Source organism: Camelus bactrianus, chromosome 16 (assembly GCF_048773025.1).
Source record: "Camelus bactrianus isolate YW-2024 breed Bactrian camel chromosome 16, ASM4877302v1, whole genome shotgun sequence".
Taxonomy (NCBI): Eukaryota; Metazoa; Chordata; class Mammalia; order Artiodactyla; family Camelidae; genus Camelus; species Camelus bactrianus.
This window is the reverse complement of record NC_133554.1, coordinates 56,185,016-56,470,040: the sequence shown is the minus strand read 5'-3', so window position 1 is coordinate 56,470,040 and position 285,025 is coordinate 56,185,016. Positions and strand designations below refer to the sequence as shown.

General features: G+C 54.8%; 2 protein-coding genes across 15 annotated transcripts; both read right to left on the bottom strand.

Moving 5' to 3' along the window:
• Nucleotides 1-57,729: 57,729 nt before the first annotated feature.
• SEPTIN9 (septin 9) lies at nt 57,730-209,123 on the bottom strand. Of its 10 annotated transcripts, XM_074343768.1 has the most exons (12): nt 209,006-209,123; nt 193,763-193,819; nt 127,830-128,471; nt 66,721-66,912; nt 65,416-65,544; nt 64,893-64,974; nt 64,622-64,759; nt 63,948-64,065; nt 62,952-63,047; nt 62,583-62,679; nt 60,746-60,797; nt 57,730-59,680 (listed from the first exon to the last, which is right to left on the bottom strand). In XM_074343768.1, the coding sequence occupies exons 1-12, from the start codon at nt 209,022-209,024 to the stop codon at nt 59,545-59,547; spliced, it is 1,758 nt and encodes a 585-aa protein (XP_074199869.1). In that variant the 5' UTR covers nt 209,025-209,123; the 3' UTR covers nt 57,730-59,544. The 10 variants fall into 10 exon arrangements, with proteins under 10 accessions (XP_074199869.1, XP_074199871.1, XP_074199870.1 ...); XM_074343770.1 differs by lacking the exons at nt 193,763-193,819; nt 209,006-209,123 and adding an exon at nt 184,676-185,404; XM_074343769.1 differs by lacking the exons at nt 193,763-193,819; nt 209,006-209,123 and adding an exon at nt 151,132-151,389.
• Nucleotides 209,124-236,170: 27,047 nt separating this feature from the next.
• On the bottom strand, nt 236,171-284,671 carry SEC14L1 (SEC14 like lipid binding 1). Of its 5 annotated transcripts, XM_074343763.1 has the most exons (18): nt 284,474-284,670; nt 283,152-283,253; nt 282,076-282,168; nt 253,421-253,570; nt 253,169-253,300; nt 252,065-252,193; nt 251,023-251,257; nt 249,794-249,903; nt 248,180-248,369; nt 246,481-246,569; nt 245,746-245,816; nt 244,655-244,826; nt 244,205-244,339; nt 242,253-242,387; nt 240,070-240,321; nt 238,802-239,025; nt 238,447-238,548; nt 236,171-236,717 (listed from the first exon to the last, which is right to left on the bottom strand). In XM_074343763.1, exons 3-18 carry the CDS (start codon nt 282,136-282,138, stop codon nt 236,702-236,704), a joined length of 2,205 nt encoding a protein of 734 aa, XP_074199864.1. In that variant the 5' UTR covers nt 282,139-282,168; nt 283,152-283,253; nt 284,474-284,670; the 3' UTR covers nt 236,171-236,701. The 5 variants fall into 5 exon arrangements, with proteins under 5 accessions (XP_074199864.1, XP_074199865.1, XP_074199863.1 ...); XM_074343764.1 differs by lacking the exon at nt 283,152-283,253 and having other exon boundaries at nt 253,169-253,267; nt 284,474-284,671; XM_074343762.1 differs by lacking the exon at nt 283,152-283,253.
• Between the last annotated feature and the right edge of the window lie 354 nt (nt 284,672-285,025).

The following is a 285,025-nucleotide window of genomic DNA, read 5'->3' as shown; positions in this document are numbered from 1 at the left end:
CGCCCGCCTCACAGTGTGTCACAGATGCGGTGATGTCACTCCCCAAAGCAGGTGACACCCCACTTCCCCGCTGGCCGGGGGCACAGGCTCCCGCAGAGCTTGGAGCCACACCTGCTCTCCATCAGCCTCCATGGACCACCTGTGATTTCAGGGACCTGCAAGGCGTCCTGTGGGCTGGCGTCCTGTGCCCCTGCCCCACCCGGACTCCCACCTCTTGTCTGTGGGTGCTGGGGGGGGCCAGGCTCCCATGAGAGCGATTGCACTAAGCTGGCAAATGTCACCTGCTGGACGCTGGCACGTGCCCGGCCTGTGCTGAACAGTTTTCATCTTTCGTCTCATTGGGTCCGTCTGAGCCCTCCACGGTGGCCAACTCTGTCACCATTAATCAGGTGAGGGGTTACGGTCACACAGCTGGCCGGTGGCAGAACGGGCTTTCAGCCCCCCATGGGGACACTGTTAGCTACTTTCTAGATGCTTCCACAGTCTAACAGGGACTAGAGTCCCCTGGGCTCCCTTTGAGAGGATGCTGCGGTGCCAAGGTGAACGAATGTGGTCTAGGGGACCGTCCTTGTTTCGCAGGATTTAACCATTAAATCAACAGCTGTCACAAATCACTTCAACGGCCGAGCGGCAAGCCAGAGGAGAGGGAGCCTCACCCAGAGCCTGGCCAAGACCCTGCAGCGCCGTCGCGTGGGGACCTGGGGACAGGTCACCCACAGGGGAAGATTTCTCGTCCCCTTAATCTTTCTTTGGAGTCAAAACATGGCTAATCTCTGCCTCTAGCTGTCTGCGTCTGCGTTTATTTCTTCTTCCCCTTGAATAGTGCTTGCTCCTCCGTTAAAGAGCCCAGATCACCCCCAAAACGATGCTTCCCTCTGGTTCTGGAGGGAGGGACAGGGAAGGTCACCGTCCTGTTGGCAGCCGGCGTTCCCATCTGCAGGGCCTGCTTGGCACTCAGGGTGCTCCCAGGACTGCAGGAAGTGGTGGCATCCAAGAGCAAAGGAAGTGGGGCTGGGGGGGGGTGCCGGGGTCCACACCAGAGGAGCGGGGTCTGTGTCCCGTATGAACAGGGGGTGGGAGGCACCGGGGAGATACGCCCCGAGTGCGTGAACGAATGAGTGGATAAATGAAGCAAGGGGACAGGAGCTGGGCGATCAGAACTGGTTTAGAGCAGAGAGGCCCCTCTCCACCCCTGACCTCCCGCCTGCAGGGCCAGAGGACCCCACTCCCAGTCCCCCCTCCCCAGCAGCAGCCTCCTCTCCTGACTGGCTGGGTGCCTGGAGCATCCGTGCGCAAGTAAGGCTGCCGAGTCGAATCCAAATGGGGCTGGAGACCGCCTGGAGGGGATCCCTGTTTCACGGCAGAGGAAATGAAACCCGGCAGGTCACTGGATTTGCCCAGCTCCCGAGGCTGGCTGGTCACCGCTTGCTTAGAAGAAATGTATGGTTTACTTACAAGCAGAATTCTGACTTGGTAGAAAGAGTTTTCCCAACTATAACTCAAAAAGACACATGCACCCCAATGTTCACAGCAGCACTGTTGACAACAGCCAAGACATGGAAGCAACCTAAATGTCCATAGACAGATGATTGCATAAAGAAGATGTGGTGTGTATATATATCATGGAATACTACTCAGCCATTAAAAAGAAATGAAATAATGTCTTTTGCGGCAACATGGATGGACCTAGAGATCGTCATATTAAGTGAAGTGTCAGAGAAAGACAAATATGATGTTGCTTATATGTGGAATCTAAAAAAAATGATACAAATTTTATTTACAAAACAGAAATAGACTAACGACATAGAAAACAAACTGTGGTGACCAGGGGGAAAGGAGGTGGGTCAGGGATAGAATTGGAGTTTGAACTTAATAGACACACACAACTATACAGAAACCAGATAAACAGCTAGGACCTACTGTAGAGCACAGGGAACTGTCTTCAGTTTCTTGCAATGAGCTGCAATGGACAAGACTCTGAAAATATACACATACACGTATGTGTATGTACAACTGAATCGCTTGGCTATACCTCTAAAACTAACATTACAAGCTGACTACACTTCAATAAAAAATAAGAATTTTTAAAAAAGGGTTTTCTCATAAGGGATGCCTGAAACCGCCCAGTGTTGCTTCCTGTTGCACAGTGTTCTGTCTCCTTTCAGTGCTTACCACATGTGCTGGTGACAGACAGGCCCAGGGGAAGCCACGTGTGGACTTGGGGACCAAGGCTTGTCCCAGATAACCGCGGTCATGTGCTGGTCACAGCACCAAAGACAGTCTAGGACTCGTGAGCCAAGCAGGCTGGCACCCCTGGCCCCTAATTGTCCCTCCTTAAGGGCCGAAAAAGCTTCCCTGCCCCGCCAAGTTCTCCGCCTGCGGCGGGTGTGGGGTCGTCCCCACCCGGCTGCGGCCCGGGAGCGCACAGCTGGGTTACTGGAAAAACGAAGACGCGGACCTGTAAAAACAGTCCATACTCCTAGTTCATTCCTGAAGGTGGCTATTTATAGAGGCGGCTTGGAAGAGCCTGGGGCCCTCCCCACAGGTCTCCTTGCAACCACCATGGAATCTGCACAGAGGGAACATGTGACAGCTCAACAAAAGTTTATCTGGCACACGGGCTCCGAAACCCAGGGCCAGGGCCGCCTGGCAGAGCAGAGTGTCTGACTTGGTCTTACTTGCCTCTGGCTCTCCGTGGCTCAGGGCACAGAGCGCCTGTGTGCGGCCCTCGTTCTCCGGGAGGAAATTCCAGGCCGGGCCAGACCTCAGACTGCTCAGAAAGCTGGCACTGGCCTGGCTGGGGACTGGGCTGGGCCACATTTTAGAAGGGCGAGCTTAGGCCCCAGCATCTCCAGCACAAGTGCCAGAAGGAGAATTTAAAACAATCTGAGGGCACTCAGTTTGACAGGTTTGTTAACGACAGAAAAGATCCTGGAGAAAACATATTTCATGGGTGACTTCTGGGAAGAGGACATTACAAGAATGAGAGACACCTCTCAAAGGCTCGGTGCAGGGCCCAGAGGGAGGGGAGGGGCACATGCAGCTCTGCTTCACTCTGCACCCCCCAGGACCCCCCCCCCAGATCCCCCAGACCCCCACCCTCCCCTCCCTCCCTGGGAGCACAAGGCCAGCCTTGTTTTCTGACCCCGGACTGCACAGAGCATCACATTGTGAGAACCATGAGGCAGCCAGAAGGAAGGGCAAAGAGGCAATGGTGGGGGGTGGTTAGAGAAGGAACCCGCCCTCCCCGACGGCAGCCTGAGGTCCCTGCGTAAAAGAAAATTGACTCATAGCTTGCTCCTGGCCCATGATCTTTGATGAGGATGGAGAATTTAATGCTTCCATGTTCCCGGCAGGGGGCGTGACCTGGGTGGGCAGGGGCTGCCCTAGAAGGTGGTGCTTGGGGTTTAAGGGGAAAGGAAAGGGGTAGCGCTGTCATTTAGAGTGGTGACATGAGGACAGAGCTGTGAGAGGGCTGGAGGCTCCGTATGCAGGTCTGAGGGGGCGGCGAGCAGGGCAGGGGGAGGGGCTGGGAACCCACTTGTCACTGAGAGAGCCCCATGCCAGCAGGGACTTCAGGATGGGGGGAGCCTGTGCCTCCACAGGGGGCTGCCTGCTGTTCGGAGGTCTCATAGAAAGAGAACAGCCCAGCCTGATGCTGGGAAGTTCAGAGGAAGGGAAGTGACTTGGTGCTGGATAGAAGGTCCCGTCTGGACTGGAGGAGACCGAGGAACGCTTCGCGTGGGTCCAGTGCACGAGGGAGCTCAGGCAGGCTCAGCAGATGCAGAACAAGAGTCCACGCTCGCACTTAGAGGCCCGGGACCTCAGTCCCCGCTCTACCGTTTACCACCTATGTGACTTTACAATTCTGGCCTCCGTTTCTGCATCTAGAAAATGGGATGAAGCTCCTTTCCCCACAGGATCCTTGTGAAGAGTGAGTGAGCCTGGCGCATAGCAGGTGCTCGATAATGCTGGACCAGTCCGCCTTATTTACATCCGGGGTGGGGTCCATGCACTGTCTGGGGCTTCACATTTAGTGACATTTAAAATTATATGCTCAATAGCACTATCAGAGAAATGCAAATCAAAACTACAGTGAGGTATCACCTCACACCAGTCAGAATGGCCATCATTCAAAACTCCACAAATGACAAATGCCGGAGAGGCTGTGGAGAAAGGGGAACCCTCCTACACTGCTGGTGGGAATGCAGTTTGGTGCAGCCGCTGTGGAAAACAGTATGGAGGTTCCTCAAAAGACTAGGAATAGACTTACCATATGACCCAGGAATCCCGCTCCTTGGCATATATCCAGAAGGAACCCTACTTCAAAAAGACACCTGCACCCCAGTGTTCATAGCAGCACTATTTACAATAGCCAGGACATGGAAACAGCCTAAATGTCCATCAACAGGTGACTGGATAAAGAAGAGGTGGTATATTTATACAATGGAATACTACTCAGCCATAAAAACCGACAACATAACGCCATTTGCAGCAACATGGATGTCCCTGGAGAATGTCATTCTAAGCGAAGTAAGCCAGAAAGAGAAAGAAAAATACCATATGAGATCACTCATATGTGGAATCTAAAAAAAAAACAAACAAACAAAAAAGAAGAACATAAATACAAAACAGAAACAGACTCATAGACATAGAATACAAACTTGTGGTTGCCAAGAGGGCAGGGGGTGGAAAGGGACAGACTGGGCTTTCAAAATGCAGAATAGATAAACAGGATTATACTGTATAGCACAGGGAAATATATACAAGATCTTGTGGTAGCTCACAGCAAAAAAAAAATATGAATGAATATATGTGTGTTCATGTATAACTGAAAAACTGTGCTCTACACTGGAATTTGACACAACATTGTAAAATGACTATAACTCAATAAAAAAAATGTTAAAAAATAAAATAAAATAAAATTGCAACTTGCTCCTCCAACCTTTAACTTTAAAAAAAAAAACCACAAAATAAATAAAATAAAATTACATGTGCTATATATCTACAATAGCCAAGACATGGAAATAACTTATGGTCATCATGGGAAAAGAGCCCACCTGGGAACGAAGCTGCCACACGGAGAGATCAGAGAGAGACAGGCAGCACCTGGTCCTGACCAGCTTGCTGGAGCATCAGGGTCCAGCCTTACCTAAAGCTGTTGGAGCCAATGGTTTTTTTTTTTTTTTTCCCTGTTTCTTGTTTGAGTTTGTGATTGAGGTTCCTTGCAACCAAAGACTCCTGATTCATACAAGCGCCTGCTGAGCGCCAGGAGCTTCCCGTGAGTCATGTCGCTTACCCCCCTCGGCAGAGGTGGGGAGGGGAGGAGCTGGGGTCAGAGCTCAGGCATGGTCTAATTCAGAAGCTCATGACCATTTTTTTTTTTTTTTTTTTTTTGCTCTCCAGTCTGAGCTAAGCTAAGAAAACAGCAGATAAGAGAGGCAGCACCAGCCTTGCTCTCAGCCTAAGAGGGACAATCCTAAAAATCTTAGCTTTTTCCCACTAGCAACAAGTGACTGGAGGTAATTACTGCTTTTTCAACATCTTTTATTTTAATGAAGCACAATCCTTATTAAAAAGCCAAGAGCACAATCTGTCTTGAGGTAGCCTTCCTTGCTGGTGGAGAACCCGACCTCTGGGTTTCTAACTGGCACCACTGCATGCTCGGGGATGAGGTCCGGGATCCCAACAGAGTTGGCCTCTGGGGACCAGGTGGGTGGCATCAACCTTGTGTCAGGCACAGTCCTTGCCAACCTGTCTAAGACCCATGTACCCAAATAAAGGAATCCTAGCTTGCTTGGTGGGCAGTGTGGGTGCACCCTGTGGGGAGAAAGGAGGGAAGTTTGCTCCCAGCAGGTGCAGTCCAAGAGGGAAAGCCATGTTAGGGCCACAGCCCTTTAAAACATCCTGGGTTGACTCCTCCCATGACTATCTGCACCAGCAAAGGTGGCTGCAGCAAGAAGCCACCGGAGGGACAGAGAACCCAGCCCAGCTCCAGCCCCTGCCGGTCTCGGCACCCTCCTCCTCGGGCGCTCAACTCCCCTGGAGGAGGACGCATGTCTTTGGTAAGGTCTGCCCTCAGTACAGCGTGACTCTCTCCTGCATCTGAGATCTGCCTCAGGCCGGCCTGTCCCTGGACCGCGCACTCTCCGCAGCCCCTTCCGGTCCTAAAGCCCCGACGAGACTCGTTTGCCTGACTGATGACACGGGGGCCGCAGCTGCGCAGAGAGGCCTCCACGGCGACGGTCGGAGCTGGAGTTCTTACTCCAGGCAGCAAACTGACCCGTGCCCGCGGCCCTGGAGGGTGGCAGCCAGATCATGTGTTTACTCCATCACCAGGAGGGGATCCCAGAGGCGCTCAGCGAACACTGGCTCGGATCTCAGAGGCTGCTCCAGGCTGGGGAGCCAAGCTGCAGCGCCCACCCTTGTGGGGGGAAAGTAGCCTCTCTCCACTCAAGGACACAGGAGGAGAGAGGTCCTAATCGCGGTGCATCCTGACAGAGCTGTGGTCCCATCACCGAGAGAATCATTCTCTGCTGGGGAATGAGAGCCTCACGGTGTTGCCCAGAACTGAGACTCACCTGGCCCAGGATAACACAGAGCAGAGGGCGCGGCAGAGCCCCAGGCAGGTAGGGCGCTCTCCCAGTGACTCTGGGGAAGTTTGCTCGCAGCAGGTGCAGTCTGAGAGGGAAGCAAGGCTCACCGTGCTTCAAAGTAGTGCTTACCCCAGCACAGAGTCCTGCCAGGAAGCCTCCGTCAGGCGCTTCCCGAAGGCTGCTCAGCCCACGGCTGTCTACACAGTGTGCCCATCACCCCCATTTTTCTTCCAGAGGGGATCACTGGCCCTGCCCTCCTGAGCAGCCTACTTCTAGGCTAGATTCATAAAAACTATGCAGCTCTGTATTTCATCGTTTCCACCAACTGCTCACCCGTGCCTCCACTGCCTGTTACCCAGAGGCCAGATCTGCTGGCTGCGGGCGTCCCCAGCCCAGGGAGGAGCAGGCAGGACGGTGCCAAGGGACACGGGGCCTACCTGACCGCCCTCCTCGCCTCCCCCGACCCCCTAGACCTGGGGACACGTCCTGGGGAGCGGCAGCCGCACGGGACCACAGGCCTCGATCATCTCTCAAGCTCAGGCCTGAACCGGCCGCGGAGGGACGCATTTACTGTGCGTTCTCTTCGGAGAAACCAGAGGAAGGAAGAAGTTCCAAGTCCCCTGCCACTTCTACACTTCCGAGCAAAACAAAACAAACCGCCGATGCCTTTGCTCTCTCTCGTCCCGGCTAATCTAGAGCCAGCTGGTGTATCAGGCAGGGAGACGAAGTCACAGGGACCACCCCCAGAGAGTGGGAAAAGGGACCACGAGCCTCTCTGTCCCTGCCGCAGGCTGGCGCCTGGGCTCACTGCGGTCACTGCCGCATCCCCTCCCTTCCCTCCTCCATCACGGTCGCCCACACGGCCCCTGGGGAAGAGTCTGATTTGCTGGTACCCGCTTCGGTTGTTGCAGACGCAGCGCGGCTGCAGGCCGAGGCAGTGATGTGACCGAGGAGGGCCTTCTGCTTCTCCTCCTGCGACAGACGCAGGTAACAGGCTGCCGAGGGCGAGAATACTCATGGAGGGAATCAGTCTCCCTAGAGAAGAAAAGGTGACAGGGTAACAATCGTCATTTTTAATCAGAGACAGAGCCGGGGCAGCTGCTTCCGAAATAAATGCTCGAGCACCACGGAGGGCGGGCTGCGGTGTGCGAAGCTGCTCATTTCAAGGAAAAATCAGGGCAGCCCAAAGTATAAGCGCTAGACGGGCAGAGGGCGGCGGGGGTGGCTCAGTGGCAGAGCCACGCTTAGCACGCGTGAGGTCCTGGGCTCAGTCCCCAGTGCCTCCATTAAAAAGCAATCAACCAATCAGACAAACAAAACAGGGTTTGGGAAGCCTTATTTGTGGTCTCGGCTTCCCCTCACAGGGTCTTGCAGATGCTAATAAAAACAGTAGGTTAATTAATAAATAGACAGCCTGTTTCCGCTGCCATTCCAGGCTTCCTCCACCAGGGACCTGGTGAAACCTCAGCCCAGTGGAGTCGGAGGAACGCTTTCTGGGTTCGTCCTGAAACAGCAGTGGTGGCCCTGTTTGCTGGTCCCCTTCCGGGGTCCCAGCGGTGCTGGGTTTACTGTGGTCTGAGATGGGATAACGAATTCCTTGCGTTGGGGCGTGGATGTAACACCTTATCTCTAGCTGCTCAGAGCACCGACTTGCAGTGTCGTTAGTGACGGTAGTTCTGCAGCTTTAGCTCTTCCTGTGCCTAACCTCCCAGGGCACAGACCTGTGCGGGGCTGGGGTGAGGGGCCCTGCAGCCACCAGCATCCCCTAGAGCCACCCTGGGTTGGGTGGACGGCAAGGCCCGTCTCTGTGCTGAATCCCATCAGGAAGAGTCCCTGCTCCAACCCACCCCAGGATGCAGGACACCAGAGTTTGCGGTGGATTCTGTGAGTCTCCCTCCAGCTGCCCCCATCCTCCCCACCTGAGACAGGCTTGGCTTCCAGACTTGAACATGTTTTGCCAGCCTTCTTCTTGCTCAGCCCCTTTGCTGCCCCCACTGCTCAGAAAAGTGTTTCTGGAGGAAAAGGCCATCTTTGTTACCACGGCTCTGGCCAGACATAGGTCTGCGGCTCCTGTGGTGGGGAGTGGGGATTGGGCAGAGCCAATCCAAACCAAACACAAGTCAAGCTTGTTTTATTTTTCTTTTACCTTAAAAATTGCAGTGGGCATGCACTGCCAACATAGAGACACAGCACGACCAGCATTTATTTCCTCCCACGTTTGCCTTGCAGAACTGGACAGAGGAGCAGAGCAAGAGAAAGGTGGGGACAGTTGCATTAGCCATGAACTGCGGGAGAAAGAAGTCACAGGAATACTCGACTAAGATTCAGAACAGGCAGTGAGGTGTCCCTGGCTGGAGGTGTAGGGAGAAGCAGGTGCTTTGGACACTGAGCAGTAGAACCAATATGCACTGTTGGAAGCAAGCTCCAACGGCAAGGCATCGAAGTAGGACTCAGCCTGCCGTGGCTTGTCCGTGCGACTTTATTAAGCCATGTGACTTCTCGGGGCTTCATTTTCCTCTGTCCAACGAGAGGACTTGGACTGGACTTGGCGCTGGACTTAACCTCCTATTTTCTTTCCAGCTCCAAAGACCAATTCAATGCCTAAGAATAGATGGAAAATAAGGATTATTAGGAAGGACACATGGTGGCCACCTGCTTATTTCTTTAAATCTTGCTCTCCCCATGTGATCTCTTAATTCAATTAATTAGGGATGTCTATTTAAGTTATTACGCAGGTCAGAATAAAGAAATCAACTTTTATCCTACACTGTTGGTGGAAATGTAATTTGGTGCAGCCACTATGGAGAAAAGTATAGAGGTTCCTTTAAAAAACTAAAATTAGAGTTATTATATGATTATTATATGATCCAGCAATCCTACTCCTGGGCATATATCTGGAAAAGAAGAAAACTCAAATCCAAAAAGACACCTGCACACCAATGGTCACAGCAGCACTGCTTACAACAGCCAAGACATGGAAGCCACCTAAATGCCCATCGACAGATGACTGGATAAAGAAGATGTGGTGTATATATATATGGTATATATATATATATATGTGATGGAATATATATATATATATATATATATATATATATATATATATATATATATATATATATATATAAATATATATAATGGAATACTACTCAGCCATAAAAAAGAACGAAAGACTGCCATTTGCAGCAACATGGATGGACCTAGAGATGACCATACTAAGTGAAGTAAGTCAGACAGAGAAAGACAAATACTATATGATATCACTTAGATGTGGAATCTAAAAAATAATACAAATGAACTTATTTACAAAACAGAAACAGACTCACAGACATAGAAAATAAATTTATGGTTACCAAAGGGGAAAAAGGGAGGAGGGATAAATTAGGAGTTTGGGATTAGCAGATACAAACTACTACATATAAAATAGATAAACAACAAGGTCCTACTGTACAGCACAGGAAACTATATTTAATATCTTACAATAACCCATAATGAAAAAGAATATAAAAAAGAATGTATATGTATAACTGAATCTCTATGCTGTACACCAGAAACTAATGCAACATTGTAAATCAACTCTACTTCAATAATAAAAAAAAAATTTCAATAATAAAAAAAAAAAGCTCAACTTTTAAACAATTTGTCCTCTTTTCATTGTCTTTGATCTAGTTATTCCACTTCGAAGAGTCTGAAGAAAGGGTGAGGCATGGAGTCAAAGACTCATATACAAAGATGAGCCGCGTATCGTTACTAGCAAAGATAAAAAGACAAAAATAACCCCTGAAATGGATATAACCAAAATAAATTATGACATAGCCACTAACATGTTTTCAATGATATTTTTAAACATTGGGAATTACTCATAATATAAATACACACAGACACACCCACATACATGGCAGATATTGCTAACTGTCCACAGCCTTCTTTTCCTCTTGAAGATCACAGTCAGGCGCAGGATCCTTCTTAACACAGCCCCCTTAACAGCCACCATCAATGCCAGTTGGCATGCAGATGGAATCTAATAGCCATCTCAGTATGAGCTCCTTCAGCAATAAAGATGAGAGTCAAGGTCAAGATGCAGAAGGAAGCTAAATAGAAGTTGAGTAGTTCAAATCAAAGGCGGTCAAGTGAAGGTGAGTGCAGGGTTAAGACATCCCAGCAGGGCCCAGAAGTGCGCTAGGATGAGGATGAGGCTACTGGAAATTAAGTGCATTTCCCGCCGCATTGCTCGGGGCTGTAGGAGCAGAAAGTTGTGCTTTTGAGACAACAAATTTAAGAAGTTTTGGGTTTTCCTTGTTCCCCCACTCCTGCAGGGGACAGAGTGTTCTGCAAGATATAGTTACTTGAGATCGCCAGGCTCCTGGGCCGAATGGATGATGCAGAGAGCTTTTCTTTGTTGTTTGAGAATTGATAGACTTTGGGGGAAACTCCTTCAAAAGTAGGTTTGCCCCAGCTCTCCAGTCACCACATGACCAAGCATGGCTGTGACATCTCAGGGTGCTGCCCAAGGGCTGACAAATGGAGGACCAGTGGTCCCTCTGGGCATCCCCGGAAGGAGGCTGGGAAGAGGGATTTGCCTCCTCCCTCCTCACTGAGGACTGATGCTCTCAGGACAGGGAGATTAAGAGACTGAGTCAGGAATTAAAAATAGACTTACCGTATGATCCAGCAATCCCACTCCTGGGCATATATCCAGAGAAAGATGTAATTCAAAAAGACACCTGCACCCCAATGTTCACAGCAGCACTACTTAAAATAGCCAAGACATGGAAACAACCCAAATGTCCGTCAACAGAGGACTGGATAAAGAAGACATCATATATATATACACACACATACATACACACACAAAGGAATACTACTCAGCCATAAAAAAGAATGAAATGATGCCATTTGCAGCAACATGGATGGACCTGGAGATCGTCATTCTAAGTGAAGTAAGGCAGAAAGAGAAAGAAAAATATCATATGATATCACTTATATGTGGAACCTAATAAAAAAAAAGGACACAAATGAACTTATTTACAAAACAGAAACAGACTCACAGAGAACAAATTTATGGTTACGAGGGGTTAAAAGGGATTGGGAAGGGCTAAATCGGGAGTTCAAAATTTGCACCTCTTGGGGAGTGATGGAAATGTGAGCTATCTTGATTGTGGCGGTGGTTTCATGGGTGTATACATCTATCAAAACTCATCGAATTGTGCATCTGAAGTATATATAGCTTACTGTATAGGAACCACACCACAATAAAGGTGTTTCAAAAAGAGAGAGAGAGAAAAAGGAGGCTGAGCCATGGAAATATATTGAGCTGAGGGCGGGCAGGCGGAGGTAATCCTGCTGCAGGGGGACGCCTGGGCCCCATCGCCCACATCTCAGAAGAAAGAGTGACTTTTCCCGGCGGCTGTGTGTCCCTTCCCCCAGAAGACAGCCTGCTACCCTTGTGAGACTCTTTGATTCCAAGAACTGGATTTTCTAGATTAGGTCCTTTATTAACCCCAGGTCGGGAGGGGGAAATGGGTGGGGACAAGAGGCTCCCTGGCATCTTCATTTCTTCCCCTCCACTCTCCACAAATCCATCCCACGTCGATGACATTTGCAGAGTGCATTTTCACGGGTCTCCATAATCCCTTCAGAATATTAAGGCCGCATTACTTTATCTTTGGTTACATTAACTTCAATTTTCCTTATGAGTTAGTATTTGGCTAAAAATTAATATAGTGAAGTTGAAAAGAATCTTATGATAGGAAAAAGACTAATTTCATCTCTGACTGCTCAGATCCCGGAGTACGCCGGGGTTAATGTAATTAACTTACAATTTGAGCCCGGGCTGTGTACATACACTGAGTCTCCCCGCTGGAAACGAGATTAGATTTTATTACTCTATATATCCTGGTTATCTTCACCGAGCCTGCTCGGTGCTGCAGTGCAAAGGCAGAACCATCTGGTACTGAGCCCGTGCAGTTTATTTAAGGATTTAATTAAATGCTCTAAATGGAGAGCTTCTCTGAATTAACATTTTAAATGTGACTTATTGCAGGTTTAATATTGTCTTAATGCCAACCTGGGAAACTCCACCGTCAAGTTGTTGACGTTCAAATTGAATTCATTTGGGTGGCTCCCGGGGGGACCCATTAATTAATCTAAACAACTAATGGGGATTGGTTCTGACTTTTGATGAAGATTATTTACTGAGACAATTTGCAATGAATAAAGAGTCACAGTAGGCAAATACTTAATTGAATTCAAAAAAGTCTCATTGTGTTTAGTGTCAGGAATGCATCATGTGAGTGAGCTTTGAAATACCATGAAAGGGGCGATTGCTTCAATCTTCTTAGCTGTGCACTAATAACAAAGCGAATGGGTAATTACATTTTCCTGGGTAATTTGCTGCTTGCAAAAGGACAACAGGTCTGGCTGGCTAATCGCTTCCGTGGAAAGAAATTTCTAAAAGCAGAAACTCTGCCCTTGGATGGCACGCGGCCCCATGGGTTGCCCAAAGGCAGTGGCAAGGACAGGTCTGGCTGCCCACTGCTGGAGCGTCACCCTCCAGCTGTCAGGAATTGCCTGGCTGAAAAGCCCTTCTCAGCCCCGCAAAGTCCCTAAGTGGCCATCGCCTCTCAGTCGGCTTCCTGCTGAACTCAAGGATCTCTGACGAGTCCGCGTGTCTCAAGTTTGCCCATCCCAGCTTCCTCTGGTTTGCACCTTCTCGGCCAACACAAGGCAGACCTCTGCTTCAATGAGGAACATGGACGGCCGCCCCAGCAACCAGTACGCCCTCCATCCTGTCCACCCTTCAAGGCCCGGGGCAGCATCTCAAGATTACAAGGCTCACCGTGCACTCTCCTTCCTCCGTCATTGGCTTTCCCCGGCTTCTTAAAGTGAGGCTCAGGACCACCAGCAGCGCTGGCCGCCGGGCGTGTTAGAAATGCAGACTCTCAGGCCGGCCCTGCCCCACCGAATCAGAATCTGCCTTTAACAAGAGCCCCAGGGGACCACGTGCAGATTCTGGTTCGACCCCTGGTCCACGGGGGTCTCTGCCATCCTGTTTCCTTCTCTCTGACCTACCTGGCATCAGCTCCCTGGCGCCAGGGCTCAGGGCTCTGCCTCTCTGGGATCTGTGGTGGCACCAGGGAAAGCCAGAGAAAATGATGGTTTTCTTTAGTTAACAGTAATCTTTTAATGTTCCGACTACCTGGTCTTTGTTGTAAAACTGCTATATATCCCCACCTCTTCGGAGCAGTCCCTCAGAGCGACCTGAGAGGCTGTCATCCCAGAACTGTCCACCTAATTTAAATGTAACTCTCAACTTTTAGGTTGCGCATTTTATTTCAGGCAACAAGGCATAAAGAAATAAAACAATAGTGTTAAAAAGCCAACTGACAGCAAAGGAAACAATCAACAGAGAGAAAGTCACCTAAGAACAGGAGAGGATAGTTGCAAACCACAGATCTGGTAAGGGGCTAATATCTACAATGTACAAGGAACTCCACAACTCAAGAGCAAAAACAAAAACAAAAACAAAAACAAAAACAACCAAATAACCCAATTTAAAAATGGGCAAATGACCTGAACAGACTTTTCTCCAAAGACATACAACCAACAGGTGCATGGAAAAGTGCCCAGCATCACTCCTCCGTCATCTTCCATCATTCCCCAGTGCACATCCAACCACAGTGAGACACCTCCTCACACCCTTTGGGATGGCCGCTACTAAGAAAAAAAAATAGAGTGAGGATGTGGGGAAACTGGAATCCCTATGCACTGTTGCACCCGCTGTGGCAAACAGTGTGGAGGTTCCTCAAAAAAGTAAAACTAGAACTACCAACAGTCCTACTTACGGGAATTTATCCAGAAGCATTGAAATCGGGACCTTGATGAGATAGTTACGCTCCTGGGTTCATGGTGGCGTTATTTACAATAGCCAAGGTGTGGAAGCAACCTGTGTCCATCGGTGGATGGGTGGACAAAGATGTGGGCTGTCCATACAAGAAATATTATTTATTCAGCCTTCAGAAGAAGGGAAATTACAGTACATGCGACCACATGGGGGGACCTTGAGGACGCTACGGGGAGTGAAGTAAGTCAGCTTCAGAAGAATAAATACTGTATGATCGCACTTATATGAGGGGCCCAAAGAGTCTAAAGCTCACAGAAGCAGAAGGAAGCAGAGTGGTGGCTCCCAGGGGCCGAGAGGAGGGAGGAAAATGGAAAGTTGCTGTCCAAAGAGTCTGATGTTTCTATTGTGCAAGATGAGAAAGTTCTAGACGTCTGCTGTACAACGTTGTGCTTCTAGTTCACAAGAATATACTGCACACTTAAAAATGTGTTGAGAGGGTGAAAGAAAAAAGCCAGCTGATAACGGTATTGCAGCCGTGTTGCTTAGCTTCAGCGCCGTGTTGTGGTAAAATGTTAACCGGAAGGAGGCTGGTGAAGGTCACGTGACGGGGCTGCTCAGCACTGGCACTGCTGACGTTTTGAACTAGATCATTCTTTGCTGTGGGGGCCGCCCTGTGAATGCAGGGTGCTTAGCAGCACCCCTGGCCTCTACCCACTGGATGCCAGAAGCACCCCCACCGCCCAGTGTGACAACCAAGAATGTCTCCTTGCCCTGCCAAGTGTCCCCAGGGCGAGCAGGGGTTGGGGGGAAATCCTGGTTGAGAATCACTGGTCAGCAGGAACTCTCTGTGCTATCTTTGCACTGTTCCATAAATCTAAAGTTACTTCCAAATGAGAAGTTAATATCGGAACACCAGAGGTGCACATAATCCATGGAAGAAATCACTAATAAGCTGGGTTTCATTAAAATTAAAAACTTCTGCTCTGTGAAAGCCAGTGTCAAGAGAATGAGAAGACGAGCTACAGATTGGGAGAAAAATCTTTGCAAAAGACACATCTGATCGAACTGTAATCCAAAGTATAAAAGGAACACTCACAATTCCACAACAAGAAAACAAACAAGCTAATTTAAAAAAATGGGCCAAAGATCTTCATGGACACCTCATTAAAGGAGACATATAGATGGAAAATAAATGTGTGAAAAGATGATCATAGTTCATCAGAGAAGTGCAAAAATAACAAGAAGCCTGCACACCTAACAGAATGGCCAAAATCCAAAACGCTGACAACATCGAATGCTGGCGAGGATGTGGAGCAGCTGGAACTCGCATTCACTGCTGGTGGGATGCAGAACGGCATGGCCCCTTTGGAAGACCGGTGATTTCTTTCCAACTAAGCATGTTCTTACCATGCAGCGATCGTGCTTTTCGGTATTTGCTCAAAAGAATGGAAAACGTTAACGTCCATGTGAAAAACCGCCCACGGATGTCTGTAACAGCTTTGTTCGTCATTGCCAAAACTTAGAAGCAGTTAAGATGTCCTTCCGTAGCTGAATGGCTCAACTGGTCCATCCAGACAATGGAGTGTTACTTAGCACTAAAAGGAAATGCGCTGTCAAGCCACGAAAAGATAAGGAGGAAACTCACGTGCCTGTGGCGAAGTGGAAGAAGCCACCTGAGAAGCCTCCTGCTGCGACTCGTTCTGGAAAAGGCAGAGCTGTCTCTGTGGAGACTGCGAAAAGCTCAGTGGCTGCCGGGGGTTGGCCCATCTTGGAAGCTCGTTTTTCAGGAAGTACCTTCGGCATCCCATTGAGGTGGGTTCCCCAGAATGCACTTGGGAAATGCCGTTCTAGATCAGCCGTTCTCAACCAGGGAGGGCGCTGTCCCCTGGAAACGCCTGAAGATGTTGTTGGTTGTCATGACTGAGGGAGCGCCGTGGTACAAAGCTGGTGGGGACCAGGGATGCTGCCGACACCCTGCAACGGGCAGGACAATCCCCACAACACAGAGCGGTCTGGTCCTGAGTGTCAACATTGCCACAGTTGAGAACCCTGCCCTTGAGAATCAAGGGAGTGTTTGACCTTCGGCTGCAATAAATTCTGATAACATAACTGCTTATATGAGAGAGTCCCCATGGTTTGTCCACACCATCCGGCTTCGGGGGTGCTGTTTTAGCAGAGGTGGCTGCGCTGGGCGGAGGGACAGACAGGGAGTCGGCCTGACAGGGCTTTGGAAACCAATGCCGAGTCCAGACTCTTACAGAGCAGATCTGTAAAAGGGTCATGAAAAGCGAGAGGTGCGTTAGGGGGCAGAAGGTGTGCCAGCAGGCAGGAGATTTGACTGCAGGTTGATACCCACTTTTTTGTTTATTAAAGGGATTTCCTTTCTCCCACCCTTATTCACCTAAAATGTGACCACAGAGGGGAAATGTGGAGCAGATCTACGGCCACAGGGGACTCCAGGCTGGTCTCTGCTCTCTCCACAGGAGCAGGGATGGTCCAGAGAGTCCAGTTAAGACCCCGGCCAAGGGCTTCCCCATCCCTGAGGGGTAGGTGGTCCACGAGCCCGCTCCACGGAGCACGCCCCCTGCCCCACCAGCATCTCTCCCATTTCCCCCCATGACAGCCCCATTCCAGTGCTTTACAGGGAAGCTTTGCCTGAGCTTCGGTTTTACTACATTTATCTCATTGCCAACCTTCAAAATGCCAAACGCTGCCACTTGCCCTGGGGGAAATAATTTCCTCTCTTACCCCGAATGTCATGCAGAAACTCACTTCAAACCGCACTGACTGGCTGGTTTTTCCTCCTTCAACCCTAACTCGAATGCCAGGCATCAGAGACAGAGGGACTCACCTCTGCCTCCCCGCGCCCTCAGCTTCCTTTAGTATTAAAATCACAAGCTGCCACTTCCATATCCTGAAAGAGATGTGGAAAATAATGTATTCACAGGAAAAGCTTAACTATGATACATCCACATTATAAAATAGTATGCAGCCACTGGAAAAAAAAGCATTGAAGACTATTTAAGGAAGTGGAAAAATGCTCACACTGTGACGTTCGCTGGGAAAAAAAGGCAAAACATGATATGATCTCAAGTTTGTAAAAATAAACAGGGAGAGAGAGAGAGAGAGAGAAGAAAAGTAGAACCAAAAAGCAGAAATATATTATCTTTTATCTCCAGACAGAAAGAGTATAGATCATTTGTTTACTTCTTGGCACCGTTCTGTATTTTCCAATTTTTCCACATGAGTATGTCGTACTTGGATAATCTGTAGTTAAAAGATCAATTTAAAAAAAAGCTGAAACTTGCTCATCCCTCAGGCTCCGGGTGATGATGATCAGGTGTATCCCCACTCGAAGAGCCCAGCCACCTTCTCCCCCAGTTTATCACAAACAGGTTTCCCAAAACCAGCCCACAAAGGACATCTTCAGGGGGCTCCTTTCCGCCCGCAGAAGGGGCCACTTGGGAGAACACAGCTCATTGTCACAAAGCCAGAGGCACAAAAGAAGTACTTTGATGGCACAAACCCATTTTAACCACAGAATGAGCTTCTGGTCCCACCAACTTTGACACCTATAGAATCTTCCAGAATGCAGCTGGCCCTGAAAGATGCTCCCCGGACCTAGGAGCATGTCTTAGACCTGATACCAGAGCTCAGCTGGCAGGGGGAACGGAACTGGGGGTCCCAGTTGATGGGGTCCCTTTGAGAGATGAGTGCCCTGCCCCGGGGCAGGACTCGGGGGGACAGGACCTAGTCATGGAGATCTGAGCAGCCAAGATTGCCCAGATCAGAAAGGAGGCTGCCTGATCCACCTCTCTCCAGTCCCAGATCTTGGACTGCAAGCTCCGGAAATCCACCTGCTGCCACTTTGCACACACACAGGGGACCAGGCAAGGGGGCAGATGATAGCTGAGGCCAGACAGGAGGGCAGGAGGGCGAATTCCAAGGCTGCTTCCCCAGCTGCATTCACTCGGCCCCCACTTCCTGGGAACCTGCAGGGTGCGGCAGGCACATGCTAGATGCTGGGGCAGGATGCAGAGCCCCTGGTCGGTCACTGCGTTTCTTTAACCCAGGGCTTCTCACCCAGGACCAGCCCCAGCATCACCCGGGGGGCTTGTCAGAACACAGGTAGCTGTATTATTAGCTTCCCACTCGGCAAGTGTGGCGGGGGACCCCCATATTTGCATTTGTGACAAGTCCCCAGTTAATGGGCTGCTCGGCGGGGAACCCCACTTGGAAAACCACTGAAGAAACAGCAGGGAGGCAGCAAGATTGAAACCCATCAGCTCTTCGTCCCTATGAAAGCGGACATGGCACGGGGGAGGGCCCACACCGGCACAGATCTGAGGGCTCTCTGGGTGCGGGGCTGACCGGGCTCTGTCAACGGCTCAGCGCCACAGGGTCCCTCCTCCAGGAAGTCTCCATCTGGGACGGAGGGGGCAGGAGCAGGGCTTACTCCCAAGCCTTTGTTTCTGGGGGACGTTGCCAGAGATGGCGACTGCCCAGCCCCAGCCATCTCCTTGGCAGCCAAGTTGCCTGAGACTCATTGGAATTCAGGCTGCTTGTAAACACCTGCAGGTCTGGAGATTCTGCTGAGGTCCAGAGCTGGGGGATTTCGCTGGGGGAGTTTATCAGAGTTAAGTCGGTGTAGGTAAAAAGAGGTGGTTGTGTGTGGTGGGGGAGGCGGCGGGGATCAGTGAAGATTAGTAAATTATTCACACATCTCTTTCTCCCAGGACGAAAGCTTGCCTTCCACTCGAGAATGCTTATCAACGCCCTTAGATTTTTCCCATCCGTTTTTAAAGGAGGTAGAAAAAAAAAAGTGTAACAATTTTTAATTAAAAAATTAAGCCATCCCCTTCCTAAATATTCAGTTCTGTATTTATCGCCTCCAGGAGGGGCGAAGGGAGAGTCCAACCATCGCAGGAAAATGGTTTTCATCATCTGCAAAACCCGATGCCCAAAATAGCCCCATTGTTGCCCTGGCAACTAGCATTTGCTCCCCCTTCTCGTCCCCCCGCCGCCCCATCCCTTTGCATATCGCTGCATATTTCTATCATTCTTTCCAGGCACAGTTCATAAACAGGACGGCATAATAAAGAATGTTATCAACAGTGACTTACAGCCCAGCTGCGCCCGGCAAGATAGGAAGTGGCAAGCAAATACAATTTCATGCAGCGAGGGTAACAGATTGATTGGGTGCCCTTCAAATGCGATGCCACTTCTTTAAGTCAGTCCAAATTCAGAAATAAAGTTGGTCTCACCCTTTTCCTGGCCAAGATAGACAATACATGCTGGGCTAATGCCCGGGGGTCTCATTAGGGCTGGAACAGTCTTGCCCCGAGACATGGATTATTCCAACAGACTCCTCAGCCCCTCTCCCTCGCCTCCCCTCCTCTCTCTGTCAAAGGGCCAAGGCCCTGGGATGTGGGCCTTTTTTGAATTAATTATCCTCTCTCGCCACAGATTACTCAAGCTCCGATGCCAGGGGCAGTGGGGGTGGGGCAGGGACTGCAGCAGATGAAAATCAAGTAGCTTCGCCTCCTCCGTACCTGGATCCTTCAGCTTGCGCGGCAGCGGCGGCCACGGTGGCGTCTCTCTCTCAGAGGGCTAATGCAAGGAGAGTGGGCTCTTAGCACGACCCTCGAGAGCCACTTCTGTTCTGAGAGGCTTCTTGGAGGCCTGGGAGCTGGGGACCTGCCTCTCCCTTTCCCCCCAGGGAGGGAGGTAGTGGAGAAAGGAGGGGGTCCCCAGGCACCAGGAGCCACCTGAGAGGCTGTAATAGGGGACAGGTGGTCACGAGGCGGGTGATGATGACAGTTGGGCATCCGGGGTGACTCAAGGTCTGCAGATACCAGCTGTTCAGATGACGTCTGCCTCCTGGACCCGCCCAGCCCCCACTGAGGACCCGAGGTTCCTCCTGGGCCCTCAGGCAGCCCAGTGCCGGATGGGGGCAGGGGCTGTCGGATGGAAGTGAAATGGCTGAGTTGAGTGGGTGGGCTGCCCGGCCACCTCCTGGCCGGGAGCTGGTTATTAAAACGGGTGGGCAATCGGACCAAGACAGTCATAGCTCCCGTTTCTACTAAAATGAGCCCCTTCACCTGCTGTGTGGGGGGCTGGCTGGGTCCCAGCAACTCAGCAGGGAAGGGGGCAGGGGTGGAGGAGGGCAGGGGCCCCCGACAGAACAGGGAGTGGGGCCAGTTCTTGGAAGGGACAGCCTCAAATGCAAGGCTGAAGGGCTAGCGCTTTGTTCAGACCTCTGCCCCGAGCCAAGCGGGAGGCATCGGCCTGGCCAGGAAGGAAATCCCTGGCCTCTCCTGCCTCTTGGGGCCGGAAGCACACGAGGCCCCTGGTTGTGACCCAGTGACCAACAGCCCTGTGGCTGAGGCTAGGCAGCAGGGCCATCACCCCCCTGTGCCCTGGGGGAGTGCTGACCCCCAAGCCCTGGTGCCAGGCAGGTTTCCTCAGCGCCCCTGGATCCTGGGCCTGGCTACCTCCCAGGCGTAGGTGTAGCCCCTCAGCTGGCCTCCCAGACATGACCCTTCGTCTCCCTGCTCTCCTCCATCTCTGGCGTGATCTATTTCTGCCGTATCCAGCTCCTTTCCCAGGACACGATGATGTGGTGGTTGCTGCAATCGGCTCAGGCCAGCCTGTGAGAGCCAAGTCTGTCACATCTCTTCCCACCTCTGCCATCAGTGAAGTCCTGTCACTAAGCTTGGAACTGGCCGTGGTGGGAGTATTTCCACCAGAGGAATCACCAAACATCGAGTGTCCCCCCCCCCCCCCAGAGGCAGTGGTCAGGAGACTTAGCCGCCCCTCACTACCCACATGGGGTGCTAATGGGCCTCCCACCGAGCCGTGCTCAGGGTGGGCGGAGCTGCTGACGTGGCAGAGCAAGGGAGAGACCCTCGGGCTCGGGGAGAGGGTCTTCCCGGGGAAATGACATTTCCTAATCAGCCTGCATCTTCTTCAAGGAAGAGCTTTGCAGCTTCTGGTCATTCTTTCCTCTATTATATTCTGAGTCCCTGGAAGGCAGAAGGTCCCAACCTGCCACTGTATTTCCCTGGACCTTCTCCCCCTTGTTCCACAGAAGGGAAGACAGGGTGGTCCACAAGCATTCTCAAAGCTTAGCATGCGTGTTGAATGCCTGGGAGACTTGTGACAAGTACAGATTCCCAGACCCAACCTCGACTAATAAAATCCAGTTCTCGGGAGGTGAGGCTGGGACTCTGCCTGGAGTCCAACACAGGGGCTGTCAAAACCACTTTGAGAAACACCAGGCAGCCAGGCCCACGTCTCTCCCCACCTAGATCTCAAGGGAGTGATGACACGACCCACCAGACAGACATCCACACCAGGGTTTGCGTTCTCTGTCCAGAGGTGCCCAACCGCTGCTTGGTGGGATCGGCGCATCTTTGACATTCAGAAGGAACCACGGCTTCTGAGACCACCCCCCGAAGCTAGCTGTTCCAAGAGGCCACGACGCACTGTCACCACGCCCTTAGGGTGCCACTAGCCCCTCACGGGGGCTCCATGAAGACTTGTTGGCTCACGTGCCGTATGTAAAACACTTGGAAGGAACAAATAATTCCCACACAAAGAGCAAAAAGAGAGGGCATTTTCATCAGCCGAGATGCCATAAATCTTCATATGTTTTATGAATCTCACATTTCTTGTCCGACTTGTGCATAAAACTTCTCCAGATTTACACAGCCAACTGCGTAATCATTCCCTTCCCGGGCGGGCGCTATATCTTGATGACCTTTTAGAAACCAATGACTGCTTTTCTGTTGTTATCCGTAATTGGAAAAGCACTGAAGATAAGGAAATTTATGGCAACGAATGATCTACCTGAGCAAAGCTGTAAAGAATGCCGGCTATGCGGGACATCTTAAAGAGGGGCGGGGGCACGGCCCGCTGTCCCTGTTCATCAAGGGTTATCTCTGTCCGCCAGGGCCCTCTGCAGTCACGGACCCCGCGGCGGCTCATGCAGGGCTGGCCCAGGCACTGCCACTGGAGACAACGGTCCAGGAGCCATTCTGTTTTCTGTAAATGGAAGTCAAGAGACACAGTCCTCCCCCAGCCAAGTTCACTCCCATTTCCACGTGGATATAGACTGTGGTTCAATGGCCTTAAGAAATGGGCAGATGTGGGCAGAGGGCCTCGATAGACACTCTCCAGAGAAGACTTCCAGATGGCCAACAGGCACACGGAAATATGCTCAGCGTCACTAACTATTAGAGAGATGGAAATTAAACCACAATGACGTATCACCTGACACCGATCAGAATGGCCATCATCAAAAAGCCTACAAATAATAAATGCTGGTGAGGGTGTGGAGAAAGGGGGACCCTCCTACACTGCTGGTGGGAATGTAAACTGGTGCAGCCCCTGTGGAAAACAGTCTGGAGGCCCCTTAAAAAAACTAAAAATAGAGTTACCATATGATCCAGCAATCCCACTCCTGGGCGTATATCCAGAGGGAAACTTAATTCAAAAAGACACATGCACCCCAGTGTTCATAGCAGTACTGTTTACAATAGTCAAGACATGGAAGCAACCCAAATGTCCAGCGACAGATGACTGGATAAAGAAGTTGTGGTATATTTATACAATGGAATACTACTCAGCCATAAAAAGAATAAAATAACGTCACTTGCAGCAACATGGATGGACCTAGAGACGATCATACTAAGTGAAGTAAGTCAGACAGAGAAAGACAAATATCATGATATCACTTAGATGTGGAATCTAAGGAAATGACAAAAATGAACTTATTTCAAAACAGAAATGGACCCATAGACATAGAAAACAAACTTATGGTGACCCAAGGCAAAAGGGGGTGGGGAGGGATAAACTGGGATTTTGGGATTAGCAGATGCAAACTATTATATACAAAATAGATAAACAAGGTCCTACTGTATAGCACAGGGAACTGTATTCAATATTTTGTAAAAACCTGTAATTAAAAAGAATATATATGTGTGCATAGCTGAATTACTAAGTGCTACACCAGAAACTAACACAATGTTGTAAATAACTATATTTCAATTTTTAAAAAGACACCAAGTCAAAAAAATAAAGGGCAAAACCTTGATTAAACACCTCACAGAAGTGACAATGGCAATAAACACTTGAAAGTAACGTTTGAAAAACATTTGGCCAGTTTCAGCTGTCTTCAGGGATACACCAGTTAGACCCACCAAAGGTGGGTCGTACCACCAAAGGTACGACCACCACAGCCACGAGAAGAGCCACAGGGGAAGATGCTGACAACAGCGCCCGAGAGGACATGGACCACCGGGGCTCCTGCGTGCTGATAGAGCATAAAGGGGTCCAACCAGATCCACTCCCAGCATACATCCTTCAGAATGTGTCTTCATGTTTGCCAAAGGTATATGACAAGAATATTCATTGCAGCACTATTCAGAATAACCCAAACTGGGCACGACCAAACTCCAGTGATAACAGGAGGGATAAATACATCGTGGTACCTTCACACCATGGAGAGGTTCACAGCAGTGAGAATGAACGGTCTGCAACAATGGGCAACACGATGTAGGGTGACAGAAGCTAGAAACCACAGGGTACACACTGTGTGGGGCTATTTGTAGGAAATTCTAAAAGAAGCAAAAACGAAGACCTTTCTCTAAGCAAAATAAGCCAATCCCAAAGGGAGAAACACTTAATGATTCATTTATAGGAAGTACCCAGAATAATCAAATTCACAGAGAGAGAAAGTGGAACAGGGGTTCCCAGGGGCCCGGGGATGGGGAGGGGAAGTCAGTGTTTAATGAGGAGAGAGCTTCATTTTGGGAGATGAAAAGTTCTGGAGATAGAAGAGGGTGATGGTCGTCCAACAATGTAAATGCACTTAATGCCACTGAACTGCACATTTTAGAATGGTTAGAATGGTAAATTTTACATTATGTGTATTTACCACAGTAAAAAATTAAATAACACAAACTCTAAATCACTTAACATCACTTAGCCCCATCCTGTGACACTTGGAAGGAAACCCAAACTCCTGCTGAAGGACAAAACCTCGAGAACCAGCCCCACCCCCACCCATCTCCTCTCTGACCTCTCTCCCTTCCCCTACCTGTTCCATCCCACAGACTTCTTTCTGTCCCTTGAATGTGCCAAGCTTGTCCCCACCTTGGGGGTCTTTGAAATTGCTGCTCCCTCTGCCTGGACAGTTCTTCACAGGGCTGGTTCCTTGTTAGTCAAATGTCAATTTAAATGTCACCTCCTCAGAGAAGCCCTCCTTGACTACCCTCTATACAGTAGCCCCGCCCCTGTACATCCAACACATCACCCGATTTTAACTCTGCACAGAGTGACTCTATCAAATATTTTTCTTTTTTTAATTAATTTTTTATTGAGGTATAGTTGATTTACAATATTATATAAGTTTCATTGTGATTCACAATGTTTAAAGATTATACTCTATTTCTAGTTATTATAAAATATCAGCTATATTCCCTGCACTGTATGATATCCCCTGATAGCTTATTTTATACATAATAGTTTGTACCTCTTCATCCTCAACCCTTTTCTTGCCCCTCCCCCTTTCCCTCTCTCCCCTGGTACCGCTAGTTTGTTCTCTGTATCTGTGAGTCTGTTTCTGTTTTGTTATATTCGCTAGTTTGTTGTATTTTTTAGATTCCACATATGAGTGATATCATATGGTATTTTTCTTTCTCTTTCTGGCTTACTTCACTTAGTATGATCATCTCTAGATCCATCCATGTTGCTGCAAATGGCATTATTTCATTCTTTTTTATGGCTGAGTTGTATTCCATTGTGTATATTTGTGTGTATATATATAGACCACATCTTCTTTATCCAGTCTTCTGTCGATGGACACTTAGGCTGCTTCCATGTCTTGGCTGTTGTAAATAGTGCTGCTGTGAACACTGGGGTCGGATATTTCGTACTGTGTATTCTTTTCTGTCTCCGCCAATCAGCACAGACGTTCCCTGAGAGCAGAAACCTTGCCTGTCTGAATGACCGTGCTTGGCATATAGTAGGTGTTCAACAGAGTTCAGATGGGGGGATGGAAGGAAAGAAGGCGCTCAGAAATCACACACCCACATGTGACGCCAGTCAGGGTCAAGGTTAGGGTCACGGTCAGGGTCCGGGAAGCTGACTGGGAAATGGAGTTTGGTGTGCTGGGTCTGGGACACCTGAGCTGCTGGGCCACCCCGAGAAGTCAGGGGCCCTGTCCCCCCGTGCTGGCCCATCGCCAGGTGCAGGCTGCCCCAGGAAAGCTGAGGCCTTTGCAGAGACCGCTGTCTCCAGCTGAAGGCACGTCCAGGGGAGGGACTCAGCTGAGAGCTAAGGGGAGGAAGCATCCCCCTAGGCCTGGACCACAGCACCTACTACAGAACCCCGCCTCCCACGGGGTTCTCACCGCCATGGGGGGAGGACAGCCTCTTCCCAAACGTTTCCTGCTGTAGATGCTTTCTGCCTCAGGCATGCAAGCCAGCGAGGGACCCAGTGACCGGGGAAGGGATGGTGGAGGTGGGGAGGAGGCAGGATGCTGCAGAGGTCCCTCCATTCAGGTTTCACTGCCCGCCCCTCCCCACAGAGGATGCAGCTCTGGATCAAAGCCCCCAGAGGATTGGGGATGCTTCCAGAGCCCGCCTCGTTTCATCTCCAAGCCGGCAGGAGCCATCTTCCCATCCAAGTGCCCATAAACATCCTCCTCAATCTGCTACCTCAGCAGATGCCAGCCCTGCGCAGAGAGGGCTCATCCCTTCCCCACGGGGTGGGCATTTCCGACCACCGCCTTGTGGGGTCTGAGCCTGGGGGGCACGGGGGGTTGTGGGGACAGCGTCATGGGGTGGGGGGGTTGTTGACAGCTCCCCATGGCACTTGATTCTTCAATGGGGGGGTGTATGTGCGTGCGTGTGCGTGTGTGTTTGCCTGCGTGTGTCACTGCGGCATGCTGCCAGAGCAATTTGGTTTCCAAGGAAACAGTGTGCACAGCCTGCTGCCCGCGCTCAGCGAGGGAGAAGCGCGTGTCACTGCAGCCCGGCTCCCAGCTGGAGCCCAGCCAATCGCTGCCCACGTGGCGAGCGAGGCGGAACACTGAGGGGCTGGCCTGCGGCGGGGCTGGAGACGGGCCAGGGGCCCGGGAGCGCCACACCGCCCCGGGAGAGGGCCTGGCTGGGCCAGCGAGGCCGAAAGAGGGCTGGGTCGCGGGGTAGGGATTAATCCTAAGCCACCAGATCCCTCAGGGAACCCCAGCAGTGCCGTGTGCCCACCCTCTCCCCTGCCGGGTGGGGGAGCCAGGCAGGCCGGCGGCGGGCCGTCCCAGGCCCCGCTCCACCGCTAATTATTTTCCATGATGAACATGTTATTATGTCTTACACTTGAAACAATCAATTTGGAATCACCACTTTGATGAGTTAATGGGCACTTGGTGGGTGTCATTTGAGAATCTCTCAGCAAAGTACGATTCTATTTTTAACAGGAGCTGCACCGGGGACACAGGAGGATGGGCTGTGTGTGCGCAGGCTCCCAGCCTCTCTCCCCAGTCCTCCTCGTCCTGTTCCTCTGGGCTCCGGCCCTGTGGACTGGTGGCAGCCAGAGGAGTGCCTCCACTTCCTGTGCTCAAACCATGGTCCCCCATCCCATGCTCAGCCCTTGATGTGTGCTGTAGACTCACTATTTATGTCCCCCCAGATTCTTAGTTTGAATCGTAGCCCTCAGTGTGATGGTATCAGGAGGTGAGTAGGTCACGAGGGTGGGGTCCTCTTGAGTGGAATTAGTGCCCTTACGAAAGAGCCCCCCAAGAGCTCCCTTGTCCCTTCCACTGTCAGAAGACACAGCAAGAAGGCAGCTGTGAAACAGGAAGCGAGCCCTCACCAGACACTGAATCTGCCGGCACCTTGGTCTTGGACTTCCAGCCTCCAGAACCGTGAGAGATAAAATTCCATGGCTTCAGTCCCCCAGCCTACAGCACTCTGTTGCAGCCGCCTGAACACACTGAGATGATGTGCCCACGGAATCCTCCAAACATCCCCAGGAGGTGGGATGGATTGATAGTTCCATTTCACATAGGAGAACACTGAGGCCTTTAGATCTGAAATCAGAGAACATGACCTCACGCCCAGCAGACGTCCACATTATCTATCCCAGGATCACGACCTGACGATGATGAAGTAAGAAGCAGAGGAATTTCAATAGGCAGAATATTTTCATTGCAAAGACAGACCGGAGAGGAGTGGCAGGATAACCATAAAGAAGTGTGGACCGAAATGGGCAGGGAAGTGGGTTAAAACTCATCTTGAACAGCCAAGCCTCAGAGGTCCAAAGCTCAGCATCTGATTTAGAACCATGGAGGGAACACTGAAGAAACAAATACTTCTCCAAGGGGGCACGGAGAGAGGGGAGAGGGGCAGGGGGCTGTTGCTCACATCACGGGTGCCCCTCAGCTGGGGTTTGCTCTTACGCACAAGCACTGCTTTGACTAAGAGACATCCTCCCAGCTTGGAGGGAGGGGACTGCCAGACGCCACATTGTTCACAGGCAGAACATCCCAGGAAAAGAAAGTCTCCTCTCTCCTCAGGGTACCTTGGATGAGCTCCCTCGGGGCAGGCCTGGCCTCCATCTATGCAGTGTCCCTCATCTCACCCCAACATGGTCACTGGACCAAGGCCATCTTTATGCTGGTATTGAATGGATGAGGTGCCAACGGCCAGTGGGCCAGGGTACCACCCCCCACCCCACTGCCCGCACACCACAGACTCACCAACGTCCACTCTTTCAAGGTGACCCTACCCCGAGCCCTGTGGTCACCTGACTTGCAACCTTTGGTCTTCCTACCTGAGTGAGACAGACAGCTCTTGCTTGCCTCCCTAGCATTCATATACCCTCTTCCCAACAGCCTCCATCTCTCAAGTTTGGGATCTATGTGGGCCCCAGGAACCCGACTCCCATTTCTGGGCCCAGGGATAAAGCACATGAAGCAGGCTAAGCCCATGAGTAGGTGGTCCAAAGGGGGGTACATTAAGCACTTCAGCCTAACTCACGCAAGCTCAGAACCTCTGCTGGGAGTGTTGGAACAGAGGCTCTCTGTCTCTCACTGGGTGTGACCAAGATACATGGAGCCCCGAGGAGCTGCCAGCAGCCATCTGGGACCAGCTGAAGGCAGAACTTGGAAATGAAAACACACTCATGTGCATATACACACACATCAGATTTGGGGGCATCAGAAGGTCCTGGCTGCTGTACACAGCGGCTCCCTTGGGGAAAGTGGCCAGCAGATGGCCCCAGTTCAGTCTGTTCCTCAAAAGCTGGGCGGCTCCAAGGTCTGTTCTCTCCACTCAAGAACGGCAGGAGGCACCTGCAGGGGCCAGAGCAGAGAGCCGCCTGCTACAGTGGGTTGGCTGCAATGCATAACACTTTCCAAGATTGCAGGAACACCTGATTGACATAAGGAAAAACAGAAACGGAAGCACCAAATTTCAGTTGTAAATAACTTTACACAATTATCAGATGGGATTAAAAAACAAGTATCTTGGTTTGTTAGCTGCAGCCACCAGCGCGCTTCTTCCGGTTGCATCTCCCCGGCTTTGTGAGGCATCATTTTCACCTGTGATCACCACGAGAAAAGTGTTCAGATAAGTAATTTAGAAGTAGACCTTCAAATCACATTAAGCATTAAGCCAAATTTTTCAAAATAAATGAAGTATGGTCTATTTATTGTCCACAAAGGTACAAAGGCATTCCAACGGGGACAGGACAGTCTTTTCAAGAAGTGGTGCTGGAACCACTGGGTACCTGTGTGCAAAAAGGATGGCTCTCCACCCGTCCCTTATACCACAGGTAAAAACTGACTCGCAGTGGAACACAGACCCAAACTGCTAGAAGAGAACACAGGAGAAAATCTTATTTCTTTTTTGGATTAGGGGAAGATTTCTTAGATGCAAAACAAAACACATAATTCATTAAAGAAAAGAAGTGATGAATTGGGACTTCTTCAGAACTAAGAACATCTACTCTTTGAGAGCCATTATTAAGAAAACAAAAAGACAAGCCTCAGCCTGGGAGCAAATAGTCACCAAGCGCGTATCTGTTCAAGGACTCGTATCCAGGATATTTAAAGAACTCTCATAATTTTAACAATACAAACAGAAACAACCCATTCAAAAAAAAAAAAAAAAAAAGAGAGAGAAAGCCAAAAGTTTTGAAAAGACACGTCACTAAAGAAGATAAGTGGATGGCAAATAAACCCACGAAAAGACATTCAACATTATTAATTATTAGGGAAATATACATTAAAACCACAATGAGATACCACAACATGGATATTAGCATGGCTGGAATTGTTTTCATCATCTGACAGCAGCAAAGCACTGGTGAGGATGTGGAACTCCCGCACATCGCTGGGGGGAGACAGAATGGCACAGCCGTGCTGGACGCCAGAGTGGAAGGTTCCTACAAAGTGGAACATATACTTCTTACACAACCCACACTGGAAGCATGTGCTCCCACAAAAACGTGTGTGTGAGTGTTTATAGCAGCCTTGTTCATCATCACCAAAACTGGAAACATCCCAAACATCAACTGATAACGGATATAAGGAACTGGTTCAGCCACACGATGGAATACTACGTGGCAGTGAAAAGGGACAACCCCTAAATGCACACGAAACAGATGACTGACTTTTAAATGCATTATTTTAAGTGAAGGAAGCCAGACTCAAAAGGCTACATATGGTATCATTCCATTCATAGGACATTCTGGAGAAGGTACATAGGGGAAGATAACAGATTATTAGTTTCCAGAGACCCAGGAGAGGGGAGCTCTTGACTACGAAAGTACACGAGGGAATGTTCAGGGCCAAGGAAACTACCGGTTACACATCGTAGTCGTGGTGCCGGTTCCAACACTGCACAGTTCACCGAAACTCGCAGGGCCATCTCCTAAAAAGGCTGCATTTTACTGTATGCAAATTATACCCCAATAACCCTGACAGATAAAAAAAAAACAAAACAAAACAGAATACAGTCGATCAGATTGTCCTCATTAAGACAGAAATCTGTAACAGGACTATTACAAGTTTGTTATTAGTAAATGTGGCATGTGATCAAGTCAGGATGCTAATGGCAAGCTGAGTAACTAATCTTCATGATGCTCAAGTTATATTCACAACAGTTCGTTTACCCTACGGTTGTGCGGGCTGGTCTCTGCACCTCGCAGCCTTTCTTCTTTCTAACCTGACTGATGTTGAAGGTAGGCTGAAGCTTTGCACTGAAGACTAGGAGTGGGGCGGGGGTCTGAAGTGCCCGGCCGGGGAGGTTTGTGCCATCCACTGAGATGGGAGCCAGCCGGGGAGGAGGGGGCATCTTCAAGTGCCCACATCCCGTGAGTCATCCATCGGGCCCAGAGATGCTCACCCAGGGCCCAGGACTAGGGAGAGACTAGGTGAAAAGGTGGGGGGGCAGGGGCGGGACTGGGGGGGACCAAGCCGAGGGTGAGGGGGCGCTTTTAACAAGAGAGAACGTGGCTGAGAGGCGTGTTGGGAGGGACCCGGCAGAGGCCATCTGAGGGGGGCCCCTCAGCATCGCGGCCCAGGCTGTCTGCTCCATCAGGACTTCCTGAGCAGAGAGGGAAAGAGCCAAGGTCTGTCTACCCCCCGGGGGTCGTCTCAGCCCAGGAGCAAACAACCTTGTGACCCTGTCCCTCCTAACTAATAGCAGTCACCAGCCCTCTGACCTCCGGTAGCTTGACCGGAGATAAATAAACTCTCCTGTTTGTTTAAGGAAAGGTCTGCAAAGCCCAGAGCCCTGGGAGAGCCCTCCTTCCTTCCCCGCAGACTAGCAGGCTCCCCTGCAGCCATGGAGCCCTGCGGGGGAGCAGGCGCTGGGAGGGCGGGCCGGGCCGGGCTCAGATCTCTTGACCGCACTTGGGGCCTGTGGTCCCATCTAATCTCCAGACACAGACGTCTCGCTTTTATTAAGTGGATGCACTGTCTCCTGGGGAGGATGTGTTCCGGCTCCTAGGATGTCTCCTGTGCCCAGGGGGACTGCCCAGCCCACAGCAACCCTGGAAACAGGTGAGGCTCCAGGAGGCAACGGACAGAATGCCAAGTGGAGAGGCAGGAGCCCCACCCCTGGGGGAGTTTGGGGCTGACATGCACAGAGGTTCCGTTCTCTGGGCGGCTGGTCCGTGCTTTTACTCAGAGAGACAGAGGAAGGGGGCCAGCGGGGACACGAGGAGACCAGAGGTCAGCGACCACCCCGGGACTCCAGGGACACCGCCCATCGTTACAGTCAATACCCTTCTTGCTTCGTTGCGCTGGCCCAGGATGGCTCTGCTACTCGAAGAACTGTTTCTATTTTACTGATAAGATTCTGAGGCTCTGGGAGGTGATGTCGCTGGACCGAAGCGACGTGGTCAGTGAGGGGAAAGCCACGACCCAAGCCCAGACAGTTTTGAATCTGAAATCTGTGCTCCCAAAACAGTGGTCCTGGCAAGGCATTTCCCAGAGAAATCTCCCTGCTGCTGAGCTAACCAGCTCTTTCCAGAGACTTCCCTGGGCTTCTCAGCCCTGGCTGCCTGGCAGAATCAACTTCAGGGCTTTGCAAAAGGCAGGCGCCCGGATCCGATCCCTGCAGAACCACAGCCAAGAGGAGGACCCCAGTCAGTCCTGGGAGCCACTGGACACACCCACTGGCTCCAGCCTTGGAACTGGCCAGCTGGGACTCAAAACCCGACGCCAGGCTGAGGAAAGGGCAGGAAGGGGACAGGACGACCGAGGAGGGGGAACTGGGCATCGCACAAGTCCGAGAATGCAAGGATGCATTCCAGATGGGCCGTGAGCTCGGGAAGGAGGCTGCTAACAGGGACCGGAAGATAGATGGAGGCGGGTCTCGCCTGGCCTGGTGGAGGCCTCACCCCAGGCCCCATGCCTCTCTACTAGCTGGAGCCTTACCCGCTGCCATAGGAAGGAAACTGCCGGGATATTAGTCCCCCTCCTCCTGGCGAGTGCCCCAGACGCTGAGCAGAAGTCCTCACCTCTCTCCGGACAGATAGCCTCCAGGGGGCGGCCGGCAGGGGCCAGCGGGCTCCTCCCGCTTGAATGCTCTGACCACCCCAGCCCTTTCCCTCCTGAGGCCTCCACGCCCACCCCTCCCCCTGCACAAGCTCAAAGCCCTCCCCGACCCCTCCTCAAATCCCAGGTCGCCTCCAGGCTTCCAGCCAGGGAACCCAGCATTCAGTGTCCAACCGCCTTCCTCCGGGGAGCCTCCCCCATCACCCCAGGTGGGTGCGGTCTGCTCCCTGCCCAGCTGCCCCTCGTCTGTAATTAAGTCAGCTGGCCCTCGAACGGCAGAACTTCCCTTCCGTAGGTGTGTGTCCTGCCTTCCCGAGTGAAACGCAAACCCTGCAGGGGCAGGGAGCGCTTCTGGTGCAACTTGGTTTGGTCCACAGTGCCAGGTACCCAGGCGATGAGCGGCCAACCATTCTTGATTGCCTGGCTGGATTCCTGGCCGGGCATCCTTCCCAGAATGATGTCGGCGAGTAGTAGCATGTTGCGGGCGTGTCTCCACTTTCTGTCATTGCCATGAAAAAGAGAAAATGGCCCAACCTTCAGTGGTTTACAATAGCACGACTTCATTCTCTTACAAATTCTTTGGGTTCAAAGTCTGATGTGGGCCTCACGGGACTAAAATCAAGGTGTGGGCAGGGCTGCGTTCCCTCTGGAGGCTCTGGGGAGACTCTGCCTCCTTGCCTGTTCCAGCTTTTCTTTTTTTATTGATTAATTTGGTGGGGAGGGGTAATTGGGTTTTTTAGTTTATTTATCTTTGATGGAAGCACTGGGGATTGAACCCAGGACCCTGTTACATGCTAGGCACACGCTGTACCTCTGAGCTATTCCCTTTCCCCAGCCTTTTCCAGCTTTTAGAGGCCGCTGCGTTCCTTGGCTCCTGGCCCTCCTCCGTCTTCAGAGTTGGCAAATGACGCAAATCTCTGACCCCTCTACTGTCATCGCATCTCTCTCAACACAGACAGGACAAGGTCTCTGCTTTGAAGGACTCATGGTTTGACTGGGTGGCAAGGGGGAGGGTGTAGCTCAGTGATAGAGCGCATGCCTGCCTAGTATGCACGAGGCCCCGGGTTCAATCCCCAGGGCCTTCTCTAAAAAATTAAATAAATAAATATAATTACCTCTCTCCCCCCAAAAAAAGTTAAAAAAAAAAAAAGATTGATTAGGTGGCAGGAAAATCCAAATGATCTCCCCATTTCTGGGTCCTTAACTTCACGTCTGCAAAGTCCCTTTGGCCGTGTGAAGGGACACATTCACAGGTTCTGGGGACTAGGATGCGGACACCTTCAGAAGACCGTCATCCTGCTCATCACAAGGTACCGTGAACAATAGCAAAACCGGTGGCGCTGCTTCGGCGACCATTTAAATGTGACTCACTGCAGTCAAGTTCGCAGCACTCCACGCTGCAGGACTGCTCAGAGCCTTTACTCGGCTAATGAGCATGGGGAATTTCCTAAGAAAGGCTTATAGTATGTGGCATTGTGCAGATCTGTGGCTACACACCTGTGACCCCAGAATCCCTTCTGTCGGCATAACTGTTGGCACTCCATGACAGAGCTCTGCGGGTCACCAGGTAGGAACACCGAGCTGGACCCTCTCCTCAGCTTCTGGTCCTTTCCCTGCTCCCCTCCCCACAGCCTGCCCAGGCCCAGCAAGGCTTCACCCAAGGTCGCAGAGCCGCCGAGCTCTGGACCGGGAAACACGGCTTAGGGTGAAGACAGTAACGCGAACCTCTCATTCCGCCTGCCAATCAGACTCGGTGTGGAAGCGGCAAAAATGTTACTGCCTTATGTCTAAGGCCCTGGAGGGCCTCGGATGAGAGAGGCTCCCCACCGCGAGCCAAAGGCCCCGGCCCCTGGGTCGGTGACTCTGACACAGGCCTGTGGGGGCCCTGGGGATTAAGCTAAGCTTCTGTTAAGTCCCTGACCTTCCTGATAGCATCATCCCGCTACACCAACGGGGCGCGAGTGCTCCTCCTCTCACACGGACGCTCTCAGCCTCCGCCAAGAAAGCTCTCAGCATAACCTCCCCGTCTGCTCCCAAGCCTCTCTTCCCCTGAGGACCGGTGGGGACACACTCAGGCACAGACACACCTGCAACCCGGAAGCCGGGACAGCCGCGTCTCTGAAACACCAGGCAACCGCTTCCGACCCTGGTAAGGCTTATGGAGACTGTCTGACAGCCTCTCCGTGGCCGGAGTCTCATCCTGCGGGACCCTCGGGGAGATGTTCTAGGACGTTCAAGAAGTCATACATCCACCTGTAGAGGAGGTCAGGCAGGACCACCTGCGACTGTCTCCACTGAAACTGATGCCCCACCCTTCGGAGCTCTTGACTGGCTGATACAGTTGTCTGTCACCAAACCAGGGAGCCAATAGGGTGGCAGTCTGTGTGGTCCATGTGTGGCTGCTTTGGCTGATGGCTCTTGGAGCAAGTGCCCAGGACTCCGTGCACAGACATAGTGTCCACACACCTAGATACACGTTGTTGTGACTGTAATTCCTGGTGGAAGGAAAGTGCACCTTCCCTGACCCTGTTCCCATTCACCACGGGAGTGAGTGAGGTGGCTTCCGTAAGATGATAATAGTTGCCTGGCCTTGGGATGAGCGCACAGGTGGTCTCACTGGACCCTGCCCTCAGTAAAGATTCCAGTTCTTTCCTGATGGTTGGGGTCTCCTTCCCCACAGAGGGACCGGGCAAGACGCATCCTATTTGCCACGTGTTTGTATTCACAGTTGGGCGAAGAATGACTGAAGCCACTCCTCAAACCCAACCTCGTTACCAGGTCCAAGGCCAGCAGAGACCGGGTGAGAGAACTCACGCCGGCCTCTCGGGTGTGGAGACATTGGCTCCCAATCGCACAGATAGCCTCAGCCTCGGGAATGAACGCGGCATTGCTGTTGCCCCGCCCTTCACAGCAGCATCCCTCCCATCGCACCACATCCCCGGCCTCTGCAGTTTGCATTTAAAAACTCGGGGGAGGCAGTTTACGGAAAATCCACAACTGGGAACTGGGACGTGGGGTCACAGCGCACCCTGGCTCTGCCCCATAAGCCCGTGAACTTGGGCAAATCTTTGCATCTCCCTGAGCCTCTTTGGTGAGGGGAGCAGGGTAAAGTTAGTGGGTTTCCATGGTTTCTCCCAGCTCGGCAATCTGTGCATCCACATCCAACACCTCTCAGTATGCTCTCCCTGAGTCCAAACTGGAACAGAATTATACACGTGCTCCTGCTTTCCAAAAGGGCTCTCACTCCCCGGCACCCTTTCCTGCCGCTAGCCTCCACCTGTATCTCGCGGCTCCTGGGGAAAGAATGGTTTAATTTCATTGTATGGCACGGTGATTATTAGCTGCACTTTGGTCACTGAAGAAATTCCAGCCATAAATAATAATGATGATTGCAGAAATAGCAGGCACAGCCCCCTCCCTGTGTCACAGCACTGGCTGCCGCCTCATTTTTTTTTTTTTTAACACCACTCTGTGCCAAAGGCCTTCAGAAAAGGAGTTAATTAATATCTCTTGCTGTGGACTAATTCTCGTTTCAACATGTGGCTGTCATTTCCCTGTCATCATAGCTGATTTACAACAGGGTTTAATTAAATTCTCTGTACATTATTCAGCATTCTCCAAAGACAACACCAGAGAGGCCCGGGGTATTTAAAATGTCACCTGCTGAGACATATCACCTCTTCTTAAATAAATATGACAGTGATCAAACTTTGGCTAATTACAGTGACTTAGTTATTTGTTTGTATGTTTTAATATTTAATTGCTTTCATGTTCATCCAATTACTGAGCAACAGCAAATAGAAATTAACTTTTTATCAGCGTGTTCCCAGCCCAGAATAAGCGCCCCAGAGCCTCTGTACAAGGGAAGCTACCCAGCCTGAGAGGATGCCAGTCACGGTCTCCGCTCAGTGCACGGGTCGATTAAATTAAGGGAGAACCCTCCCAGCTCCTGCCCCAGCTCTCAGCTTGCCTGACTTCCAGGAGCATCTAACTCAAGACAGCCATTTATCTCCTGAACACGATCAGGGATTTAGTTCCACACTGCCACCCCATGGCCACTCGGCGCAATTGCCCCGGCTCCTGCTGCTTCAGATTCCCAGGGAAAAGTGCTGGGAACACACGCATAAGCTGGCGTTAAGTTCCCACACCGGCAACCTGCCTTCTCTTCACCATGGGGGCGCTGTCTTCATGCTCCTCCAGCTTTGGGAGCTGTCTGCTCCTTGTTAGAAATTCCAGCACCTTCTGCCAAGCTACAGGACAACAGTAGCCCCTGAGAACATGTATCTGTGTGCCCTTTTATACCACGAATTCCAGCAGCAGGATGCACCGTCAGCTCAGAGACAGGATGCGCACACAGCTTATCACAAGTTGTGTGCTACCAAAAGCTTAGCCAGACCCCCAGGCAGCCCCAGCCCCTCTGGCGTTATCTTGAGACTTCCCACTCGCTCTCTCCGACACATCACTTGACATTTCGACACTTGCTTTTCTCCCAAGCCTAACCTCAGCATCACAGAATCTCTGCAGAATATTAAAAAGAAAGGAAAAAAAAAAAAAAAGGATGGAGAAGTAGGCCTTTTCTGGAACTCTTCAGCGATTCCAAATTGGATAAGCATGTTCTGCCTCCAGCCTAACCCCACAGCCTCATGGGATGCTGGCTTAAAATGTTCAACTTTCCAAAAATAAAAATAATCTTTCCATGGACTTACATCTTATCTCCCCAGCCCAGCTGTAAGCTCCTTAAGGGGCAGGCCCAGAAACTAGCAGAGAAACTAAACCACGGTAAGAGATAAAGAAACTACCAAACGGCCTTCTACTGAGTGGCTCAAGAGTGGCCCTTGCAGAGCTCTCTGGCTCACAAAGGGGCAGATGGGTGTCCCGTAAGGAAATTCATTTTTTCCTTAAACAAATAACACCTACTATGCACTAGGCATTGACTGGACAATGGCGACAACCTAATGCAAAGTCCCTGTCCTTGGTGCTGGAGTCTGGGAGGAAACGTAAATAATTATGAGTTGAGGTGTGTCGGGGAGAGGACAGAGCCCGCGGGAGTGCAGCCAAGTGACAGGACCGGGTCCGAGGAGGCAGCAAAACTTGCGTGGACTGACAGCTGAAGAAGGAAAAAGAACCTTTTTCATTTCGCAAAGAAGAGGAGGCCTTCTGGAAATTTTTCCTGGGGGCCCAGAGTTTATGCAGATGAACCCAGTCCAGAAGGAGGGATTCTAATTGGTCCCAGCAGGTACTTCCATGGCTGTGGTCAGCACCACAGAGCAGGACCTATGGGAACATATCCATCGGGGTCCCTGAGGCCCACAGTGGCTGTCACAACCACTCTCTTCAGAGCCTGGAGATTTTTACCTTAAATTCACATCGAGCCTTTATTTCCCTTTCCTCTCAAACTAATGCCCCTTGACAGGCAAGTCCATGGAGAAAGAGACAAGAATTCAAATCCTACAGCTTGGCCGAGAACTACTGAGAAACCAGGACAGTGAGAGGGCAGAAAATACAGCGCAGTGGCCTGGGACGAGGCCAGCCACTCGTCACCCAACCACAGACATACACAATCGTGTGTCATTGTAAGGGATCATTAGCACATGCTTGTGAGCACCTAGGTAGGACCCAAGGTCAGATAAGGGCTCCAGGAGCCCAGAAACTGGAGCCTGGCCTTCTGCAGACGATGATCACCTCCACTGACCCAGGATGCTTGACTTTTTCGGAAGGCAGTATAGTGCAGCGCGAGGGACCAGCTGTCCAATGGTCTGGCTTTCCATCCCTGTTCTGCCATTTCCAAGCTAAAATAGACCTCAATTTCCCCATCCATAAGATGGGAGTAATTCTAGGGCTAAATGCAGTGGGTTGCAGGAGGATTAGGTGAGATGACTATCTAAAGAGGGTGATGGAGTGCCTGGGGCTGTGTTACGGTCCTCACCAGTGCTTTCAATCACTCCAGTCACCCCGAGTGACAGCTATCATTCCCATTTCAAAATGCGTGATCAGAGCACAGCTCAGGCAGCCGTGCCGCGGGAGAGTGGGGTTCCAGCCCCGACGCGACATGACCTCAGATGTGCCCACGGGCTCCAGCGTACACTGGTGGTTCTTAATCATGGCTGTCTCATAGACCCCTCTGACAGCTAGTGGAACCTAGGGGTCCATTTAGATGCACAAAATAAAATGCATTGAATCATAACAGTGATCACTGGGACGTGCTACTTTACTGATGCATTCAGTAAAGCCCAGTGGCTGGTTTAAAACCACAATTTCTCAGCACTGACGAGTGTTAAGAATATTTTGAGACACTTGCAACAATTTCAATATAGTGAAGAAGTGGCTCTGAACACCGCGGGAGTGTGCTGATTCCATTTATACTTGAAGGAAATGCTCAATTTCGGAAGTTTCCTGGAACTAAAGATGTAAATTTGCCTCATCCAAGTTTCCTGCATTTCTTGAAATCTCTCTGCTTCCCTCCAGAGGAAACTTATCCTGCTAGCCAGAAGAACACACAGTACTTTGAAAGAAAAAGGAAAAAACAGTGAGCAAAATGGACCCTTCGGGACTAGAAAGCAAACCTCTTTCTTAGCCGTTGAAGTCAGCGGGCAGTGCCGACCCGTCCTATCCCGTCCCCAGGTCCGCACGCTGAATGGAATCTGGTTCTCGACAAGCCCGGGCGGCGAGGCCAGCGCGGGGCTGGAGGTCAGAGGGGAGGCAGAACAGGAATGCTGTTTGATTACACTAATTACTCATAATGGCTCGAACCAGGAACCCAACCACAAGTCAATTCATTTTAAAAGCCATATAATAATGTTTAGGATAAGGAATTAATTTTTATAGCCACTGGAGCAGTTGAACTTCCACCGTAATACAGATTTATTACAAATTACATGTTCCCCTCAAGTGGCTAATGGAAAGACACAGCAGAAAGGACTCCTTGTTCAGACCCCCCCCCCCACCGCAGGCTGTGCGGGAAACCGAAGGTGGGCGTCTGAGAGGCTGCCACCCCCACCCCCGGACTGCACACCCCAAACGCCACATGCCCCCCACTCAGCCTCATCGTCTCGCACTCCGCGGGACAGGTGAGCAGCACCCCTCAGCGAGGACATCTCCTTCCTTCCCACTGAGACCAAGGGCACCTTGCGGACCTCGGCCCTCTGGGTGCTGCCTTCCTGGCTGCCTGGCGCAGAGCTGGGGAGAGGGGCAGGGCGGCAGCAACTGACCTGGGTTTCCTCGCCTTTTTTTTTTGAAGATGTGGTAAGATATAAATAACAATGTTTATCATTTTAACCATTCATAAAATGCAATTTGTAGGCATTAAATACACTCACAATGCTGTGTAGCCATCACCACTACCTAAAATGCTCCTTATCCCAAATGAAGCTCCGTCCCTGCTCAACAAAACTCCCCCCTCCCCCACCGGCCCCGGGGAACCCCTAGGCTCCTTTCTCTCTCTGTGAATTTGGCTCCTCTAGGCACCTCGTGTGAGTGAAATCATACAATATTTGTCCTCCATGTCTCGCTTTTTTCGCTTAGCCTACTGCTTTCAAGGTCCATCCTGGTTGTACAGGCTTTTGTGTGTGAGCAGTGTTCCCTCGTGCGGACGGGCCGCGTTTCGCCTCCCAGTCATCTGCCGGCGGACACCGGGGTTGCTTCTCCCCGCTGGCTGTTGTGAACGGTGCTGTTGTGAACGTGGGTGTACGAATATCTATTCGAGTCTCTGCTTTTAATTCTTTGGGGTCTGTACCCAGGAGTGGAGTTGCTGGAGCACATGGTAATTCTAGGCTTGACCTTTTGAGAAACCACCAGACGGTTTCCCACAGCGGCCGCGCGTTTTGCCTTCCCACCAGCCGCGCACGAGCCTTCCGGCCTCTCCATGTCCCTCCCCGCACTTGTCATTCTCCGTTTTGTAAATAACAAGCCATCCTAGCAGGTGAGAAATGAGATCACACTTGCGTTTTAATTTGTACTTCCCTAGTGACTAGCGGTGTTGAGTGACTTTGGGAATGTTTGAGAAAGTCCTCGGAGGTCCTCGGAGACACCTGGCCGCTGTGAGGGTCAGTGAGGGACTCGCCCCCAGGCCTCCGAGACGCTGTCGGCAAAGCCCGCCCGTGGGTGCTGGGTGGGCCGCTCCCAGCCCAGTGTACTCCCGGCCACCTCTCCTGACCCCCTTGGGTCTGGGCCAGACACCTGGACACACTCACCTCATTAGACTTTCCAGACTGTCTCAGGAAGACTTCAGTCAGATTCCCCCAGGCCCCAAGCTGGTTTGAATTTAAGATTCCAATTTGAGAGTTTTTCTCTTTTACCTGAAAAAGTCTCATTAAGACGTAAAGGTTTGGAGTATTCTTCCTGCCAGCTTTCGCTATTAGGGAATTTTTTTCCCCTCTATTTCCTTTGACTTTAGCATTCCTGGTTCATACCACACTCACTCTGCCTGAGAAAGCCCAGGTAACAAGGACTGACAGCATCTCACCTGTGCCCCCTCCCCCCAGCTCAGCAAGCAAGCTGCAAAGTAGGAGGGCACTCCCTCCGGGGGGCTGTGTGTGCGACCTTAGTCACCTAAAGCACGTCAAGGACTTCATCCTTCCAAGATGCCTTAGAGATACGCTTACTTAGCGAAAACCACCGTCTCTGACTTACTTGGTGGGTAGAATTGGACCGAACATTTCCTTACAGCTACAGCCCTTGTACCTCCCTAGACATATGACCCCATTGTTAAATGGCTTTGTGTCCCAAAATTTCCAGTGTGGAATTTTGGGGAAGAACACTAGGCAATATATGAGATAGAAAAATCCCCAGCACCTGACCGAGGCCACGTTACTGAACTTCTCTGCCTCTCCTTCCCCATCTGTAAAATGGGCAAAATAAAGCCTCTTTCATTGCCTACAGTGCACACTGACGGAGGAGATCGTGGGACCCGCTCCCCCAGCTCTCAGGAGCTCTGGAGTCTAGGGTAAGAGGTCAGGGCACAGGATTCCAAGGGCTTTGGAAATTGGAAGGAAAGTAAGGGCATCTCAGGATGTGGCACCGTCACAGACTCCTCCGTGAGCAAAGGAGGGAGGTGGAGGTTGAGGACCCACCGAGATCACGAGATTCTGAAAACCCTGGGGGCAGAACTCAGCACCGGCTGCCCAGGGCCCACGCAGGCCCCGTTCGTTCCCTCTCCAGTGAGATGGCAGGACCACACCCTCCAGTCCCCACACTGGGAGGCCCCGTCTGGAAGTGGGTCGCAGACACGAAAAGCTGCAGGACGAGGGGCATCTATGGATTCCTGACACTTACACCTACCCCCTGGGATTTCAGAAAATCACACCGCGCAGTGGGGGAGGGGCGGGCGGGAAACAGGTCGTTCCTCTATCAAGTGCATCCCTCTGTCTTTTCTTGGAATAACTTCCTCCCCACTAGGAGGGAAAACTGAGAGCCACGTGACACGATCCTAACGGTGCATACGATGATTAGAGCAGGGGGCTGGCTGAAGAGCTGATTATTTATCCAACCAACTGGAAACACGTGAGCAAAACCACCACCACCCCCGACAGGTGGGCAGAGTCATAATTGCTTTTTAAACATGTATTTAAATGTTGATCATTGGGTAAATACCTTTGCAAAAGAGCACATGTTAAGGAGGTGTTGTTTAGGAGGAGCGGGTTGGTCAGGGACGCGGAGCGTGGAAGCCGTGGAAGCCACGCCTGAGCATCAGGGCGCCCCCTGGCCACATTCGGGAAGTGCTTCCCCTCCTGTCAGAGTGGAGGCTTTTGGGACCTGGGATGCACTTTCAGAAATACATTTTGGATTCATTTTTCCCAACAGATTTTTGTACAAGTCAGTTCAGCTGCCATGAGTGGTTCAAACAGCAGAAATTCATGGTCTCACAATCTGGAGCCTGGACGTCCGAGGTCAAGGTGCCCTCGGGGTCGCTTCTCCAGGGCTTGCTGAAGGCCACCTTTTCTCCTAGTGTCTCTACGTGGTCATCCCCCTGTGTGTGTCTGGGTCCCAATCTCTCCCTTTTTATCAGGACACCAGTCCTACTGATTTGGGATTTAACCTAATGACCTCATTTAACCAAATCACCTCTTTAAAGACTCTCTCTCCAAATACAGCTACATCTGAGGTCCTGGGGGGTTACAACTTTAATACACAAATTTGGGGGGAACAGAACTCAGCTGGTCACAGATTCCTTCTGCAAACACATGTTGCCCAGGGAGGAAGGGTTTCTGGGGACGGTGTCCAGCACAGTTCCGAGAGCTCTGCTGGAAAGACACCTGATTCTTTAAGGATAAATAAGTCAGGGGTGATTTTTAAATAATAATAAATACAATAAATGCCTCAAAGGCAGAAGGAACATTCCAGAAAGTCCCAGACTTGAGGACTGTCCTGGTAAGAGAGGCAAGCAGGTGGTTTCCAGGGTCAACCGCAGACGCCCCACGAGATGGCCGGGAGCACTCCTCGTTAGCAGCCATCCTCCCGCTCCGGGAGCAGCGGAGGCTTTTCCCCGGGGGGACGCAGGCAGGAGGCCAGTGCCCCTCTGACATGTGTCAGGTCAAATCACCAGCTCTCCTGAAAACATCTTCCTCGTCTGTCACCCTCGCCTCCAGCAACCCCGCGCCCATGGTGGACAGAGAGACAGACAGCCCCCTAATGATGCCCGGCAGGCGGCCCCTGCAGCACGCTCCTCCTGGCTCTCCAAAGGCCAGCGGGACAGTTGCCGTGAAGGGCACGGTCCCTGGGGGCCCCACCCCCACTTTAGAACAAAACATGACTAAAATCAGGGCAAGTGGGGTGGTGTGGCTGGGAGGGGGGAGGACCCTCGTTTCCTGGCCGGCCCATCCCTTCCAGGCTGCAGACAGAAAAGGAGGGACCAGCTGCGCAGGAAACTGCGTCACTGCAGCACCTCCGAGCCCCCGGTCCACAGGGGCCCACACTGGTGTGTGCAGCCCACGTCCCCATTTTCTATATCTTTGTCACTGAATTTATTTCATTGTTACTGTCATCGCTGCCACGTGTGCGTTTCAGACACTGCACCAAGGCAGAGATGCGCCCTCCAGCCTCTGCGAGCCCCGTGGCCACTCCCAAGTGCCCTCAGCTGTTGTGCAGGCTGGCATTCCAGAGGGCTTCTCAGCTGACCACTGTCCCTGACCCCCCACAGAGGCCCAGGTTCTCGGCCTCCTGGCAGCTGCTACTGCAGGGTGGGAGGGCTCCCTTCCCAGCAATGGTCACTCTGCCCCTGTCCCCTCTCTCTCTCAGTGCTCCCACCCCCTGGGAAGTTGTGGGGAAAGAGGGCAGTGAGATGAAGGGGCAGAGGGAGGGGAGAAACAAGAGCTCACAGGCACTGAGTGTGGCTGCGTGCACAGTGGACGAAGGAAGGAGAGGTGCCAGCCCCGAATACCCGGGAAGGTTTCAGGTCCCTCCCACCTTGCCTGGAAGGACACACACAGAAGATGGCACCTCCAGGTGACAGTGGTGGCTGAACTCAGTGCCTTGGCTAGCAGGCAACCCGGAGGCCAGGGCATTAATGCAAGAAGTTCTGCAGGAAGGAAGAAGTTAAAAAGCAGAGGGGCGGGAAGTGAGAGGGGCCGGGGGGTGGAAAGTAGGGGAAGAAGAGAAAATCCTCTCTGGCCGTAGTGGACCCCAGAGAGGAGCAGAGGCGGGAAACCACGGGGCCCTGGAGTTGCCTTCCCCCGTCCCTGACCCCCAGGGCAATTTGCCACAGCCCAGCCCACCTGCCTCTTCGGTGACCGCGGGATATGCTGCCTGGCCACTGTCACTCAGGGTGCTCCCCACCCCAATTTTTGTTCTCTTCCCAGAATAGCCATGCTTTGTTCTAAAATGGGGGCAAGGGCCCAAGGGACCACTCACAGGACAGAGAGGCTTCTGCTTGGAGGATATCAGGGAAAGGCTTGGTCGAAACAAGAGCTCTTATTTAACTGGCCCCTCGGGTTGCCCCCAAGACCGTGCACACACCCACGTGCATGGTCCAGGCTCGGAGCAAAGATGGATCGCGAGCGGTGACGCTCCGGTGCCCAGATGCTGCCCCCTGGGCACACAGGTGGGACTCCCTGTCCAGAAACACCCTTGGCAGCCCAGCCCCCACCACGCTGGTCTGCTGGTCTCATTTGCCTCCTCTCAAAGAGCAGAATCTGCACCCTGACGGGGCCACCTCTCCTTTTCCAGTATTCTACAGGGTGGTTGGCAAGGAGGCGCCCTCAGGCTGCAAGGGAAGGTAAAAACGGTGGTTAAAAAAATACTTGGCACAGGGAGGTGGGGAGCAAGGCGCCAAGCCTGCTCCGGGTGTTCTGCAGGGCGGCCCCAGCCTCGGGTCAGCGCCGCCAGAGGCAGCTGCGCCCCCGCCACGCCGGGCGCCGCGCGCCCCTCCCGGGGAACCACGATGGCTGCCGGCGTCCCCGGGGAGGGTCCCCGCGTGGCCACCGGCCCGGAGGCAGGCTGTGGCGCTCCGGGGCAGGGGGTGGGCGCGCTGGCGGCGGTAAACGGTCCGGAAGGGAGGCCGGATTATCGAGGGGGCTCATTAACGTCACTCCGACAGAAAGCCGGAGCCCCTCCTGCTCTCTTGGTAGGATTTGTTCTTAATCCTCGTATATTACAAGAACACGAATTAAGCTCTGATGAACGCGATATTAATTAATTACATGAACCTGCACGGGGGAGACGGGAGGGGGCGGGGGGCGGTGACGCCCCGCAGCCTGGGGGAGGGGGGTGCAGTGTGAACCAAGGTCTCCTTGTTTCTCCCTCCACAACGTGGAGGCTCGTCTGCCAGCAGCAGACGCAGCTCCGCAGGGTTTAAAGCTTCTGGCAACGTCGCAGCTGAGCAAGGCGGGGGCACCGGGTGTGGCACCTACGTGGAGGAAGGGGCGCCATCTTCCCTCACCGCAAGCACCGGGTTGAGATCCATTTTATATGTTCTAAAGCGGCTGCTCCCAGCCCTGGGCCCCGCCAGGCTCAAGCAAGGAGAGTCTTCCTTGCTCCTCTAAAGCGACTTAGAACAATCTGGCTAGAGGCCGGCTGGGCCCCAGAACATTTTGCAGGGCCTCTTTAACTTCCCTCTCCAACTCGAAGACCCCCCAGGGGTGGGGGACATAGAAACTGCCCCCCACACACACACAAATGGCACTTATAAGGAGAAATGTAAGATTGAACTTGAAAATCAGGTTGGGGACCCTGTAGCCCGAGCCTCAAACAGCTCAGATGTCAGCGGCCACTTCCCAGGTGTTTCTGGGATACTGGCAGCCCCCCGCCACCCCTGCCAACCCCGCCAGTGCTTCCAACTTGAATGGGACAGTCCCGGGGTGCTCAGCACCTCCACCTTCAGGGGACTTGCCCCAGGGAGCTGAGCAGACCCTCAGGGGTCCCGCCGGAGGGATCTGGGCCAGATGGAGAGAGACGCGGCAGGTGCAGAGAAGGAGCCAGGGGTCAGGCCTAGAGACCACCCTCTCCAAAGTCATGGGGTTAGGTCCGTCTGAATTAGGTCCACCTGAAAGGTGAGGCAGCAAGGAGGCAGCAGGACGAGTTCAGGGGAGGGGAAAGCCTGCAGCAAGTCCGGCTTTGACGTGCAGGGGAGGCTCCCAGCTGGCCGGGACCCTCGTCCTAATGCAGCATGCACTGGAACAGGCCTGCGGCTGCAGCCAGAAACCCCTGTTACCACGCGGAGCCAAGGAGGAAAGAGTGGGGGCAGGGCACATGGGAGGGAGACATCCTCCCCTCACCTCCGCCAGGAAGCGCCCTTGGATTTTCCTCTCCTCAGTGTGAACATTGGTCAGATTTTAGTCTAACATGCTCAGCCGCGAGGTCTTCCCTTTATTAATTAGGGATCTGCTATAGATGGAGCGTCTGTGTGCCCCAGATTCATTTGTTAAATTCCAATGCCCAGTGTGGTGGGGTTGGGAGGTGGGGTCTTGGGAGGGCGCCAAGTCATGAGGGTGGAGCCTTCACAAATGGGATGAATGTTCTTATAGAAGGGACCCTGAGAACTCCCCGGCCCCTTCTGCCCAGCGAGAGTGCCTTCTGCGCACCAGGCAGCAGGCTCTCACCAGGCACCAAATCTACAGGCTTCTTGGTCGTGGACTTGCAGCCTCCAGAACTGGGAGAAATAAACACCTGTTGTTTAAAAGCCACCTGGTCTATGGTATTTTTATCAAAGCAACCCAAACAGATGAAGACAGATTCTTTCTGCCAGATTTAACCAAGGTTCTGAAGCCCAGACGGTGAAACGTCAGATACTGAGTGACTATTTCCAAGCTATCTCCCTTACTTCGCCTGGGCTGCAGACCTGGGGAAGTTCAAGACGGGTCTGGAGCTGACAGAGATCCTGTTAATCTCTCCCAAGACCGGGGGAGGATGTTTCTCCACGTTGGTGCTGGGTGTTCTCACTCAGCATGTTTCCACCGCTTTGTGTCGGGGGAGCTGGAATGTTCAAAGGCACGTGTCCCATGCCGTCTTGATTTTATAGGATACCAGATATGATTTAGGATCTGCCAACAGATGCTCTTGTGCAATATTTGGTTCTAACTCTTTTCTGCGGTGGTGGAGGTTTATGGGTGTCTCCAGGCTCCCGAGCCCACCTTTCCCTGCCTGGTCTCCAGCGCCACACATGGGAAGCAGAGGTGATGTCATGACCTCTGGACCACAGCTGCGGTGCACAACCTTGAAGCTAACTAACGGTGCCCTTTCATCTCAACTGCTTCCGCCTTCCACTAATCCTACAAGCACCTGCCTCCCACGTTCCATGCCTTCTGACTTGAAATACCCAGCTGAGAGGCGCTGGTTCTTGGAAAATTGCTAGAACTTCAGGTGAGAAAAGCAAGGTCCGTGGTCATCTCAGCTGGGGGTGCTCCCGCCCTCCCCGGTGAGGTTGGCAGTCCAGTGGTATCTGGTGGGGGGGGGGGGGACTGACTAGGGACAAGGCGGAAGCCCAGAGTTTTGCAAGCTCAAGGCTGCTTTCTGAGCTGGGACAAGCAGCAAACCAGTCGGAAATTTACTAGGGAGAGCCTGGAAATGAGAGAGCTTGGTAGCTCTGAAATCAGTTTTCCAAAATACCTGGCTGAACGGGGAACCAGGTGCATGAGGGAGACCTGAGGGAGGCCAGCATAAAGGATGAGCCAAGGAAGACTGGGCTTGGAGTCCACTCAAGAGGGAAGAGGCTTAGGGCTCCAGGTGTTTGAGTACAAACTGTCAAAATCATTGGCTGCCCAGTAAGCAGGGCAGACTCGGGGGTGACCCTGAGAAAGGCGGGCTGAAACGTCAAAAATTTGTGCACAGACATCAGCAACCACACACCACAGGGGGAACAGACACCTGCAGGCAAGTGAAAAACGAGCAAGCAAACAAACAAAAACATCTCGGAAAAACAAACAGAATCCAGAGTCACTGCAATATATTAATGTAAGTGTCCAGTTTGGGCCCAAAATTATGCAAATAAACAGGGACGTGTGAGCCATGCTCAGGGAAATAAAGCAGTCGATGGGGATGAGCTCTGTGCCCTGGTGTTGGATTTAGCTTCCAGGCAGCAATTATCGATCTGTTCAAAGATCTAAAGGATTTAGAAACTGTTAAAATGACAAATTGTATGTTATGTATATTTTATCACTCTTTTTAAACTGAATGCAAGAAGGGAAAAAAAACTAAAGGAAATTGTGTTCAAAGAATTAAGGGAAACACGATGATGACTCAACAGATAGAGTTTAATAGAGAAATGGGAACTATTGTTCTAGCCACTGAAGATAAAATACATATAAAATAGATAAACAGCAAGTTTCTACTGTAGAGCTCAGGGAACTACATTCAATATCTTGGAGTAACGTGTAATGAAGAATATGGAAACGAATATATGTGTGTCCATGTGTGACTGAAACATGATGCTGGGCACCAGGAACTGACACAACCTTGTAGACTGACTGTGCTTCAATTAAATAAAAAAATGTTTAAGATAAAATAACCGAAATGAAAAATCCACGCAATGGGCTTAACAGCAGACTTGAGGTAGTAGAAGAACCCAATAACTCAACAGTGGCTCCACCTGGAGACCGGAAAGAAAAAAGTATGGGAGGAAAGCGAACAGGGCTTCCGCAACTTCCAAGATGACATCAAGGAAAGCGATGCACATGGGACGGGATCCCCAGGAGGAAGAGAAGAGAAACACAGGGGCAGGAGAAACTTACCTGGAGAAATTATATTCCCAAATTTGATTTTTTAAGTCTGTATGAACCTCCACATGCAAGTTGCTCAACAAAGTGCCAGTAGGACAAATACAGAGGAACCTACACCAGACAGCATCAGAGCGGAACAGACGCCAAGGGGAAAATCTTGCAAGCAGCAAAAGAAACACAGCAAAGTTAACTTGCTGCCTTCAGGGGAATAACAAACAGTGTGTTTACAACTGACTTCTCTTCAGAAACAATGAAGGCCAGAGGCAGAGGATTGTTATGTTCAAAGTGCTGAAAGAAAGAAAAAAATAAATCTGTCAACCAATAATTATACATCCAAGGAAAACTCCACTTCAAAACAGAAGGCCACATAAACACATTTCCAAAGAAACAAAACTGCAAAACTTCATTGATAACAGATCTTCCCTATAAGAAACGCTAAAGGAAGGCCTTCAGACTAAACAGCGTCTCAGCCTCAGCGTTACTGACATTTGGGGCCCAAGGGCTGTTTACATCGCGCTGTAGAGTAAATCCCAGTGTCAAAATGCCACTGTCTACCCTTCAGTCTGGCAAGTCATTCTTTAAATGAGGACTCGCAGGACAGTAGGAATACAGGAAGATGAACTGTCCTCTCCATCTTTGGCATATAAATCGGTGCAACGTTTTGGAAGATAACTTGGCAATGTATATCCGAATTAAACATGCGTGCCCTTTGGCGCAGTTAGCTCACTATCTGGAACTTATGCTCCTGAAACATTTGCACACCAGTGCAAATCCCTGTGGTCAAGAATGCTTCTGAAGGTGACATGGCTTGCGGCAATGCAAGTGGCAAAAGTTTTGCAGTCTGGTTCCAAGCAGGACGTCTGTCACCCACCTGCAAACCTCCCCTGGTGGCTCCCCAGCGCTTCCCTTGTGCGCGTTCCCAGGGAAAGGGCAGCCCTCCTCACTGAGACTAGATAGACTATTTTACTATTTTTTAAAAATGTTTTCTAAGTTGATTGCTGCAGAACCAAGAAGTACACAGCACACAACACAGGTTCTTCCCAGAAGTGTCACGAGCCCTCGAGGCTGTCCACAGTATGGTCCCTGCCCATCTTCTACCCCCTCACCTGCCAGCTCCCAGCTCTCCAATCCACCTCCGTGGAATTCCTTACCTGTCTTTGACCAATCTGTGCTGCTCCATGCCTCCAGGTCCTAAGGCTCCCCACCCCTCAACTGAGGGCTGCCCCCTCCCCTGCTTTATCCCTCCACCCCCTTTCCATCCACAAACATCTGATTTCAGTGCCACGGCCTCTCTGCTGCCCAGCCCTCCTGGGGTGCCAGCTCCATCCGGAACTTATAAACACTCATCCGTCTTCTTCACCAGACACCAAGCTCCCATCTACTGTGGGGGAGGATGTAGCTCAGGTGGTAGAGAGCAGGCTTAGCACACACAAGGTCCTGGCTTCAGTCCCCAGTACCTCCTCCAAAAATAAATAAATAAGTAAACCTAGTTATCTCCCCCCTAAAAATTAAAACAAAACAAAATGATGCTTGAGTGATGAAGAAGTCTGTCTCCGAGTTCTCAATGACTTAAATTCAAATAGATGTTTCTCTAGAAGAAAATTAAAAACTCTCGTCTACTATGACTTTAGGGAGCACAGTGCATGGAGTTCCCCCCCAAAATATTTCTTAAATAAACAAACAGCTAATTGCATAAATGAAGACAGAGACACACTTGTGGGAGCAGTAGAGAGATCGGCTTAATAACAGAACCGAGAAGGTGTGTAGATTAACTACCTTTCGGCAGGCTTCGGTCCACACCGATGATCAAACCAGGTGAATTCAGGGCTTTGGAGGCGCCCATGGCTGCCAGGAGCAAGCTCAGTTTCCTTTGGGAGCTGCCGAACATTCAATTAACCTTTGTGACCCCGCCGAAAGCGGCACAAATCCGACTGGCACCCTTTTGTGAGCTCTGTCGCTGACGGGGGGCGGGGGTGGCAGATACCAGACATCGGAGCATGAAAGGGAAAATGATGAAAGCCAGTACTTTTTCAAAGAGAGAGCACAAAGAAGAATTACGAGAAAACTCCCTAAATTACAAGTGTGGGTTACAGTAATTGCTAAATTACAGCGCTCCAACTTTATTAGACACACACCCCCTCTCGGCTTCCACAGTTTTCAAGGGCTGCCTCGAGCTGACAAAAGCCAAAAAGCTCAGTGGGAAGTCTGGCAGGGAGCCGAGAGGAGCTAATGGCAACCCTGCTACAGGCGAGGCTGGGATGCAGGAATGGACCAGGACCTGCGATGCTTCTGTTCTCTGATGACGAATTCCTGGGGGGCGGGGAGGGGGGAACTGCCCAGCCCGAGCTGGGGTTTGCAGACAGAACTGGGGTGTTAGGGTTTTTAAACTACGTGGCCTGTAGCCAATTGATTTGGAAACGCTGAGCGTTTTTCCAGGGTCTTTGAAGGTCCTGGATTCAGGCAGAAAAGGCCCTGTATCAGACCAGCTTTCCCTCATTGTCTTTACTGTTCCCAGGTGTAACATCTCATTTCAAGGAGCAGGTCTCGCCTCCCCTGAGAACTTCCACGCATCTCTGCACGTTGATGGTCCCCCAGTCGTTAGCACTCACCCTCCACACGCTGTGTTCCCGTCCTCGGGGCCCCGGACACACCAGGCCCACACAGGCGTGTACCATCTGCCTACAGCGTTCACTGAGACCTCAGTAGCCTGCCTCCCAGCACTTACAGGAAAGACCTGATCCCGCCTGCGGAAACACTGAGGTGAGTGGGGAAGGGCACCTGACTAAAGTTTAGTCCAGCCCAGACGCAGCTCAGCTGCACGTGAGAGCGCGTTCTTTTCCAGGAGCGGCTTGGGATAGATTTATTCTACATGCTGCTGGGTTTTTGTTTTGTTTGGTGCAGGAGATAATTAGGTTGATTTATGTTTTGTTTTTTTTTTTAACAGAGGTACTGGGGATTGAACCCAGGACCTCATGCCTGCTAGGTACACACTCTACCATTGAACTATACCCTCCCCCCTTGTACTGCTGTTTTTTTGTAACACGACATCTGGCGTAAATAAAAAATTACATGCAAGGAAGCAGGTCACGTGCCGGAGGTGGCCAGGAAAGAGGTTCAGGTCACGGGTTTCCATGAGGGGCTGCTGAGTGGAGCCCAGACCCGCCCCCTGGGCCCACGCCTGCTTCTCGAGACCAGCACCTGAAGGTTGGCCCCTCCAGGCCATCCTAGGTCCTAAGGGAGTGGCCTTCTTGACGACCTTAAATCCTATGACATTTTCATGGGTCCAACAGGTTTGTGTCCTCGTGGGCCTTCTGTTCTGGTGCAGGAGTCTTGGGGCCAACAGTGAGTGTAGTTGGCTAGTGTCCCCCAGATTCACATCCACCGAATCTCCAGACGTGACCTTATCTGGAAATAGAGTCATGGCAGCTGCACTTAGCTGAGTCAAGAGGAGGTCACACTGGATTAGGGGGCCCTAAATGCGATGGCAGGTGTTCTTATGAGAAGCGGAGGGACACACTGGGAAGACAGCTGTGTGAAGACAGATGCGGAGAACGAAGTGAGGCAGCCACAACCCACACAAGAAGCCACCAGAAGCCGGAGAAGCAAGGCTCCTCTCCTAGAGCTTTCAAGGTGGGGAGGGATGGGGGAGTGCCAGGGAGGGGGGAGTGCTGGGGAGGGAGTGCGGGGGGTGAGGAGGAGTGCCGGGAGTGGGGGAGTGCCAGGCAGGTTGGGGCTGGGCCCTTGTCCCCTTCTCCCACTGGGCAGCTCAGTTCTCTCTCTTTTTTTTTTTAATTGAAGTATGTTGCTTTATACTTTAGTCTCATGTACAACAAAGCGATTCCGTTATACATATATATGTAAATATCTATATTCTTTTTTCCTGTTCTTCTCCATTATAGTTTGTTATAAGATGTTGGATATAGTTCCCTGTGCTGCACAGAAAATCCTGATTGTTTATCTATTTTATATATAGATTGTGCATCTGGTAATCCCATACTCCCAATTTATCCCTCCTGGCCCGCTCCTTTCCCCGCTGGTAACCAGAAGTTTGTTTTCTATGTCTGTGAATCTGTTTCTGTTTTGTAAATAGGTTTATTTGTACTATTTTTTAGATTCCACATATAAGTGATGTCATATATTTGCCTTTCTCTGTCTGACTTACGTCACTTAGTATGATCGTCTCTAAGTCCATCCACGTTGCTGCAAATGGCATTATTTCATTCTTTTTATGGCTGAATAGTATTCCATTGTATGAACATACCACATCTTCTTTATCCAGTCATCTGTTGATGGACATTGGGGTTGTTCCCATGTCATGGCTATTGTAAATAGTGCTGCTATGAACACTGGGGTGCATGTATCTTTTTGAACGAGAGCTTTTGTCTTTTCTGTATATATGCCCAGGAGTGGGATTGCTAGATCATATGATAACTCTATTTTCAGTTTTTTTAAGGAAACTTCATACTGTTTTCCAGTTCTCTTGTGTTTTATAATCGGATTTGGGGGTTACATTTTATGTTAAAGCCCAACATTAAGTAATGGAAATAAAAGCAAAAATAAACAAATAGGATCTAATTAAACTTAAAAGCTTTTGCACAGCTAAGGACACCATCAACAAAACGAAAAGGCAACCTACAGAATGGGAGAAAATATTTGCAAATGATGTGACTGATAAGGGACTAATTTCCAAAATACACAAACAGCTCGTATACCTTAATATCAAATAAACAAGCAACCCAATCCAAAAATGGGCAGAAGACCTAAACAAGCAATTCTCCAATGAAGACATACAAATGGTCAATAGGCACGTGAAAAAATGCTCAGCATCGCTAATTGTCAGAGAAATGTAGATCAAAACTACAATGAGGCATCACTCACACCAGCCAGAATGGCCATCATTCAAAAGTCTACAAATGATAGGTGCTGGAGAGGGTGTGGAGAAAAGGGAGCCCTCCTACACTGCTGGTGGGAGTGTAGATTGGTGCAGCCACTATGGAGGACAGTATGGAGGTTCCGTCAAAAGTGAAAATAGACTTACCATGTGATCTAGGAATCATATTCCTGGGCATATATCCAAAGAAAAATAAAATTCAAGAAGACACATGCACCCCAGTGTTCATAACAGCACTATTTACAAGGGCCATGACATGGAAACAACCCAAAAGTCCATCAACAGACAACTGAATAAAGAAGTTGTGGTGTATTTATACAACAGAATGCTACTCAGCCATAAAAAAGAATAAAATAATGCCATTTGCAGCAACATGGATGGACCTGAGGCTTGTCATTCTAAGTGAAGCAGGCAAGAAAGAGAAAGAAAAATGCCATAGGACATCATTTATATGAGGAATCTAACAAATAATAGTAATAAGGATGCAAATGAACCACTTACTATTTATAACTTGGATGACTGATTTCTTGACTGTGTGTGAGCGCACCTGACTGTCCTTTATGACTGGTTTGCCGCATTCTGTTGATTCTTATTTTGTGGTTGGCTTTATTCCTTTGCTAACCATGTAAGTTTAAAAAGCTAAAGCTCTACATTGTTCTTAGAAGCAATGATCAGTACATACATGTAAACTAAAAAAATGTGCAGTACGCTGTATATATGTATTTACACGCAATATAATGTGTGTGTGCTGTCAAACTGTAATAATTCTACCTAATAAAACTGAAAAAGGAAAAAAAAACCAACATTAGATACAGCTTAGGACAAGACTGACCGCCCCCCCCACCTTACCCCCCCTACCTTACCCCCCCACACACAATGTGCTTCCTGCACATCTGTGACTTTAGTCACAAGAGGCCAAGTCAGCTGCCCAGCGTCCCGGAAGGAACCCCGGGTCACATCACACCCCAGGCCTCCTCTGCCCCCGGCCAGAACGCTCGGCTTCCCCAGAACTAACGCCGAAGCTTGGCTTGCCGGATAAGACACGGACCCTCAGCTAACGTTGAACTTCACATTCACAATGAATAATATTTTCGTATTAGTAAGCCCTGGGCAGTATTTGGGACATACTTAAACTAAAAAAAAAATCGTTTGTGACTTGTCTGAGATTCAGGTTTAACTGGCCATCTTGCCTTTCTGTTTGCTGCGTCTGGCAGCCTGGCTGGGCTCCCCCCCCCCCCCCCCCCCCGCCGCCGCAGCTCGGAGGCGCACACCTGGAGCCACACCAGCCGCTGTGAGCCAGGCCTGTTCCAGGCCCGGCAGGGCTGAGACACCGACTTTCCTGAGACGTTTTTTTAAATTGTGGCAAACTACCCATTTTAGCCATCTTAATACCTACAGTTCAGTGGCATTAATTACGTTTGCACTGTTGTGTATTCATCACCACCATCCAGCTCCTGAACTCTTTCTCTTCCCAAACTGAAGTTCTGTCCCCGTTAAATGCTCACTCTCCCTAGCCCGCTCCCCTAGCCCCTGGCAACCACCGTTCTGGGCAAGGACATCCTGAGGGTAAGAAGCTGAGATGCCCGGCCAGGAGGGCAGTCAGGACAAGGCCAAGGATGCCACTTGGCGTCTGCATCCCCAGGCCCCTTCGTGGGGCCCCTGGTGGGATGTAGATGCTGGGCTGAATCCTGATTCTGAATGGTACCCACCCTGGAGGGACCAGCAAAGCTGCCCCTGGGGCTTCCTGAGGATCCCCGCCCGACTCAGCTCCACCTGGGCGGTGTCCTCCGCACCCCTCCCACATGGCCACTCCGCAAGGCTGTTTCCTTCAGAGGATTTGTATTTCTTCGTGGGATGGACTCTGATGAGGTGATGGATCAGGCGGATGGAGAGGCCACGGCAGTTCTCCGTGTGCCGGGACTGACCGCTGAGCCTGATGCAGGTGCTCCTGCTAACCAAGTGGGAGGGGGAGGAAGAGGAGGCGGTGGGGGCAGAGGGGGAGGAGGCATTGTGGGCAGCCTGCAGCAGCTCCCTGGCAGCGCCAACTCTCCAAGTAATTAGTTTTTAAATCAGGCAGACGGTTCAAGACCCACTCACTCTGGGCAGCTTTAATTATTTACGGCCCCTTTTTCTTCTCATTATTTACAGCCGTCCTCTGTGAACAGGAAGGAAGCTGTTTTCTCCACTGGGGTCTCGGCATTCATGCAGCTGTAACTTCTCTAAGGCCCAGGGGAATCTCTGCCGCAGAGCAGCTGGACCGGGCTGTCCGTGGGGCCCGCGGAGGGCCAGCCAGGGGGCCCCCACAGTGTGGAGGACTTTCTGCATCAGGCGTGTCCCCAGAAGCCAGGCTGTGGCCCGTCCTCGGGGCCTCCCGCTCACCCCCTCAGGATGTGTTGGCGACAGACCAGCCAGAGGCCAGGGCTCTGAGACGGCTGGGAGAGGGTCAGGGTGGTGTGGGTCACTGCGGGGACCAAGTGGTCCAGGTTTCCCAGGACCTCCCTAGTTCTAGCACCGGAAGTCCTGCAGCCCTGCAAACCCCTCATTTCCAGGCGAACTGGGACATTGTCACCTGGATCTGCAGCAGGGGATTTGCTTCATTGGGTGGGAGGAGGGAGAGCCCCTTCACTGGATGGAGGTGCGGGCGGGCTGGGCAGAGGTGATGGCCAGACGCTCCCTGGTCCCAGAGTCAGGCCAATAGATTGACAGCAGTGTAGGGGTCAGCGAGCTGGCTGGACATGGGAAGTGGGTCCCTGGGACGGGGAGTGGGATTCTTGGGCTGAGACCACAGCTTGGAGATGGTGTCGGTCCCAGAGGGTCAGGCCAGAGGGAAAGCTGCTGGCAGGGATGGCCGGCAGGGGTGGCAATGGGACGGTTTTAGTCTGGAGGATGGAAGGGGGTACAAGTGCAGGAACCGCTAAGAGCTACAGATGGGGGATGGGTCAGCCGGGAGGGCCTTGAGATGACCACCCCCAGGACTGCAGCCCCGCGTGAGGGCCGACCCAACCCGACCCTCCCGTGCCCATGGCAGGTTCGGGCGCTGATAACACGCCTCAGATCCTGGAAGTCGAGGGCCTGTGTGGCTACTTCCCATCGATTCATTTGGAGACTTAGTCCATCTGCTTCCCCCCAAACAAGCCAACCTGTCCGACAGAAGGGCCAGGGAGGCCCAGAGGGGCTGTGGCAATCCTGAGGCCACCTGGCTCATTGGTGGCAGAGCCTCGAGCCCAGGTCACCCAAGTCCTAATTCAGGGCTTTCCCCTGCCCATCTCGGCTACCTGCCTCGTCCCAGAGTCTGAGACGGGGGGCGGCGGGGGGTGGGGAGAGGTGGGTGTCGTAGGTTGAACCACGTCCCCTGACCCCCAAAATTCACCTCACACCGTGGCCTTATGTGGAGACAGGGTCCCTGACAATGTTAAGGACCGGGATGAGGTCCTCCTGGAGTAGGGTGGGCTCGAGAACCAGAGACACAGAAGCCACATGAAGACGGAGGCAGAGACTGGAGCGATGCGGAAACCAAAATGGCAAGAGGCAGGAAGTCTCCTCTCCAGACCTTCAGAGGGAGCCTGGCCCGCCGACACCGTGACCTTGAACATCTAGCCTCCAGACTGGAAGAAAACCCATTTCTGCTGCTTTAAGCCGCCCAGTTTGTGGTGATTTGTGACGGCAGCCCTGGGCCACTCTGCCACGGAGGGAGAACGGGGCTGCTGACGTCTGTGCACAGGGGCCTCTGCAGCCACACCCCCGGCCTTACTCCCCGGCACTTAGCGTGCAGATAAAACCTCACATGGCAGCCTCTTAAATCCTAGTCTTTGGGGGACCAAGTTCTCTTGGAATAATAAATTGGTATGAAATTATTGTCAAAAACAGAACAGCTCATAGGGTTCATAGCAATAGATTTCAATTTTAAGAAGAAAAACTTATTTCCAGGGACACACTAATAGAAGCAGCTCACAGCACCACCCTGTGGAAACCCTTCAAAGTCTCCTTTTAATGAATAAATTAAGATTCTCTGTCCGCTTTTCAATCATCCCTTTAAATGAGTGCTTCTGAGTCCCCGAAACCTCCCCCCTCCCTCCGGAAGGAGGTTAAACAGTTCCCCAGCAGCCGCTTTCATGCCCTCTTTCCTCTCATCAAAGGAGCACTTTCGAGGTCAGAAAAAAGAAAAAAATCCCCACTCCAGAGCCTTCCAGGTCTGCATTTGGAACATTTATTTCAGGAAATACATTTTCAACACTTTGTCATTTATACAAAAAGAGACGAATTTCTCAGGAGGCACATAGCGAAGGGCCACTGTGGAACAGAGCCCAGTGAGACTAACAAGTTTTCAAAATCTGGCTACAGAGAAGGAAAGCAAAGGCGTCCCAGGATGGGAGCTGCCAGACCCCGGGGCGAGGGGCCCGGCAGAGCACCCCCGCCCGGGAGGCTGCCCCCTGGCCCAGGCCCCGATGCTGGAGACAGACGCATCCTTCAAAATCTTGGTTTTGGCAAAAATGGCAAGTCGGCAAGTAAACTGTTTCGCTAAGGGGCCCTTCCTCTCTCGGGTGGGGAGGGAGTAAACACGCAAAGCAATGGCATCCACGCACGCGCACACACCAGGTCTGTCTGCAGCCATCCCTCCTCTCTGCTCTCCTCCTGGGCTGGCGGGCACCTCCCCGTGGGCTCCAATCTCATCTCCCCGGCCGGAGCCAGCCCCTCGGTCTCTCCAGGGGGCAGGAGGAAGCACCTGCGGTCTGCTGTGCCTGGCACAGATGGTCCCTGCTGTCCCCCACGGAGACAGGGGTGAGGGAGCAGGAGATGGACTGGGCTGTGCGGACGTGAAAGCCAGCTCTGCAGCCGGGCTGTGGGCCGTGCACACCTGACCTCTGACCTCTCCCCCTCTGGGGTCTTCATGGTGGGCTGAGGGGGTGGGTGAGGCAGGTGGGTAACAAAAAGTCAGGCCTGCCTGGCCCCCACCTCCCTGGGTGGCGGCATCAGCAAGGCCTGGGTCAGGAGGGCTGAGTGTACATCTGGAGTGGCTAACTGGGCATTCATTTAACCAGAGCGTCTTGGGCCAAATGGATGTCTAAACAGACAGACAGACACACACACACACTTTCCCAGTCACACGGGGTGGGGCAGGGCAGGCACCAAGGCCACGAGGGCCACTCTGAGCATTCCCAGCCACGGTTCACAGGGGCCCCCGCTTCCTTCCTGCACCTGCCGTCACTTCCTCCCTCAGCTCCTCCGCCAGATTCGCTTGCTTGGACCCTCCCCAAATCAGGGTGGGGTGGGGTGGGGTGCATCTGTTTCCTTCCTTTGGATCCTCAATCAAATCCCAGCAGGGGGAGGAGGGGGGGCGGCGGGGACACGGGACATGAGGGGAAGATGAAGACACACCTTCCTCTCTCCAACTTGTCCCAACTTCCCGTCCAAGGGGACAGCTGGGGAGAGTCTGCCGGCTCTCATGGACGGCTGAGATAAAGGCACTTTCTGCTCCGGGACAGGCTTGCGGGTGGGCAGCAGCCAACGGGCCTTGCTGCATCTAAGCAGTTGGCAACTTGGGTCTCGTGGAAGGAACTGCTCTCCCCTTGGGGGCCGGGTAGGGGGCTCTGAGTCACGGCCAGCGCCGGGTGGGGAGGCGGGGGCAGGAAGGGGCTCCAGGTCCACCAGGATGGTTCCACCCACCGCGGGCACCACCCCGAGATGGAGGCAGGGTCGGGACTGAGTCAATGGTCCTCCCCGCCCCTCCTGGCCCCGGTCCAGCCTCTCCTGGACCTCAGGAACGGCCAGAGAGCCGGCCTCCACTCCGAGGTGCTCCCAGCCCGGGCCCCTGTAGTCTGCGGGCTAATCGCGAACATACTCAGAGGGCACCCGTCATCTTGTTACTTGGCATGTGTAAAGGGGCAGAGATCGATGCCACATGGAGAAAATTATATAAAATAAAATGGGGCGAGTGGGGCGGTGAGGGACGGACAGGCTCGGGGCAGGGTCCCGGGGGCAGGGTCCCGGCCAGGCGGCGCCTACCCCTCCTGGGCTTCGGGAGCCTTGTCCTGGACGCCGTTGGCCACGGCGCCACTGCCCTCGTGCAGGCGCTTCACGCGGTAGGCCTCGAAGTGGATGCTGCTGGTGATGTCCTTGATGTTCTGCATGTGCGTCCTGGGGAGGCACGGGGAGTCGCGAGGAGGGCCGGGCTGGGGGCGGGAGGCTGGCCCTGCTTGCTCCGCCTGCCCCCCACCCCCAGGGGGTCCCCCAGTGGGGCACTTTAGCCCCACAAAGATGGACCAGGCCTGGGCAGGGGTGTGACTAGGGATCTCCATAGCAACCCCAGATGCTCTCAGGATCATGTGTTCTAACTTGTCCCCTTCCTCTGTGTCAACCCAGCGGCCAGTCCGGGGACAGGGGCTGTGTGCAGACTCAAGAGCGGGTAGAGCCGAGGCCCCTGGCATGGCAGGGCTGGGCTGTCCTTGCTCTGTTCTAGAAATGCCAGGCCGACGGCCAGGTGCGCTGGCAGGTAAGGGGCAGTGGCTTGCAGCAGGCAGGCGGCCTGGGGGAGGGTGCTGGGAACCCCTGCCAGCCCTGTGTCCAAGCCTCCCTTCCCCACAGCCCACCAGGGTGAGGTTTGGAAGCGGGTGCCGGAAGGGCCCATGGTGGGTGTCCTTCCTCAGCCAGCCTCTCAGCATAGTGGGGATGCTCTTGGAAGCCACACCCCCCCAGCGTGGAGGCCGTGAGAAATGGCCCAGTCCCTCCTGCTGACTTCGTCCCTAGCATCCATCCTGCAGGCTGAGAAGCTGGGATCCCCCTCCTCCGTCCACCTGCCCTGCCCCCTACCCCGGCACCCTCTCCAATGGGCTGAGGATGGGCCACTCCTTGCCTGGGCTCAAGAAAACTGAGGACGCCAGAGGCCGCTGGGATGGGAGCCGGGGAACATCCCCCTTGCCCCCGACACACGCCCAGCACACGAGACCTCCTGGGGCCCTGAGTCTCATGGGCTTGGGCTGCTGTGATGAGAACTCAACCCTCCCCAAGGAGAAGTAAAAAGGATTTTCAATTCTTGCTTCATTTCCAAGAAAGTGTTTTAGAAAACAGGCCTCCGAGTCCTCCTGGGGAGGATGGCAGATAGGCAGGGCAGGCAGGCCGCTGCCCAGGACCTCCGTCCACTCACCCTGATGGAGATCCCCCCCAAGCCGTCAGCCCCCCACCAAGCCCCAGCTGGTATCTCACCTGATGAGGAGGTCCCGCAGGTAAGCAAACTCACAGTGTGTGGTGTTCTCAACTGAGGAGGGGAGACAGGAGAGGCTTTAATGTCGTGCAGATCCTCCCCTTCCCCTGCCAATGCTGGGCAGGGAAAGGGGGGAGTCACTGCCCAAAGGGAAGCACGGGGCACCACAGCTCCTGCCCTCCTGCCCAGAGGGTTCTGTTCTAGCAGGGAGGTGGCACAGTAACCCAGCCAAGACAGCCTGTCATTCAGTGAACAGGATCTGGGCCACAAGATGAGAGGGAGACAGGAAAACAGCCTCTTTTCGTTTCTCAACCATTTCCTTTACGGACTGTCTCCAGAGCCTGAGTTAGCCACCAGGGGGCAGCAGAGGCGTGTCAGCTGCCTGGCTACCCTCCCCCACCCCTCCCAGGTCCCCACTGAGCCCTTTCTTAACCCAAAGTTCTCCAGCCCTCCAAAACACGCCTTCATAAAAAGGTTCCTCAAAAGCAAGATTTTAGGAAGACAGGAAATGGAGGAGGCGGGGCCAAGGCGGACGAGGCGGGGCCAAGGCGGACGAGCCCAGGGGTGAAGCCCGATACAGAAGATCCAGAACAGTCACCGGGGTGGGACAGAGAAGTAACAGGAGCCCCCCTACAATGAGCCGCCCTGGGTGCTTGGTGCCTGGCAGTTTTCACTGTATCGGTTTCTTAGAGGATCTGCCGCCCCAAAAGCTCCAGTGGCCTTTGAGACAAATTCTCTCATTTTACTAAACTCTTGGCCACAGTAACCACTTTATGGATGGTGAAAACGGAGGCCCTGGGGGGATTAAGGGGCATGCTCAAGGTCACAGGGACATGCCCAAGGTCACGACGACCTGGGTGTGGGACGGGGTGGCAGCAGCTGGAGTTGACAGGGACTGCTGGATTTCCTGCCTCCTTCTCTATGCTGGGCCTTTCAGCCAAGGGGCCCATTCCCCTCTGTTCCACAGAGGGAGGGAGGGACAGACGGGCGGATACGGAAACGGCCAGGTCCACCCGCCCAGGGGGTCGCGGCCACCTGCAGAGGGTTGGACGGTGTCCCCCAGACTAATCCAACTTCTAACCCTGGGTCCTTGCGAATGGGGCCTTGTTTGGAAAGTCTTTGAAGGTGGAGTTAAGGTAAGATCTCAAGAGGGGACCATCCTGGGTTGGGAGAGGGCCCGAAGGCCCAGGACAAGTGTTCTAATAGGGAAAGGCACAGGCACATGGAGTGAAGACAGAGCAGTGTGTCTACAAGCCAAGGGGCACCAAGGACACAGGCAGCCACCAGGAGGGCAGCAGGGAACAGTCTCCCGCAGGACCCCCAGAACTAGGAGAATAAATTGTTATAAGCCACCCAGTCCGTGCTGGTTTGTTACAGCAGTCTTGTGACCCTCAGATGCGGGGGTCCTGGGAACTTCTGTTGAGGGTATCCGGTTCTCAGCTGGACAGAGCTACAGCCCAGTCCTTTCCTAGGCTCAGAGAGGTGGGGTGACTTGTCCAGGGTCACACTGCACAGCTGTGAAACCCCATCACTGGAACCTAGAACCCGGCAGTGCCCATCCTATTCTCTCCGCCACGGGATATTTCCCTGCCCACAGGAGATCGGGGTGGAGGCACAGCTCCGCCGGCTAATGGCTGAAGGTCCCGGACAAGTCACTTGGCCCCTCATTTCACCCCCGTGGAGTGGGAACCCTGGGACCCCTCCCCGTGGCTGGGTGGGCAATGCACCGGAGGAGGTCCCGAGAGCGCCAGCTCAGGCCTCGGCACGTGGCTCTCAGTCAGCAAGAGCGGCTATTTTCCTGGCCTGTCTGGGAGCCCCAGGCTCCAGCTCGGTGATTACCTTCGATGGTGCCCCATTTGGTTTTCCTTCCCAGGATCCTCTTCCCATTCACTTGGTACTCGTGGTCACTGCCCACCACGGCGAATGGGATCATCTCCTGGGAGAGGGGCAGGTGGCATGGGTCACGCGTGTGTGCAAAGGCCAGCCCACTCCCTGGTCCCCTGGGAGGAGTCTGGGGCCCCAGCCCTGAGGGCCACCTACAGACACTCTGGCTCTGACCCCTCCCAGCCCAGAGAGTACATTCTCATGGCTCAAGGCCATCCCACCCGTTTCCCCAGAACCCCCAGATAGGACAGGAAGATCCCCACCCACATCCTTGAGCAGGGACCTAGGGGCCCCCGGGAATAGCATCTTGGCTGGTTCACTTACTCGGAATTTCTCATTCACCATCCGGTCCTCCGAGTCCTCATCAAACTCCTTCTGGGGGTACACGTCGATGCCATTGGACAGCAGGTCCGCAGTGATCTGGGGGTCCGGAGGGGAGAGATGTGGGCACCATCCACACAGCAAGCTGCACTGGCCCATGAGGATGTGCCCATGCCAGGGCCTCCATAAAGTGAGTGGCCCCAGGCTTGGGGTTAAGGGTGGGCTCTTGCCCGGATACTCTGCAGTGCTTCTGCCTCCCGAACGGAGGAGGGGCAGCCGCAGACCTGCCTGCCGGGAGAGCCCTGCAGCTGCCCAAGGGCCCAGGTCACTGTCCCAGGAATCTCCCTGTACTCCCCTTCCAGCACATCACACCCCCAGGAAAATACCTCAGGCTTGCCGAGTCCTCCCCGTCCTGAGCTCTGCCTGGAAACCCTCTCCCTGCAGCTCCCAGACCTGCACAGGTGCACCTGCTTGTGCTAAACTGTCCCTGCCCCTTGCATTACCCGACACGGATGGCGTTCAGTTGACAATGTCCTAGTGGGCAGCTGTCATTTTTGCCCTGAACACAGACTCACACCCGTGTGCAATTTTGGGCGCTCTCTCATTCCTCTTCCCTCCAGACACTCCCATTGCCAGGGGACCACCCTCCCCTAAGCATGCTGGGAAACTCCCTGGTGTGGGTTTGTGGGCAGAGGCTGTGGGCAGAGGCCTGCGTGGGGAGGGCGGAGCTTTAGAGATTAGACTGAGGGCCCTCCTCAGTCACGCCCACCGAGGCAGAGGTCCTATGGGGGCCTAGGGTTCCCCTCCTGCTCAGACAGCGGCCCAAAGTGGGACAGCAGTGGAGAAGGAAGTGGCCAGCTGTCCCCTGGTGAAGACCATTCCTTCTGAACCATCTCTCCCATCTAATAAAAACCTGGCATGTCGTGTCTGACTAGCCCCACCAGACTTGTTCCCATTGTGGGGCTGGGGGCTGGGGGGCCGGGTGAGGTGGAGCCTCACCCGCTGTTTGAAGTAGACCCTCTCCTCCAGGGTCAGCGTGTCGGCCTTGGCAATGACTGGGACAATGTTGACCACTTTGCTCAGGCGCTTCATGAACTCGATGTCCAAGGGCCTGAGGCTGGAGCAGAAGGACACGGATGAGAGTGTGGCCGCAGGGACACGGGAATGGGGACAGGAACGAGGGAGGGTGGCCCACTCCAGTCTGGATGGAGCTGAGGGAGGCCCGCGGGGTGCCTGCAGGGGCTCCCAGCTGGGTCCACACTGACAAGGTCAAGGCTATGGGCTGAGTGCCGGCCACGCCACGAGCCAGGGACAGAGAAAGGAAAAGGGCTCCTGGGACACACAGAGCCTGGGCAGGAGGGCGCAGGGGACGAGGCCAGCTCCAAGCACTCCCGTCCATGAGCTCCCCGAGTCCCCAGAAGGTCCACCCGGAGAAGGGCTGTCGCCGGCTGCTGGCTCAGATGGCCGTCACACTGTGGGCCTCGAGGTGGGCGGAGAGGAAGGAGGAACGCACACCTGCACCCTTGGGCTCACTCGGCCGAGCCTCCCGGGTGGGGCTGGGGGCTGCTCCCCGGGGCGTCCCCGGCCCCTTGCCCGCTGGCTTGGGGACAGCTGCATGGCGCAGAGGCGGGGGGGGGGGGCACACATGTGGCCGCGCGCGCGCGGGGACGTACGAGTGGCCGGTGGCGGGGATGAAGTACAGGCAGCAGTGCACGCGCGTGTCCGGGATGCGCTTCTTCCGGTTGATGTTGACCTCCTCCTGCAGGTACTTCTCGTACTGGTCGTTGATGAACTTCATGATAGGCTGCCAGCTGCGGGGCGGGCCCGGGTCAGCCGGCACGCGGGGCCCCCGCCGGCCTGTCCTCGCCCGCGGGCCCCCGATCCCCGAATCCCAGCCCGACGCACGTGTCCTCCGCCCGGAGGCGGGGCCCCCGAGCCCCTCACCAGTTCTCGTTGTTGATGTGGTCCCCGAACCCCGGCGTATCGATGACCGTCAGCTTCATGCGGACGCCCTTCTCCTCGATATCTGCACAGAATCACAGCCCCCGCCGAGCTCAGCGGGAGACTCAGGGCCCTCACACACACCCGGGCCAGGCTGCCGGCCCCACCCGGCCCCAGAGAGGCCCCGCTGGGGCACCGGGGCGCCCAGCAATGATGTCAGGGAGATGACAGCCTGCAGCAGTGAAGTCGGGTAGGCCTGATGACACTTGTCCTGGGTGCCCCCTGCCCATGACTTTTGGTGGAAAAGTCAGCTGTCTCCAGGGAGCTCAGTCTGACCAGGGCCTACAGGGGTCCTGGCGAGCATCCCTGAGCCCTCACCCCGAGTCTCAACATGCCCAAAGGTCTCCCACAAGTCCCCCAGCTCAGGGGACCTAGGTTACCTGACTTGGTGCCCAGCCCCCCGCCCCCACCCCCACCCAGCACTCACTGTGTGTGATGGACCCCCCCACCCCCACCCGGCGCTCACCGTGTGTGATGGACTTGATCTCAATAGTCTTAGGGATGCGCTCCTCCGAGGTGGGCTGCACCGACTTCCGGCTGATCTTAGATTTGAAGAGGGTATTGATCAAGGTGGACTTTCCCAAGCCGCTCTGCCCTGGGGAGAGAACGGGGTCGGTCAGCCGGGCCGTCCAGAGAGGGCAGTTCACGGGCCCGCAATGCAGCGATGCCTCCGAGGGGCTCGGGGTCGGGGTCAGGGTCGGGGGGATGCCGGGAGGCCGGGCGGTGGCCGAGCTCTCGTGGTGTGTCGTGGTAGAGGACACGGATCCCTCGTCTGCTGGCCACAGGGGTTGTCAAACTGCTCCAGACAGGGTCCTGGGGTGCCGGGGAGGGGTCAAGATGCAGAACAATGTGGGGGAGGCAGAATGGGGGGCTGGACCCCTGTGCAGATCTGCTCTTGGCTGGCAGACACACTGAGATCCATGTGAGGTTTGAAGGGAAAGCCCTACAGAGACCCCCACCCTGGGACCATCCAGGGGCCGAACCTGCTCTCCCACTGGCCCCTCCTGGCCCCTTGGGGTCAGATTACCCCATCTTACGGATGAGGAAACTGAGGCTGACAGAAGTCCCAGGGAAGTCACACAGTTTAGTGGGGGCAACGTGGGGATCCCACCCTGGTCTGTGGAGCCCCAAACAGGCGCCCTTCCATCCCAGCCGCATCTGCAGTGGGGACACTGCTGTGGGAGGGAGGGAGGGAGGGGGCACAGAACCGACTGACCCCATCGTGCCCTCTCTGAACCTCATTTCTGTCGGTAAAATGGGGTGCCCCCTTCACGAGGTTCCTGCGAGGACTGAACAGGACCTGAGGATCTCTGAGAACAAGGGCTGCCCACTGTGCCCCCAGCCGGCCCCCACCCCTGGGCTGGGCTAATCAGTGACCTCCCCCCTGGCCTCCAAGGACCTCCAGGAGGCCTCCAGCCAGGCCTGCTGGGTGGGGGGATCAGCCCCTCAGCGCTCGAGCCGTAGTGAGGGGGACGCTTCAGCAGAAGCTAAAGAAGAAGGTGGAGGCCTCTGGGCAGAGCGCCCCTGCCCGGCCCAGGGCTGAGCCTCCCCAGGCTGTCTCAGGGGATCTTAATGTGACGGGCAGAGGCCCCTGGGAGGAGCTGATGGAGGGCAGAACCCCCCGGCGGGCACGCATGTGCACACACAACGCCACTTGCAATCTGTCCTGCAGGCCAGGTCTGTCCCCTTCACTTTTTAAGACAAATCCGGGCCCGGAGCGTGTGTGGCCGGCCCTGCACGGCTCCCTGCATGGTGGGGGCGGGGGACTCACCGACCACCATGATGTTGAACTCGAAGCCCTGCTTCATGGCCTTCCTGCGCATCTGCTCCAGGATGGAGTCGATCCCCACATAGCCGAAGTCCACCGGGGCCTTCTCGGTCCGCGGCGCGGGCGCCTGCTTGAGCCCCACATCTCTGGGGGTGTCGGCCATGTCGCCAATGCTGCCGGGAGCTGCCTCGGTGGCTGCAGACAGGGGAGCAGGAGCATCAGGGGGTGCCGGGCGTCCAATGCGGGCGTCTGCTAAGCCCCCACGTCTTCAGGTAGGGAAACTGCAGCTCGGTTCCCCAAGACATCCCAGCCCCGGGTCCCGGGCTGTCCTGCTGGGACAGAGCCTCACTCCAGACTCAGATCACCAGCCCTGCCACCACCAGGCCCTTGGGGTCAAACAGCCAGTGTTGTCCCACAAGCCAGGACAGAGGAGGACAGCCTTCTGAAGGAAGGACAGAAGGAGCCCGCGTCCCCGGGCTCAGTCCCAGGGACCTGCCCATAGCCCTGGGGCGGCAGGAGGGCTGGGAGGCGGGGGCGTTCCACACTCCTCTGGGCCCAGTTTTTCCTGGGAGATGGCAGGAAGGAGCGGGCCCCTGGGCAGCACTGCCTCTGCCTCCCACGATGGACCAGATCTAGGGGGCCGTCTTCTCTCTGGGGACCCAGCACCTGCGGGCCCCACGCCCACAGGCCGGGAGGAGGTTTTGCTTTCAGGTCTGCGGAGGGGCAGATGGGGTTGAGCTGCTCAAAATAACTCAAGCTTTCCGTCTGCTCGGAACCTTCCTCCTTTCCTCCCCCGCTGCCCTCAAGAGTCCACATGCCCCCGTCGGATGCCTGGGGGGTGGGGAACACCCAGAAGGCGGACAGCGGGGACCTGAGGTGCACCGGCCCAGCAGGGCCGGTCAGGGCGCTCAGGATGGTGCGGGTTCCCTACAGGGGTCCGTCTGGAGCACATCGGCCACGTCCCAGGGAGCCCCAGACGTGACACCCACCCAGACCGCGCCTTCCCTCCGCTGGCCTCCCAGCTCCCCTTTCCTGCCCCTGCGGGTCCAGGGTCTCCCCACCCCCTCCATCCACTAAGAAGGATTTCGATTTCGGCTCCATCCTACCTCCCAGGGAGGATCACAGTCTCTCCTCCTGGAGCATCCTGAGCTCAAGGGAAGGGACCACACAGCACGTCCTGACGCCTCCCCCCTCCTCGGCCCCTCAGCCCCTCCTGCCAGCCCCTCACACCAGCCCTCGGGGAGGGGCTGGTAGCTCCCTGGGCACCGTGCTCCGCGTTAGGGCCCGGGAGGCCAGGGTGGGCAAGCAGCCTGCCCAGCCCCTCCTGCCCCTGCCCCAGGAAGCAGCAGGGCACAGGTCGCCGGGCACGAAGGTCACCGCGGGGCTGTCAGATCAGCTGTGGTCCTGGGGAAGTAACACGACTCTACCTGGGCCCCAGGTGACACCTCTACAGCCACGTCTGTCTTCAGGGAAGCTGGGATCAGGACCAGCACCCTCCCCTCCCACGCCCAGGCTCAGGCCAGGACCAGAGCACAGATGGCAGGGACCATGAGCTCACATATCCCAGAAACTTGGGGGCAGTGGTTTATTCTCAAGTCGGCCACTAACTTCCCCATCTCCTCAGCCTTCACAAAGCACAGCCATTCCCACTTGAGAGAGTGAGGCATCGAGCAAGGAAGATAATGCATATGAAAACGCCAGGGGTTGCCAGGGGTCCCCACATCGCTCCTAAGAAAAACAGGCTGATACTTGGGGCCTCGGGTCCACCGTACCTCCCCACCCCCACCCCAGGCCGGGAAGAGACAAAGGGCCCAAGAGGCAGGGACCCCCATTCAACCAACGTATGGGGGCTCCTCCCCATCCCTTTTCAGAAACACTCTCCCTGGGGCTCCAGCATCTTTAAATAAACAAAGACCAGAGCTGCATCTGGCCTGAACGTGTGGCTTCAAGGCTGCTTCCTGGAGACAGACAAGGGGCCTTGTCTTTCGGGGCAAGCAGTTCAGCCCTGCCCCACGTGACCGAAAATTGCTTCCATCTGTCTGCGGGTCTGGGAGCCATTCTGCCCAGGACTGGGCCAGCCCCTGCCCCACCCCCACATCTCCCTCCACCCCTCCCCCACTCCTGGAGCAGCCTGGGGTGGGGGTGGGTGGCCGCCCCCTGAACCCCCTCATTTCCCTCCACGGGCCCTGGGAGCAGTGGGTCGAGGGAGGCCCCGGCCGGCCCCTCCACAGGCACCAACATCCACCGCAGAAACTGGAACCAAAGCAAACATCCTGCCCACCAGGGCCCCGCTTGAGAAATAATCATAAAAACCTGACAAGCGCCTTCCCTCCTGCTGAGGGAAGAGCCTGGCTTTCTGCACGGGTGAGGGTCCATTCCTGCAAGGACCCCCTCTGGGGGGGCCCCCTGGTCAGCAGCCTCAACTCCGCCCACCCAGATGGCCCACAGGCAAACTGGCCCGAAGACATTTTCTGTGAACCCCTGCAGGACCCCCGGGGGTCCCGGACAGATGGAAGGGACGGTGGAGACCAGCAACTCCAGCACTGTTCAATACAGCAGCCACGTGTGACTTAAAAAAATGTGGTCCAGTATTAATTTTAATATTACACATTACATAACACAAAATGTACCATCTTAATCCACTTTTAAGCATACAGTTCTGTTGCATTAAGTACATTCATGCTGTTGTGTAATCAGTCTCCACAGCTCATCTCGCAAACCCGCAACTGTCCCCAGCAAGCACTAACTCCCCCTCCCCCATTCCACTTTCTGTCTCTACGAATTTAACTACCCTGGGCACCCAGTATGAGTGGGATCATCAGTATTTGTCCTTTTGTGACTGGCTTGTTTCACTGAGCATCATGCCGTCAAGGTTCAGCCATGTAGCCTGTGTCAGCGTTCCCTTCTTTTTCAAGGCTGAGTAATATTCCAGCGTGTGGCGGGACCACATTTTGCTTATCCATTTACCCGTCGATGGACACTTGGGTTGTTCTGTGTTTTAACTCTTGTGAACAGTGCTGCTGTGAGTATGGGTGTGCAAATACCTCCTTCAGACCCTGCTTTCAACTCCTTTGGGTACAAACCCAGAAGTGGGACTGCTGGCTCGAATGGTAGTGGTATTTTTAATTTTTGAGGAACCATCAGCTGTTTTCCCATGTGACTTTTGAGCACTTGAAATGTAGTTAGTCCCACTAAGGAACTGAATTTTTTCCTTTATTGAATTTCAGTTTAAAGAGCTACACATGGCAAATGTCAATGAGACTGGACAGCAGAGAATCCTGGTCCAGCCGACTTGTTTTACAAACGGTGAGACTGATTTGTTTCAGAAATGCACTGGAAGCGGTCTGGCCAACAAGAGACCGTCACCAAATGTAATCAACCCTGTGAGTTCACATTGACATCTGTGATACTTGATTAATATCCATGTGCCCCTCCCCAGAGACCGTGAGCTCCAGTGAGGATGGCAAGGACATGTATGGATCCCACTGGGCCCCCAGAGCCCACCAGGGACACGCAACAAATAGTAGTGAAGGCTTGGGGTCTTGGGGGGCTCCCCTTGGATAGGGGGTCCAATCCATCTTCCCTAGTGACCTTTGCCTGAGGCTGGGGCCTCCCTCTCTTTCCCATCCGTCACCTCCATCCCCAAAAATGAACACGATCGAATGCTATTAATAGGAAAGGGATGTTCTTAACAGAAAAATTAAGAGGTTTCACATTTACGTCCAAGATGACTCTCACTACCTCCTTGTCAGGCAAACAGAGCAAGAGGGAGCCCCACTCTTTAGAAGCGAAAAACGTGGCTCAGAGAAGTTAAGTAACTTATCCAAGGTCACACAGCAGCCCCTGCTGCTACTTTTCACTGCTCCTATTTGCGAATCCCTTGGGAAAAGGGGATACAAGGAGGGGGTGCCACACCCCTTCCTTTCCAGAGCCACACCCTGAGGAGAGAGTGCTAGGTGGGGGTGTGACCCCTGGGGCAGCCTCACCCCTCCTCTACCTGGTCAGCCACTCTCTCCTCAGGCTCCCAGGCCCGGGCGACATTGCTGCCCAGCACCCCACCACCCTCCTCTGGGGAAGGACAGCCCAGGTGACCACACAGGCTGGGGGTGATCTCACACACTGGTTTCTGCCTTCCTTCCAGCCTAGTCATTTTCTTTACTGGGGACACGACACACAATCTTGACCATTCTGATCATGTTAAGTGATCGATTCAGTGTCATTAAGAACAGTCACAACGGTATGGAACCATCACCACTGTCCGTCTCCAGACGTTCTCATCGTCCTAAACAGAAGCTCCGTGCGCATTAAGCACGAATCCACCCCCCCCCCCCGTCCCCAAAGCCTCTGCTCTGCCTGCCGCCTCCGTGAGCGTGCTGCCCCTAGGGACCTCACGCACGTGGGGTCTTGTGTCCGGCTTCTTTCACTGAGCAGCGCGTCCTCCAGGTCCATCCTTGTTGCAGTCTGTGTAACAACTTTAGTCCTTTTTATGTCTGAAAAATATTTCCTTGTTTATCCATCTATCAATGGACACATAAGTGGTTTCCACCTTTTGACTATTATGAATAATGCTGCTCTGAACACGGGTGTAAACATGTCTGTCTGAGTCCCTGCTTTCAATTTTTCTGGGTATCCAGCCCAATTATTAATAGAACCCAGCTGATTCTCGGAAAGGCTGGACAACAGGTGACACGGCCACCCTGTCAAAGCTCACATGCAGCGCCCCACCGCAGGCTTCACGGGTGGGGACCCCCTGGTGGGTTCTGGTCCTGGATCCTCCGTCCTGCCCTGCACTCCCCACCCCTACCCTGAAAGCTCCTCGAATGGGAGGCTGCGGCTTGCTCAGCGCTACCCTCAACTCTCCGCACAAAGTAGCCGCTCAAGAAATATCTCAAAAGGTCCACCAACAGAGGAAAGCAGTGAAGCCCTGACACCCACACTACAACACAGACGAACCCTGAAAACATCACACTCAACAAAATAAGCCAGATGTGAAAGGCCACGTATGGCATGAGCCATTTAAATGAAACGTCCAGAATTGGCAGTCCACAGAGACGGCACATCGGTGGCTGCCAGGGGCTGGGCCGTCATGCGTATGGGATTTCCTTCTGGGTCAAAACGTTCCGGAACTGGATAAAGATGACGGCTGCAGAACGTTGTGAGTAAGTGTCACCGACACACACTCGAAATGGACGACTGGCGCAGTACAGGAATTTCGTCTCAATCAGCTCTTATGTCAAGAAAGAAAGGAAGACCCTGCTGGTAGGGATGGACTGAAAGGAGCCCACTGTGCCATAAGTGGCCGCCAGCCGGCCTTACAGCGCGAGGACAGCCGGGGCCCAGGTGCCCGCGCGCAGGCCTGGGGTCTCTGTGCCCGCCCCGTGCTGTCAGGCCACACCAGCAGTCCCGGCCGGCGTCTGGGACGTCTGGGACTGGCAGACCAGCCGGAGGAACCCGTGGCAGGTTCTCTCGGCGAGCCCCACTTGGAGCCCGGGCCATCTCCCTGGTGGGAGAGCCCTGGTCCCCACAGCCTGGTGTGGTGGCCCTATCTCTGCCCCCGCTTCCCTACAGGCGCATGCTGGCCTCGCGGGGGGGCTCGCACTTCCCTGCAGCCCCAGCGCAGCCAAGCGGGGGGCTTGGCACAGCAGGCTTGCAACCCAGGGGCCACCCTTCTCTGCCCGCCCCCTCCCTGTTTGTCCTGCTGCCTGCGCTGCTGCCCAGAAATGTCCCCACGAGTTCCATCATCCCCGAGCATCAGCCTGGTCTGCCAGATGCAGAGGCGGCTCTGTGGGGCAATGGCCCCGGGTTCCTGCCTGACGCTGCTGCCAGCCAGAGGGAGCGGCCACATGGCAGCCAGGGCACAGCCAGGGACACATCCCAGGACAAAGCTCTGAGGGTAAAGCCAACGCAATGCCCCTATTGTCACCCTGATCCTCCCCAGACCCGGCTTTTAAAGCCTGGGGACACGGATGCCACCACATCTCCCACCAGTGCCCTCCCCCTCGGTGAAGCCTTCCTTCTTCCCCATCCCAGCCTCGCCCAGGTGGTCGTCACAGTCAGACAGTCTCCTCACTTCACCCAGAAACTGCGCACACGGCAGAGGGGCCCCCAAACCCAGGGACCAAGGGGAAGGCTGCACAGCAGGCCAAGGGGACATCCACCCACCCAGACCCCCAACACCCAAGCGCCTGGGCCCATGGCCAGGACACAGTGAATGCTTCTGGTCCCCTGCAAAGGGGCTTCTTAAAGACAGGCAAGTCCCCGGTGCAGGTAATGCTGGGGGGACAGAGTGACCAGAGCTGCCTCTTCCTTCCCTTCTGCCTCCGAGGGGGCTGCCCGGGCCTGCAGGGCCCAGCCTGGCGGCCAGACCCTCCGGCCTCACCACTCTCTCGCTGGGCCTGTGCTCTGCTTGCGATCAGCCCCCACAGTGATAACCCGCCAGCGACGTGCCCAACACGTGGTTCTCCTTCACCACGTTGTCCGCCCACCACGTAAGAGTCACGAAGCCAGCTACCTCGGCCACCAAGCTCACTCCTGTGCCGCCACATTTGGAGTGCTTGGCACATGGCAAGTCCATGGCTAAATGTGTGCCGTACGAACAAATGGACCAACGAAAAACACAAGTCACAACAGCCAGTGTTTGCCGGGACTCACTCTGCACCAGGCGCCACTGCAAGCGCCTTCCGTGCACCAACTCAGGGAACATCACAGCCACCGTATACGGCAGGTACTGCCAGCATCCCCGTTTCACAGATGAGGAAATTGAGGCCTACGGTGCTTTTGTCACTTACTGTGGTCACAGAGCTCGTGAATGGCAGGAAGGCAGACTTTGCAAGCCAGGTCCTTCAGGACCAAAGAAAAGGGGAAAGAAACGTAGGTTTCCTACAGCAAAGACCCAGGAAGTGCCAGATGCTGGGGCTCCAGCCCCTCCCTGGGAACTGCCAGGAGGCAATGCCACCCAGCCAGCTGGAAAGGCCTGCTGACTGCATTAGCATCTTAATCTCCATCAAGTCCTGAGAAAAGGAGTCTATAGGCCAAGCTGGGCCACAAGCTGAGGAGTCCAGATTCCAGGGCTCTCTCAGGATTGTTTACAGGTCCCCCAGGATACTGGTGCTGAGGAAGGCAAACCCTGGCACCCCAGAGGCCCCGTACACCTGGTGGCCCAGTCAAAGCTCCTAGACGCATCAATGCCAAGCAGATATCAAAATGCCCATCCTCACTCTAAAACCCCCCCTCCACAAGGCCCCAGGAAGGATCGACAGAATCCACAGGGGCCTCAAAGATGACTCCCCATGCTGGTAGAAGAGGTCCAGCACAGGGAGGCGCTGCTGTTGACCAGCTCAGGAAAGGCGGGCCAAGGACAGAACAGGGCAGCAGTGGACCTGGACGCCAGACGCGTACAGAGGCAGGCAGGCCTCGGAGAAGAAACTGCTCTGGAGAAAGATGTTAAAGAAATGGCTCTAAGAACGATCTTGAGAAAGAAGAACAGAGCTGGAGGTATCACTTCAGACTATACTACAAAGCTACAGTGATCAAAATGGTATGGTACTAGCACAAAAACAGACACATGGATCAATGCAACAGAGGAGAGACAGCTCAGAAATAAACCTACATGTTTATGGTCAATTAAGTTAAGAATATATAATGGAGTAAAGACAGTCTCTTACATAAATAATGCTGGGAAAACTGGACAGCTACATGTAAAAGAATGAAATTAGAACATTCTCTCACACCATATGCAAAAATAAACACAAAATGGATTAAAGGCCTAAATGTAAGACCGGAAACCATAAAACTCCTAGAGGAAAACATAGGCAGAACACTGTTTGACATAAATGGTAGCAGTATTTTTTGGATCCATCTCCTAAAGCAAGGGAAGTAAAAGCAAAAATAAACAAATGAGACCTAATTAAACCTAAAAGCTTTTGCACCAAAGGACCAAGGAAACCACTGGCAAAACAAAAATATCATCTACTGAATAGGAGAAAATATTTGCAAATAATATGACAGATAAGGAACTAATGTCTAACAGATATAAACAGCTCATACAACTCAACATTAAAAAAAAAACTTGATTAAAAAATGGGCAGAAGACCCAAATAGACATTTTTCCAAAGAGGAAATGCAGATGGCCAACAGGCACATGAAAAGATGCTCAGCATCGCCAACCATCAGGGAAACACAAATCAAAACCACAGTGAGACATCACCTCGCACTTGTCAGAATGGTCATCATCAAAAAGAACAGAAATAACCAGCGTTGGCGAGGATGTGGAGAGAAGGCACCCTTGTGCCCTGTTGGTGGGAATGTAAATTGGCGCAGCCGCTGTGGAAAACAGTGTGGAGGTTTCTCAAAAAGCTAAAAATGGAACTAATATGACCCAGCAATTCCACTCCTGGGTATATATCCGAAAAAAATAAGAACACTAATTCAAAAAGATACATGCACCCCAATGCTCAGAGCAGCGTTAGTTATAACAACCAAGATACGGAAACAACCTAAGTATCCACCAACAGGTGAATGAATAAAGAAGATGTGATTACACGCACAGTGGAATATTACTCAACAATAAAAAGAACGAAATTTTGCCATTTGCAGCAACACGGATGGATTTGGAGGGTATTATGCTAAGTGAAGTAAGTCAGACAAAGACAAAGACTGTACTGTATCACTCATATGTGGAATATAAAGAACACAACAAAGTAGTGAATGTAACAACAAGAAGCAGACCCACAGATCTAGAGAACAAACTAGTGGTTACCAGTGGGGACAGGGGCACTGTAGGAGTAGGGGATTAAGAGGTACAAACTATGACGCATAAAGCAAGCTACAAGACGGCGGGGAGGGTGTAGCTCAGTGGGAGAGCGCGTGCTTAGCATGCACAAGGCCCTGGGTTCCATCCCCAGTACCTCCATTAAAAACAAACGAATAAATATATAAACCTAATCATCCCCTCCCAAAAAATAAAATAAAATAAGTACAAGGATATATTGTACAACACAGGGAATATAGCCAATGTTTTGTAATAACTATAAATGGAGTATAACCTTTAACAATTGTGAATCACTATATATTATACACCTGTAACTTATATAACATTGTACATCAACTATATTTCAATTTTTTAAAATGGCTACAAACAATAACAGTAGAAAAAGATCCTGGGGTCCTAGTGGACCAGGACTATAACGATTTATTCAACAAATATTTATTGAGCGCCTACTACGTAGTAATTAACAAACAGAAGACACTATAGGCTTGAGATCAGTCTGAATGAAAACAGTGGTGGCACACAAGAACATGAAGTTCATTTATTCAAATGTTTATCAGCCAAAACTTCCAGGCAGATTCAGTCACCCCTTATAGGCAAGGAACCCAGGGAGGAAGTTTAAAAAAAAAAAAAGATCAAGGGCGGGAAAAGAAAAAGAGCAAAGGTTCTGAGCAGCTGGTCTCCATCCCTGAGCCTGAGGGGAAAGCTGCAGGAAAGCTGCGAGGGGGCAGGGGTGGGCGGGGAGATAAGGGGCCTCCTTCGATGCAGGGCTTTGAAGCATCTTTTGGCATCTTTTCCCGTTTACCAGATTCCGCTTTTCCTTGTGTCCCCGCTGACCTGCTCAAGCCACTACAAACTCCCCATAAATGTCATGGGGGAACTTCCTGTTCCCTTCTAAAGATGGAAACACTGAATATAAACGACTGAATTTTGCAAATGTGTGCGGGCGCAGGGATCGAGTCATGAATTTTAAAAGCGCACAGGGTTCGCCTAATTCGATAAGTAATTCCAAATCGAATTACACTTCACACTTTGTACAGGGCAGGAAGCGTCTCCCCTGGCCTGATCAGGAACCAGGAGGCCAGAAATCTGAGCCTCTGCCCTCTGGCCTGAAAGCCGGCTTACACATCCAGCACAAAGGCGCGGGCCTCGCAAATGCGAGGGGCTGAATCTTTCTCCCCCTCACCCCCTGCTGGAGCTCTGGCCCTTTCCCAAGAGGAGACCCAAAACGAAGTTGCAGTTTTACAGTTTCTGTGCAAGGAGAGGGCTGGGCGGAAGAGTTCCCACGACCCCACGCCCCTTGCAGGGCCCAGGAGGGGACGCAGCAGGAGCGGCGCCCGTCCAGGCCCGACTCTATTCTCTCAGGGGCCCGAGGCGCCCCAAAGTCGGGGGAGAGGAGGTTCCCCACTTCTCCTGCCTGTCCTTTCCTCTCGCCAAACCCTTTAAAGCAAACCTCTCCTCTATTGTCCGGGAAGGAATCTCAAGAAGCCCTCCATTTCTGCCAACACAGTTCCAATCGGCCCCAGTCGGCAGAGGCAAATCTGGACGGCGTCCAGCTCGCAGCCCGCCGCCCCTCCCCTCCTGGAAGAGGCCCCCTTCTGTTCTTTCTTTTCCAGCCCGCCTCCTCCTCCTCCTTCTCCTCCTCCTCCTCCAGCCCAGTTCCTCACCCGGGCTCGGCGGCCTACTGAGACATCAATCTTGGGTCGGTTGGGTCGGAGCAGGCTCTAACCTGCACGCCGTGCTATTCACTTCCTAAAAAGCTGCAGGCAGAACGGACGCCTCAGGGAAGGCCAGGGACAAGGCCTCTGACTTCCTGTGTCAAGGGATGTAGCTTTTATTCCATGTTCCACTGCCCACTCGCCTTGCAGGAGCAGGAGCAGGGAATGTGCCCTGAAGCCACCTCCCACTCCAGGGAACCTTCCAGCATCACGATGGGTCCCTACCCCAAGGCAAACCCAGAATCCAGCCCCCGGCCAGGCCAGCCCGCCCACCAAGTCCGAAGTGGACGGCCACAGAGATTCCGTTAGCTCTTGGCAAATGTTTGCAAAGTTTAAAAAGAGAAAGAAAAGATCCTCCCCCGAGGATGAGTGGAAACTGGCCATTTGTCATAGGGTGGAATTTCCTCTTATCAGGGATGTCCCCCTAAGGGGGGAGGGTGGGCAGAGCCTCCTCGCCCCCAGCCCCCTCTCTATCAGCGGGACTGTCAGCAGATGCACACCAGAGCTCGCTGGTAAAACCCGGACAGAGGCTGGGTGTGATGGGGGCTCCACCTCCCACAACTGATGAAATCATTTAAAATAACAAAAAAATGAGACGGGGTCTCTGGGGTGCAACTGGGCGTCCCCCTGCCAGGAGCTATGTAGGAAGCGAGCCTTTCCCCCAAAGATACCAAGCAATTCCCTTCTCCTGTGCAGATCTGCTCGGGCTCCGCGAGGCTAAGACCTCCCTTGGCCCCAGGTGGCTTCAGGCAGGCAGAGGGGCAGCGGCTGAAGGCAGGGCCAGGGAGGGGGCCAAGCAGGGAGGGGTGAATCCTGGACCAGGACTGGAAGCCTGACCCATGACCCCTTAAGGAGGGAGGACACCTCATATGACTGGCTGGAGGGTCCGGAAAGGTTGAGGGTGGTGGGGAGGGAAGGGCCAGCAGCTCTGGACCATTTTGAATCACGTCGCCCATCCACTGGCAGCTCCGGCTCTGGGCCGATGCGAGGTGGGAGAGCTGGCGCTGCATCATATTCTCTCGCCACCTCAGCTTCCTCCTGCTCAGGAGGGCGGGGGTCAGGATGCAGTGGGAGCCTGCAAGACCCCTCTCATGGCTCCCTCCCGGTTGGCTCTGCAGACAGCCCACCTGGACTTTGCCTACCTGCCTGCAGGGCTGCTCAGAACCCTGCAAGTCGCCAGAAAGACCCCACTGGTCCCCGCCCCACGCAACCTCCAGCCCCCGCCCCGCCCCGCCCCGCTCTCCCCCGGGAGGACTTGGCCGAGGGAGCACTTGGCCGAGGGAGCACTTGGCCGAGGGAGCACTTGGCCGAGCGGATGAGCCAAAGCAGGCCTGTGAAACCTTCCGACACACCCTGAGGCTTCCGAGGGCACCACCCACGACTTCAAACGCTCTCTGAAGTGAAGATGGAGACGGATGGCCGGCCTATCCAAGCAGTCTCCAGACACACACGCACCCGTCTCCCTCAGGCTCACCCCCAGAAAAAAGCAGCGTGTGTGGGCAGCTGCCCGGCCACCCTCGGGACACACATCCATCATCCCTGAAACGCAGCCCCAGGGGAGAGGCTGGCCAGGGGCAGGGGCACACACGTCCCTGAGAAGCGGGCAGGGCCCATCTCCCCACAGCGCCCACACTGCGGCGTGAAGCCGGGGTGCCTCTCTGGACTCGGGGTTCCAATCAGACGGAGCAGCTGGTCCGCTGCAGAGAAGAGCACACAGGGGCCACCCCAACTTGCAGGGATGGAGCCTCCAACCACCCAGCTTTTCCTTTCCCCAAATGTCCTTTTCCCTCGGCTTCTGCAAGGCCTCTGGTGGTTTCCCTTCTCTGGCTCTGGTGAGCGGTTTTCGGCCACCTCGCTGGTTCTTCCACCTACAGAATCAGGCCCGGTCCCCAGCTGGACACACTCCCCAGTGACTCTGTCCATCCCCTGGGCATCAAGTGCCAGCCTCTGTCCAGATTCACATACCAGTGCCAACCTGACCTTCCCCTTGAGTCCATCGTGACTCAGCAGAGACGTCCCACGGTGCCAGGCCCCCTGCCCAAAGGTATCTGTGGCCCCCGCCCCAGTGAGGTCTGGATGCCTCACACTGAACACCCCCAAACTGAACCCACCCTCCAAGCCCATCTCCCCATCCTAATGGCATCTCCAGGCATCCGGTTCTTATAGCTAGACATCCCAGGCCCAGCCTTGGTCCCGCCCTTCCCATCACCCCAAATCCAATCATCCATCCCAAAGTCCTATCAATTCGAATCCAATACACCTGCAGGCAGTCGCTTTGCCTCCCACCTCCACAGCTCCCCAAATCCAAGCCATCACCATAACTGCCGTCCCCCACCCTCCCAAGAAGCCTGTTTAAAACAAATTGATCATGTCATTCCCCTGCTTGAAACCCTGCCTAGTTCTCCCTGCACCTGAGGTAACGCAGGAGCCAGAGGCTTCAGAATCCTGGGGCTAGGATTCTGTTCCAACCCAGACTCGCTGTGTGACCCTGAGCAAGTAACTTAACCTCTCTGTACCTCAGTTTTCTTATGTGTAAAATGAGACACTAATACTTGTCTCCTAAGAGTGCAATAAGGCCCAAACGAGATACTTACAGAGCACAGAGTACAGTGCCCGGCACGGTAGATGCTCTAAGTTTTTGTTAATAAGATACAAGCCCACGCCCGGTTCTCCAGCCGTGATCTGCGTACCATCTCCCTGTCTCCTTGCCGTTTGTCGAACAAACAAACAAGGCTCTTCAGAGAGGTTCTCCCTCGGTGCGGCTCCGGGGGACACCCCTTGGGTCTCTCAGTTCCCTTCCCACATGGCCCTGCTCACAACTAGTATTTGCAGATTTTGTCTTCCTCTGCTGAACGCTCGGGTCTGTCTCCATCACTGCTCACAAAACCTTACACATTGAAGCACTCAGAAAGTAAGACTTTGGTTGAATGAACAAATGAATGAATGAAAAGTGAGCTCCCTGTCCTTCCCTCCTGCCCTCCTCTCTTCCCAGAGTGTCACGGGGCGGCTACTGCTCTCCAGGTCAATCCAGGTGGTGCCTCTCCAGCCCCGGCCCCTCTGTGACGTTCCTGCCGTGCTGGCCTGCATCCTTTCCCACGGGCTTCCCCTGGCTTTCAGTTCGTGGCAGCATGTGAATGAGATGTGAACAATTTCCGGTTTCCATCCTCCTCCTGGAGGCACAAAGCGGCGGAAGGATGGATGGACTTCCTGGGACAGCGCCTGCCCGTTCAGGAAATTTTGCTCAGGAAATTGGGGGCGGGGGTAGAGGTGCCTAACAGGGCGGGGAGGCTAGACGGCCCCTAATCTGTATCCCCATCCTCACCCACCCCAAACGGGGGGCCCGTGGCTTCTCTCCCAGAAGCACAGATGTAGTTTGAGGCAGGCAGGGTAGGTGGGCAGGGCGTTCAGGTCAGAACAGGGCTCACCCTGGGCTCTGTGCCAACTGTGAAGCGCCAGCCACGCCACTACCCCTGCTGCAGCTGGCCTGGCAGTGCCACACCAAGGAGTGGGTCCCCTGCGTGGAAGGACCAGGCCACCCATCCCTAGGCATCCATTAATTTGCTGTCCAGCAGTTAAATGTGACATATCACCAGCCCAAACTTAAGAGTGATTTGGTCAGCTGGCAGAGAGAATTTATTAGTCAAGACACACTCACAGGCTCTGTAGAAGTCCCAAAATGTACCCAGTCCTGGCCCCCAAGAGCTCAGCCAGGAACACAAGAGGCGGGACAGGGCCATCAGAGGAGTGCTGACCGCCGGGTGCGCCGCACTTTACAGTTTACTAAGCACCCAGATTTCTTTATCGCATCCTCGCCTTCACGTCCTTCCTTAGAGTCTGCATTTCCTGCGGTAATTAGCTGAGACTTTTGAAATCGGACCAGAATAACAAGAACTGCACTAACAACACGTCCTTATACAAGTTGAGACGCAAGACAGTTAAGGGAGGGGGCACACTTGTCCCCGGGGCCCCCCACACTTGCCAGGCTCCAGCATGCCCTCCCCTGCCCACAGGCAGACCCCGACCCACCCGTGCACCCTCCGCACCCGGGGGGGACCTACCGTGGATGGAAAATGCCCAGCGTCTCCCACCCGCTCATCTGTGCCACAATCAGCACACAACCTGGAGGCCCCGAGGGTGGGAGCCTGTACCCTCCCAGGTCTCCCAGCCAGCCGCTCCGGGAAGGACTCACATTCATATGGTAATTTCTGCCTGCGAACTGGGAACTGGCGAGGAGCAGAGGCCCCTCCAGCTGCAGGCGGGGAGGGTGGGGAGGGCCGGGAGGAGGACGGAGGGGGCCTGACGGCCTGGCCGCTGGGCCTGGCATGCTCACAGGCTGCGACGCCGAGAGTAGACATCGTGGGACAGCCTGTGAGGCCAAACTCGGGCTGCTGGGGGGGAGCGGGCGCCCAGGTGTGTTGCAGGGCTGGGCCTTTGCTGGGTGCACTGATGTTGTGGTCTAAAATGACAACCAACATGGGGAGGGAACAGCTCAGCAGCAGAGCGCAGAGGTCCTGGGTTCAATCCCCAGGACCTCTATTAAAACAAACAAACAAATAAATAAATAAACCTACTCCCCTGCAAAAAACTCCCAAAAAAACTCTCAAAAAATATTTTTAAAAATGACAGCCAGGATGCATTCCCTCCACAGCTTAACTTTTCTGTGAGTGAGGCACAGAAGAGTCCAGAAACACCCTAGCATGTTGCTCCTGTGAGAATGGGACAGCTGCAGCTGCCCTCACCCCCTCCCTGGATCTCAGCGCAGCCCCCAGCATTTCCACCCTCCCAGAAAGGAAACGCCTGCCCCCAACCCCCTACCCCAAGGCCAAGGCTGCAAGGGAAGGCGGCCATCCTCTCCCCCACCTTCCCATGGGGCTGGGGTACGCCAAGCCCACCCAGTCTGTTCACCCACTTCCTCTCTCACACCGAAGCGGCTAGCTCACTGCCACGCGCTTCCCTGCCTCCGCAAACCTCCCATTTCCCCTTTCTGCCTTGTTCTGGGCCCAAGGAAACTGGAAGTCAGCGGCAGGACCCAGCTGCAGACCCAAATGGCTCCTCTGCTCCCGACCTCCACCCGCATCTCATCCACACGTGGATTCCACACTGATTCCTCCTGTTCCCGGGAGCTTGACCCTGGACCCAGAGTGAAACCAAAGGACCCACAGCAAACCGCACAGAGACACAGATTTGAGACAGGATACAAAGATGCTCACAGCACCGGGTTCCGGGCCCAAGGGACCAACAGCCCACCCCCACCCAGGGCCGTGTGGGTGAGCCAAACTCTCCCACGTGACCCGGCACCGCCCCAAGAGAAGTGAAAACACATGTCCAAACCTGGACACCAGTGTTCCCTGCAGCGTGACTGACGAGAGCTACAAAGTGGACACAGCCCTAACGCCCATCACCCGATGAGTGGAAAGCAGGCGCGGTGCAGCGCACAGTGGAATAGCACTCAGCCAGGAGCTGGAGGAAGCACGGACACGTCACACGCGGCTGAAGCTTGAAAACATCACGCAAAGTGAAAAGAAGGCAGGCACAAAAGGCCGCCTACTACATGACTGCACTTACAGAAGGCACCTAGAACAGGCAAATTCCTGGAGAGAGAAAGTAGACTGGTGCTGGGCGGGCGCTGGGAGCAGGGAGCTGGGAATGGGAAGTGAGCGCCAGTGGGGGACGGGGTGGCGGTAGGGGGATAAAAATGATCTGGAATTAACGGTGATGGTTGCCTAACTTTGTGGCTATCCTGAAAACCACTGAATTGTACACTTTAAAAGAGTGAATTTTATGGAATACGAATTACGTTGCAGTAAAGTTGTTTTCAAGAAACTGTGAGCTCCGGAGTGAATCTGAGACGGTCTTTCTGGTCCACGGCCGGCCCCCAGCGCAGGGCCAGCATCCAGCCTACACGTGCCCCCCACAACTTCAATTCTGCAACCCCGTAGGGGAGGGGGGCTCCTCAGCCCGGTGACTTCTCTACTTGCCCCACCTGCTCCTCACGCCACTTGGGTTTGGAAGGACTCCAGGTGAATTTTTTAAAAAGGGCTTCGGTGCCACGGGCTGGAACCTGTTAAGTCGCAGAATAGGTGGGGAGCAGACCCCTTGCAAATACAGAAGGAAGCCAGCCGTAAACCTCACCCTGAAAGGAGGGGAGGTGGCAATAGAAACACAGCCCATCAGCAGCCAGGAAGGTTGAACTCGACTCACGCCAGGTCTCCAGGCAGGAGGGACAAGAGGGGAAAACCTTTGCTCCCCAAGACACCCACTCAGCCCCTTTCCACGGACCTGAATCGACTGAGCCACCGCCGCCGAAGCAGGACCCAGCCCCGGACCCCTCACCATTCAGGGGCTGAGTCTGGTCAGTCTTCAGCGCAGGTGGCAGGAAATGATGGCCACAGGGCAGCCACTGGATTTCCTGGGCCATCTTGGTAGGACCCCTCCCCCCGCCCTCCACCAGTCTGTTAGAGGCCCGAGTCCTCTTTCCCCCGACCCCAAACCCGAAGGACACCGGAGGAGCCTCGGTGAAAACAAGCCACAATGAGAGGAACCCAGGAAAGCCCCGCTCACAGGGCAGCACAGGCCCCAGAGGGAGAGGGGCCTCTGAGTGGCCCAAGTTTTCATTATAACTGTAGCAGTCGGGTCTCTGGGTGTCCCGTGGGGTTAACTGGCTCCGTACTTCTCAGCCATCCTTGGAGACCCCCATGGTGAGCCGGCAGGGAGCCCGCTCGGGGGCACCCACGGAGCAGGATTTCCCTCACCTCCATCCACCCCACGAACGCCCAAGCTCTCGGGGGACCAACCCCTCATCCCTGACTCACCCGTCTGCCCCACAGCCCTGGAACTGGCCGCAGACAAGGCAGAAACTGAGGCGCGCACAGAGGTCACTGGCCCACGCCTCCGGGGCCCCGTGGGCCAGGCCCTCAAGCACCGTGGCAGCTCGGCGGCTCAGGGCTGCCGAGCAGGTGCCCCCTAAAAGCATCGCTGGATGAATGCACAAGGGAGTGGATGAGTGAACGGCGATGGAGGTGGCTGTGGGCACACAGGCAGGGCCTCAGGAGCCTCGGGGAGATGGGACCGGGCCGTCCAGTTCTCCAGTGAGCCCTGGAGGAGGCTGGGGAGGCAGCCAAGACGTTGGAAAGATGGGAAAGGACAGCTGAGGAGCTTTGTGCCAGGCAAGCAGGAAGCAGGAAGCAGGCATCTGCTGAGGGGGTGCTGTGTGGGGGTGGCACTCACAGACGGGAGCCATTTGAGGAGCAGCTGCGACAACTGCCCTCCCCTCACCACTGCCACTGGGACACGCAGCCCCACGCCTCCCAGGCCCCTTCCTCTGCCCCTGCCCACCACGTTCCTTGCCCACACTCCAGCCCCACTTCAATTTCCTGAACTCAAAACCCCTTTCTTCCCCCTCATCCAGCTCCCGCATCCAAAGAGCCTCAAAGCTGCATGTCAAAGCCTTTGCTGAGTCCCACTGCAAATGAGCTACCTTATCTTAGCTCCCAGAGCTGGCGTAGACTTATCACCTAACTGGGCCGGAAGCTTCTGGAAGACCTGCCTTGTGTGTCTCCCCGCCACCCAGCTCAGCCCAGGGCTGCCATGTGGTCTGCACTTAACCACCCGGGCAACGTACACTTAGCACTTCTCCCTTCCAGGGTCTGGACTAAACATTTCAGTCTGTCTCCCTTCGTCCTCCAGGACACAGGAAATGGGACACTGTCACACGGTCTCTGGACAGAAGACCATGGCTCCGAGGAGGCAACCCCCATGTCTGGGGCCATGTGGCCACGGAGAGGTGCACAAGGACCCAGGCAGTCCATTTGCCCCAGCTGGGAAACTGCTCCCCTAGAACATCTATCGACCTCGCTTGATTTGGGGAGCCTGGGACCAGGCCATCTCAGTGACAATGCCCTGCTGGGAGCACAAAGCAGCCTCTCTGGGTTGGCCCCGGGGGATCCAGGGAGCAGTGGCTGTAATTAGGGTCGCCTTGGGGTAAGGTAGCCTGGAGTAGAAATGGCTCAATTTTTCCCTAAAAAACTAATTTATTTCTAACAAATAAACCTCCTTTCTTCTCCAAGAAGAGTCGAGAGCTACAGGAGATAACTTTCTCACCAACCTCAGTGCTGCTGTGTGACCTCACTGCTTTGCCTCAGTTTTCACATCTGCCAAATGGGGGCAAGAGCTGACCTGGTGTGTTTTAAAAGGAAGCTCTGGGGAGTCCAGGGAGAGGGTGGTCGTGGAGGTGGTGGGTGGCGAGCGGCCACAGCCCAGAGATGGGAAAGGCCCCTTCCCACCCGTTCTCAGGACCTCACAGGCAGCGGGTGACACCAGGGAGAGCCTTCTGTTTTCCCACTTTTTAAACAACTACACTTGAACCAATGGAAAACAAAAACCTTTTAGAACTTGCTCTTTTTCCCACAGGAGGAGGACATTTTGTCATGGAAATGTCCCGACCCATTGCTCCCCTCTGCCCTGGTCCCCACCTGTCCTGTGGGGAGGGAAGCAGCCCCACCAGCTGGCAGCAAAGGTCCCTTAAATGAAAATCCCCAACATGAAGACTGAAGGACCCCAGGCACTGAGTAAACTGTGGTCAGAAGTGCCGGTCGTGGGGATCTGGCCCTGGCAGGCTGATGGCAAAGCTACTGGGGTGACCAGAGTGACAGGCAGCAGCAACCCACCAGCAGAGCATGAGGTTGGCAAAGTGGCCACAATGCCTCTGCTCTGTGGTCTCCATCATCAGATCGGCCGCTGGGGGCAGGTGAATGGGGACAAAAGGTGATGCATCACCCGCCCGTCCCCCCCCCCCAGAGTGGCTGTGACACCCCCATCACCGCTCTCCGCACCCTGTGCCCGCCACCCGTCCCCTGGCTACAGTCAACCACCATTCTCCCTCCGGCTCATCAGGGCCACAGTCCAGCCCCCTGCAGACTTTAGAGGGCCAGCCCTGACACCCAGCAACAGGCAGCTCTTCCTCTGTCCTCAGCAGACAAGGAACAAAAGACTTGGATCCCGTCCTCTGTCCCCTTCGACTCCCCAAGCACCAGGGTGTGGGGGCAGGCCCAGGTCATCTGGTCCAGTCCCCTGCCCCAGGAGAATGTATTCAAATCACCAAAGAAATGCCTCTCTTTGGCCCTTTTCCTTTAAAAATTAAAATGCTCCAAGGAGCGCTCCTGTGCCGAGAGCAGGCAAACAGCATTCCTCGCAGGCTGTCTTGAGCATGTCTTACAGAAACCACAGAGCACTTGGATAAAAGATGAGAAGCTGCGGTCACACGGTGCTGCCGAGCATCCTTTCCAGCGGTAACCAAGCGAGCACTCGGGGCGTCCAGGGCCCGGACAGGGAGAACACACCCCAACACCAGTGCACAGTCCAGTGAAGACACACAGACGGGACACAGGCGTCCCCACCTGGCAAGGGGTGCTCTCCATGCAGGAGGGGGACTCACTTTCCTGCTCCAGGGCAAGGAAACCTTATCTGCTGTCCCTGTCTGGTGACAGGCACCTGGAGCAGGCCTGGGAGATAAGAGATAAGGATCTGGGAGGCGGGAGGAGGGGCAGCAGCGAGAACACACCGGGCACTGGGTGCCTGGCACCGGTGAAGCAGGACAGGGGCTGGCGTCCCCTCTGGGGGGCTCGGGCCAGGGGCAGGGGAACAGAGCAAGGGGTAGACCTCCTTCTCAAAGGCCATGTGGGTGTCGGTGACTGAACCCCAATCCCGAGGTGGGGTTCCAAGGGCAGTCCTGGATGTTCAGACGTTGACATATCACAGATGGGGGTCCCCCACCCCCAGCTTCAGCAGAGTGACAAGAAATCTGGGGCTTCTGCTCTGATCCAGCTACTATGAAAGCGTTTAAAAATCATGTCAGGGCTGGAACAGCCAGGAAGTGAGGAGCCAGCCAGCAGATGGGTCCATCCTCATCCTGAGAGCCCCATGTGCTGAGCTGCCCCCTGCCCCGAAAACCAAGGCCCAGCCCGGCACCCCAGACGCCTCTGGGGTGGAGCAGTTCCCCCAAGCCGATTATGAACGAGGAGCCCAGGTGAGGGCAAGGCGGCCCAGGCACCAGCAGAAAGGCAGAACCGGAGCTCTCTGGGGATTTCAGCGGTGATGAAAGAGAAAGACTAGCAGGTTTGAACTTGGCCCGCACACCCCAGGGCGGGCTGCTTCGCCTCTGCTCTCCAGCCCCAGAACGAGGCGCCTGGTGAGCTCACTGGGCGGTGGGCCAGCTGGCGGGCTTGCCAGGTGGGGCAAGACGCCATCCCCGTGTAAGCAGACCTGCATCTCCGTGGGGCTCCGAGCCCCGGAGCTGACTGTGCAAGGCCCGCCACCTCGGGAGCGACCCTGGGAAGGCGTCACCAGGCTCCACTGAGCTGAGAACACGTCCCTGCCTGTCCCAGGAACCAGGCTGGCACCCAATAAACAAATCAAAGCTCGGTGCTGGGAGGCAGAAGTCTGGGAACGGAGTCCCAGCCAAGGGCTATGCCTTCTGCTGGCAGCATCTTCCCCAAGACCCAGGCTGCAGGAAGCCAGGCCCCTCCTCCAGGTCCTCAGCACCAGGGTATATCCAGCTCCAACTCCATGTCTTTCTGAAGTTCAGGGGCATCGGTGGCCTAACCCAAGGTTGGGGGTGGGGGGCAGTGCAAGGACAGAGATGGGCAGGGACAGCAGGTGTGGAAGGCTGACCACGGGTCACTGTGGAAGACCCCGGCCAGGGACAAGGCGTGGACAGCAAGCATCTGTCCGCACCCTCAGCACTAAAATAAAGCCCTCCTTTGCACACACGCAACCAATGGGGGACGCCGGTGGTGTGGGGAACCTGGCCCAAGACTGAAATGTGCAGGGGGGGCCCGGCTTCCAGAAAAAGCCTACAGATCTTTGACACTGCAGGAAGCCGGGCACTGCTCGGGCTGGTGGCGGGGCTCTGCTAAGGACAGGGTTTCCCCTTCTCCCGAAGGCGTCTCAGCCCCTAGGAAGCGAGCCTCTTTCCTGCAAAGCCGCCTGCCCTCTCTGACAAGAGCAGCTCAGGCTGGAGATGACATGACAGGAAGTGGGGAGGGCATGGGTGGGGGAGCTGGGGAAGTGGGAGGGGGTGGGGAGGCAAGCCAACCCAGCGGCTCTGGTTGCCCTAACGGGTCAGGGCTTCTGGGGTGAAAGTCCTTGTGAGCCCCGTCCTGGAGGCCTGGGGCAGCAGACCTGGTACTCAGGGAAGGCCCCTCCGGGCCCCGCCAGGCTGGGGGTTGGTGGGGCCCACGACAGCACTGGCTGTGTTCACCTCGTGGCTGCATCCTCCCCATCAGAACGAGGTTCTGTCTCCCCATCTCAGGATGCCTGGTGCCCCCAAGCACAGTAGGTCCTCCCCACAGACCAGCTGAACTGGCCATCACCCCAAAAGAACACAGGCCCCAGGGAACAGAGCCTGGTGGACATACAGACACAGACCAGCAGACCTGACGTATTGCAGGTGCCACCACGTGGAAATGGTGGGGGCATCGGGGAAGCCCGGGGAGCGGGTGTCAGCGACCACACAGGTCCCCCCAAGACAGGTGTTAAGAAGAGGCCTCCTTCCCCAGCCACGTCTTAGCCCAGAAGAGACCCAAGGGGGGAGAGGCACGAATCCACCCCCTGCCCCCACGGGTTGCCAAACAGCAATGACATTGACGTAAACCCCCACAGAGGTCCTAAGTTTTAAGGTAAAGCGACAATGAATGAAGGAGGTGAGCACACACAACTCTGAGGGATTGGGGGGGCCTTTTTCACCCTCCTCCCCTAACAGGTTTCTCTATGCGGGAGCCAAACTGAATTCCAACTCAGGAACCCGCTGTATGGACCGCTGCCGGGCAGCACATTTTTCTGCAGGAAAGGAATGTCAAACTTCTCTTGGGTGAGCAGAGATGCTTCTCCAAACCTCCAACAAAAATGCCAGCAGATTTCACGGCAGAGGAAAGGGAGGGGGACAAGGACGACGGGCAGCAGCCTGGGAGCTGAGTCAAGCCCCAGGGACATTTGGGATGAAGTTTCAGAGCAGATGGCTCACCCGGGGAGCACCTCGGCCCTCCCAGCTCGGGTGCCTGGGCTGACTCGCTGCGCTGGCTGTGGGATTTGAGTCTAGGGGGTTCTCCCAACTTCTCGGCCGGCTTGGCCCAAAAGCCCAGGGGGAGGCATGTCCCCAAGGAGCCGCTTCCTCACCTCTGCTCCTTGGCGTGGCATGGCAGATGCCCTCCCGGGCCCGTGCTTTAGCACAGCAAGGCCTTCCAGCCCCGCGCCCGGCCCACCCACCACCACCTCCCTCCCCTGCCGGCTCCCAGGAACACAAGCCCATCCCAAACACCTCCCAGGAATCCAGACAGGCTGCAGCAGAAACTCCCCGGATCACAATGCCGGCCGCGGACACTTCTGATTCCGGCATTTCTAGCGTCTGTTGAAACTAATCTCCAGCCAGTCCTCTTGCCACCTACCCCTAACGGCTGACCATCTGCAATCTGTCCTGACCATCTGCGATCTGTCCGGGAAGATTTTAAGAGGCAGCGGTGGCCAGTCCACATTTCCTCCCCGTCCTCCTGGAAGTCAGGGAAGCCCCTTGCAAAAGGGAAATAGGGCTCCAAGAAACTCCAGGCCAGAGGAGGGCTTCACCACTCGGGTAGCTGGCCAAATATTTACAAAGACACGGCTGTGGCTCACAAAGCCCTTCTCTTCTGCTCCGCGGCCGAAAATCTGGGCCCCGCGTGGAGACCGAGCTCCCGCCGCCCCTCTCCTGGGGCCCAGGGGGGTTGTTCCGCCAGCTGGGGGGGCCGGGCCTGGGGGTCCCAGGGAGGCGCCGCTCCCAGCCCAGCCATTGGGGGGCTGCCGGGCAGCCATGCCACCTAAGGCCCCCCTGCAAGCGGTGGAGGCTGGAAGGAACAAAGGGAGCGAGGACTCACCCCAGCAGCTGAGTCGGGCTGCGCTGGCCGCCTGAGAGCGCGGCCCGCCCACCGGGTCACATGGCTGGGAGCCGAGCAGAGGATCAAAGGGGCTTTGTGGCCGAGGAACAAGGAGCCTCCCAGAGCGCGGGCAGAGGTAGGGAGGGAGCGAAGTGGCTCCGAGGGGGCAGGGTGAGGGGCACAGAGGTAGTGGGTGGGGTGGGCGGCGAGAAGGGGCGTCCGGCTGCAGCCTGGCACCCACCCCCCACCCCGGGTGCGTTATCCATGCCTAAGGAACACCAAGGAGTTCCCGGGCCAGCCTGAGTCACTCCCAAAAGGAAAGTGACATGGTTTCCAAGGAAGAGATCCAGGAAAGAGAGCTGGACATCCAGCCAGGCTGCCCTCCACCCCTGAAGTCCCTGTGCCTGCAAGTCACCGGCTCCCTCCTCCCAGCCCATCCTCCTGCCTGGGTGATGCCAAGAACCTGCCACTGCCCGCTGCCCATGGGCACCCTCCTTCCCTGCTGCCCCACCTGCTCTGTCTCTGCCAGGTGCACCCCCCACCTGGCCCTGACCCCTAGCAGCTCAGATGACACACCTAGGCCATCAGGCAGCCCCACCTCCACAGAGATGTCGGGGTTTCCGGGCAGCTGGGGGCCAGAGCACAGCCAGCCCCGTTTGCTGTGTGCGGGGGTGGAAGTGACCCCGGAAGGGAGAGGAGAGGTCTGGGGCGGGGGCTGGGGAGGCGGAGGGGCTAGTCAGCTCACCCTGAGCTTTCTTCTTCCTGGAGCCTCTGAACTCCAATCCCAATCAGATCCAGCCCCTGCCTCTCCAGCCCTTAGGGTCTGGGTAAAGAGTTCCGGAGTCTCCTCCTCTCCCCCCTCCCTGCAGGCCCCTGGGAAGAGCTGAGACCCTCAGGGGGTGAGCCAGGGGTGCCCCAGAGGAGGGAGCTGGGCCTGGACACTGGAATAGGCCTGACCCATCCTGTGCCACGACCTCTGACCCCGAGGGAGTGAGTCACTCCCAGGCACAGGCGGGGCCCACTGGGCTCAGGCCAACTCCCACAGGAGGAGAGAGAGCCTGGGGGCCGGACTGACAGTCTTCCTGGGGCAGGGAGTGGTGAGTTCAAGTGCAAGAGAGCCTGAGTGACACCTGGGAAGGCTGTCTGGGAGCCAGGGACACCTGCCAGTCCATGGCCAACCTCCTGCCTCCAGGAGGAAGAATTCCAGCCCAGCCCCCAAGGGCCAGGCCGCACCCAAGGTTTCCCATTTCCAGTCCCCTCACGTGGGTGGTGGGCAAGGCCCAGGCACCCATCCCACCGGCCACACAGCAGGCTGACCACGTCCAAGACCACGTTCCTCAGCGGCCCGCTCTCCCCAGCAGCGGCCGCGCCCACTCCTGACAGCCAGCTTGGCCCCCGATGGCCTCCGAGGTCTGTGGCTTTGCCACAAAGGCCTCAGGGGGCTGAGTCCCACGCCCCTGCCCACGCCCACGCGGAGTGGCCACGCAGTCACCGCTGCCTTTGGTTTCCAGGCGCCCTGCCAGAGCTGGGGGAGCATCCCGGGGAGGCACTGGACATCTAGAGCCCCTGTGCGCATCTCAGTGGGAGGGAGGCCGTGGTGGATCGGAGACACGGGCTTCAAAGTCAGAACCGGATGGAGGCCCCTGCGCTCGCACCAGCTTTGGCCCATTACTCAACGTCTGCTGGCCAGGAACTTCCCCATCTGTAAAATGGGCATAATCAACTCCAGCCACAAGAACTACAGCAAGACATGTGCGTCCAGAACCAGGAAGGGCAGCCACTCAAAAAACATACTCTTTTCCTCTAAGAAGGTGGTTTCCTGGGGCAGAGAGTAGGGAGGGTCCAGGCCCTTCCAACTCCCCTGCGCACTTAGCTGGGACCTCGTCACTGGGCCCTAAAAGGCAGCTCCAGGAATCAGCAGCAGAGGAGGCCAGGCGGCGTCAGAGTTAACTCAGAGATGCCACCTCCCCTCCACGCCTGCCCTGGCAGCCTCCTCGGCCCTGAGCACTCTCCTTAGAACCTCCTTCTAGCCTCTGTCCCTCCAGCCTTCTGGCCCCAGAGTCCACTCCCAGGGCCTACCCTCCTTCCTGGGCGCCACATGGGCAAACCAACTGCTCTCCAAGCCCAGCCCTCACCCTGCCCGCCCTCTCCCCCCACCCCCAGATCTCTGGGCCCAGGAGGCGACCTGGGTGCTTTATACACAGAACACACTCCTCTTGTGACATTCTCTCACTCGGCACGGATGGGGGCCCCCAGAGCACAGAAGAGGGAATCCCTGCACCCGACAAGCCCCCAGTCCAGGGGCTTTTTCAACACAGAACACCTGCCCTCTGGACACACTCGACATCCAAAGAGAACAGCCTGGACTGCGCAGCTGCCCATCCAGTCCTCCAGCCTCCCAAGACAGGCTGGCCACAGACGGAGTTTTCAAGTTTCTAGTAGCCACCGTAAAAAAAAAAAAAAAAAGTAAGAAACAGGTGACTTTAATTGTAATGCCTTTTACTTAACCCGAGAGCTAAAATATTATTAATTCAACATGTAATCAATAATAAAATCTTTGAGATGTTTTATAGTCTTTTTCTTTCCGTGCAAAGTCTTCAGCATCCAGTGTGCATTCTGGCCTTCCTGCGCCTCAGTGTGGACTGGCCACATTTCAAGTAACCAAGAGCCACACGCAGCCAGGGGCTGCTGTCTTGGACAGCACGGCTCTCAGCGCTCTCAGTTTCATCCTGAGATTACACCAGATCCTTGGAGAGAGAGCCTTTTATTTGGAACATTTTTAGGACGTGGCTCAGAGGAACACACAGCAGTGTCTACTGTAAGGTAATGTTGAGACGGCTGACTCCTCCATCACAGTGCCCCCTCTCTGGGGGAGGACTGGGGCCATTTCTCTCAGATTCCACCATCAGAAAGAGCAGAGCTTCTCCTAGGAAATCTCTTTGCCAGAGGCGTGCTAAGCATCGCTCAGATGGTTCCAAAGATGTCAGTTCCTGCGACTTTCAACCCATCCCTTTCTGGGGCGTTCCCTATCCTACCTGGCTCGCAGGTGCTCGGGCCAGGAGGAACCTGACGTAAATGCAGCAGCTCCAGAGTGGGCTGGGCTGTTGGAATTCCCCTGGTGGCAAGGAGGCAGGAACCCTCCTGCTGGACGGCCCAGCAGCTCGGAGGTCAGGCTGCGCAGACTTGCGGGCTGGAAAGCTATCTACTGGGGGCCGTTTGCAAAGGGAGAGAGGAGGGAGTGGCGGGAACACAGGTGGAGACCCCAGGAAAGGAGAAAGGATGAGGAGAGGGTGGCCAGGATCCAAGCTACTGCAGCTCCTGCCTCTCCTGCACAGGGACAGCCAGGCACCGGCCGCCCCTGCATCCGGTAAGTACCTCCACATGCTTCTGTTTCTTTCCTTCAAAGTCACACAGAATTGCACCGATTAAAAACCAGTCTATGGAGACAGAGGGTGGTGGTTGCCAAGGCAGCGGGGGGTGGGGAGGGGCTGCTTAAGGGGCATGGGGTTTCCTTTCAAGGTGGTGAAGATGTTCTGGAACTAGGCAGAGAGCGGTGACGCTTGCACGAGGTGAATGTGTTAACAGCAGACTAAAGAAAAAAGAATTCAATGTGTCCTTTTTCCCCTTGAGCCAGCTTGCCTTCGGTACAGCCCCGCAGTCCCGAGCTCAGCACGTCTAAGTCAGGAGCTTCTCGCACACTCAGACCTGGAAGGGAGCTTGCTCCCAGCCTGCAACCCTCCGTGGGAAACTCCCCCACCCCATGAGGTCTCAAAGTTGGGTTTTCCAAGGCTGTCACTCCTGGGATACTCTGATCTCAATTCACCCCCACAAAGCTGTGGAAGCCCCCCTCGCTGGGCACCTGCTGACGTGCAGTGAGGAAGGGGCCCCATGGTGTCCTTGACGAGGATGCTGTGGGCCATTTCCACCTGCCCATGGGCAGCACCCACCATCCTCCCTTGGGAACCCCCAAGAGAACGGTCACGGAGCGGGAGGCAGCACCGGTCAGCTGTCCTGCCGCAGGGTCCCACTCCAGAAGCCACAGAGGGACAGCTGGGGCTCTCCCACCTCCCTGAGGGAGTCACCTGCCCTGCAATGCTGGGACACCCACGTGATGCCCAGGACGGTGGATCCAGCACGCCGCAGCAGCAGAGAAGGAAGTGGTTACACAGTGTCCTCCCTCCCTCCCCCTCGCCTCTCTCACGCACACTCTCACACACGCACATGCGCGCGCACACCGCCCCACCCCAGGTTCCCAGGTCCCCAACTTTTCTCCTGCCAAGCCCCGACCCAAAGCCTGGTTGCGAGCACCCAGCTCAGCCCTCCTGCCAACTCTTCTACCAGCCCACCCCGGGCGAACCCCCAGGGGATGCAGCAGAGGCTTCCCGTCAACTGCCAAGGAAGCTATCCTTCCCGCTCCTCTGTGGGCAGGTCGCCGGGCTCCCCCGCTCGAGGGACAGGGGAAGCATGGGTCTGGGGGCTGACGTGGGCCGCGGGGCATATGCAGCCACACGCCCCCCCCCCCACCGGGAAGCCCACGTGCTTAGAGGCAAGCAGAACTCAGAAAGGTGCCGGCACACGCACAAGTCCCCACCATCCCCAGGAGGCCCCCCAAAGCCCCAGAGTGAAGGCCCCGGCATGCACCTGCCCGCACGATTTCTCTCTGCAGCAGACCACTGCTTGCAGGGGGCTGGCTGTTTGTCACATGGAATTGACTTCTTTCTTTCTTCCGGTTCCTTTTCAACCTGACCTGGGAGAAGTTCAGGCTGGGGCATCTCAAAAACATGGCCATCCCCACTTCCTCTGGCCCAGCGCCCTCCTCCAAATGTAGGCTTTCTCCCTCTCTGAACAATCCAGCCTCTTATCACTCACTCCCCACCACAACCCACTCACTTCTCAACCTTTGCCATCTGGATTCTGCCCATTTCACCACTAAAACCAACCTCCTAAAAAGATCCTCACGGCCAACCTTCAGTTCCTCCCCCATCTGACCTCAGGGGCAGCACGTGGCACGCACTAAGCTCCCCTCCTAAAGGGGTGCTTCTCCAGGCTACTTTCTCTCCTCGTCCACCAAGGCAGGGGATTAGACAGCACACAGGGAACTCCTCTTCCCTCATCCCAGTCTCCTGTGGGGAGAGGAGAGACTGGCCTCACCTCCACCACCAGCTTCAGCCATGACCCCCAGACGGACGCCTCTGGCCCTGACCGCCTCCCCACTCAGGCGCATTACAGGCAGGCTGTGTTGTAAGGACCTTATGCTCTTCATCCAGTCCCCATTGTCTCCCAAACCCCAGCTAAAATCCCCTGTTAAAAGTCGCCGCCTCCAGGAAGCCCTCTGGATGTTCCCCCATCAGATGTGACCACCACCCCCCTTTTCGTGTTTCCCACCTGACATCCTGACCTGGAGCACTGGCCGGACTGGCTTACTCACCTCCTCCTGGTCTCCTAGGTGGCGCGCCGTGCAAATGTTTGTGGAACTCGGCGACAGGAAGGCCCCATTTCCTCCTTTCTAAGAAGTGCTCCTCCCACCCCCACTGTCAGGTGGCATCTTTCCCTCCCAGGCACCTTTAATACACATTTATTTTTTCCTCTTGAAAAGCTATCATTAAATCAACAATGTGTCTCAGAAATTATCTGATGATATCTGAACTCTCACCTGCAGCCAACTCTATTATCCCGTGTGATGGTCACGCTGTAGACAAGCAGTAGCCCCCGGCACACTTCCAGCCCCACCCACCCCACCCTCCTTGGGCAGCCTGTGTTTCCCAGGGCTGCAAACTCTTTTCTGCTGACACACAACCAGAATCCTGAACACTCAGCAACAAAACAGTCAGACCCTGCGGGGATTTCAAGGACAAAAGAAACCCAGTGTGTCCACAGCACCAGCGGCGTCTGGCCCCGTGAGCTCTCTCCGGGGTGTCAGCAGGGAGGACCGCCAGGTGGGGGCGCTCCAGGTCGGCGTTAGGTGCAAGGCTCCCAATCTCCTTACCCTTCACTGAATTAAGAACCAAAACAAAAGCTTATCAGCAGCTAAGATGGGACATTCTGAGTCAAACAATACAGTTTGGCTAAGTTCTAAGTATAGAGAGGGGACTGAGGCTCTGAGGTTGGAGGGAGGGCATTAAGCAGAAGGGGCAGGCTATTTGTTCGGCTTCTCCAAAGAGGGTCTTCCATCCGGGTGGCGTACTACTGTTCTAAGGGGGAGCTTCTGGGAAATACAGGTGCCTGGGCCCCACCTCAGCGATTCTGATTTAACTAACCCAGGGGTTGGTCATTTTGCAAAATTTCAGGGAACTCCATTGTGGAGCTTGGCCTGAGAACTGCTGATTAGGACTGACAGATACACACACACCCCTGAGATCTGGGAGATCCTGATAACACTTCAGAGCTGTTTATCTTTTATCTTTATCTTTCCAGAAACTCCTTTGTTTCCCAGAAAGTGCTCTACCCACCTCCTCCCCTACTAAGAAGGTGTATCAGCCCCAAATGCTAACCCCTCTTTGAGTCCATCTTTCTGTGGACTCCCACGTGTATGTGATTAAGCTTGTCTTTCCTCTGGCCAACACGGCGCTTGTCAGTTTAATCTGCAGACCCCCTAAGACTGAACCTAAGAGGGTAGAAGAAAAAATTTCCCTCCCCAACACTGATCCCCCGCCAAAACCTCTTCACTGCAGACCTGTTCCTTCCCCACCCACGGCCAGCAACTTTGATCCCGTCTCTCAAAGCCTGTTAAAGCAGGACCGCCTGCCCTGCAGGATACTCCCACTCCAAAAGGTTTCGCAGTCAAATCAACTCGGCAGTGTCCACCCTCTCCGGTCCTTCTTTTGGATATTTACAAATATCTGTCAGCATATTTTTGTATTAAATCCTACAACGTGAGTTGTTTTTTTTTTAAGTTCAAAGTCTTTAACTATATCTCAGATTTATTGGACTGTGGAACCCCTTTGCCTCTCTCATGCCTGTTGATGATCCCAACAGAGAACAGTTTGGGAAACACTGGTCCAGACTTCCCAGTGCACTGTCTCTCTGCTGCTGCTCTAGGCCAGACATCAGATCAGTCTAGCCTCTCTGGACAGGGGTGAGGGTGGGGTGGGAGTGGAACGTAGGAGTCCCACAGAAAGGGCAGCTTACCTGGGGGCAGCCACAGGTCTTGGGATAATATTTTTAAGTCCAAATTCCTAAATTATCAGAGGACACAAGAATGGTCAGGGCAGCATTGTTTATGAAGACCGAAAACCCCCACGAAAACCAAAAACAAAATCCTAAAACGGCCCAAATGTCCATGAAGGGGAGACTAGACAGCTCTGGTCATCCCATTCATTCGGCAGTGAAAACACACAGCCCAGGACGACAGACCCTGATGCAAATAACCCCAACTCTCAAGGAGAAGAAGCTGCAGGAGGCCACTGGCACGGCACGTGTTCCGACTCACACTGTTCCGCAACGTGTAAAACAGCAGCACGTTACGGAGGGGCACACGGCTGTGCAGCCAGAGTGCTAAGGTACACAGACAGACAGATAAACACGGAGAAGCGGATGCGGCACGCGCGTCTCACCTGGTGAGAGGGAGGGAGGGGGACTGCAAATATTTGCTTCTCAAGCAGACAGAGGCACCCAGGTGTCGGTTGTCTGAGCCAGTGCCTGGTTTGTTTTTAAAAACGAAAGCCATCTTCACAGGCACAGGGGAATCGAAGCATCACGCGAGCTTGTCCGTGGCTACCTGGCTAGGTGGCCCGGGAGACGAGTCGTTACCTCCCTGAGCCTCCGTTTACCCACCTGTAGTCCAAGGGCATCGAACCCACCTGTGACACGGCTGCTTATGGGGAGGTGGCTCAAACTTCCTGCCCTCCCTTGCAGGGTTTGGGGAGGGTGGTTTGAGCTAACCGTGTCAAGGGGCTTTGAAAACCGTATGAAGCTTCTAACCAGGGGGAGCTGGGACTCTGGGCCTGTTTTCATGACCTGGCAGAAAACAGCCCAGCCAGAGAAGCCTTGGTTTTCTCCCCCAGGGCCTCGGTCTCAGGCATGAGGGCTGAGGGCTTTTTGCAGCTGCCGAGGGCAGCGCCAGACCCACTTTGAGTGGGGGTATCTGACACCCCTCTTCCCTTCAGCAAAGGCCCTGGGGCAGGTAAAACCACCATGCATGGGAAACTAGGAAGTTGTTTAATTGGGAATGGGGCCCAAACCAGCCCAGCCCGGCTCTTTCCGCTTCTCCTGTCTCTCCTCCCAGAACCGGGAGCTCAGGAAATTCAAGGTTGTGAAGCAGCCGGAACATCACCTCTGGCTGTTTACTCAGATGGGGACACTGACCCTTCTTGGCCCGCTCCACAAACCTGGGTGTCCCTTTGTGCCAGACCCTCCCCACCCAGGGGCCGGTGATCCCACCAACCAGCCACCCAGGGCTGGTCTCACCCCAGCCACCCAACTTCACATTTCATCCGGGAAACTCGGGCTTGGAGGTCAGAAGGACAGGAGTTCGAATGTCACTCCACCACCTGTCAGCTGAGTGGCTATGGGTCAATTTCTTAATCTCTTTGAAGTTCCCACCTGTTGAAAGGGGGAAGGGGTGCCTTCCTTGCCGGAATTCAAGGAGAATGAAGAGGAAAGAAATGGCATATGTGCAGACTGGCGCTGAGCCTGGCCCCCGAGCAGACGCTCCCTAACGCTGTCTCCCTGCCCCTCCTCGGTCCTTGCATGGGCGTGTGAGGGGGAGGCGGCACCTGCCAGCCCCGAGTCCCAGGTGCAAGGAGGAACGAGCAGAAACTGGTGATGGACATGAAGCTTAATTACCGATGAGTTCACGTATCTGTGCTATTATTTTATTTTTTATTTTAATTTTTCTAATTGAAGTGTAGTCAGTTTACAATGTTGTGGTAACTTCTGGTGTACAGCGTAGCAGTTCAGTCATATACACACACACACACACACACACACACACACACACACACACACACATATATCTCCTTTTCATATTGTTTTTCATTATATGTTATTACAAGAAACTGAATTTAGTTCCCTGTGCTATACAGTAGGACTTCGCTATTTATTTGTGTTATATATGGTAGTTAGCGTCTGCAAATCCCAAACTCCCAGTTTATCCCAACACCCATCCCCCGCCCCACAAGTATCTGTGCTTTTAAAACCTTAATGGTAGATCCAAAAGGTCTTCTGAGAAGTTTGTCTTTTAAAAGCATATTAAAAAAAAAAAAAGGAATACATCCTGCAAACATAATATTCAGCGAAAGAAGACAAAAATAACAGTATACTGTGTGGTACCATTTGAAGTTCAAAAGCGGGCAAAACCCTCACCAGTGATGGAACATTTCTGTCTCCTGATGGTGGTGGTGACTGCATGCATCTATGAACGTGATAAAATTTCAAAGACCTATACACGCAGAAAAGCGGAGAAAGCTGAGTAAGGTCTGGAGCTAGGTTAACGTCCTTGTCCCTGTCAGCTTCCTGGTTTCGATAACGTCCCGCGATGTGTCGCTAGGGAGAAGCTGGGTAAGGAGCACACAGGAGCTCTCTGCTGCCACTAGTGTACTCGCTGCTGGGTCTAGGGTTATTTCAAAATACCAAGCTCTTCAAAAGCACACTCAAGGGCGCTCTTGCTGAGTTGCTACAGGTGGGCTGCAGCCTGATTCACAAATCTCGTAATAAAGCCAGCTGGGTCTCCTACGCACAAAAGAACCCATTCAAAACGTGAGATGCCACGAATGCTTTACCACAACGGAACAGTCAGAAACGGGAACTGGATGATGTCACAAGTCATCCGTCCCTTCATTCCTGCGGCCCGTGCACATGTCCTCAGTGCGGGCATCATGTCAGGTGCAGGAACGGGGGCCGGGCTGCGCGGACAGGGGCCCTGGCCTCAGGGAGGCGAGGCAAAGCTCAGGGCTCTCAGCACAGGGGGGCGAGCTGTGGGGGGCAAGCGATGAGGCTGGGAAGCTGCCCCCCAGTGTCAGCCGGACTGGTTCTCCAGACTCCAGGATAGGATGAGCACAGAGGTCACGGGGCGGGAAAATGCCCACCTGGTCCCCAGTCAGCTCAGAAGCTGACTGTTTCACGGCCACAGGTAGGAGCCTAACTCTCTCAAGCCCCTGGCCACAGGTGCCAACGATGGGGACAGGCAGGGGCTGCAAGGCCACCCTCCGAGGTCTCCGGGAGCCCTGGGCAGCAGGCGGGCACCTGCTGGCCACAGTTTACCGAGGAGGCTTCCCCCCGCCACCCGCAGGGCGCCTGGTTCCTCCCCACCTCCTGTCTAAGCCAGGGCATCCTGTGGTCCCCGGGGCTCCCAGGGCTGCAAGGCAGGGGCACCTAAGATGCTGCAGCAGCTGCTCCTCCAACCCCCCCAGCCCCCGGGACAATCCGCTTTGCTCCCTGGCAGTCCACACCCGCTAACCTTCCGCCACCACCAGGCGCGCCCTGGCCGCGCAGGCTTACGTCTCTGGACCTGCTTCCTCATCTGCAAATCAGGGAGTCTCTTTCAGCTACAGAAGCCTAAGTCTAAGGGGGAAGGAAAAACAGCCACAAAAAGGAGGTGGAGGCACCGGCCCACACTCTTGCCTTCAGTTGAGAAAAGCAGAAACAGCTTCTCAACTGGTTCCTTTTCTGCACTTCATTGGGGGGAGGGCAGTGGCCTCCTCTGGACTCCAGAGCTGGGAGCATCTAGGGGACCCCAGAGTCTGCCAGGGCTCAGGATACAGAGGGAACTCCTCCCGAATTCTCCCAGAAGAGGCTCACCCTTCCTCACTGTATCGGCTTCCTGCTGCTGATGTAGCAAAGCACCAGAAACTTAGTAACTTCAAACGGCCCAAGTTTGTCCTCTAGTCCTGGGAGTCAGAAGTCCAGTATGGGTTCGCTGAGCTAAAATCAAAGGCTGGTTCCTTTTGGAGGCTCCAGGGGAGACTCTGTTTCCCTGCCTGTTCCGGCTTCCAGAGGCCACTGTGTTCCTTGTTCCTCGCCCTTCCAGCATCCTCAAGGCCGGCGACGGCTGGTGGGGTGTCCCTCATATCCCATCACTTCTGCACACTCGCCAGCCTCTCTCTCCTCCATTTCTAAGGACCCTTGAGATTACGCTGGGTCGTGTGGATTATCCAGGATAATCTCTCTGGATTATCTCAGATGATCTCCCTACTTTAAGGCCAGCTGATCAGCAGCCTTGGTTCCCCTTTGCCTTGTGACCTAATGTAATCACCAGGTTCTGGGGTTTGGGGCACAGGCATCTTTGGGAGTCATTATTCTGCCCACCCCACTAACCCAGGTCCTGAAGGAGGATGAAGGGTTGGATCACAGGCCCAGAGGCTGCCTGCTTAGGTTCAAATCCTGGCTCCACCACTTAATAGCTGAGGGACCAGGTTACCCACATCTGTAAGATGGGGTAAGGCATCTGAAAGGCACCAGGGGGCGTGCAGCAGAAGGTCCTCCCCGAGAAACTCCGTCCTTGACGGATGAGTCTCCCAGGACAACAGGGGCTCACCTGGGCTCTACAGGAGTGGTGCCTGGCCACCCTAGAAGGATGACAGGCCAGAGCCACTTGAGATGGTGGCAGCCAGCCGGTCTGTGGCCTCCTCCCTCATCAGAACCCCAGGAGGCTAGCGCAGTCAGCCACCCATCACCAGCTCCCTGGATGCCAAGCTCCTCCCCCGTCAACAGAAAGCGACCTTCTCTAGCACAGAGAGCCCCCTTCCTCCACGACAGAGAATCTGTCACATTGAGGCAGCCACGCATCCAGTGAGACGAATGCAGGACCCTTGAGCCCAGGTCATTCCAGCGGAGAGGTCCCGGGGGTGTGGGGTGGGGGACGTGGGCCAAGGTAGGGGTCAGTGCTCCGGTCCCCAAATCAGCCCAAACCACAGGCCACACTTCTCTCCCAGGGGTTTTGCTTTCCAACCACTGCTGACCAGGTGTCCACACTTTCCTCATCACGGCCCGGCTGGTTCTGAACAAACCAGAGCCGAACAGGCTGAGTTGCCCCAAATCACAGTATCACAGTAGCTCCACATGGGGAGGTAAGGGGCAGGGGGTGTCCTGGGAAGTCACTCTCCGGGCCTCTCATTTCCTCCTCCAAAACGGAGAGCTCGGGGCCAGGGGACTGATGGATCGTACCGGGACACGCTGCCTCCTGCACCCGCACAGAACAGGGAACAACAGCTCACCAGCCCCGACGAAGCTCCCAGAGCCCAGAAGCACCCCTGGCCTAAGAAATGCTCAGGGACAGTCTTTTATGTCGTGTCCACGTAGCGGCACCTTGGCCTTTCCCCTGGTGTCCACCCCACGCCAGGATGGTCAGCCCTCCCTGCAGGGGTGTTGCCTGCCATCAGTCGCTCCCAGGACCCGGGCTGGCTGCCAGGAAGCAGCTTTTACCCACGCCAACCCCAGCCTCCCCACAGAGAGGCCAGCGCAGCCAAACAGGAGGCCGTAGGTGGCAGGGGCCAGAGGGGCCAGGCCGTTCTCTCCAGAAGGGGCATGAGGCCGGTGGAGGAAAGCAGCACGTGATTCCAGCCTGTGGTTCTCGGGGGAAGGGCGAGTCCCGGGCAAAGGGAAGCAGGGGCCCCGGGAGCTCAGCTGTGGGGGAAGGGCAGGGGCTCTGGCCTCCCATCCCAGCCGGTGGCTCCCACCCAGGGCCTCCGGCTCCAGCAGGACCCTGCCCCCATCCTATCTCAGGGGAGAAAGTGAGGCTCTTGGCGTTGCCAAGTCCCAGTAATGAATCCCACATTCATTCTGTCCTCCTTGCTTTTTGGAAAACCTCCCTCCACCTTCTGGGTTTGCTCTGAACAGCTGGTCTGCAGAAGTCGGTGGAATTGAATATGCGGGGTGACTGGAGGTGCCTGTGCAGAAAAGCCAGCTCTCCTCGCCTTCCCCGCCCACCCCTTCCTCTGAAGAGGAGGCCTCCCCGTCAGGCCCATTCCCTGGGAAAGCTGGGGAAGGAGCCAGGGAAACGGGGGACCCACCGTTAACTCTTTCAGGCCCGTCAACTTCCTGCAGGCATCCTCCCCGCGAGGCCGCCAGGGTGGGAAGGCAGCCGGGCCAGGGCGACTTCGCCACCAAGCTGTGGAGCCAAGCGTGGACAGCAGAGGCCGGCCACCCTCCCTGGAGCCCTCACGCATGAAAACACACAGTCAAGGCTAAGAGAACATGCGTTGTTGGTAAAGCACTTTTCTGCACCGATTTCCAGCCCTTGCCCTGCATGAGGGAGACAGCGCACGGATTCTGCGGGAGGAAGAAAAGAAGCCGCGAGAGGTCCGTGCCTCACCGATCACACAAAGGCAGGGCTCAGAAGTAGGCATGTTCAGACTCCCATAGCACCGCTTGCAAATTCGCGCTGCCCTTCGGAACAGACACGACACTCTCACCACCTCCCCAGCCGAGGTGAAGAGCTGTGAGACGGAAAGACACCCACAGAACTGCAGATGGCCCCAGCGCGAGGCCGCTGGCCATCAGCCCCAGCTGCTCCATCCGGCGCCAACGTCTTTCTGGAACAACGTGTGGGGGATTGGGCTCTGCAGACCAGGGACCACTGGCACCCCCAGCCCCACCCCATGGATGGGTGGCCACTCCACCTCCGAACAGGCACCCACTCGAGGAAAGGCCACAAAACCAGGGCCTGGGAGACCTAATTCCACCTCTGCCACTAACCTGCTGTGTGACCCTGGCCAAGTCGCCAGCCTTCTCTGGGCCTCTGAGACAAGAAGGAGCTAAACCAGAGGTCTAAGGAGGTTTAGGGGCTCTGGAGTCGGGCTTCCTGAATCCAGGCGCTCCCTCTGCCGTGCCCACTAGCTGTGTGGCCTTGGGCAGGTGGTTCAGTCTGTCTGTGCCCTGGTGCCTCACCTGTGAAGTGGGAATAATGCCAGGATCAGCTTCACAGAGCTGTTGGGAGGATTAAATGAGGTACTGAGTCCAGGGAAAGGGCCCTGCGACCTGCAGATTCCTCAGGAAGCCCTGGTTACTGGGTGGGGACACCAACACTGCCGTCACAGTCATCGGCGGAGGGTGGGCATCCCAGGTCCTCGGCTGCCATTCAGTCAAGTCCCTCTGCTGACGGCGGCCACAGCTGGAGCCCAGCCGTGGTTCTCAGTGACCGGTCACCCTCCTGAATTAGCCATGACAGAGGCCCCAGGCCTGCCGTGAGTCCAGATGCGAGAGAGTGAACCATCCCTCCTCATCTGCATCAAACCATGCCTTTCGCTCCCTCCCCTCAACAAGACTTTGCTTGGGGGGAAGGGGGCATGGCGGGAGGGATCCAAGGATGCTTCGGACCCAGGGTCTGATGGCAAGGGACTATGTTTCAGGTGCTGCCGGAGTCACCACCCAGGACGGCCCGGGGCTGCCTGCAGCCGTGGAGGGTCTCCCCGATGGGGCCCCACCACCCCCGCCCGCCACACCGCTCCCTTCAGGTCGCACGTTCCCTGTCCTCTTCTGTGCCCCACTCCAGCGATGCTCCCAGCAGCCCTGTCAGGAGGATGTAGTGAGTGTGGCCCAGGCCACACAGCTAACCAGGGCTGGAGCCCAGAGCCCAAGCTGGTCTCGCCAACACGCTGCACGGCCCTGTTGTAGAAGCTTCCATAGAAAGCTGCCCCGATTGAGGGGGAAGGGACCTGCCTCTCCTGGGGCACAGGGAGCTCAGCCCACAAACACCAAGCCAAGGGACCCTCGACACGTGGGGAACGTGAGAAACAGAACAGAGGCGGCGTAGTGTTTCTTCCGCACCAACACACACACACACAAATCTGGTTTTCTGGTTTTTAAACCCAGAAGACATGGGCTCTGAGCTGGGGAACCCCCACCCCGCTGGGCGGGGGAGGCCCCACACAAGCACCCCCCTCCCCCGGCCGCTGAGCAGGGGGCGGAAGGCCTTAACTGGTGCCATTCGGCTCGTGCTGGTGCGGAGACAGGAGGAGGGGCCAGGGGAGGAAATGGACAGGCACACGGAGGGCCGGGGCAGGGTGGGGGCCAGGAAAGAGTGGGGTGCCCTCCCGGCCAACCCACAGGGAAGGGGGTGCAGAGGGGCGGCCCCCCCAACTTCCTCTGCAGATTTGTCCCAGCATTTCATTATCTACAGCCATCCCTGGGACAGCTGGATTCCGCTCAGAGGTCAGGCTCCAGCCTGAGCCAACCCTCTCCCCGCCCCCCGGAAAGCCAGCGGTCGGCGACGTGGGCCGCAGCTGCTGCTTCCAGCGTGGATGGGCCGGCCCGGCCCCAGTTTCAGCAGATGGGGCCTGGCTCATCGACGTGCGTGCAGCGGCTCCCACACACCTTGTCGGTAAGGACTGGCTGAGCCTAGGGGCCTCGTCCCTGCTCCCTCTATGGAAGGAGGGAGCCCTAGCAGACACGCGGTCCCTCCCTCCTCCGGCCCCATCACTCCCAGCTGATCCGGATTGGTTCAAGTGTTCACGCTCCTCCCTGCACTGCTCGGTAACACCTTGTGCTTCGGGGTAGGAGCCATCAGGTTAGGGCTCAGACTATGGCCAGGGTGACCAGAGAGAGGGCACCAAGCGGCTTGGAGGAAAAGGTTTCCAGGCTAAGAGGCTCTCCTTCCTCCGAATGCGGCTGTGTCAGTGAATGCTACACCACCTGTGACCGCGGGCACCACCAGGAGCAAGGCCACCCCCGAGGATGACCGAACGCAGGATCCTCCACAGCATCCTTGAGCTGTCCAGGCTCCGGACTTCTCACTTTGTGCAACAGTAAATTCTCCTTGGTGCTCAGGCCATTTTGAGTTGGGGTTTCTGTTACCTGAAGCCAAAGCATCCTGTTACGGCGGCCGAGAGCACAGCAGGCCAGCGCGGCGAGGGAGGAAAGGCCCCGGGCCTCAGAGCAGGAGATCGCCAAGCTCCTGCAAAGGGCCATCCAGACACACCCCCACCAGCCCCTACTGCCCCCTTCTCAAGCCAAGGAGGCCAGATGCTTCTGGGAGAGGGGACTGACGCCAGGGGAGCCGGCCTCCCTCTTGAGAACAGGGACTGCGCTCTGGGCAGTGGCTTCTAAGTCAGTGACTCTTCCTGCAGCTGCTGAGTCCCCTCTTGATGGCGTCCAGAAGCAGCATTCCATCTACGGTCGTCAGTGTCCTGAGATCCAAGAATGCCCTCAGAACGGCAACTAGAACCAAAGCTCGCACTGAATGAGGGCTCAGAAAGCGCAGGCACTGTTCCCAGGGCCTTGCGCCAACCCCATTCCAACCTCCCCGTGGCTCTCCTCCTTTAAGAGACTCAGAAACAGGCACAGAAGGGCTAAGCACCTTACCCCAGGTCACACAGCATGAAGCGTGGGAGGGGGCTCCCTCCAGAGCCAGCCCTCTGCCCGGCTGGCCTTCCAGCGTCCCCCCCTGAGGAGGGGGCAGTGGGGCGGTCTGGTGGGCCAGTCTCCAAATCCTCCCTTTCTACTCAGAAACCCTGGAGCCAGGGAGCAGGGCGGCGCTCTCAGCCCCAAGCCTGGGCCAGAGGAGGCCATGACAGGCGAACGAATGAATGAACAAGTGAATGAGAGTCTGACAACAGAGGAGGGCAACCGGGATGCTGAAAGGACCATTTATGCACGATGGCAGTGGTGAAGCCAGACCTGCCCTCAGCCCTTTGCCTGTGTGAGCTGTCTCTTGAACATACCTCTCCGTCAGCCCATTTTACAGAGGGAACTAAGTACCTTGGACAAGGTATGTGCCAGGAAGGCCCACAGCCTAAGGTCAGAGGCCAAGCACCACGGCCACATTCTTGCTCACATAGCCTCACAGATGACCCCATGGGAGAAACAGCAAGCATCCAAGGGGCGCGCTCCCTGCCCACCGCCCCAGGCTCGGGTCTACCCTCGGCTGAAGCTCGCCAGCTGTTTCCATGTCCCACCGGCCACGAGATGGTTCTTTAACTGCCTGTACCCTCCGAGGGCCATTTAGCCCAATCCCTTCATGAAGCAAGGCTCAGGCTGAGAGTGAGGAAGACCCCAGTGAGAGGGGCCCTCCTGTCAGTGGCAGAGCAAAGCATCAGACCCCATTTTTGTTTAAAACATAAAATCATTCCCGTTAAGTGCATGCATAGGAGAAACAGACTGGAAGAAAACACCAAAATGTGAACAGTGCTTATCTCCGTAGGATCGCTTTCCTTATAGTTTCCTAAGTAAATTTTTTGGTCATGAGTAGGCATACTTTCATAAATCACAATAAAATTGCTTTTTCAATCAGTAAGACAGATGCTTCTGGCTTTTCCTCAGTCCTGACACGTGCCCCCTGGCATCACCTAGCCAAGCGGGTGGAACGTTCCGAGGAGCCGTCAGCTGGGCACTGGGCTGGGCTTCCCTGGGTGGGAAGCCAGGACCCTTCTCCCTGCGCAGAGCGGGGTCCTAGACCCACCAGTGGGACGTGTGGCGGGTGCTACCCGGGTCCTGCCATGAGGTCACTTCCTGGTGGGCTGCGGGCAGGGTGTGGGTTCAGCCAGAGTTTGTGTCAACACAGCTCTGCTTTACCCGTAGCCTGGAGGGGGCACTCCACCCCCCGCCCGGACCCCACTCCCAGCATGACAACTCTGGGACAAAAGTTAGCAGGGAGCGAAGCCACTGGGGATGTGATGGGAGAGACTTTCCAGCGACAGATTTGTAAAAAACGCTGCTGTGTCCAGTCCTCTTAGAGGATGAGGCCTCCACTGCCCCCTACTGACCAGCCGAGGCTCGGAGAGGAAGATGAGGATGGAGTGGCCGGTGAGGCCGAGGCCCGGAGGGCAGACTCTTACCTGCGCCAGCTCCTGTCTCCAAAAAAAACCCTGTCCCTCTTCCTCCAGCCACAAAATGAGGCTGTTGGGATTGCACACCTCCCTCCCAGGTGATAAAGCCCAGGGCAGTGCACCCCACAGCCAGTCCCACCAGAGCAGGCTCCCGGGGTCTGCTGTTCCGTGCAGAATAGAGTGTGGGACACCGACAGAACCCAGAAGCGCCCGCTCTCAGGCCCATTCCCAGGATGTGGCAGGAAAGGAGGTGACAACAGTGAGTGCGTTGGGGAGGTGGTCACAGTCCTGCAGCAGGAGAGAAAGCAGGCCAGGGGCACTCTCGTCCACTGTCCCGGTGACCCTCACAGCTCAAGGCTGGCCTGGGACAACCCCTGTTGGGCCAGGTCCCCACAAGGTACACACAAGCTGCGAGCCACAGTGGGAAGGAGGGCGGGCTGCTGACCAGCACGCTCACACCCTCCACTCGCGCTGCGCGGGGATAGTCAGGCGCCGAGGTGGCTCTGGGCAGCACCGTGATGTCAGAGCTTCGGTCTCTCCCCTCTGCAGAATAGGGGAACGGAACTCGTGTCTCAGGGTGAAGCTCAGCTCACAGGTGAGTGGTCCTGGTTCCACTGGAGGCCGGGACACCAAGACCACCCGCAACTCCAGAGGAGAACCCCAAAATGGCAGCACAGAGTGGTTACCAGAAGCCTCACACCCCACGGTCCGCCCCCGCCTGCTGTGTGGCACATTGCACGCCCCTCCCGACTCTGGACCTGAGTTCCATCGAGCTCTCAGGGTCTCTGTGTCTCTGCGGCCCTGACTGCTTAGAATGCCGACTGGAAAACCAAACTCGGCCGACACCTCCTTCACCAGCTCCAACCCCCACCAGCTCCATCCCTCGCCAGCTCCCATCTCCAGTCCTTCATCCCTGGCTCCTGGCTCCTGTTCCACACCGGGCATCCTCAGACTCTTCCTCCTCCAGGCAGGAGACTGTCCCTTAAAGGGCCTCCCCTTCCTGATCACAGAAAACTAAAACACAGCTTCCCTGGACCCTCCAAGAGGACAGACGTCACCTGGCTGCCCAGCACTTGGAGAAGCTGGTCCATGTCAAGATGCTGCGGTCTTTTCTGAGGTCCCCTCTGATTCTCTGCCCCCCACTCCCACGATGCAGTCATCCCACAGCCCCTCCACCAACCGAGCAACTGCAGCCAGGAGTCTGGCAGCTCCCACATCATGCAGCCTGTGCTGGTGCCATGGGCGGCCAGGGCAGGGGGCCTGTGAGTGCCAGGGGCAGCGACAGGGACGGCAAGCCTCTGCTCCGCACACAGCGCCCGGGGTGGACACGGCTAAGAGCCACCAACCCACACGCGCAGCCTCCGCGCATGGAGTGGGCTGGCCTGCTGAGATGCTGCCACTCCCCGCCTGGCCGCCCCCGTGAAGCGTGGTGGGTGCTGTCCACAGCAGCAGCACTTAGCACTTATTATACACTGACTGTATACCCAGGGCTGTGCCATATCCATCTCTTACGTTATCCCATCAAATCCCCAATGTCTGTCCCCAGTTGATAAATGAGATGAACGCAGAGGAAACAACCTGCCTGGAAGAGGAAGTGGAGAAGCAGCATCGGAACTCAGGCTGGGCTCCAGCCGGCCCCCCTCTGCTTCCTTGAGTCTACCAGGCGCCGGCCAAAGTAGGCACTTAATAAATGCTCGTGAACCGCTGACCTCCACCAGCTGGGAAGCACTCCGTCCCTTCACTGACACCCCACCCCACGCTCACGCTCCCAGGCTTCCCGCATCCTCCCTCCCAGCACTGCGATCTGTAGCCCTGGACTCTGGCTGTGTGACCAAGGGTCAGTGCCCTGACCTCTCTGGGCTGCAACTTGAGGATGAGGACACAGCAACACCAGGCTACTTCAAAAGGTCACTTTGGGGGCACAGCCTTCCCTAAACCTTGTGTGGGCTATCCCCCACCCGCCCTGGGGACAGAGACCGTTAGTTCCCCTTTTCCTAGATAAGCAAGCTGAAAGGTTCTGGAAGGCACCCAAGGTCACCGACTTTGCAAGCGGGTGCACGTAGCTCAGAGCCCACACTCCTGTTTGTCAGCGGGCCGACCTGTATCAGTGTATCAGCTCGGTCACCCTACTGGGCCACCATGCCCGCGCTCAGAGGTGGGTCCAGTCCTCACATCTTGCTTCCTAGCCAGCGCCCCCTTGCGGCCCCGCAAAGGCCCTGAGGCCAGAGGTCCCCCTTGCATCCCAATGCCTTCTGTGTGACAATGGGCCAGCGACTCAAACTCTCTGTGCCTTTCCTGAGTTGCTATGAGGGCTCCAGGAGATGCACAGAGAGCACCGAGCCCAGGGGCTGGCACGCTGCAAAGGCTGGACACATGACAGCTGTGGGGATGGATCAAACCAAAGAGCCAAATGAGCCTGGGGGAAGGGGTACTGATTAAACAAGCCCGAGCTGAGCAGGACGCTCTGCCATGACCCGCAGAGCTCCAAACAGCACCCGAGGCAGGGCCAGGGGTGACAAGGCCCTGGGGTGCTGTCCAGGGTCCCCTCTCCCTGCCCCCTACCCGTCTGGTGTCCTGTTCCCAGCAAATGGGATGGCTCTGGGTGCCCATGGTCTTTTCCTCACCCAAGGCAGACGTTACCAAACCAGAGCAGAAGTTTTTCCTCTCGGCCTCGGAATCCTTCTCAACACAGTGCTTCAGGCAGCCATGACCAAGGGATAGCGGCCAGCCCCGCACCTGAAACGCATCCACCAAGCTTGGCCAAGAGCAAGAGCCAGGCCGGGCTTGGAGAGGGGAGAGAGGGCAACTCCCACCACGAGTAAGAAATCTGCCCCGGCCATCTCTCCCTCCGGGGGATTCTGGAATTCCTACTCTCTCGCTTTCCACAGTTCTCCTCCCACTCGGCCTCCCAGAGCTTCAGGCCGGGGTGTCTCCTGTCCCTTCCTTTCCGTCCCACCCGTCCCCTTCCACTCGTCACTCGCGGGCATCTCAGCTGGCTGGTGGTCTTCAGGCTGCCCAGCACCTGATCGGGTCCCAGCGACAGGCAGACAGGCCCACCCTACACTGAGCTGCACCCAGGGGTGTCGTTACCACCTCCGGCCTTTGCTCGGCCGGGAGCTCAGTCTCGCTGGGGACTTGGGCACAGGCCCTTGTCTCTCTGATCCAACTTGCGCCAGCCACTGGCAATCCACTTACCAGCAGCCTCTGCTGCTCATGGCTGCCTGCTGATTTGCGACAATACCCCTTTGCCCTCTGCCCTAATTGGGCGCCAGATAAACCTCCCACTTTCCAAGGCCCACCAGTTGCCACTTCTTCCAGGAAGTCCTCCCTGATGGTTCCGGCTGGTCGGAGCCCGCACTTCTGTGCTCCTCCAGTGCTCAGTCAGTGCACGGACAGGCGTGGACTGGGCTCCTCCGACATGCTAGGCCCTGGGGACACAGCCAGTGTCCCCTGTCCTCGTGTGAACAGATCAGGGATAAGTCTTGGGAATCCATATAAGCACATAAGCAGGGACCCACATGAGGCAGCCAGGAAAAGATCCAGGGAATGATGTCCCAGGAAGGAACAGGCTGGGCAATGGCCCTTGGTGGGGACGAACCTCTGTGTCCCCAGGAGCAGCCAGGCCAGGGGGCTGTGATACCCATGAGCAGGAAGTGGGGACATGCAGGAGACACCACTGGCAGGGTTAAACTGGGGCGTGATTGATTCTCCATTCAGAAAATCACTGAGATTGCCAGATTCACCATGTCCAGCCACTGCACACCTCCAGGGGGCACCCTTCACACACACGGCAGGTGCTCCTAGGGAAGATGGGGGGAGGGCTTGTGGGCCATGGTGAAGGGCAGACTGTAGTGGGCAGCTTGAGGTGGGCGGTCTGCCCAGGCAAGACCTGGGGCTGGTGCAGGGAGACAAGGAGCCTGGGGACTTGGATCTCTTGGAGACAGCAGTGTGTGGCAGACGATTTCAGAGTTCTCAGGCCCAGACAACTTGGGTGAATACAGTGCTGTTTCCTGAGCAGGAGGCCTGGGGTGTGGACTCAGGAGGAAATGGCTGAGCTGGGCTGGGCGGAGAGGTGTGGGAGGCACCCAGCCCAGAGCAGCTCAGGGAGGAGCCGTCTGGAGGAGGAGGAGGTGAATCCAAGCCTCCTCTCTCCCCGCCCCACTCCGCCCTCCCCAGCAGAGCCCTGGCTCATCCGGAATCACTGTTCCGGGCCACGCCCACCTGGGTGAACACAGACCCTAACTTCTCAGAGGGAACACCTCCCCTCCTGTCACTCCTCCTCCTTCAAATTAGGACCCGGGCAGGAGGCCGGGTCTGTCCCGGTCAGATGGCCAGGGTCTGGCAGAGCTGCGCTAACCCTGCAAATTCAGGCTCCAAGCTACCCAGATGGCTGTGCACCCTGAGCTCCGTGCTGGATGGGTGGGGGTCGGGGAATAGACTGGTGGACGGGCGGGCGGGTAGACCTGGGAGTAACTGATGGACCCTGAGCAGAGCTGGGGGAGGATGCCTGACCACGCAGGGAAGTCCAGCATGTAAAGTGCACGCTCTGCCCCGCGGGGGCTCTCCCTCTGCTCCTGGGAAGTGTGACCTCGCCCCCACCCTGGCTGTTCCTGGCGACCTGCCCTCCCCCAGAGCAGTGCTGCCCTGCACCACGTGACCCGGGCTTGGGAAGATGGACCCAGCTGTGGGAGGTCACGCCGACTGGGGACTGAGGGTGCCGGAGGACCCAGCTGCACAGGAAACCAGGCCAGAGGCCTCCGGAAGCCTCCAGGCTTCACAGGCCGGGCTCCCAGGGTCTGTGGCTGCAGGGCCCTCTCCGGCCTGCAGCCAACAGCCCTAGACTCACACCTGTGGGTTCCAGAGATCCAGAAGGGGGGATGTGGCAACATCCCCAGGGTGGCTGCCCACCTGGAGTGCGACGCTGGCTGAGCCCCCGCCTCTCCTGGCCCCGTTTCACCCATGGGGATGCTGTCCTGAGGCTGCCTGTACGAGGAAGGCACCCCAGCCGGGCTGGCCGACCACAGTGGCCCAGAAACCACGCGCCTTGTCACAAACCAGCCGCGGCTCTGCAGTCACACAGCCCTGTGTCCGAATTCAAAGCTGGATTGGCCCCTTCCAGCAGTGTGACCAGGGGCAAGAGACGCCTCTCTGTGCCTTGGTGCCTTCTCTACCAACAGTAACGGTAACGGTTTCTAAGGCTGCTCTCCAGGCACATCCCTCCCAGCACGTAACACTGCCTCCAGCCCGGCCCTGGAGCGCGTAAGTACGCAGTGAGCGGTCCCCATGATTAATGAAATATTAATAAAGGCTAGGAAGGGAGTGACAGCCTCCCCGCAGTGTCCCTAAAATGGAAACAAATTCGCTCAGCTCTTGAAGCGGCAGCACGCCAGCCAAGGGCAGGCTCCCAGGCCTGGCTTCCAGCTCTCCGGGCGATTCCCTCGCAGAGCACCCCCCCAGCTCACAGGCAAGGCCCAGGGCGGGCCGCCACCCTCCGGATTATCTCATAGCTGGCACCTGTTTTGCAAGCACATGGTTGGACTTTCCAGATCTTTCCTCCCCTCTCTCTGACCTTCCCCTCCTCACTCACCCCACCCCCGACACTTTCTTACTCACTCTCTCCCTTCATTCCTGTTCAAAAACAAAGAATCGAGGCCAAATGGGACAGCTGGTTCCCTGGAAAAGTTTCTCCACAGCCTGACTGACCGAGCGGCAGTTACACCGCGGAGCTGCAGTGCTGGGAGGATCCCTCACCGCAGAGCCGAGGTCTGGGGGCGGGGGGTGCACATGGGGGGGTCACCGGGCAATGATCTGGGCCAGCCTGGCCCCCACCCCCCCAACAGGACCTCCTTAGGGGCACATCTCTATAGTCTCCTTGGCAAGACTGTGGACGGACACGGTCACAAATGCAGCACCAAGCCCACCACTTCGGGGGCAGGGGTGGGGGAGTCACCTAGCGGGTTCCTGAGCAATCAGACAAAACTCTCAGAGGGCGCCGAGGTTTCTCATCTTCTACCCACAGTGTGGCCAAGACGCAGATGTGACCTCAGAGCCCACAGGTCTCCCCAGTGACGACCTTGGAGCTGAGTCCTGACCACAGTCCCAGAGGGAGGAGGGAAAAGCCTTTGAAGGCTCGGGGACGGGGTCAAAGCCATGTTAGTAACGTTCTTTGCAGAGGTGCCCCCATGCCTCCCTCACAGACCCTGGTCCCAGAGGGCTAGGTTTGGGCCCAGGAAGCTGCATTCAGATTTGGAGGTACCCGAGCTGTACTCTAGAAACACAAGCCTGGACCGCAAAAGTCAGACCCAGGAGGTAATGAGGGCGCGGCTCTGACGAGGGCACAGAGTCTCGCCCCACGGGCATCAGCTTCCGCATCCCCCACGTGGCCAGGAGCCTGGCTCTCTGGGACCAGCCCCAAGCATTCCTTGGAAGGAAGGGCCACAGGGGTCGTGGGGCGGGCAGATGGTTTTCCAGGGTCCCCTGGCCCCTCCTGGCTCCTGCTCCTACTCCTGCTGCCTCCGCCTTGGACCCCCAGGCAGGAGCTCGCCTCCCCGTCCCCTGGGCCACTGTGCTGATGGGCTGACCTCCCAGAAAGCTAAGCAGTGGCCGCTACTGTCCTGGCCGCCCTGCCCGGCCCCGAGGCAGCGCTGACAAGAGTGAAGATGTTGTGTTTCCAACTGCTTCTCCACCTGCCTCTCTCTCTCTCTCTCTCATGTCCCGAGAGCCCTGCTCATGGTGTCCAGAGAGCAGGGACAGGGCCTGGGCTGTGCAGGGTAACAGCCATCAAAAGCTGAGCCAATCCCTGGGAGTAAGACTCGTCTACTTCCGACCTGCACCGAGTGCGGTCAGCTGGAGGAGGCCCCCGGGAAGAGAAGCAACCCCGCCTCCGCCCATCTCAGCACCTCGCTCAGGCCAGTCAGGCAGGCGGAGATGCCACTCCAAGCTCCAGAGGAAAAGATCAATAGCCCGGGGCCAGCCCACAGAAGCCACCACTGCACACAAGGACAACGTGCTCTGGGACCCACAGGGACCGGCTTCAGGGCCAGGGAGCAAATCTGACAGGCGGGAGGACCGCTCAGGGTCTCCCCCGCTTCCCAGGGCCAACTAGAAGCCCACGACTGGGGAGGTCAGGGGGAGGTCGGAGGTTGTAACTCAGCCCCTTCCCAGACAAGAAGACACACCTCTCCCGCCCCCCCGACCCCAACTTCCAGCCCAGCCAGAACCTCCCATTGGTTTTCCCAGCAGCACTCAGGCTGGTATTGTAAGCAGGATGGGATGGGGAGAAGGAAAGAGGAGAAAGGAAGAGACAGACAGGCTGGGCTGGGCTGGCCACAGCAGGCCCCCTGCAGCTGTGATCAGGGGAGAGAAACAGGGCTCCCAGTCTGTTCCCACTCACCCCCCTGACAAAGAGCATCTTATTCCAAACTCCAGGACAGCTGGGGGGCTGGAGGAAGAGGGGGATACCGGAGTGCCTCCTTTCTAGCTGCAGTTCTCTTCCATTTCATCATCCCATGGCGCCTTTTGTAAGAAAGAGGCTGGAGGAAGGTGCTGGCCTGCACTCCTCTGAATCTCAGCCAAAGCTTCGGGGCAGGGACCCAGCGCCATGCATCTCAGCCCTGGTCCCCAGGCCCTGGGTGGCCAGCGCTGGCAGAGAGCTCCACCCCCACCGTGGCTGCCCGCCTGTCAGGCAGCTCTGCAGCCAGGCTCCCCCAGGGTTCAAATCCAGACTGTTAATAACTGCAGGGCCTTAGTCAAGCGGCTGGAGCTCCCTGTACCTTGGTTTCCTAATCTGGGGCATGGGATGAGAGTGCCCGGAAGCCAGCCCTGCCCTGCCGGAGCCGTTAGGCTGGTATTATTACCAAGCCCTCAGTCTCCTCCACTGACTGAGATGAGGATTCCCCTAACTGTTGCCACAGGGACCTGGGCCTGGATGGACCTGGGAAGGCTTCCAATCCCAAGTCCATCCAGAAAGGAAGGGGCTTGTGCCAGCCGGGCTGCCGCAGGGGAGAGGGAAGGAGACCGCCAGGGGAGGAGACGGAGCATCCAGGACCCCACCAAGCACACACCAGGAAGGCGGCTCAGAACACTCCCCCAGCCCCACCAAGCCTCACCGGGGTACCAGGGCTGAACATTCTCAGACCTTTTGGGTCCAAACAGAATCACCCACCACTAGAACCAAAAGTCTCTCTGGCTTGAGAGCTCAGGCGGGGACTGTCCCAGGGGGCAGGTACCACGGCCACAGTTGGGGAGGGCAGGAGACCCACGCCACCCATGAAGAACAGAGAGCCAATCCCTGCCCAGAACAAGCGCGCACCATAAGCAAGGACTTCTTGGGCGGAGGCAGACTTGCTGCTAAATTAAATACCAAGAAATTTGGATTCCAGCTCGCTGAGCCGGGCTGTCTCCCCTGAACAGAAAGTCCATTTACAGAGCCACCAAATAACCGCCCCCACCTCCCTGCGAAGCTGGGTTTGGAATTCGAGGTCTGCCCCTGCTCCTGCACCAGCTCATCCACACAGCCTGCCAGCCCGCCTGTCACCCTCCCCAGGGGCCAGGCCACCCCCTAACCTTGCTGCCACAGGAAGAGGTGGGCTAATGCCACCCCACTCACCCTCTGCCCCTGTGACCTCCCCGCCACGCTCCACGCCGGAAAACCACGGCACCCAAGTCCAGGGGCGCCCAGCCTGAACTCACCTGATGGGGGCTCGGGGCTGGGGTGCCTGAAAGCCAGCATGGGCGGTGAAGGGCCAGGACTGCGGCTGCCTTTCAGGAGATGCCTCAACCCTCTGTAACCTGAGCCCTGGGTGGCTCAGCAGCCAGCTCTTCCGATCAGGCACCAGATGCGCATTAGTCAGCAGGTGAGGGGCAGGAGCCGCAGACCTCAGGCAGGCCTGCTGCTGGGCCAGGACTAAGCCTGGGGGTGAAGGCAGAGCCCCTTCCCAGGCTGGGCTGCCGGCCTGTGCAGGGGAGCGGGCAGGGGTCACATCATGACTCCCCCTTGTGCTGGGTCACCGGTGACAATGGCGACCGCGGGTGTTACCCCCCCCGCTAGCTGGGCCCCCACCCCCGAGCACAGAGGGGATCAGACACATCAAGTTCTGCCAGAGCAGGAGGCTGCGCCTGCAAATGGGCCCCCCAGGGGGAGGGACAGAGGGAAAACCGCCTGGGCCTCAGCCCCTCTGTTCACATAGCACCCTCCCCGCACCCCTCGGGGGTCCCCCACAAAGCCCTGTTTCTGCCCTGCCAGAGGGTAAGACGAGGTACGAAGTGGAGACAGAGAGGATGTGGGCCTGGAGACAGTGACTCAGGAGAGTGGGCTTCCGAGCTGGACCCTGCAGCCCAGGGTCCAGGCAACTGGGGGGCTCTGAGGCGGGGAGGGGCGGGGCGGCTCCGTGGGACAGGACAGCCAGCCCGCCCCATCTCCTAGCTGTGGTCTCCACTGTTAACTTTCTAGCTCCTCCCAAGCCACAGGGGCCTCACCTCAGGCCAGACGCGCCCGTGCACCCGGTCCCAAGGCTCAGCACGGGAAGGAGGACCCGCAGGTCTCAAATGACAGCCAGGGCTGTGCTCCTGGCAGAGCCAGGCTGAGCTGAGGCCGCCTGGAACGGCCGTGCTGTTTTGCCAGTCAGGGAGCCCCCAGGAGGAGGGTGCTTTTGGCAGAGCATCTGGAGACCTCCCTGGGGCAGGCAGGAAAGGAGGAGGCCTGGCTGCATCCTCGGGGCCTGGGAGCGCAGAGCCAGCAGAGCCGGAGGCCAGCCAGGCAACGGAAGCCGGGTCAGCAGGCCCGGGTGGGCAGGGCCGCCCCTCTCTGGACCCATGAGAGGCTGAGCTGCAGCGGGCCTCCCAGCGGAGCAGGGCTGCTCCGTCACCGCCCATGTCCATACCTGGGCAAGGCCACCCTCCCCGGGGACTCAGTTTGGCCTGTCTTTCGGGCCAAACAAGAGGCCGTCGGGGTGCCATGGGGGCAGCCCAACCTGTGAGCTGGGGGCTCCAACATGTGTGATCTCGGGGCGCCACGTCCACCAGCAAGAAACAGGAGTGAGGAGTGAACCGTAGCCCCCAGCTGCGGGGTCGCACCGGTGCGAGGTCAAACCCACCTGGCTAAACCACAGTGGACAGACACAGCCACTACCTTCTCCAACCTTCACAGCCAACACCCGAAACTTCCCTGTGCAGGAGGTGCTCCCACAGGAGGCCCGCCCCAACCCCACCCGGAAGGCTGGGTTCCAGGGGTCCCAGAGTAGGATTTGGGACCAAGGAACTTTCAGATATGTGGGGATAGGGAACAAAGCCTGGGGGCGTATCTAAGAAAGTCCCTAAATGAACATGAATGCATATATGTATGTATGTATATTTTATTTTCACCGTAGTAAAATTTGTGAATAAAACTAATGGCTTCTGTTTCCATTCACCACCCACTGCCTGGTAGAAAGCCATCAGGAGTTCCCCTGACAGCCTCAAGAAGAAATATGTACCTTTTTCTGGCTCTGTGGGAAATTCTATACACCTGAGATACACTAAGTTTCCATACCTTACTCCACACTAAGGTTCCATGCCTTTCTGATCTCATGATTTGGAGTTTGCAGGTCCCCGCCCTCCTCTGTGAACTTGCAGGAAATGGATCTGTCCGTCAGAGGCCCCCGCCCTGCCCCAGGGCCCAGTACTGGGAGCCCACCTGGGCCTTCCCGCCCCCTCTTGGTCCTGAGCCCCCTCCCCCGCCGCCGCCTCCCTCCTCCCAGCTGGAGCTTCAGGCCCCGCTGCTTTTTCTAATCACCTCCTGCAAATCGTCCAAGGCCTTTCTACCTGGAGAATGTGGCTTCTGGGGCTGTGCAAGGGACACGGAAGTCAGCAATAATGACACCTAGCATTTGTCAGGCACCTACTGTGTGCCCAGCTCAATAACACTACTACTAAATAAAAACAGCTGCATTCAGGACCCAGTCGTGGTGCGCCACATACTGCCTTACTTTCAGTCCTTCTAACAACTCAAAGGAATTGTCCTATAAATGGGGAAACCGAGGCACAGAGAGGCGAGACCAGCCCAAGGCCACACACAGATCAGGAGTGGCAGGACCTGAATTCGAGTCCAGGCAGTCTGGCTCCAAATCCCAGCAGTTAACACCAGTCACCTGGAATACCTGGGGAAGGAGCAGGCCATCCCTGCCCTCCTTTAACAGAAAGGGAGGTCGGGGGCCTGGCAGCCCGTCAGCCCCGGGGTGGGGACATGGGCCCGGTGGTTAGGAGAGCACGGGGACGCAGCCCAGGGGAGCCCAAGGCTGGGGCCCCCTCGGATCCTGGTCTTAGAGACGGGGTGACTGTGGGTGTCAGACCAGCTAAGTGTCCTCTGGACTCCAAATCTAGGTGCTCTGCATCACATGGCACATAGCGCCCCAGAACCCAGGGTGGAGGGCTGGTGGCCCCGCTGGCAGATGTGTCCTGGGGGCCAAGGTCCCCGTTCCGGGAGCTCATCAAAGCCGGGCCACCTCAGCTGCTTCACTGTCCTCTTTAACCCTCCCCACAGCTAACAAGCCTCATGTTTTACCGTTTGCCTTGTCCGCCCTTTGCCTCCTCCCATCAGCACATACGCCCCAGGAGAACAGGACTGGTATCTGCCTGTTCACCACCTCTGGATTCCAAGCATGGTGCCTGGTATACATCAGCTCTCAACATTTCTGGAATAAACACTCCTGGCAGGATAATCTCCAGGAAATCTGATAGGGCCCTCCCGAAACACCTCCGGTGGGTGGGCCCCATAACTGAGCATCCAGCCCCCTCTGCCCTGGCCCGCCTCCATCCCACCAGTCTCCACCAGCATGTCCCAAGCTGTGGGTCCTGAACACTATTTGATGAGTCATAACCAGAATTCTTTTTTACATTTAAAAGGAATACACTCATACTAGGCAAAAGGTGGAAACAATCCAAATGTCTCTCAATAAATAAATACAATGTGCTTGGTTCATAAATGGAGTGTTACTCAGCTAGGAAAAGGGACGCTGCCCTGATCTGGGTTACAGCACAGAGGAACCTTACAACATCATGCAAAGGGAGCGATGCCAGGCACAAAAGACCACATATCGTGTGATCCCATTTCTGAGAAATGTTCACAGCAGGCCAACCTACTGACAGAAAGACCAGTCATGGCTCAGGACAAGGGGAAACGGGGAACAGAAGGGGACTGAGATTCTTTGTGAGGTGATGGGAACGGCCTAAAACCAGATGTGCTGACCATTGCACAACCCTGTGAATGACCGAAAACCAGCGGATCGTGCATGTCCACTGAATGAACCGAGTGGTACATGAACTGCATCTCAGTGGAGCTGTTTTTTGAAAATAAGAAACCCCCCCCCCATCCAAAGAAAAGGCACAGCGAGGAGCGGGGCGCAGCGGGCACAGGCCAGGTAAGCGCTTCTCCACGGAAGCACTGTTTGACTCGTGTACCCACCGCACACGCGCGCACACACACACGTGTGTGTCTCGGGTCGTGGTGTAAAACGTACTTCTTACTGGGGGCTGCAGTCCAAAATAAGTTTGAAAGCCACTTTCTGGGTAACATCAAACTCACGGTTCCAGAAACCCAAAAGCCCTTCACGTGTCTGGACCGCTCTGCCCTCTTCAAGATTATGGTCGCCTCTACCCACCAACACCTCCAAGAAGGCTCTGCTGGCAGGGTTGGGGGCTCCCTCCTGGGGGTGCCATGGCCCTCGGGACTGTTCCCTCTCGGAGCACATCACACTGCATTGCACGCGTGTTTCAGAGACGGCATTCCCAGGACACAGGCCATCCTAGGGCCAGCTCTGCCTGTTCCGCTCTGGGGACACTGCCGGGCCCAGGGTGGCGGCTGGGGTGCACGGATCAATGGTGACCACTGTTGGGGGCTGGCCCCTCACCATCCCTGCTACATTAACTCCTACTTCTGAATGATCCGAGGGATTTCAAACCGCTTAAAGGATGATTTTCTGGGCAGTAGGGGAGAGGGTGTAAAATCAGAGAAGAAAGAAACCCCAAACTCAAACAAACCCATGGAAAAGCCTTTTTAAAAGTACAAGGCTCCCACAAAAGTATCAGGCCCAGATGGTTTCACTAGTGAATTCTTTAAAAGCTTTAACACAGAGATGATTGTGTTCCTGCTTAAAATGTTCCAGAACACGGGGTTGGGGAGGGGAGTGGGGAGAAACGCATCCAAATTATTTTTGCTAAGCCAGCACAACACTGACACCAAGCTCGACAAAAAAAGCAGCACACACGTGCCCCCCACGCTCCAGGCCACGCTTGCTTGTGTGCGTCCGCGCGGGCACCGCACGGCCCCCCCTCGCTGTCCAAACCCAGATAAATTCCAATGGATTAATGATTTCAGGGCATAAAAATGAAACCATAAAAGTACCAGAAGAAAACCTGAGTGGATTTTTTTTCTATGATTTTGCAACGCAAGAGGACTCTAGTCGGACGTAAATCCCAAAAGAGAAAAGAAAAAGAATAAACTTGACACCCTAAGGGCTAAAAAAAAAAAATCTGTTTAGAATACACTGTAAAGAAAATTAAAAGTCAACAACTGGGGAAACGCACTTGTAAGAGCTACAGCAAAGGTGTACGAAGAGCTCTAAGAAAGAAAAAACTCAAGAAGAAAAGGCTTAAGCACAAAACTGGAAAAAAATGAACCAAGGACAGGAATGAGCAGTTCACAGGGAGCTGAGGGCCCTGGGCTGTCAACACAGGAAAAGACACTGCCCCCCTCACTTAATCAGAGACGCACAAAATAAAACCCCCGTCACAGAGCGCTGTCCCTCTCAGCCCAGGACCAGGGGCTGGGACTGCTCTGCTGTCACAGCAGAAAACTGGTGTAAACGCTTTGGAGGCTACTTTGGCAAGACGGATCAAAATTTTAAGTGGACACATCCTTTGGCGCAGAAATTCCACTCCTCAAGGTCTATCCAGCGGTCCCACGCGCACAGACACAACTGTGAGGCTGTTCACGGAAGCCTCGTCCCTCACAGGGGCAGCTGGACCAGAATGGGAGGGCCGTGCAAGGGCCACGGACGCAGCTGTTAAGAGAAAGGTGCCAAATCTCCATGCACGGTGTCATCAAACAAGAAGAACACGCACATGTGACATCCAGGAGGACACAGAGCGCGCCCCGTCGTTAACACAGGCTACCCCGGGGAGAGGGTGGGGGATCGGAGGAGACAGAGTTCCTTTTCACATTTCATGTGCTGTTTACTTTTTTCTCTCCTAACAATGGCCATGCTTTGCTTTTAAGAATTAGAAGAGAGAAAGGTAATGGTGGGGTGGCGGGGGTGGCAGGCAACGAGCAGAGGGAGCCCAGGATACAGAGCGGAGCGCCCACCACCAGCCCGGGGACGGAGCGGCACAGTGCGGGGACGAGCCACGCCCGTTCGTTCCATCAGTCTGCACTGGTTTCCGCTGATGAGCTCGTTCAACAACCCCCCACCCCACCGCCTGGGCGCTGGGCCCGCGCTGGGGGTCCTCGCCTGTCAGCACTTCCACTCTAACAACGCCGGGCAGGGCAGGAGGGATCATGCCCGTTGGGACGACGAGACAATGGACTCAGAGAGCACAGGTCACCAGGGCAGGGCAGAAACGGGAGCCAGGTGATCTGAGGGACGCCCCTGCCCCCCACAAACAAGTAGGCAAGGCCTTCCAGGTGGCTCCTGGCTGGAATGTCCTGTGTGTCTGAGCTGCACCCTCTGCACGCTTTAGAAGGAGGGGGACAGAAGAGGCGACCTCCAAGGCCGCTTCCGGCTCCCAGTGCCTTGCGGGGACCAGCGCTGGTCTCTCTAAGCTGCACTGGACAGACCACGAATTTCCAAACCGGGCTCCCTAGAGCCGAGGGGCAGCGGTGGGGATGGGGAGGGGGGCCTCCCCTGCTCGGAGAGCCGGACGCTCGGCCCGGGCACGGGCTGCCTTTGCTCATTAGTTACAACCGGTAGCTCTGGGAGCCCCTGGGATTCCAGGGGGGCACATGTGACACCCACAGAAAAGCCCAGGTCAGGGAAAGCCAAATCAGATCACACAAGGGAAGGAAGCCATGCCCGGCCAGAGAAGGGGCCCCTCTCCCAACCCCACTGCTCCTGGACTTGGGTCCACACTTGGCCTCATCAGGCCAGTGGGAACCACATGGCATCCTTCAGGCTGCCTGTCAGAACCGGGATCTGCCCACACTCCAGGGCCCCGGGTGGGGGTCTGAGCTGCTCCTCCAGCGCTGAATGTGTCCTCTGTGCACAGAGCGTGGCTGTCTGGAGCGGGCGCGTCCCCGGACAGCAGCCCCATTGTGCAGACCCTGGCTCCCAGCAGCTGTCGCGGGGCCTGAGAGGCTGCGGGTGCAGACACAACCCCTCTCCTGGCAGCTGCCTGGCTTCCTAGGACGGGCACCCGGGAGGCCTCGCCCAGCACCACGTGTCCCGGGGCCGGGGTGGGTGTCAGGCCGCAGCCCCCAAGCTGCAGGGAGGCAGAGCGGGGACCCACCGGCAGCGCCTGCCTCCCCGCCTGGCCCTCTCCCGCAGCTGTGCCCGGCTCTATTTAAGGCATTCCGCAGCTGCTCGGCTGCATTCCCTGGATGCGCCCTCGTTCCTTCCTCCTCACCTCTGGGCTGGGCTTGGCAGACAGCTGGGGGGGCCAGCGAGGGAGGTGGGGTCTTTTTCCTGGGCCCTGCAGCCCAGCTCTGTCCTCCCTGCCCCCAGCTCTGTCCCACCTTGAAGGAGACACACCTGGACCCGGCTGCTCCTCCACCATGTCCTCCTGGCCCCCCGTGCGTGGGGTCTTCCTGCATCAGACCGAGCTGTGCACAAGCCTCAGGGACAGATCAGAGGAGGGAGCTAGTTCTTAAAAGTGGGAAAGAGAAAGAGACCCAGTCCCCCAAGGAAAGAGGGTGCCTGGACGCTCTCTGGGGCCACGGCAGGAACAGGGGAGGAGCCCAGAGCAGAGAAGTCTTCCGGGTAAGACAGCCAGGTGGGGCTGTTCCTGCTGGAGGCACGGCCTTTGTCCCACCAGGATGGAAACACTTAGACCCCCACAGAAGAAACTCCTGCGGGCTAAGGGCCCAAGGCACAGCAAGACTCAAGGCCACTGCTTTATCAGACGCCAAGCCCCTCCGCATTTCCCAAGCTCCTGCCGTAGGCCAGGTGCTGGGTGAAAGGATGGACAAGATGTGGACCCCAGTTAGTGAGGTGTCCTGTAAACATGGGGGGTGTCTAGGGAGCCTTCGCAGAGCTGGGCCCTTCCTCCCTCATCAAATGGTGGTTCCCCCCCACTTCACAGACTCCCATCCCCACCCAGACACTTCTGGGGTGCATCACGGCCTCCCACTTCCCTGCCTGCCCCTCGACACTGTCCCCAGAGCCTTCTCTGCCCAGCCTCCTTCAGCTTCATGTCCCTGCTGGGGGCCCAAGGAAGCCCTGTGTTTGTAGCCCTCCGGGAAGTGGGACCTTCCCTGCTCTGTCCCAGCCCCTGATGGGGACCTGGTGCAGCAGACACCCAGGGACACCTGGAGGGGGCAGGCTCACCTCGCCTGCCAAAAAGCCACACCTACCAGCAGAGGCGTAGGGGACCTGACACCCCCTTCCTTAAGGCTCTACCCACGACCGAGGATATTTCTAGATGTTTTCAGTCAGAGGAAAACCCTACCGAGACACTCGCTGCATCCACCCCACCCCTCCCCAATGTCACACCACATCACAGGAGGCCCCAGCACCACCATGGACTGGACACCTGTCTCGGTCGCTGGGTGGCTGGGCACAGGCAGCTGCACCTGGAGATCTCAGACCACCCCCCACCCCTCCTCTGCCCCTGCCTCGGGCCAGCAGGCCCAACCCCTCCCGCGTTTGACAGATCGAGAAACTGAGCTGGGGAGTCCTGGAGAGGAGGGGCTGCGAAGCGATGGCTCAGAACCAGCTGGGCCATGGGACGGAGGCTGGACACGCCCAAGAGCTCTGCCGGGCGCCAGCCTGAGGACACCCCACTCCACGCTGCCGGTCACCCTGGCCTCCCCCACGCCTCCAATGAGCATCCAGAGACAGCACAGAACCAGACCCAGGAGTGAGCAGCCAGCGCCCGCCTTATAAGGCAGCCTCGGGGAAACTTGGCCGGTGGAGCCAGGAGGGTGGCTCCCGGGGGAGGAAGAGCCAGGAGCACGCCTTGCAGACATGGTTCTGGGTCCTGCAGCCAGCCCCACCCAGAGCCACCCAGGCAGGGGCAGAGGGAGAGCAGGGACCTGGGAGAGGAAGCAAGGATGATCCCACAGGACAAGAAGGAGCATGTCTGGTTCAGGACTGGGGCCAGCAGCCTTGTAAACCAAGAACTCAACACACCGGAGTGAGTGGATCAGATCTGCGGGTTCTAGGTGGACCAGGGAAGTATCTGCTCAGTCCCTGGGGGGCTCTCGTGGGGTCCCTGAGGTCCCTGCACCTGCCTGTAAGTCACAAAGATGCTGTCCCCATGTCACTCCTCCAACATCGTTTTATTGAGCATCTACTATGTCTAAGTCACTCAACATCTTACGAGATGCTTTAAAAAAACAACAGCCCCACCCTCAAGTAAACTAGAATCCCATGGTTTCAGGGAGGTCCATCTAGGAAGCAACTCAGCTGAGACCCCAGGAGACCCTGTCCTGCACCCACGGTCACAGACTGGAAGGCTTCCCGGCGGCAGAGGCAGAGGGCTGGGTCTGACCCGAGGGCACAGAGCTCCCCACCTCCCTGGTCCTTTGCCCCTGCAGTGCCAGCTGGCCCTCAGGTATAAGGGGTAGTGAGCCCACAGAGGGCAGCCAGAGCAGGGACTGCTGGCTGGGGGCTTCCAAGGGCACCCAACCCAGCACCCGGTCTGCAGGAAAGATGGACAGGAAATAAGAACCGGGTCTGTGCCGGGAGGGACTGGACAGGCCGAGACCAGATGAGGGGAAGGAGGGAGAAGCAGACAGAGCCCCAGAGCAGGGGCTGGGCGGGAGCTCAGATCTGGGGTCCCTAGAAGCCACTGCAGTAGATTCCGGGAACACCCTGCCCCCAACCTGGACTTGCCCAAGACCTCAGGACTGGATGTTCAAGGCCGAGCCGGTGAAGGTCAAATTCCCCAGCCGTTGGGCCTTGCCTCCTCCTCCTCCCAGCCCAATTCTCGCCCTGCGTTACTGCCAGGCTCACGCTGCAGTGACCTCTGGAGTGCCATTTTAAATGAAAAGAATCATCCCAGGCAGTCATCCAAGCCCCCACCTCCTCCAAACCCACGTATCTGTCCTCTCTGCCGCTTCTGCCCATCCCGCTGCCTGATTCAAACGCACCTAAGGGTCTTAACCTGTGAGTTCTGGTGTCAGGGAGCCCCTTCCCCAGCCAGCCAGTAAGACATGGAGGGACAGGGCTCAGCACACGTGTAAGTTCACACACGTGTACACACTGGTACACGCGCCAACCGCTAGCTCGAGCTCCAGGGGCGGGAGGACAGCCTCCCTGGCCCACGGACCTCTCCACGAAGAGCTGGACTCCCGCCTGCCTGGAGGGGACAGCGGGTCTGGGGTGCCGGCGGCGCTCCTCTCACGGCCAGCGCAGAAGTTGAAACCATCTCCCCCGGGGGAAACCACACAGTCCCGTCCGAGTCCCAGGCTCCCCGACCCCTCTGCACTGCTGCCTCCACCGCGGATGCTTTTCTCTCCGCCTCTTTGCTGATTAAATGCTACCCTGTTTAAACGCTGCTGATGAAGCCTCGGCTCCCGGGGGGCCTCCCACAGCAACCCCAACCCCGTTCTGTTCCTCGACGGCTGCTCACGTCCTGCTCCCGAGGCAGAGCGGGCCTGAGCCACCCATGCCCCCGTGTGAACAGGGTCAGCAGTGTCTGCTGCTGGAGGGAGCAGTTCTGGTCCATGCCTGAGGCTCTGCCCCGCCCACCCTGATGACCAAGGACAGTGCCGACCTGAGCAGACACCCCGCCTGCCTGTCCCCCAGAGCCAGGACCACCTCCCCGGGCATCCAGCGCCAACTGTCATCCAGATCTGGACGGGCCCGGTGATAACCATCTCCCCAGCCACATCCTGTTTGACTGAGCTGAGTGCACGCACCTCACCCCCGGTGGGGGGAACATATCCAGCAACAAAGGCCCTAGACCAGCGGAACACCCTGAGGAAACAGCCTCCCAGCCACTCCCCAAACATCAGCCTAGGTCCTGACACCAACACCACTGTGCCTGGGGGGTGGGATGGCTCTGCAGGGTCCTGGGGAGGGGGACGCGGACTCACGCCAGGACTGGAAGGGACCTCCAAATGTCCTCTGTCCCCGTGCCCAGCACCATAGGAAATTCAGAGTCAGCCCCTCACCCCCAACCTGACCGGCTCAGTCAAATGTGCACTTGAGCAGGACGTGGCTGCTCCCACCGAAGTGCGAGAGGCAAAGGTCTCACCCAGCACCTCCTGTTCCCACCCCCTCACAGGTCCCCGAGTCCACTGACAACTGGAAAATTCTCATTCAAACAGAAAACCAGAAAGAACTGAAACTAGGGTCTCAAGATATTTGCCCACCCATGTTCATCGCAGCTTTATTCACAACAGTCAAGCAGCAGAAGGACCCGGGTGTCCATCAGCGATGGATGAATAAGCAAAGTATGGTCCATCCGTACAAGGGATTATTCAGCCTTAAAAAGGAAAGGAATTCTGACACTCGCTACAACACGGATGAACCTGAGGACATGATGCTCATGAAATAAGGCAGACACTAAAGGACAGATACTTATGACTCCAACATGAGGTGCCCAGAGTAGTTATGTTCACGGAGACAGTATGAGGTGACACCACGGCCCCTGTTGACCCACAAATGGGGCCCTTCACAACCTAGAGGTTCTTTGCAAAGTCTAACTCAGATCCAACTTGCTGCATCTTGGTCCATCCCCCATGGACAGAAAGAATCGCCAGTCTCCTCCCCTGAGCCTTCAGAAGCACAAGTCCCCCACTTAATAGCTGGCGTCTTCCTCCAAGACTTAGGGCGAAGCCAGCTCCCCACCCTCATCACCGCAGACGGAGGACCAGCGCCTTGCTACTCACCCTCCTGGCTCTTGGGTGGGGCCTCGGCCATGGGGGGCTGGGGCTTGGGCTCCAGCCTGCTCTGCAGCTGAGACATCGGGGTGGGTTCTGAATTCTCCAGGGTCAGGGGTGGGATGGGGGAGGCGGGCGCCTCGGCTGGCTTGGGCACCTGGATCTCGACCCTCTTGGGGGCTGCGTCAGCGGCGGGGGCGGCGGGCACCTCAGGGATCTTGGAGGCAGGGGTCTCCACCCTCCGGTGGGCTGACTCCTGGGGCTTGACTATGGTGATCTCCGTCCTCCGAGGGGCGGGCTCTGGCGTCTTGTGGCCCAGCGCCTCGGCCCTCTTGAGCCCGAACCGGGACGGCCCGGCAGTGCCGGCGTTCTCTACCTGCTTGGACGAGATGTCGATGGAGATCTCGGTGCGCCGAGACACAGGCTCGGCCTTGGGCCCCGAGAGCTCGACCCTCCGCAGGGCAGCCTTGGGGGATCGCTGGCTTAGGGAGTCTACATGGCGGGCTGCGGGCTCTGAATTCTTCACACCCAGGTCCTGGAACTTCTGCGTGGAGCTGGCCACAGTGGCCCGGAGCAGGGGAGTCTGGACCCTCCGGGGTGGGGTGGAGTTGGGCGTCTCGACCTCCTCGACCTCAAAAGATCTTTTCAAGGCTGAAAGAGAGAGAGAGGAGAATGTGATGAGCAGAGAGCTCGAGAACTCCTGGAACATCCTGCTAACGGTGAGCACTGGAAGGTAGCTGGCCGGGATGCTACAGCGAGGACCCCCGGGGAGACTCTTGCACCCTTCACCATTCAGGAAGAAAAGGGGACAGCCCCAGGCTCTTAGGGGACGAGGACCAGCAATCAAGTGCTCTGGGAGAGAGAGAAAAGGCTGAAGCTTGCAGGATGCATCCTGTGTCCTCTCTGTCCTGCTGTGGCCATGGCCCCGCCAGCTACGTTTTCTAGAAGGACGTTCTGGCTCAAGAGGGGCCTTTGACTTCTTTGTCACGGCCTCCTTCATCGCTCCTCACCTCCACCCAACACAGACACCATCAGCAAACACACCATCAGCAGCAGTGGGGGGGACACCCCCATAGTAACAGCCACAACCATAACCAATCAGAATCACGATGGTAATGACATCATCACATCGACAGCAGCACGCACAGCCAACACCAGAAGTCCTAACAAAGGCAAGGCACGCGCTGACTGCGCGCAGTCCTGTTTACTCCTCACCATAACCCCACGGTGTAACTGAGGCTATAATTCCCTGGTGCAGGCGGGAAAACCGAGGCCGGGTGTTTAAGCAATGTGCCCGGCGGCGTGGAGGGAGTGGCAGGGCCAGAAGGTGCATGTGTCTAACGCCAAGGCCCCAGGCTCTAACCACCTGGCTGTCCCCCTCCTGGTGGGACAACGAAGAGCCCTGGCACAGTCCGCACCACCGACTTCCTTAGCTCCCGCCCTCGGCTGCACCTGCCTCCATCCTTTACTACTTGCCCGGGCCGGGCCTGGGCCCCCGCGGGATGCTGACCACCCAACTCCCAGCACTTCTGCCCGGCCACCCGCCATCTCCGCCAGGATCTGCTGTCTCCAAGGCGGTGGGGACAGTGCCTGGGAAGCCACCATCCCCACAGTCCCTGCAGCCTTGCGGCAAACGAGAACCAGCTGCTCCTGGTTATAAAGACCAGAGCAGGAAGGGGCCCACGTGGCAGGAACATTCAACCAGCTCCTTCCAGGCTGGGCCCATGGCTGGCCCTCAGAGACCCACAGTGTCTCTCCCACCCCTCTCCCCACCTCGTCTCACAGCCCCAGGAGCCAGCAATTACACCGGACCCCGCCCCATTTCCTCCCCCAGCCCACAGCTGGTCCCCAGCCCCCAACACCAGCTCATTCTGAGCAGCCCCTCTGTCCAGTCTTCCTTCCTCTAAATCCCAGCACAGCCCTCTTCCCCGTGGACAACACCTCCTTCAGAAGACCAGGGCGTGGTGGGTGGCTGAGTGGGTGGGTGGCCAGGGGAGTATGCGCTCTTAAGCGCTGGCTGTGGGAGGAAGCAAAGGGTGCCCCAGTCCCTGATTCCTGGCTGCGTGAACTACCAGTTCCCCAAACGTGGCCCTCCTGGAGGACCCTCGCTAAGCCCTGGGCGCACCTCCTTCTCCGTGGACTGAGGGCACAAAATCCTGAGTTGCAAGGCCCAAGCGTCCCAGAGGCCCTGCGGGGACAGGAAGCGTCCTCAGAGGGAGGGAGCCATGCAGATTTCAGGAGCAGGCTAGCCAAGGCGCACCCTGTCTCAGGGACACACCTGCCGTTCTCCATCACTGCTGTCATGTGGGCCCCACATGGCCAGAACTCTGGAGTCAAGAAAATCTGGATTTTTTCATATATGGTTATCTCTGATTTTTATTTTTTTATTTAAGTGATGCATAGATGAGTCACAGCGTTGTGTTAATTTCCGGTGTACAGCATAGTGATTCACTCATGTGGATACACACACATACTCCTTTCCATACTTTTTCATCATAGGCTATCACAGATACTCAACACAGGTCCCTGTGCTGTACAGTAGGACCTTGCTGTTCATCTATTTTATATAAAGTAGTGTGTATCTGCTAATCCTGAACTCCTAACTTATCCCTCCCCATCCCCTTTCCCTCCTGGTGACCGTAAGTTTGTTTTCTTTGTGAGTCTGTCTCTATTTGGTAAACAAGTTCGTTTGTGTCCCTTTTTTTAATACCCCACAAATAAGTGGTCTTATATGGCATTTTTCTTTCTCTTTCTGACTTACTTTACTTAGTATGACAATCTCCAGGTTCACCCATGTTGCTGCAAATGGCATTACTGTATTTTTTATGGCTGAGTAGAATTCCATTGTGTGCGTGTATATGTACATACACACCACAATTTCTTCAAACAATCATCGATGGACATTTAGGTTGCATCTATCTGTGTCTTGGCTACTGTAAACAGTGCTGCTGTCTCCTGACTTTTTAAAATAATGGCACAGAGCAAAACAATCCCTTTAAAAACACCATGCTGTCAAACAAAGTCACATTCACAGGCTGCGTTAGGCGAGTGGGCCCCGCCCATGACCTTGGGTTGATGATGTGCTCGCGCCCTACCCCCCAACCCGCCCCCCCCCCCGCCGAGGGCGGCAGGGGTGTGGCCATGCAGGGACCCCAGCCTGCTGCAGCCTCGCCTCCACCAGGGGCTATCCGGCCAGATAACCAGAGGGTGCAAACTCCCGTCCAAAGAAGACTGAAGTGCCCGGGGAGAGGTCAAGTGCCTGTCAAATCCTCCGAAAGTCCAGGGCATCCATGGCTGAATGCCCGTAACTGTGTCCTCACATGGTCCCCAGGTTTGAAGGATGAGACCTCTAGGCTATGAGGCTGTTGGAGCCCCTGCCCTCCTACTCTGCACCCCAGCCCTAATCCAGCCCCAACCACACTCAACAAACGTCCCACGGGTGGACCCACGGAAGCATGGCTCAGCACCCGAGGTGCTGCATGGGGGACCTGGAGGAGGAAACGCTGCCTCCTTTTCCCTGTGCTGGAATCATACAAAACCCTGGACGGTAGGAGGCGTCATCACGGGAATAACCAGAATATTTGGTGATGAACCCAAAGATCGTTTTTTAAGGCCAGCTCTGACGTCCCACGAGCGGCTGCCTCTGTACAGAGGACGTGGTGATGAGAGTAGCACCCAGGTGGGAAAAATTAGCTGATAGTTTGTCCCAAAGCTGCCAGGACAGAGTCCCCCGGCATCCTGTCCCCCATCGGAGGACTAAAAACACGCTCCAGGTCCCGCCCTGGAAACGCCCTCCACTTCCTCCGTGGAGAACCGGTGGTTTTTGTTTTTTTTTAAACTGTCTTCATCTCCCACCTCCCAGGGTGTCCATGTGCGGCCGCAGGAGCCAGCAAGAGTGGTCATGAACCTGTCACTCTGCAGACTGGACATCCCCTACATGACCACAACAGCAGATCCGATGACTGGCTGTGTGGGGAACCGACTGGGCAGAAAAGTGGCTTTTGGCTGGACCAGGGCAGCGGGGAGCGGCCTTAGGGCTGCTTCCTCTTTCGCCTGCAGGATGTTAATGCACTCAGAGGGCACACAGGATGTGACGAACTGCTGCGGGGCGCCAGGCGAACACAGGACCAGGCTGCATGGGGAGGGTCACCACACTGCCACTGGGAGGGAAAATGACTGTCATCCCCCAGAGCGCACGAGGGGCCCACCCCTGCTTACACCATCCTCCAAACAAGAACGCCCCTGCTCTCCGGCTCATGAACTCAAGCCCTCCCAAAGCCAGGCTTGAACTTCATTTGCTCCCAAAAGCCCTCCTCAGCCCCAGTCCACCCTCTGCCACATGCACCAAGGGCTTCAAGACTTTTCGTGCCCTTCGGCCCACAGCTGGGGCTTTACCCCCAGGAAGTAATCAGACACACAGAAAGATTTATGCACGGGACGTTTGCATCAGTGTTCAAACAGCAAATGCTGGAAACAATTTGGGTTTACGTAGATTTTTGAAACCCATATGCTGAAGTCCTGCAAAGTCATCAAAATCACGGTTCTGAAGATGAGACATGCTGGGAAGACAAAGTAAAAATAGCAGGGTCCAAGAAGCAGGCAAGGGCCTGACTTCATCTCCCACACACATGTGCAGGGGCACGCACACGCGAGCACGGCCGGCTCTGGAGGGAATTAGGGGCTGTGTCATTCACGACACTCTCCTGCCTTCCCCCGTGTGCCTGCGCTAATGTGGGCCACTTCATATTTTCAGGGGATAAAACTTATCATCAACGCTGTTCTCAAGAAGCAAACCTTGCTCAGAGGGGGAGAAGGTGAAGCAGCCTCCAGCCCAGCCCTCCCGGTGCAGCAAGCACCTACAGCCTCAACAGCCAGATGCAGACCCCCCGGCGGCCGTGCCCGGGGGGCGGAGCAGGAGCAGCCGGGATCTGGGCCCGTTTAGGGAGGAATGCGCCGCACACAAGAGCCCATTGTGAAGGCCCCCGCGCTGACCGTGGGGCCGCTGCAAATCTCTCCCTGCTCCCGAGATGCTTCCTGATGCACCCGGCAAGCCTGGGTCTGGGGAGGGGACCCTGGGACGAGCCACAGAGCCCTGCAAGGACAGATGAGCCACAGAGCCCAGCCTAGGGCAAACGTCAGGCAAGGAAAGCCAGAGTCCAAGTCAAAACACACCCATGTGCAGCTCCCCAGGGGAGCAGAGTGGCCGCTGCCCAGCTTAGGGGTCCAACTTTAGGCTCAGGTCGCAGGAGCACTGGCCCTGGTTGAGTGAGTCCCTTCCAGGTTCTGTCCTGAAGAAACTGGCCAACTGGGAGCCAGGGTCGGGCCACCTGGGAGCCAGGGAACCCAAAAGGATGGTGCCAGGAGGAAGGCACCTCTCAGACGCCTGAGCTGCAGGGAAGGGTCACAGGAAAACCCCAGCCTAAAGGTCAGTGCACGGCCACCAGGGCTCACAGAGCAAGTCTAGGGCGTGCGTGATCACTAGGGTGGGCTGGACGCAGCCCCCCTCTTCTCACCCTCCTGTAGGGCAGGGAGCTGGGGCTGCAGCTGGGGCGGACCAGCTTCCTCTCGTGCGGCAGGGAAGACAGAAGAGGAGTCAGTGGGCCAATGGGCCGGCCCCAGAAATAACAACTCCTCCAAAGGAAAGTAACGGGGCCAGGGGGACCCTTCCAGGCAGAGGGAAAGGCAGGGGACAAAGGCCCTGCGTGCCTCCCTCGGAGGAGCTGAGAGCTGGCCGTACCGTGGGGGGCTTTCCAGCCTGGATGCAGACTGGGCTCCTGCTTTTGGGGCCAAACAGTGGGTGGCACGACCACAGCCCCCCCCCCCCCCCGAGGCCTCCACATCCTCTTCCGCTTCCTCGACTGTCGTGCTGCAGGTGCTGACGCAGCGGTGCTCGGCAGCACTCAGGGCGCGTGCTGGTGTAACTACCACCTGCACATGCGCAGCCGCGGGCGGGTGTGGTCATCCCACCGGTGGCCGAGGCTGCACGTGCCTTACCTGTGTCCATCGCAGGTGTGCGTGTGCAAGGCAGCCGCGTGGCGCCCAAGCCCAGAAGGCAGGGAGGGGTTAATACTGTTCCCCACGCCCACAGCCTTTAGGCAGTAACTGGAGGGTGAATACCCAGCTCCCCTGCTGGGTGGGACACAGCTAGGGAGCGTGGTGCAGAGTCCCCAGCACCCCAGTGGCGATGCATCTTACAGCCCCTCCCTCCGATCTGTCTCACACCTATGCGCGGGGACCACCTGGGATCACCTCCCCCTTGAGTCCGTCTGAGGAGCTGCCTCTGGGAGTTCGGGGCGGGAGGGAGGCTCAGGGCCGGGAGGAGGGTGCAGGGGGGAAAGTGGTTGGGGGGGGGGTGTCCTCAGGAAGCAAAACAGTCCAAAAGGAAGAGCTTGAAATAGACACGGTGGCAGAGCCCAGCCTGGACGGGGACATCAGAAAACAGCACCGTCAGCGGGCGGCCATGGGGTTCCCACAGAGAAACACGTCGGTTTAAGGACGGCGCCACCAAAGACAAAGTCCAAATAAAGAGAGAGCGAAGGCAGAGCCTGGCACCCACAGCTCGAAATCCTTCCCTTGGGCCTCTGCCTCTGCCTTCCCGGAGGCAGGCCTGGTCGGGCCACAGGGCCAGCCGCAGCGCAGTGCCAGCCCCATTCTGCCTCCAGCGCAGGATCCCGGGGGCCAGCATGGTGGCTGTGGGCGCTGGCCGGCCTGGGCTTACCCGCACACGCGGCTGGCTGAAGGCCGTACACAGCCCCTGCCCCTTGGCCCTCTGGCCAGAGGCAGGCCTGCATCTCAACGCCCTGCACAGTCCCACAGATGGACGACCTGCACCCTCTGGACAAGGAGAACCCAGCTAGGCCACTTCCACTCACCCGAGGAGCTGTGCAGGGAGGGCCCACAGAGTCCCTGAGAACCTCAGATTCACCGGCGGGTCTCGACACCCAGGGGAGACCACTCAGCCGCAGGTAAAAAAAAAAGTGAGGTCAACCCCTCCACCCAACCCGCCACCACCCCATCTATTTTGATGATTGTCTTTAGTTTGGCTGTTAGGACACGGGCACTCCGGGGCCTTCCTGCTCCTCACAGCCTCCCCCCGGGGGGCCTGGCCTGGGCATCTGCCCTGGAACCGCAGTGCTTGAAGGAGGTCTTCCCTGCCCACCAGCTGGGTTCCCAGGTTGGCAGAGAGAAACAGGCCCCCTTCTCCCTTCCTAGGCCGCCACTCACTGCAGGGGGACCCTCTCCACACAGCCCCTCCCGCTCATGACATTTCCAGGCACAAAAAGAGTGCAAGGGCCACTCAAGTCAGGACACGAACAAGCCCCCCGCACCGGGCAGGGGTCCCAGTGGCAGCTGTGGTCAACAGCCGGCCCCCGGGACTGCAGCGGTTCTCTTAATCCCCAAATTCACTGTGTTAACTTCTCCCTGGAAAGAAGCTCTCCAGCCCTCTGGCAAGCGAGGACACGGGCAGAACCGGCCCGAGCGGCCCACCAGCCCTCCTCACAGCCTGGCTACGCGGTCTGATCCATTCAGAATCGGTCCTGTCCGATTCCCTTACAAGGGCTTCCAGAATCTGCTGTGTGCAGAGGACACGTGTCAAACACAGGTCCTAACTCCCAGAACCTATGAGAGTGATGTGGGTAAAGGGTCTCTGCCAATGTAATTAAGGTCGGATCCCAGGGTGAGACCATGCCGGACTGGGGTGGGCCCTAAACCCCATGACAGAGCCAGAAAAGGAGAAGACACAGAGCAGACCGTGTGAAGATGCAGTGATGCATCTAAGAGCCAAGGACCCAAGGACTCTGGGCCTCCAGATGGAGCCAACCCTGCCCTGAGCTGACTTCCGACTTCCGGGCTTAGAACTGGGAGAGGCCACCTTTCCATGGTTTGAAGCCCCCCGGTGTGTGGCATTTTGTTACAGGGGCTGCAGGAAACGAGTGCACCAACAGAACACAGGACGCACCTTCTGACTGCCCTGGCTGTTCCGCTCACCCTCTTCAGCCTCCACTGATGCCGAGGCCACTTCCTAAGGTGATTCGCCAGCTCTGGAAGGGCACAAGGGTGCCCTGGAATGGGGCCAGCCTGGTGGGATGGAGCCTCACCCCTCTCCGCCTGCGTCAGCCACCAGCTCAGTCCAGTCCTGCACGGATGCCAATGCCTTGGCCCAGCAGCCCCTTCCTGCTGCCCACTGCCCCCTGGCCTCAGAGCCTCCCCCACGTCTTCCTGGGGCCAGGGACCCATGTGTCAACCTGGCACGTCCCGGTTCCCACCTGTTGTAGCACTGTCATCAGTCAGGGCACCCTGTGTACTCCCAGCAGTGTCCCCATTGGGGCAATGAATTATCTGGTCGACCCACCTAAGGCTGGTTCATTACCAGTCCCCACCTTCCCTCGCCAGAGAAGGGTCCTGGGGTGGCGGCTCTCGGGGTCAGGGATCCATCCGACAGTGGAGAACCTGGCAGGCATCACGGGACAGACAGACACATAGCAACTTCAATTTCAAGAAATCTCTCTGTGCAGAGAAAAACCACAGCAAACGCTCTGAGGAAGCCACTTCCCGGCCTGGGGCCTCTTCTCGCTACAGCCATCTCCCGGCTCTGGCGACACTGGGGTCATCCCAGGCAGGCTTGAAAAGTCGCTCTAAGACACCAGACTTCCTTCTTTTCTTGACAAAATTACAGTTATGGGAACATGAGAGCATTTAGAAGGATCTGTCCTCCCCTCTCTTGAGCCAGCTGCGGGCTCTCTCGGCCAAGGGGACACAGCGGGACCGGGGCCGCCGCTGCACACGCAGAGATGTGGGCCAGATACGGGAAGCATTTCCTGACCCTGGGTGGGGACACCGGGCGGGCCGGTGGGTGGGTTGGTGACCGGGCTGCCTGAAAGGCCAAGGGGGAGGAGGGCCCTGCTTCGAGGGAGAGGAGGGGACAGAGGACCTTTCTGGCCTCTGCAGGTCAAAGGTCCCCTGATAAATGGCAGGCCAGGAGGGCAGGAGGGAGCCCCCGGGAGGGGACTGACTTCAAAACCCGAAGCCACAGGCTGCAGCTCTGGGGGCCTCAAAGGTTACAGAGCCCTTTAATTCGCAGCCCCACTCTCCAGCCACCCCAGGCACCCCGAGGTCCAGGGGTGCAGCCCCTCCCCCGACCAGAGGGTCCCACTGAGGACTATCCCAGGGTTGCTCCCTCAGTCCCACCCCCAGCCCCCAAGCAAGGATCACCCCAACACTCGCTCCCCAAAAAGACTCTGCACATCAGCCAGCCTGCCCCCAGTCATCCGGGCCCCATGCAGGTTCTCCCCCACGCGACCGGGCCGGGTGCACACCAGGACCGGGAGACCCTCGGAACGCGCGGGTCAGTCTCGGCTCCATGGCACTGGGGGTCAGGGCGGGGGTCAGCGTGGCGGCCCAGCTCCCGGTGGAGCTACTCTCCCTCCTCTGTTCTCAGCCCAGCGGCCACGCACACGGGTGGTGACCATTTTTCATCCACCAGGCAGAGGGCCCACCCCTCCTTTCCCGCCCTGCTGACTACTGGGGGGAATGGTAAAAAAACACGTAAAAAATGCACTAAAAACAGCCCGATACCAGGGGCCCCTTGGCCCAGGTGGAGCCTCCCATCAATCAGGCCGCACGGAGGGTCACAGAGGGACAGGCGGTGCTGCCGCGGCCCACGTGAGCTCTGGCCTAATTACAGGGGACGGTGACCCGGGGGAGCAGAGTTCAAGCCCCGGTCAGAGCAGCACCCAGGAGTCCAGCTGCCCCTCGGGCCTCCTGAGGAATGGGGTGGGTCACAGTGCATAACCCCAAGCTGGCCAAGCGGGGCTGGGCGAGAGGACAGAGTCTTGGAGGCCACAAAGCCCTGTAGGCACCAGGCCGACTCGCAGCTTCAGGAGATCTTGGTCTCTAACCTCCAGGACGATGTGGGGAGGTGGGTAGCAAAGAAGGAGGGGTCCAGGGAACTGACGGGAGGAAGTGGGTCTGTTGTGTAGGACAGGCCACAGCTGGACACTGAAAAGATTCTGGAAGGGGTTTCCAGGGGGCCGCCCAGCTGTTTCAAACAGCCCTGAAGGCTGAGTGAGGCCACGTCCAGGGCCCCTTTCTCGAGGCCTTACCCGGCTCTCATCAGGGACGGCAAGCTGTCCGGGCCAGCTCCACACACCCATCTGGAACTTGGGGAGACCCCCGGAAACCTAAAACAAGCCAGCCATGCCCTCAGGCTGGGGCGCATCACGGAGCAGAGGATCGGGACAGGACGCCACCACGCCCCCGTGATACAGACGCAAAGGCCATTGGTCACTCCAAGTCACACATTAGAGCCGTCCGAGCCTGGTCTCCCAATCCCCCCAGACACTCTGCTGCCCCCAAGGTGGGCCACCGCAGAGGGGTCCCTGGGGGCCCCCAGAAGATCGGCCCACACCCTGATCCCCAGAACCTGTACCCAGGACCTTATTTGGAAACAGGGCCTTTATAGATGTAGTTAAGAGCCTTGGGATGAGATCACACTGGATTTAGGATGGATCCCAAATCTGAGAGTGCGTGTCCTCATAAGAGCAGACACGGAGACAGGGAGATGCAGGGAGCAGAGACTGAAGGGCTGCGTCTACCAGCCAAGAGTGCCAAGGACTGTGGGCCCCCCAGGAGCTTGGGGAGAGGCTGAGCGGAAGGAACCAGCCCTGCCCACACCTTGAGTTTGAACTTTCTGGAATCAGAACTGTGCTTGAAGCCCCTACCCAGTCTGTGGTCCTCCTGCAGCCACAGGACATTCACACGCTCACTCTGACTCCCAGCCACTGAGCCTGCTCCCTCCCACCTCTGCCCCCAGCTCCCTGCACTGGCCACACACCTGCTCCGTTACACCTTCCAGTGGCCATCCAGCCCCACCTTCCAGGCAGCGACCAACTTATTCTTTTTTCTCTTTTTTTCTTTGAGCCTCTGAGTGTGTGCCCCGCACAGGTTTAGGGAGAAACCTCGTAAGAACAGAACAGACCCAACTTTGGGGCGGGCAGTGTGCCCCAAGCACCCTCTGTGGGGTGACCAGCCTTAAATGTGACCCTGTAAGGTGTCCTTCCTCCCCTTGCACTTTCTTCCCAAGAGAGGAAGAGCCTCTGGGGCAGGGAGTGCGGGAGCCTTTGGCCACCGGTCTGCTCGGCTGCAGGTGGACAGATCAACTACCCCTGCCAGGGCTGCACCCCCCAAAACAGACAAGCTCTCAATTCTGCCTCTGCCTGCGGGAGAAGGAAAGAATGAGAGTTGTACATAGGGAACCCCAAAACTTCCGTGCCAGAGAGCGCTCTGAGAGACCCACCCCCACCCCCACCACCCAGCATGGCCAACTCTGCCCTATAACCTCTGACCTGCCTGCCAGCCAGCCATGTGGGGCCCATACTGCCAATCTCCACCTCCCCAGTTCCCACCCTGTGAAGCCCCCAATGGCTAGGCCCTTCCAGCCATCAGCTGCAGGGGACGTGGGGCAAGGAGAAGGCCAAGCCCCCCTCATTCCACCCCCAACACACGTACCTGGAGACTGCCCGGGGCCCCTACATAACCCACCCACCCAGCCTGAGGGCCCCTGAAGGGCAGGGGGAGTGTCCGGGGCAGCAAAGACAAAGCGCCTGCAGGAAGAGTAATTCTTTTCTTAACTAAAAATGGAGAATTTCAGTCAAGTTGTCCTGAGCAGAACTGCCAGGTGTGGGAGGGCCGGGGGAGCTCTGCAGATGGCCCAGAGCTGGGGGCTGCCAGGTGACGCACAGGGTTGTCACAAGCGCCGTCTACGCCCCACCCCGGCCAGGCAGATGACCCCTCTGGCGTCAGCATCCTGGTGATGGACTGGAAGGGCCCTTCCAGCCAGGACAGTGAATGACCCCCTGAGGGCCATTTTGGGGTCTGCCACCAGCTCCAAGTTTCTCTCCTCACTCCTACAACAACAGGCCCAGCGATTCCCAACACTCGGCAGAGCTGGAGGGGCCCGGCCGGGGCTGGGCAGGGAAGGCCAGCCCACACCCCTGCCTGGGCTGGGGTCCAGGACTGAGATTTCGGCCACTGCGGCTGAGCATGCAGCTGCTGGCACTGCCCGCTGCCGGCACTCCACCCAGCACCCCAACCAGGGCTGGAAACAGCCAGAGGGACCGGGGGGCCCTGGTCCGGCCGCCATCAGTCCGGGGACCAGTCACTTTCCCTTGGTCTTTCAAACTGGGGTGCAAGGTGGTGAGTTGTTTTCCTTTTTCACAGTGAACTTTAAAAAATAGTATCTAATAATATCAATTGCTCTTTTCCTGCCTCTAAAAGCAATACAGAAAATTTGTGTGCAATGCAGAAAACTTGCAAAACACAGAGAAAATAAAGGGAAAAATATCTATAAATCCACGACCAAGACACCCACCGTCAGTATTTTGGCAAACGCCCTTCTGACTTTTTACTGTGTATGTGTGCATGTATTTTAAAGCAGGATCATGGAGGGACACTGCTTTGGGTTTTCCTCCACGTGGCATCAGGTAGCTCACATCTCTGTATTCTTGCATCTGTTCTCCAAATTTCCTTTGTGGTTCTAAAGTTCCGGTCCCAAGTCATTCACAAGCCTTCTTTCATCTCCCTCCTGAGAACCCTACGAGAAACCCTAAGCACCGACCATCCTGGAGGCAGCCCTGGTCAGCAGCCCTGCCCGCCCCCACCCCCCACAAGGCACCCAAGAAGGTCTTTGTCCAGCCTCAGCGGCCACCACCCAGCCCCTAGATTGGTCACAAACCAAAGGACGTACTGGGCACTGCTGGGGCCGAAGCCCATGTGACGAAGAAGAATGTGTCGGTCACAAGGCCCCCAAACCTGACCAAGGCCTGTGCTGTGTTCACCTTAGAGAAGGTCCAAGCAGCCCAGGGCCTCCAGGAAAACTCACCTGCTCCAGCAAACAGGCAGGGGAGAGGCCCAGCGCTGGCGCCCAGGGCCCCAGGCAGCCTCCAGCCAGCCGGCCCCCTCCCCTCTAGAACGGCCACCACATCCTCCCAGCAGAGGGTCACACCCCTCCCCCAGGGCAGGAGCCGGACTCATCCATGTTGGGCCCTGCTACAGACTGAAGGTGCTCCCCCACAGCTCTCGGGTTGAATACTACCCCCCAAGGGGATGGTATCAGGAGATGGGAGTCTCTGGGAGGCGATCAGGACGTGACGGTGGCGCCCCTCTGATGGAATCAGCGCTTTTATAAAGGAGGCCCCTGAGAGCTCCCTCCCCTTCCGCCGCGCGCAGCTGCGGGGAGAAGACGCCACCTGTGAACCGGAAGCGCCCTCGCCGGACCACGAGCCGCCTGAGCCTTGGTCTTGGACTTTCGGCCTCCAGAACTGACAGGAATCAGTGTGAGTTGTGTGAGCCCCCCAGACTGTGGGCTTTTTGTTGCCGATGAAGACAGTCCCCCCTTCCACTAGGGCTTCAGACGATGCCCGGCGTGTCCTGTAAGTCTCTAAAACGTGTCTGTTGCCTTGAGTGTTTAACAGTCACCGTTGACTGAGTGCTCACCACACACCGGGCACGACCCTGAGGGCTCTCGTTACGTGAGCTCTTTTACTTCCCACGACTGCCGCCAGAAGGAGTGGTCTCACTGTCACCCCGTTTTCAGGTGGGAAACCAAGACACGGAGAGGAAGCAGCCGGCCCAGCAGCACAGTGTGGGCGAGAGTGAAGCCGAACTGAGCCAGCGCGCTAAACCATCGCCCCGCTCTGCCTGCAATCCTTGCCCGGCCTCCAAAGGCCAGCCTATAAAATCGCACAGGGCCCACTGGCACTGCACCCGCACAGCGCTGAGCCCCGGCCACACACCTTGCAAGGTGGGCCCTGTGATTCCTGGGCCACAAACGTGGTCACCGAGCTGGAGAGCAGTGAGGCTGGGACAGGCGCAGAAGCAGCCCCTGCCAGGCCTCAGGCTCTGGACCTCCCCTGTGCCAGCCCACCACTGCCAGGTAGGCTGAATTCCACCCCAGCCAGGCAGGAGCAGCCCCGTGAGGTGGCACCAGCGAGGGCAGGAGCGGCAGGGCAGGTTTTGGTGGTAGGGAGCAGTAGACGGATGCAGCTGTGGGGCTGGGAGCACCGGGGGCTGCCTTCCAGTGTGGTCTCAGGCCAGCCGTGACCTGCATGATCTGTCCACCTTGCTGGGCTCCAGGAGGACCAAGAGACTTTGCAGATACAGTATCCAGCCCAGGGCCTGGCACGTAGTAAGTGCTCAATCAGGAGATGGTTATGGAGGGGAGGGTGTAGCTCAGTGGTAGAGCACGTGCTTAGCATGCACAAGGTCTTGGGTTCAATCCCCAGTACCTCCACTAGGATAGACAAATAAATAAACCTAATTACCCCCACCCCCGCCCCCCAGAAAGATGGTTATGACTAACAAGGACCAGCAGAATCAGAGGAAGTGCCGCAAGTGAAGGGGGAACAGCTGGAAGGGCCGGGACTTGGGTCAGAGACAAAAAATTCGGGAGGGAGGCCACAGCCCAACAGCTGGCTCCAAGACAGCTGTCTGCAGGAGCCTGGCCTCATCATTTAAATACTAAGAGAGATGTAAATATCTGAATGGGGGCCCCCTCCCCTAGCCCAGCCTCACTGGGGAAGGGGACAAGGCTCCCTCCTTCACCAGTGTCCCCAGCCCTCCCCTAGCTGCCCCCAAAATTCGGTGTTTCCCCAGGGCCAGGAGGTGGGGTGGGGGCAGCAATCAGTGAGGGAGGGAGGGAGGGAACACGACTCCGCTGCCCTCTCTGCACTGGGCCTGCAAAGGTGTGAATGAATGAGAGCCTTCCCCATCTCAGCCCCTGGGGGCTCCAGGCCTGCCAAGGCTTTCTTTTGTAGTTTAACAAAAAAGCAAAGCAGCCCCTTCAGAGGTTTTCTGATGGCGGCCCTGGGCCTAAAGCTTGCCACTCCAAACCTACTCCACCCTCATGCCCCTCTCCCACCGGGATTCTTCACCACCCAAGTCCCTCCCAGCTCTCTGACCAGGAGGAAAGATGGAGTCTGGATTCCCTTCCTGCCCCCACTCTGCTTACAAGCACAGTCCTCTCCCATAACCTTCCATCACCTTCCATCTTGGTGCCAAGGGCACCTGTGCCAGGTATGGGCACAACAGTGTCTTCCAAACAAATTGCGTCTGCCTGGAGACCCTGCCTGGCAAACTTCTACCCAGGACTCTGGTTAGGTGTCCCTTCCTCCAGGAAGCCTTCCTGAACCTACCCTTCTGGACTCTTGCCTGGACCCCGAGAACATAGAACAGAGCTAGCACTTAGCTGGCGCCCACAGATAGCTGCTGAATAAACAAATGGATGAGCTGACCGCCTCTCCCACTCTGGCCTCCTCCTGGCCCGCCAGAGGACGGGATTCCAGCACTGACTTCATTTTGAACTGAAGGGAAAAACACGAAAACCCGGCTACTTTACAGAGCACTCCTCCCCTGGCTTGTAATGGGGGATTGGAGGCAGGGGACAGCAGAGAAGGCCGCCCCTCTAGGCCTCGTGTGGAGCCAGGAAAACTTGTCTGCTTTTACTGTAGACACTGTCCGTCTCCTGGGACTCGGGGGCAGGGGCCTGGCCTGCCCCTCATAGGGAAGCTGCCCACCCACGTGGAGAGGAGGGCCAGAGAGCCCTGCTCAGGGCCGGCTTCCTGCGCCAGGGAGGGGCCAGCCGGAGTGCAGGATGAGATCCTGCCTAGGGAGGCACAGAGTCTGCTGGCCACTGACAGTCAGAACCATGTTCCAGGAGACAGGGGAGTCCAGGGCGGGGGCAGGGGTGGCAGTTGGTGAGACGGCAAGGTGGCCAGAATCTAGGCCAGCCCCGCTGCCCCGGATGCCTCTCTCTTCCCGCCGAAAAGGAAGATGAAACTGTTCCATGAGTTAACCTCCTGCAGGCAGGAGGTGGGGGTGCTGTCTGTGTTCCAGGTGGCTCCTGTCACCATTCCTGGGGGACCCTCAGCTCAGCCTCCCCCCCGCCAAGGAGGTGCTAGAAAACCCCCAGGCCTTGCCCCAGGGGACAGTTAGAAGCCCACTGGCCAAGAGAGCCATTAGCCAGCACACCTCCAAGGGCAGGGAAAGACTGTGGGCTTGAGGGGGTAGAAAACCAGACACAGAATTAAGGGAAAAGACCTGACACTGGCTGCAAAGCGCTCCGAGCTCGAACCCCTCCTTGTAAGAGAGAGGGAAAAACCAGTCCCAGGAATTGCCAGCTCAGCCTTACCAGGACCTGGGCGGCAAGACAAACCCATCTCCTCACCCCGACCCCACCCCCTGGAAGACCCACCTGAGGCCCTGAGGGCACCCTGGTCCCCACCTGCACCCAGGGAACAACCATCTGATGGAGGTGAGGGTGGGGCCACCTCTCCTGCCTCCCTCCCCCATCTCATCTGGCTCTCCCTAGAGGCCATTCCAAGTGTTTGAAGACAGAGGCTCTGGGCCTTGGGGACAGGGACACAGGAAGCTCTAAGTGCGTCAGGGAGGGCACACTAATGCGTTCAAGGCCAGACCCCTTGATTTTCTGGATTTTGCAACTCTGGGCTTCCCCAGGTGGCCCAGAGATTATGGGGGACAGAGAAGGCTGAAGATGGGGCGGGGGTCTCAGCATCCCTGGAGGGGCTGTCAGAGACTCAGGAACATGGCAAAGAGGGTTGACAGGGAAAAACACCAAACACAAGAAAGAAAGAGGCGGGTTGGAGCCTCATTCCCAGGCTCCCCGCCTCCCCCGCAGCCCTGCTCCGTTGTTCGGGATTAGGGGGTGTGCTGTCTGTGTATATCCACCGATGAAACAGACACCACCCTCTTAAATTTCTGGACACTGGCAGCACTTAAAAAAATGACAACAAACTTGAAGTTTCTAGACCGTCCCCTGGTCCAGGCTGAATGGAGCCTCCGACCGGGCTCTGTCCAGACCAAATTAAACAGCCCAGGCCCAGAAATGCCCCAGGCGCCAGGGGTGTCCAGGGACCAACCGCTGGGTCTGTTTGGATGGAGAGATAACAAATCCTCAGCCTTCAGGGACCATGTTCCAGAGAGTTCCAGACCGTTTGGTCTCATAAGCAACTCAGCCTCCAAATTTGGGAAAAGCCGAGAGGACTCTGGAAAGATAGCCACTGTTTGACCATTTGTTCCTCGGTGGCTTTGTGAAGAGGAAGTGAAGGAACTCGTTTCCTGGCTGGGTTTCTGGGATGAATCAAAAAACTGAAATCCCCTGGGGCCTCAACCTCTGATACCTGTCCCCCCAGAGCCCCTTGGCTGCCAGCATCCCTTAGCCCCTACCCCGCCCACCATTCACACACCACCTGGTCCCTGAGGGTCTACAGCATGCCCCCAGGGTTCCTGCCCTCGGGGGGCTCCGAGCCCAGCGGGAGCACCTGGTCTGGCCTGGCAGGAAGGTGGGATTCCATCCTGGGTCTTGGGGCCACCGTGGATCCCTAGAACCTGACCCCAGGTCCCTGCTGCTGGCCCTGTGCTCCTGTCAGTCCCCCAAAGAGACCCTTCTGAGCATCAGTCAGCCCACCCCCAGCATGGTGAGTGAAGGGCACTCAGCCGGTAAACCCAGGGACAGGGGCGGTTTGCAATAATGGTGGTGTCTGAGCTGAACCGTGGTAGGGCCTTGATCTCTGAACGTGGTCTCCTCTGACCGCTGGACATTTAAGGAGAAAGAGGTGGGGGGGCGGGGTTGTTATGCTCAGCCATTGCCAGGATAAGGGCTGCAGCACCCCTGAGGGGTGTGCCAAGGCCACAGTTGCCAGGATGAGAAGTCCGTGGCCCCTGCAGAGCAAAGATGCCATCTGCGTGTTGGTACTTCCCTTGGTGATGTCTCATCATGAATGGGCTGCCAGGCCACTGCTCCCACAGCAGGACCGCCTCACCCAGCGCTGGCCATGCCCGCCGCTGACCCCGGGGGCTCGTGCTCTGGTGGGTTCATTTCTCCAGGCATGGAGGCCCCAGCCGGTGCCCAGGCTTCCCCCGCCCTCGGCAGGGCAAAGATGCAGACTAACTGGCCCCCAGGACAAGTTAGAGGCACACAGCTCTGGCCTCGGAGCCCTGGCTCACCCTGACTGGCCCCAGATGGGACTGTCCTGCTAGCTCCTGATCTGCAACACAATCAGGAGTTGCGAAGGGCGGCTGGGGGAGGAGGATGCCCTGCCCAGCATGCCCGTCCCTGACACCAGCTCCCGGTCCTGGCTCCCTTTCAGCAAGGCTGGCGGCCAGCAGAGCTACAGGCAGGTGACCTCACCCTACTGTCAGGTTGTCCAGCGCAAGCCTGTGTCACTGTCTGCAGGCCAGGCCAGTGGTCCACTCATCTGGGACGCTCTGGGGTCAGGAGGGTGCAGGGGAGACTGGGATGACCTTCCCAGTGAAGGAACCCTGAAGCCCACGTGACCCCAGCCTCCGCTCTGACAGGGAGAGAGCTTGACATCTGCAGATGGAGCGTCCCCCAGGCCCAGGCAAGGGCTCCCACGCTGGCCAGCAGCCCGGGTATCTGCTGGACTCAGAGGGACCCCCAGGCAGGTTTCGTGGGTGCCTCACTCACCTCCACCCCTGCGGGAACCAGACAGACCCTTGCCTGTGGCCTCTGAGCCTCTTCGCTTCCATCACCAGATTCCTGCATTCGGGCATCCACACCCACCCGTCCCACACCCCGAGCTCCAACAGCAGCAGCACCCACTACCCCCTCCCCCGTGAGCAGGAAACAGGCCCAGTGCTGTGGGCTATACCCCCAGGACAACCCTCAGACAGCGATGTTTAAGACCCCTCTTAACAGAGGAGGAAACTGAGGCTCAGGGGCCACGACACCCTTCCCTACCCAGCTGTCAGATGGCAGAGTGAGCTTGCCCTCCTAAGCATTACACCACACAGGCTCCCAGCTGCCATGCCCATCACCTTCCCCAAAGGCCCTCTCCCTTTGGATAGCTCTGCCCACTTGTCCCTTTCAAAACCTTTCCGGAGACCCATGTCCTCCAGAAAGCCTTTCCAGGCTGATGCCTCACAGCACGGGGTGTCCATGCTCACCCCCACCTCCCTGGTCCACATCTGACCCCTGGTCCAGCTGGGAAGCCGATCTCGGAGGGGCTTCTGCCACCTGGCACACAGGTGTCCACTCTCTCCCTCACAACCAGGATGGTGCGTGGGCCTGGTCCCAGGCCCTGGACACAAGAGCAACAGGCTAGCGCAGCGGGTGGCAGTCAGACCCGTAAAGGAGCCGTCCCCTCGTAGCTACGAGCAGACACGAGCAGAATCCCGGCAAGGCTGGCTCCTCCAGTCCAGCTGAGTGACCTCATCGCCACTGTGGCTCCTGCCCTGGCCACAGAGGGAGAACTGCACGGAGGCTGTACTCACCAGAGGCCTGAGTCTTGCTGAAAAGCAGATTCCTCCCTCAAGAGGCCCTCTGGCATTAATTAGGGGCAGATCCGTACCCATTACCAAGCTATGGGCCTCGTCCTCCTGGGAGGAGAAGGGCACCTGGATCCAGCCGTCATGGGAGCCGTTGTCCAGGAGGTACCTGGGCTCCCAGACAAGCAGGCCCATCTGCACCACCCCATCTCCCCAGGAGACCCTCTCCTTGCCCTCCTCCCGCGCGCGTGCTCTGGGCCCAGAGCCTGCCCGGCCTCCAGGACACCGCTGGGACGGTCCTCAAGCAGACGGCAGAGGGTTCAGAAGGGCAGACACAGCCTCTAGGCGGGAGAGCACGGCTCCGGGACCGGAGTGCCTGGGTCCTGAGCCAGACTGTGTTTCAACAAACATCAAGGACTTTTAGAATTCTTTCGCTGCATGCAAATCTGGTTACAGCAAACAGTGCTGGGGAAAGTAGGCCAACAGCTGGCACTTGGAAGGGCTTTAGCTACACAAAGACCCGAGTTGTAATCGCGTTCGCGATAACAGATTTGGCCTGTTTTCACTAGAGAACACGGCAGCCGACAGCCCCGTGCCTCCGGGGTCCCGGAGCCAGCCGGGAAGGAGTCACTGCTTCCGCCGCCCCACCACGCGGGGAGCGCCAGGTGCCCGGGCCACCTGAGGCCCATCCTCGCACAGGGAAAAGTGGGAAGTGAGACTCTCTAGAAAAATCGCATCACCGAAGTACAAAATACTCCTCTTCCCCCTACATGGGGGTCTCCACAGAGCCCTGAGATCCTCCTTAGAGGGACAGCAGAGACCGGTGTGGGGAGGTTCGTGTCCAGGAAGGACACTGCCACCCTCTCAGTCCCTGGGGGAGACCTGAACCCACAGACGCATCCAAAATAGAAGCCGGGCCGAATCCCCGTGCCACCTCGGTGACGTGACAGACCTTAACGATCTCGCCCTCAATCCTCCAGGGTGAGGAGGGAGATGGGCAGGAATAATAGGATGGAAAGAGAAGCTGTTCCCCAGGGAAGAGGGCAGATGTGCCCAGGATACGGGGCATCAGCAGAATTTTAACTCAGGGTACCCATTCCCCCACACCCTGCACACATACACTTGGGGCAGCCTCCCCTCTGTACCGCAAGGCGTGCTGCGCCGGCTTGGATACTGTCATTGCTCCAAACCTCTGGGAAACACCCCCCTCAGGGCCCTTCGGCCACTGCAGGGACCTAGTCTGCTTGGATTAAAAATCACCCCCTGCAACGCCGCTAGGGCTCAGAACTCGCCTGGCTTTGGAGGTGGCCCAGGGGGCCTCTGTCCTTCAGCCACTGACATGAGCTTCAAGACGGGCCACGTCCCCCAGCCTCAGGAACTATCAGGATCCCTGGTCCCCGAGGTGCTGGGGTGTCCTCCCACTCCTTTGACCCTACCTTGCAAAAACGGAGACACCAATCGGGCAGCCCAGGCAGAGGACCCCCACTGGCCCCACAGAAACAGACGGGTGCTGCTCCAGCCCCGATCTTGGCCACTCCAGCTGCCTCCCCTCGACAGTCCAGGCTCCCGGTGGGTGGGCACACCTGGCCCTCTGCGGTCACAGGCTGGTCCTGCCTTATGCCCCAGCCCCTAACAGACCAGACCAGCGCATTCCGGCCTCCCCCACTCCTGCTCTCTGCCCCTAGCCTGAATGCGCTCCGCCCTCCCTCCCTCCTGCCACCAAATTCCACCTCCTCCACAATGACCTTCCTCTGCCCGGGCTCTGCCAGCCTCCATCACCTGCTGCTGTGCCAGGTCAGACACCCCTCCTCCTTCTCGGATCCGTCCTTCCCACGTCCGTCTGCCAAGGCTGTCAGACCCAACACCCAACTCTACTCCCAGTTCCTGAGGCCCTTAGGGAGGCCGCCTTTCTCGCCCCCAAGCTGACTGTCCTGAGCCTCTCTCTCACACACACACACACACACACACACACACACACTCTCATACACGTACACACACTCATGCACATGTCCACTCAGCGGCTCTGCCTCCCCTGCCTTCAGAGCACCCCAAGTCTTCAGGGCACACAACAGGGAAACTGAGGCACACAGGACCAGAGGGTCGGAGGCCCCGCTCCCTAGAGCAAGAAACCTCCCCCTAAAGGCAGGGGGCTGCCAACTGTTACACCAGGATGGTCTCAATGAGGCCATTGTCTCTGACCAAATGAGAGGGTTGAGAAGCTGCCTGGAAGCAGCTGCAGAAGCCACCAGCATCTCCAGATGGGGCACCCCAGGACAGGGACGGAGTTACATACTAGTACCCGGAGGCAGAGGCACTGACAACCCACGTGGCACGAGCTGTGACAGCTGTAAGACCACACAGCCCTCAGCTCTCCGCCTCCCTATTCTGCTTCAGGGCTCCCATTGCCTCCCCAGAAATCCTACGTCCAGCTTGCTTTTGGGTCAGGGACTAAGAGCCAATCATACCCCCAAAGACCACAGGAAAACGTACACAGAGCAGGACCTGAAGGGGGCAGCCATCTCCAGATCGGCTAAGTCTCCAGTTCGGACACTTAGGAGTTGAAAGTCCCCTAAGGAGCCTCCCCAAATCGCAGCAGCGGGAGGGCTGCTCCGGACAAGCAGGAGAAACAGAAGGGAGGAGATCCAGGGAGACTCTGGTATAAGCGTGCACTCCAAGAGGTCCAGGTGGCAGAGTACAAGCCGTCACATCTCTGCAAACCCAGGCCTCCCCTTGTTCAGTGCTCATCGCCGGAGTCAGAGAAGCGCTCCCACTACAGACCCAACTCTTGCACAGGATGCCGCCACTGGACCCCAACCCACTCCGGGCTCCACCCGCTGCTCAAGCTCGTCCAGTCCTAGCCCAGAATTACAGCCTCTGGGGCTCTGACTGGGGTCCAGCCAGGCTCTGGTCCCCAGAAGTGCCCCTGCAGATGGGGGCTGTCCTCAGGCGGGCCATGTGCACAGCTGGGCTCAGAACGCCCAGATCCCAGCCCTGACCCTGTCGTGGAGGGAGGAGGACCTCCCTGCTAGGCCTGGCACCGGGACGTCTGTGTCTGTTAAATCCTTTCAGACCAGCCTCCCCGAGGCCGGGCCCACCAGAGGGCTCTACCCGCGGCTGCCTGGGAGCCCCTCCGAGGGGCGGGGGCTCCGGGTCCGAACAGAGGCAGGCCCGCCCCTCAGAAATCTGGCTCAGAAGTGCTGGAGACCATTGTGTGAGCTTCTCTTTCCACCGCAGGACGCAGGATGCAGGAACAGAGCCACAGGCAGTCACGAGGGCGCAGGAAAGCGCGCACACACACAAGTCCAGGACCGGGATGCCCTACCGCGTCCGGCGGGAGAAGCCCCCAAGTCTCTCCACACTTTGTAAACCCCGAAGGGGGGAGGGGACGAAAAAGCGCTCCCTACCGGCACGCAGGCCCCTCCTTCGCCCCACTGCCAGACTCCAGGAGGCCGATGAGGATGTCCCCAGGCCCGGATGGGAGCCCATGGTATGCCTCCCACTAGACCCCGCCACAGCCTGGGCCGTGTCCACTCGGGGCCCTCCCCAGCCTGAATTCGGCTCAGCCCGGGCCCCGAAACTGGTGTGGGGGAGGGGGCTGTCCTGCGGGAGGGACGCGGGGGCGGGTAACTAGCTCCCCCAGCCCGCCGCGGGGCGGAGTGTCGTAGGGAGAGGACCGAGCGATAGCCTAGAGGGAAACTGCGCGCCGCTGCTGTTCGAGGAAGCCCCGCGAGCCCTCGAGGAGACTGTCGTCGCTCGGCAAACACAAACAACAATAAAAGGAAGGAAACTCGGCGGCAGCGCTCAGGGCGAGCGTAGGGGACGGCAAGGGAGCGCGGTCCCCTCGGTCCCCCGAACGGGGTTCCCCATGAAGGCGACGCGGGCGCAGGTCGCGTGGTGGGAGGGCGCCCCATCGGGGTCCCGCTTCCCCATCCGCGCCCCCGTTCCGCGCCGGGCCCGCCCCAAGGGGCCCCCGAGCACGGCCGCGGCGCGGTGGCCAGCCGGCACCCACCTTCGAAGTCCGAAATGATCCCATCCAACTGCGCGTTGACCGCGGGGTCCGACATGGTGGCTCACGGGCAGCGCGACGCGCGGAGGGCGGCGGCGAGGAAGCGCCCCGGCCCGCCCGGGCCCTGCGCGCTGGCTGGGGGGCCGCGCCCGCGCTCCCGCCGTGCAGAGCTGGCCGCCGGAGCCCCTCGGCCCCCGGGCTCGGCTGAATGAATGGGGGAGGAGGGCGGGCGCCGGCGCTCCCCGCTCCCCGCGCCCCCGCCCCGCCCCGCCCCCGCCTCCCAGGCGGATCAGGTTCCCGCACCCGCGGCCCGGCCTCCCCGTCTCGCACTGGCTGCTCCGCCCGCCTGTCAAGGCCGGGCCTGGGGGTGCTGGGGCCCAAAACGGCCGCTGGAGGGACAAGCAGAGTCCTGGGCGCCCGACCCGAGCGCCCCCCTTCTCCCCGCCTGGCCCGCGCCCAGGGGACGGCGACGGACGCGGCCCCGGCGCCCTCCTCCCCCCGCCGGACGCCCCGCTGCGGCCAGATGTGGGCGGATGTGGAGGCCGGGCGGCTGCACGGGGGCGGTGCCGAGGGTGGGGAAGAGATTCCTCCCCTTCCCTGGGGCGCAGGGTTCCTTCTGCGGGAGGTTTTATTTACGCAGCCAAACAAAGTTCGCCGCCGCCGCCGTCTTCCCGCGCTCAGCGCCTCCAAGGGTTAAGCGCTCCAGCTGGCGGCCTGCAGGATCCTGGCCTGTAGGCCAGGAGCCGACGAGCGAGGGGCGCGCGCCAGAGTCACGTGACCCGGGGCGGGGAGGGGGCACCGAAACCCACCGGCTCGGGGCACCCCTCCCGCTACTCCCTACTCCCAGCCCTCCGCCCCCGAGGTCGCTGCCGCAACCTCGGGGGCGGGTGTCCGAAAAGGCGCCGGCCCACCGGGGACGTGGGGCAAGGACAGAGCACCCTTGTCAGAACAGCCAGGGACACGTGCCACCCCCACACTCCACTGCAAAGGGCTAGATACTGGGTTCTCCCGAATACGGAGCAGATACTTCAAAGTATCTGAAGTAAGGAGTTGGGGACCAGGGAGAAAGAGGCCTTCGGTGAGGCCCTGCCCCATCTGGCCCACACCTCAGGCCTGGCCTTGGCCTCCAGGGCATTTACCCCTGTTACTTTCAAGGCAGGCGGGTCCCAGGGGCTGGGTACAGAAGGATGGGCTGGAACTTGAGAAGCAGCAGGGAAGGGCCCTCCAGGTCTGCCACCAACAATGGGGGAGGGAGGGTCTCTCCCACTCCCCCTGGCTGAAACAGTGAGGCCCCTCATTACCTTAGACCGAGGGCCTCCACCCCAAGTCAGGGGCCCATGTCAGAATTCACAGCAGGGAATGGCCCTCTCTGAGCAGATGGACAACTGCACTAAGGTGCCCTGGGTGCGGCACACGAGTGCCTAGAGCTCACCCTGGGTCTCAAACTGGTCACTGCCACTCCCCTCTGGGCCCTCACACCCCGGCTCTGAAAGATCCCAAAAGCACAGGGGATGCTGCGGTCTGACCACCATCCTGGTAATGCGGGGGCGGGGGGTGCTTGCAGAGAAGGCGCTGGGTTTGGGGAGCTTTTTAAGTTGATGAAATCGAGTCCTTCCTTTTTAAGGAAAGCAGTCACTCCCTCCCTCATGCTTTGGATATTTTGAACTATTTTCAACCAAGTGAGTTTGTGGACATGGAACTGCAAAACCACAGACATTTCAGATGCGCACACGCCCTCTGTAAGGGAGCCGGGGTTTCAGAAATGGAGTCACCACTGTCATTAATAGCACCCGGATGGCTTCCACAGCAGCCCGGGGAGTTTCTTGTCTGCAAACCAGCACCTGGACTGCCTGATAGTCCAACCCTCTGGGCCACCTGTCCACCCCGTATTTGGGACTTTGGTGGTCCACTGCCCCGAACGCCACAGCCCCCATGGGAAGATGCTGGGTTGCCAGGATGGAGCGGTGTGCAGCTGGGTCGCTGGTCCATCGCATTATTCTCCAGTGTTTTTATAAAAAGCACCCGGTGAGTGTAGTCACACCCGTGCGATTGTTCTCCCAGATAGCTGGCACAAAGTCCTACCCGGTTAGCAGAGGGTCAGCTCACTGTGCATTATTCATTTCCATTCACGGTGGAGCGAAACATACTCATGCTTATCTCCTCGGGGAGCCCAGCCAAGGGTGCACGCCTCCCCAGAATGCTCCCCAATGGGACCCCAAAGGACAATGGCAGGAAGGAGCGGACCTCCGAGGCCAGAAGGGCCCCCTGTTGGCACAACTGTGCTCCAGAGCCCATCCAGTCCATCCCCCTGCCTCCGGCCCCCCTTCACTTAACCACCAGGGCTGCCATGGCCAGGCCTAGACACCTCCAGGTAAGGCAATTCCCACATCCCCTCAGGAAACCCAACCCAGCGCTTGGCCACACTCCCAGCCCGGAAGTTCACCCTTGTATCTAACCAACTGCTCTAATTGTACACCATTTATTTCCTCTTTTTTTCCTGTCCTCTGAGGAGATGGGAAACAGCTGGGCACCACCCTTCAAGTAATAATTACCTTCTCCAAACTCGAGGACAACCCAGTTGCTCCTTGGCCTTCTCTTTCTCAGCTTAAATCATCCGTCCCCGGTCCTTTAATCATCCCCCAGCCTTTGATCACTTCTGATGACTGTGTCCAAACTGGGGCTCTGGGACTTTCATAAGGACTGATTCCCTGAAGAGTGGGGAGCGCCGCCTGGCCCCCTCTCCCAGGGCATGAGAATTCAGGGCCGGGGTCTGGACAAACGATCCTGGTAGGGGCACTGGGCAGACGAAATGAGCAGCAGCAGCAGCAGAGAAGAAAATGAGCTTAAATTTGGCAGAAAAAAAGGATGGCAAGGCCTGAACGCTCCCAGGGAAATGGGGAAGGCAAGACTCCCGGGGAGGGTGTGAGTGGGGGACATCACAGGGGCCACCGACCTCACAAGTCCAATACGACACTTGTGGTGGGGGAACAGAGGCCCCCCAAAGATATATCCCCCCGAACCTCAGAATATGACCCGATTTGGAGTAAGGATATTTGCAGCTGTAATTAAGGTAAGGATCTTGAGACCAGATCTTCCCGGATTACAGCAGGCCCTACATCTAGTGGCAAGTGTCCTTATAAGAGACCAAAAAGAAGACACATGGTGCAGAGAAGAGGGCCACGTGAAGTCAGAGGTGGGGCTTGCGGTGATGTGGCCACAAATCAATTAACATTAGGAACCCCAGAAGAGTAAGAGACAAAGAAAGGTTCTTCCCCAAAGCCTTCAGAGGGCGTTTGTTCACTCTGCTGACACCTCGATTTCGGGCTTCTGGTCTCCAACTGTGAGAGAATCATTTTTGGTTGTTGTAAGCACCCCAGTTTGCAGGCTTTTGTTACGGTGGCCCCAGGACGTGCCTACAGACCTTAAATTCCCAACTGGATCATTCCTTTAGGCCAAAGCTGCCTCCCCCAAAGATGTCGCATAAGCTACAAAACCCATCGTAGGTAGCAGACGCTGCCCTGCAGGTGGCAGTCCTGAGGGAATCCAGGGCACGGGGGTACTCAGACTGCGCGTTTTAATAAGAAAAGCTGGAGCCCATGGATGGGTGAGAAAAGTGTAAGATGAAGTTCAGGTCACGTCTTTCCGGAACTGGAAGGAGCAGGTCTGAAGAGAAACCTCGTAGGTCCAGCCCAGGTGGAGTGACCCCTGCAAAGCATGGGAAGAGCGGGAGGAGGAAACAGAGGGTCGGAAACAGCCGTTTGGCTGGCTTGTCAGTATCCCTGACCCCGCGCGCTAGGTGGGGCGTGGGGAATGGAGGGAGGACGGTGGCCCTTGGCCCCACAGAACCGGGCCTTTGGACAGGACACCCTATTAAGTGGGCCATCTGGCTCTTCCTAGGCCAGGGCTCCTCCAGGGCAGGGGCCGTATGGTCTCAGGTCTGCATGCACCTGGCACACAGTAGGATCTCCCTAAGCCCCAGCCCCACGGGTCCATCCACCAGCGGCTGGAGCTTCCACAGCCCCCAAGCTTCCTCAGCCCGCCATCCACCTTGCGGCTCAAGCCAAGTATCAAGGTGTCACCCTTGAGTCCTCCCCCTCCCTCCCCCCACCCCGCCAGCGTCGAAGCCATCAGGAAGTGTCGACCTCAGAAAATCTGCAGGCCAGTCTTCTTGTGACCTCAAGTGCCCCCACTCGAGCCCAAGCCCCCTCCGCCAGAGGTGTCCTGCCTAACGTTTAACAACCAGCAAAGCAGCCGCACCTGGTAGGCAGCATTTGCTTATTTTCCGTGGTGTCAACACTCACACCTTGGCCACCTTGGGGCTCCCGGTGAGACAGCGCTGAAAGCAGACCTGGGACAAGTTTGCAGAAGCCGTTACAATACAGTGTTCCTACCGCACAGACACAACAGAGGTGAAGAACTCAAGCTCAAAGGTGACAGTTAAACGCAGTAAGAGACAGAGGAAGGGGTGAGTTCTGTGTGTGTATCACCTTTCTTCTCAATATGTTACTTGTAAGTGATTTAATTCATGCTATATAAACCCATGATTTAATTTTGTAATTTATCTTTTTACCTAATAGAGCAATGCATTTTTTGAGGGGCGGGGGAAAGGAAAAGCTGCTTTATTCAGGAGGATGGCAGCCTGGGGAGAAGGCGGACTTGTGTCCAAAACTCAATTCCTGAGCAACGCATTTTTATGGTGGTAAAATATGCCTGATATAAAATTCACCGTTGCAACCCTCTTTAAGCATACAGTTCAGTAGCGCTAAGTATGTTCACACTGCGGTGCAACCATCACCATCACCCTTCTTTACAACTTTTTTCATCATCCTAAACTGAAACTCTATCCTCATTAAACAATAATTCCCCATGTCCGCCCCTTCCCGACCCCAGTCCCTGGCAAACACCATGCTGCTTGCTGTCTCTACGAATCCGACAGCTCAAGGTACCTCAAGTAAGAGGAGTCACACTGTTTGTCCTTTTGTGTCTGGCTTATTTCATTTAGTATAATATCTTCAAGGTTTATTATCCAAGGTGCACATAGTTTAGCACGTGTGAGAATTTCCTTCTTTTTATAGGCCGAATAATACTCCATCGTATGTACGTACCAAGTTTTGTTTATCCATTCATCCATCGATGGACACTTGGGTTGCTTCCCCCTTTTGGCTACTATGAATAATGCTGCGATGAACCTGGGTGTACAAAGATTTCTTTGAGTCTCTGCTTTTAATTTTTGGGGGTATATACCCAGAAGTAGAGTTGCCCGATCGTATGGTAATTCTATATAATTTAATTTCAAATAATTTACATAGAATTTATTTTTAATGTTATGTGTTTCAGAATATATACATGGTATGAAGTGGAAATCATATATTTTAGACTATATCCACTTAATATCTAATTAAAATTTTTATAATGGCTGTGTTTAACCACCAGCTCACAAAATGTTGCAAAATTCAACAATTGGCTCTTGCCCCATGGCCATTGCCTCTGCCCTGCGTTCCTGCAGGGCCTCCGACTGACTGGCTGTTTCTGCTCCTGTTCTCCCCAACCAGAACACACAGTGAGGCTTGAACAGTGTGCTCTGACTAACTCACCTCCCGCAGCCTCGTTCCCTCTCAGGGTCCAGTGCAAACTCCTCACCTCGGTTGCCAAGGACCCTCGTGCTTGGCCTCTGCCCCTTCTGACGCCTTGTCTGCTCACTCGGCCCCCCTGGCCTCCCCCCTCTTCCCCACGCTGCCTCCTGCTGCCGGACACCCGGACACCCACGCTGGCTATCCGCTCTGCCTGGACCGCCTCCCGCGGGTCATCCCCCGCTGGCTTCCCTGTCTGTCATTTCGGTTGCAATCAGAGCGACCACCGAGGGTCCCCCAGGAGACCCCTTGTGCCAGTTTCTCCCTCGCCTCCAGGCACGCAACGGAAGCTCCCTGAGGGTCCCAAGACCCTGGGAGATCCTGTAGAATGACAAAGGTCAGTTTCCTTTGTAGGATGGCAGGGTCACGGGGATGCCGGACAGGGAATTGGCCCAAAGGGGCAGAAGGACAACTCCTCTGGACTCCCTGGCACTCCTGGCAGCCACCACGCAGACCAGCCCCGGTCCCAGCATTCAGAATGACTGGCAGGATGCTGTCTGCACCAGGCCAAGCCTCCAGGACCCCATCTCCCTTCATCACCCCGTGACATCAGCAGCAACCAAGCGTCAGCCCACTACAGTCCGATTTTGAATCCGCCCATGAAGCCCATCTGTGCGTGCAGCTGACCCTTAGCTGGTGTGCAGGCTACAGAACATCCTCTGCCACCTGCCTGCTTCCTTAAATGCCACCCTAAGTTTGCACTTTAAAGGGGAATGCCGTTTTCTTAGCACATGATTAATCTGTTCCCCCAACTTCCCAGTTATCGCTCCTGCCTGCAAACTCTGACCACAGCAGACTGGCCCTTATCTCGGAGGCAGGGGACTTTTTAAACAAAGTCTGACTCTTCTAAATCATGCTCTCGAGCCACCAAAGGAAGCTCTGGCCTTCAGAGCCCAGGCAAACAGGCCTCCCCCGCTCCCAGCCTGGAGCCCCCCACTGCAGCTGACAGATGCTCAGGGCTGAATCAGCTTGGAGTTCCCCTGCACCCCGGCTCTGATGACTGGACCAGGGACAGCCCCTCCCATCTTTCAGTTTCACTGCAAATTTTACTATAGTGATATGAAACCCAAGGGGACTCTGGGAGCCAGGGGCGGGGAAGGCAGCTGCTAAGATGGGGGAAGAAGGACCAGGCGGGAATTATGACCCTGCGAGATGACTCTGCACCAGCTGAACTCTGGCTGCGGCTCTGGAGTCATTTGTTTATTGGCACGTCCAACGGGCTTTTGATTGGCAAATTCAACTGTCTGGGACACTGGCTTGGTGACTTACCACCCAGATACGATGGGGGAGGAGAAGCTGCTGCTTTTGATGGCTCTCGTTTTATTCCCGAGTACTGCCGCTTTACACGGTCCCACAGCCCTCTGTTCCTACTCCGAGCCCCCAAGGCGAGGCTTAGGAGTGGGCTAAAATCCCCAACTTCCGAGCAACCAGTTGAGGCTGGAGGTACAGAGATGCAGTGGGGGACACTCAGCATCCCCACAGCCCGGTGACTGATGGGAAACTCCCTCAGGCCCTTCCAGCGGCTCTGCAGAGTCGCAAAAGGGGCCTTGGGGAGTAGCAGCCAGGTGCCGACCCAGCCTCGAAGCAGCGGGTGGCTGTGCCAGCCTGCAGACGCCTCACCCCGGGGGCTGCCAGGAGACTTGGCGAGGCCTCAGCCCCGGGTGGACAGGCTGTCCCCAGGGGCCCTCTCTGTCCCAGCCTCCTCGCCACTTTTCTCAAGCAGGCACCCTGCTCCGAGGGCTCCGCGGCTGCAGTGTGGGGACAAGGCTGAGTCACCCGCCTGCCCTAGTTCCACGTCAGCGGGAACAACGGGATCTGAGCGGGATCGAGCAGAGAAGAGGGGGCAGCAGGGCCTCTAAGGCCACGCTTATTTTTAAAGTCACCGCAGTGACCAAGGTGACGTTGTCCCTGGAGAGCTGCCAGCCAGCCTGGCCCCTTGTTCTGCAGCCGCCTGCCCTGACAATGCCCCTGCCCACTGCCAGGAGTGGTGGCTGGTCAACACAGGAAGGGTGGGGAAGCAGGCACCCTCCCTCCCTCTTCTGCACCCTCTGAGAAGGGTCTTCAAGGCTTGTCCTATATCTGCAAACCTGCTGAAATCCCCTTCAACGTCTGCCCAGTACATGCTCAGCCACCCTACCCTTGCACACCTCCCGTGACGGGGAACTCAGTACCTATCAATGCTTTAACCAGTTGGGCTGTTTAAAAAAGAGGCAGTGATAGGGGGGTGGGGGAGAATTAAAGTCTGCTTGAAGAGGGCATCCGCTTCACTCTTTTCCAGAGCAGAAAAGTGAAAACATGCTGAGGCATGGATTATACAGATGACTGGCAGCTCCTTCTGGGGGCCTGGAACTTGGGACATCCACCTTCCCCATTCTGAGAAAGAGGTGGAGACACTGGCCCCCAGGAAGTGTTCGGGGGGGGGGGGCGGTCCTGGGTGGACATCATCTATGCCTGCCCGGCAAAGACCTGAAGTCTGATTCTAGAAACTTGCGAGGGAAAGAAGTGGGCTTACGCTGGGGCCCTAGAAGAAAATTGGTTTCAATCAAATGGTCGCTCTGAGGAAACGACCCCAGAGACCAGCCTGGGAGGTCTGGGCCTGCACAGCCAGACAGGCTTCCCAGAAGCCTGAGACGGAGGAAGCAGCAAGGGTCCGGCACAGCTGGGCTCTGCTCCCCTCCTCAGCCGGTGACCCAGGACCCTCAGGTGCTCCAGAACTTCCCCAGAGGGCAGGTCCAGGTCACAGGGAGAGGAGAGAAGCCTGGTGCGCTGCCATCCCCTGCATGGGGCCTCTGTGGTCTCAGCAAGGAAGACACATGGATTCAGGGACGGAATTTTGAGCTGGCGGGTCCCCAGCCCCTGGCCTCTCCCTCTCCCCCTCCCCCTCCTCCTCCTCCTCACTTCCACTGAGTATCTCTGGCCCCTGCTACACCTCCACGGAAGGATGGAGAAGAAAGAAGAGAAGTCACTCAGCTCTGCCCAGTTCACCCCAACACAAGATCTGGTGGGAAGGGACCAATGTCAGTAGCCAAATGGTAGGGGGCAGCTGGAACTTTCTACCCTGTTCCCCGCCCACTGTGAATTTGGGAGGATGTTCTGTGCTGCTGAATGTGCCCCTTGGCCCGCCCTGAACCCCCTGGGAGAGGGTGGCTGCTCCGTGGGGCTGCACCTGAGACGCAGCCTCCGGGGCTTGGCCCGCAGCCTTGGGAACAGAATGCTCTGCGTGGGAGGGAGGCAGGAAGAGCGGGGTGTGCTGGCGGGGCCCCCTCCCGACAATCTGGTATTGCTTTCCTGGATAATGAAATCTCCCCACCCCAAGTGCTGCTGGAGCCAGCCAGCAGCCAAATCAGCCTCAATGGGCCATTTGTCCCTCGTGTGAAGTGACCTCGGGGATGTAATGGGTTTGCTATTAACTCACCCGCCTCCTGCCCTCCCCCCGCTGCCCCCAGCATGAGTCACTTGCCCAGATGACTGGGCCCAGCAGGGCCCTGGCCAGGGGGTTGCCAGCTCTGGCCGGGCTGTGTGCAGGAAGAGACCAACACAGAGGACAAAGGATGCCCAGCTGGAGGCCAGGGGCCCAGGCCCGCGCGGAGTCCCCAGGGCTGTCTACCCCCAGGGCCCTGGGCAGCCATGCCGCTTCCCATCTGGGAACAGTCTCCCGGCAGACTCCTGCCAGCAGGGAGCTGAGAGGGTGAATTATGTGGAAAACAGCCAGAGAGATTGGAAAAAGGTGGCCCAAGGCCACTGAGGGCCAAGTACCACCCTTCCCGCTGGGAAGCATGTTTGTGGGGGGGGGGTGGCTGCTTGTTTGTTTTTCATTAACACTAAACACTCAGGTCCTTTCATCCACTCAGCCCCAGGCTCTGGGTCCCAGCAGGCCTCCCTGTCGGGGGGCTTGGCTCCTCCCAAGCTGAAGCTGCTGGAGGAACCACCTTTCTAAAATGCAAATATGACTTGTCACCCTAGCAGGGTCCACAAGCTGGTCTCCTGCCAGCCACTCCTGCCTCCCCTCCCTGGGCTGTCATGCCCAGGTAGCTGCTCCCGGTTCCCCGGCAAGCCAGGTGTCACACATCTGTGCCCATCCTCCTCTGCTCCCTCGGCCTGGCAGGCCCTGCCCTCTCTCCTTGGCCCGGCTCCCTCTCCATCCTTCTGCAGGAGCCTCCCCGGCACTTCTCGGGAGCCTCCATGGAGCTCCTGGGTGAAGCCCTGGGTTGGGGGATTCCCTTCTGGGCCCTACGATGGGTTTTCCCAGTGGCCGGGGCAGCCTCTAACCCAGATCATCACAGGAGGGGGACGCCAGGCAGCGGGCATCAGGAGGTGGGCTTCGTGCAGCCAAGTGTCAACACGGGGGAGGGACAGTATCCTCCTGCCCCCTAGCCAGAGCAGGAAGGACGCCGCAAGCGTCACCCCTCTCCCCTGCCCCAGAGGTCCTGCGGGCCAGCTGGGCCACCTTCTCAGCACAGCTGTTCTCCAGCAGAGAGAAATTTCTCACCTTGGGGAATGGGGTGGGGACATTCCAGATGGGACCACGTCTACCCTGGTCACAGGGACCAGGGAGTCTGGGTCTCCTTGGCTCCTCCCATCCACATGGCCACAGACCTAGCCATGGGCTTGCCACCTCTGCCCCAGTGAGCACACATCTGGGGCTGCTCAGCCCCAAGGGCAGGGCGGGTCTGGGAATCCGCCTGGTGAGCTGAAGCCGCCACACAAATGGAGAACAGACCTGCTCACAAACCCAAGGGGAGATTGCTGTACCCGGGGCATCATTCTCAAGGAGGTGAATGAGGACATTCTAGGCCAGTGAATCACCAAACGTCTACACATCTCGACAGGCTATCAGCCCATCCCCCTGCTATCGGAGAGGACAGAATTGTCGGGGCTTACACATGGTGCATGTGGTCTTCTGGGCCAGCGGGGTGTGTGTGCAAGGTCCGGCAGTTGAGAAGTCTGACTATTGGATTGTGAATAATCTAGGACATTTATCCAGGAAAAAAAAATCCGGCATTGTCCAATCAGTGACTTATAAAACCTCAGCACGTGACCCCTTTCTGAAGAACCATGTCACCTTCCTAGCACCACCCTCCGATCCAATCTGCCAGGAAAGCTTCAGCTGTCTAGAACACAAACCAACATCAACCCTGTTCATCCTACAGGTCTCCCGAATCTCCCCCACGCATCACTACATCTTTTGTTCTCAGCAGGAACCGACGTTCAGACCGGTGACCCCAAGACAAAGCAAGATCTTCAAAGGAGGGTGAGCTCTGTGCAGTAGGAACCCCCTATAAAAACAGAAATCAGTACTCAAAACTTGCAGCATGATATTAGTTAAGAAGGGAGGAAAGAAGGCTGAAATAGTGGCCTGCTGTCCAAGCGTTTAACAACCTGCTCTGGCAGATGGAGGAAAAGCCTGATTTATACACCGTTTGCCAATTGCCGTGACGTACATTCTCCCTCCACGGCCGAGTACGAGCTAGCAACACGACATCGCTGAGCACAGCGTTGGCACGACATGTGCACACCACTGGCTGGAACTCAGGTAACTGCAGCTTATTCTTCTCGGGAGGGTGAGAAGTCTGGGAAGCCTGTCGCTGCAGGGAACTGCAATGGCAAACAGGCTCAGCGGGCAGGCCAACCCAGTCGATTGCCCACCATCATGATGCGGGGCAGGTTTCTGCAGCTGCCTCAGTGCTTAGGGGGAAAGACGGCTCACTGATGGATTATGCCTGCCCCAGCCTCAGGGCGGAGATCGGTGCACACGTGTGCCAAGCATTTGCCACTCCCTGACCTGAAGACATTTCTCTTGCTCTTAAGCTCGGGGAAAATGTCACCTCCCTGACGAACTCTTTCCCAATGCCACCTTTCCTGAGTGATCCCTGACCCAGGATTCGCCACTATTTTGGACATACAAAGGGAGTTGTCGGTGTGTGTGGCACATACCCCCAGTGGCTCCCCCAATATCTGGCCTCCCTTTCTTCTGTCGTAACAAAAGTCTCAGCTGGGCACACGACTGTCCAGCTAAAGAACACATTTCCCAGGCCCCCTTGCTGCTAGGAGTGGCCATGTAACTAGGTTCTGGCCAGCAGGGAGGGAGCTGAAATGTTTAACTTCTAACACTTCTGCCCCTTCCTTCCCCTCCTCCTGGCTGGAGTGCAGGTGTGATGGCAGGAGCTGGAGCAGCTATCCTATTTCATGAGATGGAAGGTTCATGGTGAGGATGGTAGAGCAGCAAAGGAGGAGCAAACTGGGTCCCTGCCGCCCTGGGCCACCAGGACCACTTACACTTGGACCAGGATCCGGAAGAGAAGTGAACTTCTCTCTTGCTTAAGCCCCTGTTGTGTTAGTCTTTGTTGCGCAGCCAGACGGCCCCTTGACTGTGCCCAACATCCCGCCAGTCTGGGAGCTCCCTGAGGGCAGTGCAGGGCTCTCAGCTTTATGATACGGTGAGTGCACTTAAAACCAAAGGAACAGTCTAGTTCACCCAAGGTTGGTTTTGTTTGCTTGGTTTGATATTGGAAACTGGAAAACAACGATCTGAGCTTAACAGATGACAAAGACTAACATAAAGCAGAGGGGACTCCAAAAAAATACATGCCCAGGGTAGGCTGGGACCGCTCCGGCGAGTTACATATTGGATAAATCTTGAGTCACCAACACAAACATAGATGCATGCCAGACAGAACCGAGTGGCTGAGGAACAAAGGAATCGGCCACGTCAGGAACCAAGCACGTGCCCAGAATGGGGAAGGTGCTGAGGCCTGGGCTCCAGGCAGACTTGGGGTGAGACAATTCACCAGGTCATTGGGTCAGGGACGGGTTCCTTCACCTCTCTGAGCTCCCAGTGACGACCTGGTACGTTAGGAACAACATTGCCTCATCTTAGTGGTAGTGAGAGGCACGTGTCTGGCATAAAACAAGAGCTTGGTAAATGGAGTGTTTATCACCTGTCGCATACAGTTTAACCCCTTAGTTTCATAGGTATGCAAACTGGACCCAGAGAGAGAAAGTGGTTTGCCGAGGGTCACACAGCTGTTAATGACAGAGCCAGGATTAGAAGCCAGGGCCCCCCCTCCCCCTGCAGTGACCTTGCTGCTTAAGAAATTGTCCTGCATCGCAAACAATCTTATGGTTACCGGGGCGAAGGGGGTGGGAAGAGATAAATTTGGGAGTTTGAGATTTGCAAATGTTAACCACTATATATAAAAATAGATTAAAAATAAATTTTTTCTATAGCACAGGGAACTATATTCAATATCTTGTAATAACCTTTAATGAAAGAGAATATGAAAACGAATCTGTGTATATGCATATGCGTGACTGGGACACTGCTGTGCACCAGAGATGGACACATTGTGACTAACTGTACTTCAATTAAAAAAAAAAAAAATTTGTCCTGGATGAGGATAAGGACTGGGTAACAAACGGGTGAGAAATTTGGAAAGTGACGCTGGACTCTCCGGCAGTGATTCCGGACGTAATCAGGATGATCACAGCTTACTTTGAAACAGACCAAGAAGAAAAGTAAGGCGGGCCCGTGGATGGATGGAAGGTCGGATAGGCGGACAGAGAGGTGATAAACAAGCATGATTCGGAGTTAAGGGTAGCACCTATGTGACAGGTGTATGGGTGTGCACGGTAAAACGCTTCCAACTTAGCTGCCTGTTGAACAATTTTCACAATAAATGCAGGGAGGAGAGGGTAACAGGGAGCTGCTATAGCTGTTGGATCAGAGGCAGAGCCCAAAACAGAGCGTGTGCAGAATTACAGCGGGCATATGTGGGTGCATCTCTCCTTCTTCAGGTGGCAAGAATGGTGCTTACGGAGCACGTGTGCCTTAGAAGTTCACAGCCCCCTGCTTCCCCCTCCTGCTCATCCTCTCCCTACCCGGCCTGGTGGTGGAGGCCAGCCAGTGCCAGCGCTCCCTCCCGCCCCGCTGGGCACAGTGCTTGGCATATAACAGGTGCTGAGTGAAGTCAGCCCCTCCCCCGTCGCCTCGTCTGCCGGCTGGGAGAGGTGCCCTGAGCAGCCTGGTCTGTACACACAACTCACACTTGCAGACGTCTGGCCAAAAGCTTCTGCAGCTATGCCCTGGTGGCCCCGAAAACATCCTAAGTCATAAATAAAGCCGCTAGCAAAGGTGTCAGTAGCTCCCTCTCCCAGTGTTGCGTCCTGACCGCGTGGTCCTTGAGCCCCGCCGGGGAGTGTGTCTCCTGAGGCTGCCCTCCTCCACCGCCGGCAGGCACCAGGGACGAAGGACAAGGAGCAAAACAGGAGGAGGAGCTTTCCTGACGGCTGGCTGTGCGGCCACCCTTGTCTACGTTGATTATCTCCTTTAACTGTACTAGTACCTCCTTTAACCCTCACAAAGCCCCCAGGAGTTAGCTCTCCATCACCCCTGTTTCCTCCTGGAATCAGAGGTGCCGGGAGGACCAGGGCCCGCCGAGGCCACCAGGTACCAGTGGAGCTGCTGGGACGTGGGCTCAACCAGTCCGGTCCCCACGTCCGTCATATGGACCAAAGAAGGCTCAAGGCAGCAGGGGCCATGGCTCTGAGCCCCTGCGGGGATTCCAAAGGCCAGGGAGACCGGACTGAAGGCCACGCCAGGTGCGAGTTTTGGGAGAAGCTGCGCGGGTGCAGTGGGCGAGGTGGGGGATCACAAGCATCTGTGCCAGGGAGGAATAACCAGGCCCAGAGGCAGCACAGCTCCCCCCAGAGGACCCGCGGTGGGCAGCCTGGGCTCGGTCCCCCAGGATGGGAGTGCTCGTTCCGCGGCAGTGTGTCTAGGTCTGCGAATGCCCTCCCAGCAGGGAGGAACTTACCCTGCACTGTTCCAACATTTAGATACTGGTTTGCTTCTGAGGATGGAAACTCGGACATGGGAGGAAGCAGCCCGGTGTGTTTCTAAAGCCTCCTCGGGTTTTGTGCGGGTGTCTCCACGTCCCTCATTGTGGGGCCTTTCAGATCTGGCAGCCGCTGTGCGTGGGACTCAGGTCTCCACCCACCAGGCAGAAGGAGCATCAGATGCACCCTGGACCCACGAGCCACATTCAGGCTCCTTGCACACAGCTGTGTGACACAAACGAACAGGCCCTGCAGCTGGGACAGAAGGTGGGGACCCCCACCCCCACCCCGCATTGGCTATTGTTCCAGAGCAGAATCCTGGCAGCCACCCCCAACCAGGGCTGGGGGCGGAGGGTTGGGGGAGAGGGCGCGTTTGCACAAGCTCTTCGCACACATGTGCCTGACAATCACCCCACATCACATCTGTGCCTGGGGGTCTGGCGCACAGCCTGCCAACAACAGGGCGCTGGCTAGTAACCCCAGCTGCTCTCCTGCGGCCACTCAGAGACGCTGTCCAAGGTGGAAAAGAGAGGGTCGCTGTTTTCAAGGTCACACACCCCGAAGTGAGATGCCGGCCAGAGAATGGGGACAGGCATTCGGGCCAAAGCCATCAGCTCTCAGTCACACAGGCCCATGGGGGCGCACAGACCCCTTCATTCGGCAATTTTGTTTTTTTTGAACAGCTACAATAAGCCAAGCAGTGCAGAGCATCCGGGTGACCCAGCTCTTGGGAAACAGCTCAGTCCTTTCTCGGGCCCGGTGTCACAGGAAGAATGGGGCCTTTGGCATCACACAGACCTAGGGAGAAATCCCGGCTTGGATGAACTATTGGCTGGTGGAGTCCAGGCAAGTCACTCAACCTCTCCGAGCCTTGGTTTCCTGGTTAAACACGGGACCCGTGCCTGCCGCACCCAGTCCCAGCGGGATGATGTCCGCGGGCACCGGTACCGGCCTGGGTCAGGGCTCAGCTCACAGCATGGGATCAACTCCTCAGTGACCAGTGTGACACACAGGCACCAGGCCTTGTGCTGCCCTCTGCCCCCTGGAGGAGATACTCAAGCGATAAGTTATCCACCCCCATCCTAAGGCACAGGGAAGCCGCAGCAGGAGGCCGGCCAGGCTCCTGAGATGCTTCTCCCAAAGCTTCCCCGAGAGGAGACATGATCAGCTCAAGGGCCACTTCCTTCCCTGACAGCGGCCGGCACCTCCATCCATGAGCAAGCCCACTGGCCCAGCAGCCGGCCCCGTGGTGGCTGGAGGGGCTTGCGGGAGTGGGTGTGAACCTGACCAGCGACCTCCAGGGGGTAAGGGGTCATCCAGCCCTCCTCCCTCCAGCTGGAAAGGAGGCTCTGGGCTGGGCAGGGGCATTTGGGGAAACCCAGTTCCCAGGAGCTGGGCCAGACCAGAAGGAACAGGCTGCAGGAATGTCCCTCAGTGCCCGCAGCAGCAGAGGGCCAAGGTGAGACCCAGACCGTGACCAGGGCCCTGGCCAGTAGGAGACGTGCTTCACATCAGAGGAGAAAGGGTAGCCATCGAGTGAGTGAGTGTGAGTGTGAGCGTGTATGAATGGGCTGCACGCGGGCAAGGGAGAGAGGCAGGTCTTGGCAAGTCCCTGTACCCCTCCTGGCCTCAGTTTCCTCATCTATAAAATGGGGATAACACTACCTACTCTGCAGGGTCATCATGAAATGAAACCGCAACAGTATGTGCAACATGCTTAGGCCCGGCGCGCCACTGCTCTAGGTCTGCTAAGAAAGTAAAACTAAAGCACATGTTGACACACTTAAAATCGAGCTTGGCACGTAGTGAACATCAAGAGCTAACGTTTTGAATCCTCCTGTGAAAACCAGGAGATGCGGCTGCCGCTGAGCCCTGCTCTGGAGCCTGCGGGGTGGGAGGGTCTCTGCCCAGAGGGGCCTGTGTCTCTGCCTGCAGCTGCGTCAAGTCCCCAAGTGCGTGCGTGCGGTGTGCGCACGTGCAGGGCACAGGCCTGTGATCCCACAGACACGTGTCTCTGCACAGGCTTACCCAGCGCCATCTGACCCAGCTCTTAATGATGACATCTGGGCCAGGCACGTGGACCACGGGGCCGAGGCGCCGTTTCCACAAGGACCAGGTAAACTGAGCTTTGGGTCGGCACAGGCAGCCCAAGAGGAAGAGCAGGGGAGAAAGGGTGGCAGGATCAAGCCCAGCCTGACCCCTGTTTAGAAACAGCAGAGCGCGTGGAGCCTGACGGTGCGGGGGGGGCCTTGTCAGAGGCACATTCCCAGTAATATTATACTTTAAAATTCAAGTTCTCGTCAAATGAGACGCCTGGTTTTGGCAAGAACCTCACAGGTCCCTGCTACAGCATTCCTGAACAACCTCCACATAGTCCCTGCTTGAATACTTCTATTCATGGGGGACTCAGTACTTTGCAAAATAGCCTGCTCCACTGTCAGAAAATGAAACTCGTGAGAGAAGCACCTTTTGTGTAATGAGTCAGACTCCACTTTCTGCTGCCTTCCAAGGACCTGCTACTGGTTTTGCATTTAGGAGGAACTCAGAATAAGTCCTCGCCTTCTTCTCTTCTGTTCAGAGACAGTGACTGTGGCCCAGCCCCATTCCAGTCCTGCCTCTGACCCTTCTCCAGCCTTCTCCCCAGGCAGGCCCTCTCCCAGGGTCCTCACTGGTCCGTCCACCTCCTCCTTCAGGACTGAGCCCTGGAGAGGCCCCTCTGCAGGCAGAGCCTGTTGTAGGTTAAACTGTGCTCCCTCAAAAGATACGCTGAGCCCTAAGGCGCAGAACCGGTGAATGTGACCTTATTTGGAAATCAGGTCTTGGCAGACGTGGTGGAGTTAGGATGAGGGCACCCTGACTCAGGGCAGGCCCTAACTCCAGTACCTGGTCTCTTTATGAGAGAGAGGAGTGGGTGTTTCAAACTCAGAGACACAAGGGTGGTGACCGAGGTAGAGATCGAAGTGACACAGCCACAGGCCAAGGAGTGCGGGCAGCCCCAGGAACCAGGAAGGGGCCTGGAGAGGGTGCTCCCTCCAATTTCCTGTTGTTTGGGCGCCTGGGTTGTGGTCATTTGTGAAGGCAGCCACAGAACCGATCCAGGCTCTGAGTAAGGGTGGCCCAGTGGGCGTGAGGTCCCCTCCCTATGGCAGCCAAAGTCTGCATCCACCATTCTGTCCCATTGGCAAGGTCAGGCAGCCGTTCACCCTGAGCTCCAGCCAGCAAGCATCCATGGATTGTCCCACGTCCACAGCCAGGGCAGCCCCGCCGCCACGGATCACCCGTGGCTGCGGGGTGTCTCCCACCGTCCTGGTGCCCCCAACCCAGCTCACTCTGGGCATCCTAGTGTCCTGCCTGCTCCTCATCTGGCCCCAGGGTCCCAGGGCAGGCCCAGGACCTGCATCTTAGCAGGTTTACCATGTGACTTAGCCAGCTGCCTGCACTTAGCCTGGGGGGCTCTGAGCCAGTGACGGCCGAGGCTCAGTCCCATGGAGTGTCCTGGGTTCTCTGACCTTGGCCCAGGACACCAGAAGAAGGGCCAACCCTGAGTGTGGCCACTCCGACCTCGAGACACCCTGGGGCACAGGTGGGTCTCCTGACCCTCCAGAGCCCGGGACACTGGTCACCAGGACAGGCTCTCACCTGCACCGGACACTGTAGGCAAAATCTGCTCTTCTGAATATAAACTGTCCCCAGCCACCCCCACCTTCTATTCCTTTGAATGAATAGCAACAAAAAACATGGGTTTGTGCCAAAGGTGGGGCCTGAACTTTCCCAGGGTTCAGTTTCCTGTCAGGTCTAGGTGCAACCCATAGGGAGTGCCCCCCCCGTGTGTTTGTGTGTGTGTGTGTGTGTGTGCGCGCGCGCGCGCGCGCGCGCGCGCGCGCATGTGTGTACATGAGTCCCTCCATAAGCAACCTGGGGAAGGGTGGAGAGGCTCCCGGAAATTCTTTCTGGTGTCAGGAAGATAGAAAAATGGAAAACGAGCGCTGGGCACACGCACGCACGCACACGCACACACACACACACACACACACACACACACACCCCTGCAGAGGGAAGTCTCCCTGGGCTTCGGGAAACAGGACCGGACGCTGGGGATCTGAAGCTGCCCGGAGACTCCCCACCGTCTCCGTCAGTCCTTCTAGGTGTGGAAGGCGTTCCTCCCTGTTTCCACTGCAGCTCCCGTCCCCCGCCACCTCGCTTCCTCCTCGGGGCTCCTTTAATTGCCGGGCCACCTGCTCCCACCCCCACCCTCGCACTTGGGTGCGAACCACTTCCTCTGCGCGTGCGCACAGACAGGCGCACGCGCACACACAGGCGCACGCACACACACATGCACTCACGGCGCTGGGGGGGGGGGGGGCCCGAGGGGTTTCTCTTCCTGGTTCCGTGGGTCCTGTTCCTCCTCTGACCCAGCTGTCACCGCGTGAGCACCCGCCGCCCCGCTCCTGTGGCCCAGCTCCCACCTGCCCACACCGTCCAGAAGTTTCTCGGGCCCCCGTAAGCTGCTGCCGCAGAGCAGCTCTGAAGGCTGCAGGCGTCCGGGGCAGGCATGCTCTCCATCCAGGCCTGAACCCCAGGAGGAGCGGGGCGGGGTCGGTGCCCCGACCTCCTCATCTCCTCTCCTGGACTCTCCCCCAGCCCTGGAGGCAGCAGCGGCTTCTTCTGTGTGTGCAGCAAAACATCCCTAGCATGAAATGTGCCATTTTAACAGTTTTCAGGGGTACAGTGCAGTGGCATTTGTACACTCAGTGTTGTCCAACCACCCCCACCGCCCAGCACCAGAACTCTGTCATCTTCCAGACTAAAACTCTGTCCTCATTCATCACCGACCCCCACTCCCCGCTCCCCCCAGCCCCTGGTAACCACCGTCTTCTGTAAATGTGCCCCAGACCCTGCTCTCACTTCTGGGCATAAACCTAGACAGGGGATTGCTAGGTCACGTGGCCATCCTATGTGTAATTTTCCCAGGAGCCGCCAAACTGTTATCCATAGAGGCTGCACCACTTTATATTCCCACCAGCAACGCACAAGGGTTCCAATTTCTCCACATCCTCCCCAGCACGTGTTATTTTCTTTCTTTCTTTTTTTTTTTTAAACAACAGCCATTCTAATGAGCATGAGGCGGTGTCTCACGGCAATTTTGATTTGCGTCTCCCTGATGATTGGTGATGTTGAGCATCTTTCCAGGTGTCTGTTGGAGAAATGTCCTTTCAGGTCCTTTGCCAATTTTTTAATGAGGTTGTTTATTTTTTTTTTTTCTGTTACTGAGTTGTAGAGGGTTTGTTTTTTTTTTTTTAATATATTCTGGATATGAATTCCTTATCAGATATATGATTTGCAAATACTCTATCCCATTCTGTACATTGCTTTTGCGTTCTGTTGATAGTCTCCTTTGATGCACAACAATTTTTAATTTTCATGAAGCTCAGTTTATCTAGTTTTTCCTTTTGTTGCCTGTGCTTTTCAGTGTCCCACCCAAGAAATCGTTGCTAAATGCAATGTCACAAAGCTTTCCCCTGTGTTTTCTTCTAAGGTAATTACTTCTTGTATTTGGTGTCTCTGTGTTCCTCAAAGTCCTCTTTGACCCTTGCAGTAGTTAACCACCTTTTACCAGTTAATAATTCTTCATATCACACTCTGCTGTTTAAATTACCGGTGTGGTTTCTGTTTCCTGCCTGGGCCCCAACTGATACACCAAGCAAGTAGAAGGAAGGAAGTAATGAAGATAAGAGCAGAAATCAAGGAAATGGAGAATAGAAACAAAATTAAGCCAAAAGTTGGTTCTTTCAAAAAGATCTACAGATCAATAAACTCAGAGCCAGACTGATACGGGAGAGAGAAAAAGAAATAGAGAACATAAATTACCAATGTTAGGAATGAAGGGTTAAGCCTAAGGCCTCATAGTCGTTAAAATGATGATGAAGGAATATTATGAACAACTTCATATGAATCAATTCAACAATGTACATGAAATGGACAAATTCCTTCAAAATAAAACTTACCAAAATTGATACAAGAAGAAGTAAAAAGCTTGATTAGCTCTCTCTATATTAAATAAATTTATACTTAAGTAATACTTAATCTATATTTAATTAAATATTAAATTGATTTAATACATTTAATACAAACACTTAATTTGTAATTTAAAAAAAAAAGCTTTTCAAGAAGAAAACTCTAGGGAAGGATGGCTTCCTTAGTGACTTCCACCAAACATTTCAGGAAGAAATAACACCAATCTTGTGCAACTTTTACAGCAAATAGAGAGAAATTCATTTCATGAGGCCAAAATAATCCTGACCAAGACATTACCAAGACAAACTAACAACAACAAAAAAAAATACCATACCAATATCCCTCATGAATCTACACAAAAAAATCCTTAGCAAAAAACTAGGCAAATCAAATCCAGCAATATATAAAAAGGATTCTGTATCGTAACCAAATTGGTCTTATTCTGGGAATGCAAGCTTGGTTTACTATTCAAAAGTCAATCCCTGTAATTCACCTTATTAATAGAACAAAGGAGGAAAACAATGATGATGGCAATAGTCACAGAGAAATTATTTGGCAATAGTCACAGAGAAAGTATTTACCAAAGACAACATCCATGCTTGTTAAAAACTCTGGCAAATTAGGGATAGAAGGGAATCTCCCCAGTCTGACAAAATCTATATTGAACATTATAAGTTCCGGCACAAGGCAGGGATGTCCCTGCGCCACTTCTATTCAACATTGTACTGGTAGTTCTAGCTAGTGCAATGAGACAGGAAAAAGAAATTAAAGGCATCAAGATCAGAAAGAAAGAAATAAAACTGCCTATTTTCAGAGAACATGGTTGTTTACTTAGTAAGTCATAAAATATCTACAAAACGAGTACTAGAATAATAAATGACTTTGACAAGGTCACCGGACACTGTATTTTTATGTAACTTTACAGCAGCAATAAACAATTGAAAATGAAATTTAAAATACATAATCGAATATATAGTCAGTTACGAATAGCACTAAAAAATAAAAGTTAGAAATAAATTTAACAGTTGACTGGAAGATCTTTTCGTTGAAAACGACAGAACAGTGTTATTCCGTAGCAATTAGAAAAATGCAAATAGGACTTTAAAAACGGAGGCATATGATGCTTATAAGATTAGAAGACTCAATGTTATTAAAATGTCAGTTCTCCCTAAACTGACCTACAGATTCAATGCAACCTCAATCAAAATTCACATAGCATTTTTGTGGAAGTTGACACCCTGCTTCTAAAATTTATAAGGAAATTCAAAGGACCGGGACTATCTAAAGCAATGCTTGGAATGTATTGGGAGACCTCATTCCAAGGCCAATCATAAAGCCACATTAATCAAGACAGTGTGGTACTGGCAAAAGAAGAAAAAAAATACCAATAAAACACAGAGTCCCGAAATAGAACCATGTATACACAATTAACTGATCTTCCACAAAGGTGCCGAGGTAATTCAATGGGGTAAAGACGTCTTTTCAACAAATGGTTCTAGAACAACTGGATGTCCATACAGAAAAAACAACACAATGGACCTTAACCCCCTATGTCATACCACACACAAAAATTAATTCGAGATGGCTTCTAAATCTCACATAAAAGCTCTAACTATAAAGCTTCTAGAAGAAAGCACTGAAATTATCTTCACCACCTGGGGGTAGGCAAGAGTTCCTCACAAAGAACACAGAAAGCAGTAACCACAAAGCAAGGACTTTGTTGAATAACTCCATCAAAATTAAAATTACAAACTTTTGCTCACCCAAAGCTATGTCATTAAGAAAGGGGTAGGAAAGCCACAGACTGGGGGAAAAATGTTTGCCATTCATCTATCTGACAAAAGACCAGTGTCCGGAAAGAAGAAGAACAAGTCGAACAACCCAGTTTTAAAGTGGGCAACAGATTTGAAAAGACAGTTCACAAAGGAAAATACACGAAGAGCCAATAAGCACATGAAAATGTGCTCAACAGCATTACTCATCAGACAAACGCAAATTGAAGCCAGAGCGAGACAGCGCCACACGCCCACGAGGACGGCTGCGTCGCGAAAGAGCGACAGCAGCAGGCGCTGGCGGGGATGCGGAGCATCCGGAACGCTCCCATGTTGCTGGTGGTTGAGTAAAATGGTCCAGCCACGTGGGGAAAGGATCTGGCAGTTTCTTATAAACCTAAACACACATCTACCCTCCGGCCCAACAATTCTACTCCTTGGTATTTACACAAGAGAAGCATATGTCCACAAAAAACTTGTACAAGAATCTTTATTCATAAGAGCCCCCATATGGAAACGGCCAGGGGCCCCTGCACAGAATGGCTACAAAAAACACCCATAGAATATTTATGCAATGAACATGAAGGCTGTGCAGCAATCATGGAACAACTACTGTTACCTGCAGGAACATACATTATATATGCAATATGTAGATTATACATAATATGTATTTTACCTATGTATATCCAGACTGGCAAAATTAATCAGAAATCTGGTTGCCCCTGGGGACGTGGAGGCAGAAACTGACCGGGAAGGGACGCGGATGTACTATCTTCTGATAGGAGCTGGGATACAGTGTACGCCTATGTCCAAATTCAGGGAATGGTACCCTTAAGATCGATGTGCCTCATGGTACGTAAACTTTACCCCAAAGAAAGGAAAAGAACGGTACACAAATGCTGGACTCCAGTTAGTGAAAAGCAAGCCGAACCGTCTGCAGGGTAATGGGGACTGCTGTCGGCAACTTATTTTGAAACGCATCCCCCGGAACCACACGGGGTGCTGGCGGGTGGAGGGATGGGCGTGTGAGGAAGCGAACAAGGAAGGCGCGAGTCGGGGACCCAGGCGGTGGGCCGGTGGGTGCTCACACGGTGATTCTTTCATCGTTCCCGTGGGCTTGAAATTTTTCGTAGTCAAAAGTTGGAAATTTTTAAAGGAGACTGAGACATGTCAGCCAAAAATAGGGAGGAAAAAAGAGGTGGTAGGTGACCCCTTCCCCAAAGCCCTGGGCTCTCAAATCTTGCGGGCTTGGCCAGGTTTAGGAGCACCTCGGGCCGGTCTCCAGCACTCCGGGTCCCGTGCCACAGGAGGTGCCTCCCGTCCTCACGGTAGTTCCCGGGCTCCCCACCTGCCACTTCCCTGGCTGGCTGCGAGCAGCCACCGTGGGTGGAAATGACACCCGGACAGCCACTTTCCACGAATTCAGTGAAAAAAACCCGGTAGGGGCTGGGCTCTGGAGAGCCTGCAGCGCCATCTCCTGGAGGGAAGGCTTTCTGCACCCGAGTTCCCGGCCGGGCTTGGGTTCCACTTCACAGGGGTCCATCTCCCAAGGCTCAGACAGGCCTCACTGCAATAAATCTGGGCGCGAGGCACGGCGGATGCCTGTCTCCAGAAGCCAGGCCCCTCTGTCCAGCCCCCCTCAGAGGGATGCTTGCTCCCCTTCCCCTCATAGCTGCTCTCTGCCAGCGGGGGGGCGGTAGGGGCCACAGGGTGTTCCTGGGGGTGCGCCCCCCACCCTCAAACACTCGTCACTGAGGCACAGCCCAAGACCACCCTCTCTAGGTGGTGGACAAGCCCCCTAGCCCCTTCCCTCTCCCTTGGACATTGTGGCATCAGGACCAGGATGCTCTGAAGACCCTTGAACTTGGAAAAATGTGGAAATCAATCATTCTAAAGCTGGCGTTCTTCAATTATTATCAGACAACAACACTGTGACATCTCACTTGGTGAGCATGGCTGAGGGCCCCGCATCCTTGGATGCAATGTGCCACGTGGAGAAGGCACCTGGGCTGGAGGGACAAGCCAGCCAGGGCTGGGCTGAGCAGATGGGTGGGGGCCAGTCTGAACACCAGGGGCATCTGGGCCAGAGAGGGACACAAGCCTGAGCAAAGCCACAGAGAGGGAGGGCTTGGGCCCTGCGGTGACAGTCCCCTCCAGATGCCCTGCGGAGGGTCGAGGATCAGGCTCTTTGAGTAGCAAATGGGGTTCCTGGGGCTTTGACCAAAATGTCCCCTCTCTGGGGTGGGTGCACAGGCACTCATTGTCCTACTAGAGAGAGTCCTGAATCTTTGTCCCCAAGTCCCACCCAGCCCTCTCCAGGTGAGCAGAAACAGTGCCAGGAAAGGACAGATGAGGAATCCAGCTCAGGCTGCCTGAGGGCCAACTCCAAGATGCCCCTGAAACAGGCGTTCAGACCACACCAGCAGGAGAGGGTCGGTCCCCTGACCAGTGAGCCCCATCACAGTACACCTCCCAGGAACCACCGCCTCCCTGACACCGAGCCCTGGGGGCTGCAGCCAGCAGAGCAGGTCAGGTTCTCGGGTCCCTGGGCGGCTCTTTGCTGCCACATCAGCTCTGATTGTGGGACGAAGCCGGGCTCTGTGCGGAGGGAGCAGGAGAGATACTCGGCACACATGGGACACAAAGGTTCCCTGCACCTGCCTCTCTGGGTGGCACAGGACACAGAGGGGACATACTGGACCCTCTCCTGGGCAGGAGGCAGGGAGAGCAGCTGGGAGGACTTGTTGCGGCTGGGGAGAGGATCGGCCTTGTGGGGAAGAGAAGGGATGCAGACCCAGGCCGGAGAGTGGAGAAGGGACGCAGCAAGTCCCAGCAGGATTAAGGCTGGGACGGAGGGGGAGGGCCTGCAGCCCAGGGTCACATGGGCTCCTCAGCCCCCAGCCCCGCCGGACTGGCCACCTCATTTCTCCTGCCTGCCACCCTGGGGACCAGGCCAACACCCATCCCCGGCTTTGGCTGCCACTCCACCATGGCAGGAGGCTGCCTTCCCCCAACCCCCAGGGCCAGTGAGGAGCATTCTGTATTTCCACACCTTCCCCAGGGTCAGGGGCCCAGAGCTGGGGAGAAACCTGAGGCTCGGAGGAGCCAGTAGGATGGGATGGTGTCTCAGACACACTGGGGACATGCGGCCACTACCCAGCACACCCGGGGGCACAGGCAGGCGTATGTGTCATACTGGGGCACGTGATGTCCCTGCCAGAGACTCAGGGTCCAGGAGGTACAGAGCAGGAGGCCCAGAGTCACGCCTCCCCCTCCAACGCCTGTGCGCCTTCCTTGAGGCCACCCGCTCCTGGGGTTGCCTTCCCAGGACTCGGGCTGCCCTACCCTCCGCCAAGCAGGGCCCAGACCACAGCCAGCAGCCTCTGCGATGGGACTGCACAAGCACTCCCTCCCAAAGACGGCAGCCCGCGGGGCAGGGCGGGCAGGGCGGGGCAGGGCTGGCTACCACGTCAGTGGGTCCAGCGGCCTCTTCAACCACCAAGGTCCACCCAGCAATCAGAGGCCCTCCCCTTCCAACTGCAGAGTGACAGCAACGGCCTCCCCTCCAGGCCCCGCCTCACCCCGTCTCTCCTCCCAGCCTGCCACAGGCCGTTCTCAGCAACCACAGGGCGCTCGGGTCCTGCCACTTCCTCCACGTGGCACCCATCTCACCGAGGAAAAAACAAACCCTTCCCAGGGGCTCCAAAGCCCAGCATGACCTGACATCCCCCACTCCTCCCCGATCTTGCTGGCCGCACACCTGCCCCTCTCCTCTAGGAACACAGCCCAGCCACTGGCACCCACGTGATGTTCTAACCGCAGGGCCTTGGCCCTTGCTGTTCCCTTTGCCTGAATGTCCTTCCTCTGGATTTCGGCCTGGTCTGGTCCCTCTGGCCATGTATGTTTCAGCTCAATGTCACCCCTTCAGGGACAGTGTCCCTTAATCCCCCGACACACACACACACACACACACACACACACCTATTAACAATCACATCACTGGCTCTTTGCTTCATTTAAAATCATCTACCGCTGTGTGTATTGATTAGCTGCCTGATATCCAGCTCAGACTGCCAGTCCCAGAGGAGCAGGGACTGGACCTCCCTCGCTTCTCACTGGAGGCCCAGAACCGAGGAGATGCCTGCACAGAGTACGACCTCAGTAAACATTGGCCTGACACTTGGACGGGGATGTCACGACCCGCCATGAACTCAAAGCGGAGAACACAGACGGGGTCCTTGATTGTTCACACTGTCGGGCAGGAGGGAGCCCTGGGAAAGTGAGGAGGAACGGGGCGCTGGCCAGCGGGCTCCTGACCGCGAAGCCAGGCGGCTCTCACACCCACCTGCTCCAGCAGACAGGCCCCGCTCAAAGGCATTTGAAAGGTTTTATAGCCAAGTTTCAGAGCTGGTGCCTCTTTGCTAATTTCCAAGGGGTGTGTTGCTTTGTTTTCTCAGCTTTGCTCATGTCAGAGTTTCCCCACTTGGGGGAAAAAAAAGAAAGGAAAAGAAAAAAAGGAGGGAGGATGTGAAGGTCTAAGGCAGGTCCCAAGCCCACAGGCAGAAAGGGGTCCCCAGGAGCCGGAATCTGCCTTGCTATCTGTCCTGAGTTCACGTGAGGCCTGTGGCCCAAAGCAGTTTCCAAACGTGGGCTACCTGTCCCGAGGGCCTCTCCCCAGTGTCTCCATCAGTCTCCCCTCGACCCCATGCTTGTCCCAAGGGGAGCCCAGTCCACCACGGAGCCTGTCTGCAGAGTCCTCGTGAGGGTGACGAAGGCGGGACCGTGGTTGGAGGGACCTCAGGCCCAGGGCTTCGGGTGGGATGTTCTGGACAGAGGTTTGCGCCCAGGCTGGAAAGGAGACAGTGGGGATGCCCAGCTCGGAGCAGGAGGCAGGTGGAGGCCAGGATCGCAGAAGTAGAGAAGGGGGGTGGCTTCCTGAGAAGGAGCAGGGGGACAGACCGACAGACACTCCACCCCACTCCACTCCCTGACACACAGCCAGCCTCACACACAGTCCACAGAGTGGTGAGAGCACGGAGAACAGGGGGCGTGTCTAGGCTGGCTGGCCGCATCACCAGTCCCGGAGGACCCAGGCCTGCGTTGCCGCAAGCAGAGCACAAGTCCAGCCGTGTCCTGGGTCACGGCTGAGCCTCCCAGGCCGGCCTGAGGGGACGGACAAGGCCAGGCCCAGCCCAGGATCTCCCCACTTCCTGCCACGCGGTGGAGCCAGCCTGGGTGTGAGAAAAGCAAAGGAATGAGTCCAGAGCCCAGGAACTTGGAGCCTCATCTCACACCATATACACACAGTAACTCCAACTGGATCAAAGGCCTGAACGCGAGAGCTAGAGCTCTAAGCCTCTGAGGAAAAACACAGAGGGAAAGCTCTGTGGTGCTGGGTGTGACACCAAAGGCGCAGGCAACGAGAGGAAAAACAGGTACATTGAGCTCCACCAAAATTAAAACCTTTTGGTGCATCAAAGGAGACTGTCAACAGAGGGAAAAGGCAACACACCGACCGGGAGGAAGTGTTTGCAAATCATTTATCTGGCAAGGAATTAATATCCAGAATAAAGGTTTAAAAACTTCTACCACTCAATAACCCAAAAAACAAACAACCCAATTTAAAAATTGACAAAGGACCTGAATAGACCTTTCTCCAAAGACGCACAGATGGCCACCGGGTCCGTGGGAAGATGCTCGACGTCGCTAACCGTCAGGGAAACGCAAATCAAACCCGCAGTGAGGGGGGAGGGTGCAGCTCAGGGGTGGAGCGCGTGCTTAGCATGCACGAGGTCCTGGGTTCAACCCCAGGGACCTCCATTAAAAAATACTAATTATAAAATAAAACAAACCTTAATTACCTCCCCCTCCGCCGAACAAACCAACCAACAAAACCACAATGAGATACCACCTCACACTCATTAGAATGGTTGTTATTTTGAAATAACAAAATCTTTTTTTACAAAAAACAGAAAATAACACGTATGGGGGAGGATGTGGAGAAACTGGGACACATGTGCACTGTTGCCGGGGATGTAAAATGGTGCAGCTGCGGTGGAAAGCAATAAGGCAGCTTCCCCCAAGACTAAGCCTGGAATTACCACACGATCCAGCAAATTCTCCTTTGAGGTCTCTACCCAAAAGACCTGAAAGCAAGTATCTATACACCCATGTTTACGACAGCACTTCTCATAACAGCCAAAAGGTGTAAACTACCCAAACGTCTCTCCACAGATCAAACAAAATACAGTCTATCTACACAATGGAATGTTATTCTGCCTTAAACAGCGGGGAACTCTGACCCCTGCCACCACATGGAGGAACCCTGAAGTCATCCTGCTAAGTGAAGTAAGACAGTGTGACTCCACGTCTGTGAGGAGCCTGGAGCAGCCGGATTCGCAGACAGAGAAAGCAGAAGGGTGTTTGCCAGGGTCAGGCAGGGGCGGGGGAGGAGGCGTCAGTGTCTGATGGAGTTTCACTTGGAGAAGTTGAAGCAGCTCTGCAGACGGAAGGACGGTTGCACAACGGTGTGGACTCACTTAACGCCACTGAGCTGTACACCTAAAAGTCATTAAAAAGGTAAACTTTGTCATGTACATTTTAGCCCAATTTTTTTAAAAAGGGTCCGGAGTCCAGGCAGAGGCGCAGGCACCCCAGGTCCCCACAGTGCAGAGCGGGGCAGGGACCGCCCACGAGGGGCTCAGGGCAGTCTCGGTCTCACGTGACGTCACTACTTAAGGCAGTTCTTTACCGCACAACAACATGATCTTCGTGCCAATGCCTTAGCAGGACTGTACATGGAAACAAACCCCCTAATCAGGAAGATGGTGGACAGACCAACGTGGGGCTCAAAAAAAGGAATGACGAGGCACCAGGCAAAGGCGCCCTTACCCGGCAGGCTGACCCAGGTGCCGCGCCTCTCCATCCTCGGTCCGCTGTGTCCCCAGGGTCTGCCCCTGGCCTCACCTCCAACCCCATGGTGGCGGTGCACCAGCGGGGGGCACAGGACAGCTCCCGGCAGGAAGGGGAGCGAGCAGGCGCCTGGAATTCCACACGGGGCCAAGCTTCCCACACCTCGCCAGGGGTCAGGGGCCCAGAGGAAAGGCCAGCAGCCAGAGTGGGACTCCAGGGGATCTCGAGACACGGAGTCATCCTGTGTGTCCCAGGACACGTGGGCACTGGAAGTGGCTGAATGGTGCCCCCACCCCAAATTCACATTCACCTGGAACCTATTCGGAAAAAGGGTCTTACAAGCGTCATCAGGATAAGGACCTTGAGTTTCAGTCATCCTGGATTATCTGAGTGGGCCCTAAACCCAGGAACGAGGGTCCTTACAAGAGAGAAGCAGCGAGGGGAGGATATAGCTCAGTGGTAGAGGGCCTGCTTAGCATGCACAAGGCCCTGGGTTCAAGCCCCGGTACCACCATTAAAAATAAATATATAAATAAATAAACCTAATAACCTTTCCCTAAAAAAATAATAAAATAAGTTAAAGAAAAAAAATTAGAAGCAGAGGGAGATTTGAAACACAGAGGAAGGCTGTGTGACAACAGAGGCAGAGACCAGAGGGAGGCAGCCACCAGCCAAGGATGCCAAGGTGTGCTGGTCGCCACCAGGAGCCAGGATACAGGCCTGGAAAGCATCCTCCCTCAGGGTCTCCCGAAGAAGCCAGTCCCGCAGGCACCTTGACGCTGGACTTCCGGCCTCCAGGCCTGGGAGAGATTCAGCCACTGTTGGTGTAAGCGCCCCGGTCTGTGGGACTTGGTGACAGCATCTCTAGGACCCCAGGCCCTCGCCAGTCAGAGCTAGAAGAGGAAGAGGCCAGGAGGGCTTCAGGCTAAGCTTCTCAGCTTGGAGACAAGGAAAGGAAAGCCAGAGAGGGCCAGGCGGGTCCAGGAAGCTGATGACTGCAGCGGCCGCCCAGGCCAAGGGTATCAAAGGCCCAGGGACCCAAAGACAGGAGGGGGCAGCAGAGTGAGGACGAAGGCACGGTTCCCATGGTGGGGGCTGTCCAGCTCCCGGCCTGCCCCCTCCTCCCATAGCCATGACACAGGAGTCCCCCGAGCAGAGCAGAGTGCCAGCTCTCTCCTCCTGGGTGAGCCAGGGACAGACGTTCGGTGACAGTGTGGCCTGGCCCCCTGAGGCCCCCACACCAACCTTCACAACCGAGCAGAGAAACGTCCACATTCCCTGCTGACAACTCACCCGCGTGGCCATTTCCACCCTCCCCAAGGCCCAGCTGAGCTCAGTTGCAGCCCTTCAGTGGAAAGTTCCCTTCCTGGAGATTCTCCCTGCTGAAACACAAGTACTTGGAACAAGATAAAACTGCTTGATTTGTAAAAGCCACAAAGCCAGTCCAGAACAAGGGAAAAACGCCGACCCTTGGCTGGAAGGAGCAGCCTGTGTCTCAGCGGCCAGGCACTGCTCCGTGACTCATCCCTGCCCTGCTGACAAGCCCTCCAGCATCTTCCCAGGGCAAGGCCGCAGCCTCCAGGGGGTTGGAGGGTGCCTGACAGCAGAAGAGGACCCAGCCCTCGGGTCACAAACCAAGCGGGGGTGGGGGGGGGGAGCTGGGTGCTCCCAAGAGAGGGAGGAGAGAGAAGATCTGAGGTCTCCTGTGGCCACTCGCACCTGCCCCCAGCCCCCTCCCCACAAGCCCTTCCTGGACAGCTGCTGGGCAGTGGCCAAGAGCCAGCCAGACACGCCCAGTGGGGCATGAGCAGGGACAGCCACTCCTGGAAATTGGCATGTGGGGTGTCTGGCCAACAGGCGCCCGGCCAGACACACTCAGCATCCTGGCCCCCAGCCCCACCCCTACCTGGTGGGTGGTGGGGACAGGACAGAGGCAGACATCACAACGCCTTATGGTGAGTAAAAGGGGAAGCGTCTGTGAGAAGGAGCCCCCGCAGCAGCAGGGGTCCCCAGAACAGGCTCAGAAGCCCACTGGCGGTGGGGGATGCTGCCCCGGGCAGGCGGACCCAACACCCGCCTGCCACAGATTTAGAAACTGAATCCAGGGCTGCAGAGGGACGTGCTCAAGGTCCCAGCGGGGAGAGGGTGGACCGAGCTTCCCCAGAGACTGCTTATGCTCCGAGTTACAACTTAAAGACAAGGTCTGACCAGGTTTGAGGAACAAGGGACGACAACTGGGGACTTTCCTTTTCATTCATATCTGTAACCAGTTTCTTACTGAGCTTTGAAAGAAATAGGTATTTTTTAATGAAAACGCATCCAAATGAGGATTTCATAGAAAGTACCAACTTTTCCTCAGGCACATCCTGGAGAAGGTCCCCACTTCATCTTTGCCATGCTGTCACCGGCCGAGGTGCTCAGCACAGATGTAAAGGCACAGAGCTAACCGTTTTCAAAGGCAGTTTTGTTGAGTTTGTGAAAAGCTCCTGGAGTTTGCTCAGCCCAGCACATTCTAAGATGTTGCCATGACTTCTGGTTCCCCAGGGAACCCCTTCTGGCCGTTGTACCCCGGCTCCCTGGTCCCCTGGTGGTCACCCATCTGGGCTGTGACTTGGTCATCTGTGAAATGAAGGCTGGGCCAGAGGCCCCTGCCAGCCAAGCCAGTGGAGTGACCATCCTCCCAGGCCCCGCACGGGTCCTCTCAGTGTCCCCGCCCTGCAGCCCCTGCCAGCTGAGAACAGGGAGCCCTGGCTCTGTGCCCCATCCACCCTCAGCTGGCCAGTGTCACTGAGTTCAAACACAGACGAGACGCGGTTTCACCAGCCGTGCCTTCCAAGGATCTCCGTGGCTGCCCCACCTCCCGCGGTCAGTCGCAGTCCCATTTGCGGCATGGGACGGGGTTGGCGAGGAGGGCACGCGCACACACCCTGTGAGCAGCTCCATTCCCAGGGGCCGCCAGGCAGCCCTGACATCACATTGGGATCCGATCAGCCCCTAGAGCAGCAGGCAAGGGGCCGTCTTCAGAGGAGCCACCAAGATGCACCTTCATTCCCCAGGCCCCCCCACACATTCACACAGTGGCAAACAAGAGACCAGGCCAATGACATGTGTGGGGTGACATTCTTATCCTCACTTTGACCCAGGGTCAGCTCAGAACACCTGAAGCCCAGAGGCTGATGCCCCAGGATGTCTCAGGCCTGCACAGTGTACCCCAGCACCTGGCTTGCGGGGTGCGCCCTAAGCAGCAGGCCTTGAAATGAATTGGAATTACTCGTGACTATGTCAGATGCCGACACAGTACACCACGCCTGGCTGAAGATCTGAGGAGGCTTGCCCTGGAAAAGAGGGGCTTCTGCGGGGTGACTTAGGAGGGCGGCCTCCTTTCCATTCATCAGTTCCTGCCCAGCCCCAGTGGGTCTGAGCCCGCTCCCTGGGGGCTGCCAACGTGAACCACTTGGCCTGCATCCCGTATGGGGTGCGGGGAACCAATTCAGGCACCTGGAGGGTCCCTCCAGCCCAAGAACCAGTCGTCTGCCCTCACTCCTTGCCCTGATGTGACACTCAGATGTTTTAAACAGTGATTCTGCCCCAGAATCTGAGCAGGGCCCACCACTCTGATCTTTCTGTCCTAAAACATCCCTTGGTAACCGTGGATCATCACTCCCCCCACCCCGCTTCGTCCAGGGTGCCCAGGTGAGTACAGTGACACCAGCACCCCCAAGAGGGAGTCATCTTGGCTAACTCCCCTGAGCTTCCGACAGAACAGGACAAGGTCTCTGTGCTGTGCGTGTGTGCATGCACACACACACACACACACACACACGCACACACACACACATGCACACACACACACGCTCCCTCTTGCATTTGCACGTCTTGTCCGGGCACCCGGAGCTCCCACCCCTGTAATCAACTCCCGGGAAGGCACCAAAATGCTATTTCAGGGAGGAGACCAAGGCGGCCTTGAAGACAGACTTTGGTTGGCAGCGAACAAACAAACCGCATCGGGGACAAACAAACCACAACCGGCGTCCTGATGCCACCGCCTGGGACCCCAGTGCCAGAAGTGGGTCCCCCCACCCTTTCCCGGAGACCGGGGCCCACGGGCTCCACATTCACAGCCGTCTTAAGATGCAAAAGCAGCACGTGGGGAAAAGAAAGAGAACTAGTCGGGGAAGGGGAGCCAAGATCCAGTAACAGCCAGACTTCGCCAAGCTTGGCTTTCGGAACGTTACATCCAAGACCTCAGAACAGCCCAAAGGGAAAGAAGTAGGCCCACAGAAATGAGTCAAAGTGACCCCAGGGTGCCTACTTCCCGAACCATAAAGAAAGCTCTGAGTTAAGGGGAAGGGGCAGCCTCGGGGAGGAGGGCCGCTGGCCTACCTGTGATCCGGTCTCTCTCCATCACTACGGATATATTTAGCAGCAGGCGGGAGTCCCGGCGTCCCCCTTTCCAGAGGCGTCCTCCCCTTTCTCACCCCGTCTCCCTCCCTCTTTCTGCCTCCTCCTCCTCCTCCAGAAACACTCTTTGTCTGGTCTAATTTCTTCAATCTGTTGCAATCACGAATACATCCAAATTACCACATTTCCATGTGCTGATCATATGTTAGAGCTCCAAACCGAAGTAGCATTGTCTCTGAATCGGGAGGGGAAGAGGAGTGAAGGAGAGACGTGGAAAAAAAAAAAGAAGAGGCGGGCGCGAGGGCCGGACGTGGACCCTGAAAGGCTGCTGCGGTCCCCTGGGTCCTCCTGGGCCGAGGACCGGCCGCCGGGCTTTGTGTGCGCGGCTCCAGAGGTGCAGCGTGCGGCTTCCGGCGGCCTTCTCTCCACCCCCTCCGGCCCCTCCGCCCGAGCCTCGCTGCTCCTTTTTAATATCCACTTGGAGAAGCTGAACTTAGCCTCTTGGAAACCAGCTCGCAGAGTCGAATTCCTGGCGACTTCCAAAGTCCTTCATTTCCCCCACCCCGGCCCGCGATGCTGCGATTTCCTTTGGTTCCAGCGTTTGGAAAGCCTGGTTCCCGCCTGCCTGCCCTCCAACCTCCGCCGGCCCTTCACCCCAACCCCGACCCGGCCGGAAGGAGGGGCAGTCGCGCCCCGGGCAGGCGGCGGAGGGCCGGCTCAGGAGCACCTGCCGGGGAGGAGCCCAGAGAAGTCACCCCGGCAGACGCCTGGGTGTCCCGGCAGCCTGCGGTGGCGGTGGCGGAGGCAGCTGGCCGTCCCGCCTGAGCCAGAGGGAGAGCGCGGGATGGAGACTTCCTGGAAGACTCCTGCCACACACTCATGAGTCAGTGAGTCTCCCGCCGTCCCCCGGGAGGGAGCGCGGCTCCTCGCCACCGATTTCCCCAGACTCAGCGCCTCTCTGGGCAGGGACGGGGGGCCCGGCTGGGCTGGGGGCTCGGTGCTGCTTCCTGCTGCTCACTGGGGTACCCGGGCTGCTCAGCTGGCAGCTCTGTGGGGAGAGGGAGGGCGGCAGCACGTGCTAAGGGTGAGGGCTGGGGGGCTTTGACTGGGGGGCATCCCCTCTGCTCTTTAAGTTTTATTCACCTCCAGGGTTCAAACTGGCAACCCTCTGCCCAAGACAAAGAAACAGGTTTTGTCTGCCTGACCCTGTTTAAAGCAATCATGTGTTCGTGCCAGTGTCGAATACTTGGGCAATCGCACTGAGAACTCCAGATTTTCCGCTTCTGTCGGAAAAGGGAGGGTTCATGGCCCGTGGCCGCACTGAACGAGCCTTCCGGCCCAGCCACACGGCGCTGGTTTGAGGCGTGCTATTCACTTTAGATAAAAGCGCGTTTTCTGGTCTGCTGTGGTCCACCCGCAACCCCCAGCCCCCTCACTCATTTTCATTAAATGCCAGCCCCTCCTCCAGAGCGGCCTCTGAGTTTGCAGCCCCTGCCCCACACGGCCACGTGAGCTGTGTTCCCACAAGAGGCCTATGCACGGTTCTCTACTGGATGGCACAAAGTCCCTGTCCCCTCCTGCCCAGGGTAGGACCCCAAATGCAGTCTCCTAGGTAGTAAGGGCATCTTCTTGGGTGGGGTGACACCTGCTGGGAGACACCAAATTGCAACCCCCCTCCCCCAGCAGAACCTGGAGGACAGCTCCAAGGGTGGCTCCAAGTGACGGAAGGTGGGTCTGGAGACTTCCGGGCACTGTGGTGGGCTGAATGATGACCCCTAAGATCTCACAACCCAATCCCTGGCACCTGTGCAGGGGACCTTATTTGGAGAAAGAGTCATTGTGGGTGGGATTCAGTGAAGGATCTGGAGATGGGAGAATGTCCTGGATCATCAGGGTGGGTCCTAAACGCCACTCTAAGAGGGGGCAGAGCGAGATCTGACATACAGAGAAGAGGATGAGCAGAGAGAGGTGCGAAGATGCTGGTCTTGGAGACCGGAGTGATGCGGCCATGAGCCAAGAAAAGCCAGCAGCCCCCAGAAGCTGGAAGAGGCAGGGAAGGAAACACGTTTCTCCCTCGGAGCCTTAGGAGGGCACACGGCTCTGTGGACACCTTGATTTCAGATTTCTGGACTCCAGAGCTGTGGGAGAAGGCACTTCTGTTGGTGTAAGCCCCGTGGTGTGTGGGCGTCTGTTACAGCCGCCAAGGGGCACTCGTACAGACACCACAGCCCATGGGCCTGCGCTCCCCGGGCCACGTCTTCTCGTGATTGCACTTCATTCCACGACGCCACATGAAACCAACCACTGACAGCCACAGAGCTGGAACGGTGGGAGTCAGGGAGGTTTGGGGGTTTGTTCATTCAGTCTCTTTTTTGATTTTGAGAGAACTCTTCCTCATTGCTTTTACTGAGTATAAATGCACTATGTGTTCATCATAATAAATTTAGAAACTACAGAAAAGAAAGAACACTTCGAATGCCATGGGGGACCCTCCGGCACCCATTCCAGCCACGTCAAGAGGCCCAGGAAGGCCCCGCAAGGCGGCAGACCCAGGCCGGCTGGGGAAACGCGGGGTGGGCCGGGACAAGAAGCCCCGCCATGGCCTCAGCCGTCCCGGCCGCCTCCTCCTGCAGGCGCCGGTGGCACGCGCTGTGGGTTTTGCTGCTGTGGTTGGTGCAGCTGCCGAGAACGGCTTTGACCCTTGGGCACCCCCCTCCCAGCACAGTCTGGCTCAATGTCCATTCCCCAACCATGCCTAAAAATCTGAGCATTCTGGCCCAAGCTAGGGATAATCTGAAACCAAAAACCTGGCAGCACTGATTGGCTCCAATGGGGCCGTGTTAGTCATGAGCCGGCGCAGAGGCTGGGCGCAGATAGGGTGAGGCCAGGCAGGGGGAGCGGGAGGGCAGCCCCTCGCCCCCACTGCTGAGGAGTCCCAGCCCCGACCCCAGCACTGGCCACTCAGGGGACAACTGGCAAGGTCAGGCCAGACCTGCATCCCCAAAGCGGGAGCCCCACATGGCTCCCCCATCCAGCAGGATATGGATGTGGCTCTATGGTTATGCAAAACTTTGTCCCAATCTTAAATTCACCAGGCCCACTAGCATAGTAAACCAGAGAGTAGTCCCAGCGGGGCGGGTGGGGGGGGGTGGGGGTGGGGTGTCTGCTGGCTTTTTAAGCCAGCACTTCCCAAACTGGACCAATGCCTGCTATCCTAGGGAGGCAAGAACCCCCTCCCCTCCGGGCCACAGTCTGGGGCAACTTTGCTTGTGCCAGCCCCAGTTCCCGGCCACCCGAGCCTGCCCACCTGCTGGGGTGGGCACAGCTGTCCAACAGCCCCTTCCAGACCGTTCTAAAAGCAGTATCTCTCTGTCCTTCACTCCAGAGACCTCCACCTGCGCTCTGCATATTCCCAGACACCTCCTTTCCGATGTCACCGTCGCCAGCAAGGGGCCCAGTGTAAGAAGGAGGAAGGACTGCTTTATCTTTAAAGATACAGCTAGGCCCTCTTCCAGGAAGCACGTCTGCTTGCCCCCGCACCCACCAGGGAGGGGACACAGAAGTGAGAGGCGATCCCAGGCCAGGAGAAAAGGGAGCGAGAGCTGTAGGTGATCCTGACCTGGGCATCAGGGGCCTCGGGAGGGCACAATCTTCTTCCCGGTGCTCATCCTGGGGAGGGGCCTGTGAGGAGGTGGAGGACTAGCAATCAGACTGAAAGGACACTTCCTGAGGCTCTGGGCTCAGATTTCCTGCCCTGCTCACCTCCCCACCCCTCATACAGGTACATGGGACCACTCCACAGTCAGCTCCAAGCTAGAGGGGCCGCCAGCCTGTCACTTTAAAAACTGACTTTTCCATTCATTTCCTGCTCATCCCCAGATTCCATTGCTTCCCTGAGTTAAAAATAAAGGCGCTCCATCCCCCAAGCCCCTCCCACTGACCCTCCTGCAGCCACTGCTACTGTACCTGCCAGCAGCCGGGCAGCCGGCCGAGGCCCTCCTGGGCCAGCCCCAGTCTGGCTGCCGCAGCTTCCCCAAGCAAGCCGGGTCCGGGCCCGGGGCCGGCTGCATTCCTCTCCGGAATCTTTGCTCCACTCTTTATTGTGCCTCAAGTTTCAGCTGCAACTAAATAAATACAATCCCGCTACTCTCGGCCCTGGGGACAGCCACAGGGTTTACTGGTGCAAACAGCCTGGGCTGGCCTGTTGCTTTGGGAGTTCTTCCAGATCGGTGTGGAAGGAAATCTGGACAATGGAGACGAGCAGCCCAGATGAGGCCAAACTCCACGGTTAACAGCCCCCACTCTCAGCCATCCTTCCCTGACTGCGGCCCTGCCGAAGCCGGGATTGGCACTTCACTCCTAAAGGCCGCCCCCACCTGCCTGTGCAGAGTAAGGGGGAATCCAGCGTCGTGGAGACCAGGGCCCTTGGCAGTCTGCCCCAAGGCCCCCCGTGCTTCAACTCTGCAGAATACTGAAAACTCCCCAAAGGGCTGTTGCCTCTCACTTCCCGCTGGGAGCCCAACATTCTGCCTGCTCAGTAAGCACGTAATAAATGCCCACTCAATGAACAATGGCTGTGAGATCCAGTGTGGAGACTAACCCAGCCCAGCCCTGCCCAACAGAACCTTCTGCGCTGATGTAAACGTCTGTATCTGCAAGGTCAGTGTGGCAGCCACGTGTGGCTGAGAGCTTCCAGCGTGGCCAGTGCTACTGAGGACTGAGTTTTTCATTTGTGTTAAATAAATAACTTAAATGTAAACCCGTGCCTGCTAGCTGCCCTGCCGGACCAGGTCTACCTCTCCTCCTCCTCCTCCCTGGAGACAAGGCATCCTCCGTAAATTTCTTCTCCAGAAGGCAAACAGAAAAGCGACTTTTCAGCCAAGGCAAAAAGAGACTGATATTTCTGTTTTAAACTTGTTTTTTTTTTTTTGTTTTGTTTTTTTGTTTTTGCCAATCCCCCCAAGCTTCTCCTATCAAGTTCAGTTCAATGATATTTACTGGCCGCCTGCCGCAAGCGCCCAGCCCCAGGGTGGGGAGGATGCAGAACTCCCCACCGCCCACCTGCTAACGGGGTTGTCAGGCTGGGTCAAATTACCCTGAAAGAGAATGACTTCCAGGGCTGGGACCCATCAGAGCAGAGTGGGAGGCTGGGCCAGGCTGGGAGGCGTCACAGTGAGTTTACAGGTCATCCCGTGGGGAGAAGGGAACCAAAGGTTCTTCGAGCCAGGGGACACTGACCACATCTGTTGTAAGGAGCTCGTAAATGGTGCCAACTGGCCTGGCCCAGGCACTCGGGAGGGACTGAGTAAAGCCCTCTGAATGCTGACTGGACAGGGAGGAGCCTCTGCTGGGAGGAAAGGGTAGGGGTGAGGGGAGACACATCAAGATCACGGGTGGCCCAACCAAGGGCCATGGTGGGGGGAGGCGAGCTGACAAGATCTTGTGTTGACTTGGGAGTTCTGGGGGGACAGAGGTCAAGGACGACACTGAGACTTCTTGCTTGAGTGCCTGGGTGGGTGGCGAGGCTGAGACAGGAGAGAAATGGAGGAGGAGTGGGTGTCGGGGGTAGGAGGGGATGTAACAGCTGGGGGTGCCTGCGGGAGCCCAGGAGTCAGATGCACAGTGGCCAAGACTCTGGGGGCCTCTTCCTGGACCATCTCCCCAGCAGAGGACACTCCCTCCCTACTCCCTCCCTCCCTCCCTCAGTGGCAGGGCAAGCAGTTCTCCTGTGCTGCCCTGGAGAGACAGTGGACAGTTACTGTCCATGGGGGACGACGACAGTAGGACAATGAGTACAGCTGAGCGCAATGACATTGGGCTGGAGACACGCTGGGTAGGGGTGGGTGAGCTAGCACAGGAAGGTGGGGGTGGGGAGGAAGCCACAAGGATCATATTCTTCCCCCGACCCCAGAGGGCAGGGACGCAGCCCAGACAGCAGCGTTTTGGGGAGATCCTTCCGTGGGGGAGAACTGACCACCCGCGATAACCACTGGAAAGGAGCGCTAGTTCCCTGCGGCCGCTGGGACAGATCACACAAACCGGCAGCTTAACATAACAGGAACTGATTTTCTCACAGTCCTAGAGGCAGAAGTCCAAAACCAAGGTGTCAGCAGGGCCGTGGTCCCTCCAGAGGCTCTGGGAAAAATCCTTCCGTGCCTCTTCCAGTTTCTGGTGGCCCCAGGCATCCCATGACTTGCGGCTGCAAAGCTCCAATCCCTGCCCCCGTCTCCATGTGGCCCTCTTCTTAGGAGGGAGTTAGGACCCACCCTAACTCCAGTATGACCTCCCCTCAAGACCCTTCACTAACCTGTCAAAGGCCTATTTCTAAATACAGTCGCTTTCCGAGGTTCTGAGTGAACGTGAATGTAGGAGGGGGCACTGTTGACCCCACTCCCGGAGGAATAAAGGTGCAACTGGGGCCGAGGCCACCACCCCGGAGGTATCTGAAGGAGGAGAGGCAGGACCCAGCCACGCACCGGAAGTCAGGGCAGAAGAAGGCCCCAGGGATCCCAGCCTGGGGCCGGCGGGCTGGGCTGGCTGGGCAGCAGCGAGGTGAGGAAGTAGACGGCGGAAACGCCATGTATGTGCCGTGGGAACCAGGGCAAAGGTCGGCCGGAGACTGGTCTGGGAGGCAGCTGCCCAGACCGGCTGCTCACGGCACAGAAATCGGGTGAGTGTAGGAACAAACCAGAAGGCCACTGGGGAGGGCAGGGGGTGCGCAGCTCCCCAGCCCAGCCCGTCTGCCCACGAGCACTTGTCCAGCAGTGTTTGGAACAGAGAAACCCTTCCTTGGACCTCCAGCAACAGGCCGAGGGGTAGAAAACTCCACCTCCCCACACGGAGGAACCCCCGCCCACAGTCAAAATAAATGAACTAAGCTACATGGATCTCTGTGGACAAATCTCAAAGTTGTTCCATCTCATGAAAAAGCACAGGGCAGAGGCTGGCTCCCTGGGACACGTGATGTGATGCTCCTGGCGTCCAGGAGGAGGCGGCATGTCGTGCAGACACACCACCCGTGGTACAGACACGCTCACTGGAGCAGTTCTAACAGTTCTAAATTCAGACAGGCGCCCCTCCCCCCCAGCGAGAACAGGGTCCCCAGGTGCTTGGGCTACACCTGTAACACCTTATTTCTTAAGCGGGATAGTGGGTGCACAGGTGCTTTATTTTATTCTTTACATTTTTTATATGCCTAACAATTCCATTTTTTTGAAAAAAGACAGGAAGTGAGTAAGCTGTCAGAGGTCAACCGTGGGTGTCGTCTGGGCTGAGGGACTGTGGCTCATGCCAGAAACAGCCATCCCTTGGTCTCCCAGTCCCAAACACAGCCTCGTGAAATCCTGAAATAAAGAAGGAGGCACCACAATGTGGGCCCTCTGCCTTCTGGGGAAGAGCCGGGGCGCAGGGGCCAGACACAGCTCAGGCAGAGTGTGGGACAGAGGTCAGGCTGGGAGGAGGGCAGGGGTGGATGGCGGCTCCAAATGCAGGGTTCTGTGAGGGTCAGAGGGAGCAGGGGGCTGAGAGGCTGGGGGTCCAGGAAAGAACCCTACCTGGAACAAGGTCCTAGCCACTGGGAGGCAGGGATTTGAGACAGGAACCAGGAAGACAAGGAACGGGTGTCTGGGCCGGAGCCCGCAGGGGCCCCCAGAGAGAGGATTTCGTGTGTCAGCAGGCGGTCCCATGTGAAACCCAGATCATGGCTTGCCGCTTTGGGCTTGGGCAAATTATGCCTTAGGCTTCCAAGGGGAGCCGTGGCCACAGCTGCCAAGTGCTGATGGCACAGAACTGGCCAGTCTGAGCAAGGGGAAGTCACGGCCAGAAGGAGGCTGTGTCCACACAGCCCAGGACACCAGCCTCCCCAGCCCTCACTCCCAGGGTGCAGGGGCCTCCCCCATCCCATCAGGCCCCATCAGGCCCCATCAGGCCCACCAGAGAGAGGCAGACAGCTGCAGAGGCAGGGGGAGCCAAGAAAAGCTCCCCAGGAACACAGCGGCGGCTGGACAGCCCAGTGGTTAGCGGCCTAACATGTCTGCAGGGGGTGGGGCTCCTGCTTAACCACGGATGTGAATCATTCACCGCCCTGGAGGCTGGAGGCCTCCAGCCCTGCGTCACCCTTCCTTTCCCACCCCTAGCCCCATCCTGCCCTGCAAGGGCTTCATACATGCGGCCTGAACATCACGCACCGTCTGACATGACTCCCACCCCTACCCCGCTCCCCAGAAAGAGCCGCCCTCGGCCATCCCATGGCCCTGGGGGTGCCCAGCCCACCGGCTGGGGGTCGCCTCTGGAGGACAAACTTGGGGAGAGGTTTGGGCTGGCCCCGGAAGTAGGCTCGGGAACATCTGGGGGCAGAATTCTGGGGTCCCAGAGAGCCAGCGTGGTCTGGAACCACCTAATTTCAGCACCGCTAGCCACATGGACACATTAAGTGGAAATTAATTTTAAAAATAAATTAAATAATTCTATGCAAATGAATGAATAAATAAAATAAACTTAACAGTGTATCCTTCAGGTGCTACCGTACTAGATGGCGCGGGTACAGAGCACATCCACCGACACAGAGAGTTGTACTGGATGTGGCTGGCCTTGAAGGTGGGGTGTGGGCCCCCGGTGGGGACATCCCCTCCTCCAGAACAGCTGCCACATCACCAGTATGTCCCTCCGCCCATCCGGCCTGGGGTCTGGCACCCCACAGGTCCTTGACACATCTCTGCCATCTCCTTGGGGGGACAAGTCCCTCCCTCTCTGGGCCCCAATGTCCTCTGACAAGAGGCCACAGAAGGAGCACGGACCCTGGGCCTGGCTGCTGGACATGCCAACAAAACTGCAAGGTAGCCTCCTGGATGGCTGCCCTGGGGGCAGATCTGGGAGGCAGAGGTGCCCGGTGGGGAGAAGCCGCACAGACCTGGCTGGGGCCCCGAGATTGAGAGGCGGAGCCCCCGCATGCCCCCCACCCCTCCGCCCTGCCCACACCAGGCTGTGGTGGTCAAGTCTCTTCCAAGCCTGTGAGCAGTGACTCCTGCCCCAGACCCACAGAGGGGGGCCAAGGCGGAACGAGGCACTTACCCGGGCCAGTCGGGTCACCAAGCTTCCGCAGACGGCCACTGGAGGTCCGCGCGACTCCTAAAGACGGGGCAGAGGGCAAAGGTCACTTGAGGCCACTGGGGGCTGGTTAGCACTGGGCATACCCTCCCCTGGGCTTCTGCCGAGGGCTCCAGAACCTGGAACCCATCCCTTGTGGGGCCAGAGGCCCTGGTCCTCCCAGGTAACACGGGGACCCGGCCGCCACCTGCAGTAACAGCCACCACCATCTGGCTGCTGGCCCCTGGCCAGCCAAACCCTTTACATGCATTTTCCCACCTAACTCTCACTACCCTGTTTTGCAGATAAGACAGCCTGGTCTCAGTGGGGTCGAGTTGCTTGTCCGAGGCCACTCGGCTGTGAGGAATTGAGCCCAGAATGGAGCCAAGTCCATCAGACTCCAAAGTCTGGGCTTGACTCGAGTGTGCCTGGTCGCCAGGACTGCCTGTGGGATGGAGATGTACGGGCACAGGTCGGGATGGGGCTAGGTCCCAGCATAACTGCATCTACCCGTCTCGGGAAGCGAGGTTCCCTGCCCCAGGGTCTATAACACGGGGGAAGTGGGCCGGACGAGGAGGAGGGAGGACGCACTGATCTCTCCCCGGACCCCCGGAGGGAGCAAGAACAGACCTCCACTTCGTGCCTCCCTGTACACACCCCTCCGCCCGGCACGCGATCCCTGGGGAGGCACAGGACAGGCGAGTCCCAACTCGAACAGATTTGCTGAGGCGCTAAGCCGACCAGACCCCAGAGGCTCCCAGCAGGCGGCCGCCCTGTCGCTGCCAGGTCACGGGGCTTGAGTCTGCCACCCGGGCAACCAGGCCATCCTGCAGACAGTGGCAGGGACACCCACGCTGGCCCGACGGAGGCCTTCCCACGGACAGCGAGACAAGCTGGAGAAGGGCCTGCAGTGCAGCAGGGGCCCAGGCTGGAGCCAGACACCCACCTGCAGCCTCTGCCATCTGACATGCACCCAGAACCCAGAACGCTGGGGTCAGAGGTGCCAGCTGCTCCCCTGCCGTCCTCCAGAGAGGCTCTTGTATCATTTATTCATTCATTCATTCATTCCACAAACTCGCTGCTAAACTACGACCGACCAGGAGTGAATGCAGTCACTTTCTTTCTAAAGATTCCAGAGCCCTAAGCAGGGCGTCCTGCAGACCTGGTCTTCATGTCCAGCTCCCCCGGACGCATACACTCTCCATGTTTGCAGGATGACTAGGTATGGGTCAACAACATGGGCCAGGTCTGCCCAAAATGAGCAAGATACCTGCCACTAAGCCTTGGCCTCTTTCTGGGCTGGGAGGACCCCAACATGGCCCCAATTTTAGGTGAACTCACCCACCATGTAAACAACACTGTAAGAGGTACACACTTGAGTGGTTCTGGGTGGGGTGAGCACGGGGGCCCGACACGCCTTCAAGAAGACATGGGGCAGGGAAGGGGGACCAAGGAGGACCAGGTGGACGCTGTGCAGTCACAACCACGCCCACTGCCAAGGCTCTGAGACAACCATGAGCTCTGTGTCCATTCTCCCCCTCACTCAACGTGATACCCCCCGAGGCAGGAGCCACCAACTGCATTTCACAGATGAGGGAAGCGAGGCTCAGAAGCCGTGAGGCTGTCGAATCTCCTGCAATGCCCCCATCCCCACCCCAGCCACGATGATGGCTGACCATATGTGTCAATTTAACTGGACGCCCGGGTGCCCAGATATTTGGCTAAACACTATTTCCAGCTGTGTCTGTAAGGGTGATTGCAGGTGAGATGAGCGTTTGATTGGGGGGTTGGGTAAAGCAGACCACCTCCCCTGAGGGCCTGAACAGAAGGCAAGGCAGAGGAAGGAGGATCTTCTCTCTGCCCGGCCACATGAACTGGAGGGAGCACCGGTCTTCTTCTGCCTGAGGACGGACCATCGGCTCCCCTGGTTCTCAGGCCTGCGGACTTGGACTGAACACACCCGAGACTTCCTGGGGTGTCCCGCCTGCAGACGGCAGGTGGGGGGCGTCCTCGGTCTCCGTGACGGCGTGAACCAGTTCCTCGTAGTAACTCTCTCCCTCTCTCCTAGTGGCTCCAGCGCACCGATGCACCCCATGGATCCGCGGCCCCCCAGGGCAGAGGTCCCAGCGCCCTGCCCTCAGGGCCCACTGGACACCAGACGTGTCTGCTCACTGCTTTGTGGTGACAGCTCTGTCCTTCCTCAGAAGTCCAACCAGAATGGCGATTGCAGGCCGGCCCTGCCAGACAGAGAGGCTGGACAGACCACGGCCTCAGGCCTGCGGGGGGCAGGCGGGGCCAGCACGCGGCTCCCAGCACTGACAGGCCCCTCAGGCCGGGAGAGGGCAGAGGCTTGAGCGTGCGCGTCCCAGGCCCCAGGTCCGGCCCAGCCGGCCTCACCTCCACGACGGCTGTGTCCTGCTGCCACACACCTAAGCCGGAGCTGCGCTGCCTGCGACGCGTGAGAAGTCGCACCCCTTGTCCTCCCCCCACACACGAGCTACGTAGAGCTCGGCTGTCTGGGCTGAAAGCGGCACCAGTGGGAACAGCTGAGCCCATAAGTCCAGTGGGTCCCCGATATGGAAACAGTGTGGTGAGGGATGGAGAAGGCACGGGCCCCACATTCCTGTGGATCGAGTCACTTCTGGCCGCGCCTCCCCCCAGGCCAGCTGGACGGCCACCCGCGCCCCCGCCTCTGGCTTCTGGACAAAGATAAAAACGAAGAGGGTCCACTCAGGTGAAACCCCAGCCCCAGGCATCTGATCCCCAAGAACCAGACACAGGCGGGGGGTGGAGACACAGCCACGAGGAAGACAGCGCCTGTCTCAGATTCCTCGGGTGGAGCTTTGCTTTATTTACACTGTTTATTTTTCAGACTTCCCAAAACCCGCCACTGGTGCCAGGCAGCCCCTGGCACCGAGAAGATGCAAGGAGCACTCCCTTAATAGAGAAGTGTCCCGCGCGCCCCCTGGCACCCCTGCTGGGTGCCACCTCCACCGCAGCCCTGGGACAAAGCCCAGGCCAAGAGCAGCTGAAACTCAGCCCCCGGGGCCTGATTCCTGAGGCCTGAGCCCCTGAGCAGCCGGAAAAGCCTCCAAGGCACCTTATGGCTCAGCCCTGCCAGTTGCAAATTGAGTTATTTTTATGTGATTTTAAAATAAAGCATACTCAGAAAGAGAGGAGATGGTTGGAAATTCAGCTGTCTGGCGTTGTCCCAGACCAAATGGTTTGAGTTCTCGGAGGCCAGGGAGGCAGGAAGGCCTGGAGTCAGACAGGGTTCGAATCCAGACCTCACCAGGCCCCAGGAAGTGACCTCCCCTTTCCACGTCTCAGCTCCCCTGTCTGCAGAAAGGGGACAGAGACGATGATTACGCACAGGTGACAAAGATGAAATGAGGTCACACACTGTAGGCACTTGGCACAGCACCGGGCACAAAATAAATGTTCAATAGATACTACCATTATTAGTATATTAATTATAGACTAATATAAAATATTATTATTATTACTATACACCAGACACAGGCACCAGCCTGGGCCCAGGGACCTACAATTGCACAGTAACAGAGCTTGGCTGCCCTGTGCTGACACATTTACACAAAATGTAAGTTATAACCAAGGCACCTTGCACGTGACAGCCAGGGTACTGCTACCCCAAGAAAGGCTACCAAGAGTTCTACTTGATCCTTAAAAAACTGAAAATGGAGTTGCCATATGATCCAGCAGGCCCAGTTCCGGGCATATATCCAGAGGGAACTCTAATTTGAAAAGATACCAATGTTTCCAATGTTCATAGCAGCACTATTTACAATAGCCAAGATGTGGAAGCAGCCTAAATGTCTCAAGATGACTGGATAAAGAAGATGAGGTATGTGTGTATATGTGTACACACACACACAGTACACACACACACACACACACACACACAATAGAATACTACTCTGCCATAAAAACGAATGAAATAATACCATTTGCTGCAACATGAAAGGACCTGGAGATTACCATATTAAGTGAGCTGAGTCAGACAGAGAAAGACAAATATTACATGGTATCACTTATATGTGGAATCTTAAAAAATGATACAAATGAAGCTATTTACAAACCAGAAATAGATTTGCAGACATAGAAAACAAGCTATGGTTACCAAAGGAGAAAGGGAGGGATAAACTAGTAGTTTGGGATTAACATAGACACACTACAAATATAAAACAGATAAACAACAAGGTCCTACTGTATAGTGCAGGAAATTACATTCAATATCTTGTAATAACCTATAATGGAAAAGAATCTGAAAAAGAATATATATACGTATACATATAACTGAATCACTATGCTGTGCACCAGAAACTAACGCAAGATTGTAAATCAACTGTACTTCAATAATAAAAAAAGAAGAAGAACCTTAAAAAAAAAAAGTTATATTTTACTCTTTCCCAACTCAGGTTAGCCTAAAACTGTCCAGCCTCCAGGATGGGCTGCACATTAGAGGAAGGCGGGGCAGTTTCCACGATCCAGAAAAAACAGCCAGGATTTGGGAGGCTCAGAATCCTGGGGCCTTCCCAGCCCTGGCCACCCCAGACACCCACAACCACTGTCTGTGCTCACGGAGGCCGGGGCAAAGGCCACTTCATAAATGTTCACGAATCACACGCCAGTGGCAAACACCAGTCAGGCTTCCCACGGTGAGCCGGTGAGCCGCGAGATAAAACACGCTTCAGGTGAGATGAGGTCAGAGACAGGAGAAGGCAGTGAGTGAGGACTCAGTGCTGGCCGGTGTCCCAGAGAGAAAGAAAGGGCAGCATTTCAAACAGGACAGAAGGTGGCCAGTCATGGAGATGGGGCCCCTGGGTCCCCGAGAGAAAGAGGACCAACCTGGGCGGGGGGAGGAGACCTGGGGTGCTCAGGGGACCATCTCGGGGCAGGGAGCCACCATCGCAGTGTGACGGCAGAGTCTGCCTCCAGGTAAACTGCCTGGCGCCCTTCCTGCTCCTTGGCCACAGATATGCCAGGTGCAGTCCCCCGTGGCACAGGTGCTGGCAGACCGGTGCCGGCCCCCTCGCATCTAGGAGCCCAGATATGATCTCACGGGTGGTCCCCTGTGCATATAATTTGGGGACCCTGGATAGAAGAGAGAAGGATACGGTCACTGTGAAGACCTTTCCTTTTTTTCCCTTCCAAGTAAGTTTTTATGATGGAACCTGGTAAAAGGCAAGGTTGAAATGGGTAACCAGGCACTACGGGCCTACACAGACCATAGACTTAGTGGATTGCTATTATCACACGAATGGCGGGAACACCAGGCTCCATCCCGCTCTCCTACTGGGGTCGCAGAGACACTGTCCCTGCCCACGATCAGCACGGCTGTCCTCAGTGCCCCTGGGACAGCCCAGACATCTTGACCCAAGGAAGGGGAGAGCAGGAGTCAGGCTGTCCCCAAGGGAGGGTGACGCAGCCACCCACCCACACACACTCACACACACTCACTCACCCTCCTGCTCTCGTGCCAACAGTGAACAGGGCTGGACAGCCCCTCCCAGCCAGAAAGTCACCACCTTCTCAAAAGGGGGCTTTGCAGGAAGGGGCGCTGTGAACACTCGGGCATTCACATCCATCTGCAATAATGAAGAGAGCTTAGCTACAGAAAAGAATCAATTCTCAATGTTTTCCTAAAACTCCTGAGAGTCCTTCAAGGAAGGCCAGGGGCACAGGGACCTTGGCCAGGAGCCCCCCAACTCTCCACCTGCCCCCAGGACACACAGTCTCCCACAGCTTCTTCTGAGGCTCAGAAGAGCCACGTTCCAGCCTTATCTTCAGAGGAACCTGAGATAAGGCGATAAGCCTCCCCCCTCTTCTCCCGCCCCTGCCCTTGGCTGTGTCCGCCGAGGTGTGCATGGACCAGACCTGCAGGCCAGCCTTCCTCCTCCCCCGGGCCGGCAGCTGGGGCTACCGATTCAAGGGAACCTCAGGTATTCATCCGCAGGGTGCAGTATCCTTTTGCCCCGGAGACATCCTCCAGCAAAAGACCAAATACCGCAAAAAGTTCTGTTTTCAACCAAGTTCTGGGCCTCCAAGCCAGGCGTTCTAGTCCCTTCTCTGAATCCTGCTCTGCCCTGCCGTTCCTTCTGTCAGGGGCAAAGGTGTTCCCAGCCCACAGCCCACCCAGTGACAAAGCACCAAGCAAAAGGGGGCCCTGGCGCCCGATGCTGAGGGTCGGGGAGGGGGGTGGGCCCAGCCGCAGGCCTCGGGGCCGTGCCACAGCCTGGGTGAGAGTCAGAGATCAGGGTGTGAGCGCACCTCCAGCTCTCACTGCATCTTGGGGCACACTCAGTTTCACAGTCGTGAAAATATTACTGGATGTCTTCTCTGCACCAGGCGCTGTTTCAAGCATACACCAGCAGGATACTGTCTGGAGGTACAATGGTGACCGACAGTGAGCTGGCCTTTCAGTGCCCATGGTGACACTCAAGGCCAGTGGGGAGGCAACACTGGTATATCCCCAGGTCGGGGAAGCGCCAGCAGCTCACGTGAGAGGAGGGCCGGGCTCGGCTCCGCCCACATACGGCCGCAGCCTCACCAGCCTCACCAGACGGTCAAGTCCATCCCCTGACGTCAGCGCTGCCCGGGGACCCACAGAGCCCTTCCCTCGAAGGGTGTCTGGACTCGGTCCCACTCACACAAGAGACACTGCCATATAAAATACACAACCTTTAGTTAAGTCTGAATGTCAGATAAACAATAATTTTAAGCATAAATGAACCCCTCCATTCCTCGCCCCTTCCCAGCTGGTCTTTGAGTGGCAGAAGAGCTGACCGCTGCAGCCTGGGGTCTCCTGGTCCCCAAGTCTTTAGCCTTTGGCTGGATTCAACCAATAGGAGGAGACTGGAAGGCGGGAGCCAGGGAGAACCCGGGTAGACCTGTCCCCCTCTCGCGGCCTGGGGAGATTTCTCCAGCAGCAGTTTCTGTCTGCTGGAGGCAGGCCCACCCTCATCCAGCCTCCCACCCGCTGACCCTGGTCCCTGGACTCCAACAACATGCCTCCCTCTGGTCCTCTGATGGGGCGGCAGTGACTGCCCATGGCTGGTCTCCAGTGGTCTCCGTGAAGCTCAGGAACCTCAAGCACCAGGGCCATTGGCTCACGTGCCTCCCTTCTGAGGCACCGAGAAGGGCCTCAGACTGTTCACACAGTCAAGCGTCTTTGTAAAATTTGCAAAACAGAAAAAACTTTAACTCCGATCAGTTAAGACTGTTGTCTGTTTTCTGGCGCTCACCCTTTCCCCTGCATGTGTACCAGTGGAGGGACTGCGGGTATCAGGGGGCTCCTGCTGAGGAGACGTTAAACGGGAAATATATTGAGCTTGGATTTGGCTGGGTGACATTTCCATGGTTCACAGTCATTTCCATGCAGAGTTAGGTGACTGCTAGTCATCCCAATGTGCAGGTTCAGGAGTACCAGTTTGGCTTTCCCACCATCTGTACTATTTGAGTCCTTCTGTTTTAAATCCTCAAGTGGTTCCGGTTTCCGGGTGAAACCCGGGTTCACACGCCATGAACAAACTGCACATGTGAGGATATGAGCAGGCTGACAAAGTAGGGCCAGTGGACTGAGGGGGAAACAGTGGGTAAGGTGGAGGGGGGCTAGCAGCCAGAAACAGCTGACGACCACATGAGGAGCAGTGAGGGGGCACCCCAGAATATGGGAAAGCCTGAGCCAGTCTTCGAGACTTTCTGCTGAATGGGTACCCAAGTTACCACAGAAGTAGACCTGTAGATCCACCTGTAGATGGTCCTAAGTTTCTACTGAGAAGATATACAGAGAGGGAGGTGGGGTGAGGGGTGATGGGCAGAGGCCCCGGGAGGATTGACAAGGGAGATGGTGAGGTGGGGGAAACAAAACAGCAGCCACAGAGGACTGGCCAGGGGGGCCACGCTGTTGACTGGCCTGTGGAGGAGACCGGAGGTTCCAGAAGAAACCACCGCACACGTAACCAGACAGCAGAACGAAAGATCGCCAGGAGAGGTGGCTGGTCACCTGGGGCAGCCGGCCCATCTCCAAGACCAAGGCATTCAGCTGGGCCAAGGAAGCAACGAGATGCCTCCTAGGGTACAGGCACATCCTGTAGAGGCCAAAGGAGAGACAGAGAGAGGAAGCTGGGTGGAGCCCCAACACCACACGCCAGTCCGAGAGGGGGACCACAGGCTGCAGGCAACAGGGCAAATCCTCTAGACCACAAGTAGACTTCTCAGTGGCTAGAAGCAAGCTGATAATCAGGGCAAATGGCATTTGCTGCTCATTAAACCTCTTAATAAAATGCTGCATTAGGAACATTTGTTGGGTTTTGGGAGCAATCCCAAGAATGCTGGAATAGGGAGTCATCGTGGGCAACATTTTATTAAATGAATTGCCTGCAAAAATTTCCAGGATCCAACTAGCCCGGGTCCCGCAGCTGTAAGCACGGCTACTGCCACCTCCTCGGCTCAGCACAGCGCCCTGGAGTCAGGGTCACCGGGGCACATCACCAAGGAAGAGCACCCAGGTTGGCAGAGCTCTGGGGGGGGGGGGGGTTGGGTAAATCCGGGGACAGCCATTCTGCAGAGCCATTCAAATCGTAATTGTGGAATCCATGCCTGAGATCTGACTTCAAGCGAAAAGAGCAGAGTTTACAAAGATTTTACAGAGAATACGCAACTCTGCGGAGAAACACTATGTAGCTTTGATAAAGTCAAGCAAGTACCGAAGGGATACACGAAACACAATGTTGCAACTGGAGAATTTGTTCCCTTAATTTCCTGTTCACATTGTTTCGTAACAAGCAATGAATAAAAAGAACCACACACACACACAAAAAAAAAAAAAGGCAAGAGAGAAAGAACAGATACACAATGTATTTTAGAAAGGTTTCCTTTAAAAAATAGAGCTCAGATCTGGCCGTTGAAGTGTCTTCCAATCTGCTTCTACCCGGAAGGCGCTGCCTTCCAGGGTTTCCCCCTCCCCGTAGCTGAGGGTTTGCCCCTAACACTGGAGGCAGTGTCGATGAGAAATCTACCTCCTCCTCTTTAATCCCATGATGCCAACACTGCATGCACTTAGCTGTTATCCCACCGCCTGGCATCCCCACGGTGTCTGCAGCGGGTCACCTCTGCACCAAAACCCAACACCTGCCCCCTCGACACGTTGGGTCCTGTGGCTGCTGAGTCAAAGTCATGTATTCATTAGTGAGTTTTGCAAACCACCCCCCACCTCCCTCCAGGTTGATTAACCTAGTCCTTAGGCTGGAAGATGGCAGGGGTTGGATTTAACCCACTTCCAAGTGGCTTGGGTTACAGGCACATTATTCCCCTGCTGGGACCCGATCCTGCTGCAAACAGGAGGCCCAGGCCATGGGAAGGTTGTGAAAGCCCCAGGACGCGGGTCAGATTGATCCGCAGGACAAGCCCGAGGCGGCCTGCCAGCTTGCCTCTGCCCAGCCCTGCCTGGTAACCACAGTCACCGGGAGTGATCCCCAGCTTGGGCAGACAGTCGCCGCTGCTGCCCCAACATGCCTGGCCTGGCCGGGACAAGGGGCCCAGGCGTGGCTCTCAGGGACTTCCACAGCAGCTGTGGCCAGCCCCCCTGTTCCCAGGTGCAGCCTTGGGGGGCCCAAGGGGGCCCAGCCACAGCCTCGGTTTCACTGCATGTCCCTTAAGAGTCTCAGGAGGAGCCAGGCCTCTCCAGGAGCCAGAAGGAGGGCAAGGCCCCCTCGTCCATCATGGGAAAAGGAAGGCCCCTGCCTTGGCCCCACCTCTGAAACCCCAGGCCAGGGAGGACACTACTCCCCAGGGGGAGTGATCTGGGCCTCCTCCCCCACCTGGCACTCCGAGGGGCCCCTGGGAGGCTGGGGCCCACACAGGCAGCCCAGAGCAGCCCTTCAGGGTCCCTCTCCTCTGACACAAAGCCAGCAACGCTCAGAGGATGACTGGGACTTGTGTTCCTGCCAGAGAGGGCCCAAGGGCCGCCCTTTGACCTGGGATCATCTTACTGTCCCTGCCACCGCCCCTTGGCCTGTTCTGGAGGCTCACAGGCTGCCAGCAGTCATGCTTCACAGAACCAGGTCAGATTAGGCCCGGAACAAAGCTCAGTTGTTGCAGTTTCCCAGAGGCCACTGACAGCAGGACGCCCAGAGCTGCCCGCCCCTCTGGGCCGGCAGGGGCTCAATGCCCCTCTTCACAGGGCTGCAAGCGGACCCGGGCCCAGGGCGGGACCAGGGAGATAACACTGAGGGAAACAGTGGGGAGCAGAGTGGTGCCCAGAGCCGCCAGGGTGCGGGAAGGACACACGGAGCCCGGCACTCAGTGGTGCCCAGCAGATACTTCTGGAATGAATGACAACCTACACGGAGACTCGAAACAGGCCAGGGACATTGAGGAGACTGGCACCCCCCAGCTCAGCCCAGCTGTTGCAGCAAAGCCACAGGCTCTAGGCCTCTCGGCAGAGTCCCTGGGCCCAGTTACAGCTGGCCCAACAGGGAGGGGGCAGGGGCCACCAGCCCACCGGCCTCCGGGACCATTCAGTTCTCCCACCAAAGCTCAGTGCTCTGCAGCCCCAGGTCTGAATGCAGTGTCTGCATGCCCACCAGGACAGACTCCCTTTGGCCAGTGCTTTGGCCCAGGCAAACTCTGGCAGCTGCCACTGGGACTCTCAGGCCAAGGCCTCTCCTGGAGCACAGTGGGGGCTGTGATCTTGTGTGCTCTGTGCAGGTCCCTAGGGGGCTTCACTCAGCCATTCATGCCCACCGATCACCCATAAATCTCTGGGGAACATGGAGAGCCAGGGGTTCCAAGGTAACAGCTCCAACAGAGGCATAGGAACCCAGCATGTCACCTCCCTCCCCATCCAAAAGCTCATCATCCCCCTCTAGGCCTGGGCCTCTCTCTCCAGCCCCACTTCCCCCAAGGCCACCAGCTGGATCCGCCCAGGAACTGGCACTCATCAGCCCCAGGCTGGGCCCTGCGCTGATGTGTGCTGAACCTTTCTTATCAAGTACATCTTAAGCAAACTGCAGAGCCCACGCAACACTGCTCACAGACAAACAGTGGTGCCTGTAGGAACAAGGTCCCACCCCCAGGTCCCGTCCACGTGGGGCCAGGGATGGGCGGAGCGTCTCAGAGAAGGACGGCCCACGGAGCCGGGTGGAGGATGGGGTGTGCCTTTTTCCTGCTGAGGGGGGTCCCTAGGTCCTCAGGTGAGGTGTCCTGTGCTGACACCTAGCTGAGAGCTCCAGGCACATGCCGCCCCCCATTTGGTCATAAACTCTAGACTGCTGCCCCTAAGCAGTGAGCTCATGTCCCTTCTCCCCTGTCCTGGCTGGAACGGGTCACCTGGCAGTTCCAGGAAGAAGGCAGGCTGCCTCAAACTCAGGTGCATTGCTAGGTGCATGTATGGCACTCAGCTCCCTGAACCCCTCTGGGCAGCTGGGGAGATGCTGATGGGCAGGTGACTGCAGTCTGGGGGGAGCCCGCCTGTGCCTCCCCCCACTGCAGCAGCCTGGGAGGGGGCCAGCCCCAGGACTCAGGCTCAGCTAGTTCTCCCACAGCTGGGGGGCTTCGGGGTCCACAGGGGTCCATGACCCTGGGCCCAAGTCCAACAGACCCCAGACAGATGGCAGAAGGTGGCTGTTTCTCTCGGCCGAGGTCCCCTGCAGGAGCCAGAGCAGGCAGGCTTGGACGTGAGGAGGCAGAGACGGGGCTGCCAGGGAGGACAGGAGCAGGAGGGGGCAGAGGGGTGGGGCGAGAAGGGGAAGGAAGCGGCCTTAGCGCCCTGCCCTCACTGGAGGCTAGTGCCCTGGGACTGGCTCTCTCCTTCCCAGAAGTCAGCTCCCGGAGCGCTGGGCGTGGGGAAGGCCCGCTCGGCGGGCTAATCTCTCCAACCTGCTTTCTGGATGCAGCCTCCCGCCCTGCACAGGCCTCTGGATGAGTCGCAATGCAAGAGCTTTTCAGCCTTTGATAGGCCAGGTACCCCTCCGGGGATGTCCCAAAAGCCACCAAACATCTCAGCATAATTCCCAAGTCCACTCCGGACTGATGTGAGTCCTTATTTCCATGGCTCTCAGGCCTCAGCTAAGCACCCGGGCCACTGAAAGGCAGGCCCCATGTGACCCGGTATGAAATGGACAGCCCCAAATTCAGGACTTGGGAGGGTCAGACAGCAGCCAGCTCTGATGCCAGGGAGCCAGGGAGAAGCCTGGGCCATGCTCCTGGCCTCCAAACCAGCAGAGGCATGCGGAGGGTGCCGGCCATGGATGAGGATAAGGAAGATGACAGCGGCAAGCTAGAGACAGAGCAGGCGTTTCCAAGCGGTTCTGCACCAACTCATTTCATCTTCACAACAAATTAGTATGGTCCCAGTTTAACAAATGAGGCAGATGAGACGCTCGAGATCAAGCGCTTTGCCCCGCATCGAGGAGGTGCCAGCCCAGGATCTCATTCCAGGAGCCCTTGCTATTAACCACACGGTGCAGATGTGCCCCAGCAAGCAGTGAGGTGGATCCGGGAGGAGCCAGGAGCAGAACTGGAGCTGTCAGACAGAGCCTGCCCCCCAAGAACCCACCTGGCATCCTGCAGCCCCAGTGAGCATTTGCTTTGTTCCCCACCTGGAAGGATCCTTTTAATTCTCCACCTGCTAAAAGCTGCTCATTCCTCAAGGCCCAGTTCAACCTCATCTCCAGCTAAAGCCTCCCGCCAGGGCATTCAGAAGCATTTGGGGGGGGGGGGGGGGTGCTGTTACCAGCCGGGGCCCCACCTGTGTCCTGCCTCCCCAGTGAGAAAGCAGCTTCCATGAAAGCAAGGACCCCATCTTTCATCATCTTCGTGCCCTCAAGACCCTGGCTGTACATGCCCAGCACATAATATGCGTTCAACGAATGTACACAGACCCAAGGCACTCGGCACCCCCAACACAGGTTTTTTAAATGTCCCCCTTTTCAGAGACTGACGAGTGCTCAAACCAGATGCACTGAGAACATTCTAATCATTCAATCTACTTACGAGCCCATAAGTGGATCCAGAAGCAATAATCCCACTCAACCTCGGCGAAAAATAAAAGCCCTCCTGATTGTCCTTCGAGTTTTGACACTGGGGGACTTTTCACACTTTGCTGCTGTCCTTAATTTCAGGGAATGGATGCTAAAGGCCAGTGTGACTTCTGCCAAGTGCCCCTACTCAGAACGGGGCGGGAGGGTCACCAAGAGAACTGGAGAACCTCAGAATGGGGCCAAAGGCCCACCCTGCCACTGGGCTGTCCCTCCCCAGCCTGACCCCACACAACTGCAACAAAGTGACCCGGCTCGCCTTGGACCACTGCCAGGAGAACAGGCTGGAAGAGGTCCAAGCCCTTCCAGGCCCATTCTCCAGGGCCCCGCCCCTCCAGGTAAACACCAGAGCCACAGAGGCTGCCTTTACAAGAGCTGGTTCCTACTCACCCATAAACCCTACTTCCACTTACTGCAAAAACCTTCTTTTTTTTTAATTTGCAGGGGAGGGGCAGGAATGGAGAAGAGACAGACAGCAAGCTGTCTCAGAGGCCCTCTGGCATCTGGGTAGGAGGGTCTCAAAGTCTCCAACGAAAATGTCAGCTAGCTGGGGGGACCTCGGTCACCCCAAATGTCCAGACCCACCAGAAGGAAAGGAAGAGCGAAGAGCAAAGGGCAAGAGCCAGCTGGTGCCCCTGGGCGGCACTGGGCTGGAGCCCCGGGGAAAGGGCCGCACCAGGCAGCAGCAGCGATGCCCACAACCATCTCAAGCATTTGGAGCAGGCTGGGGAGGGAGACAGGCCAAATACCAAACCCCAGCCTATGCCACCTGAAGCCCCCTCCTCCCCCACCATTACATCAATGAGCCTGCACTCCTGGGATAGAGCTGTGTTCAGGGTGTCTGAGGGCCATGCTGTTTGCAACAGGGGGTGAAAGTTGAAATTCTAAGCCACTTACCCAGAAGGCTATTTTTAGGGGAAGTTCTGAGTAACCCTCTTTGAGACTATTCTGTATTTGAGATATTCCGTATTACTTGTTTTGATTTCTGAATGTGGAAAGCAAGAGGAGACCAGAAAATGGCCCCAAGGCAGGGGGATGGCACTAAGGACCTCTTCAGCTTCAACTCAGCACCATCATTCTGTCCTCTTATCAAGAAAAATTAATTCCTGAGTCCTTGGCAGAAAACTTCATGTCCAAATAGATTAAGTGGAGGAACAGGAGGAGAAATTTTGAGGAGTGAGCAGAAAAGATGTCATGTATTATTTGATGGCTGAGGACAAGGAAGACAAAAGAACGGAGATCTGGGTTACCCTTAACCTGCCCTTCGAAACTTGTGGCCCCAGTTTACCCATCCATGAAATGGAACTTCAGTGTACCAGAAGGGAAAACACTTATAAAGGCTCCTGAGCAAATGATGAGAGCTGGTCAGGCCCCCTCCACCTGTGTGAGGTCAGCGAGTGGAGTCAGGATGCCAGCACACCTGACACCCAAAAGATGAACGCGAGTTGCCAAGCCCGGGTGCTGCTGACTGGTCCCATTTGGCAAACTTCCTGTGTTCCACAGAGTTATTCCAAGAATAACAGGGTCACCTAAAGAAAGGATGCTGCGGCCTGGACCACCAGCCCTGGAGGCTGACCCCAAGGAAATCCTCCCCCAGCCCCCTCCCACGCACACATTTACACAGGAGGGACCCAACACACCCCAACCGGCGGCGCCTGTAAAGTGAGCAATTCCAGAGAAGGTGCAAGAGGGGAAGAGGGCGAGCAGGAGGGTCGGCCAGCCCAGGGCAGTGTCTCACACAGTGGCCTCTTCAGAACGCGAGCGAGCAGCGGCCGACTGACAGGGGCAGGAGACCCTCGGCCACGGTCAGAGGCGAGGCCCAACCGTGCAGAGGTCAGAGGGCTCAGCACCCAGACTCTCCCAGGGCACCGGTGGTCTCGGACCAGCGCGCGGGCCCCAGGCCTCAGGGTGGCGACTTGAAGCAAAGGAGAGAAAGCCATCTCCGTCGGGGGAGCCCAGAGCCTCCAGGCCCCCACGATCCAGATCTGGGTGGAGCTGCGTCAACTGGCGGGCGCGAACTCCCCACGCATCGAAGCTGCCCGGAAGCTGGTGCCCCGCGGCGCCCCCACTTCGAGGACCCGCTCGGCCACCCGCGAGCGCTTCTGCTCAGGTGAGAAGTGCTGGCCCCGGGACACCAACCCCTCCCCGCTCCGGGCGCGGCGCCCACCTGAGTACGACTTCTTCATGGTGCCGCCGTGGCCGCCGTTCCCAGGGAAGTGAGGCGGCGAGGCCGCGGGGCGCGGGCTCCCAGGTCGCTAATCCCGGGCGGAGAGTGGGAGGGATGGGGGCGGGGAGGAGGGGATGGGGAGGAGGAGAGGCCCCGCCCCGGCCCCGGCCCCGCCCCGCCCGGTGGAGGTGCGCGCCGCGCCCCGCCCCGCGCAGCCCCACACCTGGCCGAGCCCCACGGGCGGCGCATCCCGACGCCGGCCCGGGAGCGGCAACCATGAGCCGGGTCCTGCGCTCGCCCCCGTTCAGCCCGGGCGCGCCCCCGCGGCCCCGACGATGTGGCCCCGACACAGGCTGACCGAGGGTGGGGGTCGCCAAGGTGGTGACCGTTGCCAGGCGCCACCCCCCACCCTTGGCGCGAATGGTTCCTTCCGGGGCGTCGCCGCCACTTTCCAGTCCGGAGTCCGGGCGGAGCTGGGCCGCGCCAGGTGGCAGCGGGAGGAGGGGGGCAGGGAGCGGCTGCGGGGCCGGGCGGTGGTGGCGCGGTCGTCACAGCCCGCGGGGTCGGAGCCGGGATGCCGGCTTAGCGGACCAGGGCACGGCTGAGCAGAGCAGGGCAGGGCAGGCGAGGTACTGTATCCGTTCCGCTACTTTCCTGGTAATCAAGAGGGCAGACGGCATTGATGCCCTGATGACCGGGGGCTTCGGTTACTGCATCTGTAAAATGGGTGCGTTGGACCAGATGATAATTTCTGTTCCATCTGAGAAACATTGAGCACCTGCCCTGTGCCGGCTACTATGCGCGGCTCGGGGCCTCAGCGCAGATCAGCAGTCTTCACCACCTGGGTAATACGGGCAGTGAGGAGAGTGTGCGTTCCCCAGCGAAAATTTCACAGAATTCTCTCGCTTTTGTAACCCTGAAGAAATTTTCTCTAATAAAACGATTTTTTAAATGTACAGAGGAAAAAGTGATGAATTTTATCTAGAGGGTGTTGTCGGAGTTTATTGAGGTGATTCCAAAACAAGGGCTTAAAGAATGAGTAGGAGGAATCTGCCAGGCAGCCAAGGTGATGAGGAGGCAGGCTGGGCTGTTCCAGGCAGAGGGAAGGGCGTGGTGGAGCCGGAGGCACCTTGGATAGCAGAACCTGCGGAGAGAGATGCGCGCGGGCAACGAGGCCCCCAGATGAAGAGTTGGGGAGGCGATTCAGGAAGCCTGCAAACTCTCAACAAGAGCGCAATGCTGCCTTTGGCCCCACAATCCAAATGGCACCCAGGAGACAGGAAGTAGAATTAACATCACCAAAACACCCTCTTCCCTTTTCCCTCTCCCTTACTTTCCTTGGGGGTCCAGGAAGCATTTTCATTTCCTACCAGAGAGTGGGAAACCTGTATAAATAAGAACTGAGGCACTCGTAGTTCCCTCGGTTTATCTGTCCCACCTGCTCCTCTTCTTAAGAAATCTGTCCAGCCACAGCCCTGCAGAGGGAGCAGCCTTGCCACTAACCACCCCGAAACCCTGGCTAGAGCTGATTGGACTGGAGTGGACAATGGACTCCACCTGGGCCAACCTCCAGCTTCTTATCTGGGGGCCTGGGGAGGAGACTGAGGGAGGGGAGCAGCCACCGGCCTGGGGAGTGTAGATGAATTGTGAACAGCTGTCCTTGGATTCTGGACACACATCCCATGCACAACCCAAAGTGCCACTTGTACCAGCTCCTGCGAATTTCCACTCTGGCCAAACCAAAAGGCTAGGCTCTGTCTTGATTCTGGCCACCAGGCATAATGATACCTCCCACATACTGATGCCTGAGGTTCCCGACACCCAGCTGCCTCTCAAGAATCTGTCTCACAAGCTGATGGCCAACAGGCATGTGAAAAGTTGCTAACATTGCTAATTATTAGAGAAATGCAAATCAGGACCACAACGAGGTATCACCTCACGCTGGCCAGAATGGCCATCATCCACAAATCTACAAATAGTAAATGCTGGAGAGAGTGTGTAGAAAAGGGAGCCCTCCTACACTGCTGCTGGGAATGTAAATTGGCGCAACCACTATGGAAGACAGTATGGAGGTTCCTTAAAAAACTAAAAATAGAGTTACCATATGACCCAGCAATCCCACTCCTGGGCATATATCCCAAAAAGATGAAAACCCTAATTTGAAAAGATACATGCACCCCTGTGTTCATAGTAGTAATATTTACAGTTGTGAAGACAAGGAAGCAACCTAAATGTTCATTGACAGATGAATGGATAAAGATGGAGTGTGTGTATATATATATATATATATACTGTATTATATATTTTGTGTATTATATGTATCTATACACACACACAATGGAATACTACTCAGCCATAAAAAAGAACGAAATAATGCCATTTGCATCAACATGGATGGCCCTAGAGATTATCATACTAAGTGAAGTAAGACAGACAGAGAATGGCAAGTATCATGTGATATCACTTATATGTGGAATCTAAAAGAAAATGGTACAAATGAACTTATTTACAAACCAGAAATAGACTTGCAGACATAGAAAACAAACTATGGTTACCAAAGGAGAAAGGGAGGGATGAATTAGGAGTTTGAGATTAACACAGAGACACTACTGTATATAAAATAGATAAACAACAAGGACCTACCGTAGAGCACAGGGAACTAAATTCAGTATCTTGTAATAACCTATAACGGAAAAGAATCTGAAAAAGAATATATATATAATATATATATAAAGTTAGTTCTGGCTGAGAAACATTGAGCCCCCCCCTCCTTGCTCAGGGCCTCAAAGTAGAAGAGCAGACACAAGGACACGCATCTTTAAAACCCGGGTAGATCCAGGCAGTGAAGACAGTGTGTGTTCCCTAGCAAAAATCGTACAGAAGAATTCTCTGTAGCCCTGCAGAAATTTTCCCTAGTAAAACGATTTCAAATTAACACATAGGCAGCCCCCAAGTTTTTAAAGGAATTCATTTGGTTCTTGGACTAAGTGGGATGAAAACCAGACAAAATGAAAAAGAGGCTTTTGGACTCGACCTTTCAAGGAAGGAAGCAGACTGAGAAGGCTATTCAGTTGCAAACTCAGTTTTCTTATGAAAAAGGAAGTATGACTCAGAGGACAGAGCCAGAAGGCAAGGAGAACCACCCCAGGGTGACAGGACTTGAAGAACCCCTCCCGGGACCCATCCGCACCCATGTGATTTACAGGACTTGATCCTGCACCTAGAATCTGAGCCCACGCCACCGTGGGTGAGACTTTCTTTTGGGGTCTTGGGGTCGGGTGAGCCTATTTTGCGCGTGGGAGGGATGTGAGTTACTGTGGTCCCAAGGGCAGCTCCCATCCCTCCTGCTCTTCCACAATGTGAACTTGGCATTTCTCCCTGTGTCCCTTTCCTTTGAATCTGGGAGGGATTGTTGTTTGGTTGTAACCCTTGAACTTAGAGCCTTGTGCCAGTCACTGAGGGTCTGACCACCCTGAGACCTCATATTCCGAGGAAGCCAGAGCATGTGGGGGTGTATTATCTCCTGCTGCATAACAAATCATCCCAAACGTAGTGGCTTAAAGTGACACACGTTTATCATCTCACAGTTTCTGTGATCAGGAATCTGGGCATGACTGAACTGGGTTCTCAACCTCAGAGCACTGGCCGAGGCTGGGTCTCATCTGAAGGCTCACCTGGGGAAGGATCCACAGCCAAGCTCACATGGTTGTTGGCACTCAGCTCCATGAAGGCTCTTGGACTGAAGGCCACAGTTTTAAGCCAACTAGGACTGAGTTCCTTGCCACGTGGGACTCCCGACATAGCAATTTGTTCATCAAAGCCAGTAAGAAAGACGGTCTGCTGGCAAAATGGGAATCACAGTCTCGTGATCCCATGATGGAAGGGGCAGCCTGTGGATACTCAGGGACAGGGTCCACTGGGAACATCCCAGAAGCAACCTGCTACGGAGAGGCCCCAGTGTGCACTCTGGCAAGCTGTCCTGGCCTCTGGGTCTTCCCAGCCCAGGTACCAGAAATGTGCGAAAAAGCCTTCACGCGGTCCCCTTTACTGCACTGTCTCAAGTCGCCAGCAGGTCTGGGGCTTCCTGTCTCAGCCACCGCCTCTGCCGTCTGCCTCCACTGACCTTCCCTTCTCTCTCTTCTGTCAATTTCTTTCTAGTCCTTTCCCCAGCTGATTGCCCCAGGTTTCCAGGCCTGAATGAGCAGGCTTGGCTTTGGCAGGTGAACTGGGGCATTGCTGTTGTCCTCTGGCCTAAGAGGGGCCCGGTCACACCAGAGGGACAGCTACCTCTGCTCCTGCCGCTGGGCTCGGCGGCTCTGCTCTCTCCTCTGCTTGGCTCAGCATCTCTCTGCTGACTGTTCTCTGACTTGCAGCCGTCCCCAAGCTTGAACTTGTCAGATGACTGATTCCTCGCTGCGTGTGTGCAATTTACGGTAAAGGTGTGGCTGCACTGACACTCTCCTGCACAATCTGGGAGTGTACACTGCCCCCACCTTTCCAGAAAGCACTTTGGCAATAAAATTTAAATGGCTTGAAAATGCCCATATGCTTTGTCCCAGTAAGGACACTGCTTTCTCATTGGCTGAGCCAACATATATTTCTGGGTTACCCATATGGCCCCTGCCCTCTGAAGCTTATACTTTAGTAGGGAAAACAAACACTAACCAAGTAACCATAGAAGAAGGTACAATGAGGGTACACACCAAAAGTTTCACATCTAGTCTGGGGTCAAAGAGGGCTTCCCTGCAGAAGGGGCAATTGGGCTGAGATCAGGAAGATGAACAAGGATTAACCCGGAAAAACAAAGGGGAAAGACACTGCAGGCAGAGAACAGCCTATGCAAAGGCCCTGTGGTGGGAGGAAATCTCGTCCATATAAGGAACTAGAAGACGACTCAGGAGGCTGGATTCCAGAGAAGCTGGAGGGATGGTGGAGAAACCAGGCCTGGCAGGCACGTGGAGGATTCAGATCTTTATCCTGAAAGAGACGGGAAGTCATGGAAAGGTTCAGAGAGGGGAGGGGCTGACATGACCAGATCTGTATTTTGAAAACCTGGCCCTAGGTGAAGGGTGGAGCGACAGGAGGGGACGAGAGGCTTCGGAGCATCCAAGGGGGCTGGTGGGTGGGTGGCGGCATGTATGGTTTGGTGTCAGAAGCGGGGTCTCAGCTGGGTAGAGGTGGGAACCAAGCTGCCCGAGGGGACATGACTGCTCAGATCCTGCCATTCAGAAGTAGACTGACTTGCCGACAAGGTGGACACAAGGATGGCAGCAGTCTTACAAGGATGCTGGTGGCAGTCTTACTGACAATACCGGGAAATGTGAAACAAGCTGGTATTTGATGACAGGCTAGGAGTTAAATAACCAGCAGTCCTCTTATTTGGGGTTGGGGGGGAGCTAATTAGGTTTATTTATTTAATTTTTTTTAAGGAAGTACTGGGGACTGAACCCCGGACCTCATAAATGCTAGGCGTGCACTCTACCACTGCGCTATACCTTCCCCAGTCGCCTTATGTGGAGAAGCACACACAACTCTGGGGCTGCAAAGCAAGGACTTCAGGAACTGTTTTGGAACTAGGTGGGGGTCTGGGTGCCCAGTGCTGCGCATGTGCTGAATGCCACTGAATTACTCGCTTTAACAAAATGGGGTGTTTTAATCGTTATTTTATGTTATATGAATTTCACCTCAATAAATCATTTTTTGAAAAGAAGGCTACAAGGGCTACAGGCATATAATGATCTTGCATAGAAAACAAAAACAAAGACAGGTAATTTTATGATAATAAAAAGAAAAACGTAAAAATATAGGAAAGCAGTACATGGAGCGCTTCCAGCTGCCTGTGGTCGTGGGGCTGTGGGCGATTCTTCCTTTATTGTGTTTTTCTGTGTTTTCCATAATGAACACATACTGCTTCCACAACCTGAAGAATATAGACATCCACACTGTACACACACGTGTGGACAGGAACACATCAGTGGGTAAGATTTTTACCCATGGACACCTTTTTTTGAGGTCAACGTTGGTGTATTTTAAAAGCCTCTTTCTCTTTACTTGAAATCTTTTACAATTATGCTCATTGTCACTAGGACCTAAAGCTAGTTTTTTTTTCTAGATTTGGGCGGTTTGGCCTGCTGAATTTCAAAGCACCTTTACCCATTCATTTCAGATGGGCAGTTTCCATGTAAGACCACATTACATAGAATAAATGACAAGGAGTCGGAGGTTACCCAGCGCGCACACACTAGGATTTCCGTCCCCACGAAGCAGGGTTCTGGGTCTGTCATTAGCTGAGCCCCGTGGAGGTCTGAGCATCTTCCAGGACTACAAAAGCCACAGCCAACCTTCAGACCCAGGGACTCGGACTCCCTCATGGTCCCAGATCAGGCCTCAGACAGCAGCTGACCCTCCCCTAGAGAGATCCACCCTAGATTCAGCCCTCTGAGGAAGGGGCGGCCCTTCTGGAAAACCAGCCTGGGCAGCGCAGACCCTGATGACCCCTCCACTGCCCACACTTCTTCTGGGAACATTCAGGGGAGCTCCCAGGAGCAACCAAGACCCTCTTGTCGCTCCTGCCTTTCTCCAGGGTGCAGTGCACGATGTTCATGGGTTCACTGTCACACAGCAAAGAGGGCTCTGAGGTCATTAAGTGGCCACACTTACATTCAACAAACCTACGCAGCTTCCCTTGGTTGCAGGACTTCTCAGAGCCTTTAACATGCTCGTAGACACTGCAAGTCTCCAGCCAGGGTTGGAGCATGCAGCCTTTCCCGAACTCATTGGACTCCGGGACTCTGTCATCACAGGCACCTTGCAGGTCCACGCGACACCCTGTGGGGAGGATGCCTGCACAGTCGCGTGGGGGCAGGCAGCGCCAGCCACAGCCAGGGCTGGAAACGCACCTTGGAAGCCTCCCCTGAGCTTTGGCCTACTCTCCTTTGCCCTCGTCCCCTCCTGCTGGCCTTGCCAGCTCCTCCTCTGTCTCTCTCCAGTCCTGCAGGAGGAGGAGCCAGGATGAGCTTTCTGATGGGAAAACTGGATCCTAGGAATGAGGAAGGGGAGGGACTGGCATTTCCCCAGTGCCTCTGGCTCAGAGGGACGCTGGGAATCCAGAAGCATCATTAGGAAAGCGCAGGCACCCCACGTCCTGGCTCTGGTCTCCATCTCGGCCCTCTCCGGTTCACTCAACCGCAGGCACACTCCCACCGCCCTGCCTTTGCTCCTGCCATCCCCCCCACCCGGTACACCCTCGCCAGGGACTCTAATCCAGCCTTTGGAACCTGCTGGAGTTCCTCCTCCTCCACTTCTGTGGACTTCTCCTCCCACTGGGCGGCTTCCTCTGACCTTATCTCTGTAGCAGGGAGAAGCCAGAGTTATCTCTGTCCTTTGGAATCTCTCAGGGAGCATTACAGCCACCCACTCAGACCCCAGTCCCAGGCCCATTAAATCTGCATCTCTGGGGCAGAGCTGTTGAAATGCTCCCTGGCTGAGCCCGTGGGTGTGGTGGAGGGAAACCAGGGGTCTGGGCTGAAATCCCAGCGCCGCTAGCTCTCAGCACTGTGCCTTTCTGCACGAGCCTAAACCTCCGTGCCTCAGTTTCCCCATCTGCTCCGTGGGGATAGGGACGCCTGTCCTGGGCTGTCGTGGGGTTGGGGGATAATACGCGTGCTGCTTAGTTAGCTATGGTCTCACTGTGGCGCTCCTGCGTCCCAACGCAGACGGTGGGTGAGAGGGCAGGAGCCGGCCTCCCTCAGCGCCGTAGGCGGACGCGCAGATTACAGATCTGATGGTGGGGTGAAGGGCAGCCCGTGGGAACGCACCCCACAAAGGACCCAGGTGGAAAGAAAGGCCAAGCGTCTCCACTTAGCACCAGAGCAATTGTGGTGCAGTTCTCCAGAGTAAGGGAATCTTAATTTGCTTTCGCTAAAAATGTAAATAAACACAGGGCCTGCCAGACAGCTGCAGGGGGCTGAGGGTCACAGAGCAGGAGTCAGGAAGACACACTTGTGCCCTCGGGTTCTCCTGGCACACTTAGACTCCTCCTGGGTTCTCAAGTGTCCCTCGTGCAGTTGCCAGATAAAACACAGTATGCCTGGGGAGATTTGAGCTTCAGATAAGCAACATATACTTTTCGTAGTATAAGTATATCCCATGTAGTGTTTGGGGTATACTTGTACTTAAAAGAAAAATTGTTTATCTGAAATTAGAATTTAACTGGGCCTCCTGGAATTTTACTTGCTAAAGCAGGAAACCCTGTGGCCTCAGCCCCCAGACCTAGCCTAGTATAGTCCTGGAAGGGAGCTTTGAGCATCCCCCACATCAAACCCCAGGCTGGGGACCAGGGCCAGCCTGTGACAGGTGCTGACCCGTCAGAGATAAAATGAGGTAAGTGAGGGCAATGCCAAGGGGTGAGGTTTTGGAGTTTGGTTTTGTCTTTTTTGCTTTTTTTTTTTTTTTTTTGGTAAAACTTAAGATGTTCAAAGGACTAGTCTTTATTCTGAAATTTTCCTCTCCTACACATATAAACGTCCTATGTGAGAAGAAGTCCTTAAGAAATGAAACAATGGTAACAGGAAATAGTGTGTATCTTTTAAAATGTATCTTTTTAGGGGGTGGGAAGGGATCAATTTGGGAGTTTGAGATTTGTAAATGATAATCACTCTACATAAAAATAGATAAAAAACAAATTTCTTCTGTATAGCACAGGGAACTATATTCAATATCTTGTAATAACCTTTAGTGAAAAAGAATATGAAAATGAATCTGTGTGTATATATGCATGACTGGGACATTATGCTGTATACCAGAAACTGACACATTGTAACTGGCTATACTTCAATAAAAATATATATATATCATGTATCTTTTTGGCAAAATGAAGACCTAGCCACTCCATCTTAAATCTCCAATGAAAAAAACAAACAACCAAAACTGGACTGCGAAATCCCAAAGCCAGGGGAGGGAAAATGACCGTTCCCACATCACCGTTAGGGCAGACGGGCACCAGCACCCAGCGCCCCAGGCTCCAGCCCTGCAGCTCCCGCCTGCAGCCCCTCCCTGGCTCCCACCTGACTTCGGTGATTCTTGCTCAGCCCCTCATTCTCTGCTCCCAGCTGGCACATCCCAGCCCTCCACCCAACCCACCCCCAGCCTCTCAGGGCTGTTCCTGAATGTGGGACCACAAGGCCCGGCTGTGCCCTCCCTTCCTCGCTGGGAACCTTGGGAAAAGTGTTAGACGTCTCTGATCTTTCATCTTCTTGCCCATGAGATGGAGGCAGTGACCCAGGCCGCAGGGTCGCTCAGGATGGACGGGTGCATCCTCGTGCCATAACCTTATAATCTGTGCAGTTTTCTAGTGTCAATGCTATAATCCAATAAAATCATTTATTAGGAACAAACAATCAAGTTCAACTAGCAAAGAGGCTTCCAACAGAGAGAAACTGACATGATTTATCTTGCTCGGAAATATTACTACCTCCCACTTTTAAATGGGAAGAATAATTTACTATTTGTTGCCTGCATGCAGCTGGCAGAGCCCACCCCTACGAGATAAAAATGTTCAGCTGAGCGCACATCTGGGTCAGTTTGATGAGGTTTTATTTTAAAAAATTAACCTTCCAACCTATTACATTCCAGTAAATGAAAAATTTACACTGGTTTTCCATTTTTAATGGGCTTGCAATGAAAGGAAATATTTAAAGCTTAAAAAGAAATTGATGGCACTTTAAACTCATTTTTCAAGTCATCCCATATAGGCATAAAAGACAGACACATCTACTATAAAAAGGGAAACTTCAAAGGCGTTGCCATAATAAAAAATCAGATACCCATCTCCATGTAATAGACACTAATCTGAGCGGGGCTCCAGTCCCCGCTCAGCACAGGGGCCGAGGCAAGACTCTCAGCTGTGTACCTGGAGGAGTAGGAGGAAGCAACCATAGCTTCCAAGCCATGACACCCAGGGACTTAGCAACTGAGTCCGCAATACACCCTCCCCACCTCCAGGAGGTGGGCACTCTGAGCCAACAGGAAGTGACTTCATTGCTCTGGAGTGGGACCACCAGGAGGCTAAGCGGAGGCAGCTGGATAACAGGGGAGGATGGGGTGGCGGGGAGGGAGGGGACTGAGAGAAAGAAACATCTACTCAAGATGAACCTACAAACCTGACCCCCAAAACATGGGCATAACTAATGCTAATAAAGACATTAAGATCAACCATGGAGATATGAAATCACTGCACATGAAGCGGAAATAACAGAGGAATCTGAAAATGATTTTCAAATAGAAATGTAAGAACATTTTAAAATTGTGAACCCCAAACTGGCTCCAATGAAACAAAAACAGGTGGTCATGAAAAAGAATCAACTAGAAATCCCAGAGGTGAAAAGTGTGATTAGTGAGATTAAAACCCCAACAGCTGAAATACACTTGGTTGGACTCACCGAAGAGAGAATTACTTGGCAGGTATTATCGAGAATGTGGCTCTGAAATAAACAAACGAAACAGATAAAAATAAGTTACAGGTAAGAAACACAGAAGGTGGGTCAAGAAGCTTCAGAATGTGTCCAACAACTGCTTCAGAAGAAGAGAATAGAAGGAAAGATGCAAAAAGAATGTTCTAGAAAATAGCAGCCAAAATCTTTCCCAAAATAAAAAGATATGAATCTCCAAACACAAAATGCAGGAGAGGATAAATAAACATCAATTGATACTCAGATACTTAATAGTGAAACTGTAGCCCTTCCAAGGACAAAGGAAAAAAATCTGAAAAGCTATCGGAGACAAAAAGATTATTCACAAAGAAATGAATAGAATTCAGCAGAGTTCTTGTAGTCTGGAGCAATATTTTCAAAGGCTAAAGGAACGCAGCTGTCATCCTAGAATTCTATAGCCAGCTAAACTATCATTCAAGTGTGAGAATAAAAAACAGACATTTTCAGACGTGCAAAGTCTAAGAAAGGGTTCCCCTCCCACAAACCATCCCTGGAAGATTTACCGAAGGGTGAACTTTAACAGGAAGAAAAGTGAACCCAGGAGGAAAGAGAAGACTGCAAGAAACAAGGGTGAACGTGGAAATATGTTGGTTGATTTGGTTACTACTGATTATGAAAATAATATCTAATTTCCTGCGTTACAGAGTAGGACTGAAATTCTAAAAACAGTAACAGAGACTGTTCAGTGGGGAGTTGGAGCTTTCCAAAGAGTATAGAAATACTGAATAACTTTCAGCTTTGTTATGAAAATGTTTAGTTAAAGTACATATTGGCAGTTCGAGAAGATTTTCCTTCATCTTCAGCACCAAGGACCACCCCATCTTTGCTCATCTAAACTTGCTGTTGCATATTCAAACAATCCAATCCAGACTGAGCCAACGCAAATACCAACATCACACCCCAGTCAAAGCTGGGAGAGCTCCCTCCTCCCATCTACACATCCACGCCATCCACACCTCCTCTCCCCTCCCTCTGGCTTCTGACTCCTCTGTGGGGCGGGAGGGAGAAAGGAAAAGGGGCAAAGTCGAGGCTCACTCAGCTACCATCAGCGGCTGCCTCCTGCCTGCATAGGCTCTGTCTTGGGGACTCCCACAGGGACCTCTCCAGGCCCCCTCCCAGCCCCTAGCCTGGTGGTTCAGTGCACTCTGGCAGCCAGCCCTCCAAAGACTCCCCACCTGACCCCCCCACGGTGCCACGTGGGGAGCAGCAGAAATGCAGAGTGCGGCCACCCAGCTCTGCCTCTCTGTACACAGGGCCTCCTGTGCTAGCAGACAAGGGCCAAGCCTCCCAAGGATGCACCACCTCTCACATCCTGGGGCACAGTTCTGAGGACTGGCTGAGGATCTGACCTGCAAGTGGTTCCCTCAGGGCTCCCTCTCTTGCACTGGGCGCAGGGAGCAGCCCCCTTCCCCACTCCCCGCCTCTCTTCCTAAAACCTTGCCTCCAGCCAACCCCACTGTCAGATTCTAGCATCCTCTGTGCTCACGCGGCCTTGGCTCCAGCACGCCCTGTCTGAGTGCTTTCCTAATTCCCTGAGACTTCATCACAGTCCCATTTCACAGGTGAGGAAACAGAAGCACAGAGAGGTTAAGCCACCTGCTCAAGGTCACACAGCTGCTCAGCGGCACAGCCCAAACTCCATCCCGGGCGGCACACCTCCTGGCACTACTGTGCTCGTCACCACCCTGCCGCCCTGTCCGTCCTTCCGCTGGACCGTTCTGCAATCTCTTGGCAATTCCTGCGTGGAACATCCAGCACCCCATCTGACACGTGCAGGCTCTGTCTGCTCTCTGCTACTGGGCTTCAGCCAAAGCCTGGGGCATCGGGGAAAGCCCCTTGGATGCAGGGAGCCCAGCGGTTCCCGACATGGGCGGGGTGAGGGGATAAAGGAGTGGTTATTCTCCGCCTGGACTCCTAGCATTTAAAGACTTAGTCGCAGGCAAGGCCTCTTGGGAGCGGGCCTCTGGGCTCCTAACCGCAGGCACAGGGCCCGGGAGCTCAGTTCGGCGCCCGTGCCAGGCAGCACGCTGACCCGGCTCTGGGCGGCCGGCGGTGACTCAGCCCCGGGAAATTACAGGTTTCCAAGGACCGGTGGGCGCCTGTCGGAGGAAGCAGCCCATGAGGGCCCTAAATACAGGTTGGGGGAAGGAGAGGCTGGCAGAGGCTGGGTGGGGGCAGGGCCTCCTCCGAGGTGACCTGGGTCACACCTTCCGGGAGTCACAGACAGGCCCCGGCAAAGGGAGGTGGGGAGGACACAGACAGGCCCCGGGGGCGGGGGACCCAGAAGGCAGGTCCCAGCAGGAAAGAGCGGGGAGGGAGCACAGGACAGGCTGGGGGCAGGGACCAGGGGCTGGGCCCAGCCTCAGCTGCCTCTCTGTGATGGAGGAAGAGCCCCCCTCGCCTGGTCAGGTGCCAACGGAGAGAGAGATTGGCCCTGTCCAAACCCTGGCGTCTGGAACCTTCCAGCATTCTGAATGGTTCCCCCCGAGGGCAGGAATGGGAGGTGCTCTGGCTTTACTGCATTCCTGAGTGCGCTGAGCTCCCCCCAGGGCTGTGCTGTGGGCCAAGGATGTGTGAATGGGCACGGAGAGGTGGGGCCGGGTCCGTGTGCCCCTCCTCCCACTCCCCACGTCCCCCCTTGTTTCCCAGCACAGAGTTGGGCACAGAAAGGGACTTCCTACGTTCATAGAAGGGAACGGAAGAGGACTGGCCTCTGGGGTCTCCCTTTCTTCCCAGCCTAATCCCCCAGGCAGGCGCCTGCCTCCACAGCCTCCCTGCGGGCCCCCACCCAGCGGCCGCGCTGACACACAGACTCAGCGGCCCTGAGTCCAGATGTGAAGGAGCCGCAGGATGGCAGGTTCTGAGACACAGCCATTTCCTTGGAATAAAAGCTTGTGAGAAAGCTCTGAGTTTGGTTAGGCCCACAGAACTTTCTAGAGGCATGTGCAGCCCCCACCCCTGTCTGCTGCGAGGTCACCAGGCTCACACCATAGGAGACATCGGCTGCAGCGCGAGGCAGCTCCTCTGCTTTCCACAGAGGAAGGTCTGCCCTGGACCAAGGTCAAGTATCCATCGCTGTCCTACGAACAGACGCTCCATCACCCAGTCAGATAGTTAGAGACCTTCAGTCTGGCTAGGACGGTACAAGCCAGACTGCTCCTGCCCCTCTCTGCTAAGCACGGCTATAAACCCTGGAATGACGCGGGAGGCCGCCAAGGGGGCCCTGACGAGTGGAAGGAGAAGGCGGGCTGGGCAGGGACCCCAAGGCTGCGCTGAGCTGGGAGGATGAGCGGCAGGGCATCTATGGCCCCCCGCTCCCCCCCCCCCACCCCACCCCGTAGAAGCAGGTGACCCAGGTGTGCAGTTCCCAAGCCCTGACCTCAAAACAGGAAGCAGCCGAGCAGGCCCGCCGCCGCCGCCCCCCCCCCCCCCGGGGTGACGCAGGGCCTCACAGACGCCGCCCTGCCAGGCAGAGCCGGCCAGGGGCCGGACCCGGGGCCGCCGACATCAAGTGGCCGGGGGTCAGTGTTGCCATTGCTGTTTCCATCACATATGACTTCAAACCCTCGCAGGGAGGCCTGTCCACTGTCTGGCCCCACGCGTCTGCTCTTTCCATTAGTCTTTCTATGTTCCTGATGCTCTAAGGTGCCTCCTCTTATTATTTCCTCTCTGTTTTATGGACTTCCTTTAGCCACTCTTGAAGGATACGTCAGCTAGAAAAAATCCTTTGCGTTTCCCTTTATCAGAGAATGCCCTGCATTCCTGAAGGACAGTATTGTCAGGTTTAAAATTCACAGTCACCCGTTCTCTCATTTCAGCACTTTTGCGGCCAGGATTCCACGGACAGCCTTGTTTCCAGAGCCTTGGCAGTGCGGTTGGGAGGTGCGTCCGGGGCTCCTCTACGTAGGAGGCGGGACTCCCGCTTCCTGGGGCAGAGAGCCCAGTGGGATTGCCCTTTGCCGTCAACGTCTCCCCTTCTCCCAGTGCCCGGGGAAGGTTCATCAAGATTGACCAAATCCCAGGACATAAAATAAACCTCAACAAATTTTTTAAAAGTGAAATCACCCACAACATGTTCTCTGACCCTAACAGTATCAAACAAAGTCAGTAAGAGCAAGACAGTGGAAAAACCTCTAAACAGCTGGAAATTAAACAAAACACTCCCAAGTTATCCACGGGTCAGAGAGGAAGTCTCTACAGAAACTTAAAATACATAAAACTGAGCAAAATTAAAGATACCACACACCAAAATGCGTGGGATGCGGCCACAGCGGCACTGCACGTGGAATTCACAGCTGGATGCTTCCATGAAAAAGAAGGAAGCACCAGCCCCCCCAAGGCAGAACCAGCCAGGGGACGGACCGGGGGCCCCTACTCGTGGAGGCGAGTCCTGTCATGCTGCTGAGGTGACCGCAGGGCTCACTACTACCCAGGGGGGTTACAACTCAAATGAAAGAGAAGCAAGAAAGGAAAGAGTTCACATGCAGTGTGGTCAGCGGCTTCTATGGAGGGCAGTGCAGACTTCCAGGAGAGCGCAGACCGCATCAAATCCAGGCTGGGGGAACCAAGGAAGGCTTCTCAGAGGAGGTGACACTGAGCTGAGTTTGGCAGATGAGGGAGACCCCCAAAATGGAGATAGGGTGCTCTGGGCTCAGGGAGCTGGATATTGAAGAGCGCCAAGGGAAAGAGAACACCGCCCACTGAGGCACAGTCACCCTGGCATGAGCAGGGAGACCCTGGGAGAACCAGGCTTGGAAGCAGTGTGGGAGCTGGGGTGCCACCCGCCCCTGGGATGACCAGCACCTGGGGGCAAGAGTGCTGACCACCTCGGAGGTCTGCAGGTGACTGGGACAGGCCAGCAGTACAGGTGGACCCACCTGCTAGAAAAGAGGGTGGGGAGGGCAAAGGAGGGTAGGAGACCCTGGGTGACAAGTCAGCACCCCGGTGAGAAGCACTCATAAGATGCTCCTGTCGAGCCTGAAGTGTGACCAGCTGCAGCGGCTGTCCTGGATCTCGCTGGTGGACCAGGGTCCTGGTACCCACCTGTGAGCTGCTCAGAGCCCAGCTCAGCATCTTCCTTGGAGGGACACCCAGAGGTTCCCCCAGCCTAACCCAGCAGGAGATGGGCTTCTGGTGAGTCCTCTGAACTTGCTGCTTCTTCATAGCTCTCCATCCCCTTGTAATTAACTTAAATTTGTGCACTTAAAGGTTCGGTTCATTACAGAGGACAGATGAACACAACAGACATGACACCTTCAGGAGCTCAGAGACTGGAGGCAGGTGAATCTGGGACAAGTGAACAATGGTGATCAAACCTGGAGAGAACTAGGACGGGGAACACTGGCTGCTAGGTGACCACAGAGCAGGAGTACCCGGACCTAATGTGGAGTGGTCAGGGAAGGCTTCCTGGAGGAGGTGTATCTAAGTAAAGTTCCTCAGGTTAGACAGAGGGAGAGAATATTCCAGGCAGAGAGAGCCACAGGTGACTGAGCAGCCAGCCAACCAACCTGGGTCGGAATCTCGGGTCCTCCGACCACCCACAGGCTGTGACTTCTGTGGGCCTCAGTTTCCAAGTCTTCAGGATGGAGAAGCAACTGGGCAGGGAGTGCAGCGTCACCCTCCTGGTGGAATGAGGCTCAGGGAGGACGGACCCTGAGAAGGAGGAGGGAGGCCTGGTCCCCTGACCCTTAGAGTGTCCACTGAAGGTCCCAAGGCCCGGCGCTGGGTGTCAGCCCTTCCCCACGTCGCCCAGTTTTCTGGCCTCGGTCCTTCCTTCCAGTACCGTCTACCAATGGGAAGGGCCAGGTAAGGCCCCGGTACCCACGCGGGAGGCTGGGAGTCGGCCTGGTGCCCGCCGTCTGCGCTCCAGCAGGTGGCGCTGCCGCCCCTCGGAACGAGGCCGGGCTCCCTCCAGGGCGGGGCGGGACCGAGAGCGGAGCAGAGGCCGGGGGCGGGGGTGGGGGCGGGGCCGGGGCGGTCCGAGTTCCCGCCTGTAAAGAGAGGAGAGTGTCCCCCATTCCAGAGAAGAGGGAGCTAAAAATTCAACCCTATTTACAAGTGCTTTGCTTCTAATCATCGTGGAACCGTGGCATTTGGAGTTGAGAAGAGCCTCAAGACCTCGCAGATGGAACAAACAGGCTGCCATTCCTTGACTTGCACATGCCCACCCCTCTCCCGGCCTGCGGGGCTGAGGTGCCTTCCACTGGTTTTGGTTCCATTTCAGACTGATCCTCCCTCCAGGTCTTCATGGGGCAGGTGAGAAGGTCAGGTCTCAGAGAGGCTGAGAAACACAGCAGGGCCCAGAGCCAGCGGCTAGGGGCAGGACCCGGACTCTGCCGGGTCGTCTTGACCACACGGTCTGCAGCTCCGAGACCCCTGGAGGGCCTGGAGACCCCGCTCCCTGCCCTGCAGCCTTCTCGTGTATGAAGGACCTTGGCAATCTATCTCTATCCAACCTCCATTCAGCCACTCCCACCTGTCAGACTCTGGAGCTACAGCACTGGCCACAGCACATGGTTCCCCTGCTCTCATGGGGCCTGAGTCTGTGGGAGAGACACTGGGTCACTTCAGAGGAGAGTGCCGAGTGCCTGGGCAGGCGATGCCATTTAGATCGGGCAGGCAGATAAGGGGCCACCATGCCTAGACCTGGAGGAGAATACTGCAGGTGGAGAGATGGCAGGTGCAAAGGCCCTGGGGCAGGGACCAGCCAGACTTGCTCTGGGAGGGAAGGGAGGCAGGGGAGAGGAGAGGCTGAGCTGATGGGCAGGGATGGTTCATATGACAGACCAGGCATTGCCAAATATGGTCTTCTGCCTCATTGCTGGGCAGTGGACACCGTTCTCTCCATTTTGCAGATAAGAAGCATGAGCTTCTATAGAAGTTCATTCCTGCAGGGCCTCACAGCTAGAAAATCAAGGCCTGGCATGGGCGGACTGGAAGCCCTTGCTCTCCCCGGGGTGTGCTGTCTCAGAGCCTCTGCCTCCTCCTCCTTCATCTGAACTTTGTAGTTTAATTGCCATCTTTCCTTGCACAGACTCTCCTCCAGCCTGGGGTCCCCTACAGTTCCTTCCTAAGGCTCTGAACCTTCCTCTCTCCTTCCCTCCAGACTCCCCCACCCCCACAACGTTGATGACATCTGTTTTTCCTCTGAGACCAAACAGGCCTCTGCTGGCTGTGAACGCTGGAGGAAAAGGGACAGTGGTGCAGGCAGCCAGTGACAACACCCAACTGGTCTGGGCTGGAGCCCGAGATGGCTCCGAGGGCCAAGCTGCAGCCGAGAGCTCGGGAAGTCTCAGACCAGTCGTGATCTCATCCCAGGAAGGAACGGAACCCTGGGTGTGACAGCCACGGCCTCAAGTCACCTTGAATCATGGCCATTCTCTGCCTCATCCCAGGGGCTAATATTTCTAGAACACTTGCTGTGTAGGTGCCAGGCTCGATGCTAGGCACAGCGTGCATAGGAGCTCATTCCATCCAGAGAACGACCCCCGTGAGAGTCAGAGGGTCTGGGAGCTTCCCCAGTGCAGTGCAAGCAGCCTGTGGCAGAGCAGAGCCCCAGAGGCCCCAGGCCCCTGCAGGCTCCCTGCGGGAGCTGGCCCACACCGGGGCTCCTGCACCTTGGTCTGCAGGTGTCCAGCCTGCAGTCATGAGACAGGACACACGCAGACCTCAGGGCTGTGGGAGGCGCTTGGACAGAGATAAGAAACCCCAACCTGGCCCTGTCGGAGGGAGGCCCATCCCAAGGGAGGCGGGCGAACAGGCTGAAATCAGAAGCGACGCTCTGCTCACATGTGTAACTTCCCTCCAACGTGCACACTGTCTGCCGGAGCCGCGAACCCTAGGATTGCAGTCAAGTGCAGGTTCACACACCCTGTTCTCGGACAAACTCAGTCCTTCGGGCCCGTCTGAGCCCCCGCACCACACACACACACACACACTCCTATTGCTGCCCCCAAACAAATGTGTTTGTGATTTAAGGAATTTCCACACCATGTCTAATTTCATTTATGAAACAGAAAAATCAGGAAGTAATCACAAGGGGAGTCTGGCATGACGAACGGATTATTGCTGCAGGTTCCTTTCAACAGCCTTTTCCCAGAACACATCTTAAAAAATCTGGTCTGATCGACTGGGAAGGTGTTTATTGGGCAGACTGGAGTCTGCGTGTTTCACAAGAGCACCACGTCATGCCCTTGGCGTCCTCGGAGTGTGTTTACTGATGACGCTGACCATGCTGGCGCTCCAGGAAGCTGAGCAGAACTGGGCCCTGGAGGAATTCGAGTTCCATACCCGTCATTAAAATCACGCTTCTCACATCGGCTGCTGCGAGTGCAATGGACAGGGTACCAGTTTGAGGGCCCAGAGCCAGGAGCTGAGCTCCACCTCCGCCTCCACGACTCACCATTACCTCTAAGCAAATGTCCTAACCTCTCTGGACCTCTGTTTCTTCCCTCCAGTCATAAAGTGTTCGGTTAGAACAGGGATTCTCAACAGGGGATGATTTTTGCCCCCCTCCTCCACAGGGGACAGAGGACAATGTCTGGAGACACTGTTAGTTGCTGCATCTGGGGGTGGCTACAGGTATCTGGAAGGCAGAGGCCAGGGATGATGCTAAACATCCTACGATAGACCGGACCACCCCCACCGCAAAGAATGACCCCACCCGGAGTGTCAGCGGGGCCAAAGTTGATGCCGGCTGTCCGGATGGCAGGACCGGACTGCAGCCGGAGCCGGCCCTGGCCGGGTAGGCCTTGAATGGGGAGGAGGAGAGGACCCACTGTCCAGTTCTCCCCTGTTCGGGAGGCTTTTCGGGGAACCCAGTGACATTCCCATGGGACTCCCTCAGACGCTTCCTTCTGCTCTGGGAACAGCAGAGAAGATATGAGGGGCTGGCAGCTGAGCCTGGAGCTCGTCACAGTGAACCCTGGGGACTTGGGGCTCTCCCGAGTGCGGGGTGACTGAGGCCCGGACCCACCCTCTAGCTTCCATCTTATCTTCGCTTGTTCATTTCCTAATAGCTTCGGGGACAGGCAGGAGCCCATTTACCCTGATAAATGTTCACTGACTCTTTCCAGAGGCAGAGAGGCCAATAGTCTTAATGTTCTTTAATAAAAACCCACGTGCCTCTTTCAGATCTGTACTGGGGATCAGACCCCCCCAGCAAACGGCCACCCACTCCAGGGGCCTCAACCCACCCCCAGCAGAGCAGAGCTGGGGCACCAGGGCAGAGCAGGACAAAGCTTTCCCCAGCCGTCTCTTCAGCTTTCTCGTGGGATTTTTCCAAATCAAATAGCTTCCTGGGAGGCTCGCTGAAGTGTTTTAAAATGAGGCAATAGAAGAAATCACTTGTTCTGGGAGGACGGCCGGTTGGACGGCCAGTTGGTCACCCGGCCGCTGGCCTGGGGCGGCCGAGGCCCTGTGTCCACGCGAGGGCGCTCCCCGCCGCGGCCGGCGGGCGTGGACCGTGTTGGGGTGAACACCTGAGCCAACTGGCCTCAGTGCCGCGATTTTTCAACACTGACAACTGTCTGATCGTCCACAGGCAGCTGCCCAGCTGGCCCTGGCCCTCCCTGGGGACCGGCCTCTGTCGGCCTCCCTCCACACCCTTCCCACCCTCGACCCAGAACCAGCCCCTAAAGGACTTCCCTTGAGTGTTTCAAGGAGCTGGAAACAAGCTTGGTCCTGCAGCCAAGGATCAAGAAAACGATTTAGGAGGAATTAAAAGTCACTACGTTACTCTTTGACACAGAAGTCTGTCTCAGAGATTTAAATGTAAACAAAATTACACCATGAAAGTACCGAAGGATACGTAGGAGAATTTAATGTGGGGAAGTCCTTTGCAAGATGCAAACCCAGGAAGTGATTAAGGAAAAGATAACAGATTCGACCTCATAAGATTAAAATTTTCTGTTCAAAAGTAAACAAAACAAAAAAGTCAAGGCCAAATGACAAACAGAAGACAGCTGCTCCCGCCTCACTCAGAGCTTAAGCCAAAAAGCTGGTGGCCTCACAGGACCTATATGGCCTTTTGGGACCTAGCCACCCTCCTCCCTGCCTTTTCATCCCTGTATTTGTCAGGACGAGCTCCTTCCTGCAGTGGTGACAAATAAACCCTGACATCACAGAGATGTCACGCAGCACAGATTTACTCCCACTCACACCAAGTCCAGTGAGAGGCAGGCGGCATCCACTCCACACAGTGACACAGGGATCCAGGCTTCCTTGGATATGTTTCCACTCAGAAGTGACACACATTCCTGCTACTCACAGCCTTCTGGCCTGGCTGACCACACGGTCCTCGTGGCTGCAGTGGGGCTGGGAGCCACAGGCAGGAGTGGGTGGATGTCTGGGGACTGGCACTGTCTCTGCCACAGCCCAGCCTCCTCCTCTTCTGCTCACTCTCCCAGCTACACTGGCTTTGCTGCTGTGTCTCGAACACCGAACATACTCCTGTCTCATGACCTTTGCCCTAGATCCTCTCTCCTTCTGGAATGTTCTCCTGGACATCTGCTAGAGTGACCCCCTTGGGCGAGGCCTCTCCTGACCACCCTGTGGAGGAGTACAGCCTCCCGTGCCCACCCCATCGCTCCTGCCCCCTCCCAGGGCTGGTCAGCTGGTGGCACAGGTCACCACCTGAGACAGAACCCTGGCCACCGGCCAGTCTGGAAAATCAGAGTCGTCTTAGGTATTTCAAGCAAAGGGACCTGACACAGGAAGGTTGCTGCACAGGTTTCGAGGCTCAAAGAGCAAAAAGGGGGCCATGTCTGCAGGCAGCAGGGACCGGCCCCGGGGCTGGGAGAACGCACAGGGAGAAGTGAGGCCTCTAGAAGCGAGGGCTGCAGGCTCGGGCTCGAGGGACCCCAAGCAGCTCCGGGGCCCGTGGAGGGGCACAGCCCCGCAGGCATTCCGCACTCAGGGGAGTGTGGCCAGGTGGGCGAGCCAACTGCACAGGTGTGGAGAACCTGGCTGGGCACCCTCAGGCCTCCGGAGGAGCTGGCAGGCACGCCCCCTGAGGGCAGGGCTTCCCTTTTCAATGCACCAGTGTCCCCTCCCCTTCTGGGACCTCTGAGGCACGTGGTGAGCATCTATAAATGCTGACGTGGAGAAAAGACACATGGGGAACTGGGACAATCATCTGTGACCTAGGAAGGCCAGGGTACACTCCTGAGGACCTGAAGAAAGTGAGCAGCCCGACCCAGCAATGCACCGAGGAGGCAGGCAGGCGGCAGCCTGGGGTGGGCTGCGGGTGCTGGCAGGGAAAGAGCTCTGAGACAGCGGCAGGCGGCAGGCGAGGGGCCAGCGCGCTCAGAGCAAAACACACCATCACGCACGTGCGTGTGTTTTCACGTGACCAGAACAGGTCTGGAAGGATCACCGGAAACGGCACTGGAGGTGCCTCTGGAGAGCAGAGCGGGGCACTGGCGGGGAGCCAGGACGCGGTGCGAGGAGGACGGTGCTGGGAAGAGACATGTATTTCTGTTTTATTCCCTTTTCTTCTGTTTGAAATTTTCGCCATGAGAAAGTATTTTCTTATGATAAAACCCAATTACTTTAAAAAAAAGAAAGGAAAAATGACTCAAGATAAAAAAGGGAGATAAAAAAGAGCCCCTCAAACACAGACTTTGTATCCACCCATATAGTGGACAGCCACACCTGTACCTTGTCATGGCTGCCTAACAGGACGAGGCCCTCCTGAAGCTTAAAGGGCCTTTGGAAACACAGTATTTCTATCATCTGACAACACCCGTTCTGCAATTTTAAAAAAAGACGGATTGACGTGAAAGTATTTACATCTTTATGGTCTCCAGTTTGGGCTCATAAGGGGTATATCTTTCCCGTAGTAAAACCAGGTATGTCGCAAAGCACACACCCTGCAGAGGACTGGTATCTGGAACCTATGAAGAACTGTCCACTCCACAGTAAAACAACACGGAATCCAATTAGGAAATGGGCCAAAGACAGGACACATTTCACCAAAAGATCCACAAATTAGCAAACAAGCACATGAAAAGGTGTCCAACATCATGAGCCCTTAGGGAAACGCAAATTACAGCCACAGCGAGCCAGCACCCACACCCATCAGAACGGCCACAATAACAACAGCAGTAACACCGAATGCGGGCGAGGATGCGGAGAAACGGGACCTCTCACACGTTGCTGGTGGGAATGGAAAACAGCGCAGCCTCTCTGGAAAGCCATTTGGCAGTTGCTTGCAAAAAACCAAACGTGCAACTACTTACCATATGACCCAGCAGTGGCATTCTTGGGTATCTGTCCCGGAGAAATGAAAGTTTATGTTCACATCAAAACCTGTCCACAAACGCTCAGACCAGCTCTATTCATAACAGAACCTGGACAAACCCAATGACCCTCCATGAGTGGCTAGAAACCATCCGGGATACTTACTTCCTAGTCTGCAGCAACAAGAAATGAAATACCGATGCTGGAGACAGCCTGGGTGAGTCTCCAGGCAAGTGTGCTGAGTGAAACAGCTAATTCCAAAAGACTGCGGACTGTGCGATTCCATTTAGATAACATTTTGAAATGACTGAAGTTTAGAAATGGAAAGCAGTGGTTACTGGGGGTTGGAGGTGGGGGGAGGTGGGAGGGAGGTAGACGGAGCCATAAGAGGGCACAGTGAGGGATCTTGACCACGGTGGTGGATACACAGTCCTGCGTGGAGGATAAAACTACATGGGACTAAGTACACACCCATGCAAACGAGCACAAGCAACTGGGAAAAACAGCGTAAGGCTGGTGGTTTGGATCAGTGTGGGCACCCAGCTTGGGAGAGGGCACTACAGCTTTGCAGACTGTGCCTTTGGGGAAGCTGGGTAAAGGGTACCAGGGATTTCTCTGTATTATTTCTTAAAATTGCTGTGTTACTGTAGCTACAACTCTTTCAATAAAAATTTCCTCCAGGGAGACATTATTAGCAAACATACCAATCGGTGCTCTAACGGAATCCACTGTGGTCCGGGGAACTGCTTCCTTGCAGACTCGAGTCCGTGTTTAATTTGGCTCCAGGCCTCTGTGGTGGGGGCAGCACACTGGGCATTACTCGTCAGGCAGCTCATCTCCTTGGTACCGGGTCCTCGTCCCTAACAACCAAGTCCTGCGATGGCAAAATCAAAGCGCAAGTAAGAGAGAAAGCAGCCGCAGGTGCCCGTCCAGCGATTTACACGAGATGCCTGTCCTCGTTCAATTTCCCGTGCAGAACTCAGAGGTTCCCCATTTTGCTTCTAAACACAAAGGGTCTCCCATTTGCGTGCTGCCTGTGGGTCAGAAGAGAGCGGTTCTGAAACCAGGTCCAGGGAAGCTGAGGGCCACCGCCCCACATAGCCATGCACTGACCATCTGGGCCCCTTCCCCTCCTCCAGGCCTCTCCTGCGTGGTCCACAGAGCTCAGTGGGCACGCACCCCACAGGGACCTCCACAGGGTGGACACAGGCCCAGCGCGCACACATGCACACGCCAATGCCCAGGGCCTCGAGGGGGCGACCTGCCCTCCTGGGAGCGCTGCAGGGACCTCCTCGCAGGGCCACTCGGCAGGGTCAAGGTTTACCTGTCAGTAGGTGGATCTGGACGTCTGGAAACCTGGCAGGTGCCTGCCCTCCCCGCCGCCGCTGGGCCAGGGCCGCCTTCCCCACCAGGCCCAGAAGGCCCAGCACCCAGGGCCCAGGATCCTTTGGGGGACCCCCCAAAATGTTTTAACTTCTTTTAAGATCAGAAGAAAATATGAGCAAAGTCGTCCCTCGGCATCCCGGGGTGGGGGTGGCTCCAGCGCCCCAGTGGAGCCCAAACGCTGCGCAGGCTCGAGTCCCTCACAGGGTCGCACGACACCCGGAGGATCTGTGTCCGCAGGTTTCGCATCCGCAGATTCGACCAACTGCGTCTCGGAAAGAGCACGGCTAGTGGAACCCGCGGATGAGAAACCCGCGGATACGGAGGGCTGAAGGGGTCTTCATGCTGAATGTGAGTCCAGTCGAGATTCCATCCATCTTTATACCTCCGGCCGTAAAATATACTCGTTCACGTTGTTTCATGGAGGAAGGCAAACGTGCGCGGCCGGGGATGGTCAGAGTAACACAGTGAGGCCGGAACCCATGGGAATTCATTCCACGTTCACTACGCAGGTAGCTTGGGGTGTCTGTCCTGGGGCAGACACTGTCCGAGGCCCTGACAGGGACAGAGTCATGGTCATGGAAAGACGTCCCGCCCCGTGAGTGCGTGAGCTGTGCCTCCCTAAGCCTTGCGATGAGCCTCTCACAGACGGTGACGTGTGGGGAGCAGCCGGAGGCCAACGTGGGGGCGGAGAGAAGATGCTGGAAGGCCTGGGAGCAGCCCTCCCGGGGTGTGCCACCTGTGTCCACAGCCCCTGGGTCCCGTCGTAGGCATGGGGCCCAGCTTTATTTAGTCTACCCATTCAGATGTTAATCTCATCAAAAAAACACCCAGAACCTTCGTTCAACCAAAAATCTGGGCCCCACGGCCTAGTGAGATTGACACATAAAATTAACCGTCACACCCCTTCCGAGGTAAGACTTCAGTGGACACGAGGGATGGAGAGTTTCCTGCCTTGGCTCAGGCTCCGCAGACAAGAGCTGAAAGGGGCATCATTACCCCAGCGGGGCGATGGGGATGCGCGTCTCCCACGTGGCCACCAGGTGGCGTCAGCGGAGGCAATCCCCTGGATGGGGCCGTGACCACCTTTGGCGGCTGGAAAGGGGCTCTACCTTGGGGGCTGAGGCTGGGTTTCACTCTCTGGCTGTAGCACCGGGGACTCAGATCACAGGTGTAGACCAGACTTGCAAAAGGGAAGGGGCAGGACTTGGCAGCCAGACGATTCCATGGAAATCTGGGTTGCTCTACGGATGGAGCTGAGGGTCCCCCTTTCTGCAGCCTGGCACTTGCCCCAGCTGTTTCCCAGAAATAGCCCAGAGGCCTCTCTCCCCATCTGTCTCACTTTGACAGGGCAGTTGGGGCTGGTGCACAGAGGCTCAGTGATGTGAATTTCCACGGGCTCGTGACTTGCTCTGTTTGCTGCTGTCAAATAGGGTCCCGGTGACTGACTGGGATCTCAAACCCAAAGGCAAGGTCGGCTTTCCCTCAGTGCAGGGTCCTTTCTAGAAGGGAGCCCTGGCGGGTCAGTCTGGGGGTTCAGAGGGGCCCGACTGCTCCAGTCCCCACGGGCCTCCCTATAGCAGCCCTTGGCGTCCACTGGCTGCTGGATGGAGCGACCCCGGGCTGGCCCACGCACCGGGCACTCCAAGCTCTGGCGGACCCTGCTCCTAGTCCACTGGAGACCCCACAGTCGAACACGTGGGTCCTATGAGTTTGGCTGGTCTGTGCCTCTGTCTGGGGCTGATGAGGACACCTCATCACCCAGACCTGCTGTAAGTGGTGTCATGGTTTTTCACTTTTTGTCATGGGCTTTTTCACACTGCGGAGAATGTTGCAACCAACTCTGCCATTTTAACCATTTTTTAGCGTCCTAGTCAGTTGTCTGTTGGTTTCAGTTGCTCTGTTTTTACATGGGGACGACACTACCATCCTCCCACAATCCCCTGCTTCCCAAGGCTCTCGCTTTTCAAAGAAAATTCACTGCTTTGCTTTATGCCAGCGCTTTAATGACAACACTCCTGCCACAGCTCCAGGACTGACAGGTGGCCTGTGGTTTGGGCTCTGCTGACGTCTGATGGGGATCTGGGCTAAGGGAACGGCACACTTACTCACGGATCAACACGTGTTACAGGTTGGGGGCCAACATGAAGACCTGATGCCCACCGTGAGGACTGGACCTTCTGTCCCACTGCAGCTCTGAGTCAGTCGAGCGACGGGCGGCAGGTAACAGATGCTTACAACCTCATCTGATTTTTAGGCTGCTCTGGCCGCCACCATGAGAGTCTGATGCTAACCCAAAGGCCACCTGTGACAACAGGCACCAGGAGGTGGCAGAGCACAAAAGGGATTTGTGGGAAAAACCTTTCCCTCCCTCGGTGACAGGCTGGCTGAGCCATCCAAGTCATGTGTGCTGCTGAGGCAGGACCAAAACACGTGCCTGGTCCTGACTGCCAGGGACGAGGTCATACCCCAGGCCGAGCCAGGGTGTGAGGGCACGTTCCGGCCTCACCTGCTCCCACCCCACGTCCCAGCCAGTCCCCTCGGCCACTCCCACCGAGGCCAACTAGGAAAGTCAGGGACCTCATGGCTCCTGATGGGGGGGGGGGGGCGCCCCACCGCCCCTCCCCCCCGGTCCAGCAGGCCCCACTGCAGGACCAGGGGTAGGGTGGCCCAGGTTTCTGAAGGCCCGCACCCACCCATTCTGCTCTCTCTGGGCCCTCACTGATGAAGGATCCACTTTGTTACTAAAGAAACGCTGCCTCGGGCATCGTGCCTGAGATGGGCCTGACCCTGTGGAGTTTCAGGAAAACTGCAGCACTTCCTCCTGGGGGAGCGAGCGGACTGTCAGTACCTGCCCGCTCCTGACTCTGCAGCTGACGACCTCCATCTCTCTGCGGGACAGGGCGCAGGGGTCCCGCGCAGGCTCCTGCTGGTCCCGAACTTCTGCAGGGCCAGCACGCCGGCCCTGGTCTCCCCCTCCTTCAACCTCTGAAGTTCCTGAGAACGTCAGACTCTTGGAGGGAGACTGCCATGTCACAGGAAGAAAAAGACATTCTTTTCTTTAAACAGTTCACATTTATTGATAACAATAAAAAAATCTTTTAAAGACTATCAGTATTGTATTACCAAGAGTGAGGTAATATGTTTACAAAACATGTACAGAATTTGATACGTAAATAAGGAAATCAGAAAGGAGAATGAATTAAGACACTAGTAATAGAGGGGAAACCGAAAGAATCATTAGTGCTGAAAAAAGGTGAAACGAGAGCAGCATTTTAAAGAGGGCAGGGTGCTGGGAGACAGTGAGCCCTGCCATCGAAGCCGACCTGCCCCGCGGTCCCCTGACGAGGAGAACCGGGTGGTGTGTTACTCAGGAGTGAACCCCGTGAGCATTTGTGCAGTGATGTGCTTTGAACTCTCAAGGACGCAGTCAACTCCTTGGGGAGCAACAGTGCCACTTCTGAATCAACTTAAAAAGAACAGATCTTCAGGCTGGGGGAGGGGGGTGGCTGCAATCAAACAGTCCTACAAACATCCCTGGGCTGATGTGGACTGTCCAAGTGAGGCGTTTTCCTGGCAGCTGTCAGCAAAATCGCCATCTGAGACACAGGAAAGAGACAAAGAAAGAGAGAGACAGGACCGACTTCAGGTCCTTATAATTTTGGAAACAGGAAACACTGACGGGGAGCAGCATGGATGCACGAACTAACCCTGCTGTGCTCTCTGGAAAGCAGCCTTTAGGTGCCAATGGTGAGCTTATCTCAGCAAAGGAAATGCAGAGCTATGCATGCTCCAGAAAGGCCAGCAACTGTGGGAGAGCCCACGGGAGTCTTGGGCGAGCGGGCAGCCAGAGCTCAACATGGCCACTTCCCCTGAGGCCCTGCCCCCGACACCCCCGTGGGCACGCGCTCTCCAGTCACACGGCACCCACCTGACGCCACCAGCGCAGACAGAGACAAGGCAACCAGCACAGCCAGGTAAGGGCCGCCGGGGTTTCAGCACACATCCCTCAAAGCACAGCCTCCACTGTGCACACCACACACCACACGTCCTCACCTGGGGGACTAACCCCAAAACAACAACCGGACAGACTCGCAGACAACCTGCCTTTCCCACGAAAAGCACAGAAAATGAGGGCCCACACCAGACAGACCAGCCGCTGTAACTGGGCATCGAGAAGGAAAAGTAAAAAGCACTCTGACCTTGTAAGCTAACCTGCTTCTATGAACGCGAGCCCCCTGCTACTGGGCCCAAGTGCCCACCTGCCTGGGCTGCACCGCCGCCCGCCCAGCCCGCGCACACACGTGGCCGTGGTCTCCTGGGCAGAGAAGCGGGGCTCCCACAGCCACGGGCCGTCCTGAAGTGGCTACACAGTGAGAAGACTGTCAGCTACGGTCAGCCTGGGACGGCTTCAACGTGGCAAATGGGGTTTACTCTGTCTTTGAAACCACCCCCAGCGACTAGAGGGCCACTGGGCTCGGACGCTGTCCCGCTGTGAGGGGCCCAGGGAGGCAGGGCTAGGAGGCGTTCGGGCTGCCGTGCAGGCAGGAAGAGCAACACAGCAGAAGGAAAGGGGAAAGAAGCCCTTCGGCCCAGGTTCATGTAGAGAAATCCTGCTCTGAAAGTATCCAAAAAACGTGAAAAGGAAGAAAGAGAAAATAACGTTCAATGATGGCGGTGTTTCTCCTGGCGTCGTGGGGAACCCCCGGGAGCCCCCGACCCCCAGTGCCCAGTTTCAGCAGCGGCTCCACGTGGCCCCGGGGGCCGGGCTGGGGCGCCCGCAGGCTGCCTGAGTCCTTCCCGGGTAAGCGGCGTCTGCTCGGAGGAGAAGGGCCCGGGTGGGCCGTCCCTGCCGCGGGAGGACCGTGTGGACCACGGCAGGGAGGAGGTGAGGGCTGTGACGCGGGGGGCAGGGACAGGCTGGCAGCATCTGCTCCTCGGAGGAAGGCGGGTCACCTCCGACGGGTGCTGGAGGGATCGATCCACTAACGGACAGTACGGAGGTTGTTGGAAACATTTTTTGCATCAACAGTTGAAACAGAGTCAATCAACCTCATAATTGGTATATAAACTGCTGTTCTTTCAAGAGAGCCCTTGTGCTCTGGTTGGATTTTGTGCACACTGGATACAAAATCTATGGCTACTGAGTTAGAATTACAGTTAAAACTACCTGTGCAGATAGTTCTGGGATCAGTGACTACGTTTACCAGCTGGAGAGCTATCTGCTACCTAGAGGGTGAGAGCAGTCTGCACACTGCGGCCGCCGGGCGGGCGGGCAAGCAGCGGTCCGAGGTGGCACGGCCGTCCCCTCCGCGCACTGGGCACTACCTGGAGATCATGGAGCTGGAGTGAGACTGGCTGGAGGAGGTGGTGGCGGCGCTGAGCTGGGAGAACCCGCTGTGGCTGGACTCCAGGCTGGTCATGGAGCCCCTGTAGGCAGCACAGGGAGGGGGAGGTGTGAGGACCCACCGCCGGCCACCCCGCCACACACTGACTGTCTGGTTGATCCTGCCCCCTGCTCCCCCAGCACTTACAAAGCCAGGGTGGCCGTGCTGGGACCCCAGGGGACACGGCCACCCCACCCCGCCCTTGCACACAGATGATGTCATGAACTGCCAATGACAGATGGCCCAAAGGCCACTCCTATCATCCCAGGACCTGCCGTACGAGCCTCCCCTCTTACCCTGTTGGCCCCGTGGTGGCCCAGCTGTGCGAGGGGAGCCCGCACCTGAAATCCTCGGACCCGATCACCTCAGTGTAGTACATCACTTTACACTTGTGGGAAGACACCTGCAGGGAGGCCAGCACGTCGTCCACCCGGGGCAGGCTGGTGGCTGCACAGGCTGGCATGCTGTGGAACTTCCACTGCAGGATGTAGAAGCCCGGCCACCGCGTCACGTGGGAGCCCTGGAACGAGTCAGGCAGCGCCCTCTGAGGAGGGCTCCCTCCCCAGTTCCTCGCCCACGGCAGGGCTGGCACACGCCGGGTGCACTCGGGCCCAGCAGTGATGACTAACCATCTCAGGAAGGATCTGCTATGCTGGTTCATTACCAGGGTCAGCCCCGCAGCCAGGTCTCTGCTAGGTGCTGGGAAGGCCACGGGGAGTGACCTTCTGAGGCCGTCTGCCCCCAGGACTCAGTCTCTGGAGGAAGCGGCACCCACAAGGTAGGACCACCAGGGTGAGGTCAAAAAAGGTTGCCCGAACCAGGCAATGCTCTCTCTGACACGCTTCCAGTGACCTCACCCACGTACCCTGGGTTAAAAGGATGTCGATCTGAAATAGAATGCCAATCAGTGAAAATTACTGTCTCCCTTAATTCTGGAATTAAAGACCGTGACACAGCTAACAATGTTCATTATTTTAAAAAACACTCTTTTTCACTCTGTTTCTAAGACCACCGAGACGCTGAGTTGCTTATCCCTGAAAACTGTAAAGGCGGCAAAATCCTGCATCTATTACGAAGGCCAGAAGCACCACGAACCATACCATCCGAGCTCCAGCACTCACAACAGCTCGCCCCACAAGAGAGCCGACAGAGCATCTTAAAGACGTCAGAACGCTCGGTAACGACAGGTGACGGCTCCCTGAGTGCTCATCTCTCTCACTTCTCTTGGGGTGCTCGTCCCTCGAGGGGACGCTGCCGCCAGTCCAAGGCCAGCGTGGCAGGAGCCCTCTGAATCCCGGCTGTGCACATGGACTAACGCCGCTTCCCACCTCCCGAGCCGCTTCTGTGGAGGTCCTTCTAGAAAAGACCCCTGCCTTTGGAGACAAGCCCTGGACGCCGCCAAGGTCCGAGTTCTCCTAAGACTCGCTTGGCGACTTGAGTCACCCGCACCAGGACTGAGAGGACAGCCCAACCGCTCGTCCAGACACCAGGCAGGGCAGGGAGGAGCAGGACTTCCCCCTCCAGACAAAGCCGCCCAGCCGCAGGGAGTCCCAGGCCAGCTCACCTGCACGCTCTCCCCCTCCTTGCAGATGAGGGGCGACTCCACCATGCTGTAGTCGCGGCCCAGCTGCCAGACTCTGTCGATGAGCTGCACGTTGTTCCCACCTGGGGACGTGATGCTGTGCGCCCCCAGGGAGTCCTTTTTGGGCGGCTGCGGCGACCTCTTGGAGTGGTAGATGTTAAAGACAATGTCTCCTTTGCACACGTCAAAATCCCAAGTGATCACCGAAGAGGCGTCCACTATCTGAATGAGAATCTGGAACAAGAGGTTGCGTCAACCAACTGAGGTGACCACGAGCCTCTGCGCCACTGTGGTGGCAGCAGTGTCCCCCCCCATAGCTTTTCCACCCTGGCGGGTGCAAATCACAGCAGCGGGCGGCCTCACCCGACTCCGCAACAAGCCCGTCTCCCGCTCACGCGTTCTTTAGACCGACGGCTCCTGCCCCACGTCCCGGGCAAGCTCTGCACTGCCAGCTACACTATGGCCCAAGAGCCCCCCACACGACCTCTGGACAGCACCCTGCAATCCCGGGTCCTGGCTGTAAGCGACGTCTTGATACAAAACAGAAATAACGCAGGACAGGACAGAAGTGGCTCCGTGGGGTGCTCTGGGCTGGAGGCACAGGGAAGGTCCCAGAACAGAGAGCGCGGGTGGGATGGGAAGGAAGTGCTCAGGCAGGGGAGGGCGTGTGCACGGAGGGTCACTAAGGGCCAAGGCCACAGGGCCGGGTGGGAAGAGGGAGCCGCGCAGCACAGGGGTGGGGCGGGCCTGCGGGGCAAGTGCCAATCTAAAGGTTGAATTTTATACTCTGCCCATATGGTTTCCCAGCAGGGAATGATCAGAGTTATAGTTTCAAAAGATTAAAGGGGGAGGGATGTGAGAATTAAAACCAGCTGTGAACAGTTACGTATTCACCAAAATACTTCAGCAGCAGCCAGGCCCGTGCCCCACCCGCCCGGAGGCCTGCCTGCCGTGCCCCATGTGGCATCCGAGCACCTGCTTCTCGTCTCTGGGCCCTTCCCCGGCTGCCGGGCCACTCCTCACCATTAACGGACTGGCACAGAATCTCCTGACAGAGCAGATTCCATACAGCACGAGGGCTGCGTGCAAGCCCAGCAGTGGCACTAATGACACCCACATGGCTCCGCAGGGCGGAGCTCCCCTGAGACGTCGGCCCCTCAGCAGACAGGCACCCCCGTGCCTGCGCTCACAGCGGGGACACGGAGTTCAGTCTTCACCTTGATCCATGCTTTACTTAAGCCCCGAGCAGAACTGGAGAGCTCACTGTTTTGACGGGGAAGCATTTTCACAGACACCCTGTGACTCACAAGCACAGATCACACCACTCAGCCCTCTACCCTGGACGAGAGGTCACCTAGGAAAAGACAAGAACTCGGCCCCCTTGAGCCTGCCGGCCTCCAAATAAGAAATTAATACAAACCACCCTCAAAGACAGTTGTCGGCCCTGCAGACTGCATTACTGAGGCACATCCAACCTGTCTCTGCTTGTTCAAACCACCGCACCACCCAGTCCACTGCCCACGAGTGCCGGCCGCCATGCGGGAGCCACTCCGGCCGGGAGGACGGAGGAGGTGGCACGGCTCCACTCCTGGCGCCACCATCGGCCGAGCACCACTCCGTGCCAGGCGCTGCCGCCCCAACAACCCAGAGTCCAGGAAATGGCCCCACAGCAAACCCGCGCGTGTGAGGACGCAAGGACACTCCTGCTTCTGCACTGCCACGTGACAACCAGGAGAGAGGATGGAGACAGGCTGGTGTTCCTCACTCGGCCAGACTTACAGAAACGGGCAAAGTCCTTAGGAATAATAAATAACCAAAGCTGGGCAAGAAAAAACAGGAAGTGGAATTGGTCCTATCCATCACTGACTAAGTTAAATTCAGGAGTCACAAATCTTCCCACGAGGGAGCCGGGAGACGCGTCCCGTGTGCGAAGCAGCTCGGCTAAACTGGACGCTGAGACACCCAAGCTCCGCTGTGGCCGCATCTGTTCTGAGATGCCCGCTCCTCAGCGTCAACGTCCACCTAAACTGAAGACCGAGGGTCAACAAAAACCTACAGACAAAGGCCAGAAAAGGTATCTGATTCTTCTAAGCTAAACCCACAGGCACCGCACTGAAGAAAGGCCAGCAGAGAGGGACCACCTGTGACTGCGCCCGGCACCGTACCTCGTGTGGGGCCCCTTTGAAGACGCTGGCGGACTGGTAGATGGTTTCGGTCCAGAGCTTGAGGTCTTCGTTCTCCAGCTCCTCTGCTGTCCTGTACAGAGATTTGGGCACCAGGCCCCCCTCTGGGACTTCACACTGGGACGGAAAGGCAGTGGTGAGAGTTGTGCACACACGCCCAGGCCCCCCACCCCGGTCCCCTCAACAGCTCGGAGCTGCTCAGGAAATGGAAAACAGAGGCAGCATCATAAAATCCGCTGTACTGCTTAGCAAAGTCATTGTTAAAAACCAGTTAAGTACATGTGTCTTGCTTTGAATGAGAACAAGTTGAAGCAGATTTGGCACAGAATCCACACCAAAGGCACGCGGGACTGGGCCCAATTACTCAAGCTGGTTTACATAAGAATTACAAGACTTTATGCCGCGCTGTAAAGGGGCAACACTAGGTTAGGAAAAGAGTTTTGTTCTTGGCAGCTACAGGCATTATTTTTATTATATGCGATTATAATCAAGACATATGATCCATGAAGAAGGCTTTGTACCTAACCCAGGTCAGATGATCGGTCCATAACGCCAGCCAAAAAATAAAACCAGGTAGCATCTTTTAAATTTGCTTCAAACAGGCTGATTTAGAATTTGTACACTTCATAAATCTCCTAACTGGCCTTGATATAATGACTTAAGACACAGGTTCATAAAATTCAAGCATTTTCCCCATTATCAGCCCTGGGCAGCGACCACACGGGGAAGAAACAGCTGTCCCCAGGTGGCAGTGCCCTGTGACTGTGATGAGTCACAGCTGTGAGGTCACAGCAGAAGACCCCAGACTGACACGAGGTTAGAGCCTGGCCAGGTGCAGGCAGGCAGGACTGAGCGCCGCCTCTTCCACGCCAGCCCCAACGGCAGCGCACAAGAGCTGAGCAGCCTTAAAGACTGGACGGTGGAGACCTCAGCCACCTCAGGGACTCTTGCTGTCGTGAACACAGCATAGGGTCAGCATGAGAGTCAAGTCTCCTGCTCTAGCCCAGATGCCACCTCACAGCTGGAAGGGGCAGCCGCCGCTCTCTCAGAAGACGGAAGTCGCCTGCGGGTTTCTCCAGACCTGACCTCATGCTTCACTCTCCTGGGCGCTGGGTGATGCAGGGTCCTCGGACTCATTGCTCCTTTGTGCTGCACTGTGATGCCACCTGCCATTCCTTAGAGCAGGACTGAAGGCCTGAGAGCTGCTGGTCACATCCCTCCAGGAATCCAGGAAGATTCCCGAGCCCGACCGTTAGCTACCACCAGGAGTCAAGTCCAGGCGGACACACCTCCGCATGTCAGAGGCTGACTCTCTTTATATGAAGGACGACAGAAATCCCTCCTCTGAGGGATTTACGGCTGCACATCAGCAAGGGGCGCGGGCCCCTTGGGTCTTCTCCACCCTCCCGTGGGGCAGTGGTGCCCCGAGTCTTCTCTGACGCCCTCGTCAAGCACAGGGGACAGACGTGGAGGAAGCTGCCTGATAACCTAGCAACTCAACGCCCTTAAAACCTCAAATTACATAAAGTTCCCTTAATGATCCCCTTTAAAATGTTATCCTGATTTATTGTCAAGAAAGAAATTTATTGAGAACCAATTTGACTTTTTAACAATGTTTTTCAAAAAGGCATGGCTCCTCTAAAACAGGTTTTAAAATCTGATGCACCCAAAGCTCAGTGAATAAAGCAAGCTGCAATTACACGGATTCTAAAACAAGTTCTCATTATTTAAACACGAAGAATGTGCATGTTATCAACAATTACCTAAATGACTGTTTAGTTTAACCCTACAGCAGAGAGATGCCAGCCAAAAACCAAAAACTAAAAGCCAAATGACCCGAACTACCAGTCCTGAAAATCATCTGTGCGAACCAACACCCCCCGTTCCGACCCCTGTAAGCCGCCGAACCCGCAGCTACCCGCCGAGGCACGTACCATGCACTCCCCACTCAGGAAGTCCGGAATGATCTCTCTGTCGATGTAGTCCAGCAGGCCCCCTGGGCCCTGGTAGTCATTTCCTGCATAAATAAGGAACTTCCTTCTGGTGTTGTCATCAATGAACGGGCTAACCTATGAATAATTAGAAAAGAACACATAGTCATTTTTGCTTTGCTTTGTATTTCAAAAACTAAAATTACAGTGATATTATGGAGGGGGTGGGAGCAGGGGAAAGGAAATTCAGGTTTGATACATTTTTCCTGTGAAGCCATGTGTGTGACATGAGGACCTTCAGGGTCTTTTTCCCTAAGACACTTAGCTTTCCATGCTGATTTTGCTTTCTCTTAACTAGCTAAGACTTCAGGTCACAGACACATGTACACAGACACACGCGTGTCTGCCTTCCAGGACTGGCCCCCGGTTACTGCCAGCGGCGCGGAAACCTACCAGCGTCCAGAGGACGGGAAACACCCTGGGGGCCCGCAGGATGAGGAGGCGGCCCAGGGTCTCCGGGTAGTTGGCCTCCACCACCTCGATGATGCGCAGCAGGGCCTTCACACCCGGCCGCCACAGGTGCCGCATGTTCAGCCCCTCCAGGTCCACCAGGCAGGTCCACGAGCTGCAGGTGCAGGCGAGCTGGGTTTAATGCCTGGCACACTCGGCAAACCGCGGCCCATGGCGGCTTGCTTTTCTTTTCGGTATTATATATAGTCATTTGTATCCATTTCCAAAACGACACCAGGTTTTAAAATTACAGTGTAATGGACTCTCCCTGTAACCGCTTGTATCAAGCACATGGGGTGGGTGCGGGAAGACCAGCCCCTGAGATATCAAAGCCCCCAGGAGCTGACAGACAGTGAACCAAAGCCTCAGTCTGACGCGCTCAGAGGCCCTGCCCGCGAGGCCGCAAGCCGGCCCCGCGCCGAGCCCTCCACCACCCGACGGGGCGGGTGGGCATTTGGATGCGCAGCGGGACTGCCCTGCAGGGAGCTACTCCTCTCTAAGAGCTCACTGGGTCAAGCACCATCTCAAGAGCCGAGGACACAGCAGAGAACAGAAGCGCCCAAACCCCTGCCCTCGTGAGACTTACACACTAGTCAGCCCTTCTCAAGGCCAACCTCCGAACCCCGCACACTCGCAGAACAGTTTACCATAACTAGAAGTCTGGTTTAAGAGCACAGAGTAGGCTCTTGAAATGGCCTCCCCGCCACCAAAAAAGGGAAAAAAAGGAGGGAAAAAACCCACCACCTGCCACCCTGGGCTCCCAGAGACCATGCAGACTGCAGACAGGCCAGCCACCAGGCTGAGGTGACGCGGCGCTCACAGGTAGGGACGCCGAAGGCCAGCCACTGCCCCTCACAGCTGACTACTTCACGTTTTACATTTTAATCTATTTTCTACCTTTCAAAACACTATGGAAAACAGTAAACCATTTAGATTTGGTCCTAAAAAGGAAACCCGATTTTGGTTCTAAACTCAACCAGGAAAATGGAACGCATTTTGTCACTAAGCCAGAGGACACGCGGCATCGCAGGCACCTGATAGGCCGGCCGAAGACTTTGGTGTTTTCCTCACACCGTCTCAGCCCCTCTTCGTTTATGGAGAGAACCTACGTATAAAAGGGCCACAAAAATTCCATGATCAGTCTAGGAAGGCAACACGGCTGCTGCCCCCCAGCTACAAGGGGACAGACACAGTGCATTTTAGGAGGCACGTAAACCAAAAAGTCATCTATTTAAATTCCGACATATTTATATGCACAGAACACATCACGGGCAAAGAATCTCACGCTCAAAAGGGACGAGCGCGGGGAGGGCTACACTGGGGTTTGGGCTTAGCAGATACAAACGACTATATATAAAACAGATACACAGCAAGGTCCTCCTGCACAGCACAGGGAACTGTACTCAGTATCTTATCATAACCTATAATGAAAAAGACCCCTGCCACTGGATGTCTCAGGGGACCGGCAGGGGAGGAGAGGGTGGGAGGCAGGGAGCGAGCCAGTGTGAGGGTTGAGGGAGGGGACGATGTGGAACCAGGTCCCCGCAGCCCCCTGACTATGCCGACCATGCCTCCCCACGGTGAAAAGCATCTGTGTAACTTTCATGCCCTCTTTTGAAGTTTTTAAGATATATGAATAGGTCTTCCCTTCTAATTATAAAAGCAATGCATGCTGTTCCAGCAGGACAGCTGTCATATCCCACTCCTGCTGGCAGGGACAGAAAGAGAAGCCACCACAGAGCCTGGGGGAGTCCTCAGGGAGCACTCACGTATCTCAGCAGGGCCTCCTCCCCGAGGGCTCGCACCAAGCCTTTGGTGTCCATCTGCCCCAGCCTGAGCACGTAGAGGGGCCGCCCGTCTGCAGAGGGAAGGAGGGACAGCGTTAGCACCGTTCTTGACACGAGGCTGGGGCGCAGCTCAAAGAAGCCTGACGCCCACACTCCAGATGAGCTCAGCTCTTCCCTGCTCTGCGAAGCAGCAGCTACCTTCTGTGGTGCATATAAGAGCCCCTCCTTCCTCCCCTCCAACATCGTAAAAGAGAAAAACAAAAGCCAACTGATGGAGCAGCTTATAAGCCGGGTCCCAGAGACAGCTTGGCCTGGGGCGGGGGCCCCACAGGGATCACCCTCTGTCCAGCTCAGACCACCTGCACTGACCGTGGCCATCACTGGGCCCAGCCTCCTACTTGACCAGGGGCTGAGCTGAGCTCTGACGTCCAACAGCAGGGGGACCTCAAATACTCACAGACACTTTTCCGTGAATACAGAGGACATCTAAAATTTTATTTCTTAGGGGAAAAAAATTTTTTTTCATTTCATAAGTTACCAAAAAGTTAATGTTAGGGTTTTTAAAAAGCCTAATTAATTCCCACCCTAAGGACCGAGATAAATGAGGACACGTTGGCTCTACCTCCTTAGAGCCTGGAAGTCTGATGGGTGGAGCCTGAGGGGACCCCAGCTCGTTCCATAAACTCTCCGTCATCCCGTGGCACAGCGACGAGGAGGGAAAGGCCTCGGAGGCCCGACTGCACCCTAGACTCCTGCCACTGGGTGTCTCAGAAGCAGCAGGAAGCACAGGGCTGGACTGCACTCCTGGGAAGCAGCTAAGGCCTGTCTTCTGTTGGGAACCAAGGGCGGTGCTGTCGCCCTGACTCAGGCCTCAAATCTCCCCTGTATCTGTCACCTGGTGAGCCTCGCCTCCATAACCCAGGCCTGGACCTGTTCCACTTACAGCAAAAGGTTCTCATGCTCCCAAATCATGTTGAAAGGAATATTTATAAAAAGTCTCTTCCAACATTTAATAAGGCACATTTGTTTATGTGTCACTACCAGACTTTAATGTTTTGAGGGTCGGAAAGCAAAATAAATACATGTTTCTAGTAAAAATTAATAAAGCTATAATTAATCTGGAGAAACACAACAGACGACACCAGGAAACAGGTCAGAGCTATTCAGTCTGAAACAGCCTGCTGGGGCGGAGGAGGGCCCTGCAGGGACCACACGCCGCCCACAGCCAGGCTGCCGCCGCGGCTGGCCAGTGAGGCCGAATCACACACCTCACCAAGCATTTTAGGTATCGCTGTCCTTGGTTTGCGTTTTGCTCGCTCCCCAGGCAGAGCTGAAGTTCTCCACTGTTTTGATGTGGAAAACCTGGCTACATGTTTTCACAGACACTGCAGGGGTTAAGTCAGTGGAAAGTACCTTTACACGTTCTGTGCTCCTGCAAAGACTCTGCCTTCAAAGGTTTTTAAGTAAGTCAGGCAAACCCCACGTAAGTAAGGGATGCAGTGCAGCAAGCTGCCAAGGGCAGCGAGTGGTGAGACGATGCAGTCTCGGGCGCCTCGCTGGCAGCAGTGAAACGGTACCCCCCGGGCAAACTGGGAGAGGGGAGGGACCACGCGCTCACGGCCCGCTTAGTACAGTGGAAGGAGGTCTCTGAGCGTGTCCTGAGCGCCACGTGCACAGATACCTTTGTCGTGATGGTGCCAGCCCCCCGCGTAGTAGTCCTGAAGGACCTGGGGAGGGTTCCAGGTGTCAAGGATGTAGTCCACCTGGTGCTGCTTCCGCCAAGTCAACGACTGGCACATGGTCTCTCTGGCTTTGTCGATGTTGAAGTCCCGGGCGCGTAAGAACCGGAGAATGTGCTCATCTTTTGGGATCTGTGAGGAGAAAGAGATGCTTCTAAGCAATGTTCAAGCTGCTAAGGGAAAACACTAAGTCACCAAGGGAACAAGACTCTAAAACTCTCACTTCTTATCAAGATCGAGCTGCATTATCGCACTATTTAAAATTAGTCACTGCCAGAAAAATCTTCCTTAACGCTTTAAGTCTGAATAACCTTTATACCATTCCCAATGCAGATTCAGCGAAGCAGAGTGAAGGCATAAGTCATTTCTTAAACACCAGGTGCTCCAATTCACTGAGCTAATCTGTATTAGCTTTTCTGTATATATTTCAGTTGAACAAAAATTTAGAATACAAAAAGGTGTTGCTGGTTTTGATGATGGTGGCAATGTCCGGACACAGGGACCTTCTCTAGCTGCCGCTACTGGCCGTCAAGGGTCGGCTTCCCTGAGTAAGAAACAAGGCCAAGAGCGTGTCTGCTCTTCACGTGGCCCAGCTGTCTTCCTCCTCGGCCACACGCTCACGGACGCAGGCTACCGGGGCGCAGGAGATGACAAGGGTGCGGGTGGCACCGACTACCCACCCCACTCCTGGGACAACAACTCCAAGCACAAGATGGTGGTAGGTTCACTCAGAAAGGACCACGGTCATGTGGAAGGGGTAGGGAACGTCGGTTCTGGAACCAAATGGCCCGGCTCCAAACCTGGGCCCACTACTCACTAGATGTAAGACCTTCTAAGATGCAGGAACGTCTCTGTGCCTCAGTTTCCCCATGTATACAACAGGGTGATAAAAACTGCACCCACTTCCCAGCACTGCTGGGAGGATTTCATAAAGATCTTTAAACAGGGTCTGGTACCACAAACGGTAGCTGCTGTTCCAGTGGCTGTGCCCTCAACAGCTGATGCTAAATGGTCCCAGGCTTTGGGCACAGTGACAAGACTGACGGGAGAGAGAGCAGGCCAGCCGCACGCAACCCCTCGCCTCCCACGACTGAGGAACGCTGGTCACTAGACACACAAACCTGCCTCTGCTCCGTACCGTTCCCCGTCAGTCTGAGGATTATAAAAATCTAACTCCTCATGAGGGTATTTACCAAAACCTCATCAAAGCCCAAACATTTCTAATCTCTGCATAATCGGTGAACTACTTCCAAACCTTCTGAAAATGAAAATGTGTGAGTAATTGGAATATAACATTGCTCTGTCACTTGATATCTAATTGTTTTTAAGTGGGACCACTCTCTGTAACATCTAGAAAAATACAGCTACTTATACACAGAAGGGCCTCCTGGCTTGCCACGGAGGCTCAGCTGCCCGCACAAAGGGGCAGGCTCAGGGCCCTCGAGATGGGAGGACATCCCCAGCTACGGTGGGAGGGGACATTCACTCTGAGGAACTGCGAACAGGCCTGGGCCGGGGCCTCGCGGCAGCCCCCCGCACGCGCTGTGGCTTCTCACCTTGCCCTTGTGGGTCTCCTGCAGCCACTGGCGGAGCCGGATCAGACAGCTCTCCTGCAGCGGAGTCAGGTCACCCAGGTACCTCTTGATGTAGTCTGCGTCTAGCTTGTCTGGAATGCAAACCAGGTGACACTGTTTACCACAAAGAACACTGACGCTTGAGGCTTCCAAAGTCCCCCTAACTTGGTGACGCTCACGTGTGACCTGGAGTCTGAGGGGTGAGGGAAACTGCAGGGAGGCAGCCGCCTGGGAGAAGCCAGACGGGTCTTTAAATCCAGTCAGTGACCGAGCCACAGGTAAACATGTGGACCCCATCACACCCGATTCCCAGCAGGCCACCTCTATTTGCAAAATGGCAACTCTATTCATGGTAAAATGATGGCTATTACAGATACTTAATGATGTTTAATTCGAAGTCCTATAAAGAGGACGTACATCGTATAAAACTAAGATTTCAAATTAACTTTAGCAAAGAAAAATTCACAAAGTGAAAAATAAAACATATTCCCAAACCAGGTAAAATACCTGCCACCTGTTAAAAGCTAACCAACAGCACAGCTGAGCTACAAAGAACGTACGGGAAGAAAAATGCCCATGACTCACCAAAACGTCTGAGAGGCATAATTTTCTTATCTCATAGCGAGCATTATCTGAGAGATAAAAAAGGCGTGTGTGTGTGTATGTGTGTGTGTGTGTGTGTAACACACAACAGAGGCAGCACAGCTCTGTGGAGCCTACCACCTACTACTAGCTGTGTGGCTCCATGCAAGTTACTTGGCTTCTCTGAGCCTGGGTTAACTCGTAGATAAAATGAGGACATGAAGCACTTCCTACCTAAAAGGACCTATTATTAAATGGGCAAATATTCATAAAGTGCTTAGAACAGTGCCTGGCCCCTAGTAAGCATAAAGTGTGTTTGGTGATGATACAACTGTGTCAAAAGGTTAGTTCCTACCTTACATTCACTAGAGACCTTCAACTAAAACGAAAACCATTTCCTGGCCTCAATAAAAGAATAACTTGATATAACCCATCCTGTCCTTTAAAAAAAAACTTTTTAAGTGTCTTCATTCTAACAAAAACATAACGTGAGCACGTCACACAGCAGAGGAAGGGGGACAGTAACAGGGTCAGTCTCTCCCCCGGGGAACAGCTATGAAGCCAGAGGGGCCACGACCCGAGGTAACCCCCGAGTCCTGCTCGCAGAATGAAGCCTCCTTCAGACCCACCGTCGGGGGTTCCCACCGCGGGCTCGGGGGCCCCGCCCGGGTTGCTGAGGGGCTCGCTGCCCAGCCCCTCCCTCAGCGCAGGGTCCGGGACAGCGAGCGCCAAGGCCGCCGCCTGCTTCTTGCAGGACGAGGACGTCTCTGAAGAGGGCGCCACGGCAGGCGGGGTCCAGCGGGGCACAAACGTTATGCCTTCCTCTTCTAACTGGCGAAGGTAGTACTCAATTATTTCTTTTCCCTTTAAAGCAAAACCGGTTTCAAGGTCAGCATATACCAAGCATTCAAAGTATTCATCCCTCATTGGTTTTTAAAATCTGTAATCAAAACTGAGTCGCTACAGAATAAATAGGGGGAAAAAAAAGCCAAATGTCTTTTTGTTTTTCAGAAATATTTTACTGCCTCTTCTCTAAAGGTCTGGGAAATAATACCTAAGATGCAATTTTTTACATAACCGGTTAAAAGCCCCGATTTCCCACACCTGTACTCAGTACGTGTTTGCTTCAATCCACCTGCTTCCCAACACGACTTAAAACAAGCCTGCAGAGAGCACTCCTAACCCCGCACCACACATTTCATCCCCGAAATTCCAAAACAACGAGCAGCAGCATAAAAACGAGAAGGCAGGCTCTTCCAGGGCAGAGAAGCCCAACCTACCGTGGCCTGGGACCCCCGAGAGACCACCGGGCAGTGTCTCTTCAGCACAGCGGTGCCTCCCCTGCCCCTGGCACCAGGGCTGTCGGAAGCAGCTGCTCCCCTCCCTTCAACTTTCACCTTCCCCGGACCCCAAGCAGGCAGAGCCAAGGCCAGGGGCTGCACACGCCCCCTCTTCCCTCCCTTAGCAACCAGCATCATCGTCTGAGGCCCATCTGTCCTCCCAGTCCCCGGGACCCCTGCCTAACCCAGTCCTGGCCTCCTGAAAGGACTGTCCTCCCAGTCCCCGGGACCCCTGCCTAACCCAGTCCTGGCCTCCTGAAAAGACTGCCAGCTTATATCATCTCAGACACGCCCGCTTACTCTTTGCCAGAAGATCCCAAAACAGACTCACTTTTTTAATGTTGCTGGTATATTGTTTCATCGCAATTTTTTCCACTGTGCTTTCAAAACCAAAGAAAGATTTAATATCTAAACTTGCAGACTGTTCAAAGCAGGTCCAATCTTCGTTTTCAGGGTGAACCTGCAGGTAAGAGAGGAAGTGTTCCAGAAACTACACTAACAACTGAGAATCCCATCTGTCCCTCAGCTGGTACCCAGGAAAAACACTTACTTGCTAACAATGTTATTATCATGAAAATTACACAGAGAGGTGCCAAATCTTGAAAAGGCTCAATAACGTTTCTAAAATATTCTAAAAATGACTACTGAAAGGAGAGCTTCATTTTCATTCTTGGTTCACTCATTCCCCATGTTTGTCGAGCCGTGTCCTCCACCCTGAACAAAACAAAGACCCTGCCTTGTGAAGCCTACAGCCTAGCAGGAGGACACAGACAGCTGGCTCAAAGCAGAACAGGTAAGATATTGCGTCGCTGTTGGAATGTAAGCGCTATGGAAAACAGCAAAGTTGGTGCAGGGCTATTAAAAGGATGGGAGGGCAGGTTGCAGAATTAAAGCAGGTGCTCAGGGCTGCTTCATCGAGAAGGAGAGATCTGAGCAAAGCCTCAAGGAGGCAAGGACGGGAGTCAAGCAGAGACCCGGGGGCAGAGGGAGCACCTGGAGCAAGTTCCTTCGGGAAGCACGCCTACGTGATGAGTGACAGAGAGACAGCGGGCAGGCCTGTGCCCAGGCAGGACGGCGGAGGTGAGGCTCGGGGGAAACGCAGGGCCTCGGGAGCCACTGTAAGGCCTCCGGGCTTTTCCTCTGAGGGAAATGCAGACTGCAGGGTTGTGAGCCCAGAATGTGTAACATGATCTGACACACTTTAAATGGATCACTTTGGATCTGGCATTGAGGATATACTGTAGGACAGTAAGGGGAAAGCAGAGAGACCTATTAGGGACGAGAAGTTTCTGAAACGGGTTGGCAGGTGGTGAAGACAGAGGCCAGAGACTCAGCTCTACTCCAGGAGGGGCACAGCACCTCAGGCCGGCCCTTCGCTGCATCTCTCAGGTGTCAGAGTGGGGCCAGGACAGAGTGGGGCCCACACGACACTCACGCTGTAGCAGCAGTGCTCGCGGATGACGACGCGGCTAGAGAACGTCTCATTGTGGGCCTCGATGTGCAGGGTGCGCTCCCGAGAATTCAGTGAGTTTTTCTGGATAAAATAAACATAATCAACTCCTGCAATCTTTAAGACAGAAACAGAAAGAAAAAGGGTTAATGAGTAACATCCAACTGCAGCAGATGCTCTAAGCACAAGCTCTTCTTGGTATCTGGGGACCGCCCCGTGAGGCACCCTCTCCGCTACCTTTTTCAGCAGTCTGGGCGCGTCGATGTCCAGCTTGCAGCGCCTTTCTATCACGTGAATGGCCCCATCTTCGCTCCTGAATTCATTCACAGTGTCACTGTCCACAAACATCGGAATCAAAGGACACGTGGGGAACCTCCTTTCATAGGCCTATGAGTAAATTTTTTAAGAGAGGAATTGAACAAAGATGCAACCAGACAGTTTGTCATCAATAGTCTCCCTGGAATAAAATCATCCCTTGATACAGGTCAACGTGTGACATCACAGCTATCTTTGTCTTTAAACCTTAAGCTCTCATGGAAAAACAAGACATCCAATGATCAGGGACTGCAAGACTCAACACAGTAAAGATGTCAACTCTCCCCACATGAATATAAAGGCTTAACACAATCCCTAGCAAAATCCCAGCAAGACTTTTTTCTGTAGTTTATAGACCTTGTCTATACATGTATTTTAAAATGTACATGTAAAGGCAAAAGAATGAAAATAGTTAAAACAATTTTGAAAAAGGAGACTAAACTGGGAGGCACCCCTCTACTTGGCACTAAGGTTTACCATACGCCTAAAGTAATCCAGACCGAGCGGCGCTGGTCACAGAGCAGAGCGCCACAAACTAACCCACACAGACATGCCTGGCTGACTTTTTAACAAAGCTGCAAAAGCAATTTAATGGAGGAAGGATGGCCTTTTCACGAATATTACTGGAGAAATTACACATCCAGAGGCCAAAAAATGTGGACCTCCGTTTAACCCCATACCTTATATAAAAATTATCTTAAAATGGATCATGGACTTAAACATTTTGGTTACATTCTTGAAATGACAAAATCATAGAACTGGAGAACAGACTAATGATTGTCAGGGGTGAGGAAAGAGGTGGGTGTGGGAGGGGAGCGGGTGCGACTGTAACAGCAAGAGGGGGACACTTGGGAGATGCTCCGTGTCTTGCTTGCGTCACGTCAATACCCTGGTTGTGATGAAGGATGACACTGTCCCTAGATGTTGTCACCAGAGGAAATGGGTGAAGAGCAGCCGGGATCTCTCCATAATATTCCTTGTGAAAGTGTATCATTTATATATATGAATCTATCTTATCTCGAAATGAAAACTTAATTTAAAAAAAGGAAGAAAACAACTTACTATAAAATTCATACAAACTTTTAGAAAATGCACTTAGTAACCAGATTTAGTTTGCTCTGTAGCAATCTGTGAAGACTCCTGTAAAGATACTGCTGAATTCACACTAAAACCTAAGCCATCCAGTGGCTCCCGGATGTGTGTGAACAGGAAACCACGGGACACGGGCTGAAGGGGACACATGAGAAGGGAAGCCCAGAGCCCGCCCCAGCACTGCTGCCCAGGGGGAGGGACCACAAGCTGACGTCCTGTTAGACTGCCGGCCGCTCTCCTATCAGGCTGCAGTAAAAAAGGGGGTGGGGGGACCGCAATCTCCCATCTTAAATTAATGACAACCAAGCACAGATTTAAGCAAAAAATGTATGGTGTTGAAAAGACGAATGGAAATGTGAAAATGACGCAGAGAGCTCCGACTTCACCTCTGACAAGGCGCAGGAGCAGCATCACACTAGAAAAAGCCGGCCTTCGTGGGGAAGTTCCCCGACGTCCCCCTGAACAGCTCTGACCACCTGAAGGTAAGTAACACCCACATCACCAGAGCTGTCACGGAAGACCCCAGAAAGCACCAGAGCCACCTAGCCATTCCTCCCCCGGCATTTTCACTGCCACTCTGCTCCGGTGACCCTCAGTTCCCGAGTCCGTACCCCATCTTCTCTCATAACATCGTAAAGTTACCCCAACCTGAAAAGCGTGCTGCACTCCTGCCATTCATACATTTATAAGGTACCAGCGGGCGACGTGGAGGGTGGGGAGGATGACGCAGGTGGTTCAGGACAAGGCGGCAGGGGAATACACAAGCGCCCTAAGAAGCAAGCGCTGTGAGTCCGCAAGGAGAGAACACGCTCAGCTTGGCGGCATGGAGGTTTGGGAGGCTGCAAGGGAGAGGAGGCATGTACACTGGGCCTCCGAGCTGGGAAGGCCTGTTCGCAGGCAGCGATAAGCGGAGAGCATTTCAGGGAAAGTGGACCAGGAGTGAGACTTCGAGGAAGCCTCAGGGCACGGGCAGGGACCCGCAGCCGGCAGGCGAGGGAAAGGGTGGCCTGTAATGACACTGTGACCAGGCACGTCCCTACCAAGCACCATCACGTGGCCAGGCCCCGGGGCACAGGGTGGCTGAGACCAACAGAAGGCCTGGAGCTGACCTCCCCGGCAGGGCTGTGGGGAAGGAGGGAACTCCACCGTGTGACCAGAGTCACCTTTTAGGAAAATTCACAAGAGTCACGCACAGGATGGTCTGGGAGGGAGGCAGGACCCACATGGTGACCAACTGCATTTGCTTTTTAAATGCTTTTCCTTTGGGAGTTGAAAATACATCCTCCAAGCTTACCTACGCCCTTCCTCCACTCAAACACATTCTGAATCCCATAACCTCAATAATGAGATTACAAACCACATGCTATTTTTCTTAGTGCATGTTATAATAACATATATGAAATTTATTCAACTGCTGAGATCATACCACAGTAAGTCTCAATGAGGCCCTAAAATCTGTCAGTATTGAGCGCTGCACACATGAACAATTCTAGAAAAAAGCTGCTTCATTTGTTCAGCACACGGACACTAAACTGACTTTTAAACTTTACTACATTAAAAAAAAAAAACCAACTGTGTCTGTGGGGTGGGTACCTACCTTCACTTTAACCACCCTCACCTCGTTCCCCCGTGTACATCTCTCTAAATAAGTCTACTTTTACTCATAAAAAAAAAATAGGCTTTGTACATTCCAGCACTAAGATATACAAGGATACAAGGGCTTCAAACAAAACGAGTCTTTTTAAGTTACATAAAGGGTAGAGTGAGCACTCAGCAAGAAACAACCCACACTAGGATCTCTCCTATTTAAGCACCTATTAGATCATTTTATAAAAATACCCACAACATCCTTTAAATACTCAAAACAGCATGGTCAGCAGAAGGCATTACCCACACAGGCTAGCCTTGAATTTAAAACACAGTGAAAACTTTCCATTCCCTGTAAAATCATCCATTCATGTAGGCTCATACTTGCAGGGACATTCACTTTCACCACAGCACGACCCGGCCAGGCGGCATTTAAGGCATCCAGGCTAACGAGCCACTAACGCAGGGAACTGGTGCGTTCCTCCCGAAGCTGCGTCGGCGTGGAAAGTGATCAGGAAGCACCTACCTTCCCCTCCACCCATCACCCTGACACCACATACAGGTGACACTCAGCCTCAGGCAGAGACCAAGTGCTATTTTTTTTCTTTTTTATTTTGAGAATTATGTTTTTTCTTCTTTTTTTTATTGAAGTGTAGCTGATTTACAATGTTAGTTTCACCTACTTCTCTTTGATTATACAGGAGAATAAGGACCTTACTCAAACCCTAAAGCAAAGTCACTCTTCAATAAACATTTTTTGAACTGTGGAATAAAAGCTTACTAAATAAACCAATGAATCCAGCCTTCTGCTTCTGTGCTCACTTACCTTGGCCTACACGTCAGAGATCTGTGAGGTTAATGAATTCTGCCTTCTGTTCACAGAGAAAACCCTAACTGTCTAGAGGGCTACATCTGTCTAAGGAATACTGCAAGAAGCCAACAAAACTTTAGTCTCTGAAATTGCCTAGGATACCAGTACCCTGGTTTTTCAGCATGAACTATAACCCATAAAGTTTATGAAGCCTCTGAAAAACAGAAGCATTCCAATTTTACTTAAAACATCAATATATGCTCCAGCTCCATCCACAGGAAGGGCCGAGAGGCAACACCACCTCAGCAGCCATGAGCACACTGGCCTCCAGCTCTTGTTTTCTAACTACCACTCCCTGCTAGACAGGAAGCTGTGCTCCTCAGAGAAGTGGCTGACTGCACGTCTGCAGCGAGGAAAGGTCAAGGTGCGTCTGAGGCATTTCTCACCAGAAATCAAGGAACTGTTCAATGACTGGTGGGGAGGTGTCAAAACGACACAGGAACCAGCCCGAAGGGGTTCCACTTGCCAATTCTGGATAATTTGAGCACAGAAAGAAAAAAGACGGTAAAGCATTATAAACCACACAGTGATACTCAAGAAAAATGGGCGGAGGAGGAAACTTTACAGGAAAAGATCACCTAATAATCACAAGGGGGAATGACAGAATTAGAAAACCACCATTCTGCAACCATCAATTTACAGTAACTGATTCGGACACCAATCATCAATGGACGCTACTGAAGGGTGGTTATTAGAAAAGACATCACAGTCTCAAATTGTCCTGCTGATTATAGTCACAAAGGGACAACGGTAACTTTATAATGGAAAGATCTAGTAAACATCACCTTAGCCAAACAGTTGAACTCAGGACCGACAACGGGACGATCTGACAATCTGATGCAGTGCAATGAGAGCACAGGCAGGCTGGGGAGGGTACAGCTCAGGGGCAGAGCGCAGGCCTGGCACACATGAGTTCCTGGGTTCCCTCCCCAGCACCTCCATTAAATAAATAAACCTTATTGCTGCCCCCCTCCCAAAAAAAAAAAACAAGAAGAAAAAGAAAAAAGCACACACAGCCCATACAGTCCTCATGACAAAACCAGCGCACCTAAGGCTAATCATGAGGAACAATCAGACAAGCCCAACCTCATGAAAATGCACCCAGACGTTAGGTCTGCCCGAGCCCCAGCCCAGGCGGCCGGCTGGCCGGGCGTGCGGTCCTGCGGTGCCTGCTCCTTCTCGGGGGCCTCCCGCCCCTGGCCAGCTCAGGTCAGCTCAGAGACCGAGATGCAGGCCCAGCGAGCTCAAGCCTCTGGTTTTCAGACAAGCCAGCAACCTGGATTTTATGCAGCTTCCCTATTTTTAAAACGCTGTTTGGGCCGAAGAGCCCACACTGGGGGCCTTCAATTGTGTCCTGCATTAAGAACTCTCTGGAGCAGAGACATGAGGAGGACCCATGTTCCACACCTACCAGGCCCAGGCACGGCATCAGAAGGGCAGATGTCATTCTCAAAGCTCTTCTTTCCTGCAAACTGTCTGCAGGGCTGTCAAGTAGTTCCCTGATCACACTCAACAATCATCAAACACAAAAATCAAGAAAGGCTGAACAAAATCAACTCTTCCAGAAGTAATTTCTTCGGGGGGGGGAAACATTCTTTGATGTCTCCCCTTAAAAGGAAAAGTTACTTTTGTAAGAAAAGTAACCGCTGCAGTCATTTGTTCGCTCCATGTGTCTAACACAGCGGCCGTTTCAATGGGAAAAACACCACCCAAGCCTTTCCCATTTGCCCCTGGGTGGAAAGCTGCCTCCTGGGGAACTCGGCCTCCCCCAGCTTCCTACACCCACTCCTCCTCTTTCATAAAGGGTTTCGGAGCCTGCAATTTGGGAGCTTGGCAACAGTACTTTCAGTTTTTAACCAACCTTTGAATGCAATTTTGACATATTAAAAGCTAGCACTGTGCTCAAGAAAACCGTATTTTACTGAAGACATTTCAACTTGAGAATTAATGAGCTCAACCCTGCGTTCTGTCAGGAAAATCCTTCTAAGAAAAACTCCATTTAAAGAAACTACCTTTAAATTGAACTGTGTTCTCACCCAAGTTAGCCAACAAACTAAGCCGGCTGCTTTCCCAGCAGCGAGCTGGGTGCTGTACGGCGCCAGCCGTGACCCGCATTAACAGGTCTGCTTTTACCCAGGAAAGGGTCGGTTAAGTGAGAAAACTAACTACGGCAGAAGTCTCTCTCAGAAGCTGCCAGTGCTCGGACACAAATACACAGCAGGTGAAGAGAACGTGGCTAACTGACCAAAGTCCCTCAGAGTTGTAATCCTGTGGTGCACTATCAAAGTAACAGACTGCGAGGAGGCCCCCGCATCCGGCGCTGCGCGGAGGTTCTACAACACAGGAGCGGAGGACCAGGAATGGGGCTTCTCTAGGGAGAGGCGACACCTGGGGCCAGGAACGGAAAGGGCCACTGCTCCGACGGGGGAGGCGTGCCCAGCACGTGGGCTGCACTGACACCAAACCCCTCCGCTCGGCGCCCCAGGAAGGCTTCGGTGAGTCTCGAAAGGTGGGCAGCTTTAGAGGAGTAACCCAAAGAGAAGGGAGCACTCCTGGTGGGAGGAACAGGAGCCAAACCAAAAGGGAGCGCGGCTGCACCAGCACCTGGGAGCACGGAGGTCTCTCCTCTGGCAGCCCCTCTACAAGCAGCACGTCTGCGGCTGAAACTCAAACCACGTGAACATCCAGGCCAATCCCGGACAGTAAAAGTGACAATGACCCAGGGAACCTGGGGGCCCTGCACCGCATCTCACTGCAGTTCAGTCCCCACGGGCTCCACGTGCCACCTCTGAACCGAGGCTCCCGATGACGTGCTGTTTGTCAATAAATGTATGCATGGTTAACACCACATTAATAGAACCTAAAACGTGTGAGAATTTGAGCCCTTTTAAAGAAAAGGTATAACCCAGCTTGTCATGCTACACTTCATACGTCCAAAGACACGGCCCCATCCGCTCAGCTGTTTTCAAACTAGTACAAGACTAGCAAACGGACAACAGCAAAACGGCGCACACAGTTGCATTAGATAAACGTTATTTTCAACCCGAAGTCACTTCCCCTCAGTCACCAGTCTTCAGTTAGACCCAGATACCAAGTCATAACAACAGGCTGGATGCCCACTGGTAAGACCAAACAAGAAAACATAACGATTACACTAAAACCAAAAAGAAACATACAAAAATTTAATATACTCCAAGCCATTTCCCTCTAAGATCAAACATATCTGAGGTTTAAATGATTAATTTCCTCTCAGACAACCTCAAATTCAATGATCTTGCTAGCACACTTTTTCCAGAGGTAATATTTAGTCTGGAAAAGACGTTGAGTTCAACCCGTGGGAGAAGGCATCTCAGAGAAGCACGACAGATGCCAAAGTAACCCAATAAAAGGCTGGTTTCTCTTCTAGAATCTTCTCAGCGAAGTGCGATTATGATGAGACTGTGGAGGGTGAAATTACAGCGGGAGGAACAGATGGCGGCCGTGCTGCCCGCGCACCGTGCACCCAAGCGCTCGCCACCCCAGGTACTTCAGGCCTTCTTTACCAGGAATGCGTCCTTCCCTCCCCACACCCACTCTCACAGTTAGCACACACCAATACAAATCAGCTCTACGTGCTTTTGATAAAAAAAGCCATTTCAACATACACCACTCCGCAGCGGGATGGGCAGACACTGGAGAGAAAGGTGGGGAGCCGTGCACCAAGACAGCCGTTTCTTCCACTCATATTGACTCCTTTGCTCCACCAGTTCTGAACATGAAATATTTTTGTTAAAGGATACAAAACTTCAGAATTCCTTCTAAAATCCCTGAATCTTCTCTCAGGAAACAGTACACGGACTCAGGGCATGCGTGCCAAGTGGGGTGTCAGGCCTGCATGAAGGAAAAGTCACTGCACCCAGTGACCATCTGTCCTCTGCCCCGCGGCCCGACTGGACTCCACCTGTACCACCTGCCCTTTAACTGACCTTCGGGCGACTATTAGCAGGCAACAGTGGCGCAATTCCAAAGGACCTGGCAAAACCTACCCACAAAATTGAGACTTCACGTGTGAAAAGTATCACCTCCACAGACAGGTCACTAATCTGATTTATCCCTACTATGACATTTTTAAAGTGTCCAAAAAACCAAACAGTAGTAGGGTTTTTGACCTCTTTGAAATAATGCAGGCTGGTGGACTCTACTCCCAGGGGCAGCGTCCGTGCAGAGCTGAATGACAAGCAGGATGGAAGTGCTCTGAACCCAAAGTCTCCTGTGACGATGGTCTCCCCCCCAAATAGCAGCATGAGTTGGTCCTAAATACAGCGCTCTACCACCTCAAATTTTCCTAACCCTTTGAGTCCTAGAAACAAGTACTAGTATGTGACAAAAAAAAAAAAAAAAAAGCAGTGAGCAAAGGGGCAAAGGAGTGGGTACAAAGGGGCAGCAGGCACCATAACGCATGACTGGACAGTGCCCCCCGCCTGCGCTCGCCCCCCAGCGCAAGGTGAGTGTGCAGGTGTGTCATAATCATCTAAATCTACTTAAAAATTGGCTTCTTTACATTTGGCTAAAGCAGGACTACCGTTCGGCTCTTGCCTTAGATACAGCGCACACCAGAGGACAGAGTGGGTGGGTCCTGGTTAAAGACGGAACAGCCCCGTCCCCGCTGTCTGCGCGGACCCTCACACGGGGGCCCGCTGCACAGTGAAGGCCCGGCTGAGCGCGGGCCACCGCACCCCGTGCCTCGCAGCCCCGCACCACACTCCTCCGCGGGAGCGTCCAGGAAGACCACCTGTGCTAGCACAGTCCTTAAGAGCGACACAGAGTTGCTGGGCTTTCAAATAAAATTCACAGGATGATCCAGTGTGCTTGTTTAGCCGCATCTTTGGTATTTTAACGTAGGTTAGAAAACTGAGGCCCACACTTGCTCAACTGTGCCACATTTCTGCAAGCTCGCAAGACGGACACGCCAGACAACAGCCCGGGGCCCTGTACTCAGTTTGTTTATTATCTTGAAGAAAATCCCTGATGACACTCGGGCTAATCTGGGATCATCTGTCCTTAAAGTGCTGTTACTTGGTGCTCTAGGTCTGAGGTTTCTAAACTTCGGCTCCAGCAACCTTGGAAACTCAGGGTATTTTTCAGGGTGCCCCAAGGCCAAAAGAAACGCCACTGATCAAATCATTAGGGCCAAACAACTTTAAAAGCATTTGTCTTAATAACTCAGTAACTGTTTCAAAAAAATAATACACTTAAGTTGAAGGAAAAAAATTGTCCCTGTTTCACTCCTAAATAGCCAGAATTACTCGTAAAGATGTGTGTGCACCTCTTGGGATCACTGGGTCCCACTGCCCCCCTCCCGCCCCCGCCGTTCCCTACTGAATGGATTCCTCTGCGGTGCCCGCCTTTCAGCACAGCAACCACCGCGACCCCGGCTTCACAAAGACGTGACACCATCAAAGGCAATGCAGTGCGGTGTGGAGACTGCGAGCTACCTTGAACTAGGAGTTTGCAGTGTTTAAGAAATGCAGAGTACGACTGTGTTTCTTCAAAAATTAAAAATATCCTACAGCCCTGGGGTGCTCTGGGGTGCCTCAGAACACAGTTTGGGAACTGTGGCTCCAAGTGCTTTAAATCCAATTCATTTAGTCACAGATCCCTCTGCCTATAAATGCGCTGCTCAAAATGCAAACAAATGAGCTTCAACCCAACTGATTATCCTCAAACTTTCTATTAAATACAAAGGGTCCAGTATTCATGTTAAGTTTCCAATTTCTGCATAAAGGCCCTTAAAAATCTGAGAGAGAGGTGAGCAAACTTTTTCAGTAAGTAAAGGGCTAAACAGTAAATATTTTCAGCTTTCTGGGCCAGATAGTCTCTGTGGCAAATACTCAACTCTGCCTTTGGAGACAGATGCAGCCACAGACACTATGTGAACAAATTGAGTATATCTGGGTTCCAATAAAACTGTATTTATAGAGACTGAAATTTGAATTTCATATACTTTTCACATGCCATGAAATATTCTTTTGAATTCTTCCCAACCGTTAAAAAATGTAAAAACCATTTTTAGCTTGCGTATAAAAACAGGCAGCAGGCCACAGTGTGCCCACTCCTGACTTAAGAGATTTAACTGTAACAGGTTCCATTTAACTATTTTCTCACAAAAATCCAAGTGTTATTTTAACTGCCAACCAGCCAAAACTGTGAAGGACAAAAACTTTCAATAAAACAGAAAGGATTATGAAGCCAATGGACTGTTACTTCCTTGTATTTAACTAAACTGCTCTCCGTTATACAACGGGGTCCCCACAAACGCACGTCTAACTCACATACAAATCTGACTACGTGCATTTAACCCAAAAAAGAAGTGGGGAGGAAAGAATAAATGTGAGCAGTGAGGACAACTGCGCCTCCTCCACTCGACGGACACACGAGCTCCAGAACCATCTCATCTAAACCCCAGCCACTAACCACATGTGGCTATTTAAATTTAATTAAAAGTACACAATATTAAAATTCAGTTCCTCACTCTCAATGGCCACATTTCAAGTTCAAGAAGTTGCTCTGATCTTCTTGGCAGACTCACAATGAAGAACTTAAATCTGTAGCAAACACTCTGACCTGACAACTCCACATCTCTGTCCCAGTCACAGTCCTGAGACTTGTCTGCCAGGCTACGGCAACAGACGCCCTGAAAAACAAATCTTACAATAAACGTCTTCTCCCCATGAACCCAGAGTCATTTACACTTAATGATAAACAAATCTAGTATGAGTTTCAGATCTGTTTGATCAACTTGGCTTTTTTATCTACAGCCTTTTGTCTAGAAGCAGAACAGAAGGCTGGGCCCCCCTATCTAAAATTTCTGGCATCAGAGGGAAATTCCTTTAAAAACAGGCAGCCTCTGAACTCATACCAATCATAAAGCCAACTTGCAGGTAAATATAAGCTAATTCTTCCACAGACAGGTGCCTGGGGTGGCTCAAAGGCCTCTTCTGAAGAGGTTCTGGGGGCAGAGGGACCCCTGTCAGGCCACTGGTCCCTCCTTCTCCTGGCAGACATAGGCCCATCCCTGCAAGTTCCCTTCCTGTTCAACTCTTCCCCCAGCTTTATCCACCATATCCCTCCCTGTCCAGGTCCCCAGGACGCACAGGGCTAGCTCTGCTGTACCCACCATAGCCCTCCCCGTCCAGGTCCCCAGGACGCACAGGGCTAGCTCTGCTGTACCCACCATAGCCCTCCCCGTCCAGGTCCCCAGGACGCACAGGGCTAGCTCTGCTGTACCCACCATAGCCCTCCCCGTCCAGGTCCCCAGGACGCACAGGGCTAGCTCTGCTGTACCCACCATAGCCCTCCCCGTCCAGGTCCCCAGGACGCACAGGGCTAGCTCTGCTGTACCCACCATAGCCCTCCCCGTCCAGGTCCCCAGGACGCACAGGGCTAGCTCTGCTGTACCCACCATAGCCCTCCCTGTCCAGGTCCCCAGGACTCACAGGTCTAGCTCTGCTTTCTGCCTAGAATATAACTTGAGTGACTGGTTTTCTTCTTTCTTTCTTTCCCTTTTTTTGGCTTACAGCTTGAAAAGTATCCCTTTGTTTTCTAGTTTACAAGTATTAATCTAGATTTTTAAATAAATTATAGGTTTTACTCTTGATTCTAACAGATCCAAAATGTTAGAAAGATACTATTGAATCAAAGAGTATTATCTTGTTTTAATGCCAATGTTTTCCACTGAGATGTATATAAATTGCGATATATCCACCCAATGGAACAGTTTTTAGCAATACGACTTAGTGAACTATTTTTCATGCACACATGAATGAATCAAAGATAATTATGCTGAATCAAAGAGACTAGGCAAAAAAAAAAGTTTATATGATTCTACTTCTGTAAAATTCTAGGCTATGCAAACTAATTCATGGTAACAGAAAGCAAATCAGTGGTTGCCTTGGGGTGGAGGTGTGTTGGTATGGGAAAGAGGAAGAAACTACAACGGCGCATAAAGAACTTCCAGGGTGATGGGTATGTTCGCTATCTTAACAATGGTGATGGTTTCACAGGTATACACATTTGTCAGAACTTACTGAACTGTGTACTTTAAAAATGTAGTTTATTATTTGTCGCTTACACTTCAATACAAAAAACAACAAAAACATAAATATAAACAGTTTTAACTAGCAGGCCGACTAAGGGAAGCATTTCTAATAGTGACCAGTATTTCCTGGTAAAGAAGCTTCACTTGCCACCGTCCAGCACAGAGCAGGAAAATCCAAGAGCATGTGAAGAGGAACGCAGCATAAAGGCTTTATTCATAATTGACCAAAACCGGAAACAACCAAGGTGTCCTACAAAAGGTGAATGGATAAACAGCCTGTGGTACACGGGTACAATGGCGTCGTCTTCAGCAACAGAGAAATGAGCTAACAAGCCACAAAAAGACGTGGGAGAAACTTAAATGATTATTGTTTAATGAAACAAGGCTGTGTGAAAAGGCTACAGACTGTACGATCCCAACTATGACATTCTGAACAAGGCACAACCGTGGAGAGAATACAAAGACCAGCGGCTGCCAAGCGTGGAGGGGAGGAGGGCGGCGTGAAGGGCTGGGGCCTGGGGGACCTGGGGCAGCGAAACTCATCTGTGGGACACTGCAATGGGGTACACATGACGCTATGCATTTGTCAAAACCCACAGACCTGTACAACACAAAGACTGAATCCTGATGTAAACCGTGGACTTTGGTGAATAACAATGTGTAAAGACTGGCTCAGCCGCCAACAGAAACAGAGCACAGAGACGTTAGTGAGGGGGAGGTGGGAGAGGGTGCCCGCAGACGGCACAGAAGCTCTCTGCTCGATCTTCCGTAAACCTAAAACTGCTCTAAAAGGTAAAATCTATTACATAGGAAAAAAAAAAAGGGCATCAAATAACACCTTGGGCAAAGGTAAGAGCTGTAATGACTTATGCTATAAGAAAACAAAAAGAAAAAACTTTTCCTAAAAAGAACCTAGTGAAATTCATAACATCCGTTTATTCAACAAACAGGCACCGGGGAGCAGGCACCAGGGTCGCATGAATAGAGGACAAGGATCCTCCCTGTGAAGACCTCTCACCCAGGGAGCACCAAGTCAGGAGCAGACCACCACCACCGCCTCCTCCCTGATGCCTACCTGGGTTCACAAAGATCAATGCTGGACATACTCTTCCCATGAAACGAGCATCTCCCCACCTTAAAATGAGGAAACTGAGGCTGAGAAAGTAAAGTCCAGGGACTGGAACCCAGGCTGTCCCGCTCCAGAGAAGGCAGCGTCACGCCTCAGAGCACAGGCCCCGGGAGAGAGGACCCAGCCCCACCCGCCCCACCATCAGAGTAGGTCCCTGGAAAGGTTACTTAATGATGTCGAGCCCTAGTTTCTTCATCTTCAATTCACCTTAGTTTCCTCATCTTCTTTAACGCACAGAATTGTGGAAAATTAAAAAAAGAAAACTTAAAAGTTTTTAGCAGGCCCAAGTGCAATACTCAAAAAATGTGGCTACTGTTCCGCATCTCATGTAAACTTTTCAAAGAGGAAAAGAGTGCCTGATCATTAAGAAAAGACACTGCCATTCAGAGTCCAGGACCCAGCCTGGCTCTGCAGGGAGGAAGAGAATCTTCCTAATGCAAACAGCCTTAAAAACTAAACATTTTCACTTGACATTTACCTTTTTTACTATACTTTGAAAATGCACCCCCAAAATCCACGTGTTCACCAGGCTAAAATGATAATTACGTTTTCCATGGTCCGAAAAACAAAAGATATAAATATAATGACACTATGTTGGAAATCAATTATTTTAAGTTCATAATTAGCCAACTAAATAAAGGAACTAGGTGTAAGTAATACCACATAGGTCCCCCTCCTTCTATAAGGAAAAGAAAAAGCCAACAGAAAATAAAGATGGAAATGATATTATCTCAATTTAGGGATTGAGAGTAAACTATTCCCTCTGTGGTATGAAGTAAACAAGAAATACATGGATTCAGGGAGGTAACTCATTAAGTAGTTACATATACTACACTCAGTTGCTGGAAGCAGAAAATATGGCCCTGAAGATAAACATGAGCGAAGCTGGGAGAGGATGTTCATAAAATAAAGGGAAGGATGTTCTCTGAAAAGGGTTCAGTTACAGGTAGCCCTGACTCAGGCTTTGCTGACGGTATGGACATTTTCCACAGAAGGAAGAAACACAATATACTAGGAAGGGAAAGAACTTGTGTCAGGAAACTAATCGCTCAGCTCCCAGCGCGGCCTGGATACATGTAAACATCAGACTGTTGTCCCCACAGTCCTGGGAGAGCCATCTGCTGCTCTAAGAACAAAAGCCTTCTCCAGGGAATGTGGCACAACTGGCTACAAAGCGCACCAGCACTTGTGGCCTCAAACCATTTTAAATTCCGAGTTCCGGGAGACTTCCCACACACTGCCCCCGCCCCCCTCACCTCCCAGTTACTAGGTATTCCACTCAGCCACCCAGCAGTGTCCTTCCCCTCCACTCCCCCAGTGCTGCCACGTCACACTAGGACACAAACCACGGAGCCACAGGACAGAGCCCACGGAGAGCCTGGTCTCAGTGTCCACAGGCCTTGACCTCCGGTGCCACCCACAAGCCAGACCTCCTGCTACAGAAACAAAAGATGCTGAGCGACCAAAGATGGGGCCCTAGGGGAGAGCTTACTGCCAGCAGGGAACCGGTGCGGACACAGACGGGCCAGAGGGAGAAGGGGGCGGGGAGAAGAAATGCAAACTGGCCCTGTCCAGAACCAGGAAAGCCAAGGGTCTGACTGCCACCCCCCGACCGGAGGGCCAGACCCAGGTTTGTGTGGAGGTGAGCCGGCTGCAGGCAGTCTGGGTGAGCTTGTGGCCGGCTCGGAACTCAGGTCCCCAGGAAAGTCTGCACCGCTGTCAGTGGGCAAGTCAGTCAGGCAGGTCAGAGTCAGTCACTCGGCAAGCAATTTAAACCTCAGTTTCCTCATTTGCAAAGTGAAATAAGAGAAGAGCCTGTCCATACAGGTACACATTTCCAGTTACAAGATAAATAAGTCCTGGGGATGTAATATACAGAATGATGACTAGAGTTAACTATATTGTATTGTATATTTGAAAGTTACTAAGAGAGGTCTTAAAAGTTATCACCACAAGAAAAAAATAAGTAACTATGTGAAGTGATGGATGTCAATAAACTTATTGTGGTCATCATTTTACAGTATGTACATAAATCATTATATTGTAGGCTTTCAACAAATACAACGTTGTATATCAATTACATCTCAGTAAAGCTGGGCGGGGGGGAGAAATGCCTTCCCCACAAAATAAGTGTGAGCAGTACATGAGCTGCTGGCCCAGAGCACCCCACACATGCTTCCCTTATTCCTGGACCTCTCAGATGTCCTCTAAGTGTTTTGTAAATGGTGGTTCAGCAGCGGGATTCCCGTCTGCCCACAGGGGTCCGGCCACCAGGCCTCCTCACTGGTTTGGTACCCACTGCACGCTCAAGGCCTCACACAGCCGAATGCCCTTCCCAGCCCTCCGGGAGATAAGATAACAAGAGCTCTGAAGGCAGAACCTGTTCTGGAACCTTCCCCATCCCCCTACAGCATCCAGCCCTACTCTGCCTTCTTGGTACATGACTACCATTCTCAAACTAAACTGCTTTAAAAGTTTTAAGGTTTAGGTTAAAAACATGATACAGTTGAATCTGAGGACCATTCACAACCTAAAATTCCCTTCATGAAAAAGAAACATGACCATGAGAATCACAAACATAAAGACATCTCTTCCCACCGTTCCACCATACGATGACAAAAGAGAGTCAAAATGTCTACGTCATGTCAGTTTCCACAGCGCTCCGTGAGACCCAGAAGTGAAGACACTGCTATCCCTGTTCTCCACTCTCAGCCTCACCAGTCAACACTCAGTTAAAACAACTGTCAAAGAACCATCATTCCAGATTCACTGTCCATTATTTAAAACAGTCCAGCCAACGAGCCACTCCAGTGAAGCACAGATAGAATGACACAAGAATGTTTAACCCCCTCCCCAACCTCTGGTTGAGTGTCAAACAAAATCCAATTTAAGGACCTGGCTAATCTGGATTCATGGAAGTATAATAAAATCTCTAACTCAGAGAAGTGACTTGAGTAACGTACAAACCCCTTTTAAAAGAGAAAAGTTCCCTTGGACTTTTAGTGTCGACCAGTTATTTTTATTGGAATGTTACCTAAATATGTACAAACAAACTAGGTAAAAACTAATACAATTGTAAAACTCAAACTACGAACATACATTTAACGGGAAGGATGACGATTCCTCTTCCAACATGAATATGGAACCGCTCAGCAGGGCACAGCTGCTTTCAGACTTGGCATGCCCACACCGCCCACTGAGAGATGGCGAGAGATGACTCACCACTCCCACCACTTTCCTCTATTTAAATCTCTGTTGGTATAGCCCCCTGTCTGCAAAGCAACTTAGCTTATACTTGGTTCAAACACATCATTTACATATTAATTCCACCTCTATTCTTTTTGTACTTGCTTTCAACCATTAAAATAGTATTGTTTGGTGGAGGAGGGTATAGCTCAGTGGTAGAGCACGTGCTAAGCACGCGCCAGGTCCTGGGTTCAACCCCCAGCACCTCCATTAAAAAAACTAAGTTAAATTAAAAATAAATAAATAAACCTAATTACTCCCCAAAAAAGTAAAATTTTTAAGAAAGAATACTTTTTATAAAAAAATTTGTAACAAATTTAAAAAAAAATAGTATTGTTTGGTGCCCCCAAAATAAACATAAAAGCAAAACACATACTGTCCGATAGCACTTAGTTATGAATATGCTAGGCATCCAGATGATCTCAACGTTTAAGTATTTTTTTCAACCTCCAAAATAAAAGCGCAATATTAACCAATTCCTGTTAGAGAATTAAAGGTTCTAGTCAGAAAAAACAGAGGTAAAGAGGTAGACACATCTTTAAGCAGATCTTTATACTTAAGGTATCTTGTCTCTGTCAAGAAATCTTGAAGGTCAAATGACTCCCAGGCCTCAGTTATTGAAGCCTCAGGCAGACAAGAACATCTGGAGTGCTATGAAAGGTTTCTCTTCTCTCAGTTTTCTGTATTTAAAACAGTCAGGTGACTGATGCAGGACCTGACGGAATCCAAAATGGGTCATGATTTTCTAAAACTATCCCTAATCCATGAAATGAGAGCAAACTGAGTATAGGTGACAATAAAAATAGCAGTTTTGCATATTCTTCTTCAAATCAAGCTGGATTTGGCAGAGCACCGTTTTACTTTCCGGAGCATAAAAAATAAATCCGTGGACTTCAGAAGAGCATTTGGTGTTCCAGGGAATTGCAGCTGTCAGCTTTTAAAGATGCCATGTGTTTGCCCACATAAAAGAATGTAATGAGCTATGGAAATATTATCTGGTTTCAGGAACCAGAATAAAAACTCCGTCATCAGGAGGCCAACAGCAGGAGCTGGTTTAATCCACCAGGAAAATATCTATCAAGTACTGCTTATTAGACGCCATTATGCGAGCTGCACCTCATAGACCTTGAAGCACCTGACTCTCTACTTTCCCGGCCATTCCCACTCCCTCGGGGCAGGAGCCCGCGACTTCACTGCTGGGCCCCCCGCCTGGCTCACCATCCTGCACCTGCTTTCAGATGCTGCTCTTTCTTTATTAGGAAACTAACAGACTGGCAATCATGAGACGTAAATTAAAGATATATTTTGAGAAGATGGAATAAAATACTGTGGTTGAAATCCTCAACAAACTTGTCTTTTAGATCTGGAATCTATCAGATATAAAAGACAAAAAAACAAACCTAGACAGAATGCACTTATTTTTGGTTGACATTATAATTAAAAACTAAAAGTGTAGAGTAAACACAAATAGCCAAAAAGTGGGAGCAACTCAAGTGTCCACTGATGAATGGATAAACAAACTGTAGTGTGTGTGCGTGTATGTGTACAGGATTGCTCAACTGTAAAAAGGAAGAAAACTTTTGACACGTTACAACATGAATGAACTGTGGAGACATTATGCTACGTGAAATGAGCCAGTCACAAATGGACAAATACTGTGTAATTTCTGTTACATGAAGTACCCAGAATAGTCAAATTTACAGAGATGTAAAGTAGAAAAGGGGTGGTGTTCACCAGGGGCTGTGGGGGGCGGGGGAGAGGTAGTGTTTAATGGGGACAGAGTTTCTGTTTGGGAAGATGAAAATGTCCTACAGATGGGTGGTGGTGACAGCCACCCAACAATGTGAATCTACTTAATACCACTGAATTGTACACTTAAAAACAATTAAAATAGTAAATTTTATGTTATGTTTATTTTACCACATTAAAAGAGTACAAATCTACTCCAACTGAAAATTGGCAAATAAAGCCATACAAATAATTTAGTTAAGACAAGTTCAAGGAAGCACATGCTTGTTGGTATAAATCTGGTATCACTAAACAGGCTCAAGAACAGCAGTCTAGAGAAGACATAAAGCAAGTACTCTCCTTTCCATACTTGTTAAATCCTTGAAAAGGAGGCATCACGTGATGAGCTGCTACACAACCTGTTAAAGAATCCATTCTTCTTGAAAATTTTACATTAAAAATAAGTTGTAACTGAAACCAACTTCTTTTCTTTCTATTCCATTTGCTACAAATTCAAATTAAGGCACTCTAAACCCGTGGTTCTCAAACCTGAGCAGGTGCCAGAACCACCTCTGTGGAAACAGACTGCTGGGCCCACCCTCAGAAATTCTGATTCAGTGGAGAATCAGAATTCAGAATTGTTAGAATCTGCATTCTAAACCAACTGTGTGTTAAGAAAAGTAAAATGAAGATAACTGGTGTTTGAGGAAGAGCTTTCTAAATATTAAGAGCATAAATCCTGCAATACAACCAGTGATCTCTTAAATCAATTTACTTCTTAAAATATGTACCTTGCAGCTATTAGCTCTGGACTTGGTTTTTAAAACATACACAGGCATTAAACCAGGAAAAAGAAGAGAAACGTGCACACTTGATGATTAGGACTACCTAATGGTACAGAGTAACTTGTTCACTAGGAAAAAGAGTCATGCAATAACCAGCCTCTCGGGTTTAAACCTGTAGAGATCTCAAAAAAGAAAATTATAACACCATCTTATCAGAACCAAGAATTTTTAAATGAATTTTATGTTCTGTAGGAGAACCAAAGTAATGAAATTGTTTAATATATTTGGCATTCCTCACTATGGGTAAAAAGCCACCCAAACACAAAGTGATATATAACCAGGCGTGATTTTCAGTCCACTACAGTATTTACAAGCATCAGTTTGCTGAGTACAAACTCTACTTAACCCACAAAAAACGATCTGCATCAGCTTCCTTCAGAGACGATTTAAGTACACACAGTAAATCCAACCAAAAACATGTTCCGGTGTGGCGTTCTATCCGAATCCCCCTACCGGAAAAGCAGAAGTAATGCAGAAAGTCAGAGCATGCATCCCAAGGCTCACTGACTCTTCAGGCAGATCGATGTCTGAGGGCCGCCTCTGCGCGCAGGGTGAAAAGCAAGACGGCGTGACTCCCACGCTGGAGACGCTCACGTGGAAGGGAAATGAACAAGCCCAGCAACCATGGCAAGGCGGTGACCCACAAGGTGACAACAGGACAGCAGAGCACAGAGAGGGAACCCCTAGGAGAACTGAATCTGACCAGTGAGGGCTGGCCAGGTGAGAAAGAGGGAGAAAGGAACTGCAGGCAGGCTGCAGAAGGCTCTGGAACACAACGGACACCTGGGGAGTGGTAAGTAATCCCACGCAATTCGACTGGGGCACCTGCCGAGGTTCCTGCACATGGAGGCTCGGGAGAAGGTCTCAGGGAGCAGAAGGTGAGGGGCTCCAGAAGAAACTGAACTTCATCTCGAAGGTAGGTGCAGCACTTGAGAATTTTAAACTAGTAAGTGACATGGTCAGATGTGCAATTTGGAGGCTCAGGAGCAGCAGCCCGGAGAGAGAACGAGTGGGTGAGATGGGCTTGGGATTCAGAGCCCAGAGGCTGCTGCGAGGTCCTGGATGTGCAGGGCTGAGCTGTGAGCTGAGGACGAGCCAACTCGGTCAGAGAGGCAGATTCAGGCCCAGCTCAGAAGACATCCCTGACAGGCGAGGGTCCGGCATGGCTGAGCCTGGGGGTGGGGCAAGAGCTGCCAGGGACCCTCAGCTTCAGGTCTGAGGGCCAGGCACGTGGTGGCACCCATCAGAAACAGCGGCTCAGAGGAAAAGGTAGAATTTGCCAGGGGTGGTTCACTGTTTGTTCTGCCTGTGCTTTCTGTTGGGGTGTATTCCTCATTCAGGCAGGAGGAAGGAGTGGATTCTGTTTCAGATGTGCTAAGTCTGCCTTGAAATGATCAGATGGCGATGTCCCAGCATGGAGCTGGCTAGAAGTCTGGAAGCTCAGAGTGTAGGCTGACGATAAGCTTTGAGAGCTTTGGTTTATAAAGTGATAGTTGAAGCCATGGGTTTAAGTGAGGCTGCCCAGGCAGAGATGTCAGGTAAGAGAGAGCTGGATATTTCTAAAACAGCATTAACTAGCAATTAAAATACCTGTGATGTCCAGAAAACAAAATATACAACTGGGGGGGGGGTGTCCCAAAATAGCGAGGAAGAGTCCATCTGTTCCCAAGAAGGCAAGGAGGCTGAGTGAGAAAAGCAAGGGTGACCAGAGGGGAGGACCAGAGGCTTGAAAGGAAGAGAGCTACTGGCGGACACTGAGGAACTGGACGCTCACCAGTAACTCGGACAGTGCAGGGGAGACCTATGAAATACAGAAGGTGGATTTCTGAATGGAAAAAGGCTTCAGTGCAATCACGATATATATACAGCAATTATCCTATATAGAGTGATAATTACATAAACCTACATACATACATACATACACAGACTTTTCCACAAAAAACAAAAAACAAAAAGCAAAACCAAGGCTAGTACTCCTAACACCAGATTGTACCTTTTAAGAGAATTATAATGCAATATACGCTTTCTGTTGTAATACGTAAAATTATTCCACTCGAAATATATACAACTGTCTGTTTCACTCTGTACAGATTAAAAATCAAAGGAAAAGGATCAGTTACCACACCTGACAACCAAAATCCTCTCTTCAGGGAATTTCTCTGTGGGAGCGTCCCCAACCAGACTATCCGGGGTCTGATAAAAGCAGCAGGGACAAAGGACTGACCAGCATGGCTGGACACCTCCCCAACCTCACCAGCCCGGGCTACTCCCCCGGGGCACTCACGGCAGACACTACACAGAAACCCTCTTAATCAGCCCTGCCAATAAGGCAACTCCTTTTAAATGCTCTCTGTATGAAGTATTAGGACCAGTGAAGCAGGCTGAAAAGTAATCATAAATGAAAAAACCCAGTTTAATTTGGGAAAAAATGTTCTGCATCCAATTTGCAACTCAAAATTACAAAGGATAATCACTGGGACAAAGAGGGGTGAGCCGGTTTTAACCATTCGCTTCAGTCCCTACTGGCAAATGTTTAAACAGAGCTGCCGCAAAGTAGCTGAACTGACTGATTTGAGGTCCACGCCTCCTCCCTGGGCCTGCTTGCTGTAATGAACAATTAAATCAGCAAAAGGTTGAAGTAACTGAACAGGACAAATGACCCAGTTTCTCTAACAAAGCAACGGCAGGGAAGAAGACAAAGAGAAAGGAGGATGTCAGGGAACAGAGGACACTGAAGACACATCATAACCGAATGCAAGGGTTTTTTCTGAAACAGGATCCAAACAACTTATTAAAAGACATTGTTTGAGACAGTAGAGAAAGTCCGAACATGGACTCAGATTTAGCTGATACCAAGGAGTTACTAGTACTCTTGTTAAGTGTGGCAATGACACAGTGGCTACCTTATAAAAAGAAAAGGGTCCTTGTGGTTCAAGGTGCATGCTGAAGTGTTTACAGACGAATTAACAAGATACCTGAAATTTGCTTTATATACACCAAGGGGAATGTGGGGGGAGCAGATGAAACAAACTGGCAAAACGCTGGCACTACTGGACCTGGGCCATGAGCTCCTGGCCATTTATTGAACCTGTCTCTCTACTTCGGTATGCTTGAAAATTCCCATCATACAAGGGGGTTTGGGCAGGTTTTTTTGTTATGGGTTTTTTTTTTTTTAACAAAAATGGGTAAATCAAAGAGGCAAGGAGCTGAATCAGATCCTGCTTTGTTTCTCCTTGAAATATTCCCTATTGAGCCATGACTGTCTTCACTCCAGCACACTAAAAGTAAGTCCAAATGCATAATGCGTTGTGAGAGTGGGTTTAAGAGAAGGGAAAGTGCCTGGTTCTGTACTAAGCAGTGTGTAAAGGATGGATACTATAATTGTCCACTTTCAAAACCAAGTAATTTGACTACATCCCAGCTTTTATTAAATACGACAGGACTCACACTACAGCATTCAGAAACTTTATAAACGAAAAGAGTGCATTTTCCCCCACTAAAAGCTGACCAGGACCCTTCACAGACGATTAGAGAAACTGGAGCATTTCCCTCCATCCCAGACTGAGTAAAACCGGCTTTAAAGTCAGCGACCCAAAACCATGCAGACGCTTATCCCTTTGACTAAAAATAACTTCTACTGCACATTTTACTTCTAACTCAATTAATGAAGAAGCTGTATTTCAATAGCACACCTAACCATCAGAAACCTGGAAACTACAAAAAGGCCCAGGGAGAATATCTGGGGTGAGAGGAGGAGGATGTGCTTTGAAAAAAAAGATGACAGATAGAACAGTAGTATTTCATAAGTAAAATAAAGCTAAAAACCAACGTGCATGAGACTGAGGTCAGAGGAAGAAAACAAAATCAGAGGAAAGGGGGCAGGGCTCCGAGGTCTTTGAGCCAGGAGGGAAGGGTGAGTGAGTAGACCTGCCTCTTCAGGGCAGGAGGACAGAGCCAGCCCACCCGCGGTGGGGCCGACAGAGGGACAATCTGGAGGCACTGCGTGGGGGGTGGGGGGCGGCCTGTGTTCCAAGACACCTCCTCGGGAGTGCTCTACCGCCCGGATTTCTGTGTTCCAGAAAGAGCAACTTGACTGAACCAGTTGTGAGGCTCTCGCAGACTGCACTGCAGTGTACAAGTCTACCCAGGGTCCCCACGTGTCTCCCCACGTGCCTCCCCAGCTGTCCTGGTATATACAATTTGAATGGATGAAACAAAGCTTAAATATAAACACAAATGTCTATTCAATCTAAAAAAGATCCACACATCACAGCAGTCATTTGCTGACATCAAACTGATCCACTTCACCTTGTGCTTGGAGGGGGACAGGGGCCAGCTGCCAGAAGGGAGGGGAGGACATGCACATGAGGGGGCCCGGCCTCCCCCACCTCCACGTCTGTGGCCTGTGTAATTCTCCACGACAGTCTCTCACCGAAACTGGCCTGTCCCTAGGTCACAGAGGGGGCTGTGGTGGGGCCGGGATCCGGACCTAGTGTCACAGCAAACCCCTTTCTCTCCCTTTCATCCTAGTCTTAGGGGGGAGACAGGAGATACCTGAGAGGAAAGAGAAAAGGAACGAAAAGCCCAGGAGGATGAAACAAACAGAAGACAGACCCGAGCAGATGCTGCCACGGGGGCTGTTCCATCAGGACCCGCACGCGGGCAAAAAGGGCATCTTGGTTATTTTGACCTATAAAAGTACATCGCTTAAACTACTCTCACAAAGTCTGTCACCTGAGTTTCACATAATTTATGAAGACGGTAAAAAAAAAAAAAAAAAAAAAAAAGCCAACTTCATCACAACAGGGCTTTGCTCCGAAGGGAGGCGTTGGTTAACTGAAGGATTGTAGCATGCGACTTCTTCCCCACGGAGAAAACACAAATCCCTGTCTGAAAACAGATCAGAGTTACATTTCTGATCTGAGTTTCAACCATCAAACCCACTTCTCAAGTCCTTACACTCAAAGCTCAAGTGAACAAATAAACAGACACCCGCTGATCAAACATACCCGAGTGCCTACTGCGTGCTGGGTACCAACGCTGGCGGGAACAAGAGAAACAGCAAAGCCTCTGCCCCTGAGGACTACACAAAACAGAGAGCAACACTCAGAAACCGCTGAGAATAAAAGAAACTCTAATTACAAGCGAAAGTGCCCATCCCTGACTACAGTGTTAAGGAGGAGTCAGAGGAACGGGGAGAAGCATGAAGGGCACCCCTACAGGGAAGTGGGGTGGGTCAAGAGGTTAACATCAGACACTGGGGGATGGTAAACACCTAAGGTGAGGAAGGAAGTATCAAAAGAAAGGGGGGGTGGGCAGGAAAAGACACTGTGAGGACAAACAGCGACAGCACAGAACAGGCCTAAAAGTTCATGCTGGGAAGTCTGCATAATAAAGAATTAAGCTTCAACAGAGAGGGCAGAGCATGAAGCCTTGAAAAAGAAGCAAAGCGATTTAGATCGGATGTGACTGATAACAGATCACCGAAACAGAGGGTTAGGGCAGATAGTAAGAGATCACTTAACCAAAGGACTGACACGTGAAACAGTGTCCGGGCAGGAGAGCACAGGATGGCCCAAAGGGATGAACGTGTCAGTAAGGAAACAACTCCGGTCACCCCCCACCTAGGACGAGGGCTTGGGCTGGAACGAAGGCGGTGCTCGGGAGACAAAGGGACAGAATGTGACTCAAAGGCACAATCTAAAAGATGCGTCTGCTGGCGACACAGATGGTAAAGGGGTTCTGGGAGCACGATGGCCCAACCCAGAGAGCAGGGAACCTGCGAGAGTGGGTGGGTGGAGAGAGGGGACAAGGACGGGACCAAATCCATGAGGACAATAGGAAGCCCAAGCAGAACGGGGACCGGACGAGGTGCCACCTCGGGGGTTACAGAAGGCAGTGCACCATTCCTATCACATGTGCCAACCAGTCGAAGTGGCAGCTGTCCTCAGGCGAAAAAGGACCAGAGACAAGTCCTCGCCTCCCGGCAACTGTCCCCATAGAGATCTCTCTGCTCCCGAAGACAGATTCATGACTTCTTCTCTTGGACGGTTCTCCGTCCCCGCCCCGACCCCCTCTGCCGAGCCGCCCTCCTGCACCGCACTTTCGTTCCAGTGTCTCTCTCTCCGTCACTCTTCCTCTGTATCATTTATTAAGGGGCCACTAACATCAGGAGGGAGAAGGCTGTTCTTGAAAATGCTTAAGTTTTAAAATTTGTGTGTTTACCTTAGAAATCTCAAAATGAAACACTCTGACCCAAGCATCTCAGAAGTACACCTCCCAACCTAAGTTTCTTCTCTGTGGTCCCATCACCAGCCCCCAGGTGTGAGACCACAGATCCTTGAAGGCAGATCGACTGGAATGTCCTTCACTGATTAAATTCTCCTCCCACAAGTCAGGCAGAGTACCCCAGGAAGTGTTTCTGGCTGAGCCTGAAAAAGTTACAGACCTCTTCAAGGACAAGAACCTTCAAAAGACATTCCAGGATACAAATTATGACGGGGGTGGGGGGGAGAATACAATGAAAGAACACAGAACTCTCCATACCCACTGACTGTGGAGGCTTCACCTTCTCTGAGTCTCAGATTCCTCACCCTCTAAAGGGACAGACGCTCCAACAACTGTTTCTGGACTAATATCTAACAAAAGAATGCCCCTAAAATGCTACAAATGCCTGTTGAAAAACCTCCACTTCAATTTTGCTTGTTTACCATTTTTAATCCAAATTAGTTCATGAGAACATTAACCTGATTTTTTTTCTCTGCCAAACAGCAGCTCCATTCCTAGGACTGTGGACCATGCGTGTACACCAAAAGTCATCAGTGAGAATGTCTACTGCAGCACTGTTTGTAGTAGCAAAGAACTGGAAATAATCCAATTGTCCATCAAGAGCAGAACGGATGAATAAACTGTGATATAAGCACACGCGACTTAATTCTACCAGTATACTGACCCCAAAACAAGTAAGTTTTCATTAAATCAATCAAACTTCAATTAACATACTGGGTACCCACCATGTACCTGTGGACACAGGTATCTTCTACCTCAACAGCGTTCTGGCAATTCTAAATCACAGCGAAACTCTTGGTGAAAACGAACAAAGGCATAAAGTGGACAGAGCAGCATTTCTTCCAATGGTCAGTCTCCTATGGGACCCTGTAAACTGGGACTTGGATCTGCCTATTAATACCAGGGACCATCTGAGGGACACACCTGTGTCACTGTCACATGCTGAGATTACTGAAGCACAAGCACTTTGAGGTTCTCACAAATATTTCTGTTGAAGCTACAGTTCTGTTCTTGCATTAACTGGGGATCTCTTTCCTCTGCCTGAATGAATCAAAAAGGACATTTTCAGAGTAACTCTTTTCTACTACTGTTTGTCCTCAATGAGAGAAAAGAAAGCAAGGTAAATACTGAGGATGTATGTTGTACAATTACAGCCAGAAAACTGGCAAACGACACCACGTGAAAATCACTACAGACTTAACAGTCTAGTTTCTATCTAATTCTGGAAGCAAAAATGTCACATATTTCATTTTCAGATTAAAAATATTTTCTAACAACTCAAAAAAAATTACTGCTGCCTCAAAAGGAAAGCAAGTTAAAAATCGGTTAATTTTAAAGATTGTGGGGGATGGTTCAGAATTTCAATTTCAAATCCTTCTGTAAATCCATGCATCAAAGTGGCAAGGCAAACTGTACCTTTTTGAAAATAGTAAAGTAAGGAAAATAAGGAAGTTGAACATTAGACAGTCAAAATACCTCTTTATTAAATCCAGTGTCTGCACCAGAGACCAAACTTTGCCTCCAGTGATGGGGTTGTACCAGATTTTAAAGTCGTCCTTAACATTCTGGAAAACACAATGTACCCTACCCGTGCCTGCCCCTCCACCCCCACCGCCCCACAAGGCAGCTCTCAGCCTCACTCGGCCCCCACACCCCCACACCTCTGCCCTCTCGCCACCAGCCCCTGCCAACCGAAAGGGTCAGGTGACAAACAGGGCAAATAATCCACAGGCCGCCCAGGAACCAACATCCTGGGCCCGGGGGCAGGACCAGATCAAGTCTCTCTAGAATCTGAACTAGGAAACATGACAAGAATCAGTCACTTAGAAACTGAAATAACGAAACTAGAAATGTCACAAAGCTGAACTGGGGCCAGAGGGGCTGTGACCAGCGGAAAAGGCCGGTGAGCCAAAGCCACAGAGGAGGGAAAGGTAGGAGTGAGCAAAGCAGCCAGCTGGTGGGGGGAGACAGGCTTGGGCAGATGGAGGAGGCAGAGTCCCCAGGGGAAGTTCCAGGGACAACTGCTGCCGGGAACCACCCTCCAACACCACGTTCTTGGCGCTCAGCCTGAGCCAGCTAGCATTCCTGGATTTCGGGGCCACCCTGTGGCCCCGCATGTGTTCCCACCAACAGTACCCATCTCAGGCTCGCTGGAGCGGGTCACTGCCCCTCACACCCGAAGCCCGAGCCAGCACACAGAACGCACAAACAGGAAACAAGCCTTTCTGATATGCTATTAACATAAAATACGGAACAGTCCTAGTATTTAAGGAAAATACGGAACTAAAAAACACCTCCCCCCCACCAAAAAAAAAAAAAAGCCCAAACCTCACAGCTGCCAGAGAAGGGGCACAAGGGAACTTTCAGACGTAATGGACAGAAAGGTTCTGCTTCTTGACAGAGATGTATGTCACTCTTTGGTCAAAACTGATCAAACTGTGAACCTAACATGTGCCCACTTCGCTGTGGGTAAATTACACCTCAATTTAAAGAAACAGACACCCTAAATCTAAACTGTTCCCTTGAGAGGACTTGAGTTTTGTTTTGTTTTCCGAAACTAAATTGGTCTGGATAAATCTCACAAACAATGCTAAGCAGGGAGAAGTCCAATGCAAAAATCCCTGAGGTTCTATCTACATATACACAGGAGAGACACAAACTCGCCTCCGTGTCAGAGGCAGAGAGGCGGCCACCTGACCGGGACTGAGTGGTCTTCTTACTGGGCTGGAGTGTCTGCTTCCGCATCCCAGGTCAGCCTGACCCTTTCACTGGGGTGCATCTCACAACAGAGACATCCTCCTGTGCGCACACTGAATTCTACCTTCACAGTAACACGAGACAGAAGGGAAGGGAAAGAAAATCCTACAGAAATCTGAAAGGGACTGGCAGAAGGTGTGTTTGGGGATTTTTTTGGCCTCTGGTGAAATGCTTCACTTCACGTAAATAACAAAATTAAAACTTGAGTTGGATATATAAAAATAGATTAAAAAAACAAATTTCTTCTGTATAGCACAGGGTACTATATTCAATATCTTGTAATAACCTTTAATGAAAAAGAATATATAAACATATACACACACACACACACACACACACACACACACACATTTGTATATGGATGACTGGGACACTGTGCTGTATACCAGAAACTGACACATTGTAACTGATGATACTTCAATTTAAAAAAAAACAAACTTGAGTTGGGCCACTCGTGGAATTCTAATATGACTCATGAATTTGCTATTAGGACCCTGAAACTCAGTCAGCAGAGTCCTTAGAATCACATAAATTAAACTCCATCCCAGTGCCCAGTTCCACATAGTGAATTCACCCATAAACTAAATGAGCAGCAAAGGGAAAAACCACTCTCCACATCCCTTTTTTATTTGAACAAACAAACCCAAAAAAAGAGCAAAATCCAGAGGAAGAAGTACGTAGTCAGAATCCCACTTCTTTGTTTTCAAAAGGAGAATTAACGCAAACTCATGCATTACCCTGAAGTGCATTTCTTAAAAACACACCTGCAGAGTATGATTTTCAGAGACTTATAGCTTAAAAACAATTCACAAACTCTACAAAGTTATAAGCATGAAAACAGAAGAAGTAAAAGTGGAGCAAGGGAGACAAGCAATATGGCAAACACGAGTTTACAGATCACCAAATTCAAATACCTAAAACAACAAGAAGCCTCAGGGTAAACTGAAAAGTACTCACAGCCATAATTAACTCAAAGGGGTGTTTATACACCCTCACTGGTGACTGGTATTTCTGCACCATGATTGCAATAAAACAGCAGTCCTCTCACACCTGCAAGACACAAATATGTGATAAATAACCATGATGTGGAAAAATTAAGTCTGCATCCACACAACATACTACAGTCTAATGGACCCCAACAGGGCACAACCCCATGCACACAAATACCAAGAGCTGATGCCTAATTATACAAGGGTGGGGGGCAGGGGGTCGCCAAGACGGGGGGTAGGGGGAGATGAAGAACAGCCCAAGCGGAGTGAGGGAAACAGCACCGGCCTGAGGGCGGGAGGACTCTGCTCCCCCATCCACCCTGCTGCCTCTCCAGGGGCTGCTCTGGGTTAGCTGACCTGGGTCCTTTTGAGCAGTGAAATGTCAGGATCTGATTGCTCTGACAGCCCATACAATTAGTTCTTGAATCATTTTCACTTTCAACAACTTCCACTGGAAGCCAAATAAAAACGATGGCACTGGGGCAGAGGACAGAGTATAGCTCAGTGGTAGTGTGCATGCTTAGCATGCAGGAGGTCCTGGGTTCAATCTCCAGTACCGCTATTAAAAATAAATAAATAAACCTAATTATGTTCCCCCCCCAAAAACAAACAAACAAACAAAAACGGTGGCATTTAAGCCCAGGACACACAAAAATAAAAGTGGGAGAAAAAAATACTATTCTATCTCAAATTCCGGAATACTCCTCAAAAGCTAGCTTCAAAGGAAACTTGTCAATCTCTGTTTTCTAACTGCGCAGACTACGACTCTGGGGACTTCGAGTGGCAGAGACACCAAGCACTCTGGCTCAAGGCTCCACTGAAATGTCCAGCCTCAAACAGCAGCAGCATCAGGGAGCAATCAGCTAAGTGCTGGACCTACTTCATGTGTCAAGGAATCCTCCTGCCCTGAGAGATACAACGCGTTCACGCTCTGGTCCCAGCCTCCCTGGATCTTTCTGAAAGCACATTTTTACTTGGAGTCCTCTATGGGAGTTGACTTCCCTATTTAAAAGGAAGGAATAAAAATAAATCCAAAGAGCCTACCTGTCTTGCCGAGGATAACCATTAAGAATGTTATTTTATGCTGAATATGGTAAGAGGATATTCAAAAGTAACAAAATGGAATATCCTCAAGGAGCCCAAAGTCTAGGTGTAAAAAGAGAAAAAATTACGAAGATATATTTTATTTTGTAAGACTCCTCCCTACAGTACCACAATTAAACAGGTCCAGAATTTTCCCTGGTATGTTTAGCATACCTCGCGGAAGGAACAGGTTCGGGGTGGAAAACAGCCATTATCTGGCAGTCTGAAATCTGCTAAAGAATAATTCTGGGTGACCTCAAGGAAGTCATCTCACTTCTCCCCGACTCAATTCCACCTCTGTAAAGTGAGGTCTGGGGTGAGATAATCTTGAAAGACTTCCAGCTCTGAAATCATGAGACCCAGCCAAACTCCTGAATCCACCACAATCAACTGGAGGCCGTCATTAATCTTGATTTGGGGACTGGCAGGTCCTGGTGCGCCGGGACCGCGTTCTATTTAGTTCTGCAAACTTGATCATGCTGGTGCACAGCAGGAATTCAATAACCTTTCAAAATTTTAATTAGGAGAATTAATTTTTAGGGTATCTCCCACAGAAGGAGAGAGCGATTACCGGGTATGAAAAGGAGTTGGGGGAGAATGTTAAAAAAGAGGAATGCTCGGTTAAGACTCGCTAACACCCATTCAAGATTCCACTGCTTGGCAGAACCCAAGGCGACTACTACGCTCAAGAACCTGCTAATTCACGAGCTTCTGAACTCCTGCCAGTCCCCAGCTTCGGATGCTCTGGTCCAAAGAAACGTCCTACGTGGGACTCCAGAGTTACAACGGCCAAGTGGCATCGTGGACCAGGGCAGCCTCTATTGCACGACAATCGGTGCTCAAAAATTAGCCAATGGCCAGACCCCATTGAGTCCACCCCGGGCAGGCTGGAGGGGCGGCCGGGCCCTCTGCTCGGCCTGGGGGTCCGGCACGGCAGCTCCGGCGGGTCCCCAGCCCCGGCCGACCCGCGGAGGCGAGCCAGGGACCGGCTGGGACCCCAAACTCTGCTTCCCGCAGGAAGGGTCCTGGCTGGGAAGACTGGCGGGTGGGGGCGGGGAGGGGGCGACCAGTCCCGTAGGAGCGGCCAGCGAGGCGGCGGGCTCTGAGTGCGACGGGAGCAGGGTCGGCTCCGGACCCGGGCCGGGGAGCCAGGGAGAACCGGGGAAGCTGGGGGGGCCGGGGAAGGGCGGGCAAGGCGAGGAAGCGGCCGCGAGAGCCCCGCGCCGCCGGGAGGGGCCGGGCCGGGGGCACGCTCGGAGCCCGCCGCAGAGACGCGCGCCTACCTCTTGTCAGAAGGGCCGGGCCGGGGGCGCGGGGCGGCGGGGGGCGCTCATGCTGGCAGCTCCGCGGTACCGTTGCCGTTCCACTGCCGGCGGCCGCAGCTCGGCGGCCGGTTCCGGGGAGTGGGCCGGGGGGCAGGAGCAGGAGGGGCCCGGCGAGGCTCCAGTGGTTGTTACGGGTGACGGGGAGGGCGGGGCCGGGCGGCCGGAAGGGGCGCGCGTGCGCGAACGCGGCCGAGGGGGCGGAGGCGGGCGCGACGACGGTTGCTATGGAGGGGGGAGGGGTGACGACCGGGCTGCGCAGGCGCCAACTACAAGCCGGCGGGCGTGGGAGGAGCTCGGAGCACGCGTCAGCCCTGACGCACGGCAGGCCTGGCCCAAGGCGCCTGGTCCCGCCCAGTTTTGCGTTACGGGACGGAGCTAAGGTGAGAGGTGGGGCTTGCGAGGAGCCGCGCGGAGGAGAGCGAAACGCGAAAGGGGCCGACTGCGTGGGTGAAGGAGTTCCGCTGACTTGGAACAGGGAAGTCTGCGAGGCATCAAAATAGCCGGGCCCTT

Coding starts and splice junctions, on each gene's coding strand:
- SEPTIN9 (XM_074343766.1), bottom strand. CDS start 136,282: ATGCCTGCCAGGTTCTCCACTGTCGGATGGATCCCTGACCCCGAGAGC. Junction 64,760..64,892: donor CACATCAACAACGAGAACTG/GTGAGGGGCTCG, acceptor CCCGCCCCGCAG/CTGGCAGCCTATCATGAAGT. Junction 62,680..62,951: donor TGGTGAATGAGAAATTCCGA/GTAAGTGAACCA, acceptor CCCCTCTCCCAG/GAGATGATCCCATTCGCCGT.
- SEC14L1 (XM_074343763.1), bottom strand. CDS start 282,138: ATGGTGCAGAAATACCAGTCACCAGTGAGGGTGTATAAACACCCCTTT. Junction 244,827..245,745: donor GTCTTCGGCCGGCCTATCAG/GTGCCTGCGATG, acceptor CTGCACCTGCAG/CTCGTGGACCTGCCTGGTGG. Junction 244,340..244,654: donor TTCCCGTCCTCTGGACGCTG/GTAGGTTTCCGC, acceptor AATTATTCATAG/GTTAGCCCGTTCATTGATGA.